Source organism: Urocampus carinirostris, chromosome 2 (assembly GCF_059441175.1).
Source record: "Urocampus carinirostris isolate Australia breed hairy pipefish chromosome 2, RoL_Ucar_1.0, whole genome shotgun sequence".
NCBI classification, from domain to species: Eukaryota; Metazoa; Chordata; class Actinopteri; order Syngnathiformes; family Syngnathidae; genus Urocampus; species Urocampus carinirostris.
The window spans coordinates 4,578,841-4,865,200 of NC_142350.1; the positions used below are offsets into that span (position 1 = coordinate 4,578,841).

Below are 286,360 nucleotides of genomic sequence, written 5' to 3' on the forward strand. Positions count from 1 at the left end.
TGAATATATATATATATATATATATATATATATATATATATATATATATATATATATATATGTATATATATATATATATATAATGTTTTAAGCAGATATTATTATATTTAATATATTATAAATTAAATTAAATATACAATTGAAAATGTAATTGTATGAATTCATATTTTAATGTATTTTAAATGTTTGATGGTGTCTTAGTTTATCTATTCATCTATAACTTTATTTAATAAATGAACATTTTCATTGTAATAATTTTTAAATTGTTCAGATGATTAGGTTTTTATATTTCATTCAAATTGTATTTAATAAATCAAACAAGAAAAATGAAAATTAAATACTTTTTATGGATATAAACAAACACAGATAAACAGATTAAATATTTAATATATAAATAAGAAAAGATTGTAGACGCCTTTAACCGTCAATGGCTCTGAATGAGTTCATTTCAGACGTGTCACGAATAGGAGATGGAATTTAAACGCATTTATATATTTTTCCTGACAATATGGGACAATTGGAAACATTTCGGGTGGAGGGGGTTCCCCTTCCCCCCTGAACGATTGAATCCTTCATGTCACGTGAATGCACGCGGAAACACCTCAAACTTTGCGGTTGATTTAATACAGATGTTGTTATTTTGTTCTTTGCACGTCGTCCTCGATGCTTTTGCTTTTCACTTTTCATTTCCAAGCTCTTTGAGCGGCTTCCCCTCGTCCTTTGTCTGGCGAAGCCGAAGCGAGTGGGAGTCGCGGGGATGACTCATGTGTTGCACACCTCATTCGGAGCTGGACGACCAAATATGGGCTGCCAGGAAGTCGCCGAGAGCCGTCTCCTTTGTCCTTTGTGCTTCTGCGCAGGATCCGTTTAGGAGCGTATTCTGCGACGTGAGTGCAGAAAGAAATACAGTACGTAGAAAGGACAAGGATGAATTATTGCATGAGAAAGAAATTAAAATAAAAGCTTAACATGTTAACTTTTCATTTTTAGTTAGGATACATATTTTGTATTTAAAAATATTTTGACTCCTTTTTCTAATAAGGGAAGAAAGGCTCAACATTTCTAATTTAAATATGTGTTTTCATTTGAGTTATTTTAATTATTTTTCAAGTAAAAAAGGGAAATATATGCTTAAAATTAAAAGTTTTCAGCCTGAACGCAGATTTGAGAAGGAAATTAAATGTTTTTGAGATGAAGTGTTTGAGGAGTATGTTAGGAGTGACAAGATTGGAGAGATTGAGAAATGAAATTGTGAGAGACAGAACTGGAGTAGTAGCAAGCGTGTAGATAAGAGCGTACTCGGTTTGTTTGGACACATGGAGCGAATGTTGAAGAGGATCTACAAAGCAGAAGTAAATGGAAAGAGACCAAGAGGAAGGCCGCGATTGACGTGGATGGTGTTATGGGTGCACTGGAGGAAAGAGATCGAAATGTAGTGGAAGTTAGAGCTCTTGTCGGTGATAGGAATGAGTGGAGAGGTGTTGTAATAGGGTAGTGGGATGTTTGGACGCGTTCTAAGGGATGGGCAGGGCACCTGTATGATGCAGCAGGGGTAAACCAGTGAAGCTGTCGGGCCCTGCTGTTGAACAGAGGAGTGTGTTGTGTCACCCTGACCCGAGTGACATGGCCACTTTCTGTCACGGACCAGGAATGGAGACGGGACCCAATTGCGTTAGTCTTACTCAGTTTTTATTAAGAAAGAGAGTGCTTGCATCCACGATCCGATGATCGTCGGTCACGGGTAGCAGATAGCAGGAACGCGGAAGTGGCACTTCCGTGTCGAGCGAGGGTAGTCGCTGGCAGCGAGAAAAACAGGTCGATGGCCAGGGCGGAGGAGCAAAAACAGAAACAGGTCCAGAAAAGAGGTCGGCAACAGGTATCAGGCAGGAAACAGGGCTGGATCGTGTCAGAGAGTACAAAAGCTTGCCCAGCTGAGAGCATGGGTTCGCAGACGATCCGACAAGTGTTGTCAGGAAAGCAGGGGTTTTAAAAAGAGGAAGCTTCCAATCAGTGTCCGCGGCTGTTGGTGCCAACAGAGCAGACTCAGGTGCCCCACATCAGTAATCATGACATTTCATCTGGAGGGACGAAAGCATGACCAACTTGGGTGCCGAGGTGCTTAACTTGTTTGGGTGTTTTGGCATTTGGGTTGGCCATGGTCCAAAAATGTTTGTGTGTTTTTTGCTACTTTTTCCTTTTTTTTTAATTTTCTATGTTATTGTATGTGTTTGTCTTGTGGTCGGTCACACCTCTCGAGGGATATGACCAGGGTAAATATATAGATAGATTTTATGTACGTAGCACTATATACATCCATTTTTCATTTTAAGACACTTTAAGTTGTTTTTCTAAATATGTATATATATATATATATATATATATATATATATATATATATATATATATATATATATATATATATATATATATATATATACGGGGGTGCTGGAGGGGACACCCTGAACTGGTTGCCACCCAGTCGCAGGGAACACAAAGACAGACAACTGACTCGCTCATTCACACCTAGGGACAATTCAGAACAGCCAATTAATCCGACATACATGTTTTTGGAATGTGGGAGGAACCCGGAGTGCTCGGAGTAAACCCACGCAAGCACGGGGAGGTTCAATCTCTTGACCTCAAAACTGTGCCGGACTCGTACTAACCACTGCTCTCATATACGTATTCTTATTTTAAGTTAAAAAAAAGGAAATTTTGTTTGAAATTTTAAGATTTCATTTTAAAGATTTTTTTCCTGAAAAAAAGAGTTAAGAATTACAATTATTATTATTTATTATATGAAGTAGAATAGAAAACAACATTTTAAGACTCAATAAAAAATGGAAATAAATAAAAATCATAATTAAAAAATAGACATTACAAATTAAACTGCATATAAAAATATGAATTTATAAAATTAGATATTTTATGGTGACTTTTATTTGTAAAATAAAATTCCAAAAAATAAAACAAAAAATGAGAAAAAAAATGCAATCAAGATTTTTAAATACATTTAGTCATATGAAAATTCATACTTTTTTATTATTTCTTTTATTTGTTAAATACGATTTAAAATAAAGGTAAAAACATAAAATATCCAATTATTCATGTGTATAATTAAAGGATCATTCATTCATGGATAGGAAAATCCTCATATTCCAATATCACTTGTTCAGTGCCATTGTCGGCTATAAACATTCAATATTGTTGGTTTCTTTGCTATTTTGCTGTCCCAGGTTTATCATCACACATTTATAGACCTCAAGAATTTAGGAAGGGGAAAAAAATAATCTTTATGTAATAGTACCTAAATATGAAGTGTTCTAGAACCAGGGGGCGCTGTTCAATACACAATAGAGCCATGGTAAAAAAGCTTCGAATTCCCTGCTCGTTTATGGATCGGCGAAATAATCGTGCAGACTCCCCTGGGTGTCCAGAACGGGCGGGCTAAGAGTCGATTGCGGTCTGACGAGACACGAAAGGCATCGATTGTATTATGAGAGGCGCTCGCAAAAGATTTGTCCGTGTCAGAAGCAGAATATCGTTTATCATTACTTCCCGTTTTTCAGAGGCTTCTCTTAGTACATCGTTTAAAATGACTTTCAGGTTTCTGACTTAAGAATCTAGAACCTGTTTTTCTTTTTTTTTTTGGAAGGCAAAACGAGCTGAAATTGTCTCTCATAGAAAAAGGATTTTTTTTGCTGTAAAAGCTAGAAAGAATCGAGGGGGGGAAAGGAAACAAAAAAGAAAGATAAAAAGGAAAAAGAAAAAGGAAGGAAGGAAGGAAGGCAGAAAGGATGGAAGGAAGGAAGGAAGGAAGGAAGGAAGGAAGGAAGGAAGGAAAGATGGAAGGAAGGAAGGAAGGAAAGATGGAAGGAAGGAAGGAAGGAAGGAAGGAAGGAAGGAAGGAAGGAAGGAAGGAAGGAAGGAAGAAAGGAAGGAAGGAAGGAAGGAAGGAAGGAAAGAAGGAAGGAAGGAAGGAAGGAAGGAAGGAAGGAAGGAAGGAAGGAAGGAAGGAAGGAAGAAAGAAAGGAAGGAAGAAAGGAAGGAAGGAAAGAAGCTGCTAATGCTCGTGTCCTTGCATAGCTGCCTGATTTTATTCAATACAAATTTGTAATATTTAAATCAAACTCTGTCCAGGAAGTGAATACATTTTCTAAAATTTCCAATTATTACTCTTAGTAATGCTAGCGGCTAATACTGGTGTCCTTGGATTAATCACAATCTTTTATTAAATTTCAAGTTATTTCTTTGGTAAATGCTAGCATTTTAGACACAGCCGCTAGCCGCTTATGTTATTTTCTTTAAATTAATGTCTGATGTCAAACAATGCAAATTTAAATTCAAATATGTACAATTTAAATCATCTCATCTCATCTCATCTCATTAGCTGCACCGCTTGTCCTCAATCTTCCTAAAATTTCAAATTATTTCTTAATACAATTTCTCAATGCTAGTGTTTTAGCATTCATCTCAAACATTAAATCACACCAATTTTGATTTTTTTTTTTTTATTTATAGAACTACTGTATGTCCAGTAAATAGATGCATTTCATAAAATGCATCCATTTCTTTTATTATAGAGCATCTAAAGAATGGCAACAAGTGATCCTTAAAACATCAAGTTTAGAGATTTCAGCTATCCGTTCCCACTGTTATAAACATAGTGAAGAAATGGAAGCCCAGAAGCACGGTTCTAGTACAACCCAGGGTGGCAAAAAAATAATCTAATAAATATAAAAATCATGACTTAGGAACTCTTTGACTCTTTTGCTTATATCAGCATGACCCAAGAAAAAAATAAAATAAATAAAAACGATGACTTGTAAGGGCGACTCGTCACTTTACGGCCCCCCCACGCTAAATCTCAGACCCCGAATATCGGCAGTGTCGGCAAAACTTTTCTGCTTGCATTTATTTTTCAGGTGACTTGCGTTGGCGTTAGCGCTTAAGTGCACGTCTGAAGGCTCGTAAATGTTTAAGGGATTCATTTTATGTTTCATACGTTTTACAACTCCCGCTTCAAAAAAGCATACCGTTATAATCTGAAGGGGGAAAAAAAAAAAAAAACGTATTTGAAAAGTAACTAAATTAAATATTTGATTTTCATAAAACCAATCATAATGATATAAAGTGACCTTCAATTGTGACGAGTGTGATTTTGGTTTCACAGAAGAAAAAAATGACCCAAAAATGGTCAGATTAACACATCCATTAAATTTTAACATACCGGTATTACTCAGTATTTGGTACTTATTTTTCATCTCATACTTGATAAATACTTATTTAAAAAGCATTCAAACCCTAACCCTTAACACTAATACCTATACTATACCCCAAACAATAACCCCAAATCACAACTCAAATCTTAACACTCCCCCTTAACACTTAACACTAACACTAACCCCTTAACCTTATTCCCGACACTTAACCCTAAAACTCAACCCTTATTCCTTAACCTTAACCCTAATTCTCAACCCATAACCCTATCCCTTCATAATATCCCTGACCCTTAACCCTAACACTCAACCCTAAATCCTAAAGTCAAGTCAAGTCAAGTCATTTTTATTTGTATAGCCCTTAATCACAAATAGTCTCTAAGGGCTTCACAAGTTATTACATATAAGAAGTTTAGGTTATTCGTATGCTATAGAGTAGAAGTAGTAGTTTTAAGCTTAGATTTAAACATTTCCACTGAGGTTGCAGATCGGATCTCAGGGGGAAGAGCATTCCACAACACCGGTGCCCGGATGGAAAACACTCTCGAACCAGCGGAACACTTCTTGGCTTTTGGGATCACCAGGAGACCGGCGCTCTCGGAACGAAGGCTTCGGGCCGGGACATAGGGGGAAATCAGATCTGAAAGATATGAGGGGGAAAGTCCATGTATGATTTTGTATAGTAATAGGAGAACCTTAAAATCGCATCTTAGGCTAACAGGGAGCCAATGCAGGTTAGCCAAAATTGGGGTGATGTGATCAGACTTTTTGTCCTTGTTAAAAGCCTCGCTGCAGCATTTTGTACCAGCTGAAGACTCTTGAGTCTGGTCATCGGAAGACCGGAAAGTAGTGCATTACAGTAGTCGAGATGGGAGGTAACAAACGCGTGAATTATGATTTCCGCATCCGACTGAGAAAGTATGGGATGAATTTAAGCAATGTTACGGAGATGGAAGAAAGCGGTTCTAGTCATTTTCTTCACATGTGTTTGAAAGGACAGATCGGGGTCGAAAATGACACCTAAATTTTTAAGTGAGTCGCTCTGTGTGATGTGGCAATTGTCTATGTTCACAGCGGTTTTAGAGAATAAGTCAGGGACTTAGATGGACCAATAACTAACATTTCAGTCTTTTCAGAGTTAAGACGCAGGAAATTGAGTGTCATCCACTCTTTTATCTCAGTGAGGAAGGCCTCCAAATTTCCACAGTTTAGTGTGGCAGATTCCTCCATCGGGAGATAGAGTTGAATGGAAACTGATATTATACTTGCGAATAATATCACCTAGTGGAAGCATATAAATGCTGAAGAGAAGGGGGCCAAGCACTGAACCCTGCGGAACACCACATGTAACACTAAATGGCTCAGATGTCAATTCGCCATATTTAACGCAGTGTGTCCTATCTGAGAGGTAGGATCTGAACCATAAGAGGACGTTTCCTGAGAGACCAATCCATTTTTCCAACCGTTCTAGCAAGATATTAGGGTCCATTGTGTCAAATGCAGCACTAAGGTCCAGCAGCAGCAAAAGTGATGATGCGCCAGAATCCATTGCCCGTAGGAGATCATTGGTTACCTTAATCAGAGCTGTCTCAGTAGAGTGGTTAGTCCTGATTGCATTGATTCAAAGAGATTGTTCTCGGACATGAAATCATTCAGCTGCTGTGCCACTACTTTTTCAAGTATTTTAGAAAGGAAAGGTAGGTTTGACACAGGTCTATAATTACATAAGATTTCTGGATCAAGGTTGGATCGTTTCAGTGTAGGTTTAATAACAGCGGACTTAAAAGCCGCTGGAACTACACCTGAGGAGAGTGATATCTTTAAAATATTTAGAACTGAAGGTGCAAGAACGCCAAAGAGACCTTTAACAAGTGAACCTGGAAGCGGGTCGAACTGGCAAGTCGTTGGTTTGGCCGTATTCACCATCTGTTTAAGATTATCGAGTGACAGTTCACTAAAACGGGACAAAATCCCTGGACAGCCACCATGTCGTGCATCTATAGATTTGAGTGCTTTAGTATGTGTTGAATTAATACTGTCTTCAGCAATTTCTTCCTGTATGCTTTGGATCTTCTTGGTAAAGAAGACCATTATGTCGTGGGCAGAATGAGTGGAGCTATCTGGGATAGTCTGTTGCCTTGTGAGCGATGCTACAGTGTCGAAAAGGACCTTAGGATTGTTCTTTTGTGACGCGATCACCTTCGAGAGGTAGGCTGATTTTGCAGAGGCCAGGGCCGCTTTATACTTCAACAAACTATCACACCAGATTTGATGGAAAACTTCAAGCTTGGTAGCGCGCTATTTTCTTTCAGATTTCCTGCATTCTCGTTTAAGGGATCTAGTTTCATCATTAAACCAAGGTGTGCGTCTTTTAGGTCGTGATTTATGCCGGATGGGTGCTACTGAATCCAGGGCACTAGCCAGGGTAGCATTGAATTAATTTAGGAGTGGTTCGATAGAGCACTAAACACTAATCCTTAATCTTAACCATAAATTCTAAACTTTAACCCTAAACCCTAATCATTAATCCTAACCCTTAAACCTAAATCCTAAACCTTAACCTCATCATTAACCCGTAACCCTAACCATTCATTCTGACCCTTGACCCTAACACTTAACCCTAAATCTTAAACCCTAACTCTTAACCCTAAATCTTAAACCTTATCCCTAAAATCTTACCCTTAATCATAACCATTTGCCCTAAATCCAAAACTTATCCCTAAACCCTAATCCAAAATCCTAAACTTTAACCCTTAACCTTAAATCTAAAACCTAAACCTTAACCCTAAACCCTAATTCTTAACCCTAACCCTTAACTCTAAATCCTAACCCTTAACCCCTTAACCCACACACGTAACCCTTAAACAAAACCCTTGACCCCTTAGCCCAACCCTTAAATCTAACCCTCAACACTATCACTTGACCCTTAACTCCAACACTTAACCCTAAATCTTAACCCCCTTAGCCCAACCCTTAACTCTAACCCCAAACCGCAATAAAGCAATAACTAGTTTTTTATTTTTTTCAAATAAAATAAGGTAAAAACCCTAAAATAAGAAAAATTATCCAATCGAACAGTTTTTCGGAATTTTTTTTATATATTGAATTAAAAAAATACCTAAAATAAGCTGCTAGAGAGTATAACTTTGCTAATTTCAAGCATATATTCTTTATTTTTATTATTTAAACTAGGAAAACAAATTAAAGTAGATTAACCCTCAAGTTGTACTCATTTTAAGGAACATCTTTGAACTTGTTTATACAGCTTACCGTATTTTCCGCACTATAAGGCGCACCGGGTTATAGGACGCACCCCGAAAAAATAGTTTTTGGTCCTATTTTTGACATAGATAAGACGCACCGGATTGTAAGGCGCTACAATGAGAACGTGGACAAAACAGTCAGATAGTTCAGTCAAACTTATTACCCCCTTAACATTCCCAAAGCTTGCAAAGACGCAAATACGTGTCAAGAACACGTGCGGATGCGGTGTCCGTACGATGTCACTCAAATGCATCGTTCCATTATTCGGTTAAAGTCTTGGGATTCAAGAAATGCCAACCATTCTTTCGTATATATTTTCTTTTTCGCTCGCAACTTTATTGTGCATATGACGATAAACACTTGGAATTGAGTTTAATTCAAAAATAGACACTCAATTCCATCCGTTATCTGCACCGCTTATCACAGAAACATCGAGTTCGGTCTGAAACAAGATACAGAGACAATATAAAACCTGAAGTAACTCACCGAAGTCGTTGTGTTCATAATAATGTGCAGCCAATGTCCTCTTATATCCGTGAGGGTAGTAAATCCAGGAGAATAAAATATTTTCAAATACAGAATAGAAAAAAAATGCTTCCTCTATGCCGTCAGCCACGTGCCATAAACATTCATCTTTTTCGGCCAATTGCAGGCTTTGTGTCGCCGTTTAAGCCAATGGCAGCCTGTAAATGATAAAAAGGATCCGCCTCTTGACCTCCGAATAACTCTAACCAATAGTGATCGACTCAACTGATGATTGACACATCTTTTTCGGCCAATTGCAGGCTTTGTGTCGCCGTTCAAACCAATGGCAGCCTGTAAATGATAAAAAGGATCCGCCCCTTGACCTCCGAATAACTTTAGCCAATAGCGATCGATTCAAATGATGATTGACACATTGGTTAGCCAATGAAACGCCGGTAAATAAATCCCAGCATACACCGCGTACTACTTGGTGTTCGGGGGAAAATCTAGTCGGCGGCTGCAAGTTAGTTGGAAAACTTAATGTTGATCCATAAATAAGGCGCACTGTGTTATAAGGCGCATGGTCAGCTTTTGAAAAAAATAAAGGCTTTTAGGTGCGCCTTATAGTGCGGAAAATACGGTACATGGAAACTTGAACACAAACAACATTTCATTAAACATTTGAAGGTGAATTATATGCCATTTAGGGGATTTTTGTTCTGGGTTTTAACAACACAGTGGCAGGTCATTTTGACCCGAGGACAACGGGAGGGTTAAAATAAGAAAAACGATCCTTAAAATGAGCACAATTTTCTGTCAGTGGGGTAATATTATTTCTGTGATTGCATCATCCATCAGTTCATTTGCCGCGGAATTTTACGAACCCCGGACAGCCGAAAGATGCGCCGTTGCAGGCCTGACCAAAGTCGAGAAGACATCATTGGTTCCCTGGAGAGTGGTTTTACGATTTGTGCCAGCAATTGGCCCCACGGAGACCCCCTTCTGTCAAAGAAGAGGGTGGCTGCCATATTTTGTGCTATTCATGACATCATAGAGTATGTAACAAGCTCCTTTTTTCTTCCGCGGGAAACTACGAAACAATGACTAATGTTTGGACTTCCTGAAGTGTTTTTTTTTTTCTCTATTTTTTGAGAGCTAGTCAGCGGGCAAGCAAGCAAGCAGGATCACCCACGTTGTGTTCGTAGAAGCACCCGGTCCCGCCCACAACTTTTAAAGGGATAGGGTAGGGGTGGTGGGGGCATAGTTTGGAGAGGAAGCTGAAGATTGTTTATTTTTTAAGGGTTACTGTTCTATCTTCTTTATTCATTATCCATCATCCGTTATCGGTCAGTTCATAATAAGATACAATGCCTAGGAGCCAAAAGGCCGAGCTAAGGTCCTAGCCTTAAAGCCTTGCTGCGATCATTGCGAATGCACCGTCAGTTCATAATAATTTCGTTATGAATCGGCCACATGCTGAAACAGTTGGAATTTCAACAACCACAGCCGATCAACCCAGGAAATCAACCCGGATCTCAGCAGAACCGCTTCCCACCGGTGATACAGATGACATACGAAAAGGCTTTATCTAATTATCACACTATTTTTACTGATGGTGCCAGAAACAAATGTTAGAGAATGGAAAAAAACAGAAAACCTTCCTGAAATATATACAATACGGTATTGTACAAGATATACAAATATGATAGGATAAGTTTAAACCATGTGTAGTAATGCACGCGAATGAATACTGCATATATTTCCAATTTCATCCACCAGTATTTTGATGTATATAAGGCGCCCTGGGTTTTAAAGTGAACTTTCAAATTTCTGGCCAAATTGATGTTTATAGGTGTGTTTTATAATCTGTAAAGTACGAAACTCAGTGCCCGTATACAAGACAGGTGTTTTAGAACTAATTTTGACCCTACTCCTAATCATTACAACCTGATAATAACATGATAAGTTTCTATTCATTTCTAAATGCAAGCCAAGCATTTCAGTGCAGCTTGGAAAGTACCAGCCCTGCAGGGTTTTTCTTATTTTATTATGTTTTCTCATTTTACGTGCGTACGCCAGGGACGCACCTCGCGATCTTTTTTCTCTCTCACCACTTCCGGTACCTTCGGGCGGTGCGTTGATTCGTGCGTAGATGGTTGCCACTAATCTCTCACATCCATGCACAAGCCTCTCTCCTTTTCGCATCTCCTCCCCTTTTGTATTTTCTCTCCCACACTCTCTCCTGCCCTCCCCTCCCGCCGCATCATTGACTGCTTCCACGCACTGAGAGAAGAGAGGGGGGGGCGGGGTTGGATATAAACCAGCTCGGAAGGCCCCACACTTCACTTTTGCGAGCCACAAGCGAGAGGACTCCGAAGCCGAGAGTAGAAGTACCAACCACTGGAGCTCAGACCTGCAGCCAGATTTGCAAAAATCTTCTCTTTCATTGACTGCTGCCTGGAGCTCCTCGGGAAACCAGATTCGCTGCATTGACAGTTTTTTCTGGGTCGAGAAAAAAGTTGGTAGTAAACTCTTTGGAGTTTGTAAGAGTCGCCTTTTTTCCTCCGAGATTTTTTTCTTCTTCGCTTGTGGCCATCAAGGACACTCAGGAGCTGTTGTTGGCGCGTTTTTCTTTTTCGAGGTCATTTGGAAGGAGAAGAAGAAAAGTTTGGCCGACTCTGCACCAGGGTTACAAGTCATCGAGTTGAACAACGGGGTAAGAAAAGTATGCATGTGTTAAATGTCATTGCAGCCATTGTATATGTGCATGTGTAGTATTGTGTTCAAGTAGAGTCAAAAATCAGTCTATACACCTAATGACATGTTGTCTGCGCATGTGATGGAACTTGCTGTGTGCATATGATAAGTGTCGTTGATTCTGTCAATGTCATCTGCATTTGTATATGTGTAATGTGTACTACAAGGTTCCATTGGGGCCAAAATGCTGCTCTTGTGGAGTTTGACAATGTCATGCACCATTGGTTTGTGCTGCGTGTCATTGCTATGTTTATACATCAAATGTTGTTACTCATGTCAGGTTCAATTAGAGCCAGAATTCAGTCTATACATGAAATGTCGTCTGTGCATGTAATTCAAGTTGCAGTGTGCATATGACGAGGATCATTGATCGTGTCGATGTCAGCTGCCATTGCATACGTGTACGTGAAACTTGCAGTGCCAAAAGTATTTCTATGTATAACACTTCATTCTAGTTGTGGTAAGTCTGCCATTGCATAGTTTGATGATATTGTGCAGAAAATGTTGCAGTTGTTGCTGTGTGCATGTATCAAGTGTCATTGTCCGTGTCAATGTCAGCTGCCTTTGTCCATGTGCATTATTCGGTTCTATTACTGCCAGAATTCTGCAAATGTGCAATTTGACAATGTCATGCAGCGTCCATTAGTGTTGCAGTCATTGCCGTGTGCATTTGGCAAGTGTTGCTGCCCCTGTACATGTCAGCTGCAGTTGTATATGTGCAGATGAGCTATAGGGTTCCATAGTGCCAAGAGTCTGTCTATGTATAAAATGAGGCTGCGTTAATGCCAAAATACTCCCCATGGGTTTTTAAACAATGTGACATAGTGTCCCTTAGTGTTGCATTCATTGGTGTGTACAAATGATAAGTGTTGTTGCTTTTGTCAATGTCTGCTGCCGATGTATATGTACACCTGTAACGTGTATAATTGCGTGAACTACGCTTGGTTTGCTTGAAACTTGGCCTTCGCTGTCCAAGGTGCTGAATTGGCCCTCATTGCGCAACGCATGCTCGGAATTTGTGAGTAAATACTGTGCACTCATGAAAAACTTTTTTGCCGCGGTATTTGTTGAAATTTTTGGTGCCTGCAATCAGTTTTTACAGTCTGTTAAAGAGAAACTTTTGTTTAAATGAAGAGATTTTGCTGGAGGGTTCAAAATACAAGTACATTTAGGCTGGCCTCACTCTAAAATATATTTTTTTCATTAATGATTTACTCATTTCTTTAATCATGACCTGTTTTTATGAATAGTTGAATTTAATTAATTTTATTATTTTCGACCATATTTTCTAACTGACACTAAGGATTTCCTTGTTTGTTTGTTTTCTTCCTTTTTTTTTCTTTTCAGGCATGTTGCTACAAACATGACAAAGTAAACAAGTCACCCCAAAAGGGAATCGAATGACGAGTTAGCATTATCATCCTTGTGAAATCAAAACAATAATTTGTTAGTCAATTTAGGAATGATCACTTCTTCTGAATCACGATATAAATTTTACAGTTTCTGTGGTTCCTTTGTTGTCGTTTTTTTTTTCTTTCTTTAACCCTTGTTCTTCTTACTCTCTAGCAACAAAACAGTAATTAAAACCAAGGACAAAAATCTATGTAATAGAAATGGACTTGATACAACCAAACATGATAGCCACGAGGGATAAACAAATTCCGATGCAAGACCATGCCCACCCCTTCGTCTTTTTCTTTTCTTTCTTCCCCTCATCCTTCTCCTCCCTACTCTCTAGAAACAATGCAGTCCCTAAAACATAGGGCAACATTTCACATGTAAGTTCAAATTAATAAATGCTTTCTGGTCATACGCCTTAGGAGTTGATTAAGTAGAATCGTATACATTGTTGTTTTTCTAGCGCCTATGATTTAAATCCACCAACAGCCTCAGTCGTTTTGACTCAAAATATCTTGTTTCCATGACAACGGTCGTATTTCTTCCCCTGCTTGTTTTCTCCAAATGTTGCCGCCGGCAACAAGTGATTTGGGAAAAAGAAGGGAGGGGGCTTTAGAAAGGTCAGGTAGTCAGCTGGTGGGCAGCGTATGCAGTCGACTGTCAGACAGACCTCCTTTTTTTCTGCTGCATCCGATGGACATTTGTAGAAGGAGCTTCCGGTTGGTAGGGGATGGGGGGAGTGAGAGCGAGTAAGAGAGAGAGAGGGAGAGCCCTCTCTTACAAAAGCAGATGTCTTTGCTATGCTGCTCACAGACTGGCAACGAGAAACAGAGGACAAATGTTACCTGAAAAGTGCAGGTGTAAGTCCGGGAGAATTTTTTTTGCATCAGTATCCCGTTGTAAAGGTCACAAAAATTCACAAAACCATAACAATAAGGAAGTCAAAAAGCCTTGGAAGTAAGAGTTGTTGCTAGGCAACCTGACAGGGCATGTCTTGACGGTTCAGCTCAAGTGGTTTTGAAAATTACATCCTGTTGCATCCTTTTGCAAAAATAAAAAGTTGGTCGATGCATTCCATTATTTGCACCTCAGGTGTGCTTTGATATGAAACTCACTGATCTGTTATCAGCTTGTAATCATTTTTTTTGTTTACCATGTAACAAAAGTTTAAAAAAAAAAGTGTAAGTAGCGGCCGGCGTGAGTGCTAATGCTTCCACGGACGTCAGACTGACGCAAATGCTTCGCAGTCGGTCTGCGCGTGTGGGAGGAGAGACTACTGTGAAGGGACTGTAATTGCTGTTTACGTGCAATTATTTTCTGCAGAGAGTCACTCGTTTGCTTTGTGCTCGTTTGCTCCGTGCTCGTTTGCTCCGTGCTCGTTTGCAAAAACTAAGCTCCACTTCAGCCGCCATCAGCTTCAACTTATGCGCTCTGTTTTGCAGTTCCTGTTTCAAACACCAAGACCCAGTAATGGGATCAAGATCACGGTCCAGAAGCCAGGAGATGGCGCAGTCCACTTGGTCCAGCGCCGCTCTAGTTCTTCTCTCTTTGGGCCTGTGCTCCTGCACGCCCTCCGGCCCGGCCTCCGACACCTGTGCCACCTTGGAGCAGAGCCGCTTCTTTGGCGTTTTTTCATCAGGCACCAACCTCCCATCGGCACCGTGTTCCTGGACCTTGCAAAACCCCGACCCCCGCCGCTACACCGTCTACATGAAGATCACCAAACCAAGCGAGTCCTGCACCCCCCGGCGCATCAGGACCTTCCAATTCGACTCCTTCATCGAGACGTCCCGCACCTACCTGGGCATGGAGAGCTACGACGAAGTGGTTCGGTTGTGCGATGCTGCCACCGCTGTCACCTACATCGAGTCAAGCAAGCAGTTCCTACAGATCCGCAAGGCCGCCTCCGCCGACACCACCGAGGTCAGCGAGTTCAAATCTGAGTTCTTGGTGGTGGGGAAGAGAAACCCCAGCATGCCCGCCTGCCAGATGCTGTGCCAGTGGCTTGAGCAGTGCTTGTCGGGGAGCACCCATGACTACCCCTGCGGCATCATGAACACCCCCTGCCAGTGCTGGGAGACCCCCAAAAGGAAGCCAGGCAGTTGCTACCGCGGCGGCGTCTACGTGGAGAAGTGCCAACAGCCTGCCAGGGACAACGCGCCAACAGCCGAGATCAACAGTAAGTGGGGTGCGTAGTGAACGTGGTCCTTTGTTGTGCCGATGTGCCAACCTGCTGTCTGACCCTCCAATTTGTGGCAATAACCAAGGGACATGCACTCTGCTAATACAAAGTAATGAGAAACAAATTGAAGGTGTTGGAGAAGTAACCTTACCAAAATAATTGGACCACAATTGAGTCCCATTGCAAGGCTGGCGTGCCCGATCAACTACCGGGCCTATTATGATGCCAAAAGACCTCGCTGTCAAAAATCGAAGCGCGCTTGCTGTCGCTATAGCAACGCTGCTGTCGGCACCTGCAGTGCTTCGATAAGGAGAAACTTTAGCAGACAAAAATTTGTCCTTAAACGCCACCTCTGCACTTTTTGGCTCGAGAACTTCCGCAGTGCTACGCTCACACATAGACAGTATATTGAAAGGAACTTTATCCAATTTTTTGTTTAGTTACCTGCAAACTGCCAAATGAACATTCCCCAATCTAATGGCATCAATTTTGTTCTTGCAGAAGGCTGGGCCGGTTGGAGCCGCTGGTCAGTTTGCAGTCAGGAATGCGGTAGCGGTGTCCAGTTGCGCAACCGAGCTTGCCAACCAGACAACACTGTTTGCGAGGGGACGGTGGAAGAAGGACGAGCATGCAACCCCCAGGCCTGCATCGGTAAGTTGTAACTAGTGATTTCTAAGACCTCTCGCGATCCCGTCTGGCTGCAAAAAACAAAACCGATATCCTGGTTGGTTGCAGGTAAAGAGAGCACAAAGAGCCAAGGTCTGCGGGCCATTGTTGGCATGAGGAGAGAGAATGCTGACGGGGATTCTGGCCTGGTGGGTGTTGGAACCCAAATCGGTAAGTCAAATTTTAACCTGGTGTCGATTTTTGGTTCTCTTTCCCAAATCTGACCTTCATGCATAATTTTTACAGCAATGAAAACTGATGAATGGTCCTCATGGAGCGCCTGTTCAGTGACCTGCGGGGAAGGCTGGCAAAGCCGTACCCGCGTTTGCGCCACCTCCTCCTTCAGCACCCAATGCACTGGACCGCTGCGGGAAAACCGACCCTGCAACAACACAGCCGTGTGCCCAGGTAGCGTCCTGCTGAGCTAAAATGCGGAAATAGAATCAAATGTTGCATCACACTTATTTTTTGGCTTGGCAGTGGACGGCGCCTGGGATGAGTGGACCCCGTGGAGCTTGTGTTCGTCCACGTGCGGCCGCGGTTACCGTGACCGAACGCGCACCTGCCGGGCGCCCCAGAACGGAGGGGAGCCTTGCAAGGGCCCGTCCAGACAGAACAAGCTATGCAACATTGCCGTATGCCCCGGTGAGTCCTGGCATAAATTGCCCTTTTTACTGAGTCTGAATTGGTCTTTCCCTGTTAATTTTGGGGTCTGTATTTGTTTTTGTATTAATTACAGTTGAAGGAATACATGAAATTTGTAATCAAATTCTCTTGAGTACTCTCAGACTGCATCTAATTAGAATGAGCTGAGGTAGCAGCGGCTCATGCTCAATACTTGTTTGGCTCTCTCTAGTGGACGGACACTGGAACGACTGGTCGGTGTGGAGCCCATGTTCCGCCTCCTGCTCCAACGGTACCATGCAGAGAACTCGGGAATGCAACGGCCCCTCTTATGGCGGCTCTGAGTGCCACGGCACCTGGAAGGAGACCCTCAACTGCTTCCTGAAAGAATGCCCTGGTAAACACCGGAATGAGTCAGATCCAAAAAGTATACGTGCCTAGTTCTTATTCATTCATTTGTTTTCAGTGGACGGGCGCTGGCAGGCGTGGACCTCGTGGGGCAGCTGCAGCAAGACTTGCGGCGGCGGCATCCAGCAGAGGCAGAGACTTTGTCTAGGGCCTTACTTTGGTGGCGAGCCATGCCCTGGCGAAAGAGCCGAAAACAAGCGATGCAATGAGAAGCGATGCCCCGGTCGGTCACTGAATGGCAACGTGCTCAACTCCCAGAGACCTTCTAGAGCTAATTTGGTGTTCTCTAAACCTTTAGAGCCTCACGAGATTTGCACTGAGCAGAGAGACGGCGATGTTGTGTGGAAGAAAACTCCTGCCGGAGACTTAGCTGCCATCTCTTGTCCTGCTGATGCTACAGGTAAGTCTCCAAAAAGGGAGGACTTGGAGGAAAAACAACAGTCAACCTGCTATTACATTTACAAGAAACAGCTGTAAAGAATGTTGTGTTAAATGACTTCACTGGGGAACTTCTGTACCTAGAGTTTTCGACATTCACATTGACGAGATTAGTGTTAATGCTCCAAGAATCATTGTATAGCAACTTATTGTACAACGACACTCCGTCTTTGTCACAGGTCTGATCCTCCGTCGCTGCAGTCTCAACGCCGTCGGACTCGCGACCTGGGAGGTCCCCACCTACATCAAGTGCGTCTCCAGCAACTACCAGAACATTCAGAACCTGGTGAGTCAATGAAAAAACTCTGAGGTATCTCCCAGAACGGCCGGTATCACGTTTGTCTCGTTCTACAACACAGTCGCGCGATTTCCTGGCCAAAGCTCAGCAGTCACAAAGTGTAGATGGTATCGCAGAGGTGATTTCGCGCCTTCGCTTCTCCAGCGATGAAGGGGCCGCCTACAGCGGGGACCTGATGGCCATCATGGAGATCCTCAAAAACGCTAGTGATTTGTACAAGGCCACAAGGATGAGGCTCAGCAATGCTGACGTGGAGGTAAAGAATACCCACCCACTCAATGATGTCGACGCCTCAACACTTTCTTGTTTTTAATCATCGAACGCCCTCATTTTTGTTCTTGCAGAACTTTGTCCAGACGATCAGCAACATTCTGAAAGAGGAACATCACCACAAATGGGAGGAGGCCCAACTGGTACGTGACATTCAGTTTTTTTCAATATTAGGTTTATTTTTAGGACTGTCTCTGTAATTGTGAGCTCTGGTAGTCCTTGTCAGGACATTTTGGAGGTCCTAATCGGGTACGAGCCCTTTTTGGGGACAAAAACCTTTTACGGTTTTAGTGTTCAGAGTTGAGGTACATTTCATTTGCGGTGGGGGTTGGGAAGAGGCATTCTGGTTTGAAAAAGCGTTATATCAATGGAATGTCTCAACAAGGACCGAAAAACCATTTTGGGTTAATTTTCAGGACTTTTACTATCATTCTTTTTGATTAAAAATTAATTATAGAGTTCAGAATTGAGTTAGTTTTTGGTTAGAATTAGCCAATCGGATTGGGAAACTACCAGCAATTGGAATGTCTCAACTCAAATTGTATGTATCATTTTTACTTTATTTTCTTTAGGCTAAAACCTGGTTTTAGAGTTCAGAGTTGACTTTGGTTGGGATTAGGCAATTGGATTAGGAAACCATTATGCCATTGGAATGTCTCAACATGCACTGAATTAATAAAATATGTGTGTGCTTATGGGCAGCACGGCGGGGCAGTGGTTAGCGCGTGTGCGGCACAGTTCTAAGGTCTTGGGAACCTGCTGTGTGGGTTCAAATCCAGCTATCGGACTCTCTGTGCGGAGTTTGTATGTTCTCCCCGTGCTTGCGTGGGTTTCCTCCGGGCACTCCGGTTTCCTCCCACATTCCAAAGACATTTCAGGTGGATTGGGTGGTCCAAATGGTCCCTAAGTGTGAATGAGCGAGCGAGTTGTCTGTCCCTGTGTGCCCTGCGATTGGCTGGCAACCAGTTCAGGGTGTCAGGGTGGGATGGGCTCCAGCACCCCCGCGACCCTACTGAGGATAAGCAGTGCAGCTAATGAGATGAGATAATGAGATGAGGTGTGTGTTTATTTTTTAGATTATTTTAGGTCAACTTTTTAGATTTTATGGTTGAGTTAGACTTTGATTGGGATTAGGCAATCAGATTAGGATAAACATTAGGACTGAAACAAACAAATTGTGTGTGCTTGTATTACTCTGACCATTGTGGGTCAGTTTTCTGGATGTTATTAATATTCTTTTGGGCTAAAGCTTTAGGTTTCTGTTGAATGTTGGTTGGGGTCGGCATTTGATTTAGGATAAGAAATGCATTATGTTCCTTAGAACGCCCAACTTGCACCCAAAAAAACAAAATAGTCTGAGTGTACTTTTTTTGTTGTATCTTGGGTCCATTTTCAGGGTTTTTATACTACAATTGTAGGGACCAATCATCCTTGTTAGGACATGTATTAGTACATCACACATCATTCCGCTGATTTTAGATTATTTACAGAACAAATATCAGTCGGACGGGAACGCCGAAGGAACGCAAACACTCGCCATTGAGTCAGGGAAAACACGCGGCGCCCACTCGCCGATCTGTGAGTGCCGGCGCCCTCCCACAATGCCGTGCTGGTCGAGAGGGGAACGCAGACGGCACGCGTTTCTTAAAAGCGCCCACACGCCGCAGCTTTGTGCGTCAGAAACACGCACATTGGGGTAACACCTCCCCTCCGCGGACAGGAAGTTGTGCAGAAAGTGAAGAATGAATCCACAGCCGACCCATTTATGGCGCAAAGGAAGTTAGCCTGTTGCCTAGCAGCGAGCAGGGCTTTCATCGCGGTCGGCCAACTTCTGCAGAGAAGACATAATAGACGCTTAGTCATGACTGAAAGGTTTCTTTTCAGGCAGCGTTATCGCTATTTGTGCCCTTGCGCTCCGCCAACCCATCAAAAAAATCACAAGGACGGCTTTTCCGGCACACAAACACGATCGTGCACGTGTGAGTTCGGGAGCGGGTGCTTTAGCACCCTGCCTGATGAAAACAGGACGGCGTGGTATGCCGGGAGCTTAAAGAGAGTCATTAACAGACCCTAGAAATCTTGGGCTGCTCTCTGCCCAGTCTGGAAAAAAATGACGGCTCTTATTTTTGCATAATTTTGCTGCTTGATGTCAATGCAATCCTTTCATTGCACTGATTTCAGAGGTACATTCACCACATGTTAGAATACAAGCATTACCTTAAGAAGGGTCATCATCAACACCAAGAATTCATAGGCTGCTCACTGCCCAGTCTGGGGGACATTGCCAACTCTTATTTTGGCACAATGTTGCTGCTAATGTCGTTGCACTATTTTCATTGCACTATTTTCCTAGGTTCATACAATTTAGGCGAGTCTACCGGCACTACCTTGCAGAGAGTCTTCAGCACATCCCAGAAAATCATTGGCTTCTCTCTGCCCATTTAAGAGAATATTTCCAGCTGTCACAAGTTCTAAACAATATACACTACGTTGTAATAAATGACAATTATTACCATCCTGATTCAAATTCTACTTCGAACAAGTTCATGTACGTGCAAATCCAGGGAGCAAGTGCGCAGGCAACCCTGCCTTATGAAGACTCGACATACATAGACAGTATATCATGAGTAATGTATTTTCTGTTCTTGCCTCCAGATGGGTGCCAATCTGAAGGAGTTCCTCAGTCTGGTGGAGGACTCGGTGGACATGATCGGTATGCAAATGAGCAGCTTCCAGGACATTTATGAAGTCACAGAGAATTTGGGTGAGTTCTGTCGTCAGAATCCGGAAGTTCTTGTGCCTCTTCCCTTGTGGTCTTGCATTAAATTTGTATTATTACAATTATTATTATTTTGCCAGTTCTTAGCATCCACAAGCGCCCAGCGACATCCAGCTCCAACTTCACTTTCCCCACCAAAGGTTGGCGAGGGATGTTGGACTGGGTCAGAACCTCAGAGGAGAAAATCTCCATCTCCAGAGACGCTCTTGCTATTCCACAAAGCGGTAAGAACATTTTTATTGATTTATATATATTCATATATTTTCTTACCAGTGGTTTGCTTGTTTCTAAGCAACACTTTTCTCGATTTCAGAAGGCAACGAGGCATTTGTGACTGGCATTGTCCTCTACAGAAATCTGACTTTATTCCTCTCCCTTCAAAGGTAAATAAAGCCTTTTTGAATGAAGCTTTTTTTCTCATGTAGCTCGCATTATGGCCACAAGAGAGCGTCCGCTACTTTCTTAGTTACTGACCACAACGAAGAGCCACCAGTTTGATATGATTTTTTTTTTAAAACGAGTATAATGCTATTACTATGTTATTACTATGTTGTCGTCAGGTTGTAATGTTTGGAGTAGGGATGAAATAGCCCATAAAACGTCTGCCTTACATGTAAAAAAAATAGGCTAATTTTAAAAATAATTTAGACAGACTTGATCATAGATTTAAAGACACTAATCATGATAATGATTTCCCAGGCCAAATGTCCTAGAAAATCACACTAACTCATCGTTGGTGAGCTGTTTTCAGAACCGGTCCACAGGCTACTTAGTTATTTTTAAGGGCGCTATCTGGTGATCTCTTGTTTAGCCCATTCGAGATTTTGGGGGGTGTTTTTGTAAATCCCTGTGGCCATAGCAACGTGAAATCTGCTTTAAGAAAAAATAAGCATTCACAAATACTCGGTCATGTCCTTTTGTACTGGGAAAATTTTAGGTTTTTTCAAATGTATTTAGCAATTTTACAAAATTTTGGTCTCGATAGCGCCCCATACAAATGTTTCTAAAATGTATCTAAGTTTACAAGATTAGACAAGGCACTCCAGGATAAATAAATACTAAAAGACTTGAAAGGAAAAAAAAAAAAAAAAAAATATATATATATATATATATATATATATATATATATATATATATATAAAATTAGTGTTGACTGGACAGAGAGTAGCTCATGATTTTCTGGGCTGTGTTGATGACTCGCTGTAAGATTCTCCTCTCTGCTGTAGCAAACAGATTTTTTAAAAATAGTGCAATAAAAAAGGAGCGCAATGTTATTGTCAATTGGCAATGCCCTCTAGAAATGGGTAGAGAGCAGCCCATGATTTTTTGGGATTCAACGTTAAAGACATTTCCACTTGGAGAATCTCTGACGTTCCCCGTCTTTCCACAGCAACTCAACTCTCCTCAACTCCAAAGTGGTGACGGTGATGGTCAAACCGAGCCCCGGACTTGTATCGTCTCCCGTCGAGATCGAGTTCCCGCACCTCCACAACGTGAGTCTGACTTCACAACAGGGGACACACTAGCGCTCCCCTTGGGATTCTTTGCTTACCGAGCTTGACATTTTCTTGACATTTGCGTAACATTTTGCCTTTTGGTGGTTTTTGTTTGACGCCTGACAAAATTGTGTGGCTTTTCACACTTTGACGGGAATAAGCACGTCCAGAAATATCTCGCTGACTCGTTTCCATTCGCCCTCTTTTTTAGGACACAGTGAACGAGACTTGCCTTTCTTGGGACCAAAGCGAAACGTAAGTGTCTTGTTATCTACGTTTTGTTTTTGTGCATGTCACCAGTCATGCATTTGTCACCGTGAGAACATTTGGGGGTGACGTGTCTTGTCCTTTTTTATGCTACGCAGGATAAACAAGTGTCACTAAATGTCACTCCACTAATCAAGCTTGTCTTCTGAGTAGTCACTGAACAGAAACAAATTTCAGATTTAATTTTTACTTTTTTATGCAAAAGTTCAATCCATCAAAAATATTATTTTCAAGAACAAAAAAAAAAAATTTCCAATTTTAATTGAATGAGATTTTTTTTTCCAGATATAGCTATTTATTCTTGAGAGAAAGGGTCCTACCGTCATGAAAATATATTTAAAAGATGCTCCCCAGGAAAAAAAGAAAGAGAAAGGAAGAAAATGAACGAGGGAAGGGGAAACGACATTAAAAAAGGAAAAGAAAGAAAAGAAAAGGTGAAAGGGGGGAAAGTTAGAAAAAGAGTTAAAATAAATTAAAAAGAATAAAAAATAATGGGGAAAAGGGAACAAAAAGAACGTAACAAGATTTACCTGATAATCTGATGTCCATAAGACATTTTTGGGAACTAAATTTGGACCTCTTCGGACAACATCAAATGAGCGATTTTCTCACTTAATTTGATCCAGGATTCGATGAGCTAAAAAACCCTATTGTAGACGTCTTAACTTTGGACTTGATATTGTCTGATTCTGATTGGAGGATCTCAGCCAAAATTTGACATCCATGGAAGTTGAAAAGACGTCTCTTTTGGACCACTTAAGATGGTAAAAACAACTATTTTGACTCAATTTGGCCCCTGTTCGATCGGCTAAACCTAATTTCAATCGCCAATATCTGGAAAAAAATAGCTGGTCTAGTAGTGATCCAAGAGCCAAGAAGAAATCCGTAAATTCAAAACTGTTCTTTGTCTGGGCCCCTGTGCCTTGGAATGCTGTCCCCTCTGAGAATCGATCTGCAACCTCAGTGGAACTGTTTAAATCTAGGCTTAAAACAAATTAATATTCTAAAGCTTATGAATGACCCATATTTTATGTTGATGGTGGCTACTGTTTGTTTGCCCATTCTCAAGGTTTCTCAATTTACTCATGCTGTAGTTTTGAGTTTTCCCATGACCTCATGTAGGTTTCAGATCCGGTGATGCTGTTTTAATAGTCTGTCAGTACAGCCTAAAATCCGACGTCCAAAACATGTCAAATAAACGTTTTTGTTGAAATTAAACAGAGTTGACAAAAAATTACTGATCACTTTAGCTTTTGTTTTTGTGCAAGGACACTAACACCAGCGCCTTTCAAGATATTTGAAAGATTACGATTTGGGGGGTGAATTAGGGCCACTTATGAAAATGTCAAATGAATAGATTTTGGACTCTATTTGCTGCCCCGTTCAATGGGCCAATTCCAATTTTAGACATCTTATTTCCAGACTAAATTTTGTCTGAAATGGACAAGGGAAGTAAATAAAAAATACAATGTCCAGAAGACATCTGTAGATGTTGAAAAAAAAACGTCTTTTTGGAGGCTAAATTTAGACCACTTAGGACTACTTAAAAACAAGGATTTTTTTTTTACCCAATTTGTTCCCCATTGGATGAGCTAGGCCCAGTTTAAACCATGTTTTTTCAACTTAACCATGTGTAAGATGCAGCAGGGTGGATTCAGGCTAAAATTTGACGTACAAAAGACATCCAAAAGATGTCCGGATTTCGACTAGTCTTGTTTTAAGGGGAAATGACACATTTTTGTCGAAATCCAACCGTGATCTCAAAGAGAGACATCAGTGGCACTTGTTTTTCTGTGAGATTGCATTGAGAAGGAGCTTTGTCAGCTGCCTCACTCGCTCTTTCGCTCGCTCGCTGACGCCGGTGTCCTTCTCTCCTCCTTTTTTTCCTGGCAGATCGTCCTTTCTCGGCTCGTGGTCTGCTCGCAGCTGCAGAGCGGTCGCCGTCAATTCGTTGCGGACCCGATGCGTTTGTGACAACCTCTCCACCTTCGCCATTTTAGCACGCGTCAACCTCGACTCGGTGAGTCTCTTTCTATTTTTTTCTTTTGGCGCCATTTGCACAGCGCTTCTTTGTCTCTATGTGTTGCAAATGGTGCTAGGAAAATGGAGAGGAGACGTCCCAATTGTGTTTTGCCGGCAATTGCATTTCGTGTTCGGTGTGTTTTGTTTGATTTAGATGATGTAAGAAAGAATTTGCATTCAATTTTCATCTTTTCGGTCCTCCATACACTCCATATTTGCATGGAATGGTCGTGATTATTTTTAACTAAAATCTCTGTTATGCCAAAAAAGAAAGAAAACCCAACATTCTATAAGATCCCGCTAGCCCCCAATCACTGTAACACCCCAGAAGCTCCTCTTGCCAGTTGCCACGGCAACCGCTTCTGCAGCGCCAACTCAGCCTGGAGGGATTTTTTATAACTGAGAAGCTGACAACCCCCCCGCTCTCCTCACCATCTTCTGCTTCTGCAAACACATAATTGTTTTTTAATGCCCTTTAAGAGAAGTTGACTGCAATGCCTGTCGTTAATGTCGTTCGTTTTACTCTCGGTGACCTGGAGCAGTAAAAACAATTGGTCTCGCCCATCAGCAATCCATCAGTCTTTGTCTCCAAAGTCTCAATCATAAGCCCAACCCTCTTCCAGACAATGCTAAAGATGTCAACCAATCGAAGAGAGAACCATTTTCGACATCCAGCATCAGATGAATTGAAATGGAGGGAATCGTCATTAATTTGGTCTCCTTTCGGAAGCTCTTTATATAAGACGTAGGTCTTAAGCCAGTGGTCAAAATGTCTGTCCTGTCCATAAGCCCGTAGGGCAAAACCAGAGATGAGACATGCTTCATATTTAGGTCAGATGCAATGCAACCCAGATAACAGGCGGACGGAATTGACCTCGTTGAGAGTCCTTAGTAATGTTGTGTGTAGCGACAGCCGGCAATATCGTATAGTCTGGGCAGAGCAGCCCATGATTTTCTGGGCAGTGTCCCTGTGACTTTAACCTAGTCAGTCCTCATTTTAAGGGACATTTAGCGTCTACCAGAGGCAGCAGACCAAAATGTTGGTGGCCTGGGTGAGGGGTGTCTGCAATAATGTTGGCGGCAATATCCTCCAGAATGGGCAGGGAAGCAGCCCATGATTTTCTGGGCTGTGTTGATGACATTCTTGTGACTATCATGGGGTTAGTCCTTGTTTTAAGGGACCGAATGTCTTCCCGAGGGCAGCAGGTGAAAGAGTTGGTTCGCTAGGTGAGGTGATCCCAAAATCATGTTGTCGGCAACGTACTCAAGATTGGACAGGGAGCGGTATATGATTTAATGGGCTGTGATTCTTTGTAAGGTTTTCCTGTCCACACCATGGTATTTTTGGCCCATGGCAAAGCACCATGAGAGATTTCATCAGAAAAAACAAACTACCTTGTGAAGCAAATGCCTGTCAGTCAACCAGAGACAGATGAACATAACGGTTCGTCTTCTTCTTTCAGATGATGGACAAGTCCCTGGTCCCGTCTGTGACACTCATCGTGGGCTGCGGCGTTTCATCCCTGACGCTTCTCCTGCTCATCATTATTTACGTTTCAGTATGGAAGTAAGTGCCTCATCAACAAATTCCCCTAAGCATTTTTGTTCAGCAGGGAAACTGATGTTGATTTTTACCACCGTTAGGTACATCCGCTCCGAGCGCTCAGTCATCCTTATCAACTTTTGCCTGTCTATCATCTGCTCCAATGCCCTGATACTGGTGGGACAAACCCAAGCCCGTCATAAGGTGGTGTGCACCCTAGTGGCTGCCCTGCTGCACTTCTTTTTCCTGTCGTCTTTCTGCTGGGTGCTGACGGAAGCGTGGCAGTCATACATGGCCGTCACCGGCCGTCTGCGAAACCGCATCATCCGCAAGCGATTCTTATGCTTGGGTTGGGGTAGGTGCACCTTCTTCGCCTCGTCTTTTGACTCTTCGGGTACCACCTTTCCCTTCTGACCAATCTAACCTCATTTTTTTTCTTAGGTCTACCAGCCCTGGTGGTAGCAGTGTCTGTAGGTTTCACCAAAGCTAATGGATACGGCACCGTCAACTAGTGAGTCTCATTCCCCAGTCTTTTGCAGTTTTTCTTGGTTTTCTCAAATTAACCAATCATTATTCTTCAGCTGTTGGCTCTCTCTGGAAGGTGGACTACTTTACTCCTTTGTCGGCCCAGCTGCCGCCGTGGTTTTGGTACGTATCCGACCCAGTTTGCGAAACCAAAATCCTTGCCCGGATCGGTGACCCGAACGAGACTGACCTGACCCTTTTCCCTCTCTAACAGGTCAACATGGTTATCGGTATTCTGGTTTTTAACAAGCTGGTATCCAAGGACGGCATCACCGACGTGAAGCTGAAAGAAAGAGCTGGGTGGGTTCTATTGATCTAGTGATGATTCTGTGCCTATCGCCCTTGTCAGTCCAATTAGGGTGGCATTGATTATGTGTTAAGGCCACCAATCCAACTTGTTAAGGCCATCAAGACTCATCTATAAGGCTGCACCGCCTTCTCAGTCAAATGAATTACGTTTTCTGGTGTCGATACTTACAACATGTATGTGTGTTTTCTTTACAGTGCATCGTTGTGGAGCTCCTGCGTGGTTCTGCCGCTCTTAGCCCTCACTTGGATGTCTGCCGTCCTGGCAATCACAGACCGCCGCTCGGCTCTCTTTCAAATCCTGTTTGCTGTTTTTGACTCCTTGGAAGGTTTCATTATTGTCATGGTCCACTGCATCCTCCGTCGAGAGGTGAGTTGTGTCGATGGGTTTGTGGTTAGGGAATCAAGTTCCAGTATGGCCAAAGAAAATGAGATTTAAAAAAGTGATTTATTAGAAGCTGATTTACAGAACCATGCCAATGTTATTAATATTTTCTTTCAACATCTGATTCTTTTTCAGGTTCAGGAAGCTGTCAAGTGTAGAGTTGTGGACCGCAAGGATGACAGCAATGCAGATTCCGGTAGCTCGCATCACAACGGCCACAACCAGCTCACGGTAAGCTTGCTTACTTTGTTCATGAGAAGCTTTGAAAGTGGATGTTCACTAATGGAATTTGTTTTCCTGTTCCTGCAGTCTGATACTGAGAAAGACGGCGATTCCTGCATCCAAGGTAAGTGTCAATGTCTGTTTAATTTCATTTTCATTTGATTCCCTTGAGTTCGTTAGATGACAATTTTTCTTTTCATCAAAAGGAATGAGTGGCTCGTCAGAAGAGAAAATGCCGCCACCTCAGATGTCTCTCCCCATGGGCCCCAATTTCCATACCTTACCATCCAGCAAGAGCCACATGCATGCAGTCCCTGAATATTCCAGCCACACCCTCACCCTAAAACGAGAGAAGAGCCGCCTGGCCGGGGGGGTGGACCCCTCCTGCGGTAAACCCGTCTATGTTTGCGAAGGGGAGCTTTTCCAGCAACTGGATGCCGACCTGGCTCGGGTCCAGGCGGAAGGCGGAGTCTCCGAAGGAGGCGGTTACGTCCTGATGCCCAACACCACTTCCACCCTGAGGAGCAAACCCAAAGACGAAACCAGCAAGTACAATATGGAGCAGCTTCCCCAGGCCCGACTGATGCACCTGGCTGGAGCCTTCGCGGAACCGCAGGCTGCCTTCGCCATCCCCTGCGACCAAGTCAGCGTCTCCTACTCAGAACGCGATTCACCCATTCAGAACATCCACAACATGTCCAGCGAGTCTCATATAACTCACAGCAGCCTGGAGAACACCTTTGAGTCCATCAACTCTTTGATGTCCAAGAGCGAGACCATCTCTACTTTATCCATGAGCTCCTTGGAGGTGAGACAATGTCTCCATGGAAACCGATTGTCCACGTGCTACAAGAACTGAGCTGATCATATTTCCTGTTTTATTTTACAGAGGCAAAAGTCCCGATATGCCGAGCTGGATTTTGAGGTACATATCATTCACATTTTTTGCAAAACGCCATCTTAATATCCACGATCTAAGCTGAATTTTTCCTTTACAGAAAATCATGCACACAAAGAAGCGCCACCAGAACATGTTCCAGGACCTGAACAGGAAGATGCATCATGATAAGGACAGAGAGTCGCCCGCCTCTGATAGCAAGGTAACGTTTAACCTCATATTCAATGTTTTTGACTCATCAAACCACAAGCAATAGAAGGTCAATCTAGTACAGTAGACCCCCGGGATATGACATCCCGTAAATAGAAATTACCATATAGCAGGGGATAGAAACCTATGACAATTAGCTCTGAACCCTCGTTACGCTAGATGAAAAAACTAGAAGAACAAAATCGTATAGAAAAGTACTACTTATACGTAATATTCCAATGAATTTGGTTTAGTTTTGGTGCCACGTGACTTGAGCTGGTCGAGTAGAGTTGCGGGTCGATGCCGAGTGGGAGGAGATGACCGATTTTAATTAAAACTGATTTTAAAACTTCAACTTGTGAGGATTGGCATGCTCTTTGAAGATTACCTTGCGGCTCCAAGCGCCCAATTTTTGATAGTACTTCTGATCGTCTATTAGTTAGCCAAGCAACACAGCAAGGTTATCGATTTGTGTGCTTTCTTCGCATTTTTTGATTGTCGCAAGCTTTGATACCATGGTTATTATGTTTGCCTCCTCCTTTTAGCCTCACTGCAAGCCATGAGATGCATTGCAAATTAAGTACAAAGTTTTATAGTATCGTATTTCCGACTTCAATTTTACAAAGCACACACGATCCTGAACTGAATGACGATAGAGAAAGGTATTGTGGGAGGGAATTCAACTAATAGTATATCAGCATTTTCACGATGCCATGTCCAATCAATAGCAGACAAGATTTTCATGATTTCGACCAACAGCAGACAGTCTTAGAAACGTAAATTGTTATGGGCACAATTAACAAAAAGTTTGAATTTGTTACATTTTTGGACCGGCAAAATAATGTGTTAATAATTCAATAGTGGGTAAAAGGCTGTAAGAAGGGAGAAAAAAAAATCATATTTCGCATCGTAAAGGGAATACGTTGTAAGGTGGGGACATCATATTGCGAAATAATTGTGCTGCAATTGATAAAGCTCTATAGTGGAACACATAACATTCCATTCCACACCTTAAATGTAAGCGTCGTAAGGCAGGCACACTGTATCCCGGAGGGCCTACTGTAGTAGTAAAACTGGGCCAGTCAGAGGCAAGAAAGAACTGAGGCAAAAAGACTAACAAACATTTGTCTCAAGCTCTGGTTCGTTCACTTGGATTAAGAATGCCTTTTCTCCCCTGCTTCCCACAGTCTGTGAGGTGGAGCGTTTCATCTGCAGGAAGTGACAAAACGAACCAAAGCGTGAGTGTTTTTAATACGACCTCACCTTGAGGAGCGAGAGCTCCGTCCAAAATATTCAGTCTTGGCCTCTGACTTGGTTCATTTTATTTGAACATCAGATATCTTTGATGACCAGAATCGAGACTTGACTAAGCGTCCGTGGTTTTTGCTTTTGCCAGGAGAAGCAGCAGGCCCCCTTGGAGAGGCCTTGGGAAGGTCTTCGAGGCCTAAGTCAACAGTCTCCGCCGGCGTGGGTGCGAAAAGACCTGGAACCTTTGGCCCCCTCGCCCTTAGAGTGGGAGAAGAGCTCCACCCCCATCCCGCTGGTGGCTCAGGACATTATCGACCTGCAGACTGAAGTCTGAGGACCAGGCCGCCCTCTTTGGTTCTACTGCCCAAGTCGGGCAGGGAGTGAGGAAACGGATCAGGGAATTGACGTCTTCAAGTGGCCAGTTTGCCGGTAGACCTGGAAAGTCAAGGGACTGCTGGAGAAACCGGTCGTCTATGTAGACCAGTGGCTTTTTTTGATCCTCCCTGCTTTTCGGGAGGAACTGGCTGCAGATTTTCTTCCAACATCGCTAAAGAAAGCAAAACTGATTGATTGAGAGTCAGGCAGGAATAGGAACCGATCCGAACAACAAAAGAGCATTTTCCAAAACGCAGACTCTTAAAACTAAGCGTTCATTGCTAGAACTTTGACCATCTTTTTGGACCAGGCGGGCTCCCATAGCCAAGCCTTCAACACATCTCAAACCGTCAGAGCGAAGCCGATGGTGCAATACGAAGGGCGCTTGATGCTCAAGCAGGACCCCATTTTTTCTTACGACTCCGATCTTTTATACCATTGTGCTCGTATTTCCAGGCTTTATGAGAGAATCAAATCTGTATTAGCAATTTAAGGAATTTCTCGACTCGAGATTTGTTAGCTTAAGACTCCATATTTGGAGGTGTCCGTGACAGGTAGATCGACGTACTGGTAGAAAAAAAAGAAAACAATGTACAGAAAGAAATGAATATCTTCGGGATGATGGTTGTTACTCTCCACTGTGTCGCGACGAGTAATCTGACCTGGTGTGTTTCCATGTTTTTTGATAAACTAGCCGTCAGTGGTCGTTACCTGCCAATAACGAATTCTTTGTCCGTCCGAGTCGTACCTCAGAAGAATGAAACTATAATCTCTTTGTCACAATTTATTTTTCTATGTATTTCCCCTTTTCCCACAGTTGTAAAATTTTCACAGCACAAAATGAATGTGATTAGTTTCTAATGAAATAAAATATAGATGACAATAATGAACTGTTTTATGTTTGCTTTTCCTTATTTTTTTACAACAGTCCCGATCGGCGATTGGTTACAACCTTGCAACTTAGTATGCCTCGCTATTTGTGGGCATTCTTTGTATTTCTTGATAATACCAAGCTTTTATCCCAGGTTATCATGTTTTTGCTTCTCCCTATAGCATCATTGCAAGTGTTAGGACCCATAGCAAATAAATATAGTACAGACAAATTCCATAAACAGGTTCCGAAAAACATTTCATTTCACATCATAAACCGAAAATGTCTTAAGGGGGGGTCACCGCATCCAAAAGGTCTATTGTAGAAGCACAACTGTGCCAGTCATAGGCAAAAAACAGTCTGCAAACATTAGTTTCTAATAAAAGACAATATAAATGACACAAATGAGCTTTTTTTTTGACATTTGTTGAAAGTGAGGCACAGAGAATAAAATGATGTATTTGTCATCTATTTTTAATCAGCCTCCAGCAAAGTCACTTAGTCCAAATATAGTCCTCCTTTGATGGTACCAAAAAAATAAATAAATAAGGAGCTCTTAATTTGAAAGAGCAACCGTCCTTAAGTTCTAGTTTTACGCCAAGCAAAGGGGAAAATAATGATTTTAAAGCCAGAGGACATTATTTCTGTTTTTGGGGTAAGGGTAAATCTAATTTTTAGGGCCTAAAAATTATTGAATACTTACAAAACTTGGTGCACCCATTGTTCTTGATAATTTCTAATTATTTGAAATATATTTAACAGTATTTCATATTTGATTCACTAAATCCCCCTAAATCGTTTTTTAGAAAACCTGCCCCAGTGTGCATTAAAAATCGAACCTAGTTCAATGTACATATATAAAATAATTTCCCCTTTTCATATATAAAATAAAATAAAATAAAGGGAAATAAAATAAAACCAAACAAAATATTAGAAAATAAAAGAAAACTACAAACAGGTAAGTTAAATAATATCTATCAATCCATCCATTATCTGCACCGCTTATCCTCAGTAGGGTCGCGGGGGTGCTGGAGGCCATCCCAGCCATCCTCGGGCTGTGGGGAGGGGACACCCTGAACTGGGTGCCAGCCAGTCGCAGGGCACACAGAGACAGGCAACTCACTTGCTCATTCACACCTAGGGAAAATTCGGACCGGCCAATTAACCTAAGATGCATGTTTTTGGAATGTGGGAGGAAACCCCCGCAAGCACGGGGAGAACATGCAAACTCCACACAGGAGGTTTGATCTCATGACCTCAGAACTGTGCCGTACACGCGCTAACCACTACGCCGCCGTGCTGCCCTAAATTATAACCATAAATAAACAAATAAAAGGAGCAAAAAATGAAATCCTACTAAATTGAAATCAATTAAGATTATAATCATAACTGAAAATTTAATAACAATAAATAAAATAAAAGTAAATCAAATTGAAGATAAATATATACAATTATGATTACAATGAATATGGGTGGGTGAGTGGATCCCTTAACTACTAGGGTCATAGGGGCATCATTTCCTGTGGTGCGTCTTGGGCAAGCACAGCCTGGTGGCGCACACCCCTCTCCAGGCCAACAAATGTTTCCACCCAGTCTCGAACGGGGGGCCTTTCACGTTTTAGGCGAATGTGCTGCACTACGGAAACACTGAATATAAAAAACCAAAAATAATTAAATCAAATAAAATTAAATTAAAATTTAAAAAAGTATATTGTATTTATTATAAATAAACAAATAAAATAGAGGAAGAAAATAAAATGATATCAAATTGAAAAAGGAATGAATAAATAATAATTATATAAAAAGAATAAGAAAACAAGAACAGAACAAAATAATATTAAATTAATAAAAAAATTAAAAATACAATTACGAGTATAAAAAATAAATGTAACAAAAAAAGAAAACAGAAAGTAAAAAATTCAAATTGAATCAAATAATAATAATAAAAGGTTATTTGAGCAAAAATTCTAAAGTATATATAGACGCCCAGTATGTTCAAAATGCCTCTTGGAGTCCTTTGCTAAAATGAACAGAAAAGTAGATGCTATTTTATTTATTTATGACTTTTACAATGTGTTTCATTAGATATCCTTCGAAGTTATTCTCTAAAGACAAAATACTTATGACAAAGGTCAAATAATTATTGCATATTAAAATATTACACATTGCCCTTTTATATGTGCAAAACAAAAAATCAGTGCATGAAATAAGAATAACATTTTTCATTTTTGTAAGAAAAGCACGCCAGATGTTTCTTGCTAAAGTGACCTTGCACACAAAGACTCTGCATGAACCCCGGCAGCGGCAGGGATGGTTACCATGGCAACAGTCGGCCAACTCCGGGGCTATTATGAAAGGAGAATGGCAGCAGTGCTATAGAAGCATTTAAATAAAATCGTGTTTGAAAAGTGGAGCTTTTTTTGCAGACAGAAAGCAGTCGTTGTCTGCTTTTTATGTTTTTTGTGACAAATACAGTGTTGTGTAAGTCATGGAATTTGAAAAAATGTTCACATAAAATGGCTGTGTCCTTTTTAAGACAGAGGGATGCATAATGAATAATTATTCGTACATTTATGTTGTTTTTGCAAGCCAATATTTGTGAAAAGAGCACATAACCTTACTTTGTTCTTTGCATGCGCTGTTGCTAGGCAACCATTTCCTTTGGCAACACTTGAAGTGAAAAGGTGCAGGTATATGCGAATGACTCGAGCAAAATGTCGAAGCGATAAAAGCAGCAATTTTTTTTTTTTTCCTTTGCCGCTCTTGAAAAAACATGATGAGAGACAAGAAGGGTTTGAATTGTGCTCGATATCACTTGATAATTAGAATTTGCTGTGTGTCACGGTCGCCATGGCAACCAGTCTGCCGCGCCCCCGAACTCAAGCTGAAGCAGATCAGCTGATTGCTGGTCTGCTACTTAAGGCTGGGTTGTGGGTTTGGCGGGCGCTGGCTCATTATATACACATTCCCCGGTCTGCTATGCCTTGTCCTGTTTTAGTTTTTAAAACATTTTCCGTCTGTTATGCCCTGTCCTGTTGAGTTCGTGCCGGAGGAACTCTGTACCGTTCTGTTCTGATTGTAAGACTGTTTTTGTTTGTCTTGTCCCTGACTTTTTGACAACTTTTATTTTGTTAAATAAAACTTATGGATCGTCACGCAATTGAGTTCTCCCTTCCTGCCTCCTGCCTCCGTTCTGGTCCGGTCACCCCTTCCACTCCGCTCCGTGACACTGTGAGCTCTCATGAGAATAAATTCTGCAAGTTGTTTTAACCGGGGAAAAAAACATCGGCTGTTAGCTAAATGCAGTACAGTAGAAAATAAAATAAAGCCATATTCTTGCAAAGCTAGAACTAGGGAGTCCTTGCCGATAGTAATATTTTATTTCATTTTATATTCTATATTGATTTTTAAATTTTCTTTAATTTTTTTAATTTTTTGATCTTTTGTTTACTTTTTGATTTGATTTCATCTTCTATTTATTATTAATTTATAGTTGATTTACACCGACAACAACGGCAACCAGATGTCAAAGGTGCTTTATCTGAATCAGGTTAGGAGGCAACTTCTGTTTTATGTGAAGAGCAAACCCCCGCAGAGGGATGGGCTACGCCAGGGTATACTTTCCCAAGACACACCACAAGAAGTGGAGCCCGACAACCCAGACGCTCAAGGGTAGTGATGGCTAAATGAGGAACCATAAAGCAGATGAATTATTTCCTCAATTACGCGATCATGGGGACAGAATAATCTATAACACTAAAACTAAAATTATATATACAGTGGGACCTCGCTACTTTGCGGTTCCACGTTCGCGGGTTCAGAGCTTCGCGGGTCTACAAAATAATAATAATAAAAAAATAAATAAAAAAAAATTTAAAGCATTTTTGAAGGGGCGTCGCTAGTCTGTGGTTCCACGTTCGCGGGTTCAGAGCTTCACAGGTCTAAAAAATAATAATAATTAAATAAAATAATTTAAAAAAAAACAATTTTAAAGCATTTTTGAAGGGGCGTCGCTACTTTGCGGATTTTCACTTTTCAAGGGTGGTTTTGGTCCCCATTACCGGCGATAACCGAGGGATTACTATATCTCATCTCATCTCATTAGCCGTACCGCTTATCCTCATTAGGGTCGCGGGGGGGCTGGAGCCCATCCCAGCCATCTTCGGGCAGTGGGCAGGGGACACCCTGAACTGGTTGCCAGCCAATCGCAGGGCACACGGGGACAGACAACTCATTCGCTCATTCACACCTAGGGACAATTTGGACCGGCCAATTCACCTGAAATGCATGTTTTTGGAATGTGGGAGGAAACCGGAGTGCCCGGAGGAAACCCACGCAGGCACGGGGAGAACATACAAACTCCGCACAGAAAGTCTGGAGCTGGATTTGAACCCACGACAGGTTCCCACAACATGAACTGTGCCGCACAAGCGCTAACCACTGCGCCGCCGTGCTGCCCCTGGATTACTATATATATATATATATATATATATATATATATATATATATATATATATATATATATATATATATATATATATATATATATATATATATATATATATATATATATATATATATATATATATATATATATATATATATATATATATATATATATATATATATATATATATATATATATATATATATATATATATATATATATATATATATATATATATATATATATATATATATCTCATCTCATCTCATTAGCTGCACCACTTATCTTCAGTAGGGTCGCGGGGTGCTAGAACCCACACAGGGACAGACAACTCACTCGCTCGTTCACACCTAGGGACAAGTTCGACCAGCCAATCAACCTGAAAATGCATGTCTCTGGAATGTGGGAGGAGACCAGAGTGCCCGGACGAAACCCACGCAAGCACGGGGAGAACATACAAACTCCGCACAGGATGTCCGGTAGCTGGATTTGAACCCACACAGGAGGTTCCCAAGACCTTAGGACTGTGCCGCACACGCGCTAACCACTGCGCCGCCGTGCAAGAATTTCTCGAAATTTTTGGTCGGACTCCGATTTGTTCGAACTGAGAGGCGTTCGAAAACCGAGGTTCCACTGTATATATATATATATATATATATATATATATATATATATATATATATATATATATATATATATATATATATATTTGTATGTAAGAGAACGGATTAAATCTTTATTTTCTTCATGCCGAAGTTTTGAGTATTTTCTTATAATAATAGTCTGTGGTCTGTGCAGCCCCTTTGAAACTTCTGGTAATAAAGGGCTACACTAATAAAAATGACTTGACTTGACATGACTAGTTGGTATTCATTTCTTTCATTTTGTATTTGTTTTTGGAATTGGTTTTATTTATTTTAAAGATGTGATTCTGTTTTATATTCTTTTTCATACAGTACTTTACTCCTGTTTTTAACATTGCATTTTTGATGTATTTTATGTTTTATTTAGATAGATAGATAGATAGATAGATAGATAGATAGATAGATAGATAGATAGATAGATAGATAGATAGATAGATAGATAGATAGATAGATAGATAGATAGATAGATAGATAGATAGATAGATAGATAGATAGATAGATAGATAGATAGATAGATAGATAGATAGATAGATAGATACTTTATTCATCCCCAGAGGGAAATTCACATTTCCAGCAGCATCCCTGAGCTGAGAACAATACAATAATAAAGCAAAAAGATGTATTCGTTATGGTTATAATTTTTGTATATATATTCATTTCAATTTGAAGACGGACTAGTAGAAAGAAAGTAAGAAAGAAAGAAAGAAAGAAAGAAAGAAAGAAAGAAAGAAAGAAAGAAAGAAAGAAAGAAAGAAAGAAAGAAAGAAAGAAAGAAAGAAAGAAAGAAAGAAAGAAAGAAAGAAAGAAAGAAAGAAAGAAAGAAAGAAAGAAAGAAAGAAAGAAAGAAAGAAAGAAAGAAAGAAAGAAAGAAAGAAAGAGAAAAGGAGAAATAAATAAAAGAGAAATAATAAAATAGTGGACATATTTCAAAATGCAGCTCATTTTTCCCTTGCACTTCTCTCAGCATCGTCGCACTGGCCGGGATCTGCTGGCGGGCCTAATCCGGCATGAAAAGTTTGAGACCCCTTTTCTACATAGTCTGTCTTGCTGTGTGTCAATTGGTGCCGCTGTTGCGTTTGTGAGGTTTATTGTCGCTTGATAAGGGGAATGCAATCACTACTAAGGAGAGCTATTGCCTGAAGATATTAGTAATAAGATGTCAATTCTATACATTATATTCAACCCGAGGCGACTCCGTTCTGCAGTTCTCCATCCATCCTGTAGGTAGCAGCAACAAGCCAACTTCCGCCCAGATGTGTTCGCAAGTTTACGCAGTTTTGCAAGCGATTTTTTTGACTTGTTGACTTTTAAGAACATCTTACAAAAAATGTCTCGACTCTTGTCGCGACTCAACGCGAGGGCTTGCATTTCCAACCACATCCGAAAGTTCTCCGATCAGGTAAAGAGCGTCGTGCTGCTGACGTCATGACAGTTTGCCATGTTAGCATTAGCCTGTTTGTTATTTGTTTTTATTTTATTTTTCGTGGAAGGCAATCTCTGGACTTTGCACCGAAGTCCAACTGGAGTAATAATTATGTCGATCTTGAAATGCATCTTACTCAAAAGTCTTTACTTTGTTTCTGGCAAACTACCGATCGATAGTACACAATGTTTTAACAAGTTTTATGTCAACATCGTTGAGTGAACTCTGTAAATATGAACGACTATGCATGCCAAAAAAACCTTGGATTTGGGCCCCGCTTGCTATAGTACAAATGCACAAAACGAGGGTGTGGCAGGTTTCCCCCTCTAAAGCCTAAATATTCCCAAAATTTTTACGTTCTTGCAAAAAAAGTTGTTGAGAAAATGTATTAAAAATCGGTTTTATCTTTGCTACAAATTTGATTCGATATACGAGATGCTGCATCAATTCTAGATGCAGTGCGGGTAAAAGTAAAGTAGAGCCCCGTTATACATGAATCGGTTCTGTGGTGGGGATCGCAAAGTCAAATGGCCGAATAGACGTGATGGAACCTATGCTAATTAGCTTTGAACTCCCGGTATGCCAGTTGAAAGCAACATAGTAGTCGAAAGTAAATACTACTTATGTGTAATGTACATGCATATGATTTAATTAATTAGTATCAATGTAATGGAAAAATGGCATTTTATTTACATTCGGTGTGACATGACTTGAGCTGGTACAGCGGAGTAGCAGGTAGATGCAGAAGGGAAGGAGACAGTGGATTAAAATAACTGGACTTAAAGTTAATATGCTTATATCTAACATGCATGTATAGGATTAAATAACTTTATGAATAATTATTATGAAAAAATGATATTTTCTTTACCTTTTGTGTGACGTGACTTGAGCTGGTAGTGCGCAGTAGCAGGTGGATGCAGAGGGGGGAGGAGACAGTGGATTAAAATGAAAAGTGATTTCGAAGAGGCAAACATTTTGAGTATCAGGCCGCATCAGGTTAAAATTCTTTGCATAGAGTGTAAGGATAAAATAAAACGGCTGATTGAGTCTTAAATCTGATGCCTTTGCAATACATGAAAAAAAGATATCGTGGGCCATTTTTTGTCATTTACACTTACATACACAAGTTATATGTTATTGTATATTTGTTTGTGAAAAGATTATTTTATCTTATCAGTTTTGAAACCCTTTGAAACCTATGAATAAATGTATTTATTTGTAAATAAACTTTAATGAAAAGCAACATAATATAATATCTCCCCTTTTACGCAATAGATTATATCATTTGCATGGAAATAGTCAAAATCTTATCAGGCTAGCTCAGAAGCACATTTTCATTTTAATAAAACTGATAAATGATCAAAAGAAAATAGTAAATCCTGAAAAATCTAGCCAGCTATTTAGATGTTGGGCATTAGCGCAATGAAAAATATAGTTTGTATGGGAGCACAGGTAAGCACACTGAGGGAAAAAAGCGCCAAAATAAAACATTTTTGTACTTTTTAACATATATGTTGTTGGGGCCTCTTCCTGTAAATGCCGGCTCATTTTTAAAGAGCGAGACGACACTTCATACCAGAAATATTAATTATTTTAATCCAAAAAAAAGCAAGTCTGTAGCCCATTTCTATCAAAATATGTGATTTAATTAATAGATACAAATCAAATGCTCCTTCCCACCACAAGAGGACAGTAAAGGTGTAAAAAAGCCGACGTCCAGTCTTGTTTCATGTTAAAGACAATAATGTGCGGTATTTTTGCTCAGATTCAGCCTAGTAGTTAGATCTGATGTTCTTGCCTGTTCACCGCTAAAATTCTTATTTTTTTATTTCTTTTTTATTAAGTTCAAAGTTGCATGATAACTGAGTCGAGCATATTTTTATTTCTAGCTCCCAGTTGACTTTGTATACGTTTGTGGTGAATTAGTTCAGATCTACAACTGCATTTACGCAACCATTAAAATAAGCAAATCGCTAACACATTCAATGCAAAACATGAAAAGCAATTTTTTTCCATTGTCTGTGAATAAATGTGTTGTCCTAAGAAAATATCACATTTTACCTATGATTACTATTTGTAGAAAAGCCTAAATATGTAGGCTGAATGCCAGAGCATAGTACTGAAAAATAAAAATAAAAAGCTAAATATTTGGCGTTGACATTTTTATACCTGAGAACATAAAGTCTGGATCAGGTTCCCAAAGCCAAACTGAGTTTGACATGCCTGCTTTACACCGACAACCAACTGTGACCAGATGATGAAGGTACAGTGGGGGAGAAAACCCCAATCCCAAAAAACGGCCTGTCGAGGGATGTGTGCCACAAGGCTGTACTTGCCCAAGAGACAGCACAGGAAATGGTGCCCTGACGACCCAGGTGAATACAGCATCCGTGAAATGTGAACTTCTAGCATTATATTTTTACTATTTTTGTTTGGCAGGTTGGATTAAAACATTGGATGAGAGAAAGTGATAAAATGAGGGAGAGAGTGAGAGAAATAAGGGAATACATAAGGAGAGAGAGAAAGGAATACATCAATAAATTAAAACAAATATTAAGAGAGAAACAAACATAGAAAAGGGAAAAAGATAGATAGAAACAAAGAAAGAGGAAGAGACAAAAAGAGTGAAAATGAGAGAGAAAACGAGAAAGAAAAAAATCCACCGACAGTCGTTTTGAGAGTGATGCCTGGGTTTGGGCGACATCAAGTGGATATATTTAGAACTGTGTTGGGTTTTCGGCTCTTTTTTTCTCTCGCGCTTCTCAGTGTCGTCTAGCGGGCCCGCAATTGTGAAGACAATAACACTGCAGAGTAGAGGATAGGACAAAAGCAATATTTATTTATTGTACATTCCGGAAACTATCTGTTATTAATTGAGTTTTTATCTTTCAGTTGGGGGAATTGGGAAAAGGAGCAGGCAAAGGGGGAGGCGGAGGAGGACCGGTGAGGCAAGCAGGAGGTGCTTTCGGCAGACGAGAAGCGGCAGAAGAAGAGCGCTACTTTAGGTTTAGTTTCCTTTAGTCTCGTCTCGGTCTCGTTTTCACCCTTTAACGCCGTCCCGTTTTAGGCAAAAAGAGAAGGAGCAAATGGAAGCGCTGCGCAAGCACCACAGCGAGGAGATCGAGCACCACAAAAAGGAAATCGAGCGCCTGCAGAAGGAGATCGACCGGCACAAGGGCAAAATCCGAAGGCTCAAACACGACGACTGAGACCGTTGATTGGAGAAAAAAAAAATACTAATAAAAAACTGCATCGGAGAACTTCCCTTCATTTTTCTCAAAGCCCCTGTGTGTATAATATGGCTACTTGATGGCACTGTTGTCTAATGCGAACGAAACCCATTGCCACAGCAAGCAACGAGACGGCAGACAAACATGGAACAGGGATTCCACTATTTTAACGAAGTACAAATTTCCTAAACTACGACTTTTTTTTATAAAACTGTAAATTAGTATGATAGTACTGTAAATGTATTTTTGCCTAGTGTTCAAGTCATTTTTTTGTTTTTTTTTTTCACTGAATAAATGTACCACTAAGAGGCACTAAATATTCAAACTGTCCCTCTAAAGCCCCAGTGTGCAATATTTGGCCGCTATATAGCACTATATCTAATGCGAACGGAAGCCAATGCCACAGAGGATATTTTTGAATTTATCCTATTTCTGTAATGATACAACACATTTATTCGTATTTAATTTCAGAATCAATCCCTCATTTCTGTTTTTATTTACGCTGTATTTCTTATTTTATGTTTAATTTCGACCTATGATGGTAGCGAAGGAATGCAGGACTACGAACCAAAACAGGATTAACCAGACGAAAATATTCATCATAGAGTTCTCGTTCGTCCAATTCTCGCGATATGTCTCCGTCGGCGTTGTTCTCGTTGTTCTTCAACGAGATTAGCCGTCTGAAAGGAAGTCTCGTGGGTTTGACTCAAAACATTTTTAATTCGTATTAATATCAATCGTTACTAGACTCTGAAATTGTTTTACATTTTGAAACGTCATAGTGTGAATTTACACAATCGTGCCGGTAAGTTTTGCTAATATTTTTCACGTTTGCTAGCTGGCGAGGGTTCGCTGCGCGGCCTTTCTAATAACACTAGCTAGCGCGCTAGCCAACCTGCTAGAATGGCATCCGTTTTTTTATTTTTGAAGTTAAAACAGCTCGGTAGTATCAACGTTTCATTTCCTACTATTAATATCTTATTTGGATACATTAAGGTAACTCTTTTTGCGCATTGGTAGATAACCAGTGGATTGTGAGGGGGGCGGGACGTCGGAAAATGAAACCCTAATAAGATAGAAATTACTTGTCGTGATTGTTTACAAATCTCTTCATATTGTTTGTAAGTTTTCTTTTTCCATATTATATTGTAACTAGTTAAACTGACTACGTGTTTTATGTTTATATTTTAGTTGTGTTTTGCAGAGTTGGAATTGACATTGATTAGAACGTAGTGAAGATTGTTTACAACAAATTTAGACTCCGCGCATGATAAATGTTAAATAGGACTTAAAATACAAAAATAATATTAGCAATTCGTGGAAATAGGTAAATGGTAGAGCTTGTAAACAGGCCTTAGTCGTCAGTGCAGCAGAACTATAGTGCAAAGACGTTAGCATTCCATTCTTTTCAATATTAAATGGTAAATGGACTGCATTTATTAGCGCTTTTCAAGTCACTTAAGAGCTTAGAATGTATTTTACACTTTCCCATTAACAAATGAGAATAATAAATTAAATCATAGATTTAAGTTATTAATTAATTTTCTGCATAATGATAAACTATTGCTAATATACCGATTGAAGGGAACCCAAAAAAAAAAGTATTTGGCGCGGTATCAAATTTCTGGCCCGTTTGGCATTTTAAACAAACCAATGATTCTATTTTTTGAATTTTGCATCAGGAGAATGGCATCTGCGGTGAACGGTAGTTCTTTCCAACTGAAGGAGGAAGAAGAACCTATGGATGTCACAGGGGCACTCACGGAGAGCTATCAGATTCTCCTGAATGCTGGACTTTCTCAGACCGTTGCAGAAACTCTGGATCACATTTTCCAGACAGGTAAACGTCTCTCTCGATTAGTACGGTGGTGGTTGAGCTTTAAAAGTTATGTTTGGGTGTCGAAGTGTGAATTATTTCCCCCATAAAAAAACAACCATCTGTTCTGGCCTAAATGAAAAGTCCACTTTTTTCAACTAAAGTGGAACCTCTCTTCTCGACCATAATCCGTTCCAGAACCCTGTTCGATCACCGAAATCATTTTTCCCATTAAAAATAATGTAAATCGTTTTAATCCGTTCCAACACCCTGAATGTTTACCTTGAATGTTTAACATAAACATGAAGCTAACCCAGGCTAATCGTACGTCCACGTTATCGTAATCTTCCGTACGAAAGATTACGCTAACATGAACGTGTAAAAATAAAAAAAATCAGGTCGTTTACAAGTCATTTAGCACCCGGGTCTCCACAACAAGTGGTGAGCGGTTCATTGGAAAGGGGGTTCCGATCCAACACCCTGAAAGTTGGGCTCCGTTCCAACACCCTGAATGTTTACCTTGAATGTTCAACGTAAACATGAAGCTAACCCAGGCTAATCGTACGTTTACGTTATCTTAATCTTCCGTACGAAAGATTAAAGCTAACATGAACGTGTAAAAGTAAAAAAAGGATTAAGAAAATAATTATGAATAGGATTTCTTACCTTTGTGGTGGTCAGGAGAAGGCGCAGGTGGACAGTGGGGTATTCCCTAGCAAGATCAGACACTCGCACACCTTCATATTTTGCTATTATTTCTTTCTTAAATGTGATAGTTGTACGCACTACTTTTCTTTTTTCAACTGTAGCAATTTTGCTGCTTGCACCGACTTTCTTCGGAGGCATAATTAAGGGCTGAAACACTTCGTACACCTATATTAAAAGCGAAAGCAAAATGAAGCACGTCCACCCGCGATAACAGTTGGTCACGAAAAGAGCGATCTACACCCGTACGCCGCTCAGCATCGCACCCTAGCGTACGCACTCACGCATTTCCGGCGTTTGAACTCCGATTTTTTGACCGAACAGCGAAGCAAGAATTTCTCTAAATTTTTGGTCGGACTCCGATTTGTTCGAACTGAGAGGCGTTCGAAAACCAAGGTTCCACTGTAAATGGCAACCCAACTAGCAATTTATTCCCTTGCACGGAAATGTATATAGTACTGCTATAGATTTATTAAGAATAATAGTACCTTAATCCAAAAAATGTCTTGTGCAATATACATCCTTTTGTAGTAGAGGTGTACAGGTGTATAATGTCAATGGTTAAGTCTCTCTTGCCGTTTTTTCCCCTTTGTGGAGGATCTGATCTTCACAACACGCACTTACTTTTGGTAAAGTCATTATTTTTCTTGGGTAATATTTTCTGAAGTAACAATACTTTTACTTAAGTAACTCAGTTCGGCACCAGAAAGCGCACTTCGGTGCCTAAATTCTATTAATCAGATACATTCATCATTAAGAACATGCTTACCAAACTATCAGTTTAACTCCAGATCAGTAAATCCAAAGAAATTTTAATTCATGGTGTTTCAGTAAGTTATGCCGCTTGCTCTTTCCACCTCCACGTGACTTCCAGATGTCATTTCCGCTTCTCGCCAATCTCTTACAAGCTATACGAATTTTCTGCTTTTGGCCAAATATTTCACTATTTGCATCTTGTAATCTGCAGAATATGATTTTCTTCTCTGTGCAATTACGTTCAGTTTCCTTTCGCTGCACTTCACCGAAACGCGCTTTCCGGCGCCGAAGTGTTAATTTCAGAGCTGCACTTGGAAGTGTACCTGTACATCTGATTTTGGGGACTCGGCCCCGAATAAACCTGAAGCTGCGTACCTCAGCCGAAACGCACACTTCGGCGCCTTAGTACGCGTACTATAGCTTTGCTTCTGGTTATTTTGGTTTGCTTTACAGTTTGAGTTTACTGTTTACGCAACATCGTTAGATTTTTTTATGGTAATTTATATGTGTTTGTTCAAAAAATAATTTTAAAGTAAAATAATAACTTTGGGTTTACTTTGGGTTTGTTCCCTCAAATCAAGTTAATCGGTCGGGTTCGGGCTTATATACTCGCGGGTCAGGTTGGGCTGGATTTGTTAGACCCCTTACGTCTACTTTGGAGTGACGTCTGATGGCATTTGTTTCCTCCTTCAAAATGTATGCATTGGCTGGCATTTCTTTCAAAACTCTCACAATTAAACACTTTCTAATAAACCAACTCTTCAGGCAAATTCATATTCATTTGCAGCCTTTTTAGTCTGAGTTTGCCGTCTTTCCATGTCTAGTCGCACGTTGGTCCTGGAATCTTTCACTGCTGCTCTCTGTCGTAATCCAGAATAATTAAAAAAAAACTTCTTGTTCCCTTTCAGTTTATTAACAGCTGTCAGTTCTCACTCTGGCTTTGTGTTTTCGTCTTTTTAATTCTTCCAGTCATGGACAACATACGAATGGACCAAAGCTTCTATTGTTACTCTTACCAATTCGCTGCTTAGACTTTTAAATCCAGCCACGACTGGCTTTCGAAGTAACTTCCTTTTCATCACTTTCAACATTTCCCTGTCTGCTCATATCCTATTTTCTTATTCAGATTGTTATACATAGCGAGAGCAGTTGCAAAGAGTTAAGACTGGCTGCCCAATTGGGGCTGTACAAAGCTGAAATTTGTTCCCAGGCGAAGGCAACGTTTGTTCGAGGGTCGAGGCACCATCATTTATCTCTATTTTGAAAGCAAACATTTGAATCGAAACCTCATCAAATGAACTTTACCTCTTAACCAAAGGCTTGGTGGCGTACTCTGAATTGGACGAAAGGGCCATCGATGCCCTGCGGGAGTTCAGCGAGGAGGGAGCGCTTGCTGTGCTGCAGCAGTTCAAAGAGAGCGATCTCTCTCATGTACAGGTAATGATTTCGATCAACAGCCCAGGTTGACATCTTGATGGCAGACTCGCAAACCTTACTGACTTGCCCGACACACTTTGAATCTCTTTGTGTTCTATTTGAATGTTTTTATTAACATTGTCTTATTTGTCTTCTAGAATAAGAGTGCTTTTCTTTGTGGAGTGATGAAAACTTACCGACAGAGAGAAAAACAAGGTAGCAAAGTACAAGAATCCGTTAAAGGTCCTGATGAGACAAAAATAAAGGTTTGACATTGCCCCCCCACCCCTATTAGTCTTTTTTTTCATTAATTTGGTTAACATTTTGTTTGTTTCCACTTTAGGCCCTTTTGGAACGGACAGGATATACTTTAGACGTTACTACAGGACAAAGGAAATATGGAGGTCCGCCACCTGAGAATGTTTTCAAAGGTCTACAACCAGGAATCGGGACAGAGGTAAAGATGTCAAAACATTTGCTGAAATTGTTGTGTTTAAAGTCTTTTTTTTTTTCTTTCTTTTTTTTTTTTTAGGTGTTTGTAGGTAAGATCCCCAGAGACTTGTATGAAGATGAGCTAGTTCCACTTTTTGAGTCTGCCGGAGCCATCTGGGACCTCAGGTTAATGATGGACCCACTTTCCGGTCAAAATCGGGGATACGCCTTCATCACCTTCTGCAACAAGGACGATGCGCAAAAGGCGGTCAAGCTTGTGAGTATTGAGCTTGTGATGTGATAGGTAAAGAATCCCAAGGTAAAAATTTAGACTTGTTTTCATGTTTTAGTGTGATAATTTTGAAATCCGCACCGGAAAGTATTTGGGAGTTTGCATATCTGTTGCCAACAACCGATTGTTTGTGGGCTCAATTCCGAAGAACAAGACTCGAGAAAATATATTGGAAGACTTCGGGAAATTTACTGGTCAGTTTCTCAAGTCACAGGAAAAGTATTTTGTTATTTTTAATGTTGCCTTGACGTTAGAGCCATTTTGAGTATTTCAGAGGGTCTCCAAGAAGTCATTTTGTACCACCAACCGGACGATAAGAAGAAGAACCGAGGCTTTTGTTTTCTGGAATACGAGGACCATAAGTCTGCCGCCCAGGCCCGCCGCCGTCTCATGGGCGGCAAGGTTAAGGTGTGGGGGAACCCGGTCACTGTGGAGTGGGCTGATCCTGTCGCGGAGCCTGACCCGGAAGTCATGGCCAAGGTTGGTGATAAAGTAATCTTGAAGCCGACCCAGATTCCAAAAGCAAATTTCAGTCAAGTTTGGTGTCAAGTATGAATTCAGATTGCACTTTTCAAGATGATATCCTGTCCTCGGTCGGCGCCTCTACAGTGAAGTCTGAGCATTTGTTTGTGCTTCAGGTGAAAGTGCTCTTTGTGAGGAAGTTGGGCTCGGCGGTGACTGAAGAGTTGCTTGAAAACACCTTCTCTCAGTTTGGAAAACTGGAGCGAGTGAAAAAATTAAAAGACTACGCTTTTGTCCATTTCGAAGACAGAGATGCCGCTGTCAAGGTTAGACGAGCTTTGACTCTTTTCATTTGGTTCTGAGCTAATCTGAGCGCTGCCAATTCTCCTCAGGCCATGGACGAGATGAACGGTAAAGAGCTAGGTGGGGATGAAATTGAGATAGTCTTAGCCAAACCTCCGGATAAAAAGAGGAAAGAGCGCCAAGCTGCTCGGCAGACCACCAGAACCACGGGGTAAGTCAGAGGGGCGATGCTGAGAACAACCTTCCCAAGGTCTTTGCAAACGCCGAGCTGTTTGTTTTCGTAGATACGAAGACTACTATTACTACCAGGCACCACGCATGCCGCCACCCGGGCGCGGCAGGGGCCGCGGCGGCCGTGGAGGTTATTCGTATCAATCAGATTACTACAGCTACGATGACTATTATGACTACTACAGTGGCTACGAGTATCACGACTACCGCGGTGGCTACGAAGACCCTTACTATGGCTACGACGAGGGGTACAGTAGCAGGGGGCGGGGCCCCCGTCCCGGAAGGGGTGCCGCCCCTGCATCCAGGGCCCGCGGGGCGCCTCCGTCCCGAGGCCGGGGGGGCTATTCGCAGAGGGGGCCGCCCCTCGGAGCGGCCAGGGGCAGTCGAGGGGGCCGCGGCACCCCTTTCCAGTCGCAGAGGGGCCGCGGGCCCCGTGGCCCCCGCACCAATAGAGGGGGCAACGTGGGAGCCAAGAGGAAGGCAGACGTATTCAACCAACCTGACTCCAAACGCCGGCAGACCAACAACCAGCAGAACTGGGGGTCCCAGCCGATCGCCCAGCAACCCCTGCAGCAAGGAGCCGACTATTCCGGTAACTATGGTTACAGTAATGACACCATGGAGTTTTCACAGGATTCGTACGGGCAGCAGTGGAAGTAAAAAAGCCATTGGCCACATTTGTTGATTATAAATCTCTGTTTTTAAAGGAGCCCCCACAATTGGCTAGAAATGATTTAAGTTGTGCTGAATAATTCCACTCAAACAGAAAGATGACCGCAATTGGTGTTTATCTGTTATTTGTCCTCAAAAGAAAAAATGACATTCGAACAGAGAGAGACATTGCCTTGCAAGACATTGATTTGTGTCTGTCCTTTCCCCGTTTGTGTTTCGCTGATCTGTGCTATTCGTGGCCAAATTACAGCAGGCGCAAAAGCGGTGCTACACAGTCGAAGCGACGTTTTCAACCGTGCGATTTTTGAAAACAAAACGGCTGCTGTGCCGGCTCCTGCGCACACGCCTGACGTATTTGCAAGCTCATCCTGGCTTAGGGTGTCCTCGCTTGTACAAACGCATTTCCCCTTAGTTTCATTATCTTTGTTTTTGTTTGCAAAGTGGGAGAAAAGAATCCACAAAGGAAAATTGACATTTTGTAAGTGTGTGCTTGGCAGTTGTGACTTGATTTCAATGTTTGATTTCAAATTGCCCGATAGGAATTTGGTTTGGCTCACCTTAAGAGCCCCTAGCCGTTTTGTTCTCTGGTGTTACTTGTATTTATAAACTTCTACGTTTGTTCCGTTTCAATAAAAACTCAGATGAAGAAAAATCAGTCAATTTGTCAAATTTTCAAATTCAATTTTTTCCATTCAGCCACCGGCGTAATTCTCTCATTGGGATGAAGACTTTCGAAATTCCTTTTGGCATAGGAGTGTTGATTTTCCTCTCCTGATATGAATCCCATGAATTTCCTTTTTTGGAATAAAACTAATTCAATAAAAAAATCTTTGTACAATATTCCTCAGTGTATACCTGTCCACATAATGGCCCTGGTGAGCTTTGGATATTTTTCCAAACAGGCCTCTACTGCTTTGAAGCTCCTCCCCCCGACCCTGAGGATCCGAGCTTTTCAGGAACTATTAATGTGGTACGGTGACATTAGTCTTTTGTCTTTTCTTGACGTGACTGTCCTCTTATTCAGGTGGACGAGCGTTGAGGGAGACGCCGCTCCAGTGAAGAATTCACCAGGGTGAGCCGGCACCAGTTCCCCCACCTGTAGCTTATCTGCTCTTTCACTTTGGGTGGGAGGAATAAGAACGCGATGTGAAGCTCAAAAATTCTGGAGACGTGATTGTCGTCTTATAAGTGCTTCTCTAATCCAGTGTTTTTCAACTAGCGTGCCGCATGAATTTCTAATACATATTAGTAACAAGTTCTCAATGCTCTCCAATTATTTTTGGACAACCACTCAGATTCCCCAGTCATCAGCAAACTACCATTTTTATGTATTTAGCAAGTGGTAGCAGAGCCTTAAATTTATAAGAATTAGAATTGTCTTTATTGTTATTCATAACAACATAGATAGAATTGTTTGCATGGCACTCTATTTAAAACAAAATACTAAATAAGTTAAAATAATAAAATAAAAATAATTTGGGAAATATTTACAAGGTCGTGCTTATAGACTGCCCTTCTAGGTTCATTAGAAAAACAGTGCAAGAATATTAGAGACATGTTTCCAAAACAAGAGGAGAGAAATAAAATCTCATAATTCAATGAAGTAATGGGCAAATAAAAATGCCAGTTTTTTATTTGGTTCTTAGACTACTTATAAGCTTATATACTGAGCTTTTTAAACATTGTGTAGGATTGGGGGAACCGTGCATTTTTTTAAAATGTCCCACTTGCTGATATTTCTCTTTTCTTACTACAAAAAAAACGAAAAGTAAATTCAGCACAACAGAGAAAAGCTTCAATTAATCAAAATAATAAAATTAGTTCCTAAAAATAAATATCAAAGACACTTAATTGGAACAAATTATTAACATAGGTTGTGTCACAGCCTGATTTGACAATTTAAACGCAATCAAATGAGACGAACTGAGAATGACACGTTTCTGAAACGTTGAGGAACACTGCTCTATTTAATGAGGTGAGGTGCAATTCCCAATTGTGGCCGTTGGGGTGTCTGGTTCGCTCAGCGTCACATTTTTTTATTTGCTTTGCTTTCGTATTTACCTATTTAATTTATTTTTGATGGATGTGATTTGCACGTGCTTTTAAAAATTGCATTTTGCCCAGTTTCTACATCAGGAATTGCGATGGCACGTGGCCAAAAAGGACTCCAATGAAACCATTGCTTGTGGTATTACTTTCTCGCCACAAGATGGCACGAGCGAGCGGCACAGGTAAGCGCAGTGGATTCATTATGAGGTTATCCTGTGGTGTTTTTTGAAATGAAATGAAACGAAATGATCTGCATTTATATAGCGCTTTTCAAGTCAATGACTTCCCAAAGCGCTTTACCACATTTCCCAATAGCGGCCTTGCAGCCATGTAAGACGCTAACCTGCTTATTAGGGGTTCAGTGTCTTACCCAAGGACACTTCGACATGTAACACGGACGAGCCGGGATTCGAACTGGGATCCGTTGATCCAAAGACGAGCGCTCTACCTCCTGAGCTACTGCTTTTTAAATATATTTTGTATTTCCGTTGTGGTCTGAAGCGTTTTCACGAAGATTTTTCGGGGTTTTTTTTTTTTTTTGCAAAAGGACCACGAAGGCGTTTTGGTTAGAATGAGCACAGAATGCAATTTCGGAAAGCCTAAAAGGGATTGTGCAAATGAAACGAAGACGTGAGGCGGTTTTTTTTTCTAAATGTTATCACTTTGTGGGCAGAAGGCAGTGTGAGGTCCAGATGTCAAGTAGTGCTTGTATATGTAATTTCCGATTGCAGCCACAAGAGGACGCCAAATGCTTTTGTCGGTGTTGATAAAATTTCATCAGCGATCTCTAATTTCACATTGTTTTATCATCAAAAAAATAGATACCATAACATTTAAACTATAGAGCACACCTGATTAGCCATCCAAGGCAGGGGAACACCCTGAACTGTTTGCCAGCTAGTCGCAGGGGACACCGAGACGGACAATTCACTCGTTTATTCACACCCAAGGAACAATTTGAACTGACCAATTAACCTGACATGCATGTTTTTGGAATGTGGGAGGAAACCCACACAGGCAAGGGGAGAACATGCAAACTCCACACGGGGAGGCTGTGATAGCTGACCCAAACCCTTGAGCCTCTGCACCGTGGGGCTGCGCGCTAACCACCCAATCGCCGTGCCACCCTTCCATAGAATCCATCTGTTAAAAGATTTACTCAAACACACGATTATCTGCGTTAAACTTTTCTGCTTTGTTGGCCGTTGCTTTTTTTTAATCGGTTCGTTTCGACACATTATTTCAGTTTCCCCTTTAAAAAAATAGCTGCAGGGTTCAAATCTTGGCAAAAAAGTTGTAGCTTTATACTTTGAACTTTCCAGTATAACTTTATTTTTTGTCGGTGGGGGGGCGGGGTCTTTTGGGTAAGTTTCACATGTTGAATCCCAACAATCAGGTAAAATGCCACAAAATATTTAGTAAATCAAGTATGTTACACAATGTACAGTCAAGAAATTAGATTTTCTCATGCCAAAGTCACCCGTTGTCCTGGTTGGAATGTTAGCTTAGCGCTTTTGCCACTTGAAAAAGCTTCATACCTGCAAAACACAAACCCATTTATGTGTGTGTGTGTCATTTGATGTGTCATGCGCAACTTACAGCGTTGCATAATTTCTCCAGTCGTCTTTGCTGAGTGACGGACTCGTGCTGGCCAGAGCTGCGAGAAGATGGCACCGACATAGCAGCAAACCCGGCTGGCTGGACCTGGACTGGGGAGTTACCCGCTCGCCCTGATCACATATTTAGAGGATACAAGTGAACGCAACATGACGGCGTGACGAACAGCTAGCATACGTTAGCCCGGTGGTGGTTGCGTATGATGCAGTCCAGAGTCCGGAGCTGTTCGGCACCGAGCACCTGAAAGCCGCTGTCGAGGGAAGGCATGGCGAGAGGGGGCCGAGCCAAAGTAGACTCAAAGGTAGGGATGTTCAAGTCATGCTAAAAAGAAAAAACACACAACCCTAATTTTTGATGAAAAAATGGTTTCTCAGCTCAAACATAGCATTGTGGGTCATAGTGTGTCAAGAATTATTGCAACAAATACAAAACCAGATTGCGCCAGTGAGAGTGCTGACTTAACTACTGGGGTAGTAGAAAGGAAAAGGCATTGAATTTTATCTCATTGTGCTATTTTTATGCACAGTATCATATTGCTGAATATGTGGGGCCATGCCTAAAATCATTAGACACCGAAGCCGACTTTGGTACCTTCTATACATTGTATTTTTGTGCTCATAATTTTCATTGTCAATAAATTGTTTTAACCATGGTAGTGTGTAAAAAGTGATTATAAGATGAAAGTTAGGACCTATCCCCATATAGTAGATAACTCGTCATCTAGTGCAAGAGCGCTTATTGCATAGATTGCTATATATTTTTAATGAAGTAGTTTAACCATTAAAAGTTTACATTAGTATAAAACTTACATACATACATATATATATATATATATATCATAAAAAAGTGAAGCTCATTTACAAACTACATAAAATTACTATTAGATATGTTGGCCTTTTTAATCCTTTATATTCACCAAGCCGCTATATCTTGCTATCGCATCATCAGGAAAATACATTGCCAATGCTGAAACTTATCACAAATTCAGTATTTTAAGGAAGAAAGGAATGTGTTTGACTAGAAATATTGTGGTGATTTAGTTAAAATGTTTTGAAATGCCTGACCTCTGTCAAAGCTTTAACAATTTCCTTATATTAATGAAATGTACAAAGAATTGTCAATACATTTGAAAATGATGAGATGCTTTGCTATCTTTGATCATTTTCACTCAGTCATCTTGTAAAAAGTGAGCACCTATGGTCTACTCCAGTGGTAAAGAATCGGCCGTCTCGCTGCCGTGATTCTGGTTCAAATCCTGCTGCAGCAAATATGGTTGGCAATATCTTTCAACCGATCAATCATTGCTCAATTTTGGTAAAGTATTACCATAAAACCTCGTGTAAAATGCATAACCAGACTTCTTTTTGGGTACAAAAAAGTGCGTTATGCAGATATGGTAGTAAATTTTCTTGTGTTAGTAAGCAATTCCCTACTTACTTTCTCTTCAGCAGAATCAGACTCCAAAGAGCTTCCAAAATACAGCCTCCAAGCCTGGCAGGTGCCATCTCGATGATTGCAGTCTGCCAATTGGGGCTGGGCACTACCATCTTTACCAACGCAGTCCTCAACCAACTCATCGGAACTACTACTGCTGTTGTTGGGGAAGCTCATTGAGGACAAACTCATGTCGCACGGCACCTCCTGCAGGTGAGATGACGTCGTATCCTTTGATTTGGTTACGCCGTCGTGCAGTGCCTCCAAATGGGCGTTGTAGAGTAGCGCTTTCAAGTCGGCTCCTGTAAAGCCGTCAGTCTGTGCCGCCAGCTCTTCCAAGTCCACATCGGATGCTAAGGGTACACTGTTGCTCAAGATTTTCAGGATAGATGAGCGGTCCTCCTGTAGGACGAGGATTTTAATGGCTGTGACGGCTATGAATGTCATTTCCTATGACGTAGGCAAACCTTTCCAGGCGGAGGGCAGTACAGAGACTTATCCAACCGACCCGGACGAAGCAGTGCCCAGTCGATGAGGTCGGGACGACTCGTGGCAGCTAGCACGTAAACGCCTGAAAGCAAACAGGTTAGAAATCAATCCCAAGTCACATTTCCATGATCCTGCCCACCTTGTAACCCCTCAGCGCCATCTAGCTCAGTGAGCAGCTGGTTGACCACGCGGTCAGTTACACCCGTGCTGTCATGCCCCCGCCTGGGTGCCAGCGAGTCAAATTCGTCAAAGAAGACCACGCAGGGTTTCGCCACTTGAGCCCTGGCCATAAAGTGTATGGAATATTACAATCTAGACACATTGAAGATACCACCCATTATTTTTTCACCTCTGGAAGACGTCACGCACTGCCTGCTCACTGGCACCGATGTATTTACTCAGAAGCTCTGGACCCTGAAAAATAACAATTGGATTTGAAGCCACATCCCCCAAAATAGTCTTGTCATATTTTTCCTGCAAAAGACACATGGATTTAAGACTAGGGTAAGAACTACCGTGTGTATTCGTATATCAGTATAGATGAGAAGCGTTGCCGATTACAATCACAATACATTGTTTGCAACTGGAATTGAACTTGGGTCCCAATAGGTAAGACTCTTTACCACTAGATAAGCAGTAGTACATATGACATATGAAAAGGCATTACACCTAATCTTGTTATCACACGATTTGTACTCAGTTCCAAAAACACTAGTTTGCATAATACATTCTATAGGTTAAAACAATCCCTCCTCGCTTCACCTGTGCCTCAATAATGTTGTGGTTTAATATGTTTACGTACAAAAAAGCTTGTATAGTATTTTGTTGAATGTTTTTCAAAATGTTTTTGATGCAGAGTTGAAGTGAAGAGATTGTTTAACCTATCGGAATGTTTCTGCCACTGAGTTATAATGAAATCATTTGCAGAGCTTTTTCATGTGTCATCTGTACAATAAATAATCACTAAAATAAGGTAATATAGCCTAAATCTTTTGTTATTGTTACACACACCTATTAATACTGAAAGCATGAGCATCCTATACACCAATTTCTGCGGTATATAAGTCAGCCGGGTTACAATATGCACTTTCAAACTTTTGGCCAATTTGAGGTTTTTAGATGCACTTTACAGTCCGGAAAATACACTCTCCCCACTGGTGACAGTTACAAGAATGACAATGAAATGACCGAACGTACCCTGAAAGGCGCTTCAAAATACAATGTATTATTATTATAAAGGTTTTCTTACTTTAATAGCGATGAAGTTCATGCCGCTGTCCTTTGCCACCGCCCGAGCTAGCAGCGTCTTCCCAGTGCCCGGTGCCCCATAAAGCAAAATTCCTGAGCGATGGCGGATGGGCAGCTTGGAGAACAGGACTGGATACTGAAAAAAATAAAAATCATTTTGATGCCCGTTCTAGTGCTCGGTGCATGTTTTTGTGTTCTAACCTTGGCTGGGAGCAGGACGGTGTCCATTAACTGCTGCCGCACCTCCATCAGCCCTCCCACAGTTTCCAGCCCACCCCCGCTGGGAATGTGGAGGTTGGTCCCCCACTGAGAAGGCAGGGTGAAGTCTTTAAGAGCCTCCGTGAAGTCCTCTTGGGACAAACATGTGGCTAAAAACGCAATCATTTTACAAACTTTCCATGACAACCCAGGCTAAAATATTGCATTCTTACCAGAACTGTGGCTTAGTTGCCGTCGTGCCACGTTAGCATGGAGGGCTCGTTCTAGCAGCAGAACCAGATCTTGAGGCAAATAACCCTTGGTCTCCTTGACAACAGTCCCCAGATCAAAGTGAGCAGAATTTGCCTGGCACCTGGCTCGGATTGCGTGGGAAAGGATGTCCTCTCTCTCTGCCAGGTCAGGTGGTAGTATGTGAGTGAAGGCCTGGAAGAAGTGCATTCCTTGCGCTTGGGTCAGCAAACTATGTAGTGAGTTTTTGCTCTCGCTTGTCACAATCAAAGTCATCAAGGCGTCTTGGTCCACCATTTCATTCACCAGGTCCACAAGACCTAAAAAAACAACAAAATAAATATCAAAGTATGAAAACTGTGGATATCCTATCAGAAGAATGTACTTTGTGCAACAAGCAAGTGCAACAGCGCCTCTGGGCCATGCTCCTGCTCGGGCGTGGTGGGGGCCTGGGTCACGTGGTCCAAGTCGTCCAGCAGGACCACGGAGGGCTGCTTCCATTGCGCTTGCGTGAAAATGTCCTTCAGCTTTTGGCGAATAGTCTCTGCCCTTTTGCCTGAAAATAAAAACATCTATTAAAATGAAAAATATGAGAAAAGAGGAAGCTGTATAATTTTCAGGGCACCTTGCAACCTTTTACACTCCAACACTTCCACATATGCGTCCAGGTCATCTGCTGCTTTCCGGCAAAGTGCACGAGATAGGGCACTTTTTCCGCTGCCCTGCAGATGGACAGATTACAAAAAGGGTGCATCACAGGCTCTGCATCGGAGGGTCACCAAGTCCTGTAATTCAGGCGTCTTCTACTTATTTTTTCACCGTTTCCTTCTCTAGTTGCTCATGTTAGCCACCAGGCTGCAGACTATGGCTCACCACTTTAATTGCTCTGTGTAAATCTTTCTCTTGTTATCTTCTACTAGCCTTACTGGCCTTTATTAGAAGAGTATTCAGCAAGCCGCTCAAGTTAGCCACTTCCTCCAGCTGGTGGGGATTCAAATTTGGGATTAGGCTTCTAAATGTTTTAGGCTTCTGTAGCTTGTCTTTTCTGAAAGCACACACTTACAGCTACTAAAACCTTTTGTAGTTAATTACTACGCAATAAAAAAGTAAAACTATTAATAAAATAATTTAAAAATGTAAATATTTCTTCCCTAGGAACAAATCATTTTTGGTCAGTCAACGAAATAATTGTGTGCAATTAAAATGACAATTTCAAGTTGAGTAAAACCTTTTTTCCAAATATGTTTTTCTTTTCAATTGGGGAAATCATAATTTTTTAAATTAAAAAATCTGCCAAGTGCAATTAAAATGTTTTTCTTTTGTTTTTTAGCAAATGTGAGATTCTATATTTCACAACTAAATATGTGACTTTTTTTTTTTTTTTTGAGTCTTGGTAAACATGGAGGCGAACACAGTGGACTCACTTTAGTGCCAGTAATGAGCAATGCTCCGCCTTTGAGTCCTCGGCCAATAATTCCCAGCAGCCCTCTGGACAATGGCGTCGCTAGGAGAGCAAATGAGATGAACTCAAAACTTCTTTTGCTGAGCTCATCCACACCACTGACGAGAAACACACAAAAAGTGTTAAAATAGAAAGAGTGCCAAACAAAGTAAAGTTAGCTCACCCCAAAGAATCCAGAGATGGAAGATCCTGTTCTGGCTCGTCTGCTTCAGGAGGTGGTGCTGATGTAGGGTCTAGGATGACCTATCAAAGGACATAAGATGAAAACGAAAATAAGAATACAATAGACTGCTGGGATACACGTCTCCGCATTACGACATTAGGATGTCTTTTCGGCCCATTTTTACGAATTTTTTTTAACATCAACAATAAAATTGTTTTGCGTGCTTAAAAACTTATAGCAACCAAAACTTGGTTACAGCTCCATGATGCCTGTACCCTATCGGTGATCATCATACAAGATGCTGATTTTTTTGGTTTGAACAAATTCATTGACACCAACAACAGAAAACAATCATGACAATCTCAACAGCAATTAAGCACATTCACAATATTATATTTCAATATGACATTTTTAACAGCAAACACAATGTGAGGTTTGAACAACCCTTCTCGAAAATCTTAATAGCAATCAAGCATATTCACAATTTCATTATGTAACATCTTTGTTAGTGTCAATAGATCCGTCCAGGCCATAGTCGATTGTCCCTGGTCTGAACAAATCCACCGACACCAACAGCAGCAAAACAAACACGACAATCTCAACAGCCATCAAGCATATTCACAATTTTGTTATATATGACGTGACGATATGACGTTTTAACATTTTTTCCTGACATTTTCAACATCAATTAAACAATTTCAGAGTTATTTTCTTTTAACAGTAGTTAACCAATGTGTAAAGGGCAATACTTTTGTGCAAGGGCATAGCTCTGCCATCCCACCCTCCCAAGCAGCATCCTTCCAGTCCTCTGTGTGGGTCCTCTCCCTTCTGGGTTCCACAACCCAGGCCGTTGCTGCCGGGACCCCCACAGTGTAGCGCCGGTCCCCCCCTCTGGGTGGGTGCAGACGATTCTTCTTTATGGCTGCGTCCTAGGCCCGCCGCTCGCAGATTGTATGGTATCTGCAGCCATTTGGAGCACAGCCACGGGGGGGGATCTGCCTGCACCTCCATACCAGCAGGTTTCTGGAGGTCCAGATGGCGTCCTTGATGGCGGCGAGAGTGAGCCAGTCCCTGGCAAAGTCGTTCCGAGACCTACTCGATCGACTCACCCCGTAAAGCACGTACTGTGCATCAGGGACCTCCCCTGCTGGCAAGTCCGGGAATTTTCCTAGTTGGTCGGCCATTGTCCACAAGTCCTCGGCAGCGCTGCACTCACAAAAAAGGTGCCTCACCGACTCCTGGGCGCCACAGCCAGGTCGAGGGCATGTCGAAGTCGCTGACATTCCTCGGTGGTCCAATACGGCTCTGACTGGGAGAACCTCATGAGCCACCATCCATGACAAGTCTCGTAGTCTGTTTGGGAGGGCAGGATGATTCACGTTGCTCCAAACCGTTGTAGGTTCGCCAAACGCAAGCCCCCGCACAGGGCTTACTGTTGCTCGCTCTTGCACAATAGCAATAAGGGCCCTGTGGTTTTGTAAAGTGTGACATTCTTGTGTTTCCAAATCAAACTTCTTTAAAAAATCCCGAATAAAGAGATGTGTTGGTGGCAAGTTAAATGAAACTGGAATCAAACAATTGTTTGGTACAAGCTTTAGCTTCCGCAAATATGAGCCCATCCAAAACCGGGTCATGCTGATTTGCTGTGCGCCGGGGCATCATGGAAATGCTGATGTGTTATTGTTTTAACTACCTCCCACAGTGCCTCTTCATTCACTTCAGAATCTCGTTCGCCTCATAAAGACTTTGAGAGTGGGCTTTATTAATTAGCAACAGATGTCGATAGTTGCAGTGATGATGAAGAAGTGATTCTCAATTGCTCTGTCGTCCCCTCAAAGACCATCACCCAACCACCCCCCCAAGAATAATTTGACTATAAAACTTAAGTACACCACTGTCTGCTGCATAACACGGTTTCCTGATTAACACATAAGAAAATTAAAAAGTAAATACAGACACACTAAAACATTTTTGACTTACCATGTCAAACCATACACTGAAAAATGAATTTACATAAAATGATTAAAACATAACATTATGAACTCAAGAACACCCCATTAAAAAACTGCAAAACAAAAATATATGAAATGAAATGATCTGCATTTATATAGCGCTTTTCAAGTCAAGACTTTCCAAAGCGCTTTACAGTGTGCTTCACATTTCCCAATAGCGACCGTGCAGCCATGTAAGGCGCTAGCCTGCATATTGGGGGCATTAGGGGTTCAGTGTCTTACCCAAGGACACTTCGACATGTAACACGGGGGAGCTGGGATTCGAACTGTGATCTCTTGATCCCAAGACGAGCACTCTACTTCCTGAGCCAGTGAGTTTGTTTTTTTTAAATCAAAAACGAAATGACTGAATGAGCACGTTTTGCAATACACAGCTTTACAATGCTCCCTAGTGTAGGGAAATTGCCATTACACCTGATTTATATATGGTTGGTTAGTTGGTTCCCTTAAGCACGGAGGTTGTAATGGCACCACTATTTCTTTAGGTGTGTCTTAGGCAAGTACAACTAGGTGGCCAACATTTGTTTCCACCCGGCTTCGAACCAGGGACATTTCGCATGTAAGGCAAATGTGCTAACCACTGCACCACAGAAACATGTTTAAAACAAAAGGTCCCGATGTCAAACGGGCCCACTATTCGAGAACCACCTTGCTAAAAGAAGAAGCAAAAACGTGCTAACTCTGGAAACAAGGCTTGCACTGATCAAGAAATACAAAGAAGGCACATGCATTCTTAGCTAATAACCATAGGTCTCTAACCTACTACAGTAAGACCTCGGTTATCGCGGTTATTGGGGACCAAAACCACCTGCGATAAGTGAAAATCCGCGAAGTAGCAGCGCCCCTTCAAAAAAAAAATATATATTTTTTTCTTTTTTTTTTTAAATTCTTTTTTAGACCCGGTTAATGGGGACCAAAACCATCCGCAAAAACTGAAAATCTGCGAAGTAGCGACGCCCCTTCAAAAAAACCGCGAACATCGAACTGCAAAGTAGCGAGGTCCCACTGTATACAGCAATTTCACTTTCCGCTCTGTCTTGTTCCGGGGGTTCTACTGTATGTTACAAAACCAATCAGGCTAACCTTGATGTGTTTTTTCTCCAAGACAGATGGCGAGAGAAGAAACAGCTGATCTGGTGCCTCCTTCTCAACTTCTGGTTTTAGTACCGTCACAGAAAACTCCAACTTTTCTGGAAAGCAAAGATTAAAAAAAAGTATCATAATAACTAAAATGAGGATTGAGTTGGAGTTTTGTTTTGAATAAGTCACCGTCAGTGGCGTGCAAGAGGACAGTGCCAGATCGTGGCGTCAAACAGGACAAAGGTTGGTGGGTTTGAGTGTGCAGCCAGCCGAAGAAGGCCGTCCGAATCGCCTCGTCCTCCACCTCCTCTGTCTCTCCCTGAGGAGGAAGACACAAATGGAAAAAAAAAAATCGAAAAATAAATCCACAGTTTTCACATTAAATTGTTTTTTTTCTCTTCACAAAAAGAATAACATGAATGACGTCGCTACTCACCAGTGGATTTAGCGGCTGCAGTTGAATGGCAGACGCTACTTTAATGCTCGATTTCACAGGTTTTACTCTCACCGTCGAATGTGGGCGGATATTGAGCCTGGCAGCCAAAGCTGGAGGAATCTGGAGAATAAATAGGAAAACGAATATAAAGAACAGAGAGGAATGAGTAACTGAGATTTGGGGAATATCTCACATTTTTGGGTTATATCACCATCAAATGTGAAGAAATACCTGAACCCTGTCAAACTAAAGGCATGGAAAGATTTACAGAATTCAATATTCTAATGAGGATAGCACGCAAACAAATTATAGAAGGGGGGATGGATAAGTAACTGAAATGTCGAAGGACACAGATGAAAAAACAGTGCTTTAAAGCGAGACGACATTTACAGGTTTCCATATTCTAATAATGACATAGGGGAGAATGATGTGGCAAACAGACCCTGCAGCCACAGGAAGCGTGTGGTTTAAATTAATGCTGTCAAATGAGTAGACGGGGCATTACACAAATTACACTGTTATATAAATATTAAAATGTAACAATTTGGATACTTATTCCTCCCCCTTCTGTCATTCATGCTATGCATGCAATCTTTATTAAAATATGGAAACTGAAAAACCACTGATTTTAGTTCAGTAGACACTTCTTATCGGTGTGATTTTGACCAAGATCACATTTGATAGCGATTTTATGCAAAAATGTGAGAAATTCCCAAAAGTTGACATACTTTTTCATAACAATCAAAACCTATTTGTCCTCACCCAAACTCTGCCAGCGTGGACGTCTCCATTCGTGCATCGGCTGTGCATCTCGACGTCGTGGCACACCAAACGCAAGACGCTGCTTTCCTGACTTTCCATCTCCCCTTTTTCATCTCCGGCTTCATTCTTCTTCTCCAGCTCGGCTCTCTCTTTAGGTGAAGGCACTTTGGAAAGAACTCCATACGTCACCTCCAGTGGCCCTACGTTCACATCGGCCGCGTGACTTAACGGGAAAACGTGAAGCACGCCGGGTGCAGTGTAGCTAGTGGCGGTGAGACATTCAGGCGGTGTTCTGATTACTCTGTAGAGGGCGTCGACGAGTAGGACAGGGACTTCAGGTACTGACAGAAGCTCTTTACAAAGGGCACGTGTGCCAAATAGACGTTTAAGGTCCATCATGTCACCCCACGAAGGGGTGAGGGTTTGCGAAGGAGGTGAAGGTGTCAGCTGGTGCTTTGAATGAAAGCGAGGAGGCACATCAAAGCAGCTAGCACGCTTTTTTGGGATCACCACGAGTTCCGTGGAGGGTTCCAGGCGACCGTAAGGCACAGAGGGCAAAAAAGAGGCTGTGGGATTAAAAAAAGTCAGTTCCAATTCTCTCTCTCCCTTTTCCTCAAAACGTTTCACCTATTTGGATGTAGATGAAAGTGTGACTGTCCACCCACACAGGGAAAATGGCACCGGGGAAAACTACTCTGATTTGATCCAACAGCTTCTCCTCAAGTGTGCCACTATGGAGCTCCTGCAAGGATGAATACATGATAAAAAAGGATTTGCTATTGCTATGAAATAATGTAGCAAAAATGTACCAAAATCTCCCAGTCGTTAGCAGAGAGCGGCTCCACAAAAACTCGGTGCACTGATAACACCTGCTGACAAGCCCTCAAAAACACCTGAGGAACACACAAGGTACAATAATATCCAATTCATTGGATGTCAACAAGTGAAAACCTCCAACCTCCTCTTCATCTTGTAGGCCCAATTTTTCGGCCAGTTGTCTGCATAGCTCCACATTGTTGATGTCCAGGCCGGTTGAACTGTGGCGGAGTCTCCAGCTAAGGTACGCTGGGTGCCCATCACGGCTGCAGCATAACTCCAAAGCCTGGTTCTTTTGAGCAAAATAATAACTGTTCCTTGTAATAAAAAATCATCTTTTTATACAACAAAGCTGTTGATGGGCCTGCATGATAAGAATATGAAGTGAAGAAGAAGAAAGAAAAACTGGAATTTTTGGACAATCTTACTTCTAAATATTGTACCACTTTGTTTGAGGCTTTTCATTTGAGCCCAGCAGACACAACATCGATCAACGATTAACAAAAAGGAAAACAAATATGTGAACACAATCACAGTGCAATACAGTGGATGTTTCCCTTAACTACTAGGGTCGCCGGGGCTCCATTTACTGTGGTGTGTCTTGAGCAAATACAGCCTGGTGGCACCCATTTCTACAGTACTAATACATAATAATGAGGTTAAAGAGAATAGGCTAAATTCAGGAGCTTTTAAGTGCCACTAACACTACAAGTCCTATAACATCAAATACTTAAACTCTTGACATTTTTATTTTATTTTGCATGGTTAGCAAAACTACATTTGTTGGCCTGGAGAGGGATGAGCGCCACCAGGCTGCACTTGCCCAAGACATACCACAGGAAATGGTGCCCCTACGACCCGTGTGGTGAAGGGATCCATACACACAGATAGTATTTAATATTATTAGTGTAAATTATGGGGCGCTATGGCAGCTGGGTGGTTAGCGCATGTGCAGCCCCACGGTGCAGTGGTTCAGGGTTCAAGTCCAGCTACCAGTCTCCCCGTGTGGACTTTGCATGTTCTCCCCGTGCCTGCGTGGGTTTCCTCCAGGTACTAGTTTCCATCCACATTCCAAAAACATGTATGTCAGGTCAATTGGCTGTTCATAATTGACCCTAGGTGTGAATGAGCGAGTGAGTTGTCTCTGTGTGCCCTGTCACTGGCTGGCAACCAGTTCAGGGTGTCCCTGCCCAAAGATGGCTGGGATGTGCTCCAGCACCCCCGCGGCCCTACTGAAGATAAGTAGTGCAGATAATAGATATAAATTAAGGACATTTTTTTGATAATCTAAACAATTCTAAAGATAACTTCTACATTGCACTAATTATGATGCACTTGCGACTTTTGTAGATATTGCCTTTCAATCCCAATATTCGTTTTGTTTATTTTTTGTGATATGTTAATCATGGGGTTTCACGTCTAATCTCGTAAACGATGCACATCGCACTATTAAAAATGACGATGTAATAAAGTCAAGTTTAACTAATATGAAAGCAAAACTGTCATCTTGCTAGAAACATTTACTTTCATTTGCACACATTGCTCGACTCAGCGAGTTTTCGAAAAACGTGAACAAATATTTAAGCCTAGTGTAAATGTTTGACCAAAGTCGAAGAGTAGTTAGCCACAGCTGCTAACTAGCTAGCTTACCTCGTTCAGTGACAGGTGAGAAATTAATTTCGCCGGCAAATGAAGGAAGCAGTTTTTGGCGTTGCTGCACACAACCGTCACAGGTTGAATGCCGCCGAACATTTTGTCGCCCACATTTATTTTGAACGTAGAAAATAAAAGTGACAAGATAGTAGTAAATCGAAGTAAAGGCGAAAAGGAAACCTCATCGATGCGCTCTGAAAGCGATTAGTTTGAGGTAGGGAGCGCAGTTGTGTTCTTTCAAAATAAAAAGTAGAGGCACTAGACTCGTGTAGCATTCTTTTGAATTGTGCAAAATCTATTATCAAAATGTTTCTATGTGAATTCTTGTCGAATGATAATACCTTTATTTTTTCAAAACGAATACAAATAGTTTTTTTTTTTAAATGCATTCCTTTTGAAGTTTGGCAAAGTTCTTCTGTAAACTAAATCGAACGCTTGGACGATTTCATTTTGGGGGGGTTCAATTGAATCATTTCGTAAAAGAAAAAAGTACAACATAAAATGCGATTAACGCATCTACATTGCCAAAGATGTTAAACGTTAAATATTTAAAACCCCGTTTGACAAAATAGAAAGTGCAGTTGTGTTGCCTTTCAAAGTAAAACAAACCTTGGTAAACTTGCATCGTATACGCTCTTCAGTTGTACTCGTTTCATAAAGAGCTCCCTTTCAAGAAATTTCATCAAATAATGGCAGCTTTTTGTAAGACATTAAAAACAGAATCGCCTAAAGCGCCAATGGTGATTTTTTTTTAAACTAAGTTTTTATTTTGAAGTTTTAACAAATTGGTTTCGTAAACTGTCGGTTTTATTAAAAAGTCAAGTCATGTTTATTTGCATAGCCCTTAATAACAAAGAGTCTCAAAGGGCTGCACAGATCAAAAACTATTGCAAACCACAGACTATTATGGGGTTTTGGGGTTTTTAAGGGTTATTTGTTCTATCTTCTTTATTCATTATCCATTATCAGTCAGTTCATAGTACGCTACAAAGCCTAGGAGCCGGGACTCTTACTCTCAGCCAAAAGGCCAAGCTAAGGTCCTAGCCTTAAAGCCTTGCTGCGATCATTGCGAATGCACCGGCCAGAAATTTCTGGCCGTGAAGCAGATGCCGTTGGGCAACCACGGCCAGAAATTTCTGGCCGTGAAGCAGATGCGGCGTCATATTCCAAACATTAGACTGTTATGGTGACACCATCCCCTCATCTAAAACCTACATGAGGGCAAATAGATACACATATTATCAACATATAATATAGGTTATTCATATGCTATAGAGTAGAAGTGTGTTTTAAGCTTAGATTTAAACATTTCCACTGAAGTTGCAGAGCGAATCTCAGGGGGAAGAGCATTCCACAACACTGGGGCCCTGATGGAGAACGCTCTAAAACCTGCGGATCTCTTCTCGGCCCTTGGGATCACTAGTAGACCAGCGTTTTCAGAGCGAAGGCTCCGGACCGGAACATAGGGGGAAATTAAATCCGAGAGATATGGAAAAAAAACAAAAAAACAAATACCGATTCATTTCAGAATATTTCCTAATACAATTACAACAAGCATTACTATGTTGCAACATAAGCAAAAAAAAAAAAAAAGTAAAAATTTAAAAACCCGAAACCATGTTTATTTTAATTGAGTCAAAAGCACACATATTTGTAAATAATGTCATTGAAATTCATCTTCGGTCCAGTTTTTTATTGAACACGCGCTGCTCGAACATCTCAATCCTCTGTGGAAAAAAAACAAAATGAATGAAGTATTCAGTGTGCAATATACCGTATTTTTCAGACTAAAGGGCGCCCCTGAAAACCCCAAATTGGTCCGAAATTTTAAAGTGTCTTTTTGCGCCTTATATACCGCAAAATACTATTCAACACTTGAAAACACAACATTAAAATTTAAGCAATTTTAAGGACAAAACACGATTTTATCTCAACATCTCACTATTTTTATCCATGGTGCCAAACAAATGTTAGCGAATGGAGAAAACTCAGATTTCGGCCTGAAAAATATGAATAAACGCAAACTCACATTTATCATCAGATACACCAAAGAGTTGTTTCCCCTGTTGTGCTTTTTTGCATGTATTCTAGGATGACTTCCTGTTTTCTCCATTCTTTAACATTTGTTTCTGGCACTGTGAGTTAAGTAAAATTTTTTTGTCTAGCCCTTAGTTACAAAAAGTCTCAAAGGGCTGTACAGACCACTATTACAACATCCTAAATTAACAAAGAAGAGAAAAAATAAAGTAAAGAATAGAAGAAAAATGAAGAAAAAATATGATGATGGAGAAGAAAGAAGAAAAAGGAAGATGGAGAAAGTAAATCAATAAAAAGGAAGAATAAAGCAGAGGAAGACAAAAGTAGAAAGACCAAAAAAGTCAGGCAGGAGTAAAAAACAAGAAAAAACAAGACGGAAAGTGGAAAAAGGAGGACAAGTAACGGGAAAAATAAGAAGAAATTGGAAATAAAGGTGGAATACAAAATATGAAATGATCTGCATTTATAGAGCACTTTTCAAGTCAATGACTTCCCAAAGCGCTTTACAATGTGCTCCACATTTCCCAATAGCGGCCTTGCAACCATGTAAGGCGCTAACCTGCTTATTGGGGGTATTAGGGGTTCAGTGTCTTACCCAAGGACACTTCGACATGTAACACGGACAAGCCGGGATTCGAACTGGGATCCCAAGACGAGCGCTCTACCTCCTAAGCTACTGCCGTCCCACAAATAAAAAAATGAAAGAAATTGAAAAAAGGAAGAAAGGAAGAGAATGAAGAAAATAGAGGAATTCCTGAGAAGGACAAAGAAAGGAATGAAAAGGAAAGAAGAAAAAGGAGAAAGTAGAATAAAGAAAGAAATAGTAGTCACAAGAAAGAAAGTGGAAAAATTGAGACAAAGAAAGAAAATAGAACAAGCAATGGAAAAAAGAAAAAAGGGAGAAGAAAAATACAAGCAGAAGAATAAATTGGAAAAAAAGAAAAAAGAAGAGAGGGACAAAGAATAATAATTTAGGGGAAGGAAGAAAGGAATGAAAAGAAAGGAAGAAGAAAAGGGAGAAATTAAGATAAAAAAGGAAAGGGAAAAAGAAAATAAAGGAGGGAGGAAAAGAAATGAGTAACAACTGGGGTAATGAGATAAACCCAAATCTGTATCACTAGTGGTCAGGCTCTGACCCTCTCACCGCCGCAACCCAGGTTCTTTTCCTATTGCATACCATGTTTTGCGATTTCGGTCACTGACGGTTTGCACTAGTAAAAACCATAATCATAGGCAACTGGTATACACAAATTCATAGGGTAGCTCTTACTATAGTTTTAATTCCATGCCTTATGGTCTGGTCCGCCTTATAAATAAAAATTAATGGCAAAAGGGAATTTTGTGGGGTGCGCCTTATAATCCAGTGCGTCTTATAGTGCAAAAAAATACAATCATTAGCGTCCAGTTACCGTGGCGTTAGGCAAACACGTCCCGAACGCTTCTAGCACAATGTTGAGTTCCTTCACCGATTTCATGTAGTCTTCGAAAGACAATCTGTCGTCGTTGTCGTGGTCCTGAAAATGTAAAATATAAATGTATCATGGAAAAGAAGCTAGGTGGCACTAATGATGTCTCACCATCCTTTTGAGCGTGATCTCCACCAGGTCTTTGATGCTGTCGAAGGGGTCCTCCTCACCGTGGATTCGAAGGCAGTTCCTCACCATCAGGAGAATCTCCTCCCGGGTGATGTACTCGTCTCCGCTCAGGTCGTACACTTGAAAACAGTCTGCGGGGGGGAAGAGAGTATACCCCGAAACATTTAGTTTCACGCTTTGGACCCCCAAAATTTGCTGCTGACATTTGATTTTCTCATCCAAAGTGCCGCGGAGGAAGACGCAAAGGCCCTCCACCCACTCCTTGGAGTTGACGAAGCTGTCGTTGTCCTTGTCGAAAGTCCTGAAAACTGGAAAAAGGGTTAGAATGTCCCAACTGGGCTGAGAAAGACAAAAGAAATGGTACAGTAGACCCCCGGGATACAACATGTATCTATTTTGAGGTAGCAGACCGCAAAAGATATATTGCTGTATAGCGGGGGGATACAAACCCAGGCTAATAGTACATGGGTCAGTCCTGTTATTCGGTGTCATTTGAATCCCAGTGACATAAAATTGTATATTTTGTGTAAAAATGGGCTGATACTAGAAGGTTTTCTTGTACTGTATGCTCAACTGCCCTCTACCATAGGACACAGTATGCAGGATGGATTAATTTCTAATAAATGACTCTGATTGTAATACAAGTACACTAAAATGCTATGTCCCCCAGTTCTACTTATGTGAGAAAAATTGACAGTTTTTTCATCATTTCTGTGTTGCCACAATGATAATATTCCTCACTTGTATCAATTTCAGTTATTAATGCATTTTTCATGTTTAGACACTCTAAAATGGTCCGTCCCAGGTGAACTGTCCCTCCCGTTACGCTGATAAGTTTGGTAGAAAACATCTACTGGCTATCATTTTAATCACATGACAATAGTTTTTCAAGGGAAAACCTACAAGGAGAACAGTAAGTAACACTCTTTAATCAACCTATTTTCAACGCTTTATTGGGGTTTACTAATGAGGAAAGGCAAAACACGTCCACCCAGTTATGAGTAGTTATAGTGGAAACTAATATACTTTTGTAATTAGCTTCTTTTTAATCACATTAGTAGTAATGGCTGACGTAAGCTACTATGTACTGTAAGTAGGGACACATTTAGCCTATGTCATGTGTGAAGTAATAAATAAAAAATAGTAACAGAATTATATCGTTAGCTGGACCAATACTTTTCTCCTATAATGTGAAAGTCCCTTTTTCTGCCGTAATGTTGAAAACATTGAGAATTTACATATTTTGAGTGACTTTTACCACACTGAAAAGGGACCGAACTGTAAGAATGACCCATATGGTGGTACTTATGAGGAATATATGTGCACTGGATTAAATAGGTTTGTATATAATTGTGGAAACATGACAGTTTATTTACTTTCGGTGTTGCATGACTTGAGCTGGTACTGTAGAGTAGCAGGTGGATGCAGTGGAAACATCGAAACATATACAGTATCTCCGTTTACCTCTTTCCATGACGGTGTTGTTTGTGAGGCCGAACTCATTTGTCAGCACACTTCGGAACTTCCTTTCGTCCAAGCTGCTCTTTCCGGTGTTTGTCGTTTGTCCCAGGATGGAGTAAAACTCCACGATGAGGCACTCGATCTCGGTTTGAGTAACTGTCGGGAAAGTAAATGGAGAATCGTAAATATGAGAAAAACAACTATAACACATTGAAAACTTTACGGACTTGTGTTGGTGATTTTTATGCCTCTTGCTGGCATTAGTGTTTCATATTTGACATGTTTCAGACCAAAATGACCAAACAGGACTGTTGTAATTTTGTAATTGAATGTCCAAATATGTTTTTGACTGTATATTGGACAAAATTGGAAAGTGTCCGTGCAAAACATAGATTGTACGGGTGCCAGTAGATGTCATTCGTGTTTTTTTAACCTAAAACAATTCAATGCCACATTTTGCTGTATATTCATGCTATTTCAAGTCATTTGAAGTTATTTGGCTGACCTGCATTCGCTCCCGTGTCAGTTTAAGAAGTGATTTTTATGGTTCTGTTGGTACAGTAGTCTACAGAATTGTGCATTGACTTGTCCCCTCATCATATCTTTCAGATTTATTATCCTCTTATGATCCTCTGTTCTACTAGTGATCCCAAGAGCCAAGAAGAGATCTGCAGGTTTAAACAGTCTTCATTCGAGCCCCAGTGCTGTGGAACGCTCTTCCCCCTGAAATTTGATCAGCAACCTCAGTGGAACTGTTTAAATCCGAGTTTAAAACACACTTACATGTAATGATTGATCTATAGATCATGTCAATTATATTTGTGTATTGTTTGTTGATGCCATTGCAACATCCATTGCAGCCTGGTCATCCTTGAAGGGGATCACCTCATCTGCGGCCCCTTTTCGAAGTTTCTTAATTTCCCCATGCTGAGGTTTTGAATTTTCCCTTGCCCTCATGTAGGTTTTAGATCAGGGAATGGTGTAAGTATAGTCTGTAGTACAGCCCTTTAATATTTTTGTTATTAAGGGCTATACAAATAAACATGACCTGACCTATAAACCTGACTGATTTACATAAAGCTGCCTTTTCCACCACTAAATGGCATTCGTGTGTCATGTTTGATTTTTTTTTCTTAGCAAAATTAGAACACGATTCACAATTGTAATTTTTTGTTATTGAATATTTAGACGATTTTTAACACAAGCTGAAATACGTGTAAAAGGTAGCTCCGTAGGTCTCAATGTCATTAAATGCTTCTTAACTTAAAACTAACGAAATGCCACATATTGCTGCATATTCACGCACATATGTTCATTTATTTAAAGTTAAAGAGATCATATAAAACAATGAAAGTTATTTGAAACCTTACTGACTTGTGTTATTTTTTGGCCACTAGACAGTACTTGTGTTTCACGTTTGACTCACCAAATTGAGGGGAAATTGGTATTTAGGAGACAAGGAAACTCACAGCGGTCTATTTGTTTGGACAAGGTCTTGGCAAGGTTTTGGATCAGCCTCTTGGACATGTTTGTCCCGACTTTTGTCCTCAAAGTGGACGGCCCGGGGCCGGAAGTTGACGCAGGGTCACCTTAGCAAGCACCTGGCAGACAAGCTGAACAATTTAACGTAAATTCAAAAAATGAATTAAAAAAGGTTCTCCACTTTACCTGACCAGGTAACGACATCATTTAAATGCAGATCCCGTGGAGATTCAACAGGTCTGCAGGGCAAGAGGGAAGCCTCGTTGCCAGGGTAACAAAGGGGGAAGGCGGGGATATGCGAGAATAGGAGAGAACTCCATGTAGCGGAGCATGAAAAATAACAAATTTCGTTTTTTAATGCGTCTTCTGCTATCAGTTTTAGCAGGGTTTTGAAGGAGAGCGCCATTGTCCTCTGCATTAGGGCTTTGGTGACGTCATCAGACACGTCAAACAAGTTGCGACTTTCGTTTTTGGAATATTTATAATTGTATTCATGCATGAATTCAAGAAAACACGTTTTAAATGTAAAACAAAAAGAACTAAATCGAAACAAAATGTTAGGCGAAATATTCTGGAATGAAGCCGCCACCTGAGTGAGTGTACATTACAAGTCCTGGATTTTGGCAGCGCATGCGCACTATGAGTCGCAAAAGAAGCAAAATGCAGATATAGTGACCTGGTACTTTATGTCTGAATTCATTAATTGTTTTAGTCAAAAGTTTTTTTACAAATGGTTAAAAAAATCTCTAGAGAGTCATTTTTAATGAGGCTGTACCCAGCGTACACACCAAATAGCTTTGATTCAGATCGCGCATGCGTACTACGAGGAGTGACAGGTAGTAAAAAGGAGTTTCAAATTCTTAGTCTTCATCTAAAAATATTTCACAAAAAATAAAGTGTAAATGTAAAATAGCTAAAGGGATTTTTTAATGAAGCGGCCACCTTGGTACGCACCGGAAGTCTTCGATTTAATTTGCGCATGCGAACTTTGAGTCGCAGATACCGTAATGGGGCAAAATACAGTCGAGAAAATATGATAGACTCTAATACCTTATTAAAACTAAAGTCTTTATAAAGTCTTAACCCCCCAAAAAATCTGTTACATTCAAAGGGAAACATTAAGAAAAAATAAATAAACAACATGGTACTGTACAATATTTGAAAACTGCTAGATTCCGGTTTAAAATACAGAGGGCACAGTTGTCATGACACCTTTGGCCACTAGATGGGACTATAAAACAGCTGTAAACAATCATTTTCTTTTTGTTAGACAAACCTTAGGTGAAAACAAACAATTTAAAGCTTGTTGTCCGGTGATAGAATTCTTAACAATTTACACTCAAATAAAAACTAGAGAAGAGAAAAATACATCAACCACTAACGACTCCTGCACGCAAATTACAACATTTGTCTTGGATTTAAATCGTCTACCTCTTAAAAAAATACGAGTAGTAAATTGTATTAAGCTTGCAAAGGAGCAAAAATGAGCTAAAAGTTTCTGAGCACCGACAAACCTTTGAGAAGCGAGCAAGAAAAACAGGATTCCCATTGAATTACATAGCAAGATCACACAGTGACTGCTGTAATATGGAAACGAGAACATACAAGCAAAATTAGCAAAATTCTACATCTCATTTACAAGGTCTAAAAAATGATCAGTTAGCGTTAATGGGACGAGCGTGGCGTCAGGTTGGTCCTGAGAGGCAACGAGGCTTCGATCCAGTGGTTCTGGTTTTTGATCATGGCGGTCCACACAGAGACTTCTTCTTCTGTGGAGTCCATCCACTGGACAGCTTCGCCGTAACTCTGACCTGCAGATTACACTATTATTACCGGAAGTTACAAACTACAAGCTGCTATTTTATTTCCACAATCAAACCATCTTTTTGAAACAGAGCATCGAGAGAGCATGCGGTGGGTGATGACGCCATGTGATTTCTGCCAAGTGCTCTGAATGTTAAAGTATAGAAATTATTTGTAGGGCGGAGAAACGGTGACAGTACGAATCCCTTCGATAGTCAAATGCCTCGTTATCTAAATAGTGATGCGCATGGATGAACAAGTTACACATTGTGCTGCCAATAAGACACTCATTTGCGGACCCTTCAATCCATTAGCGCAGCAGTCAAGTATTCCTTTTAACATTTTGACTGTTTTAAATATTTTTTATTGAAGTCATTTAAAAAAACAAAAAAAAAAAACACTAGCACTTTTTTTAATCTTTTTTTTTTTTTTTTTTTTTTACAAAAATTCTAATTATTATTATCTTTTTAACTTGACTTCTATTTTTTGTTAGATTTTTTTTTCTTTAATTTGTTTTTTAAAACACCAATTATCAAGCAGCTTGTTTTGCGCAGCAAAGTCCATGACTCTCATTGATGCGCTCGAATAAATTCTTCTCATCTTTTGGAGGTTTTGGGTTGGCATTTAGACTATTTGAAACTGTACTTTTCTTACTTTCACCCCTTTCATCCTAGAATAAAAGAAATCCGCAAGCACACGTGTGAAAGCACTCTCCACCCCATCTCCCCCTGCCTCCTTTCCTCCATCCAAACGCACTCCGTGATTAAAAGCAACATAAAAGCAGATAAACGAGGTGACAAAAATATCTATAAAGCCTCTTTGAACTCAATTGGCAATTGTTAACACATTCTTAATAGAGAAAATATTCAATTTTAAACGTTTTAAGAACACCACTACGCACCTTACCTTTAAAAAAATGGTCCAGCAACACCACTTTGTATTGATTTATGCTCATTTTTATCAATGTATTGTAATGAATACATTTGAGAAGCCAGTACAATCTAAACAGCCTGTACACTTGCTATGCCATGGGTGTTATCTTAAGCTCTCCCAGCCGTTGCTCACATGACAAAGTGATAGAGGAGACAAAATACCCGATTAGTCACCACCTGCCAAACTACAGCAACGAATATTCAATCAGCTGAAACTACTGGTTAAGAACATTCCAAGCATCTATGTATTTTTTTTTTACTCCAGCGTATAACTTAATGCCAATTTAATTAATATTGACTGCTGCGCTAGTTGATTAGGATTAACAGATGCAGACTAGAAGTCAACAGATCATCAGCACTGATATTCAGGAATTCGATGGATATAGTTATTGACATAATTTTCTATTCGAAAGGCTGATTAATTATAGTTAAAACTGGGTTAGGCTCAGATGCAGCCAAGCTTCCCCTTCTGTCCCTGACGCTACCCACTTTGCGCCTTATGATTTAATAAACAACCTGGGAAAGATCCAATAAAGCAGGAAGAATATCGTTAGAGAGGAGTAAACAGTGGCAGCTCTGCTAATTCCTGAGTCCTGGCATGCCTGGGACCGCGAGAATATTGCGATTTTAATAAGATTGAGTCTTGGTAGAAAAATGTGTGTGTGATTGTGTGTGTGTGTGAAGAAATAGCATAAAAAGGGTAGGTTACTTGTTTAAGGGAAGCAAGTTCAGGGGGGAACTGATTCATTAGCTCTTGTCATAACATTAGCTTCTCAATCAAGCGTGTGTTTGTGATTAAAAGAGAGAGCATACAAAGCCCGCTAAAGTGGAAGGCTGAGTGATTATTTTATCATTTATTTACCGTAAAAATGTTCAGGAAGCTATTTAAGTTTTTATGTACCTTTATACTCGTTGCTGCTAGTCCTAATTTATTTCTTGCACTGTTGGTTTAGGTGTAAGATTAGAATTTTAAAACGACTGACTTAACTAATTTGTTTAATGTAAAGGTTTCAGAGAGATATTGAGGTGTTATTGGAATTTATAACAATATTGTTTGTTTCTTTTGACATTATTAAAAAGATTTTGCGCCAATTTTTAAGGGTTCACTGCAATTTATATCGGTTATCGGCCTCCTCTTCATACTTTTATTGGTATCTGCCCTGAAAAACCCAAATCGGTCAATCCTTAGGTTGGACAAAGTCCCCAAACGAGTGTCCTAATCGTGGCACATAGTGTTACTTTACTGTAGTAGACATTTCCTCGCTGATTTTTTCAAAATCTAAGAAATAGACGTGAATGAGGTAATTTTCAAGTCTAAGGCTTCAAATCCAGTGCCACTTGACCAATCCAAATTGGAGTTTCTTCCCTAAATTCGCACAGGCGTCTTTTATTTGGGTGCGCTCTGTAATCCGGAATTGGGGGCATTTCCTTTTAGCGGCCCCTTGTGGATGGGAGGGTCTCACCTGTCCCGCAGCTGAGGCGGACGCCGCCGATGATGTGCTGCTTGAGACCTTCTCGCTGCCAAACGCTGAGCTCGGCGCAAGCTTCTTCCAGGTCACTGCTGTGGAAGCCGTCATAAACCATGGTGTGGTTGTAGGACGGACCAAGAGAGCGCTTCACCACTTGAGTCTTTTGACAACTTTTGCAGCCGGCATCCGGTAGGATATAACTTCAGAAGGAAATTGGATGTTATTTTGTCACATTTTCACTGCTAAAAAAAATCATCCACTAGAGCACAAAATACAGTATTGTTCATTTTTAGCTGTGTATTTGTAGTTTTTTCTAAAAAACAAAGAAAAAAAAGAAGGGAAAACATACCTCAAGCCACAGTCTTTATTATATAGCGACCCCTAGCGATGTTAAATACTTTAGTCACTTCAATAAAATACTATTGATGCCTTCCAAAGCTGAGCCCTGATGGTCACCGAGTCCAGTCATTCAGGCATCTGGCCCTTTTCCCACAGTTTTCTTCTCTAGCCACTTATGCTAGCAGCTTGACTACAGCTCGTCCCTATTGTTAGCTGCTCTTACTCTGTCCTTCAGTGTCATTCATCTTCCACAGATGCTCATACAAGCAAACCTTGCAGAGTCTTGAGATTCAGGCATCTTTCATTTTTTCCACTGTTTCCTTCTTTAGCCACGTGACTACAGGCAATATCTTGCCTTTATTAGTATTATTAGGTGCTCCTGCTTTTTCCTTCAGTGTCATTTGCTACTGCAGCTGCTCATGCAAGTGAACATCGTGGACATGCTTTTCACTGTTTCCTTCTCTAGCCATTCATGTTAACCACTCGGCTGCAAACTATGGCTCGCTACTCGCAGCTATTGTTAGTTCCTTGGTGTAAACAAAACTTGCAAAGTTAGTCACCAGCACCAGCTCTGACCAACTCCAGTTGTTCTCAGCCGCTCCTGGTGTATTTAATAATATCAAACAAAAATGTATTTGTATAGTACTTTTTAGACACTGAAATGCAATTCAAAATGTCATATAGAAATATTACGTATACAATACTAAAGCTACCACCGCCAGTCTCCACGCAACATAAAAGAACGTAAAATATACAGACGCACACACAAAATGGGTAAAAAAAATAAAATAGAATAAAATAAAAATGATGTTTCATCACATCCACAAGACTCCAATAGTTGGACAAGAATGTTTACCTTTATGTGAAATAATAAAAAAATAAAAGAATATTGTTTTATTTGAACAAACTACCTATATTTTATTTACAGCTATTATTCATAGGTACAATGACTTCTAGAGGTGAATGATTACCCACTGTCAATTTAAAAATAAGCAAAATTGTTTTATAAAGACGATTATTTGACTCATTTTAAGAAAATATTTTCTACCGCGGATAAAAAAAAAAAAGGTTTCGTTGCGGCGTTCACTGTCCACGGATGCCTTGCCCACCTGGGGTCATAATGGCACCACTTCCTATGGTGTGTCTTGGGCAAGCACAGCCTGGCGACACCCATGCCTCTCCAGGCCATTTTGAGTGGTTTCATCCCACACATAAAACACTGATTTATCGACGAGAAGTAGCCAGAGGCGGGTGGGCAAAATGCTACACAATTCATGTCTTCATTCTACTCAAAAGTATTGAGCGACGTGTTCCCCGCTCCCCCTGTATTAGACATAGCCCACAGAGTTGGCCCCCTCAGACGCGACGGAAAACCCAGAGCGATGATCGTCAGTTTGATCATCTTCAGGATCAAGTCAAGGCCCTAGCTGGGAACCCCAGAGAGCTGGTATGGCGCGGAGCCAAGGTCCAACTACACAAACTGCAGCCAATATACTTCCAAGAGACGCGCCTCCTTTAGAGAGGTGAAATCCCTACTGCACCACAGGGAGATTACATTTCACCTCGTCCACCCTGCGTTGCTTCGGGTGGCGCATGGGGATCAAACTCATCTTCAAGTCAGCAGAACCCTGGCCTAAGCTGAGAATGCTTAGTTATTATACAAAAGGATTAATATGAGCCTGTGGTTTATGGGAAGGTAATAATAATAATTATAATAATAATAATAATTTCCTTTGTATTGTCATTCTTTGTAAGAACGAAATGTCGATACACCTGACCCGTTGTAGCGAGCCGATGCAGCCGCAGCCAACAGAGGGCGCCGCCATTTTACCAATGTTATAAGTCTTAGGAATGACTCGGCCGAGGCGCGAACCAGCGACCTCCCAGTCTCAAAGCGGGCGCCTTACCATCTAGGCTACTGAGCTGGTGGGCCTGAACCATATACTGTTATGTTATTTTACAGAGTGTTTGTGGATTTTTCATTTATCTTTAATGACTAACTTTTCATTTGTACTGGGAGTCCCCGCCTAAGCGATAGGGTTTGAGACAGGTTCTATAGGAAGCAGTGTTTAAGATTCAGCCAACTATGTTTTTTTTCAGGTTGCTAGCATTTTTTTTTTTAATTTAACTTAGGTCTTAAAGGGGGAATGGGGTGGAATAGAGCACTACTTAGTGTTCAGTACATACAGGGAAGCTGCTGCCATATGCCTCGAATCCTAAATATGACTTCGGTGTTCTCCACACTCAACATGAAGATATTAACAGAGAATTCAAAGGTTCCTACGAAAGGCTGTACTCTTCTCAGAGTACTGCAAACATTTTTAGATTCTTCATGTAGTTTACCAGAGATTGTCAGATAGGGAGAGACTGGATGTAGAAATTACTTGCGAAGACATCATGGATTCTATTAAAACACTTAAAAATGGAAAAAGCCCTGGCCCTGCTGGTCTGAGTAATGAGTTATATAAACGATTAAGTAAAACTTTGGCTCCCTACCTGCTCAAGATGTATAACAAAGCAATGGAAGATAGCACCCTCCCACCCACCTTGAATGCGGCCATTATCACCTTGATTCTGAAGAAGGATAGAGACTTGGAAATGGTGGGGTCATATAGTCAAATTTCCCTATTAAATACGGATCAGAAGATTCTAGCTAAAACCTTAGCAAGGAGGCTTAGTGTTTGTATGGGCAAATCGGTGCACCTAGACCAGCCTGGTTTTATCCCAAAATGTCATACACTCTCCCAGAGGCCTTGGGGAAGACATTGTAGTGATAATCCTTGATGCAGAAAAGGCGTTCGACCAGGTAGAATTTTCGTACTTATTTTCAGTGTTGGGAAATTTGAGATTGGAGACAGGTTCATCGCTTGAATTAGGCTATTGTACAGCAATCCTTCTGTCAGAATACTGACCAATGGGACACTGTCCTCGCAGTTCATGCTTGGTAGGGGTTGCAAACAGGAATGTGTATTGAGCCCTTTGCTGTAGCTCTTGCTGTGGAGCCCCTCGCACAATTAGAAAAGACCCTGCCATACATGGCTATAACACTGAACATACTTGCAATATAATTTCTTTGTACGCAGATGACATTCTTCTGTATGTAACCCGACCCAAAACTACAATCCCACAGATTTTGGAAATCGTTGATTGTTTTGGAACCTTTTCAGGTAATAGAATTGGACTAAGAGTGAGATCATGCCAATAAGTCTTACTGATGAAAGTTTGGTGAGCGATTCCCCTTTTAGATAACTAAAATAAAATTTACATATTCAGGGATAGTAATAACCAAAAAATATGAAGTTTTGTTTGACGCAAACTTTAGTCCCTTAATTGAGAAACTTAAAAAAACGGATAGAATTTTGGAAATCATTGCCAATCTCGTTAGTAGGTAGAATTTATGCAATTACGATGATCTTCCTTCCTCAATTCTTATATCTCCTGCAGAACATACCAATAATCATCCGTAAATATGCTTCTACAAACATTAGATGCTACTATTCTATCATTCATTTGGAATTACAAATCACATAGGATTAAAAAGGATCATAGGGCGGCAGGCCTTGGCTCAGGCTCGGCATGGTTGGATGACACTTCAATGTCGCCCTGCTGGCTGAGGATGTAGAGGGAGGACTGGCAGTCCTATTTATTTGGAGCAGTTATACTCTCTCCTGTGGAGATTGGTAAAAATACCTTTGGGCAAAATCCAGTTATATACACTACACAAAGTTATGGAAGAAAATGGGAAGGCACCTTAACCTTAGGAGGCTTTCTTTTCTTTTAACTATTGCAATGAATCCGTCATTTGCCCCCTCTAATATGGATGGCTTTTTTTTAACGGTTGGAAGGAAATTGGTATAAGTAATATTGGGGACCTTTATATAGAGGGCTCTTTTGAATCCTTTGAGCAACTTCGGGAAAAATATAACCTACCATGGATTCACCGATTCAAGTACTTTCAAATTAGAAACTATGTGAGGAAACGCCTGACTGGATACGAAAATTCAACCCCTGATAAGCTGGACGGGTGTTTGAAGCTGTCTTTCCCACCCAAACATGTCTAAGATAAAAGATAAATGGAGAGTGAATTGGGGAAGTCCATTCCTAATAATATATGGGGAGCTAGCCTGGAGCATATCCATAGCTGCTTCTTAAATGCTAGACACCACCTAATTCAATTTAAGGTTGTCCACAGAATTCATTACTCCAAAGTAAGACTACATAATATCCATCCATCCATTATCTGCACCGCTTATCCTCAGTAGGGTCGCGGAGGTGCTGGAGCCCATCCCAGCCATCTTTGGGCAGTGGGCAGGGGACACCCTGAACTGATTGCCCGCCAATCGCAGGGCACACAGGGACAGACAATTCCGCCACTCATTCACACTTGGGGACAATTCGGACCGGCCAATTAACCTGACATGCATGTTTTTGGAATGTGGGAGGAAACCGGAGTCCCCGGAGGAAAGCCACGCAAGCACGTGGAGAACATTCAAACTCCGCACAGGAAGGTTGGTAGCTGGATTTGAACCCATTACCTCAGAACTGTGCCACACACGCGCTAACCACTGCGCCAAATCATACATAGTATCTTTCCTGAAATTTCTCCCATATACGAGAAATGTGAGTCTTCAGAGGCCAAACTGTTGCACAGCTTTGCACTTTGTAATCAACAGCTTCTTTCCTATGGACTCATTACAGCCAAAAAACTCATATTAATGTGTTGGAAAGGAAAAGTGTTGCCCACAAAGGAGAAGATGGATGACGGAACTGACAGACACGCTACACTTAAAGAAAATTCTATACACCATAAAGGACAAACCTGAAAAATGTGAAAGGATATGGGTACCACTAATATCGTTCGTGGAACAGGAGCAGGGGTCCTGACCTCTTTAAACTGACATTGATAGCGCTCAGGGAAATGGGGGAGGAGGGGTTGGATTGGGTGAAGGGTGCTTCGGGGTTCATGTTTGGATTTTTGTTTGTTTTCTTTCTCCTTGTAGAAATGACATGTTGTAACATATCTTGTTTATAATTTGTTTTATAAAACCAATAAAAATATTTGAAACAAGATGGTACTGATCCTCTCACTTGGTCTCCTCAAGCCCTCATAAATCACTCTTGGTTCGCAACCAAGGAAAAGGATGGGAAACGAAAAAAATTCTCAGAAATTGCAAAATACTGTATCTATTGTGATTCAAACAATACAAAAACAAAAAGAAAAGTTGGTTTTGTAAACGAACCTCTTGACAAAGGAGTCGACAGCACCCCCTTTTTTGGACAGTAGACCTTGAGCCCCCTGAAGCCAAATGTGGAGCTCTCCCGTCAGCGGAAGACCACCTGAAAATGAAAAGGAAAAAAAAAAAGTCCACTTTAGTAAGGCAGAAATTAATAAAACAATAATGAAACGGATAGTCTTGCCTTCGAAGCCTTCCGGGACAAACTTGATGGAGAAGAGCAGGGTGCCGCGGCTGCTGACGCAGTCCGGCCTCAAGCAGAACTGCACCATGAAAATAACAAAGGAAATTAGTCCAAGTTCAAAGTCGATAGAACAGAGGTGGGAAAACTGCGGCCCGGCAAGATTTTTAATCCGGCTCTCCTAACGAAACTGGTCAAAATATTATAACAATAGTAAATTAAATACTACTGTACTTTAAAAAAATTGTGCCAACTTTGTCCCCATTGTTCCTTTGTGTGTCTACAACAAAAATAATATTACAGAAATACAACAAAATACCACAAATTAAAAAACTGAAAATCAAATATAGTGCCTACTTTTGTGCTGAAAAACATGGACTCCATATGATTTTGCTTTCATTCTTAAAGTAAAAAAAATACTACAGAATCACTAGAAAATACTACTACAGTAATAATATAAAAATACTACTATGGAAATATTAGCCTTGAAATACTACTAAAATATGTTCTCGATTGTTCTCAGCTCAGGGATGCTGCTGGAAATGTGAATTTCCCTTCGGGGATGAACAAAGTATCTATCTATCTATCTATCTAAAATACAACTAGAGCAATATTATATAAAATACGAATTACTGCAATGTAAATACTACAAAAAAATACCCCTACAGTAATACTACAATACAAAAACACTATTACAACTACAGATATCCAACAAGAAACTACTATCAAAATACTACAAAATAAACTACAACAGTAAAACAAAAATACTACTATGGAAGCACTACAACATTCTACTTCAAAAATACTATTAAAATAAAACCACAGTAATAATACAACATACTACATAAATACTACAGATAAACAACAAAAATAATATGGAAGCACTACAAAAAAAAAAAATACTAAAAAAGTTAAACTACAAAAATAAAACAAAAATCTGACTGCAAAAATATTCCAAAACTATTACTACAGTAGTACTAAAAGTGTTAAAACAACAGGGAACTAACACAGTTTATCTTTTTGCTTCCATAGTGATTGTGTCAAAACCAATTTCATGAGACTAGTCTATTTAAAAAAATATATAACATGTAGATTTTTGTATGTACGTATATTCATTCATAAAAGAAAAAAATGCGTGCGTCTCCATGATGGGCCCCTTGGCTACATTTTTAAACCCAATGACTCTAAATAATTGCCTACCTAGGAGATCGAATGCTGCAAGGAGCCACTTCATTAAGGAACTCTGCACAAGGAGTTTCCAATGCTTGAAAAGGAGCATCAATTCCAAAATACACAGTGGTACCTCTAAGTTTCGGTATCCAAAGTTTGCGTCTTGATAAATGTATCCTCGTTACAACATCAGTTCTCTAGTATCCAAAGTCAGCTACAACTAAAGTATCATGCACAATGCACATACCAGCGTCCTGCGAAGTTTTTCAGGTAGGTGAGACCCTTAAACCTCCTGCGTTAAATTGCTAAAGGGTTCAGTGAGTTAATTCATTGTTTGCAGCCACTAAGGCGCAGTTCATTTCTGCCAATGTGCATCATTTACAGTGGTATTTAATTTGCAGCCATGGGTCCTGCAAAAAGAGCAGAGAAAGAGAGAGATAGGGCTCCCCTAATAATTGAAAAGAAACAAACGTGAAAGTGGGGAGTAGAGTTGCCGATTTGGCACTCTGACCAAGACAATAATCCAGGTGAGCAGCTATCGACTGGAGAATTTAAGGATGTGTTTGCTTGCTGGGGAAAAAAACTGCAGGGTTTTATAACAAAAAGACAACTTGATGAAGCCAGAAGCGGACCAGCAATAGAAATGTTTAATGAAAATTTTTTAAAACATTCTGCGTTCCAGATGGACACAACAATCGCTGGATCGCCATTGAATGCGTCCAGCGGCACGGTGAGTGGAAAGTGTGCCAAGTGGAGAACATTTACACTGACTTTATACCATTTTCATTTGGTCATTAAACTGGTCTTGGTTAATACAGCTTTGTACTGCAGAGTAACGTCATCTTTTGCATTTCTTTAGCCTTATTTCTTGTTTTATCTATTCTATGTTGTATATTTATGAACAGTGACCGAACATTAGTGTACCTCCAGTTAATCTTAATGGGGGTTTGGTTGCATTTGATGACCTTGGAACGGATTAATCCAGTTTCCAATCATTTCAATGGGAAAACATGTTTTGATTTGCAACCTTCTAATTATACAACGTCACAGCTGGAACCAATTAATTTTGTAAATTGAGGTGCCACTGTATTCTGCTAGTCTAGTTTGACATTCTTCTGATTAAAAAATAAAATAAAGAATATGTAAGAATTTTAAATGGAAAAAACACCCAAAATACATAATGTATTATAAAAAAAAAAAAAAAAAATACTAAGAAAACAAATTGAAAAACTAAAAAGAACCCGCGTGTTTTTTTAAAAAAATGTTAAAAATCAAAATGCTAAAATAAATAATTTATTTTTTAAAAATGCAAATGTAAAAAAAACAAAAGCAATGGCACTTTATTAGAGAAAACTTAGAATAAAGGAAGGTAGATATAACAAATAAAGTTTGAAAAAATAAAGTCTACAAAACAAAACAAAAAGTACTGGCATTACTTAAAAAAATATTAAGATACTCAAATGTATTGATTTGACTTACATTTTATTTATTTAATATATGTGCCTCTATGTTTTCCTTTTTTTTTCAAAATTATTCAAATAAGAGACATCAAAATTCAATCAAAAATAATAAATACAAAATCCCTAGTTTCCCTCTCAATAATAAAAAGCTAAACGTAATGAAAATAAATTAAAAAATCAATCAATTAAATAATAAAAAGCACTGACATGTCTAATGAAAAAGGCCAGTATGTTTTTGTGTGGCAGTTATCACCCTTGGCTGCAGTTCCTGCCAAAGCGGTTGTGTGCAGGCCCAGTCCCAAAGGCCAAGTTCGACCTCCACCTCGCCCAGGAAAACGTTGCGGGCCAGCGGCTCTGCGTGCCACACAGACAGGTTCAGGGTGCGACTCTTTAGCTCGTTCTTGCGGATCTTGTACTGGGATGGAAAAAAAGAAATCAGTCTGGGATCGGCGAGGGTTGGACTACCGTCGATTGTGGGCTACAAGACTCTACTTTTTTTTTTACATTTTAAACACTACAGCTTACGATACGTTGTCAAGCCAAGTCACATTTGTTCGTATAGCCCCTTAATCAAGAAATTTCTCAAAAGGACTGCACATGTTACAATTACAAAACAAACTAATTCATATTGTGTTGACTGGGATTGAACCCATAAACTTTTAAGTGTAATTCAAGCATCTAATCATTTGAGCTACCAATGTCATTGTGTGTTTGTTTTTTTCTTCCTGAGGCGGTTGCTTACAAGGTTTTCGGCAGTGATTCGGATGCACGCAGGGCCAGATTGTAACATTAAAACAATGTGATTTCTGCCAAGTTTTATGAATGTCAAAGTGAAGAAATTCGTTAGAACGGGCACACTGTAGGAGTAACTATGAATCCCTTCCGTCGCCAAATGCCCAGTCCTAATTAGTGTTGAACTGATTAATGAGACTCCCACTGTGCCTATGAAGTAAGATTGCGATCTTTGTAGAATCGGTGGGGAAGTTTCTAGTACAGAAAAGTAACACACAGTCCCACGATTAAGACAGTCGTTTTAGGACTCTATCCTCAGCCGTCCATCACAGCTAGCATCCCAGTCAATATGAATTAAATTGCCATGAAAATACACGCAGGACTGTAACAAAATATTCTCAAGGAAAAACTCAATGAACGGTAGTGACTAAAAATAAGACTCCTGTATAATCACAACAGCCTGTACAACACTTGCTATACCATGCAACTGATCTTAACCTCTCTTGCCTTGCGCACATGACAAAGTGATAGAAGACCAAGTACGCATTGCTACAACTACATAAAAAAATCATTATACAGTACATGCTTACACTAGTACTGTACTGTACTGTACTGAGGAGGGGTACACGATAATTATAGGGCAGACTGTTATCGGACTGATAACAACCCATTGTGACGTCACAGTCTTCAGCCTGAGGGAAACTGTATACCCAATGATTAGTTAGTTACCTGCTGTCACACTAAAATAATAAATCAGCCAATAATACTTGTTAGAAAGATTCCAAGGGATTTTGGTCACACAACAACATACATGTTAATGCCAGTTAATACCTTGGGGCGGCAGTGGCTCAGGAGGTAGAGTGCTCGTCTTGGATCGCAGCTCCTCCGTGTTACATGTCAAAGTGTCCTTGGGTAAGATACTGAAACCCTAATGCCCCCAATAAGCAGGTTAGCGCCTTTCATGGCTGCACGGCCACTATTGGGAAATGTGAAGCACACTGTAAAGTGCTTTGGGAACTCTTGACTTGAAAAGCGCTATATAAATGCAGATAATTTCATTTCATTAATATTGACTGCTGCATTGGTTAATTGAGATTGACATGTGTGGTCAGTGTTTTAATTGCAGCACAATGTGTTAATTTTGAGTACTAGACATTTCCCCACTGTTTTTATTCAAATGTAAGAAAATGACTCGAATTAGCTCATTTAATGCCCGTTTAAGGCTGTGTCTTAAAATCCAGTGCGGCTTGTGCAAAAACAAAGTTACGTTTCTTGCATGTGGCTTTCAATCAGGTGCGCGCTGTAGTTGGGAATTTACGGTAGACTGTGGACGTCCTCACTTTAAGTGTCTGCTCGTAGACGGGATTCTGTGTACGCTTTTTGACGGCTGTCTTCTTCTTGCTGCGATTGGACACGTCGGGTAGCAGGTAACACTTGACGTACCTGCCGAGAAAGAGTGTCCTTTCAGCCCGACTCGGGAAAAACGATTCAGACAGAATCGGGGGCAGACTGACGGGTCGGAGCGGTTCTCGTCGGCCGCCGCCGAGATGTCCTCGCATCGGTGCACTTTGACCAGTAGCTCCCCCTTGTGGCCGTCGTAGGCCAGCGAGAACTGCAGCCGGCCGCGGACCTCCACTACTCCGAAAACTCCCGAGCCAAACAAACTCATCATGCCGCCGCTTAGCTGTGAAAAAGGGGAGGGGACACGGTTAATAGATCTGGCGTCATTTCTGTGTTAGCACTTACCATATAGCTGGAATGAAAATTGTTTTTTTCCAATGGAATAGGTTCCGATTCGGTCAGGATGTCGCACATGGACACTGACTCCCTTTTGTAATGAGGACTATCTTCCTAGAAAAATGAAAATAAACAAAACAAGCCACAAGGGGGGGTAAAAATATCGCATTTTTTGAGTTGAGACAGGATTTGCTTCAATTTGCTCTATCAAATCTAAAAACACAATTCAAGCTTGTTATCTTGCTAACAAAAAAAAACCCAAATATTTTTGCAGACTAAAAATTGGCAGTAAAATCATTTGAAATAAAAAATCCCACTGAAGAACAGATGACATCATCCTATACTGTCCCCATGTGGCCTATTTGTTAAGCAAATTCTTTGTTGAAGCAAGATATGAGTTTTTAGCATCTACTCTATTTAAAGCACTGCTTATCAATTATTTTCCGTCATGCCCCCCTAGGAAGAAGAAACAACACATTACACAATACAATGACATCTAGTGGTCAAATATTACACAATGTCCATTCAAGATTTTTTTTTTTTGCGTTAAAGTCATGCACAGAATAAATCAATCATTTCACCTCTTCCCTGACTTTTGATGACGATCTTTCCCGAATGGGGGCGGAGCCAAAATTGGATGGACTACTAAAAAAAAAAAAAGAAAAAAAAAAGAGAAGAGAAAAATTTGGCAAAACTCAGGTCAAACAATATACAGTATATATTCAATTCAAGTAATGTTTGTTTGTACAGCCCTTAATCACAATGAGTCTCAAAGGGCTGCACAGATCAAAGACTATTGCAAACTACAGACTATTATGACACCATCCCCTCATCTAAAACCTACATTAGGGCAAATAATACACATATTATCAACATAAAATATACGTTATTCATATGCTATAGAGTAGAAGTGTGTTCTAAGCTTGGATTTAAACATTTGCACTGAGGTTGCAGATCGAATCTCAGGGGAAAGAGCATTCCACATTCGTTTATAATGCGCGTTTTTTATCACCTAAAAAAAAGAAAATGTTTGACTGCTCGTTATACACAAGGTTTTACTTCAAAACATTGGTAGTGACGGGATTCTAATTCGTGCCACAGCAGTGAGAGTGATGATCTCTAACCACTGGACACCCAGTGAAATAGACAAGATACAAAAAAGGCTTAGGGTTTTATCTCATTATCACTGACCTTAAGATACGCTACCAGAGATTAATGTTAATCTTATTGTGCATTTCATGTTACAATGACAATAAATTTGTTATTTACAATGCTTAGAAAAGAATAGAATTTATTGTCATTGTAACACTTGTAACCTAAAGTTGGCTTCTTTATGTCATCTATACCACCGGTAGTCCAGTGGTTAAAATTCAGTGCTTCACCAACGCAACCTTCAATTGCCGTTGCATTAAACTGCAAAGTTTGAGCTGACAAAAAGTGAAATAATTTGTCAAAAATTGGGTATGCCCATTACATTTGACTAAATACGGTACTTTGAAATACAGTACAGTGGTTCCTCTACTTACAAATGTCTCCACATACAAAGGATTCAGGTTACAAAGTACCTGAACAGGAAAATATTGCCTCTAGTTACAAAGGATGTTTCAGGATACAAAGTCAAAAATACAGTACAGTACGCTGCCATTCTTTGTGTCCCCTTGCCGCTTCGTAAACGGTCTACTTACGAAGAGCCATCATTTACAATGGACGCCACGAAAGACATGCAGAAAAGTGGATAACGTAATAGATAAACGAAAGGTAGGAAAACACACACCACCGTGCAGGAGGAGTTCAGAAACGACAAGGAGGAGGATGCAGCTATCATTCCATCAGCCCAAATTAAAAATATTTTAGTAAAATTCAATCAACTCTGGGAATTCGTGGAAAGGAATCACCAAGAAAAAGTGTGAATAGGTCGGGGTAGCACTCATTATGATGACATCTGTCTCACGCATTTTAGACGGATTGTCAAAAGCAGGCGAGAGCATATGTCATTGGATCTGTTTTTCAAGAAACAACAAGCAAAAAACACTGCTGAGGACCAGTAAACAAAGAAGCCAGTTAAAAGGTGAATATTTAATTTTTTTTTCTTTATTCTCTATTTTTTTTTTCTTGAAAAAGTTGTCGGCCAACCAGGCGGAGGCGTTTTGTAAGTTGTACGCCCGACGTAAAAGATGCACGCCCTGGGCAGACGTTATTTCAGACACTGATTATGTATATATAAAAAATAAATAAATCAAATGGTAAGGATGAAGAAACTAAAGAACTGCCGTGTTTGAAAAAAAATGTTAAAAATCAAAATGCTACAATAAAAAAAATATTATTTTTAAAAAATGCAAATGTAAAAAAACAAAAGCAATGGGGCTTTATGAGAGAACAAATATACTCCCGGAACAAAATGAATTCCTAAGTCGAGGCACCACTGTACAATTAAAATAAAATGTTACAGACTCTGGACACTCTTCCGCAGTCTCCTTCAATCTCTCGTCGCCCCCCTCTGGGGTGGGGTCACCTGAGTGCTCACCGTTGAACAACCCGGGTACTGACGTATCGGTTACTATGAAGACCACAAAAAAAAACCCCATCACTTGTGGAAACGTGAAAGAAGAAGTTTGACCTTGCAAGACTAACCAATGACCCTGGGCGGGCGCCGTCGAATTGTAGCGCGCACCAGGTCGGAGCCGGACATGCGGCCGCGGTGCCTCCTGCTGGTCGCCTCCCGGAACCACGCACCCGATTGCGAATGCAGCTCCGCCGGATCGGCTCGCCGTTGTGCTAGCATCCTGTTTACACAGCAAACAATATTGTTTGAGGAAAGAAGTGGGATATACTGGGAATTTTTGTCTCCATTCGATCGGAGTAAATACAGGGTTGTATCGATACAGATAATTATCCTTTTTTTTTGCTGTGAAATGTCATGATCATTGAATAATTCAAGCCCAAACCCTTGTGAGTTAGTTTATGATAACTCACAGCACCAATATTTGAGGCACTAAAAAGTTGTTTTTTTTAATTAAAAGGGACAATGTGTGCTAAAAAGGCTCAAGCAAACTAACTACCGGGACTCAACGGTAAACACACCATTTTACTTAAGCCTACAGGAAGTTTTTGGGTACCCATGGCAGCAGGATGGCAGACAATTATGGAATCTCCCTTTAATTAAGGCTCATCTTATGCTAAATAAATGCTAATTTCTTAACCTCTCTGTATTGTAAATAAGTACATGTTTATATGATATTTAATGTTTTTTTTTCTTAATATATTAATTAATCTAGTCTTTCACTGAATTAAGTTTTTTATAACGACGAGGAGACGCTCAATAAAACAAACGGTCCCTTTAAATAACGACAATGCAGACTTTAAAGTTGGTGACCACGACTTGAACTTTTGCTACTCTCTGCTGACATCTCCTGCCTTAAAGTCATGATCGCAGCCTCATTCAGCTCATTCGTCAAGTACTAATGAACTCTTCTTTTCAGGGGTTTCAGTTGGGGTTTTTTGACTGTATGTAAAACAGACCTCTTTTACCATTTTCAGGCTATACTTTAAAAAAAAAAAAAAAAAAAAAAAAAACCCGGGAGCTTGAAAACACTATCCACCCCTCCCCCTTTCCTGCTTAAAATGTGTTGAGAGTCTCGGAGCAGCAGTGCTAAAGGAAAAATAAAAGCAGATGGGCGCTGTATGAAGAAAATTATAAAGGCTCTCTGAACTCAGTTGTGCATTGTTAACACATACTTAAAGATAAAACATTGTGCTGTCAACTTTTTAAAGACACCTCAAACGACGCACCCGGTAACGGTATGAAAAATATATAACTTTATGTTTTAGAACCAAAGTCGGGAGTCAAACCAAGAAAAAGCAGCAATGGCACAAAACTAGAAATATTGTATATTCAATGTCAACATACATCCCATTGCACAATATTTTAAAAATAATGCCAGTAGAGCATATAAAGAGTGAACACAATTGTATCGAATTTAAAAGTTCAAACATATGTGTAATCCTTAGACCCCCAAACAACATTATTAAAGAAATAGTTTTGGGAAGACAATATAAATCCCAAGACAATAGGATTGATCTGATCCAAGTACTCCCTCAGTATCACTATTTGGATCGATCGGAGGCCTGCAGGCTGGTTGTTCCTGCAGGAGCGCTTAAGAGGAGACGCTCGAATGTCGAACAGGCCACACCCATGGTTTACAAACACCCTTGTCTTGTTTTTGGATTCCCTCCAAATACATTTAACACTTCAGGTAATGACGAGGGAGTGCCTTTGGATTCGGAATTCAAACCCCAAGCAATGAAAAGATCATCTTGGGCAATTTAGGACAAAGGCATCAGAACAGTCTTTCTCAACTGGTAAGTCGGGACCAAAAAGTGGGTCGCAGACCCGTTATCAGTGGGTTGTAGGCCCTTTACTTGGCAAAATAATGCAAACAAAAGAGAGAAAATGCCATATTTTCCAGAATACATGGCACACCTAAACACCCCATGTTGGCCAGAAACTTAAAAGTGCGCCTTATAACCCACTGCACCTTATATATCGCAGAACACAGACGCCCCAATCATGCCCTCATTCTAAAGAGGCACCAGCGAGAGCATCCTGACCAGCTGCATCACTGTGTGGTATGGTGCCTTCACTGTGTCCTGCAGCGCATCGTGAGAACAGCAGAAAAGGCCATTGGTGTCACCCTCGCGCCTCTCCCAGAAATCTACAACTCTCACCTCAACTGCAAAGCCACCAGGATTTCAGGCGACAATCTCGCAGCCTCTTCAACCAGCTGCTGTCAGGGAAAAGACTGCAGAGTCTCAGAAACAAAACCGGCAGGCTCAAAGACAGCTTCCTCATTCAGGCTGTCAGGTCTGTGAACTAAAACATTTTGGTAATGGCTATATTTTAACAACTTCATAGTTACAAATTATGCTAGTGGCCTCATGTTAATGAGTTATGCTAATGGTTACATGCTTAAAAAATGATGCTAACGGCTAAATGCTATTTTCTTCGTGCTAAAATTTTTTGGTAATGGCTATATTCTAACAACTTCATATTTACAAACTATGCTAATGAAGCTGATAAGATTTTTAAAAGCATTCAGTATTTATTGGCTGCTTTACTACACAAGGTTTTACAGTATACTACCGCATTCGTGCAATGATTTGAAAATGTCTTAGTCTATATCACAAGGCCTCTAGTGATTGGACCCAGATACAAGAGTGGGGTTTAGTTGACCTCTGACCTTATGCGCCCTTCATCCTGCCGCCTCAAGGTCAAATCTCGATGCAGCACTTGCAGGATGGTGTCCTGCTCCTCTTCGGTCAGGTGGCTCAGGTCCAGGGACCCCACACCATAGTCAGCCTCTGTATCCATTCTTGCACCCCTGGCCCACCCAAAAAAAGAACCATTATAAATTGGATCTTTAATACGAATCAAATGACTCCTTTTTGTTCTTTTGGGGTACCCTTAGCAAGAAGAAAGCGGACAATTATGTCATCTCTCTTGTGTGGAGGCTATTGTTATGAAAAATAAGTGCACGTTTATATCGTAGTTCATGTATTTCTAGCTTTTTTTTTTAAACAATACTGGGTTTTTTTCAATGAATGCTTTTTTTTTACAACAAGGATGAGCTTGATAAAAGAAACTGTCCTTTGAAACCTTTTCATTGAGGCAGGGGCCTCAAAATATCATCCTATGGGCTGTAATTGCCCCCCCAGGCCCAAGTTTGAAACAGTTGATGACTCAAAATATCTGATTAAAGGTGGTGTCGACATTTCAAAATGTTCTACTTGCTGACACCATTTACTGGCTGAAAGTATCATTGCAACCTCTGTCATGCCTTTTTTAGAGGCATTTAAATAAATGGTTATTTTTTCATCTTTTTGGGGGTTTGGGTTGGCAATTGGACTGTATTTGAAACAGTGCGTTTCTTACGTTCACCATTTTCATCCTAGAATAAGAGAAAACCATGAGCACTCTCCTCTCCCCATTTCCGCTCCCTCCTTTCCTCGAGCGTAATGTGCTCTGGGGCGGGAACACAGATGACAAAAGATAAAAGCAGACAAGGGCAGTGGCAACAAATATATAAAGGCTCATTGAACTCAGTTGGGTGGGGTGCGGAGTTACAGGTGTCCTTAAAAGTTTAAAACTACATATTTTTTTCCATTAAGAATGTGTCAAAGAGCCCTTATGATTTTTTTCATTGCCCCCATGTGCTTCTATCAGGCCTGTTCTGGGCGGTACCAACCTCCAAAAAGATGGAAAAATAATACAATTTTTGAGCAAGTCTAAGAAATTCCATGTATTCCATGTAAACGCATTGCATTCAAATCAAGTGGTACTCTGCCACCATTTCCTGGCCTAAAGTCATGATTGCAGCCTGAAATTCTCAACGGTTGCCCCACACTTTTGATAAACAAATACTCCTTTCAACTTTTTGAGGAAACCTCTAATTACTCGCCTCACCTTTAAAATTGCTTGAGTTTTTTTTTTTATCTTCTTGAACAGTTCATTTAATGTGGAAACACTTTAAAACACACGGGGCGGCAAAAGCTCAGGAGGTAGAGCGATCGTCTTAGGATTAAGGGATCCCAGTTCGAATCCCGGCTTGTCCGTGTTACATGTCGAAGTGTCCTTGGGTAAGACATTGAACCCCCAATAAGCAGGTTAGCGCCTTACATGGCTGCACAGATCACGGCCACTACTGGGAAATGTGAAGCACAATGTAAAGCGCTTTGGGAAGTCATTGACTTGAAAAGCGCTATATAAATGCAGATCATTTCATTTTATTCAAATTGCCAAATTATACATTTGTTTGCTCACAATCTGTCATTATGACCATAGCACATGAGGAACCAATTGTTGCTAGGCAGAATATAACCTGAATCATGCTGATTGGTCAACTTTATTGGCAAGGCGTACGGAACTCCCAAAGTATCAAAGATGCTAAAAATCCGTTCAACTAATATTTCAAAGCTAAAATGTGATTGACGTGATGATGTGCATCTCTATATTACATAAAGATTATAAAATTCTTACATCTTTTCCATTTCCTCCTTTGGGCTTCTCGCCAACATTTCTGACTAATTATAATTTTTTTAACTCTTCCTAGTTCCTCGTCCGCTCCCAATGTTAACGATAGAAACCAGAAATGTCAAACTTAAAAGTCCCCTGACTGCTAAAGTATTTAATAAAACCTGCGGCCAATGTAGCAATGTTATTTTATAGTGTATATAAATTAATGAAGCGCAGATGATGCCGCAGTTTTTAACTTATTTTTCAATTTTGTTTCTGCGCGTGAGCAAACATGTCTCCCCGGGGCAACGAAGGATGAAATTGGCGCATGCGTATTACGGGCGCAGTCAACCAGCCGGAACTAAACCAACATAAACTCTAAACCAAACAAATAAACAATGGCAAACGAAACATCTTTATATATATATATCTTTTTTTTAAATAAAACGCTTTTTAATCACAAGAAACATCACCTTTGGGATTATTTTTCGCCTACGTGACCAGCTCACGCGTGAGACTGAAAACACCTGTCGGCTTTTTTTTTTGTTTGTTTTCAAAAGAGCTGCAAACAAGTCAAAAAAGTAATGCAAAAACACACAATATGGAGGTAATTTACCTTTTTTATCTGCTAGTGTTGCAAAGCTCCATGCGTGGAAAGTTTGCTGCAAATTTGTGTGAGTCGTGAAATGTTTTTGAGTCAAGCGTTTTGTGGCTTTACCGAAGCCGCGCCCACTGTTGAGAAAGAGTGCGCATGCGCTGGATTACTCAAATTGCTGACAATTTGGTAATTTGGCAACATATTTCAAATACTTATATATAAACATCAACTTACAACAACAACAAAAAAATATATATTACAACTAAAATAGAAATACAGATCCCCCCCCTCCCATGGAAATAATAGTTAAACGATGTTCCTACAGTGCACACTTTAGCGACTTTGCTTGGTGATGGCAAAAAATAAAGACAAAATTTCATATTTTGTAAGAAGAAAAAAAGTGAGGGAGACGAATACATGAAACCAAGAAAAAAGTTCAGAAAAGGACCAAATGAAATGGGCAAAATGTAAGAAAAGTTGAAAATAAAAATCAAATACATAAAGAAAAAGCAGGAAAAAAGGGAAGAAACAAAGGAAAAGGATCAAAGAAACAAGGAATGGTAAATGGTCTGCATTTATATAGCGCTTTTCAAGTCAATGAAGACCTCCCAAAGCGCTTTACAATGTGCTTCACACTTACCCAATCACACACACACGCTCACTCAACAATAGCGGCCTTGCAGCCATGCAAGGCGCTGACCTGCTTATTGGGGGCATTATGGATTCAGTGTCTTGCCCAAGGACTCTTCGACATAAACAATCGAACCTGCGATCTCTTGATCCCAAGACGAGCGCTACGAGCGCTCTACCTCCTGAGCTAAAGGAAACAAAACAATGGAAACTGAATGAAGACACCAAAAATGGAGAAGAGAAAGGGGGAATGGAAAAAAATAGAGAAATGTATGTTTTGGAATGTGCAAAAAAGAACAAGAAAAATGAAAACTGAAAAAAACAAAAAGCAAAATCTAAAAAGAAAGAAGGGAGAATAAACAGAACTTTTTGGAGGGGGTCTTTTACTTACGAGTATCTAAAAATGCGTGTTTATAAGATAGTTGATGTATTTTTGCGTATTATTCAAATCAATTTTGTTTTATAGCCCTGTTCAAGCTGCTCTACAGCAACGCAGAGAGCTGTGTCCGTATCAACGGCATTGACTCCGACTGGTTTGCTATCTCCAGCGGCGTTCGCCAAGGCTGCGTGGCTGCTCCCGACCTTTTTAATTGCATCATCGACCATCTGATGTTCAGGGTTAGTGAGCGCATCCCCGGAGTGTCTTTCGGCAACTACCACCTGACTGACCTGGAGTATGCTGACGACACCATCATTCTCAGCACTTCCTACAGCCAGCTGAGAGACGCTCTGGGCATTTACAGCGAAGAGGCAGCGCGGCTTGGCCTGCAAGTGAGTTGGACGAAAACCAAGTTCATGTATGTCGGTGATGGACCAGATCCACCTCCCATCCAAATTGGTAGCGACATCGTAGAGCCTGTCAAGAGCTTTGTATATCTGGGGTCCATGGTGACAGACAATGGGGACCTAAAACCAGAGATTCTCCGCAGAAGAGCCCTGGCAGCATCTGCTCTGCAGTCTCTCTGGAAACCACTCTGGCGGCACCAGACCATCGCACGCAAGACGAAGCTCCGCATTTACAACCTCGCCGTACTCCCTATCCTGCTTTATGGCTCAGAAACATGGCCCCTGAACGACACCCTGGCCACAAGTATCGATGGTTTTGATAGCAGAGCTCTCAGAACCATCGAGAACATCAGGTGGCCCCAGCGAGTCTCCAATAAAGAGCTCAGAGCCCGCACGTGCCAGCCCCAAGCATCTTCCTTGGTCGCACAACGCCGCACCCGCTGGTTTGGCCATGTCCTTCGTCTACCACCAGACCATCCGACACGAGCCATTCTCCAGTTTGACCCAAAGGCCGCAGGCTGGAGACGACCACGAGGGAAACCCCGCACTCGATGGCTCGACGTCGTTGCGGGCGACCTCCAACAACACGGAGTTGCCGTAGAGGATGCAGAACAGCTGGCACAAGACCGCCAGCATTGGAAAAACCTGGTTCATCTGGTCGGCTCAACGCACAGGGACGGGACCCCCCGACCTTCGCTGGAGCAATAAGCAATGAATAAAGGTTTCTGGGATGTGCTTTATAATACTTTGCGTTTCAGTAATGTTCCTGCAGTACATAATTTAGCCACTTGACAGCAGTGTGGTGCAGTACATACTTAATCACTATAACATTCCATACAGTATTTTTTATACCGCGACGAATGTGTTATTTTGTGTTTGCTCCTACTGTGTTTATTTGTGATTTTTTTTTTAAATCAAATTGAATTATGTAAAAAGAAGCTATTAATATTTCTGGAACCAAGTGGTGATTTGTAAGCATGAGTTAATAAGTCACTGTCTTTTCCGAGAGCACCTTAACATAACGCTCCTGTTTAGAACACAAGGACTGCTCAGAATAAGAATCATTGTCCTTTTCCCCTTCTTTTGTCCTCTGAATTGAACCTCAGCCACCGTCTCTTCGGTTATGTATAGGTCCATTCAACAACTTTTGGGGTAAGTCCAGAATGCCTCTGAGGATTGTGGGAAAGTTCCTGCTTGAGGGCCTCATTTGAGAGGACTATGTAGTGCATTTTACTTGATATCGCAGTTCACGGATCCCTTAATTACTAGGCTTACTAGGGGACCACTTTCTGTGGGGCGTCTTGGGTGAGTACAGCCTGGCGGTGCCTATCCATCTGCAGGCTGTTTTTTGGAGTAGGGTTATGCTACCCTACATGAAACAAATATTACTGGTTTCCATGGTTACCAGTAGCAGGAGAAGCCCCTTAATCCGACTCAGACACAGCTTCTTCATCATCTGGTCGCTGTTATTTTTTTGGTGTACAACGTCATCCTGACAAAGAGACAGAGAAGAGACGGATCGGTTCTTGTTGGAACGTAACCTCAGCAATACCCCAGGGTTTTTTCACCATTTTTCAATTGCCCCCACCTGCCACTCGTTCCCTAATTAGTCCTCCTCCTATTTAAGCACGTCATTCTCGTTCACTCCTGGTCAGTCCGTCTGCGAACCTCAGCGCATGCAAGGCAAGCACAATTGACTCTGGCTCCCGTTTTGATCGCAACCTGTTTCCTGTATTGATCCCCGATCCAAGCTCCGTTCTCCTGTCCCAGCCACTCGTATACAGATTCTGGTTACTGTATCGATCCCAGAGACAAGCTCTGTTCTCCTGTCCCGGCTACCCGTATCCTGCCTGATTCTGTTTCCTGTATCGATCCCCGATCCCTGGCTTCCCGTTGGTCCTGGCTACTCGACTTGTTCCGATCTCCGACCACGTTCCCTGTCTCCCGTCCCAGCTGCCCGACTTGTTCCGATCTCCGACAACGCTCCGTCTCTTGTCCCGGCTGCTAGACTTGTTCCGATCTCGGACCACACTTCGTTCGCAAGGGCTTCCCGCTCCTCCTGCCCAGCGAGCACCAGATTGCTGTCTTTTTCCTCTCGCCCTGACTTCCCCAATCCCTTAAAGCATTGTGTGAAACGGTCCACACTTGGGTCCACTGTTTGCACCGGTCGCGACAGGTTCCCTCTCTACTATTGACAATTAGTCAAAACTGTGGTCTTCAATTAGCCCAGCACTTCTCAATTGTGTTCTGTCAAAAAACAAGTTCCCGAAGTCAAACGTTCTCCCGCCCCCTTGATGGAGTCTCACGCTCCCCAAGTTGGGCCCGCCCCGCTATTTTAGAACCACTGCATTAGCCCAGGTGTATAAGCCAAAAGTAACTTCCTGATTTGTTTTTAAATAAATCATCTTTTGGTAATATTCATACTCCTTTCAAAGTTACTGCTCTAAAGTTGCTTTTACTCAAATTTAAAGCTTTAGGGCTCAGGAGGAAGAGCGCTCGTCTTGGGATCAACAGGTCGCAGGTTCGAGTCCCGGCTCCTCCGTGTTATATGCCCCCAATAAGCAAATCGGGGCCTTGCATGGCTGCATGGCCCCTATTGGTGTGTGAGTGAGTGTGTGAATGGGTAAGTGCGAAGCACAATAACCAAGCGCCTCAATGGACAATATTCTACTCTTAAACACCCAACGTAGAAACGATTCATAGTTAGTGGATCCCTTAAAAATATATTTCCAGCGGGTCTGCGACACGATGCCTGAGACAGTCTAATATTTGTTTTTAATCTGAAAAAAAGAACAAAAACGTTTTTTTTTCTTCTGCCTCGCTGTATTACACCCTATCTATCCTATTTTAAGACCAAATGAGTGATTCAGGCAGAGCCATTCCTCAGCCCTACAGTCCCCGTAGTTTAGCAGAGAGAGAAAGGAGAGAGAACATGTGTGGCACAAGAGGCAGGAGTGGACTTTGCTTTAAACATGGTTCATCCTGCATGCATCGTTTTGGGGTGCACAAAGACAACGACAGAGAGAAAGAAAGAACTCAGCGAACTCTGTCATTCAGAAGCCATCTGTCAACAGTTTGAGAACAAATCAAAGAGCACCTTTTGGTGCGAGTGGTTGAACTGTTCCAAAAACTTGCCCAAATAGCCAGGGAATACTATGTTTCCTTTGTCACAAAGTACAAGTGTGATGTGGGTTTTTTAACTCAATTTGATGTGAGGACAAAAAAATAAAATAATCTGGAAGCTAATCATGATATGAGCTTGGCCCTTTCCAGTGTTGAACCACGTTTTGTTTTAATGTGCAAAAGTAAAAAGGATGAGCGAATGAGCCGCTAAAATTGAGTATGTATTGGTTCCAGAATGGTAGTTGTATACATTATTGGTGAAAGTCTCAGGACCAGAACAGGAAGCAGAACCCACTTGGGTAATGTTACTCACAGTTTATTGGGGAGAAGAGAAAGGAGCGCACACTCGATCTGGAGATCGTTGGTCGCGGGGAGTAGATTACTCGGAACGCAGAAGTGGTCAAAATCAAACAAATCGTGGCGAAAGCAAAACAGGAGCAAAAACACAGGAAAAAAATGAGATTCTCAGGGCTTGACGTGTCAAAACAGAGTTTCGCAGACGCTCCGACAAAAGGCGACTCACAGGACAGCGTTTAAGTAGTGACAGGGAGCAATCTGTCGACTAGTTTCAGTTGGTGTCCATGGGCGGGGCCAATTGGGCGCCCTGGCAACTATGACAGAAGCTGGTGCCACACGGCGGGGGGCCAATTGGGTGCCATGGCAACCGTGACAGAAAGTTGAGGTTGGATATTCAGGAGCTTTTTGAATGACTCACTCGGAGTCCAGGCCCAGGTTGATTTTGGAAACTACTGTGCGAGGGTGTTAGGGGCTCCATTGCTGTGATGTGTCTAGGGCAAGTACAGCCCGGTGGCGCCCATCCCTCTCCAGGCCGTTTTTTAGAGGAAGGGGTTTGCTCCCCCACATGAAACAGTAACAGTCCCAATGGACATAATATATATTTGTTTTACATAGTATTATTTCCTGGTTGATTCGTCACTCGTCCTGGTGCGTTCAATGCTTTTATATAGGTCATTCATAAGCTATAAAATATAAGTGTGTTTTAAGCCTAGATTTAAACATTTAAACGAATCTCAGAGGGCAGAGCATTCCACAGCACCAGACCCTAGATGGAGAACACTCTTCAACTTGGAGATTTCTTTTCAAGGTTTAATTTACTCATGCAGGTTTTTGACTTTCTCCTTGCCCTCATGTAGGTTTTAGATCAGTGGATGGCGTAATACTAGTCTGTAGTGTGTGCAGCCCTTTGAGACTTTTTGTGATGAAGGACTTTATCAATTAACATGTCTTGACTCGACTTGAGATAAATAATGTATAAAAAAACACCAAGAAGCAGATGGAATTTACCACAAGTAGATTTGAATTCAGTGACAACACACACACACATGAACAAACTGATTAAATCTTCATTATTAGCACAAAGGTGACTTTTGGATGTGCAAGAAAAAATAAACTGCAAATCCAAGCACAGTGAGACACAAAAATAGAACTAGAGTTCTAAAGGCAAAAAATGAAAAGAGCAAATTTATTACTTGCTCGCAGTCCTTCCTCTGGGGCTTTTGAGGTTATCAATGGTGGCCGATTGTCAAAAAATTCAATGAAATAAACTCTGTGTCGTCTTGTCGTCACCAGGCCATGAGTCACTCTTGCTTTCGTCCTCGGTCACCTCACTGAGGTTGCTCTCTGCACGCACAAGCACGTATAGTATGACGTCATCATCACCCATCATCTAGATTTGTGACCACCCTGAAAGTATTTTCTAATACTCTGTGGTTGGGATAGCAGAATTTCTTTCGTGGAATTAGTCCCACTAAAACAAATTAACGTAAAGATATAGGACAATATTGCAGGAAGTGCTTTTTCTGCAAAATGCACTAACCCTGTTCTGCCACTAAACGCCGCTGTTTCACATCCTGCATTTTTTCACTTTGTCAATAATATCTAAACACTAAATTGCACTGTCTTGTCGCATAGGAACATAAACTGTTGCCACAGAGCACAACGTAGCAGCAAGTTGACAGAAAATGAAGGCAGCGACCTCGGGTAGGCATTCCACTACGTAAAAGAAATAAAAAATTCTCAACGTATGATTTTTTTTTTTACAAAAAATTAACATGGGTAGGATAGTTTAGGTACTTTTTGCAGACCATTCAAATTTTTGTTTTCTTTTACTGAATGAAATGTTTTTGTCCCATTAGGAGGCATTAAAGATTACACACTCTTCCTTTAAAGAGACACTGCACTATTTTTGGGAAAAAAAGGAGATTTATGAACAATAATGTAAACATGTATTTTTTTAAATACTTAGATTAGCATCGAAGACAGTAAAAAATGTAAATGTATGTAAGATAATTTAGGCTCATTTCAAGTATTTTTTCTCTTTCATTTTATGATTATTTTTCCATCATCCATTCATTATCCGCTTATTCTCAGTAGGTTAGCGGGGGTGCTTGAGCCCCTCCCAGCTATCTTCGGGCAGTGGGCAGGGGACACCCTGAACTGGTTGCCAGCCAGTCGCAGGGCAAACAGGGACAGACAATTTCGCAGCTCATTCACACTTAGGGACAATTTGGACCAGCCAATTAACCTGACATGCATGTTTTTTGGAATGTGGGAGGAAACCGGAGTGCCCGGAGGAAACCCACGCCAGCACGGGGAGAACATGCAAACTCCACACAGGAAGGTTCGATTCAGCGCTGCTGTGCTGCCCTGAATATTTTTTTCTCTTAATTCTATTTTCTTTTTTTTCTATTTTCTTTTTAATGTCTCCTCTTCTTTTCCTTTCTCTGATAATTTTTTATGCCCTCCTCTTTTCCTTTGTCCTTTTCTTTTCTGTCACCTTTTCTATTTCCTTTTCCCTTTTTTTAGTTTTATTTGCATGTTGTATTTTTCTTGCTTTTTTCTTTTTTCCTTTTCTGTCCTTTCTTCTTTTATATCCCCTAGTTTTATTAATATTTTCTCTCTTTTCTGTCTTTGTTTTATCTTTTTCCCCTTTTTTCTTTTCCTTTTTTACCCTTGTTTTGCGGAAGGCTTGATAAAAAAGTGAGGGAAAGTAATGTGTTTTGGTCACTTGAAGTTTTCATAGTTTGTATTCTTCCTTTTGCTTTCTAGCACTTGTTTATGATCGCACAGCACCATACAGAAACATCCAGTGGTCAAATATTGCACACTCTACCTTTTAAGATTTTTGTTTTGTTTAATTTCTCTCCCTATCATTTGTGTTTATTCAAATATACTGCATTGCGTTTCTATTGATTCATATCAAAAATAAATGAGTCAAAGGACTTATTGTAGACAAAATAATTCCAGATATAAAAACGGAATGTTTACAATGACAAGAGATTATTCCGTTCTTTGTTATTTTTTATTTAATATTATTTTTATACTATTAGCCTTGACTTATTATTTTAAATTGTGATATATCTTATATCTATTTTACTGTACCATCTGGATTGCACTTTTTATTTTTTGTTGTGAATTTAACACGAGAATAAATTATATTCTTTTCTATTATTTTCTATTTTCTGCCGCCAGAGGCCCCTGTTTCACATTTTATTGTTTGTATTTTTTTATTCGTCATCAATAATTTGTATTTGTTTTTATTTGGATTCTTTTAAATACAATTATTCTTGCATAAATTAATCTTAAAGTTAAACGAGGTACTGTAGAGAAAATAATTGGAAATATAACAACTATTAAAAAAATATATTACACGCAATGAAGGGCAGCACGGCGGGGCAGTGGTAGCGCGTGTGCGGCACAGTTCTAAGGTCTTGGGAACCTCCTGTGAGGGTTCAAATCCAGCTACCGGACTTCCTGTGCGGAGTTTGTATGTCCTCCACGTGCTTGCGTGGGTTTCCTCCGGGCACTCCGGTTTCCTCCCACATTCCAAAGACATGCATGTCAGGTGGATTGGCCGGTCCAAATTGTCCCTAGGTGTGAATGAGCGAGCTATTTGTCTGTCCCTGTGTGCCCCGCGATTGGCTGGCAACCGTTCAGGGTGTCCCCTGCCCACTGCCCGATGATTGCTGGGATGGGCTCCAGCACCCTCACGACCCTACTGAGGATAAGCTGTGCAGCTAATTAGATGAGAGATGAGATTACGCGCAATGTATTTAGTGTAACAAATAATATAAAAAATAATTGTGTTAAAAGGTATCCCACTCCAAGTAATAATTTAATTCCTCTCAAATTAATGTAAATAATTTATTAATTGTTCACCAGAAAAGCGTTTGGATTTGTTTAACCAAGAGGAACATAATTTGAAATGATACTATCATGAAATATTAATTGTTATTAAACATTTTAAAACGTAATGAAATACTATATATTGTTAAAAATTTATTTCTTGTCATTAATTGCTTTAACATCATTTCATTTTTTGTGAAATAAATTTGTGTTTGTAAAAAAAGGGTAATAGTGCATTCACGCAATTATTCTTATGTATTTATCTCCAAATAGTGACTTGAATAACAGTAAATGGTGATGTGTTTGCTTCAATAAATAATATGATGTTTCAGTAAGATATGTAATGTAAATCATTCAAAAAAAATACATTTATTTCTCTCAATGTATCATAAGTTTTATCGTCAATGACATTTTAAGTAAAGTAGCTTCTATTTTGTATAGGAAATAGAAGAATACGGCATTTACTCGGTTATTTATATGTATTTATTTCAAAGTAATTATTTTAATAATTTAAGTTTTAGAATTAGAAACTTTTTTTAGAATAGGGAAATACAGTAATGCATTGATGTTACTATTTGCATCTGTTTATCTCAGAATAATTCTTTAAAAAAATTATAAATATGACTATTATTTGCATATACTTATCTCCATTTTTTTAAATAACATTAAATATTACAGGTCGTTTTATGTATTTATTTTTCCTTTAAAAAGAGGGAGTTGAGCATGGTACAACGATTTGCATCAATGGACCTTTGGAATAATTCTTTAAAAAAATAGATATTACTAGTAATTGTATATAATTAGCTCAAAAGAGTTCGGATATGATTAAATATTATAGTTATTTTTACCCACCAAAAAAATGTTCGTGAAAATAAGGAGAATAGTGCATTTCTTCAACTATTTGCATCTCATCTCATTAACTACACCGCTTATCCTCAGTAGGGTCGCGGGGGTGCTGGAGCCCATCCCAGCAATTATCGGGCAGTGGCCAGGGGACACCCTGAACTGGTCGCCAGCCAATCGCAGGGCACACAGGGACAGACAACTTGCTCATTCACACCTAGGGACAATTTGGACCGGCCAATCCACCTGAAATGCATGTCTTTGGAATGTGGGAGGAAACCGCAGTGCCAGGAGGAAACCCACGCAAGCACAGGGAGAACATACCAACTCCGCACAGGAAGTCCGGTAGCTGGATTTGAACCCACACAGGAGGTTCCCAAGACCTTAGAACTGTGCCGCACACCCGCTAACCACTGTGCCGCCGTGCTGCCCTATTTGCATTTATTTATCTCAAAATAAATCATTAAATAATAGTAATTAGTCCATTTCATTTGTGCAATGCATAGAAAAAGACATGGCAATTAGGTTTTTTCCCCTGTTTTTGTTCAATAATGTAACGTGGGGAGTCGGGATTTTTTTGCCAGAAATGGCACCTATCTATACAAAATAAATTATTTCAAAAACTAGTAAATAGTCAACATAGTTAGTGATATACCTAGAAAGAAGACCTGGTTGTTTTTTGATAAGTAAATATTGTTTTTTGTTGCAGAATCTCACATGGGGTCGTAGTTGCTCTGTTCCTTGGACTTAAGGAAGCGCATAGCGAGCACGCCGACGGCCTGCAGAACCAGGACCAGAACAACGCCGCCCATGAAACTGGACAGGTTGAAGCGGGCCGGGGACAGTTGAGGACGGACTGCACCATTTGCGCCTGCGCGAAAAAAACACAAAGCCGGGTTCAAAAAGGGGAAAAAAAGGGGAGGGGGGGCACCTTTACCTGAGTCACTGCCTCCTTCCGCTGTCGTCTCCACCACTGAAAGAAAATTGAAAACATGTTGCATTTAGGCACTTTTATTAACACTAATGACCCCCCACCCTCCTGTTTTAATTTTTACTTTTTACTTAATATTTTTTTATTAAAATTCAGTAAATTCAGATTCAGATTCAGATTTACTTTATTGTCATTCGTGTACACGTGTATACAGAACGAAATGTCGATACATCTGACCCGCACAGGTTCTTTGAACGTCAGCCGGGATAGATAAGATTAACCATGTCTTCGTCAGAATTTTAGCGCAGCAGTTCGTCATCTCGCGGTTCGATGCCACTTCCAGTTGTTAAATGGTCCAGTTTATGGTCCAGAGAGCGAACGTTGGAGAGCAAAATGGATGTTAGAGGGGTTAGCCTTTAGCCTAGCTGTTAGCCCGGCCCGCTTCCTCGTCACGCCGCTGTCTTGCCACTCTGCTTCGCTGCTTTGTAGGCCGCTGGGTCTTGTTGACATAGCAGTCCGTGGCTAATAAACACTCCCGAGTGGTCGTAGCACCGAGCGCTTGATGTCGAGTGGTCGTAGCACCGAGCGCTTGATGTCCTCGTTCGGCGGTCACGCCGCTGTCTTGCCACTCTGCTTCGCTGCTTTGTAGGCCGCTGGGTCTTGTTGACATAGCAGTCCGTGGCTAATAAACACCGAGCGCTTGATGTCTGGATGATCGCATATCCAGCAAAAAAAACTGCGATCGTATCTTAATCTGCAGTTCGAGCCGACTTTGTGCGCCATCAAAACTGAGTCGAAGACTGGATCTTATGGCCGACGTGTAAAAAAAACGTTGCAAGCCGATGCAGCCGCAGCCGAACAGGGCGCCGCCATGATGTATTCCTCAGTGTTTGTTCGCTACTATCTCGCATTCTACCTTCAATCAGCAGAAGACGCTAAAAGGCTTTGAGAATCATTGGGTCTTCACAGAGGCTACCAAAGATATCACTAAAGCAGAGGTGTCAAACTCATTTTAGCTCGGGGGCCACGTGCTACAAAAAAAACGTTCTTGCCGTAGCCAGGCTACTATATTTGAGAGAACGACAAGAGAGAAAAATAAAGAGGGGGAGAGAGAGAAAGAAAAAGAAAGAATACATAAAAGAAAGTTGGAAAAAAAAGGAGGGAGGGGAAAAAAAGAAACAAGTAAAAAGAAACAGAAAACAAAGAGAGAAAGAATGATAGAGAGCGAGAGAGAGCGACAAAGCAAAAGAGAGAAAGAAAAAGTAAAAGAAAGAAAAAAAAGACAGCTAATTGGGAAGATTAAGAGATAGAGAGAAAGATAAAGAGGAAAGAGTAAAGAGGAAAGAAAGATAAAGGACAAGAAAGAGAGAGAGGGAGAGAGACAGAGAGAGCGAGAGAAAAAGAAAGAGTTAGACGGACATATTTAAAACTGTAGTTCGTTTTTCTCTTGCGCTTCTCTCAGCATTGTCTTGCATTGAAATCATTGGTGGGCCCGATCCAGCCAGCTGGAGAGAGGGAGAGAGAAAAGTCAAGAGATAAAAGGATAAACAGCGAGAGAGCTCCAGTAGCTTTGCAAGTGGTTCCTGGCTTGGGTGGCACCAAGTGGACATTTTCAAAACTGCAGCTCATTTTTCTCTTGCACTTCTGCACTTCTCTTTGACACCTTTGGTCTAAAAGGACAGTGTGTACATATAAATGCCTCTTGGTGTAAAAAATAGAATTTATTCAAAAAAAAAAACAAAGAGCGATTTAAAACAGAAGTAAAACTATATGAATTATGACGTCCACGTTTCAAAACACTCATAAGGTGGATACATTTGCCATTATTTGACTAAATATTAGCCTCACTTAGATGGAGCTGATGTCGTTGTCGGCCATCTTTTAAAAAAAAATATATTTTTCTTTTCTTTTTTATTTTTCATTGTCTTTTATCTTGTTTTATTTTTTCATCTTTTTTGTTTTCTTTTTTCCTCCCTTTGTCTATTTTATTTCTTTTTTTATCTTTTTTGCAAAAGGCTCTGCATTTTTTTTTTAAATGTTGGTGTTTGGTCACTTCAAGTGTCTGTAGTTTGTCTTCGTTTTCGGTTGCACGGCACAATAAAGCAACACTGTGCCATTAACGTAAGTGCCCACGCAAATAATTTACTACTCATTGATTTATTTCCACATAATGTTTTTGATATTTTTCATTTTTAGATCCTATTTTGTGCAGAATTTTTTCTAAACAATGAATTTATTTTTTTCAAGCAAAGTTTTCCCCTATTTGGGCCCTGCCTCAACCAGACCCTAGGTTCGCCAGCCCTTAAGTCAATTGTATTTGAGACCCCTGTGTTAAGTGCTGTTATTAGCAACTTTTACTTTCTTCCAAATTATTATTGTATCCATCTATCTTCTTCTGCCAAAGTTTGGCTTCCTTCTCCTCCCAAAAGCTTGGAGAGTAGCCCAAAGATATATACTGTTTACCAAAAATTCATGACTGATCGTGAATCGTGTGCCAACGGCTACATGCTAACGAATCATCCTAACGAGTCATGCTAGCGCATGCATACTAACAAGTCATCCACTCGTTAGCATCCTCCATTTGCCCATGGTTAAATTTCATGTGGGACAGTGACCCGCTTGGGTCACCCCTGGAAACTTCTTTGGGTACCATGGTGACCCTTTCAAAATGTTATTACACAGTGTAACAACAATGTTATTACTATGCTATTACTATAGATTTGATTTGTTTTACAGTCCCTGAAGGCATCTCCTTTTTGCTAACTACATGCTTACAGTTACATGCTAACAACTTTATGTTAACGATTACATTTTAACCTTTGCCAGATCTGGCCCCAACTCCCACAGAGGGAATTGTCTAGTTATTAAATACATTAATAAGTGATCCTTACTGCTTGTGTCTGTATTGCTATAATAGTAAGTCCCTTGACTGCACTCTCTGGTGGTGGCAGCGACTTGTAAACTATTGCTTTGATCTCTGCTAACTTTTCATTACGTCAAAAAAGTCATCCTGGGCGCTAGTAACTCATCCAATACATCAGCAACTTTGTGATCAGTAGTGATGTTCATAAGCTGTTCTTGTTGCTGGCTTCTTTATCGCTATACGAGCAACCGGAGGTAAGATCTTGGGCCAGGGGGTCGGGAACCTTTTTGTAGTTAGATTTTTTTTAGAAAGCCGTCCTATTTATTTTAAGACAAAATTCAGCAAAATTGCTAAACATGCTCTCCAGACAAAAGCTAATTCTTCAGCGCTTTTTATTTCACTGTGTGACGTGAGACTATTTGATCAAATGTATGAAATAAGAATAATGCATGAGCCTGTCACCTATATCAACAAAAAAACACTTTAAACTTGTCTCCTTCCAAAAGTTACTTAAGATTGTAGAGGCTCATTATGACTTTCACTTTATTGTAAATAATGGTTTCAAAAAGAGGTGCAAGCAAAGTTCATTTGTAAATATGTCACAAAAAACTGCAAACGGAAAGTTAATGGATGTATTTTCTTTCAGTGCAGTGGGAGCATGTGTGAGAGAGGAGTGTGCTGTGTGTGCACAGCTCCGCCCACCCCTACCACTTACCCAATCAAATTGCTTTTAGTGTTTTGATAGAGCTTTTAGTTGTTTAAAGTTTGCTCTGTGGATTTTTGGCATGCCTCAACAGTAAACATAGATTGTTTAATGAGCTTCCATAGAAAGGATTATTTAGCGGTGTACAGCCAAAACAAGGTCTCTTGGTTAGGCCAGATACACCTTTCCTCCACCTGAGTCCTCACAAATAAAAAGTGAAAATTCGGGTTTGCTCTAGGTTCAGTCCTACGAATCGATTTACTTGGTCTGGCTGAGGCTGGTTCAGGCTTTAATACCCAGGGGCGGGGGGCAGGCTGGATTTTTTTTTGGTTCAATCTCACCTCTACTAGCAACTCTCCTGACTGCGCCTTCCGGTGGCGGCAACTCACCAGTACAGAGCTCTGACACTCTGGTCCAGCTGCAGTTCCTAGAACTGTCGGCCACGTTGCCTTCGTCCGTCACGCACGACCCCGTGTCGTTACCTGAGCGTCACAAAAACGACTTTAGCGCATAAATAATTCAGGCGCAAAAAAAGCTCACGTTACTGCAGCTCGAATTTCTGTTCTTTATTTATTTATTTATTTATTTAAAAGGGATAGAACAAGAGACAAAAACATAGAGAAAGAGAGAAAAAAACAGAGAAAGAGAGAAAAACTGACAAAAAGGGGGGAAGAGAGAAGGAATAGAGAATATAGGGAGGGATTGCAAAATAAAAAGAGGGAAAGATAGAAAAAATAGAGAGTAAAAAATATAGAAAGAGAGAAAAGAGAGAAGGATAATAAGAGCTAGATAGAGAGAAAGTAGAGAGAGAGAAGGAAAGAGAAATAAAATGAGAGAGGAAGTAAGAAATAAAGTGAGAATAAGAAAAAGAAGTGAGAATAGACAATGAGAGAGAAAAACGAGAGAAAAAAACAGATAAAGCAAGAAAGAGAGAGAATAAAGGAGGGAGAGAAGGAATGGAGACAGAGAGAGAGAGAGAGAAAGAGATTGAGAGATAGAGAGATGAGGACAGGACAGAGAGGAAGATAAAAAGAAAGAGATAGAGAAACAGAGAGAGATCGAAAGAGTGGGAGAGAGGGAGAGAGGTAAAAGAGAAAGAAAGAGAAATTCAAAAGAGAAAGAGAGTTAAAAATAGAATGAAAAAGAGAGGAGAAAAGGACAGAAGAAGAAAAAACAGACAATGAAAAGAAAAAAGGGACAAAGAAAGAGAGAAAAAGAGAGAAAAAACAGATAGAGCAAAAGAGAGACAACGATAAAAGAAATAGAGACATAGACAGAGAGACAAATAGAAAGAGAAAGAGAGACACAGAGCGGGACAAAGAGAGATAAATGGTAAGAGGGACGAGAAACATAAAATAAAAAGAGGCCGAGAAAGAGAAAAGAAATACATAAAATGTAGAGCGTGAGAGAGCAAAAGATGTAAGAGATAGAGAGAGAAAAGAGAAATCAAAAGAGAGAGTGAAGAAAACGGGAAAGAGAAAGAGAAAAACCATGGCTATATTTTCGTTTTTTGTTTTGTTTCTTGTTTTCTTTCCCTTGGTTTGTTTGTCTTTACCGTCAGGACACAACCTCCAAACACAGCCGGTCAGGTTGAGCATGGAGTCGCCCACGCAGAGGTCACATGACTCGGCTTGAGCACAATCTTAAAAAGAAGCAGACGAGCCGTCAAGTCAATCAAATGACTTTTGATCGACAGGGAAATCTGTCAAGTCGGGAAAAGAAGAACTCGCCGGCTTGGGAGTGAGCCTGGGCCGCCGTCAGCAGCAGGAACAGCCCGCAGGAAAGCATCTTCACGGGGAGATTGTGCATTCCGGATCGGAACCAGAAAAAAAAAAGAATAAATCCGGAAAAGGAATCCAGGAATATTCTCCGGGAGGTTGAGAGCTGAAGAGCAACTCGACAATGGCAGCAAGAGGAAACAATAGTGTGTGTGTCTGTGTGTGTGTGTGTGTGTGTAATGTGATCTAAACTTTTGTTTCTGGGCAACCACAACAGGACCCACCTCACGTCACCTGGACTACACCTGCACGTTGAAGGACGGAAAAATCTAGAGAGGTCAATCCAGTCATGAAAAAATAGAAAGAAGGAAATGAAGTGTAAAGGATAGAGATACAATTGCTACTATATCCACAATCCACAATTAAAATGGAGGAAAGCAAGCTGGAGGCTGAAAAAGATGCAAGAAAAGGAGATCTAGGTCCTAATGAGACTGGTTGAGAGGTAAATGAGCTCTAGAGAATTCTAGAGAGAAATTTTACAATACATGAGCAGAGAATGGAAGGAGATGTGAGCTATAAAGGTACAAGAAAAATAGATCCAGAACCAATTTAAGTCCTATTCAGCATGGGTAGAGATATAAAGTAGCTCTATAGAAATTTAGAAGACATTTTTTAGATCTATGAACACAGGATAGAAAGAGCTATGTAAAGATGCTCGAAAAAAAGAGGGATCAAGGACCAATCCAGGTCCTAAAGATCTCAAGAAGTGAGGTACAGTAGCTCTAGAGAATTCTAGATAGACATTTTTTTACAATTGACGAGTACAGAATAGAACGAGCTATGTAAAGATGCTAGGAAGAAGGGAGCAGGTCATAAATCCTAAGGATCTCAAGTAGGGGGGTAAAGTATCTCTAGGGAATTATAGACAGAAATTTTACAATAGATAAGAAGAAAATCAAAGGAGCTGTGAGCTATATGGATGCAACAGAAAGGGGTCTATATACAATTTAAGTCCTATTGAGCTTGAGTAAAAAAGATAAAGTAGCTCTAGAGAAATCTAGAATACATTTTTTTACAATTGATGAACACAGAATAGAACGCGCTATGTAAAGATGCTTGCAAAAAGAGGGCTCTAGAACCAATTAAGGTCCTAATGATATCTGGTAGGGAGATAGAGTAGCACTAGAAAATTCTAGAAAGACATTCTTATGAATGAGCACGGAATAGAAAAACAAGTGCTAAAAGTACAACAAAGGAAGACAGGTTTAAAGGGACCAAAACGCACCTCGTTACATTACTGCAAAGAAGAGCGCTCGAAGTTAAAATAGAAATTAGAAAATAAAATAAAAAAAACACAAAAAGAAAAAAAGGGAAATTTGGGAAAAACAAATACTGTAACACAAATACTAAAACTCGAGAAAAAAGGAAAAATAAATAAGGAAAATAAATTACAAAGAAAAAAAGACAGTAAAATTGCATTTTTTGTGTGTGAATTCCTTTCCTCCATTTTCCTTTTTTGCTTTCTTTCCCCCCACTTTTTCTTTTAATTCCCATTTTCCTGTTTTGCCTAATTTTCTTATTTCTTCTTCCCTATTTTTCTTTTCTTCTGAAAAATATTTTTCCCTTCTTTTGGTCTTTCTTTGAGAAAGTCTTAAAATTGGTAGAAAAAGACTGCTTTTTGCTCACTTCCTGTCTCTATAGTTTGTAATTTTCCTTGGACTCTTTCTTGGTTGCACTAGACATTAGAGCGACATCTAGTTGAAAAGTATAAAACACTATACCTTTAAGAAAAGCGGAATTTTTTATCAGCGCTGTGTTTGTGGAAAACCTAATCCGGCCCAACATCAACCGGATTCTAGCTTCAGCGGCCCCCAACTCAATTGAGTTTGAGACCCCGGCTACAGAGGATGATAGAAAGGCACTTTTACAATAGATATGCACAGAGAAGAAGTGAGCTCTGGACTAAAAAGATGCGAGAAAAACAGATCTAGTGCCGATTTAGGTTTTAAAAATCTCAAATGGAGAAATATAGAAGCTTTGCAAAATTCTAGAATGAAATTTTTGCAATGGATGAGCACAGAATAAAATGAGCTATGGGCAATAAAGTGAAAGAAAATAAATCTATTCCGAACCAAGTCTGAAAGAGCTCACATATAGGAAGGAATATAGCAGTTCTAGAAAACATCAAGAGCACGTAATAGATGGAGCTATCGGCTATAACGATGCAAGAAAAAAGATCTAAAATTTATTTAGAAGGAGATGTACAGTAGTGGTAGAGAAAGCTTGAAATACATTTACAATAGATGACCACAGAATAGAATAAGCTGTGGGCTAGAAATATGTGATAAAAGACCTCTAGAAACAACTAAGTCCTACATAACCAAAGTAGGAGATGAAGTAGCCCTAAAGAAATCTAGGAGTAAGTTTTTTCAATAAATGACTTTAGAATGGAAGGAGTCGTGGGCTCTAAATATATGACAAAAAGGGATCTAGAACCAAGTACTGTACTGTCTTAAAGTACCAGGAGTAGAAAGACAAAATAGCTCTAGAGAAGTCCAGAAAGGGAACTAGAGGAGCACATAAGAGAAGGGGGTATAGGCTATAATGATAGACCAAAGGGGTTCTAGAACCGTTTTATGTTTTAAAGTGCCAAAGTACAAAAACCAAGGTAGCTCTAAAGAAATCCAGAAAAGCGAAATAGATTAGCACAGAATAGAAGGAGTTGTGGGCTTTGAAGATGGACGGAAAAGGGATCTAGAACTCATCTATGTCTTAAAGCACCTGAGTAGAAAAACAAGGTAGCTCTAAAGAGATTTCTGGAAAGTGAAATAGATGAGCTCCTCAAAGATGGCGCTAGCATAAGTCCACAGTTAAGCTAAATTGAGTAAGCTCAATAGCTCCTAGCCTAACGCAGATTTCTTGGATCTACAAAACACATGTCTTGAACTGATAGAAACTGATATATCTTGATTATATCTAGATATTTTTGCTAGTTAAAGTATTTTTTTACTAAACAAGAAAAACAAGAAAACACCAACCTATAAACATAGAAAACATGAAAATAGTATTAAGAATTAGCACATTTTTGTAGTGTAGTTTAGGAACCAAAATATATTCTGTTTATGTTGGCCTGGAGAGGGAAGGGTGCCACTAGGCTGTGCTTGCCCAAGACACACCACAGGAGATGATGCTCCTACGACTCTAGTAGTTAGGGGATAAACTATATTTAGTTTATTCAGTAAATTATTTTACGATATTTAATGGACTGCAAAAAAAATCGAAATAAAAAATCTCTAAAATAGTAAGATGGTAAATAGACTGCTTTTATGTAGTGCTTTTCAAGTCACTGAAGATCTCCTGAAGCACTTTACAATGTATTTAACATTTTACCTATTCACATGCACACTCACACACTAGTAACTGGCAAACCCATTGGACAATTATTTTGCTAATTTGAAGTTATTTTTTTTCTAATTATTTTTGACAGGGCAAAAAATAAAGCTTCAATAAAAAAAAACAAATATCGCCCAATTGCCATTTTTTTCCCCTTATTTATTTATTTTAACATTTAGATGAATGAGAGACAAACTAGCTGTAGCGCTAAAATAGATGCAAAGAAAAAGAACTCTCTAGAATAATGAACTTGGGGGAAAAAAATGTAGCTACAGCTGTTGGGGGCATTTAGATCGCTAATAAATGAATTATTATAAAACGATAGAGCGGATGTGATTTCGTGACGTCACCTCAAATCAGGAAGTGTCCATATTTGGTCGTATTTCCCTCCAACTCACTCGTGATGCCGAGCCCACGCTCTCCGTAAAACCGGGGAAGCCTCCCGGGAGGTTTTTTTCGCTTCTGGTGACCTTAAGAAAGGAAAATAAAATCTTTTTAACAAAAAAATGCATATTTATACAATATTTGTTCATTTAGGTTGGTGACATGTCTTACCAATTAAATACAGCAGAGGTCGCCATTTTTGTATGAAGTATTGCATAACGTCAAAGGCGCTTGTTTTCTGTGTTGAAAAACGTGTTGAAATTATCATCATCAAGTGAAAAATATTTAGAAGAATATAATTCTTACTCTTGGAAACATTTTTTAGGTAAATACTTCAAATCGTGACTTAAACAAGCATCCGGTCTTCCTAATGGAGTGGCTGCGGGTGTCGGCATGAGTCATTCTGTGTTCAGCACCGTAGACAGCACCCTATACACCTCCGGCGCCCCCCTCCGCCCACCTCACCCCAAAGAAACGGGGGGCGTTATCCATTAAAACTAGTGAGCATAGATTTAGAAAAAATATAAATGAAAAGGAGCTCAACAATAGCGTGGAACTGCAGTGGGCGTGGCCAAATCCCCGATGCCGCATTTTTGTGAATGAAACGTCTCCGCCAACAGGTGCCGCCCCTCTCTCTCATCCTCGCCTCCTGATTGGCTGGCGTGACGTCACTCCCCTCCTCATGTGCACGGCGCGCCGAGACATCAGCATCCATTCTTGGTTTCGAGCGACCACGAGAAGTAGGAGGAGGATTTTATTTTTTCTATTTTTGATTCTCCGGTGAATCAAAGCGGAACCACGGAGTGGGTCTGCCCGCCCGGCACGACGAGCGGCTAGAACGTGAGAAGAGTCTCGCTGCTTTCTTAGAATCTTATTTTATAAACAGCAATTCAGGACATCGAGCCATCTTTTTTTAAAGGTAAATTATTATTGTCGCTCATTTATATGCAAATATGTTAAAATAAAAATGGGATACTATTTTTGTTTGCAGCTATTTTTATTTCAGTTTATATATCTTAACAACTGCGAGCACATCATGAATGGTGCACAGAATATACAACAAGGGGTGCAATACCCCCTCTGCCACTTTTAAATCCAAACACAAACATCTCCCAACATTTATGATTTAATAACAATAATATTAATAATAATGACAGAAATGATTATCTCAATGCATTTGAGAGTATAAGCGTGACCCAATTGGAAGAGGAGAGGGATTCTGGTATGTGAGCCGTATCCGTGGGACGAACAGTGTGCCTGGACATCTCCGTTAAAAGGGGAGGAGGGATGTTCTAGAATGAGGTGGGGGAAGGGGGGGGGTTGATGGAGAACACTCCTCGGCTGGCTTTTCATCACGCGTTTAGGGAGAGCGTCTTGGAATAGGCCCTGAAATAATGCGTCAATGTGTTATTTTCATGCAAGGTAAAATAAAGTGTTTCGTTGTGAGGAATTAAACAGCACATTAAAAGGGAAAGAATAAACATAACAAGTTTTCATAATATAACAAAAAAAAACGTGTCATAAATATGTCATGAATCCCAAGATCAACACTTCCGTACCTGGTGTAGGAAATTTACTCCATATAGTAAAAAAAATAAAGTGTTTTGGTGTGGAAGAAAATCTGATCAGAGAAGGGAATAGCCTACCGAATTTGCAATATATAAAAAATCATCATAATCATCATAAATATGTCATAAATCTTAATAAGGGTCAATGAATTACATTACTGGACTTGGCGTAGAAAATGTACTCGATAAAGTAAAAAAAAATGCTTGGTGTGGAGAAAAATTGAGATAAATGAGCCAAAAATATCTTAAGTGTGTAAAATATTTAGAAAAAGGAAAAAAAAACTCATTAATGTGTCATGAATCTCAATTGGTGTCAAAGATCTAAATTACATAACCTGGCATAGAAAACTTATGGTATTTTTTTTTAATATAAGGTGCACCAGATTTTGAGCAACAGCCCCCAAAATAATATTTTGTCTGATATATTTCTTATACAAGCCAGTATACAGTAAGAGACAGCATTCGAAAATCGTAAATTATTGTGTGCAACAGTATCCTAACCACTAGACCACCAGTGATATAGATGACATATTAAAAGGAATTTGATTTGATTTCATTATCACACAATTTGTTTTCACTGTACAAGAGAAAAATGTTAGAGAATGGATAGAACAGAAGGTCGTCCGGAAAGACATGAATAAACGCAAAAAAAGCCAGATGAGGGAATCAACTCTTTAGTGTATCTAACGATAAGTTGTTTTTTCCTGGACATGAAAAGAAAAAAAAAGGTTAATAAATTGCCGCATGCATTCAACAATGTTCGTCGCTTACAATGGTTAGTTTTTAATCAAATATTAGGTGTGCGCGTTGTACACAAATTCACTACATTACTAGACCCGCTATATAAAACTTACTAGTTGTTGTATTCCCTCAGGTTTTAGCGGCGGTCTCGCAGTCATGAGACTGAACGCGTCTGACCCGTTGTGGGAGGAGTCATCAGGTGCCGACGCCCTCCTGGTTCCAGACCCTACCCCCCGGGAACCCCCGGCCCTGACGGCGTGGGGCGTGGCCCTATGCGTGTCAGGGACACTAATCGCGGCGGAGAATGCGGTAGTGGTCGCCACCATCTTGGCCACGCCTTCCCTGCGCGCTCCCGTCTTCCTGCTACTCGCTAGTCTGGGATTGGCCGACCTCCTAGCAGGCGTAGCCCTGGTGGTTCACTTCCTGTTCCGATTCTACCTGGCGCCGACCTATTTGTCCGAGCTGGCCACTTCGGGGCTTTTGGTGACGTCGTTGAGCGCCTCGTTGTGCAGCCTGATGGGCGTGGCCTTGGATCGCTACCTGTCGCTAAGCCACGCCCTCACCTACGGTTCGGGACAATCTCGTCGGCGGGCCGCCTTCGTACTGCTGTTGGTGTGGGCGGGGGCTTGCGCCATGGGGGCAGGTCCGGCCATGGGGTGGAACTGCATCGGACAGCCGGCTTCCTGCTCGGTGGCCCCGCCCCTCACACGAACGTACTTATCGCTGCTGTGCGGCGGCTTCCTGGTGGTAGTGTGCGTCACCCTGCAGCTGTACGCCGGCATCTGCCGAGTGGCTCGGCGCCACGCCCACGCCATCGCCACCCAGAGACACTTCCTTCCCTCCAGCCAATCGTTTCCCGGCAAGCACGGCGGTGGTCGGGGATTCTCGCGCCTGGTGCTGGTTTTAGGGGTTTTTGTGGGTTGTTGGATGCCTTTTTCGTTGTGGGGGTTGCTGGGCGACGCCTCCAGCTCGCCTCTCTACACATACGCCACCCTGGTGCCAGCCACCTTCAGCTCCTTGCTCAACCCGTTACTCTACAGTTTAAGGAACAAAGACATACGCAAGGTTCTGCTGCACGCCTGCTGCCCCCGCAGGCAGGCGGTGCAACTGCACTGCCCCGTCGATGTCTAGGACTTTCGTGAAGAACTGTGGGACTGAATTGTGGACGTGAGGACACGAAACCCGATATCTTGCAGGGGAAAACTATCATGTGGATAATAACAAGTTTCCTAATTCTGAAGGATCTGGATCTTTGGGGGGGAGATGAGAAAAAAAAAAGCTCTAAATGGGAAAAAAGTAATTCTGGCACTCCTACACATGATGGTTATTATTATAGATCTAAATTCAAACAAAAACGTAAAAAAACCCAACCCAAAATTTCCTGGTGCCATCCACCTGCATTGCCTTCAAGATGGTCCTCACAATTTGTGTGTACCCAATCTTTTCTTTTTGGGGGTGATAAAAAAATGGAGGCCAACACCATTGTTGCCTATCGGTCACATTTACCTCTGCTGAAATAAGAAAGAACGCACCTATTTTTGCATTGTTTTTCTTGCGGTTCCGTTTTTCAGGGTTTGTTTACTCCGAGCCAATATTATCAATAAAAAATGTCAAATGTAGCTACATCTTGAGAAACCACAAGAGAAAAGTTATAGAAAGGGTCATAAAATTTAATACATCTCAATAAGTGTCACCCTTCTACAATCCTAGATCTGGGAGTACGGATTCTAGATGAAGAAGTTGAAATCCAGAATTTCTAAAATGTCATACATTTTTGTGTGGAGGCAAAGATCTACATTGCTGGATCTTGGATTAAAACACCGAATGTGTAAAATGTCATAAATTACAATAGGGGTCAAACATCTACAATAATGGATCTCTTATGTGCTAATGGATCAGAGATTAAGAATTCTAGATTTTGTGGGGAAAATCCTGAATTAGTAAAATGACATAAATATGTCATATATTTCTATAGGGTCACACTCCTACTATGCTTTTATACATTCATCGGGAAAGTCCAGAACTAGGCTAAAATCCGAGTTTGGGAATGAAAACCAAGTGATCCAAACCGAAATTTCCTTTGTCCTAAACTTTGAAGATATAGATAAATCAACTCCAGGGGAGTAAAAAGAGTCAAGAAAAAGCCGTTGTCCCAGGATTTATCTTTCTTTGCTGGTTTTCACATTGCAATTTACATCTATGCAGGGGTAGGACACCGCCCTGATTAAGATTTGTTTGGCCTGGGTCTACAATCATCCGATGGAATTCATCTGACTTATTTTAAGATTCTGCACTGACTGCTGGGAGCGTGAAATCTTTTGCACTCCCCCACTCAAAACAGCACTTTTCTTTTCGGGAACGTGAGGTCCTTCCCCCTTATCAGAACGTTCTGAATCTTGGAGGTACTCCCACTACTACCAGACTTTTTTTTTTGTGCCTCCTGCCAACAATCAGACCACGTGTAGCGGCACGGGACCAAATTGTAAATCAAAGTGGATTTAAATGACATTTGTGTGGTTATGCAGAGGGAGGAGGGGGTTTAATTGCTTGATAACAACAATAATAATCTGACGTACTTGAAACGTGTGCTAAAAACACAATGCTCAGATTCAATTTTGCACTTTTCAGCCATGGAGCCCGTATGTTGCACAAGCTTTTTGTCAAAACGGATGAATATTTTATACAGGTGATGAATAATAAATAAAGATGATTTTTTTTCTTATGTCAGCGTTCTTCCCTCGAGGACGGCGGATGCTTTTAGCGCTCGAGCTGTCGAGACCTCAATTCAGCGGTTGCGTAACATTGGATTTTTTTCTCGTGGAGCGGGGAATGTCGGACAGACCCAAATGCAGGACACAAGGTGACGTAAAATGGGGAGGCAAACAACTCCCAATAAGGGGCGTTTATTTCAATAAACAAAAAAAATCACAAATGATAAGGGAGAGTGTGGAACCAGAACTGCTGAGGAGCGAAGCTTGAGGTGGCGAAAATCTTGAAAGGGAGATTTGGGAGTACCTTTAAAGAGAAGGTTAAAGTGGCAGGTCTTGGAGTGGATGATGAGGTGGGAACTGAAGAAGAAAGTATTGGGAGGAGAAGCTGGTCATCTAGGCAAGTGAATGTCTTCAGGAATCAAAATGAAAGTGAGGTGGGAGCCCGGAGTATTTAAGGTAGAGGTGGCTAATTGTCTGTTTGGAATCACCTTGGGGGAGGAATAGTGAGGGGAACCAAAAAATAATAAAAATAAAAAGAATAACGATGAATAAAGCTTGTTTTACCACTAGAAGGTGGTAAATAATACACACTGTTTTCATAAGATTTGTGCTTTCTTTTGAAAATAAGTAATGGAAGCTTTAACCTGTAAATCACAAAAAGTCACGTTGAAAAAAATAAACCAAAGAAATAAACTTCAGAATAAAAAATATCTAATGTAACAACTATTAAGTCCTGAAAATAAACTAAATTGGCTTCTAAAATCACTACTTTGTCATCATTCTTATTAGTTGACTATACCGGGTGGAAAGATATGTTGGCCTTCAGAGGGATGGGTGCAACCAGGCTGTACTTGCCCAAGACACACCACAGGAAATGGTGACCCTACGACTCGTGTGGTTAAGGGATCCAACCAACCAACAAACTAACCATATCTAAAATAAGGAATTAAATAAAAGTGTAGTCAAGTATATTCAATCACAATATTTTCCAAAATAATGCGTCAAAACATTTGAAAAAATGTCCAAAATAATGAAAGTAGACAGCACCAAAACTATAACTTGAATGTCTTGTTTAAAAATGTTTTGTTGTTTAGAAAAAGCACATTATCTTTTGAATTTCTTTTATCAATATATTAACATTTTAACATGGCAAATATTTTACTAATATTATCATTTCAACGTTAAAAATATTTTGTATACTAAAATTGTGACATTAAAATGCATTATATTGCATCATAATTTTGCATGAAAAAAAAAATCACGGCATTATTATAATCACTTTAAAAAATATAAGTCAATGCATTAAAACAGATATAAATACTTTGTTATGCAACATTATGTCACAGACCAGAACGGTCACAGGACTCAATTGCATGGGTTTCTCAGATTTTATTGAGAGTGAGATTTTAGGCTTACTTGATTGCTTGATCCGAGGACTGGCGGAGAGCGGGAACGAGCAAGGCGGGAGTGACACTTCCGTGTCGGAAGAAGACAGGCGGGAATGGCAAGTCGTTTGATTAGGGCTGGAGATCACAGGCGATGTCGAGTTCGTAATAGTGGTCATAGGCAGGCAGCAGGCAAACAGGTTCAGAAACAGGTCGAAAAACGGTAATCAGGCAGGAAACAGGTTTTAACAGGGATGGAGTCAGACGGGAACGCTCACTGAGTGAAACACAACAGCTCGCAACGATCTGAGAAAGTTTGAACTGAAGTCGAGGGCTTAAGAAGGGTGTGGCCACCAATCAGCTTGTCCGGGTTAAAAGTAGTTTACTTTACAGTTGGCGTCAATCAAGCTGCCACAGGTGTTCCAAATAGGGCAATTATCACACATTAATATTCATAAGAACTATCTTTTCCCACAAAAAATCCGTTTTAAACATCAATAAACGCAAAAAACATTTGAATCAATTCTGCAAAATTTATTTCGATTTCTCTCTTCTACCGCGATAAAATAGATTTGTCTTTGGGACAATAACAACACAAAGAACATCACTTTGGAAAAGCGAGCCGCAGGCCAATAAACTTTGACACGAATTATATGAAAAGGACAAAAAAGGCACTTGAGGTTCATATCAATTTGTTATTAATTCCCCGCCGAGTCAAGTATTTGCGTTTCGCTTACAACTTCCTCTTTGGGCCACACTTACAGTTAAATAATGCCATGTATTATTAAGAAAAAAGGAGAAGAAAGCTTCGAAATTGTTCCCGTGCCGCCGAGCACACACAAACAAAAACAAGATGGCGATTGAAGGATGTGAAAAAAATCATTGCAATGAGATAAATAGCGAGGAATGCGATCGGGACAAGGTGGGACTCTCGGTGCCGCGCTAATCTGAAGAAGGCTTTTAGGGGGCGCGGTTATTCGGACCATTCGTCGTCGTCGAATTCGGACGAGTCGTCCTCGCTGTCGCTGCACTCCACGGCGATGCGGCGGGACAAGATGGCGGCCACGTCGTTGCCGAAATGGTTCTGCTTCTCTTGTTCCCGCTGGGCTTCCACTTTGCGAAGGTTGAAGCCTTAAACAAAAAAAAAAAAAGAAAAAACACACAGAAAAAAATGAAATTAATAAATATCGAACTTCCCCCAAAAAACAAGTGGAATTTCTAGAAGGAGAAACATATGATAGCTGGAAACAAAAGAGCTCTTTTATCAGTGAAAAGCTAAGTTGCGTATGCATTTTGTTTTTAAATTACAAACTATAAAAGTTCAATTTGTTTTAAATAAGTAATACAAATATCCCCCCAAAAGTTGTTATTTTATTTGTAAATAGAATATAAATTAATAATGTACTAATAAATACTTAAAGAAAAATACAAAATGTAACGTGCTTCAAAGATGTATTATTCTAGGAATAAATATGAAAAATAAAATACAATAACTTGAAAAAAACCCCAACGATTATTCTTCAAATTTCATATCTGTTTTAAATAATATATAAATGATTATATCAAACAGAAAAAGAACTCTCCACTGTTGACCCAAGCAAAACCTTACCTTGTCTAATGGCCTGCAAAAGGTCGCTGCGGGCGCCACCCTCGGGGGCGGGCTGCTGTTTTGGCGTGCCGCTAGATGGCGCCGGCGCAGCGGCAGGAGGAGGCGGAGCGGGGACGCCGAAGGACGGTGGGGGTGGCCCAGGAGGTGGAGGTGGCGGGGGAGCTCCTCCCCCGCCAAAAGCGGGCACGGGTGGAGGCGGGGGCGGGCCCATGCCCGACATGGCAGGCGGCGGGGGTGGAGCAAGGGGCGAGGTGAAGTTGCCCAAGGGGGAGAGAGGGGGTGGGGGCGGAGGACCGTCAAATCCTGCAGGGGGCGGGGGCGCCCCAAAAGCGGAGGGTGGGGGAGGCGGCGGGGGAGCCGGGGGTGGGGAGATGTGGGGGCGGCTGTTAGATTGGTGGGAGGCCACCGGGGGAGCCGGGGGCGGGTGGTTAGGGCTCAGGACGCTAATGCGCTTGTGGTTGGCGCCGTCTGGGTACCTGCAGATGATTTCAAAACGAGTGTTGGTGACACGCAGTGAACTTCAACATCATTGGCCGATTGCGACGCCACTTACGACATGTCGGGGGGCGGTGGAGGCAGGAAGTCATCCGGGCCGGGTGGTGGAAGTGAGTCGTACGCGTAGGAACCCGTGCTCAGGTCCAGACCCTCGTCGCCGGACCCCAGGCTACCGTTCAGACCCTCCATAGAACTCCTGCAATAAAACACAAGAACAGTCTTTGACTTGTATGATATTTTTCATGACATTTTGACTGATACCTAAAAAAATATTTGGATTTCAAAAATGTACTCTTTTATAGATTTCCTTTTGTGACAAATTGCCCTTATCTCTAATTTACGTATGTTTTTCTCTAATATACACAAAACAAACAAGCAAACAAAAACAAAAAAAAAGTTACCAACTATAAGGTTTTTTTCTTGGGAACAAAAACTACAAATAAATAATGACTATTTTTTCCTTCCCTGAAGAGATACAATTTTATCATTCATTCCATCAAAGTCGCCATATTAAATTATGTTAAGAAAGATTTGATAATGAAAGAAAATGTGATAAAGTCACTTGTGTCTAATTTTCCTGCTTGACCTCTAAAAGTAAACGAGGCTGGTGCCTTTAATCCTCCGTCTTGTGATGTGGGCGCTCACGTGGCCGGGAAGGGAAAAGGCAAAAAAAACTCATTCGTGATTCCAAGAGCCAAGAAGTGTTCCGCTGGTTCGAGAGCGTTCTCCATCCGGGCACCGGTGCTGTGGAATGCTCTTCCCCCTGAGATAAGATCTGCAACCTCAGTGGAAATGTTTAAATCTAAGCTTAAAACACACTTCTACTCTATAGCATATGAATAACCTATACCTTTCGTGGACAATATCTGTATTATTTGTGATTGCAACATCCTTTGCTGTCTGGTAATCCTGAAAGGGGGATGCCACATGTGCGGTCCCTTCTCAAGGTTTCTTCATTTTCCTCATGTTCAGGTTTTTGAGTTTTTCCTTGCTCTCATGTTGGTTCAAAATCAGGGGACGGTGTAATAATAGTCTGAAAAAATTGTCTGTGTTATAACCTGTGAAGCCCTTTGAGACTCTTTGTGATTAAGGGCTATACAAATAAAAATGACTTGACTTGTTTGTGTTAAGATGTCCCATTGAGACAAGCGGCAGGCAAACTCACATCATCTCGTTCTTGGGCACCACAAATTCTTCGCCCATCTTGCGACGTTCCCATTCCTCCTTCCTGGTTTTGATCTTACGTGGGTTAAGGGTGCGCTGGTTCAGGTGGTCTTTCTTCTCCTTCTGCTCCAAACAGTAAGAGATTGGACTTCAAACAATATTGAGGTTTGCCTAATTACACACGAGAGCTTTTTTCTGTGGGCGAAAGGTTCTGAAAAAATGTAAATGTAATGTATCATATTGTTCAATTCAGACTTTGGTAATCATAAGTATTTCTCGATACAATATGAAAAAAAAATTCCCTCGTGCCATTTGCAACTCACTCTGTGCTTTCGTTTCTCCTTCATGATGTCCTTGGTGTCCTGCAGCATCTTCTCCTTCCACAAGTCAAAGAAGTAGGAAGGATCGGTGTAAAATTTAAGGGCCTCTCGGCCGTCATCGCTATGGGACGATGGGAAATAGAACCAAGTTACAAATCATATTGGTAATGTGCAGAAATAATGAAATAAAAACGTGTTTTGGATTTGTATAAAAGAGAATGTTCCATCCGTCCATTATCTGCACCGCTTATCCTCAGTAGGGTCGCGGGGGTGCTGGAGCCCATCCCAGCCATCCTCGGGCAGTGGGCAGGGGACAACATGAACTGGTTGCCAGCCAGTCGCAGAGCACACAGAGACAGACGAATCGCGCGCTCATTCTCACCGAGGGACAGTTTGGACCAGCCAATTAACCTGACATGCATGTTTTTGGAATGTGGGAGGAAAACGGAGTGCCCGGGGGAAACCCACGCAAGCACGAGGAGAACATGCAAACTCCACACAGGAAGGTTTGATCTAATGACCTCAGAACTGTGCCGCACACGTGCTAACCACTGCGCCGCCGTGCAGCACAAAGAAATGTTCCACTTTTTATAAAAAGTATTTTTTGTTTTTTCCTGTAGCCAGTGACGTGCAGTCAGGGGGGACAGGTGAAGCTGTACCTCACCTGTCATCGTGGAAATATAAAATATGAAAATTTTAAATGGTTCTATCAAATAAGTGTTAAAGCTTTTTCACATTTACCTTTGCAATTTGGGGATTTTCTTTATCAAAGTATTTGAAAGTTCACGTTATAAATGTTATCAATACATTTAGTATGTAATACATTACAGAAGTGAGCCTTGGAATTCTCGTGCTTCATGCCAAAGGGCGATAGTGAGACCAAGGACCCAGATTTGGCGCACACCTCAGCCCCAAACAATAGAATTAGTCAGAGTATAAGCAAGGGAACAGCAAGCCAAAGCATAGAGTTGTTTTTTTACTCTTCGCATTGCCTTTTTTTCATAACGAAGGATTACCTATCTATAAATATTGTATTTAAAATAAACAGCACATAGATTTATTAATAAAGGTAAGACAATAAAAAAAAATTCTATGTTACATTTGATATATTGCTCGTTTGCTCTGTCAAATTAATTGATGAATAAAATGTTTGGTCATAGCACATCATTGCCTGTAACCAAATTCTGATGTCATAAAAATCACGGCTTATTTACGAAGACTACATTCCACAACACAAGGGAAAAAATTTCACAAATTATAAGTAATCGTGCCTGGTTACATGAAAGCTTTTTGTGGCTGATCTGGCCCACCTTCACAACCTGACGCACCCCGCTTTTAAAATGCTTTCCTGCCAGTGTTTAGGATGAATTATGCATTTGTGGAATCACGTGCGCTTCCGGTTACATCCATAAAATGAGGTGCGGCCTACCGGTACTGGCTGAGGAGGTTGAGGGGCGGAGGCGGGTCGCAGATGATGTAAGTATCCTGCACGGGCGCCGGCAGCGAGGGCCGAGTGAACATCTGCTGGTCTTGCGTCAGGCTGCTGCGGAAGGCCTTGCGAGTGGTGATGGCTTGCAAAGACACTGGGAGACATCCGTTAACATTAACAACAACTTTCAGGTTTCTGAAGTCTTCACAATGTTCAGGGTTTGTACACCTTTTTCATGGCCAAATTTAATCACTTTCAACACCAATTTTTCAAGAACCATAGGAGGAAAAATTTACAGTGACGTTCAAAAAAACTTTTATTTTTTTTTATTGTTGACTCTGATGACTAAAATAAAGTTGCCATCTTGCTACAAGGACATACTTTCTGCTATTTTGAGCTGTTCTCATCCATGATCTACGATATTTTTGTGTGAATGGGCTACTATGAACTGACATAAATTCTGTCATTCTGCTTCAACAATGCACACGCAGCTTGGCTATGTAACACTTGTTTGCAAACATAGAAAGGGCTCTTTAAGATTTGGGTAATAATTGAGTTCAATACGGAAAACCAAATATGAGAGAAAGTACAGTATATATAAAAAGCCAAAAAATGAGCCAAATTTAGACTCATTTTATTGTTATTGATGGCTCTGAAGTGGAGTGCATTCAATCTTTCAATCTTAAAGAATGCCCTTTGTTTTATTTATTGTGTCTAAAATTGGTTAAAATAGATTTGTAAAGTTTATTTTTGCACTGTATCATTTATTTATAAAACTGAAAAGTTATTCATTTCAATTTGTATTGTATTGTTTTGCATTTTCCGGGATTTTGTGATGTTGTTCGACTTTAAACCTTTTTGGTTTGTAGAAAGTTAATATTGTTTTGTATTTGAAATTTTGTTTGTAGATCTGTAAAGATTTTAATCTGTTTTGCAATTACTAATTACTAAATATTTTGCTGCATGGTTTATTATTATTGATACTATATCTGAGGACCCAAAAGAGCCGCTTCTCGAAAATAATTCCCAAGTCTAGTTCGATAAACATGTCCTCCAGGATGCGACAATAGGGGGCAGTGACGCTTCACAGGGCAACTCAATAATGAGGACTGAAGTCGTTTTATTTTTCTTCATTTAAAAGGGTGGTTGTTCGAGTAAGACTGAAATTAAACATGGCAATGGCAACAATTAAAAACATTTTAAAGCACTTCACCCATAATTAAATCATTTTCCTGACCTTAAAAACAAAATTAAAATTCTAGCATTTTCAATGATTTTAAGAACTTGTACGAACCCTAGATGTTGCTTTAACTTAACTACCTTCTTCTTCTTTTGGGTCCAGTTGTGTGACCTTCAACTGCAGGCTGTCCACCCGTTCCCCGAGCGCATCCATCCGGATGGTGAAGAGTTCGGCCTCCTTGACTAGCCCGTTGAAAACATCGTCAGCTATTTTGCCTGCCCAAGATAACAAACTCATTCAGATCCCTGTCGTTTATATTGTATCTAAATTGAGGCGGACTCACTCAGGCAACCCAGATGGCGGATGACATTGGCCAGGCTGTTGTTGGAGACGCATTCCAGCTCGCTGTGGATGCTGGTCGGGATAGGCTGGCGGCAAACGAAGCGCGGTTCGATGTTCCTGGTGACCAGAGGCATGGCTGTGGAGGGGATGTGGCCGTCAAAAGGAGGCAAAACCCTGAAATAGTCAATAGAAAAATGTTAATACAAAAAAATCTTACAGCCTCCAAAAGGAAGCAGGCTAGTTGGAATGACTGCCTGAATGAAACGGCTTAAAAGGATAGTGTGTAGTATTAAGTGTGTCCTAGTGGTACCCAAAAAAAATAATAATAATAATTTGGTAAAAAAAACAAAACCATAAAATCATGGGTCGAGAAATATGTATATTTTTTACACAGTGGAATCCAACTTTAGGTCGCCACGCTGTGCTCTGTGGCACTGGCCCTTGCTCGCACCAGACAACACAGTGCCAGCTAGTGGTCAAATATTACACACTGGGGCTTCAAGACATCCCTATTCCAAATGAGGAAAAAAGGTGAATTTTCTCATACCTTCACGTCACCAAGATGTATACGCCATAATGAACAGCAAAACTCAAATCAAAACAAATCGAAAGTTGAAAAAAAAGGGAACTAGAGGTAATGTTCTAAATTTTGTATTGTCATTACTTATAATCGAACATTCTATTGGTTAACTATTTGATATTAAAAAGTAGACACATATATATTGAAGCATGTTGTAATTTACTCATTATTTGGTTTCAGAAATTAGTATTATTTTCTTTGGATCTATTTGGATTTTTTTGTGAATGGGATTGTCTTTTTTGTCATCTGTATTTCATCAGTTATTTAAAAATTTACTGTCACTGTTGTTGATTTATGATTGTTTTTGTGTGTGTCACTCTGAGAAAGCACAGATGAAAATTTGCTTGTAGCAAAATCCAGTTGGTGCAATGTCTGTTAAAAAAATGTCGAATTTAAAGAACTGTAATTCAGCAGTATTTTAAGAAAAAAACTGTTTCAAACAACAATAAAAACCCATATTATAGCACTCTAAACATGTAATTTACCCTTTTCTAGGTCGTTTCCTCATTGCCGTGTGAGCTGAGTCACATTTATAAATCTAGACCGCTAGACTTTGTAATGCAGAAGCAAAACTGGAGCTTTTTCCTTCTCATTGTCAGTTTCAAGGGTGCAGCCTTTGTTGTTTGACACTAAGTTGGAGTACAAAAATATAAACTTTGATAAAATAGGGCTGCAGCTGTACAATTCAATGACACATTACAGTTACGTGTAATCTGTTATTTAGGTGCCAGGAACTCTATAAACTGTATGGATTTAACATTTTCAATAGCAGTGCCTTGACCACCCTATATAAGCGCACAGGAATGTAAAAAAATGTGTTGCCTTTGTAAGCACCCACGCATGGAAAAATGCATCTTCACATTTGATTTATTTACTATTATTTTTGAACAATGATTATTTTCTGATGCACTTACAACTGAGGCCAGTCCAAACCACTACCTTGTAATTGTTACCAATTTGTCCTCCTATTCCCTCACAAGTCTGTTATTACATGTTTATCCTCGAATGCCAAGTCTGATGTCGTTGTAAACAATGTTGACTTCATTTTTATCAATGACAAAAACCATTTAAATTCAGTAACTGGAAACAAGCAAACAATCACTGATTACTAACATGTTATTGTTTTTTCTAAAGGCGAGGTTTCATGATATGTCACTTGCTTTATGCAGCAATCACCATAAATAAGGACATATGATTTTAGGTGCAATTTCCTCTGCATGATTATAAGCGGCAAAGACCTCAAAGTGGGCATTGGAGTCATCATTTGACACAAATTCGTTCAAGTTTGTAACTTGAAATCAGCTCGCACGAGCGTCACATGAAAATATTTTAAAACACGTCATATATCGCGATATTTGTCAAACGTGATTTTAATACGTTTTTTTTTCATCAAATGGGGCCAAGAAGTCACGCCGCGCCCGTTTTTGACACATTTGACAAATTATGAATTTAAATATTATATAAGGGTTTTAAATAACACCAACAATCTATTTTCTATGTTTTAGTTAACATAAGGGTGCTTATCAACGTGAAGCTAGCTAATAATTAGCCGAAAAAACCGAATCGGCTTTTTCTCGGCCTAGCCAAGAACAGGAAGTAACTTTAACACTAAGTCATGTTTTTTTTAACAAAAAAAAAAAGCCAAAAACGTTGTTCATTTACACGATAAAACACTGGAGAGTTTTGATTTTCAGCCTACCGTCACAGCGAAGCACCTTTTCAACAGTCCCTTTCGCTAAACTTGAAAAGTTTTCTGCTAGAAAATGTCAAGCAGAATCGGTACAGTAAACTGAAAAGAAAGCAGCAAGAGGGTAGAATCCCGACCTGTTTGGCTGATGATTGGCTGAGCGCTCAAGCTTCCGAGACATGATTGGACGAAATGGCTGTCATTTAGACATGAAAGGTGGTTAACGCCCATGGCTTACACTGGCGTAAAGTCCTCTGCAGTTTTGTGGTGAGCGTCATTTGCGTAATAGAGGAAGCGCCTGTACGTCATTTGCGTAAGGGAAAGCGGGAAGGGCACCGCATTCCGATATGCGCGAGTTGGGACGCGCCCCAGGAATGACGGGATTGCCTCCCAAGGGAATGTAATGTTCCCTTTGAGGTGTGCAAAAATAGAACATGTTTATCTAAAGCTTTTTATATTACCTTTGAAATTCTTAGCAACAGGAAAGCAGATCTCATCTATGCAGACAACAAAATAAGATTTTAGAAAATGATTTATTTACAGAAAAGGTATAGAATAGTGCACAGAAACAGAACAACAAAGTTTACGATGATCCTCAGATTTCAAAGACATTAAAGACACTCTAAAACAGGCACGACTACACATCCCTAGTACATAATAATAATAATAATTTCCTTTGTATTGTCATTCTTCATGTTGAAACAACAAGCTCTAGATCACAGGTATCAAACAGGCGGCCCGCGGGCCAGATCAGGCCCGCTAAGGAATTGAGTCCAGCCCGCGAGACAACACTCAGAGAAGCGCAAGAGTAAAACAAGCAGCAGGTTGAAATGTCAACTTGATGTTGCCAAAGCCAGGTGCCTCGAACAAAGGCACTGTACTTGTATTTCTTTCTTTCTTTCTCTTTTTCTCTCTCTCTCTTCCTCCCTTTTTTTCACTCTTTCTCTCTCTCTTTCACTTTCTCTGTCTCCTTTTTTCTCTTTCTTTGTTCCTCTTGGTCTTTTTCTGTCTTTTTACCTTCTCTTGCTCTCTTCCTTTTTTCCTTGTCTTTCTTTCCTTCTTCTTTCTCTACTTCTCTCTTTTACTCTATTTCTCTTTTTTGCCTTCTCTTTCTATTTCTCTTTTTATCTCTTGTATTTCATGCTTTCTCTCTCTCTCCCTCTTGCGCCTTTTTCTCTCTTTCTTTGTCCTACCGTCTATACTTCTCTCTCCCTCTCTTTCTCTTATTTCTTTCTCTTATCTACCCTTCCGGCCCCCGAGACAATGTTAGTTCCAACGTGTGGCCCCCAAGTTAAAATGAGTTTGACACCCCTGCTCTAGATGATCAAAACATGAAATGAAGATGCAGGATTTGTTTGAACACAAACAAGCTCCACCTGAACAAAGCATGAAAGAGAATGGTGGATGCAGGAAAGCCTACTACATCTAACAGAACAAAACATGGAAGGCAGAAGACAGAGGAAACATTCCCACAAAGGGCGGAATGGCAATGAGAGTGCCATGATGACGAGACCATAAAATATTATATTAACTCATGCTAACTAAACAAAACAAGAAAGCCGACTCGATGACAAGACCGCGACATATCCTGTTAATTAATCCTTAACTAAACAAAAAATAAAAGGAAAACTATGCCGGATGTTGCAGCACTTACTCCAACTGAGCAAAAACATAAATAGAAAACAAGCCACAATATGTAGGATTGCTAATTCTAACAGAATAAAACATACTTACTTCCGGCGCCGTCGCGAATGGCAGCCACTCCAGCAGCTCCAGTGTTATTTTCACTACTTTTGTGATTTATTGTTTTTGTTTTTTTGCTTACTTTTTCAGTGGCTGCCTTGCAACACTTGTAGCACTTTGGATTACTTTCTATCCTATGGATATGGGTTTTAACGCGCAAAAATGCGTATATTCAAGAAATCAACTCCTCGTTTTTTTGTGAATTTCCCTTCGGGGATGAATAAAGTATCTATCTACAGTGCATACGGAAAGTATTCACAGCGCTTCACTTTTTCCACATTTTGTTATGTTACAACCTCATTCCAAATTGTATTAATCTAATCTATTATCTCAAAATTCTACACAAACTACTCCATTATGACAATGTGAAAACGTTTTTTTTTTTTTTACTTTTTTTGAATTTATTAAAAATAGAAAACTAAGAAATCACATTTACATAAGTATTCACAGCCTTTGCAATGAAGCTCAAAATTGAGCTCAGGTGCATCTTTTTTCCACTGATCATCCTTGAGATCTTTCTACAGCTTAATTGGAGTCCACCTGCAGTAAATTCAGTTGATTGGACATTATTTGGATAACACACACCTGTCTATATAAGGTCCCACAGTTGAGTGTGCATGTCAGAGCACAAACACCAAGCATGAGGTCAAAAGAACTGTCAGTAGACCTGCGAGACAGGATTGTCTTGAGGGACAAATCTGGGGAAGGATACAGAAACATTTCTGCTGCTTTGAAGGTCCCAATGAGCACAGTGGCCTCCATTATTTGTAAATGGAAGACATTTGGAACCACCAGGACTCTTCCTAGAGCTGGCCGGCCTTCTAAACTGAGCGATCGGGGAAGAAGGGCCTTAGTCAGGGAGGTGACCAAGAACCCGATGGTCACTCTGTCAGAGCTCCAGCGTTCCTCTGTGGAGAGAGGAGAGCCTTCCAGAAGGACAACCATCTCTGCAGCAATCCACCAATCAGGCCTGTATGGTAGAGTGGCCAGACGAAAGCCACTCCTTAGTAAAAGGAACATGGAAACCCGTCTGGAATTTGCCAAAGAGCACCTGACTGACTCTCAGACCATGAGAAACAAAATTCTCTGGTCTGATGAGACAAAGATTGAACTCTGTGGTGTGAATGCCAGGCGCCATGTTTGGAGGAAACCAGGCACCGCTCATCACCAGGCCAATACCATCCGTACAGTGAAGCATGGTGGTGGCAGCATCATGCTGTGGGGATGTTTTTCAGCAGCAGGAACTGGCAGACTAGTCAGGAGAGAAGGAAAAATGAATGCAGCAATATATAGAGATATCCTGGATAAAAACCTGCTCCAGAGCGCTCTTGACCTCAGGCTGGGGCGAAGGTTCATTTTTCAGCAGGACAACGACCCAAAGCACACAGCCAAGATCTCAAAAGATTGGCTTCAGAACCACTCCGGGAATGTCCTGGAGTGGCCCAGCCAGAGTCCAGACTTGAATCCGATCGAACATCTCTGGAGAGATCTGAAAATGGCTGTGCACAAACGTCTCCCATCCAACTTGATTGAGCTTAAGACTTATTGCAAAGAAGAATGGGCAAAACTGCCTAAAGATAGGTGTGCTAAACTTGTGGGATCATATTCAAAAAGAATTGAGGCTGTATTTGCTGCCAAAGGTGGATCAACAAAGTATTAAGCAAAGGCTGTGAATACTTATGTAAATGTGATTTCTTAGTTTTTCTATTTTTATTAAATTCAAAAAAAGGAAAAAAAAAACTTTTTCACATTGTCATAATGGAGTATTTTGTGTAGAATTTGGAGATAAGCGATTAAATTAATACAATTTGGAATAAGGCTGTAACATAACAAAATGTGGAAAAAGTGAAGCGCTGTGAATACTTTCCGGATGCACTGTATCTATCTATCTATCTAAAATATTGACAACTCAAAATGCGTCACAACCAGTGTTCCCTCTAAGCTGCGCGCGTGCGCAATTGCGCACTGCTCGCACATTCTCAGCGCACAAGAAAATCTAGCCAGCACACAAAAATGAAGGCATAAAATTACTAATTAAGAAGCGACTTAAGTCAAAGTTACAGTGCATGAAGGTAAAAATACACGGGTTCCCAGGACGTTGTGTTTGAAATGCGGTATTTTTAAGTCGAGTCGAAGTAGAACGAAGTTGAGTAAAGTCAGTAGGAATTGTCGAGTACCGGCTTCTTCGGCTCGGCTCTTACGGGTCCTAAACGGCTCTTCAGGTTGTTTTTGCTCATTTAATCCCAACATGACCAAATATTATGTAAAATTATGCACAAAATGACTTAAAGGAAGGGGGAATAGAACAAAAAAGAAAATACCAAAATGAAAAAGTAGTGAAAAGCTGAGAAAAAAAGAAACAAAAGGAAGAGAAAAAAAGAAGGAAAAATTTTAGAAAAAAGCCAGAAAAAAAAGAAAAGAAAGAAATATAGGAAAAAAGTAAATAGAAAACAAAAAGAAAAAAGTAACAGCTCGGAAAAAATAAACACAATGAGATTTTTTTAAATGAATTTTTTAAAAAGTAGAACAAAAACCACAGAAAAAAGAAGAAAAAGTTTGTGTTGCGTTCAAATAATTTCCAATTATATTAAGTGAATCTTGTTGCCAACATTGTACTTTCCCTAAAAATGTGATTAAGTACAGATCTGTATCTTACAACCAACTAAATAAGCCCCCAAAAATGTTAATATTATGCGACAAAATATATCAGGAAATAAAAAGAAATGAATATCTTGTGAAAGATTTGTTGTAAAAACAAACGACGTTTGTAGGCCGTACAACCTTTGCTATAGTACAAGAGTCAATTCATTCAAAAGAGAAAAATAATTTTGCATTGCCGCAAACTCAGCAAAATTTAACTTGATGTGAAGTTTTGGACATGTTGGATAATAATTTAGTTGCCACACTTGGGATTGCAGTTGCTCACTGTTGTTTTAAGCGTTGCTCACCGACTTTGTGTGAACGCTCAGACCCGTGGAAAATTACAGGGAACATTGGTCACAAAACATATTCTAAATCAGAAAAACATGATAGACAACATAGGATATACTGAAACATTAACTTTAACTGAACAAAACATAGAAAACAACTAATGCAGAGTATGTTGGAAAACTATGTCGCTCTAACTGAACAAAACATAAGAGAAAACGCAGGATATGTTGTAACACTAACTAGCTCTAACAAACAAAACGTAGAAGTAAGACAACACATATTAGAACACTAACTACCTCCAACTAGACAAAATAAGAAAGTAGACGACGCAGGATTTGTTGGAACACAAACAAACCGAACAAAACATAGACAACAAAGAATATGCTAGAATACTGAGTAAAAGTAGAATAAGTTGGAACACTAACCAGCTTTAATTGAACAAAACATGAAAATGTCCGACGCAGAATATGTTGGATCATCAATTAGTACTGAACAAAACATAAAACAAAATAATGCAGCATATGTTGGAACATGAACACTTACTAAACAATATGTAAAAGACAAAGTTGGACAACTAACTAACTATACAAAACATAAAAGGATATGTTGAAACACTAAGTAGCTATAACTTGACAAAACCATAAATGAAAAACAATGCAAGATATTATAGAACGGGCAGCACGGCGGCGCAGTGGTTAGCGTGTGTGCGGCACAATTCTGTGGTCATGAGATCGCACCTCCTGTGCGGAGTTTTCATGTTCTCCCCGTGCTTGCATGGGTTTCCTCCCACATTCCAAAAACATGCATCTCAGGTTAATTGGCCAGCCCAAATTGTCCCTAGGTGTGAATGAGCGAGCGATTCGTCTGTCTCTGTGTGCTCTGCGACTGGCTGCCAACCAGTTCAGGGTGTCCCCTGCCCACTGCCTGAAGATAGCTGGATGGGCTCCAGCACCCCCGTGACCCTACTGAGGATAAGCGGTGCAAATAATGGATGGATGGATGGATGGATGGATCTCTCAACTGGACAAAACAATGAAGTGAGACAACACAGGATATGTTAAAACACAATCAAGATCAAAATCAACCAAACATGAACATAAAGCGGGATATGTTACAATACCAACTTAACAAAGTAGAAGACAATGCAAAATATGTTGAAACACTAAGTAGCTCTAACCGAACATAACATTAAAGTAGACGACACAGAATGTGTTGGGACACTAACTGAACAAAACATAGAAGACAACGCAGAATGTGTTGGAATAATAACAAGATCTAACTGAACAAAACATGAAAGTGGGACGTAAACACCAAGCAATGCAAACACAAAAGGCTGAATTTATTTCCGTGGACTGTCAGTATTTTTGATCTCACTTTAAGACTCACAAGAACAAACTTGAATCCGTTTAATATGTCCCACTTGGCCCTTTCTACCAAGACAATAAATTTCAAAATAAAAGTCTGCAGCCAGACAAAAGAAATGAAAAAAAGACCATATAAAGACAAAAACGAGCCGATGTCTGCTTGACACATAATTTAACAAGTCAAACAGAACACAATGTTCTCAGCTGTCGTGTTTGTGTGTCTGCACTGAGATTATATTTAATAAATGTAGCTAAATACTTTGGAAGTGTAATATAATGACATAATCTAAAAAAAATCTCATGAATAAATGACATTACTGGCTCAATGTTGATAATGCATCACACAACTTTGTCCACTAGATGGCAAAATACACACATAGGACGATTCATGATAGGTACACTTGAAGGCTGCAAAGTAATATGTTTACATTGACTGATTAAAAATATTTGCTCATTAGAATTGAACAAATATTGCATTTAGTATGTTTTGATATTAATTAATTTCTAAAGGTGTATTTGTGATAAGAGGATGGATAACTAAAATACTCATGTAATGAAAATGAATTTGTTAACAGTGAATTATGAAATTAAAAATATCTCTAAAAATATTTTCCTAAATAAATTATTTTTAATCAATCATTTTGGACTAATGGATGGCCAAAATACTGTTCGGATAACTGAATTGAGTTGATATAGAAAAACATCATTTTATACAAGCACATTTTTTTTAACTATAGTTTCCTTTTTTGAATTATTTTGGACTAATTGAGGGCATAATTGTTTAGCTAATCGAACTCATATAATATTGAAAATGTGTTATTAAAAATAGATTAACATAATTATTTATTCTTTACTTTCAATCATCTTGGTCTGACTAAATTCACAATTCATGGTTTATTTATTAACAGAACTTTAATAAATCTTAAATCTATTTTATTTTATCTTAAAATTGATTGAAAATATTTGTGTTGTGTCACCCTGACCCGAGTGACATGGCACAGCAGGAAAGAGGTCTAAATCAAGTGGAAGTTCGAGCTCTTGTTGGTGATAGGAATGAGTGGAGAGGTGTTGTAAAAGGATAGTGGGATGTTTAGACATGTTCTAAGGGATGGGCAGGGCACCTATATGATGCGGCAGGGGTAAACTAGTGAAAGCTGTCGGACCCTGCAGTTGAACATAAGAGTGTGTTGTGTCACCCTGACCTGAGTGACATGGTCGCTTTCTTGTGCCCTGTTTCATCTGGAGGGACGAAAGCATGACCAACTTAGGTGCCGAGGTGCCTAACCTTATGGGTGTTTGGGCATTTGGGGTGGCCATGGTCCAAAAATGTTTGTGCAAGTCTTTTGCTATTTTTACCCTTTTTTATTTTCTTTGTATTTGTAGGTGTTTGTCTTGCTGTTGGTCACCCATCTTGAGGGATATATATATATATATATATATATATATATATTCTGACCCCCGAACTAGGAAATACAAAAAAAAAAAAAAATCTAAAACTATTGTCATTATTTTTGCATGACTTCATCGGCCAATGTTAACAAAACTAAGCGTGTAGGAGCTGCAGGCTCCGTCCACTTGCTGCCTGAGCACTCTGCGCCCCTTCCCGCCGCTACCGTGCACCAATCGCAGCCCGGCGTCCCCCAGCCCCCGCAGAACGCTGAACCAATAACGTAGCACCTGCTCGTCGGTTCCCCCACCTCAAACCCCGCCCACTGCAGGTGCACCCGGACCACCAGGTGACGCGACCGGCTCGGCGTCCCTGACTCGATCTAATTCTGGAACACTCGCCATTCTGCGCTCGCCAGGTCCGCATAGAGGAAGTGGACCTAGGACAGAAAATATTTTACTCAATTGCAGTGTTAAAAAAGCAAAGAAAGGAGAAACGAAAGAGAGAGCTAGAACAAAAGAAAGACAGAAAAACAAAGAAAAAGAGTAAGGGAGAAAGATATAGAAAGAAAAAGATACAGCAGAAATACTACTATGGAAAAAAATCTAAAATACTACAGAAATAATATAAAAATACTACTTTGGGTATACTTCAAAAATACTTCTAATGAAAAACTACAAAAATACTACTACTGTATTACTATATTACAACAACACATGACAGAAATTCTATGACAAAAATGCTAAAAAAATAAAACAATTTTTTTACAACAGAAATACTGCAAAAATACAACTACAGTACTACTGTCTGACCAAATTCTACTATGGAAATACTACAAAAATAATACGGAAATACAACAAAAGTACTACTGCAGAAATACTACAAAATCTGATTGCAAAAATACAACAAAAACACAACTACAGCAATACTACAAAAGTAATAATCAAATGGAAATATTACAAAAATACTACAGCAGAAATATTATGAATATGCAGATAAAAAAACTACAAACTATTAAAAAAATGCTACAACAAAAATACTGCAAAAACACAACTATAGTAAAACAACAAAAATCTACTTCGAAAATACTACAAAAATAATTCAGAAATACTACAAAACTACTGAAAAAAATAAAACAAAAGTAATACCACTACGAAAATACCACTAAATTACTACAAAAATACTAGTTCACAAATACTAAATAAAATACAAAATCTGCTTGCAGAAATACTACAAAAATACCAAAGCAATACAACTACAGCAAAACTACAAAACTAAATACCAAATGGAAATACTACAAAAACACTAATGCAGAAATATTACGAAAACTACTGTAAAATACTACAAAAAAATCAACAACAAAAAAAAAACACTATAATACTACAAAAATACGACTGCAGAAATACTGTAAAGTGAAGTACCTATTTGTGAGTGTTTCAGCACCGATTTGATTTACAAACAAATCAAAAAATGTATGTAACATGTCGACGTCTGCATGTCAATTTATTCCGAAATGAGAAAAAATGGATAGGTCCCCAGGATGGGCCCCTAGCCCAAATCTTTGGACCCTATGCGGCCTGCCACTTCAAATAGTTGCCAACCCCTGTTATAAGTGTTACAAGTGCCCCCTAGTGGCTAGAGAGTGCAGCTGAGCCTGAGGAAACAGTTGCCATGGCAGCCAGAGCTCTGTTGCTATAGGAACATAAGAAAGAGTATGATGTTTTTGTTGACATTACATTTTTGTTGTTTGTGAGAGAGTTTTTGTGTACCGTAGCGTGTCCCAGTTCGTCCATGATTTGATCCAGCGGCCGCGAGAGGCCGTCCTGTCCCGGTTTCCTGCGTCGCGTTCGCCAGTCCAGCCAGATCCTGTGGCGGTTGGCGTTGCCGTGGCGATCGGGGTACGCGCCGCTGGGAAGGAAGCGGTGGACGTTGCAACCCAAAGACGACGATGTCCTCAGAAAAGACGCGTCTTCTTCATCCATGCTAGGTGGAAAAGAGGGGAATTTACACTTGTGCTCTCACATAAAACTTGCTCTCAGTGAATACCAAATGGCTCTTATTTAATATACCGTAAATTCCGGACTATAGAGCGCACCTGATTATAAGCCGCACCCACCCCATTTTGGGAGGAAAACCGATTTTGTACATACACAAGCCGCACTTGTATGTTAGCCGCATGCGCCCACATTAAAAAAGCGCAATTCAAACACGAAATTAACCCATACCCGATAAAGTCCAAAAAACACAGCCGGCAAAATGAAAGGAAAATGATACCGGTATTTAAGATTTAATGCAGACCTCCAGAGTCCAGGTGCCCGTTGAAAGTAATCCAAGGAAAAAAGTGTATATTTCCAAAGGTAAGGGTGGGAAAAATATATATCCACTATTGTCGGCCGCGTCCACAAACACGTCTCACCTTTACTCCACTTCCCGTCAGCCCGCGTTTGCCCCGCCCCTTCTTTCTCATTTGCTCGTACAAAACATATCAGAATAAGTTTCTAAAATAAATACATTACAAAAATATACAGTTGCAAATACATATTATACATGGTTACACATATTTACAAAGAAAGACGGTACACGGAGAGAGTTTTCAAAGCTTTAATAATAATATTATAACTTTCATCCCATCCCGGGCCTGTGAAGGGTAGCAAAACGCTACTAGCAACACGTTAGCAACTCAGTTAACAGCTCTGTTAAAGAAACATACCGTAATTGTAAAAAGCACGGTAAATCGTCCTCGTCTTCCTCCTTATAACTGATGTCATCAAAGTCGTCTTCCTACAGTATGGGAAAGAGAATTTATCATATGGTTGTCGTCCCACGCTCCCTTATTCAAAAAACACCCTAGCATCACGCTCGCAAAGTTAAGCCTACGTGCGGTGGTTCTGTTTCCTTCTATATCGGACTGCTCGACTGCATTTAGCTTGAAAGTTGCGTCATGTGCCTTTCTTTTTACAATTAGCATGATGAGGATATGTCTACGCTAATTTAATTTGTGCACAAGCTAAGAAGTTGCAGTCTAAATCTTACCTTTTGTACTCGAGCGCCGCTAGCGGGCGTTAGAAAAATTACATAAATTGGCCGCATCACTGAATAAGCCGCAGGGTTGAAAGTTTGGGGAAAAAGTAGCGGCTTATAGTCCGGAATTTACGGTACATTGTCCCGCACATAAAAATAGTAGTCACATACACATCCCTCTTACACACTTAATAATATATGAACAATTACACTCACAAAATATATGCTTTCACACAAACACTTTAAAGACACACGCAAACAAAATTTCTCTCACATATACTGTTACATGAATTCAAGTGAAAGTCAAAGTCTCACAAACTTGCCCTAGCTCATACACTAATTTCCCTTTACGTGCATTGGATCTCTTTTATAATTCATTCTTTCCCTCTCTTTCTCATATTTCTTTCTGTATACCTCGTTTCTCTCACACATTTCTTTCCATTTCTGTCGTATTTCTCCCTAATATTTCTCTTTGCCTCTACCTCATGTATATCTATTTTACATTTCTGTCTCTTTCATTCTTCTCACTATCTCTTTTTTCCTTTCTCATGTTACTCACCCCTTCTCGTATTTTTCAGTCATGTTTTCTCTATTGCGCTCTCATGTTTCTTTCTGATACATTTGTCTCTTTATATTTCTTACCATATTTCTTAATTTTCTCTTATTATTTTCACTTTCTTATATTCATCTCATTTTGAGTTCTCTCCGTTCCTCTTTTTTGCATTTCTCTCTCATATTTTTTCCTGCTCGTCCTGATATTTTTGTCCTTGTATTTCTCTCACAGGATTGTCTTTCGTATTACTTTCTCTTTCTTGTTTCTATCTCTCTCTCTCTTGTGTTTCTCACCGTCTCCCTCTCTCTTTCACTCTCTGATTTCTCCCGCTGAATTTTCACTTCCTTCTCTTTCTCATTTATCTATTTTCATACTGTATACCTTTCGTATACACCTCTCTTAATTCTCCCTCTTCTTGCTATGGATCAATTATCTCTTTCATATTTGTTTCCCTCATACAATTCTCTTATGTTTCTTTCTTTCTCATTTTTTCCCTCAAGTTGATTTCGCTCATGTCTCCAAAACTCTTCACAGCCAAATATCTCCTCTTTTTCTCCCTCTCATCTGTCACAATTCTCTTTTGTCTCTCATGTCTGGCTCTCATTTCTCTTATCTCTGATGTATCTCCTCTCTTTCTCATTTCTTTTCTTTCACATTTTTCCCCCTTTTTCTTCTGTTTCTCATTTCTCTCTCTCTCTCATTTGTCCCATATTTCTTTTGGGTCTTGTTTCTGTTGCTCACTTATAGTTTAATTTTCTCCTCTCTGCTTTCCCCTCGTTTCTCTCCTCTCGTTATGTCTCGCATTTCTCTCCTCTCTCGTAATTTTCTCTTCTCTCTTGCCTCTCCCTCTCCTCTTATTTCTCTACTCACTCACTCACCCATCCACTAACCCAAGAAACCCACTCACTCACTCACTCACTCACTCACCCCAAGCTAAGCAACCCACTCACTCATTTCACTCACCTCACCAAACTACCCAAGTCACCCACCCAACACACCCCACCCAGCTCACTCACCTCACCTCACTCACTCACTCACTCACTCACTCACTCACTCACTCACCCACCCACCCACCTCACCCACCTCACCCACCTCACTCACCTCACCTCACCTCACCTCACCAGAAAGAATACGCAACACACGGCGTGCCCGCAGAAGGCAGTAGCCACTCCTCAGCACACAGCAGCCAAACGGGCAAGTCCGCACCGGGCCGAGTCGCCTCCACTTGACGCGGCTTGAAAACCCTGGAGCAGTTTTACTGAAGATGACCAAAACCGTTTACGCTGTAATTGTGTTGTGTGATTTATGACGGACACATATTTTGGACACCAAGAATTTGCTTGAAGGGAAATAAAATACAAACACAAGATGGTTGTCAGCCTACTACCTGTGGACTGATGACGTACAGGACGAGACGGGTCAGTTCTGCGGAGAAAGAGGCTTCCTTTTGCGCCCAAGGATGAAGCTGCAAAGCCCTGTGTCCCATCTACCACACACCAAAAATAGTCATCGTAAAATATACAAGTTGATTAAAAACAAAACAAAATCAACCTGTGCTCTACTGCTGATGCAAAAAAAAAAAGGAAAAAAGTAAAAGTTGGCTACCGCAGCTATAGGGGAACACACCCAAGGCGTTGTGCAAATCATGCATCCATATATACAAAGCCCCCCCACCGTTTCCCCTCCAGCTTAGACAGAATCCTGTGGTCACCATAGCAACAGAGATAAGTAGCAGGGTGGAGGGTTGTGAATCACTGGAATGAGTCAGAGTTTAGCCTTGAGCAGGAAAAAAAGTAAAGAATCGAGGTGAGAGGGGTCAGGGGAGTTTGGTGAGAAGTTTGGGGGATGGGGGGCTTATTGATTGAGGTTACGAAGGCCGAATGGTGAGAGAGACACGACGACGGATGTCACATAAATCTGAGCTCACCTGTTGTATTACTGTGTGCAGAAAGCGAAATACATTAACTTCATGCTGTATCGCGGTTTCGCTACTTCGCAGATATTCATTGTTCATTGTGTTCTCCATTTTGATTGGCTAAACAGTCGTACCGCTGCTTTTCTGCTTGAGTCTTCATGTGCATCAATAAAGTTGCGGCCTAAGTTCTACACAGTTTTACGAAGCTACATTGCATCCGCGCAAATCGTTTTTCGATTTTGCTGCGGAGGAAATGTAATAGATTTAGTAGCAAATGTTTTGATTAAGAGAGACATCCAATCATATTCCGTTAAAGAGCCCGTCCGTGAGTTCTATTTAGTTCAGATAACAGCAGAGTATGTAATCTCCCTGGTTGATAAATGGTAGTCAGCAAATAAAGCTGTGGCGCCTCGAGTGGACATATTTAAAACTGCAGGTCAGTGATTGACACGACGCAGCTACCATTTCCTTTGTGCTTCTCTCAGCAATGTCTCAAGGGCCGGATTAAATCCATATGGTTTTCTACTTTGCAGCTTTTGACTTTAATGGGTCTTTTTTGGAATTTCCACGACATGAAAAACGAAGGATTACTGTATTTCTTTTTTTTTTAACAACATACCTGGCTCCAGGTGATCTCGTTCTCATCTTGGTACGGTTCCGCTCCCTCTTCCTCCAAGATGGCTGGACTTATAGCTCCTCCAGATCGCTCCCTTTTCTCTGGTTCAATGCTCATGAGGGACCAAGCCACAGGGGCCAGGGCCCCTTCCTGGCCAAGCATCCTCAGGGCCAAGGTTACGAGCCACAAAGAGAGCAGCAGCGAGAGGAAAAATGCAGCTTTCAGGTAGCGCCGCCGCTTTAGCATCCTTCTTGATTGTGCTTCACTTTGCAGGGCGGTGAGTGGGGACCCTTTGGCTGGAACCTCCCCCTTACCCCAAAGGGGAGAAAGTGATGACAGGGCACATTCCTGATTTTCATTACTTTCTTACCTGAGGCGAAATACATGACGAAACATTCCTGTGAACCACTCTGACCTATTACTGTATTCTCCGACCTCTAAGGCGCACCAGATTATAAGGCGTACCCCCAAAAAATAGTCTTTTGTCATTTTCTTGTTATTACTAATGCACACCAGACCATAAGACGCATTAAAATGAGACTTCAGTATGAGCTACTGTGTGAATCCATCTATAACCGTTTGGCTCATCATATACTTAAGGTTTATATTGACGCAAAGATTGATCAGTCGATAATTGCAAAACATATGTAACAGGAATTGAACTTGACACTTTAATAGACCACTAGGCATTAGAGAAAACGCGAGGAAATTACGGCCCAGGGGCTAGCCCGCCCAGAAAAATGGTCAAAACATAATGACAATATATGGAATAGTAAATAAAGTACTTCTAATGAAAAAATGTCTTTTGGTTGCAACTTTGTCACCATTATCCCTTTTGGGAGTCTAAAACAAAAACATTACTAAAGGGATACTACAAAAATACTAAAAAATAATACGAAACTAAATATCAAATTTAGTGCTTAAAACAGGGATCTAATGCATTATTTTGCTTTCATTCTGAAAAGAAATACTTAAAAATAAAAAATAAAAATAATCACTAAAGTAATACTGAAATACCAAAATACCAATAAAGAAATATCACATCAAAAATACTAAAATAATATTACAAAAATAATAAAATACTACAATGGAAATAATACAAAAATGACGGAGAAATACAACAAAAATACTACTATGGAAATATTGAAAAAATACCACGACATAAAATTATGATACGAAATACTACCACAGAAATATTACGACAGAAATACAAAGTTATACAACTCCTGAAATATTACGACAGAAATACTACAAAAATAGAACTACAGCTGTACTAAGAAAATTCTACTATGAAATTACCACAGAAATACTACAAATATAAATACAACTGCAGAAATATTAGTAATATACTGGACTGTCTCAGAAAATTAGAATATTGTGATAAAGTTCTTTATTTTCTGTAATGCAATTAAAAAAACAAAAATGTCATACATTCTGGATTCATTACACATCAACTGAACTATTTCAAGCCTTTTATTATTTAAATATTGCTGATTTTGGCTTACAGCTGAAAAAAACTCAAAAATCCTATCTCAAAATATTAGAATACTTCCTCAGACCAAGTAAAAAAATAATTTTATAACAGCAAAACTAAATCAAACATTTGAAAATGTCCATTGATGCACTCAGTACTTGGTTGGGAATCCTTTTGCACGGATTACTGCATCAATCCGGCGTGGCATGGAGGCAATCAGCCTGTGGCATTGCTGAGGTGTTATTGATGCCCAGGATGCTTCGATAGCGGCCTTCAGCTCATTTGCATTTGTAGGTCTGGTGTCTTTCATCTTCTTCTTAACTATACCCCACAAATTCTCGATGGGGTTCAGGTCAGGGGAATTAGCAGGCCAATCAAGGACAGTGATGCCATGGTCAGTGCACCAGTTACTGGTGGTTTTGGCACTGTGGGCAGGTGCCAGATCATGCTGGAAAATGAAATCCTCATCTCCATAGAGCTTTTCAGCAGATGGAAGCATGTAGTGCTCTAAAATCTCTTGGTACACAGTTGCATTTACTCTGGACTTGATGAAACACAGTGGACCAACACCAGCAGCTGACATGGCTCCCCAAACCATTGCTGACTGTGGGAACTTCACACTGGATTTCAAGCAACTTGGATTTTGCTCTTCTCCAGCCTTTCTCCAGACTCTGGCGCCTTGACTTCCAAATGAAATGCAAAACTTGCTTTCGTCTGAAAAGAGGACTTTGGACCACTCTGCAACTGTCCAGTGCTTCTTCTCCATAGCCCAAGTCAGACGCTTCTTCCGTTGTCTTGAGTTCAGAAGTGGCTTGACCATGGGAATACGGCTATTGTAGCCCATTTCCCGGACACGTCTGTGAACTGTGGCTTTTGATACCTGGACTCCAGCTTCAGCCCACTGTCTTTGAAGCTCCCTCAAATTCTGGAAGCGGCTCTTCTTCACAATTTTGTTAAGGCTGCGGTCATCTCTCTTGGTTGTGCAGCGTTTCCGGCCACATTTTTCCCTTCCAACAGACTTTTTGTGGATATGCTTTGAAACTGCACTGCTCTTTGAGAAATTTCTTTTTGTGTCTTACCCTCCTGATGGAGGGTATCAATGATGGTCCTCTGGACAGCAGTCAGATCAGCAGTGATTTAGTTTACTGAACCAAGCTGAGTGTTTTTAAGGCTCAGGAAACCCTCGCAAGGTGTTTCGAGTTAATTAGATGATTCAGGTGATTAGTTGAATAGCCTACTTGTATACTTTTTCATGATATTCTAATATTTTGAGATAGGATTTTTGAGTTTTCTTAAGCTGTAAGCCAAATTCAGCAATATTAAAATAATAAAAGGCTTGAAATAGTTCAGTTGATGTGTAATGAATCCAGAATGTATGACATTTTTGTTTTTTTAATTGCATTACAGAAAATAAAGAACTTTATCACAATATTCTAATTTTCTGAGACAGTCCAGTACTATAAAACAAAAATTACAGTATCACTCCAAAAATACTACAAAAATCTGACTGCCGAAATATTACCAAAATAGTTTTAAAAAAAATACAATTACAGTAATACCACAAAAGTAAATGTTAAATGTAGTGCTTTAAACAGGGTTTTGGTATATTATTTTTGCTCTAAATATGAGTGTTTCAAAACTAATTTGATGAAACTAATTTATTTAAAAACACATATAAAAAGAAATAGAACATGTAGATGTCTGACTGAATATTAAAATTGGATGGGTCTCTAGGAAAGGGCCCTTGGCCTAAATGTTTGGCCCAATGTGGCTTCTGACTACAAATAGTTGCTCGCCCCCGAATGAGAGCAAGGGTCTCCGACGTGGTGCCCGCGGGCACCAGGGTACCCCTACGTTCAGGTAAGATACCGCGAACCTGTTCTAAAATAGCTCACCAGTGCTGGGTCATTGTGTTTTTTTGGTAAAATGATTTCTCTGTTGTTGACTGAGTCTCTTTAACCCTACTTCCATCCAATAATTAACCTGACGATAAACCAAACATATCTTGCAAGTTTTTTTTTCTTTTTTTGCTGCTGCTAAACAAAACTGTGGAAATGAATATTATTGCACGAAAATGTGAAAAAAATAACTTATTGGGGGTGTTTCTTGCTGCAAAATGTTGTTGCGCTTTTTTGATAGCACAATTGTTACGATGCACTATTCTTTCTCATTCCCAAATATAACACTATTATTACAAATCAGTTCCCAACCACTACGTTGTAAAAAAAATTTTTCAATGTCAGACGATTAAATTCAATATGTTGTTTAGAAACCCATATCAAACTGGGTACCCTTTGTGTTAGTAACAAAAAGTAGCTTTCAGATAAATGTTGGAGACCTCTGATTTCGAGATAATGTTATTATCACACTATTTTTACTCACAGTGCCAGAAACTATGATTAGCATAGCGCACTTTGTTCTGCATTCTGATTAGTTTGACAGTCTCTCTGCCTTTTCACCTGTGGGTCAATAATGTTGGGGTTTAATATGTATATGTAGGTAAATAAAACTTGGAGAGTATTTTGTTGTAAGGCTTTCCGTTTTCTCCATTCTCGAACATTCTTTAGTAAGGAAGTGGAGACCGTTTAACCATCCAGAATGGCACAGTGATGAAAATAGCGTGATAGTTAGATAAGCTCTAATGCCTTATCGTATGTTACCTGTACTGCTGGGGATCTAATGGCAGTGGGTGTCGGTGCTCTACTTGTTTTTAATTCCCGTAGCATACAATGATTTGCAACTTTGGAAAGAAACAGTAGTATACCTTGTATGGTACGCTACCTATATTTACTGTATGCATTACCAAGCTTATCCACCGTATTCTGGAGTATAGAAGGCTAACACCGGGTTATAAGGTACACAATTAAGTTTCTGACCAGATTGGGTTTGAGGTGTGCCTTATAGCCAAACATAAGGTACTTTTGCTGTTATATTCATTTTCTAAATATAGTCAGCAATGCTTTGTTGATAAGAGTGAATTCCAGAATTTTGTTTGTTTCAAAAGCCAGGCGGATGCATTTGAAAAATTGTGTGCTGCTCTAGCATTTTTTTAGTTATACTTAATGGTAAAAAGTGTGTGATCACCATCACCTAGCAACTGCAGAAAATGTTCTCTAACACTTTGTTCAACAGTTAAAGCACCATTTTTTCTCTCTCTAAAAATACTGATCTTCTCATTATTTTTTAATTTTACTAACATTTGCCCCTAACATTGGTGGATACAACAAATTGGCGTACTACAATGGCCGAAGCTAATTTTCATTCTGAAGGAACCTAATAACGGAAGTCATTTAAATCAGTGTTTCTCAACCAGTGTGGAATGATAAACGAATCAAGTAATTACTTAAAATGAATAAATATTGCAAAAATTATCTGCCCGCTGGGTATCACGGGTAAATCATTTGGGTTTTGAAGATGATTGAATGTACGCTGATAAGTAAGTAAGTAAATAAATAAATAAATAAATACTGGTCTTTTTGAATAATATGTTTCTTACATTTTTAGAAAAGGGTAACTATGTAATCATTGTAATTAATTAATTAAACAATTAATACAATCTAATTCATATACAATTAAAACAATTTTGCTTATCAGAAACAAATGCAAGAATATTAAATTATTATGAATAAATTAAACATATAGCTTTATTTAAAATAATTTTGCGAGATTTTAATGCTATTTTTCTTATTTGATTAGAAGAAGGTAAAAATGTAAGAAGTTTAAATTATTACTGTTGAATTAATTAATTTTTAATTATTATCAAATATTTTAAAAAAAATATTATTTAGTGGATAGTTTTTACTTTCGTTATTAAGCATATTTTGACCAATTTAAAATAAAAACGAATAAAAAAACGTTTTTTCAATTGCAATTTTTTAATCTAAAAGACTTTATGTGCATTTAAGCTGGGTTTTTTTCCCTTTCCTAGACATTTTTCCGGTCTCTACTTTTATAATCAAAATTCCATCTCGGGCTACATTGCCTGTTTTGAACATTTAAACATTAAAAAAATAATAATACAAACAAAACATACAATCAACCCGCCGTCTGTCGAGTCACTGGAGCAAAGAATCCTCAACAACTCCGATTTCCTCCCCACATTCTCTGGAGCGCTTTCTCTCTCCCCAATTTACGTCCTGGTACGGACTCTCGATCCCAGACACGACGCACAACAGCAAGAACAGAATGTGTATTTAAATATTTTCGCACCTCGGGTACGTACATACATACATACATACATACATAAATATGTAACGGACAGATATACAACTTTTTTTTTCTTCAAGGAGGAGTTAACCTGACTGCCCATCTTGCACATCTGGTTAGCGTCTCTTCTTGCACTATCGGCACTATGGTAAATAACACAATACAGCTTTATTTATATCTGTACACTGAAGGACACTGAGGGAAACTGTGGGAGTCAGATCCATCGACATTTCGTTCTGTATACACGTGTACTAGAATGACAATAAAGTAGATCTGAATCTGAATCTGAATCTGAATTTTCGCCACCAAAATAAACACCAAACGACAACATTGAGACCAGAAAAGGAGAGTAAAAGAAAAGCCCACTTGTGAGAGAATGTAAGCGAGTATCTACAGATGCTTGTTTTTGGAGAACATCAGGGGGAATCTGTGCACACAAAAAAGAAGTTGGGGGCGGGGGGTGTTGTGTGCAAGAAGCGTGGACAGCAGCGAGAGAAAACAAATGGGAATGTTCAAGGAGTGGGGACAAAGACAGAGTGTGTGTGTTGATTGTCATTGCCGGAGAATTAAAGCTGAAGCGTCCCCCCAAAAAAGCTGGCAGCTCCACATTCTCAACTTTCCACAAAAGAAGCGTACAAAAAGCCAGGGAATAAAAGGAATGCTTCAAAAAGACGAGATTGAGCGCACCTGAAAGTGGACAGAGAGAAAAAACAGAAAAAGAGAGAGATTATGGACTTTTGAGGTAGGGATGCAGGATAATTATTAGGCCGATGGTTATTGATAACGTCACAGATAGAAAACTAGTTGACACTTCTTTTAAGAACGATTGAAAGCATCTATGCAATTTATTAGAATACATATTGCTTTTCTAAAGAGGTGGTAGCACAACTTGGTCTCTACTACGTCATAATGTGGGAGAGGCACCAGAGAGCTTGGCCAAGAAAAGATATTAAGCATTTATATTCCTCCTTAGAATATATATTGTGCTTTGCTATACAATTAGGAGCACAACTTGGTCATGTATCCTCTACTGCATCATAATGTGCACGGGCCACTGGAGGGCCTGGCCAAGTTAAGTTAAGTTAAGCGTTTATGTTCCTCATTAAAATACATTTTGCCTTTCTAAACAAGTGGGAGCACAACTTTGTCTCCTCTCCACTTCTTTATGATGCACGAGAGGCACCAGAGAGCTTGGGCAAGATAAGATTTTGAGCATTAGAATATTGGATTTTCTATAGAAGTAAAAGCACAACTTTGCCATGTGTCCTCCTGCGGTAGGGCATCTGCTGTTCCTCATCGAAATGTGTGCGAGGCACTGGAGGGCTCTCCCATTAAAGGTAACACTGACAAAGAAAGTATTGATTGGTCGGTTGATGAAGTCTAGTCTTTCCGACACTGCATGTTTATTGAATCTGTACAATGTTATTGTATTGGTAAACAAAATAACGAAACGTATAAAAATAACCAGATTTTGCGTGTTTTTATTTGTTTTCTGAACAAAGCGTGAACTTAAAAAAAAGGTAAGAAAAAAAACAGTTATTGTCCATCCCCAGTTTGAGGTAACGGAAATGGAAACGTGTCAAAAACGTGTCAATAGTCTGTCATCTAACCCCTTGCCGAAAAAAAAAGAGCACAACGGGCACAATCTCACCGCACTACGATTACGAGCAATCACTAAATAAATACATCTTCAAAAAATCAGACAAACGATTATGTTGATGACGCCAAATTAGTCGCAACAACATCTTCACGACTCAATTAGAGAAAGGAAGAGCCTACTCACCCGCCGCTACAGGCTGGTCACGCTGAAACCGTCACCATGGCCCTGGTCCAGAAGCTGGCACAGCACACCACCGCTCCCGTGCTGCGACGGGTAGCGCTGCCCCATTGCTTGGCAGGTGAGTTGCGCGAGCGAATAAGCGCCCGAGTTGTCCTCCAGAGCGCTTTTACCGTACGAGGGTGCCATCAGCTCTTGCTTGTGGGCGCCACAGTCCTCGTATAGGGCGCCTACCGAGGGGTGGGTGGAATTGTTTGCGTGCATGTGGGTGAGGGCGTTGCCGGCATAGGGTTTGGAGAGGTGATGCTGTGGGTCTTGAGACGTTAAGTGCGTGTTAGGGCTGGCGAGCAGGTGAGTGTTGGTATGTGGACTGCTGTGGGTGCTTGGGCTGGGGGTGCTGCTGTGCGAAGTTTGCCCGTACCAATAGGGCGAGCCACAGTAACTGGGGGAGTCGTACTGTGAGAAGGGCACTTCTTTGGGAAGGGGCCGGTATGAAGGGCTCATGGCAGAGCTGCAGGGTGCCAGGGCCCGTGGGAGGGGGGAGCACGATGGGGAGAAGTTCCTGGAGTGGGCCAGGTGGTAGGACGGGGGTTTAGCAGGGTAAGAGGGGGACGAGACTCCGGGTGACAGGGAAGAGGAGGATTCCCCGGGGTACAAGGCTGGGTACCGTTCCTCTGAAGATGGCGTGGAGGGGTGGGCGGAGTAAGGGGAGGGGTATTCGCAGGGGTCGTGGAGGTAGCTGGAAGAGGGGGCCGTATTGGAGTTGGCCAAGGGGGAGAGACTGCTACTGTCCCCACTGTAATAGTCCACACAGTCCTGGAATAATCCAGAAGTCTCCAGACTAGAAGATGTGGCGGCAGCTTTCCCTCTGCTTTTGGATCTGGAAAGACGTCCCCTACCTCCTCTAGACCCTCGGCCTCGTCCCCCCCGCTTTGAAGTGACCGTCGGAGACAGACTGGACGGGGAATCCGATAGTAAAACAGCACCACCCTCTCTCTCCAACTGCTCGGTCCGTTTTCTGCGTCCCCGCCCCGGCTTGCTAGTCCCGCCCCCTTGGAAGAGGACATTTTGACTCCAATTGTAAGACGGCGCAGAGGAGCTCTCGTGCCAGTCGATCATCAGTTTCTCCAGGCTTGACAGACTTCCTTCCGCGGAGACGGTCTCACTCTGCTTGAAGACTCCCCCCATGGAGGGGGGGGCACTTCCAGCAGCTCCTGAGCCTGGATGTGAAGAGTCAGAGGAGGACTCTGACAGATTCTCTGGGAAAGGAGCCCTTTTAGCTTGTGGGGTGTAGTTGGAAATATCTAAGATATCTTTTGATTCGTTGGCGCCGTATTCGTTGTAAAAGTGTGGCCCGATGTCGCCCGACCATCCGCCGTAATTTTGTCTACAAAATGAATCACAAATAAATAAACAGGACATTTTCTAGTTCACTTTTTTTAGACACGTACCTGAAGCTCCACTGGTTACTGCTGTATTGTTTGTAACACTCTGGAGCGGAGGAGCTAAAAGGACTGCCTTTGGCTACTGTCATGTACCCCCCACCCGGTGAAGTGGGCCCTACGGTAGGGCATCCAACGTAACTCTTCCTGCCCTCCGTCTGGTAACCACAGTAACCCACCTGACTACGGAAGTTCACCCCCGTTTTCACACCCCCGCTATAAGAAAAACTGCAGTCCGATGATCTCTGGGGGCCAGCGCAAGACGGTGAAGCGTAGGCGGGGGAGTAGTGGCCATAACCGACAGAGTGGGCGGAGCTGGGGGACTGCGAGAGAGACGGGAGATTGGATTTTGGATAGGTGGGGGATGTTTGACTCTGGCTGGCATAGTTGAAAGGCTCCCCAGCAGAAGAGCAATGAGCCTGAGTGTCCCCTAAAGATCCCGCCACCCATTTGGACCCCGCCGGGAGCCAATGGCGCCCGGGGGCTTCACAACTGACTTTGCGTGAGTTTGTTGTAGAGATGTCCAAAAGTTCCGATGAGTCGTCGGAATCCAGCAAGGATCGGAAATACCCTGCAAACAGACTTTGGGAATCCTCCCCCACCTGCCGGGCACCTCTGCCCCCACTGCCTCTTCTACTAATCTCGGAGGAAGATATCCCTCCCCTTAGGTGGTACTGTTTGTTGGTGTCCGCTTCCCCCCAGTCCCCAGAACCGTTAGGCCATTCCTGTCCAATGCAAACACCTTCCCCTTTCAATGCGCCATTTTTCCTTACGCGCCTCTTTCTGACTTTTTCCACCCTTGGCTCCGTCCCGACCAGGCCCCCACCTCTCCCGACGCCCCCTACCCCCTTCCCTCTTTTTCTGGGCAATCCCTGCTCAGCGCTCGGTTTTCGTTTCTTGCCGATAGATTCAAAGAACTCGCAGAAGGTGCTCTTTTGATGCTCACTGCTCCCTGGGACTCCTCCTCTTCCGTTGCCCCCTCCCCGGCTACCTCGAGGCCGCCTGGACCCCGTCAGCCTGTGAAGCAGGGTGGAAATCCCCTGGTTGTCCGGGGGGTGGTTGAAGTCCTGCTCGCCAGGTGTCCAGCTGCCAGGGGGCGAGCATTGGCCAGTGACGGGCGGCTGGCGGTTCAAAAACGCCAAGTTGGACAAAACGTCCCCGTATTCAGTCTTCAGGTTGTTTGTTTCATCATCAAAGGACGGGTAGGGGCACGGGATTTTTGGCTTCCTCTTCTTGCGGGGTTTCTTGACCTGGTCTCCATCTCCAATGGGCACAGGCCCCTCCCCCGGGACCATGAGTAACGGCTGTTTGGGCGGCCGGCCCCGCCGGCGTTTGACAATAAGCGGCAGCTCACCCGGTGGGAACATGACCATGACGCTTTTGCCATTATTCTTCATGCGCAGGAAGGCCGTCTGCTCTTTTATGACTTCTGGGCCCTCCCCCGTCCCGCCTGGCCCCCTCTCTGCCTGAGTGAACGTCTCCAAGTTAGAGATCTTGTAGCTTTTTTGCCGCCGTCCCACATTGACAGGAATACGGGCCACCTTTACCACGATCTTCCTCACCTGGGAAGAAAAAATGCATCAAAAACAAGTCGGAAAATGTCCAAGCATTTGATGAAATGTAAAAGAACTCACTCCGACAAAACGTCCACACCGCCGGCCTTTGGGAGTGAAAATTTGCAACTCTTTTTTCACAATCGGTACCGGTGGGAGGAGAGCAGCGGCGGCTTGCAAAGCGGCTTGTGCAGCCAGACGCCGCTTCATTACGCTTTTGGGACCGGGTTTCTGGATCAATTTGGGAGCTAGTCTGGACCGAGATTTAGGTCCAGGTCTGTAGCCAAGTCTAGGTGCAGGTTTTGGGGTCGCTTTAGGGACAGTTTGCAGAAGATGAACCTCAGCAGGAAAGCGAGTAGGGGGTACAACAATCTCCATGGATGGAAGTTCTTTCGGAAGTGTATCTTCTGTTGGCTCTTCGTTCGGCGTCCAGATTTCCACAGAACTTTCCAGAACCTCCACATTTGCTTTCTGATCGCTGTCCTCAGGGATTCGCCGGATGCGGGACGATTTGCGGACATGACAAGGAAAACGGGAACGTCCGGAACTGCGTAGCGCGTATTTTCTCTCCGCCTCCACCATGAGAGGAGAAGAATTTGTGGTGAGATCCATTCCGGCCGGATTGGTCAAATGATTGCCAAGTGCTAAAGACTGATGCGACGTAGTGCTAAGAGTTCTGGACTGCTGGACCTGTACAGAGCCACAGGAGTCCAAACTGAGCGTGTCCAGGTGCGTTTGCATGTTTCTGGACGTCTCCAGTCCGGTTGCCGATCGCCTCGGTGGGTAAGTGCGGTGCCCGCCCCGGCGCTGCAGGTGGACGCCGTTGGCCAGCTTGGGGTCGGCACTCATCGGCAGAGGCTCATCACGAGTTGAGAGCTCGGTGGACCAGAGCTGGGACCCTTCGCCCAATAGACAACCAATCTCCGCAATGTCCAGACGTCTCATCCAGTGGACATGCTGGGGGCAACTCAATTTTGACGTCCTCCACAGCTGGTCCAGAAGACTCAAAGACCTGAGGATGCAAACATAAGGTAGTTGTCAGGAGCTGTCATACCATTTCCCCTGTAGGGAGCGTCAAGCTAGAGGGTGTAGCTTGAGGACGCCCAACTGCGACTCATTATTCCAGCTCTTTGTATTGTTTATACCTAACAAGAGAAGTTGTTTGATCATTCTGATGTCAAGTTTCGGTTTCTTGCCTTGGTTTAGAAATTTTGAGAGTTGTTTTTAAGACACTGGTTTGTTTTTTACCTCCTCTTACCCCGGGTATAAGGTCCACCCGCAAATCGTGACAGTAATAAGTGACCTTCAATTATTTTGCTAATTATAACAGCTAAATTAATCATTCAACAACTTAAGTGACACTTTTTGTAAATGTATTAACTCATTAACTGCCATGGACGGCTATGAATGTCAAAGATCACTTTTAGCTAGGCTGCCATTGCTTTTCATAAATATCAATGATTTGTTTTAGTTAAAGCGGCATAGCAGCTGAGTGGTTAGCAGATACAGGCAGTTGCTTGGGGCCTCCTGCTAAGTAGCGACAGAGTCAAAATTTGCATTGCAGTTGATCTAAAAGTTGAGTGAAAATTTGAAAATTGCGTTTCGAGACCTTCTTTATGAAGAGAAACTATCCTTCCGGGAATGAAAAAAGAAAGAAGACAAAGAAGAAGTGTAGAGAAGAAAGCAAGATGGTGGTAAGCCAGTAGCAATATAATAATGAACCGAGATCCATAGTATTTTTCCCCTTCCGTTGATAATGAATGATGTAGTGCAAATGGGGCTAGTCTAGTTTCACTAACGCAAGAAAAAACATGACCATATTTGATTCATGTTTTTTTCAACATCAAAGGCTATTGCAATGTTATTAAGTAGTCTTTAATACAATAGTAATTTTAATTAAAAAAGCCCATTAAGGGTAATACAAGATTACACAGAATGTTGTGGCTTTATGATTGCCATTTACAACCAATAACATAGTCGGACCAGAAAATGTAATAATTGATTTTAAACATGGGACTTTATTAGTTGTTTGGAAAGGTGAAAGCTGTCATCAGCCAATCCGTGACGGTGAGGCCACTAGTTTGTATTTATTATTTTACAGCTGCAACTGTATATCATAAATCGGCAACATGTACAGATGTTGTAGCGTGAAATCATTTGTGTAAACTTTGTAAGTGGTTTAGTATACAAAAAACATTGAACTGTCTTTTTCACAAGTTTTTACAAAATGTGGGAATATTAAACCCATGTAATGGATGAAACTAATATAGCCTATTTACAATTCATAGCCTATTTTCCTTCTATATACGTTTATTTTACAATCATTGCTGAAGTTTCTTAGATTAGTGCCTAAAGAAACTGAAAGCAATGATGTTCCATCTTTGTCAGCTGATGACAGTTATCCAGCATCTACCTCCACATCACAGTCTCGAGACCTTCCTCCTGTGATGACTATGTCCAAAGACCGACTTTCTGGTCTTGCACTCATCTCTATCGAGTTCAAGGTGCGAAGGTCTATTAGTCTTGAGGACATAGTCACTGCGTTTGCTCAAAAGCCAAGGCCCGGAGACGGATAATGTGATTGGGGGTGGTGCTTATGTTGGAGGTTATTGGTAAAAGGGGCCGTTTAGAGGCTTATGGTGAGGTTCAGGGGCAGTTTGTTTAAAAACAAAAGGTTGAGAACAGTTGCCTTACAAAAATGCTTAAGTTGAAATAATAATAGATTGTAATGTAATGTAATGTTTGATATTGCACACTCTGTTAAAATAAACAGAAACTTCACAATGTTCATATTTGTGTATGTAGTATTTATAACTTGTGAAATAAAACTAAATTATACTTACTTAATTATACTATGCTACAATTTGTTGGTTCATTAATAAAATTACAAAGGCCCAGAGTTTGTCCTTGTTTGTCCTTGTGAAAATTCTGTCGTGTGCCAGGCGGCGGTGGGAGGCCACCAATTAATTTCTGCTTGGGCCCCAATAGGCCCTAGAATCGCCACTGGGTGCACGGCACAGTTCGGAGGTCAAGGGTTCAAATCCAGCTACCAACCTTCCTGTGCGGAATTTACATGTTCTCCCCGTGCCTGCGTGGGTTTCCTACGGGTACTCCAGTTTCCCCTCACATTCCAAAAACATGCATGTCAGGTTAATTAGTCGGTTCAAACTGTCCTTAGGTGTGAATGATCGTGTGGATGGTTGTTTGTCTCTGTGTGCCCTGTGACTGGCTGGCAACCAGTTCAGGGTATCTCCTGCCCACTGCCCGAAAATAGCTGGGATGGACTCCAGCACCCCTGCGACCCTACTGACGATAAGCAATGCAGATAATGGATGGATGGATTTTCAGACATTTTAGCTTGTTTCTTGGAAAAAAGAAGAAAACAAATACATAAAATAAGCAGCACTATGAATGGCAACTGTTTTGCTCGTTATAAGAAATATGTTCTACCATTATTAGAAAGCTAAATTAAATGAGCAATATAATCTTCTAGATAAAATAAATTAGCTTGTTGCAGATATTTTTTAATTTGAAATAAGCAGCAATTTCTGCCAAAGGTGTTACATTTACTAGATTTCTGGCATTCCATCAAAAATGAATTGGAAAATAGGTGTAAAAGTTTAACAGTCCTTACAAAAAATTAAAAGTCCTCCTACACGCTGCAGGTGAGTAAATAAACATTCTATAAAACAGTTTTTTTCACAGTGCGCTTCACCGCGATCTATTTATTTTATGACGCTTGCCGCCCACGCGGCGGCACGACAATTAGCCGGGCGCTTACCATTCACGTCCCGCTCGCCGACTGATTCGGATTCCGAGGCTCACCTCGCTCTGTCTGCCTGGCTGGTGGAGTCCTGCAGGGGATCATTGGGTCATCAATACTGCAGTGGGCAGCCTCTCTTTCCAACCGCATCATCTCGGCTTCTCGCCTTGCCCATGCTAGCTGAAAAGCAGAAAAAGTGAAGAGGGAATCTGTTGAAAAAGAAAATAAAATAAAAGTTGAATTCATATTAAAGCTGCACTGGTGTGCTCGTACATTCAGAAAGTGAGACTATTAAACATGAGGATGATAGTTTTAGAACCAAAAACGGCCAAATATCATGTCACAGTTATTGTTAAATAGAAAAAAAAAGAGCTTGATGCGATAACATTCAAACAGCCGGGACTACTTGTTAGAAAGATTCTAATCATTTATGTTCATCGTTTTCTACGGAAGTTGTCGTACAACTTGGTCGGGTTTCCTCTCCACCAAAACGTAATGTGTGTGAGGCACCTGAGAGCTTGGTCAAGATAAGATTCTAGGCATTTTATTTCCTTGTTAGTACAGAATATAACTTGCTTTTATTTAGAAGTAATAATCTTGGTTGTGCTCCCACTTTACCTCTTCATTAGTTGCGTGAGGCACTTGAGAGTTAGGCCAAGATAAGATTTATAAGATTTGAAGCATTTATATTCCTCATTAGAATATGTTCTATAGAAGAGGTAGCAGAGCTTGGTTGTGTCAGCTCTCTATCTCTCCGTAATCTCCATGAGGCCCCTGAGAGATATAGCAATTAGTAACTTGATGCCACGCTACAATATTCAATCATCCAACACATCTTGTTCAAAATATTGAAAGCAATTAGGTTCCTTATTAGATAACACAAATTTTCTACAGAAGTAGAAGCACAATTTGACTGTGTCTCCTCTCCACCTTTTTGTAAAGTGCATAAGACACTGGAGAGCTCGGTCTACGAGAAATACTGAAAGCCTTTGTCTTCCTTATTAGAATATATTTTCATTTTCTATAGGAGAATAGCACAATTGATTTTTTTTCTATCTAACTTTGTCATAACGTACAAAATGCATCAGAGTAACACAATAATTAGTAACTTGATGTTGCGCTATAATATTCAATCACTAGATTTGAAGAATTTATGTTCCTCATTAGAATATAATTTGATTTTCTGTAGATGTACAAGCACAACTTGGTCATGTCTCCTTTCAACCTCTTTGTAATTTGCGAGAGGCAACTGAGATATCGGCGACAATCAGTCACCAAGCTCAGGATGTGTTTTTCTGAGCATTTATGTAGAAGTAGCACCACAACTTGGTCGTGTCTCCTCTCTATCAGTTTATATTTGAATTTTGTAGCATACATTTAAAAACTGATTTTGTAATGTGTCCAAAAATAATAAAAATCATACAATACATTTCCCACCCACAATTTCCCACACTGAAAATTTGAGAAAGGTTTAACAAACCAGCAGCTAAACAGATGAGGATTGCTTTTTTAACTCTAGCATTTTTTTAGAAGTATATGTACATTATGAAGGGATTTTGTTTTCATTATTCAGGGTTTGTAGTTGTACCCCTTATTCATGGCCAAATTCAAGGACTTGCTAAGGACTTTCAAAGCCAATTTTCTTACTTCTCCAGTACCATTACAAGAGGAAATCCATTGTGGATTCTGTTTTTTGCAGAGCTACAAATATATCTGTGATTTAGAAATGTGATTTTTAAACCTGTGTGTGCATTAATCAAGACATATGGTTTTTAGATGTTGAGTAAATCGCGAATATAATTGTATATCTGAACAATACTTGTGTAATTTTTTTTATACAAATCTCTCCCCATATAGGTGTTGGGTAAAATTTATTTATTTAGGAGTCTGGGCTTACCTGTGGAGGCTGCTGCCCCTGCGACCAGACCCCGGGTAAGAGGATGAAAGTGGATGGATGGATGGTAAAATTACAGTAATATGTTCTATCTATCTATCTACCTTGGTCATATCCCTCAAGAGGGGTGACTGAAAGCAAGACAAACGCGTACAATCACAAAGAAAATAAAAAGGGAAAAAAAATAGCAAAAATACACACAAACATTTTTGGACCATGGCGAACCCAAAAGCCCAAACACCCATACAAGTTAGGCACCTCAGCACCCAAGTTGGTCATGCTTTCGTACCTCCAGATGAAACAGGACACAAGAAAGCGGCCATGTCACTCAGGTCAGGGTGACACAACACACTCTTATGTTCAACAGCAGGGCCCGACAGCTTTCACTAGTTTAGCCCTGCCGCATCATATAGGTGCCCTGCCCATCCCTTAGAACATGTCTAAACATCCCACTATCCTTTTACAACACCTCTCCACTCACTCCTATCACCAACAAGAGCTCGAGCTTCCACTAGATTTAGACCTCTTTCCTGCAGTGCAATCATAACACCATCCATCCACGTCAATCGCGGCCCTTCCTCTTGGTCTCCTTCCATTTACTTCTGCACAGTAAGACAGCAAGACAGTAATATGTAGTTGCAGGAAATGGTTCCCATACAACTGGAAAACACTACTTTAAGTATTTGCATTGTCAATAGTAAATATCCATAATTGATACGAAATCTTTGCACTAATTCACATTTCATCAGTGTTCTCATTTGCCCGTGTCCCTGCGTCCTAGACGCATTTTTTTTGCTGGGGACGCATCGTGTCAAATCAACGTGCCTCCCCGGGACGCAACTTTTTTGAAACGAAATTGTCATTACCATTTTTTAACAAAGATTTACCGCACTCCAAACTTTTCGTGGTGCAGATCCGCCATTGTTGTTTTGGTCTCGCGGTTTGAGTTTTCGTCTACACGCCGATTTCCAGTTCGAGTTGTGTAGTGAAAGTCCGTTTCTTTTTAGAGAACCGGCTTTTTCGGCTCAACTCATTAAAGAGAGCCAGCTCTCAAACGGCTCACTTGCTTTGATGCATTATATTACGAATGATTATGTTGTATATAGAAGTTAAGAAAAAAAGGAAGTATAAAAGGAGAAAATGAAAAAAGAGAGGTTTGTGGTGATCCCCTTTAATCAGTATATTACCAACAATAATTTAATGCAGAAAATGAATCAATAATTTGAATAAGAAAATGTATTATTCTACTTAATTATATTTGCATGTATTTTTTCCTTCTACAGTGAACGTCCAAGCGACTTCATTTTTGAACTTTTTTATAATAAACCTCATTCATGTCGAGCAACTCAGTGTCTCACAACAAAATGTTCATTAACAATATATATGATATAAGAAAACACATGTACAATATAACATGTTAAACTACTTAAATGAACATGTTTGAAAAAAAGAAGAAGATTTTTTTGTATTTTGTAAGGGAAAATATGACAGTTTGTAAGGGCATGGAGCACACTAAATTTTGGGGACCCATAGATCTCTGTTGGGACCCATAGATTTTTGAGCATGCGAGTCCCCGGGACCCATCACTTTTCAGAGGTAAAATGAACACTGTTTCATATTGCCCTGTTTAGGTGTAACATGCACCTGTTTGTCCTCTTAGATGCGACTCGTACCGTAAAAACTAATGCCTGCTGCAGTTAATCACGACAGAAGAAGGAATGCGGCAAAGCAAAGGCACCAGCAATTTCTAGCTTTTACAAGCACCTCACCCAAAATTCAAGCACCATTGAATCCTTGAAAACACGACATTAAAATTCTCAAGCATTTTCAAGGATTTTAAGCTCTTGTACAAATCCTGATTATTAATTTTCGAATTTTAGAATTAAATAAGTAAATACATTTTTGAACCTAGGCGCAATGATGTCATCATCATTTCATCTATTTTGAGGTTAGGATAAAATATATCACATTTTTAGTAGGGCAGCATGGTGGATGGGTGGTTAGCAAGCAGCCCCACAGTGTGGAGGTCCAAGGGTCCATTCCAGGTACTGCATCCTATGGATTGATAGACTTTGTGGTAGAGGCCCATCAGTTATATTTTGCTGGTCAACATAAAGGTTTACGGACAATTACACATGTTTTCATTCTTTATTTGTATTTTATTATCATAAATTTGAAATTTTTTAATTATTTACTGCCAAAACAGACTGAAAAAGGAATGTCAAAATGTCACATGTGTCAAACTCATGGCCTGCAGGCCAAATGTGGCCCACCATGTCATTTCATGTAGCCCGCGAGACAATGATTCGAGAAGCACCAAAAAAACAAGGACCTGCAGTTTTAAATAATTCTATTGGATTTCACCAAAGCCATGCAGCACTGGCAAGTCACCCACTGTTGCTGTATTTGCTTACTATCATTAATCAATCAGAGAACATTAAGGACACTGATCTCAGTGTTACTTTACTTTTATAAAAGTCACGGATACGCTGTTTAAGGAAACACAAAAAATACTAAATTAATGAATAGCACCTAGGCATCTTTGCAGAAGGTCTAATACGTTTTAGGTCCTTTCTAAGATAGATATGAAATCGAAAACCCAAGTTCTCATATTCAGGTAAATATGAAAAAAATTACAAGCAGAAAAACCTTTAAACTATTTAATTAATCATTTAAATTATTGTTTGTATGCTATTTCACTCATCTTCCAGTCTGCATAAGCGTCCCCAGGTTAAATAAGCTGTAATGGAAATAGATTGAATTGTTGTTTTAATTTTTTTGTTTGTTTTTTTTCATTGTTTACAAATGTACAGTCGGCAATCACTACGAGAGAAAATCTTAAATCTAAATCTTAAAAAAGTATTGGGGGGAAAAACTCAATAATTGTTTTATAGTCAAATCCCCAATGTCAGCATCCCAAAAGACCCCGAGCCCTCCAGTTAAGACACATTTTTAATGCCATTAATTTACTAGTCTGGCCCACATGAGAAAGATTTTCTACCATTGGGCCCCTGAGCAAAACGAGCTAGACATCCCTGCAATAGAATAGGCCACTTAGTTGATGTCGTTGCGTGAGTAGAATAAAAGCCACCAGGGGGCAGCAAAGAAGTATGAGGATGCAGGTGCAAAGCGGATGAAGACATCAGGTTGACAGCAGAAATGATGAAGGGGGTTTGGGAGGGGGGTGCCTTTTTTAAAAATGTGTTTACACATTTAAACACACACACACAATGACGTCAACAACACAACAAAACACAACCCAACATATCTTCGTCTCTTTGGCCAACATATGGCAGTGATTAGTGAGGAAAGCAGCAGGGGGGGGGGTGTTAAGGGGCAGGAATTGGAGGAGTGTTTTGCATGTGTGAGAAAAAAAAGTAAAAGGAAGATGCAACAGAAATAGAGGAAAATACTCCGATTAATCACTCAGGCAGTGCAAAGGTTTAAAAAGCCATCATTTGAATGTCTTTGAATTCTAAGGTATGAATTTTACCGCAACTTGAGAATGTTATTGTGAATGTAAGCAAAAGTGATGACAACTTTTATTCCCCCAACCGTAGATTTAAACCTAAGAGGTAGACATATTTTCCTCTTTAAAGATTTTAAAAAAATTGTATTATTATTGCTCTAAAAATTTGCTAATTTTACGAGATATTCTTTACTCTTTCAGTGTTCATTTTACCTCCAAAAAGTGATGGGTCCCAGGGACTCGCATACTCAAAAATCTATGGGTCCCAACAGAGATCTATGGGTCCCCAAAATTTAGTGTTATTGCGGTTGAAATTGTAAAGCAGCGACAAAGTTATAATATAAATCTATATATTCATTCATTTTTTATCATCACAGTTTATTGGTAATACAAATCAGTTATCGCTTCAAGATTTTTCAGGTCACAAAAATATTGTAGATTATACAAAATATTATTGCTGAAATAATTATATTAATCCATATTTTCATTCAGTTCTAATCATCAAAGTTAATTGGTAATACAAAGCATTTATGACTTCAGATTTTTCAGTTCACAATATTGTACACTATACAAAATAATATTGCTGAAATATTTATATATTCATGCAGTTTTAATCATCACAGTTAATTGGTAATACAAAGCATTATCACTCCAAATTTTTCAGTTCATATATCCTTCGTGGTTTGTTGTCCCGCCATAGTTGTAATGCCTTCTCAAAGTCCAATCCATTATCATCCTCCTCATAGCGTAACCAGGAATATAATTTAGTCCATTTTGGCAGAAAAGTCCTTTTCTTGCTAGTATTCTTTAGTTTATTTTCTTTTCGTCGAATCGTTTGCTTCAAAACACGTGTTTTCCTTGCCTTCGCGGTCTTCTGAAGAATTTCTCCGCCGTTTTTTCGTGCCGGAATTATTGCCGTTGTTACCACTTTCTGTGTTATGTTTCGACTTATTACCGACACTGAAGAAATTACCAATTTTTTGTTGATTTGCACCTAATACCAACTGTTTTTTCGGAGGCACACTTTTCTCTTTCACTCGAAGACCGCCACAACAATGACGTCATCTCGAAGCAACGAGATCTCGTTTGCCGAGATCGGTGCGAGACCAAAACAACAATGGCGGATCTGCCTGACGAAAAGTTTGGAGTGCGCTAAATCTTTGTTAAAAAAAAAAAAAGTAATCGGGTAATAATGACAATTTGGTGTCAAAACGTTGCGTCCTGGGGACACACGTTGATTTGACCCAATGCGTCCCCAGCAAAAATGATGCGTCTAGGACGCAGGGACACGGGCAAACGAGAACACTGCTCTTTCATAGATTGATATTTATCTTATATTTTAACTATTTACATTATTACTTAAGATCTTTGTTTGTTTTATGCAAGATTTTCGTTTTATTTTCTTATTATTTTACTATTCTAAATTATTGCTCTAGAACTGTGCTCATTTTGTGCGAGATTGTTTTTCCATTTTACTATTTTTTATCTATATATTTTACTTTTCAAAATATTGCTCTATAACTGTTTGTTTGAAAAAAAACTACTAATTTAATATTGATTAATTTTATTGTTATTTTTATTTAACAACTCAAAATATTGCTTTATAACTGCTTGTTTTATGTAAAACTTTTTTCTATTTTATTATTTATTTTAATTTTAATATTCGAATTGTTGATCTAACTTTGCTTTTATTTCTATTTTATTGTTATTTTTAATTTAGTATTTTAAATTATTGCTCTAGAGCTGTGCTCGTTTCATGAGAGATTTTTTTTATATTTTTTTTTTTCCTGTTTGTTATGTTTTTATTGTTTTTACTCTAAGAATAAAGAAAAATAACACTCAAATACAGTTTCTATATAATTATTAATTTAATCACTTTTATATCAGAGATTTTGTCAATCTAGATTTTAGGACAGAAAAAGATACGTATAAAAAAATCGAAAATAAGTACATTCATCATGATATTTGAGAAAATTGTGTTTTTTTCCTTTCCCCTTATTAGCAATATATTTTATTGATTTTATCATCCAAGGGGGAAAAAAAGAAGAAAAATGACATTGAAAATACAAAAAAATGAAATGGTAAATGTTAGAGGATTGTGTTCATTTAAACGTGTTATCCCTGATCTTAGTCATTCTTTAAATGATAAAAATTGAGAATAAAAAGTATTTGGGCCGATCTCAGGGATTCTTTTAATGCAGTTTTTACTACTGAAATAAGTTAAAAGTATGATACAACTTAAAGTAAGGCAAAAGTGACTGACTCATTTCTTATCCATACTTTTTTCTTATACAATAAGGTCTTTACATAGGACTCCAGGGCAACAGGTATAACTTTTAGCCAATTAACTGTCAGAAGTGCTGCGTGGGCGTGGTTTGTCCCGTCAACTGTCATTCAAGTCTCCGTGGACTCATCTGACCTACATCTCGGCCTCCTCCCGCTTCACCCGTTGACCCCCACCCCCAACATTCTCTATCGCCCCCGCCCCTTCCTCCAAAGTATCCTCACCCTTCTCAAGCACGCCCCCCCCCCCGCCCCCCAAGCCGTTTCCATGCTGCTGCTTGTCTCTTAGCAACAACTGCACACCCTTCGGAAGTCTTTTCACAAACACGCACACGCCCAAGAAAGACGTACGCACGCACACGCACGAGTTTCTCCTTGAGCTCCGCTGGCAGGCGTGTGCGTCTGCGACGGATGAGAGACAGTGCGCATGCGCAGGGAGTGCAGCACAATGAAAGAGGGGGAGTGGGGAGGGGGATGGAGGAGTCGGGTATTGGTGTAGGGGGGCACCAGGCCAAACTTAAGCGTGCTTCCACAACCGTGCACGCGCAAGCCACTGACGACGGATGCCAAGTGTTTGTCTGAACAATGAAGCCCCAACAAGCACGTAATGCGCGCGTGTCCTTGTGTCTTTTGACTTGCACGCGGGGAAGTGCGTGGGCGGAGGGAAGCTGTTGCGGCATATTTCTGCGCGCGTGTCGTCAAGTGTCACTAAGCGTGAGCACAAGTTGCTCGTGCGCACGCATGCGTATGTGTGCGTGTGCTTGTTAAATTCATGCGTTTTTGTCTCTCCTGCACGCGCACACCGTTCACAAGGATGATTAGTTAATTAATTAATGCTGTTAATTAGTAAAGAGAGAAAGAAAGTGTAGAGTTAAAGGGGAAGGTGTGGAAGTTCAAACCCTTTCATTTCCCCTTCGACACGATAAAATTCTGAGAACTGATTCATCATCTGATTAATTAACTTGATTAAATCTGATTAGACATAATTCACTGATTAATTTTCTATAGTTTTTTGACCTGAATGCCAACATTAAAAGTCTGCCGAAGTTGACTGAATACGGTTTCAATAGAATTAATAACTGATTAAGTAACTCCTAAGTATTGTTATTAGATACTATTAATAATCTACTGATTATCTTATTAAAGTTGTTTAATAGCTGAACAGTCAGAGTCTACTGATATTGCCAGGATAAGATTCCGATAACAGCTTAATCACATGGTTAATTAACTTTTAATTATTTGAATTACTGAATCTGATTAAATCTAATCTACTAATCAATTTCTTTCTTCTTGTATTGTTTACCTCAATGCAAACATTACACGGCTGCTAATATTGACAAGATCCCAATAACAGATTCATCAAATGATTAATTAGCTATAGATTTTGTTAGATACAGTAACATAATCGATTGATAAATTCATTATTGATGTTTTTTAACTCGAATGCAAAAAATGAAACTGCTGAAATTGACACGATAACATTTCGATAGAGCTTAATGATGAAATGAAATGATCTGCATTTATATAGCGCTTTTCAAGTCAATGACTTCCCAAAGCGCTTTACAATGTGCTCCACATTTCCCAATAGCGGCCTTGTATTGCAGCCATGTAAGACGCTAGCCTGCTTATTGGGGTATTAGGGGTTCAGTGTCTTACCCAAGGACACTTCGACATGTAACACGGACAAGCCGGGATTCGAACTGGGATCCCTGGACGAGCGCTCTACCTCCTGAGCTACTGCCGCCCCTCACAAGAATAATTAACTCTTAATTAGTTTTAATCAGATCTAATGTTTTTAATCTGATTAATTTATTTCTTGTTGTTATTATATCTGAATGCAAACGTCTGCTGAAATGTTGACGACTTGTACAGTTAAAACAGAAAAATAATTAATGAGTGCTGTCAACTTCAGGAGAAATAAAGAGTGGAATGTCAGGAATGAAGGTGTGGATGTAGTCGGCTGTCACCATCCTGCATTTTTTTATATCAAACTGATGAATCAGCAGTTTAAGTGACTTAACCTTGATTACTGATCCATAATTACAGGAGACTAACAGGGGTTGGCAACCCAAAATTTTGAGAGCCATACAGGCCCAGAAAAACAAACCAACAGAAAAAAATTACTGTATGTTCGAAGCCCCAAAACACTTTATATAAGCCTTATAAGAAAGGCAACATATATATATATATATATATATATATATATATATATATATATATATAATTTACACATATATAGTTTGTGTCATGATTCTCCTATGAAAACCACATTATTTTCCATTATCAAATATTTTCGAAAAAGCACCATGGAGCCACTAGAGAGCGCCAAAGAGCTGCAAGAGGCTCCAGAGCTGCCAGTTGCTGACTCCCGGAATAAGTGAATACGTATTTTTCTTGAATTTTCTTACAATTACAGTAACAATTAACTTTTTTGGGTAGAACTTGTGAACTGAAAACAATTGGCTAAAATGCAAACAAACAAACGTGCCGTATTTTCTAGACTTTTTTATCTACCGTCTTTTCTAGATCTTTCTATTCACCATCTGTCAGGACCAGAACGGAAACAGGACCCACTTGCGTATGTTTCTCTTAGTTTTACTGGGAAGAAGGGAAAGCATTGTACACACGATCCGGTGATTGCTGGTCGCAGGGAGCAGGTTGCTCAGAACGCGGGGGTGGTATTTCCGTGGCGAGCGATGGCGGTGTTGGGAGCAGAAAAACAGGTCGATATCAGAAAATGGGTCGAAGCCGGGAAACAGACAGGGGCCAAAACAGGAGAGAGTCAGGGTCAGAAAGCTTGCCTATCGTAAGCTGAGGTTCGCAGATGGACTGACAACCGGTGACAGAAATACGGGGGTTTAAATAGTGGTAGGGAGCCAATCAGTGTCCGAGGCGGTTGGCGCCAAAGGCGCGGGCACAGGTGCCTCGAATCAGTAATCATGACACCATCTTTATTTTCTAAACTTTCTCATCTCGAGTTTTTTTTTCTATCCGTCTTCTTTCTTTTCCTAACATTTCTATTCACCGTCTTCCTAGTAAGGACTTATCATGCCATTTTTCTTTTCTTGTCTTTTCTGTCTACAGTTTTTCTTTTCCAAACATTTCTATCTTCCTATCGGGACTTATCTATCTGCCATTTTTCTTTTCTAGTGTTTCCTATCTACAGGTTTGCTTTTCCAGACTTTCCGATCAAGCTTCTTCTTATTTTGGACCTATATGTCTGCAGTTTTTCCTATTTAGACTTTTCTATCTACCGTTTTTCTTTCCTGGGCTTTTTTTCTTTTTATCCGACACATTTTTTTCCTAAACCTTTCTATCTACCGTTTTTTTCAAGACATTTGTATCCACCACATCTTTCCATCCACCGTTTTCTTTTCTAGACCTTTTTTTTTAATCTGCCTGCTCCCTTTTCTCTACGTTTTTTATCTGCTGTCTTTGTTTTCTATACTTTTATATTTGCCATTACTCTTTTCTAGACCTTTGTATCTGGCATCTTTCTTTCCTACACTTTTCCATTCAACCGTTTTTGTTTTGGACACTTCCATCTGCCGTTGATCTTTTCTGGGCCTTCTTTATTTGATGCCTTTCTTTCGTATAAACCTTTTTTTCTACTTACTTTCTTTTTTAACCTTGTACCTGCCTGTCTTTCTTCTTTAGACCTTTTCTATTTGTGGTTTTTCTTTTCTACTCCTTGTTTTTTAATCTGCCTGCTCTCTTTCCTAAAAGTTCCTTATCTGCAGTCTTTCGTTTGTAGAATTTTTCTATCTGCTTTTTCTAACATTTGAAATAGTGAGGATTTAATTCTAAATACCAGTGCTTTTTAATTCTTACATTTATTTCACATATTGATAACTATGACGTGATGATTTTGCTAGTGTCTTTCTGATGGATATTGGTCCAAAAATGAATTTAGTTCTCTAGCCGTCAAATAAACCGATACAAAATCTGAAAAATCTTCACACCTGCAAGACCATCCCCCCCAATCTAGCTACAGGAAGTTCCTAATGATGCTGGGGAACGTGCACAAAAGAGGAGACAGGTGGCAAGAGAACGTAAACACAAACTAGATACTCAGCCAAGGACGCAAACGCGTGGGGTTGGGGAGGGGGTGTTTCCGAAGTACCCTCTACCCCCACCACCATTTGTGAAAAACTTACAACGTTGTTAATTTGAGGCATGGAGGACTGTATCACTCCTTCCTCACTCTTCCTCCCCCCTTTTCATAGTCCTCAACTCAGGATGACAGTTTCCTGAAGGCAGCTTCCTGATTGTCACTCCCATGTATGGGCGGGGGGTTTGGTTGGGGGGTTTAATAATGTGTTGTATCACATGACGTCCACCTGCTGAGAAGGACTGAGCATGGTACAAAAAATAAAAAAACAGAAACCCTAAATAAGGAGTGATAACCTATCACAACTATACTAAACATAAATAAATAAAAAAGCTTGAAAAGAGTAAAATAAAATCACATTTTAACTGTGCACATAAAGATCTGTTATTACTTTATTAAATATCATTTTATTTTATTTTTTATTTGTGTATTATTTTATCCCACTCCTGAATTATATTCTACCTTTATTCAGAATATAATACAAATAAATAAATAAAAAATAAGGAGGGAACACCTTATCCCCCCGCCCCAAAAAATGAATAAAAAAATATTTCTTTTAAAACAAAAATCAATACAGATTAAAAATTAAGAATGAAAAATAGATATTAAATCTGAAGAAAAACTGCTTGAAAAATGGTCAAGGAAAATCCCCCCATAAAATTCCTGTTTGACAATGCTCATGAATAGGTTTGAATCACTTTTATTCTAACTGTTTTATTTATTTGTATTTATTCAATTTCACACTTTGTTTTATTATTTCATTCCGCTTGTATTCAGAATAAACCAAACTCAATTAGGACTGATAAAATAATAAATAAATAATTTTAACATAAAAAATATACTTTATATAAAAGAAAAAATGCCTGAAAAATAATTAAGAAAAAGATAATAAATGATAACGAAATAGGTATGCTGAGGAAGATATTATATTTATTCTTGTATCCAATATTTTATTTATATTTCATTTGTTTATATTATATGTATCTGCACAAATAAATAAGAAGTGATAAACTATAAGAAAATGAAAAAAGGACCTATCTCATAAATAACTAAATATACAAAAAATATACAAAATTAAAAAATGCTTGAAAGGAATAGAAGAAAATCATATTTTTAACTGTGCACATAAAGATCTGTTATCATTTTATGCATAAATATTCGAGGTAAATGTCCAGACGAAAATGGCAGTAACCACACAAAAATTAATTTACTGTAACTCTCAAGTCAAATCCCAATGTTAATCAAAGTCTCAAAGGGCTGCACAGACAACCATTACAACATTCCCTCGTCTGAAACCTCAAAAAACGGCAAGCAAAAAACTTTTTTTTAATACAGACTGTTAAGCAGAGGGGAGAAAAGCTACTGGACTAGTGTTACGTTTAATGAGTGGTAAAACTAATAAACACCTGAGTCCATAATAATACTAACAATAGCTGGATATCTATTGAACAAGTATGAATTAATACAATTTATGATTTTTTCCCCCCTCAAAAAATGTTTTTTGCGGGCCTTCATACGACCACGCGGGCCCCTCGGTGCCTCTGCGACCCGACTTCCTGACTCTTCCCTCTCATCCTGTTGCCGTGGGAGACGCTGCCGCAGCGCCCGTTGCCAGGGCGATGGCGGCCGGCTGCTAACAATGGCCGCCCTGTGAGCGCCGCCGCATCACGCCGAGCCACTTCCGTCTACCTTACCCACACACATCCCATTTTCCCTTTCTCCCTGACAACGCTTCCTCTTTTATCTCCCCCTTCCTCTTGACAAGCTCCCACTTTCTCTCTCCATCTCTGCCTTGCTTGCCCTCTCCAAAGTCTCTTGTGCACGCGCTATACGCAAACATCTCTCATGCACGCGCTTGTAATGTGGGGGGTGGGGGAGGTAGTGGTAAAAAAGGGAGGGGGACAGATAGAAGAAGAAAAAAGCCAATCAACACATCCCTGGTTACTGTGAAGATGTCTTCAGATGGACCCAACGAATGCACGAGCACAAGGGCTGCAACTAGCCACGATTTAGTCGACTATTCGCCGAATATTGAAATAATTAGTCAAATAATTTTTTTAATTTTTTTTAACCCCTTAAATTTAGCATGAAATTGATTTAATTATTTGGAAAATGACAACATAAGAAAAATGGGTACAAATACACGTTAATTTAAAAGAAATAATATGGTAACAGAGAGTTATTTTCTACACCTCTAAATTTCAGAGTATTTGTTTAATCTTTTTCAAATTAATTTGATTCAAAACTGTCTGATTTTTTTAACATTTGTAGTTGTAGTTTTATTTGAAACATAATTTCTGTTACCTTGTTACGGGTGTGAATTTATATATTTATTTAAGATGAATTTGTTTGACTTCATTTTTTGTACATTTGTTGTTGCAGTTAATCTAAGACAAAAAAATATGTATTTTACCTATTTTCGTGTATCTCTGTGCAGTTATAGATTTTTTTGGAGTATTTGTTTGAGTTTGAATTGAGTAGATTTGTACATTTATAGTTGCAGTTAATTTAAATTACAAATAATAAAGCAGATTGTGTTTGTTGTATTTGGTTACTTTTAGATGGCCTAGATGACTTTCAGTATCCCTTTTTGTACTATGACACTTTGAATATTCAGTGTAAATTAACCCCAGGCTGCTCTGTTGAATTTTGTACCATTTCAGATTATGAAACAAAGGGCTGCCCTTTGAAGTTGTATGTATTGAGTTCTGTGTGGGCAGTAGGGGAAGTTGCTTACTTTGCTAGATATTAATTTGGAAGTTATTTTTCTACAAATTTGCTAATCTGTTGCCTGCTTCTGTGGCTATATTCACTAAACATCTAACATCTAGTCTTTTAGGTGTATTCATAATGACAGAGTAGAAGATGGAATGAGTAAGTGTATGTATGCAAACCATCAAGTAATAGGGGATCCCCAAATCTAATTTTGCGTATGCCCCCTATGAAGGCCACATTAGCATCACTAGAAAAGTTGATTTAAAAAAATGTGTTTTTATAAAGTAAATTTAGTGGTCTACTGAAAAGTCTATGATAAAAGTACTAAACAATTCTCATCAGTTTGTAATCAAACAGATTTAACAACTAAAGTATGTTGTTTTTAAAGTTTCAACAACAGACGTTTGTTCTTCAGACTGCATGCATTTAATTTCGAATACATTTTCCAAGCAGAGTGTGGCATAACGTACTAACGGACTAAGTTCACTTTTAAAACCAAATATACATGTATAAAATGTACAATGCATGTCATCAAAACCGTATTGTCTTGAAGGCTAAAGTGTTCCCAAACTTTAAAAGTGTTGGTACGCGAACCTGATGTTGACGCCATCATTTCTGTAAGTTACCGCTCCAGACAGAGATGCTACTGCTCATGAGTGACTCCCAAAAAATATTCCATTCATGGAGCGATGACTCCCTTTGTTGGAGAAATGTCTGTGGTGGCAATAGTCCACAATAGAATTCATTGTCACCTACTTTTATTATGGATTTTTTGTCCACAACATCGATTAGTTGATGCAGCCCTAATGCACGTGCATGTGTGCGCACGAAGGAGAGTTGAGAAGAATGCCTAACAAGCTTAACACCCCACCCCCACCAAGCTTCTTTGCTGTGACTGTTTTCAAACGCACCAGCAAAGACTTTTTCTTCTCTTTTTTTTGCGCACAATATTCAAAACACAGACACACGCGCAGACATGCTCGCAGATGCGCATGCGCGTCAGGCAAGGCCCCATCTCTCCCTCCTCTTTAATAATTGAGCCGATTCTGTCCAGCTTGTTAGGGGAGGTACACAGCCAGGATTCACACTCACTCGCTACCCCCTCTATCTATCCCTCTCTCTCCTTTTCTTTGACCTCTGCATCCCTTCCTCTTCTTCTGCCCCCCCCCCCCACTTGCCTCCCCCCGCAAAGGTGAGAGGTTGACGTTGCCCTCCCCTTCCGTCAAACTGGCTGCAACCAGCCCTTGGAAAAAGAACGCTAGAATGAAATTGAGCATGATAAAAGTCACTGTTGGTATCACTAAAATATTATTAAAGGAACAATGTGTCGTATTTAGCCACCCCTAAACCGTTGTTAATAAAACACTTACATTACAATAGAACAATATTGATTTAAATAATAAGCAAAAAACATATAAATATACAAAATCTTTCCCCGAATAATGTTAGCCGACCGGGTTCGGACGCTCGGATTTTGATTCAGTATGAGTCGATGTTGAAGTTCAATCGGGGTGGAGAAAGTGGTGAGTAATGTTGATATACTGCAACAATGCAACCAGTCAAGTTATTGTTAGTTGGTAGGTATCATCTCACGAGGCCGAATACTGAAGCAAAAATGAACATTATAGTGCATCAATGTACATACATTGGTGTTAAGCAATAACAGCCTAAGATGGATGACATGACACTAACTTTAAAGACCAGATAATTAGTTACTAGATGCCACACGATAAGATTCAATCAATCAGTTGACACGATTTTTTAGAAAGATTCTAAGCATTTATGTTCCTCAATATATACATATATACATATATACATATATATATACATATATACATATATATATATATATATATTTATTTATTTATTTTTTCCCCTCAAAAAGTAGAAGTACAACTTTGTCGTGTCTCCTCTCTACTTCATTGAAATGTCCACAAGGCACCAGAGAGCTTGGCTTGTTAGCAAGGTTCAAAGCATTTATGTTCTTTAATAAAATGTAATTGGATTTAGGATACAATTAGAAGCACAGTTGGTCGTGTTTCCTCTCTACCTCTTTGTAATGTACAAGAGACACCAGAGAGCTTAGATTGTTGGACATATTCCAAGCATTTCTGTTCCTCATCAAAATATATTTAGATTTTCTATAGAAGAAATTGCACAACTTGGTCGTTTCACCAGTCTCAGCCTCTTTATAATGTGCAGGAAGCACCGGAGAGCTCTGCCAAAATCAGTCGTTTGTGATTGTACGGGCTTCTGAACTTAAATGAATACATAACATTTTGTAAGGTCTGCTAGAACGTTTTTTCTGCATAAGTTTGTGGTAGAATGCAGCTTTTATTAGGATTGATAGCTCATCGTTTTGGATATTCAGCTATGAGAGACCTCCACTTCTGTCATTTGCCTGATATAGTTTTACCGCTAGGCCTCAGCGTTTTTATATTTTTTCTGAGTTATTATAGCTAAACCTAAGAATACACATCTTGATATGAATAAGTGATGTTATCTTTCTTTGCCAAGGTTTGTGTTGGAGTACTTATTTGGATAAAATAGAATAGGATAATCTTAATTGTCATTTATGTCAATGTAGTAAAACATTGTATGCAATAAGATTAAACATGACATTCCAGGATAAACATGTAGTCAAGACTTTAAATAAAAGACCGTCAGAATAAATAGACAAAAATATTTACAACATAGTGCTTAGAGGGAAGAACCTGTCTCTGAGCCCGTTAGTCCTTAGTTTAAGGGACCTGTAGCGCCTATAGGAGGGAAAAAGGTCAAAAGGGTGGTGGGCGGGTTGAGATGAGTCACTTATAATGTTGACTGCTCTGCTGCTGTTTCGCAAGCTGGCAATGACCTTCCAACTGGGCAGAGAAGCCAATGATCTTTTGGGTTGTGCTGATGGCTTTCCTGTCCGCTGCCATGCTCCCAGCATACCACACCGTGACGCCATATGTATGTTTGAAACAGCCCTGCTTTAAGCGCTGTGCAAAATCCCCAGAATTAAGTGCAACTTTTCTAAAACTTTTGCAAAAAAGGAATAAGCACAAAAAGGTGGAAAATATCGCCGAGCGCACATACAAGCGTGTGGCGCGGCGCTAAACAAAAGCCGGTGTTAGCCACGCTGACCCTGCCAATGAGGACAGGAGCGCTACAAGGCCGTTGCCATGACAACTGCTCTCATTCGCACAGGTAGCCGACGATGCCACTTACAAGGACGTTCGAGACTGACAAGACGGCAGTTTCCTTTTTATTCCCACCATCCGAATTATTCATCGAATGAGTGCGAGACGGACGCGGAAAAAAACAGACAGACGGACTGAGCGTTTGTCTGCATACTAACGGAAGCCGCAGCGCAGCCACGCACATCTCCGTGGGGGTCTTAAATAACAAACTGTCGCCCCCTCCAGACACTGACATCGACTTCTCTCATTATCACTTCACACCCCTGAAAAAAAAAAAAAAAACACCACCAACTATCCACCTTTTTTGCTGCTTCTTTTGCAGTAACAGCCGCACTGTTTCGCCTGCAAAATGCTACTGTTGTGTTCTTACAGCTGGGGGAGGGAATGAAGGGGGGGGGGGGGGGGGAGTCCTGATGATGAGGATGAAAGCTTGCATGCCCAAAAACTACCCAAAGTGATTGAAAGTGTGGCGCGTGTACCCACATGGCCAGGTAATGTCACGATTGCATTTTTTAAGTCAAGTCATTTTTATTTGTATAGCCCTTAATCACAAGGAGTGTCAAAGGGCTGTTTAAATTCTAATTTCTCAACCTTATTTAAAAGTAAATTCAAATTTATACGAGTATATGTACTTTTGCTGATATAAATTCACGTTTTTTAATGAATTATTGTTTTACCACTAGGATGTGCATAATGTTACTTTCCTTTTAGTTATCATTAAAATTAATAAGGTCTCCAAAATAATATTTCACTCCATTATATGCTTACAATTGAACACAATTTGACTTCATTTTTTTTTGCTCTAAGCAATATGCAAAATACCCAGAATTCACAGAACACATTGGCCAGATAATGTCATTATTGCACTATTTTCAATTGTTCCGGAGCACTTTACAACTTGGCCAGTCTACAAGCACTACTTTGTAAATATTGCCACATGTTTTTATTTATCTCAGGGATCTTAAATTCGCATACAGTTAAATGACAGTTTAAGACTCCCACCTTAATGTAAAAAATTAAATAGTGTGTACTAGTTAGTGCTTCCGAGAGGTAGAAAAAAAACATATGTTAAAAACAACAATATTCATTAAAAAAAGCAAAGATAAAGAAACTATGATATATATATACATGCATTTTTTTTAAATACTAGTAGGCTGGGAAATTTGCATTTATATTACAGAACATGAACCATCTTGCTGCTACCGATAACAAAAAAACAACTTTGCAATAGGCAGAGCAAAAAATGAGAGGAAAAATGGTGCTCATTCATAACAGAAGACAATTATACTCTAATTGTCATACTTTGCATGTTTTTTTTTTGTTGCAAATTTTGTTTGCTTTGTTTTTACTAAAGAATTACCGTATTTTCCGCACTATAGGGCGCACCCCCCAAAAATAGTTTTTGGTCCTATATCTTCCATAGATAAGGCGCACCGGATTATAAGGCGCTACAATGGGAACGTCGACAAAACAGTCAGATAGTTCAGTCAAACTTATTACCCCCTTAACATTCCGAAAGCTTGCAAAGAAGCAAATACGTGTCGTAGACACGTGCGGATGCGGTGCCCGTACGATGTCACTCAAATGCATCGTTCCAAATATCATTCGGAAGGTTAAAGTCTTGGGATTCAAGAAATGCCAACCATTCCTTAGTTTCCATTTTCTTTTTAGCTCGCAACTTTACTGTGCATATGACAATAAAGACTTGGAATTGAGTTAAATTTAAAAATAGACACTCCATTCCATCCATTATCTGCACCGCTTATCACAGAAACATCGAGTTCAGTCTGAAACAAGATACTGGGAAAATATATAGCCGGAGTAGCTCACCGAAGTCGTTTAATAATAATGTGCAACCATGGTCCTCTTATATCAGTGAGTGTAGTAAATCCAGGAGAGTAAAATATTCACAAATACAGTACAGAATAGTAAAATACTGTTTCCTCTATGCCGTAGTTCGACCTAACATGCTATTCACATTCATCTTTTTCGGCCAATTGCAGGCTTTGTTTAGCCCCTTTAGCCTGTGCCAGCCAGTAAATGATAAAAAGGATCCGCCCCCTTTACCTCCGAATAACTTTAGCCAATAGTGATCGATTCAAATGATGATTGACACATTGGTTAGCCAATTAAACGCCGGTATATAAATCCCAGCATACACCGCGGACTACTTCGCGTTCGGGGGAAAATGTAGTCGGCGGCTGCGACTTAATATTGATCCATATATAAGGCGCACTGTATTATAAGGCGCATGGTCAGCTTTTGGAAAAAAATAAGACTTTTAGGTGCGCCTTATAGTGCGGAAAATGCGGTAATGGTGGAATTGATTATTGACACAATAGAAGGAATGGAATAACGGGTATATTGAATGAAAAATGATATGGAGACAGTACAGCAACATCTAGGGGTCAAATAACACACACTGTCCCTTTAATAAAAGTGCACCCTAAGCAGATTTTGAATTCATTGATAAATGATTGATTGGCTCATTTTCACAATAATTCATGTTTTTTTAATATATCATTTTGTGCAGCAGATTTTACAAGAGATATTTAAGCACAGTGGAATGTTTTAACAGAGCTTTTCTTGTGGAAAACCCGATTCGGCCCAGCCTCATCCAGACCGTAGCTCCCAAGTAAAATAAGTTTGAGACCCCTTATTTTTCAGTTTGAAGTCTTTATTTTACTTGTTTATCCTAAAGTGCCATGTCTGATCCTAAAGTGCCATGTCTGATCTAATTGCAAACAATGTTCACCATGTTGTAACCAATGACAATAATATAATTATAAATCTAGAGAGTAAAAGGTGCATTTAAAATCATCAAACGTGCTAATGCATGCTAATTTTGAGCTAATAATTAATGCACGATATTATAAAGTATATGTAAATTGGTTATGCAAGTAAATTGCAGTTACTTACAGGGCTGATGGCGGTGCTAAAACGCTCCTTGCTGTTTCTTTTCATCAAAGAGGAGGGGGAAATCAAAGAAATAAAAAGTCCTAGTGGGTTTTGTTGATTCTGGTTCGATGACAGGGAGGTGAGAAGACAGCGGGGAGGGCGCACGCCTCGGCAGCTGCAGCCGCTCTGGCTTGCGGCTCGTAGCGTTGCTGCTGTCAGACAACATCCGGGATACAGAGATGCGCGTTTCACCTGTGGAATTGTGGGAAATGAGGTTTTCTAAGAGAAAGGGCGAATTGCTAAATTAGACATAATTTTATCGAAAATATTGCACAGTTGTTTGTGATTTAGAAAAGTTTGAGTAGTTCATACAAGAATTATATAGACATTTTGTCCTGATAATAGTTAAATAGGGCATTTGTGAGTTTGCAAAAACGCTAGGTAGCTAGCTACCTCTGTAGATTGCTAACGAGCGATTGTGGGATTTAAAATGTTCTCATCATGAAGGTGATTAAAAAATATTTTAAAGAAAATATAGCTCACCTTTACCACGATTGAGTAATTTTTATTAGTTGGTCCTTGAATATTGTAATTGTGTGCCATGAATAGTAAAGAATGGCAATTCGTGTGTTTACAAAAAAAGCGAACTAGCAAACTAGATCTATGATTGCAAATAGAGGATTATGGGAGTTGAGATTTTCAAAACACGAAGGTGCAAAACGCTGAATAATACATATTTTAAACAACCTATAGCATATTTTCACTATACTTCAGTAAGTTGTACAAGTCTATACTGTTACACTACGATATTCTTTCCCTAATAATCGTAAAATTGCATTTTTGTGAATTTAGAAAAAAGAAAAACTAGCGTGTTCCGCAGAATACTAATGAGGGATTATGGGGATTGTGTGTTTTTTTTTTTTTTTTAATAAAACACAGAACCCTGAATAAAACATAATTTTAAATAAAATATATCACATTTTCACAACTATTGAAGTTTTGTTAGTTGGGTCTCAAATACTACCTGCATTGCAAGAGCTATGCCCTTGCACAATAGTATTTCCCTTTACACATTGGTTAACTGCTGTTAAAAGTGTCGATAAAAATTGTTCAAACCTCATATTGTCAGAATATGATATAATGAAATTGTGAATATATTTAATTGCTGTTAAAAGTGTCGATAAAAACTCATATTGTTGGGACATGATATAATGAAATTGTGTTTAAAATGTCGGAAAAAAAATGTTAAAGCGTCATGTTGTCAGATATAACGAAATTGTGAATATGCTTAATTGCTGTTATAATTGTCGAAAAAAACCTGTTCAAACCTCACATTGTTTATTTGCTGTTAATAGTGTCAATAATCACAAACAAAGGGATTTTAATTAAAATGAGTTTACTAAAAAGCAAAGAAGAAAGTTTATCCAAAGAGTGCTAATGTGGCATTTTGGGAGTTGTGGATTTCTAAATGTGAAGGCATGCGCTGCTGAATAAAACACAATTTTAAAGTTATGGTGAGTATTATCTAGTGCCTCCTAATTGTACAAAAGCTTGAATTCAACAAAAAAAAAAAAAAATATTTGAATACTAGGCAAAATTACATGAACCTTCACACCAATGGTCACTTTTATTTAAAAAAAAAAAAACAAAAACATAGATCGAAAACTGTATTTATTTTACATAGTGGAATCTAAACCAAAGATCGCCGCCATGTTGTCTTGTCTTGCTGTCTGCTGTGGCACTGTATTTTGTTCACATAAGACAACAGTGCCATCTCGTGGTCAAGTATTACACACCCTGGCTTTAAAAAAATTAAGCATTTAAAGTATAATCCTGTGTTTTTATTGGATTGTCCATGAATTATATTGTCATTTCGTTCCAATAATAGTAAATGGGCATTTTTTTCCACAAAAGGCAGTAAACTGGCTATAGTTTTATAAAGCGGTAAGTCAAGTCATGTCTATTCGAATATCCCTTAATCACAAAGAGTCTCAAAGGGCTGCACAGATCAAAGACTATTGCAAACTATTATTACAGACTATTAACCTACATAAAGGCAAATGATACACATATTATCAACATAAAGTCGAGGTTATTCATATGCTATAGAGTACAAGTGTGTTTTAAGCCTAGATTTAAACATTTCCACTGAAGTTGCATATCGAATCTCAGGAGGAAGAGCATTCCACAGCACTGGGGCCCGGATGGAGAACGCTCTCGAACCTGCGGATCTCTTGTTGGCTCTTGGGATCACTAGTAGACCATCGTTTTCAGAGCGAAGGCTCAGGACCAGAACATAGGGGGAAATTAAATCTGAAGGATATGAGGGAGCAAATCCATGTATGATTTTGTATAATACCAACAGAACCTTAAAATCACAGGGAGCCAATGCAGGTTAGCTAAAATCGTGATAATGTGATGAAACTTTCTTGTCTTAGTTAAAAGCCTCGCTGCAGCATTTTGTACCAGCTGAAGGCTCTTGATTTTGGAATTCAGGAGATTGGAGAGTAGTGCATTACAGTAATCGAGACGGGAAGTAACAAACGCGTGAATTATAATTTCCGCATCTGACTGAGACAGCATAGGACGAATTTTAGCAATGTTGCGAAGATGGAAGAAAGCTGTTCTAGTAATATTCTTCACGTGTGTTTGAAAGGACAGATCAGAGTCAAATATGACACCTAAATTTTTAACCGAGTCACTCTGGGTGATCTTACATTTGTCAATGTTCAGAGCAGTTTTTGAGAACAAGTCACGGCATTTAGATGGACCAATAACTAACATTTTGGTCTTTTTCGAGTTAAGGTGCAAGAAGTTGAGTGACATCCACTCTATTATGTCAGTGAGGCAGGCCTCCAAATTTCCACAATTTAGTGTGGCAAATTCCTCCATCGGAAGATATAGTTGAGTGTCATCTGTGTAGCAATGGAACCAATTATACTTGCGAATAATATCACCTAATGGAGGCATGTAAATGCTGAAAAGGGGGCCAAGTACTGAACCCTGCGGAACACCACAGGTAACACTAAAGGGCCCAGATGTAATTTCACCATATTTAACACAGTGCGTCTTATCTGAGAGGTAGGATCTGAACCATAAGAGGACGATTCCTGAGAGACCAATCCATTTTTCCAACAGTTCTAGTAAGATATTATGATCCACAGTGTCAAAAGCAGTACTAAGGTCCAGTAGCAGCAAGAGTGGTGAAGCGCCGGAGTCCATTGCCAGTAGAAGATCATTGGTTACTTTAATCAGGGCTTTCTCAGTAGAGTGGTTAGCCCTGAATCCTGATTGCATTGATTCAAAAAGATTGTTATCGGATATAAAATCATTATCTGCAGTGCCACAACTTTAGAAAGAAACGGTAGGTTTGACACAGGTCTATAATTACATAAGCTTTCTGGGTCAAGGTTGGGCCGTTTCAGTGTAGGTTTAATAAAAGCGGACTTAAAAGCCGTTGGAACTACACCTGATGAGAATGATATGTTTAGAATTTTTAGAACGGAAGGTCCAAAGATCCCAAAAAGACCTTTAATCAGCGAACCTGGAAGCGGGTCAAACAGGCAAGTCGTCGGTTTGGCCGTATTCACCACCTGTTTAAGATTATCGAGTGACAGATCACTAAATCGGGAAAAATTCCCTGGGCAGCCACCATGTCGCGCATCTATAAATTTCAGCCCTTTAATATGTGATTTATTAACAGTGTCTTTAGAAATGTCTTCCCGTATGCGTTGAGAAGTAAGGCTCTGTACTTGGCCCCCCTTCTTTTTAGTATTTATATTATCCCGCTTGGTGACATTATCCGCAAGTATAATATTAGTTTCCATTGCTATGCAGATGACACTCAACTGTATGTGCCACTGGAAAAAAATGGACATTTAAGTTTTAGAAATCTGGAGGCTTGCCTTATTGAGATTCAAAGATGGATGTCAAATAATTTTTTACGCCTTAACCCAGAAAAAACTGAAATGTTGATTATTGGTCCAGCTCACTGTCGTCAGTTGTTTTCAAACACTACCCTGAACCTAGACAAATGTAATATCACCCATAGTGACTTGGTCAAAAATCTAGGTGTTATATTTGATCCTAATCTGTCGTTTCAGTTACACGTGAAAAATATTACTAGAATAGCTTTCTACCACCTCCGTAATATTGCGAAGATTCGTTCGATGCTGTCCCAATCAGACGCAGAGATTTTAATTCATGCGTTTATTACTTCTCGGCTTGATTACTTTAATGTATTGCTTTCTGGTCTCCCGATGTCTAGCATTAAAAGTTTGCAGCTGGTTCAGAATGCGGCAGCTAGACTTTTGACTAAGACCAAAAAGTTTGAGCATATTACTCCTGTATTGGCCAACTTGCAATGGCTCCCAGTCCACTTAAGATGTGACTTTAAGGTTCTCTTATTAACATATAAATGTTTGCATGGGCTTGCACCCTCTTATCTCTCCAATTTGATTTCCCCCTATGTTCCTGCACGGAGTCTGCGCTCGGAAAATGCCGGTCTACTTGTGACGAGAGCCAAGGAGTCTGCGGGCTCGAGAGCGTTCTCCATCCGGGCCCCGGTGTTATGGAACGCCCTGCCTCTGGAGATAAGATCTGCAACCTCAACGGAAGTTTTTAAATCGAGGCTTAAGACACACTTCTATTCCAAAGCATATGATTGATGCCCACCTCATATTCTGTTTTGTCCTGTCTTTTTCCGACGCCTGCCTGGCTGATACGAAGGAGAAGGATGATTTGGGATGGGTCAGCGGACCGGCGTCTGACCTGCAGCATGTCAACCCCTGCATTTACCAGCTGGCAGAGACGGGAGGCAGCGTCGTGGCCGTCATAGACTTTCTGGACTGGTTTGCAGGCTGGGGGCGTCGATGTCCTGCACTTTCCGGACATTTTCAACATCTTACCTAATGTTTACTATTATGTGTACAGTAATGCTAATTGTAATTCACCCTGGTCAATCCTGGAAGGGGGATTACCACATGTGAGGTCCTTTCTCAAGGTTTCTCTTTTCTCCTCACACTGAGGTTTTTGAGTTTTTCCTTGCCCGCATGCTGGTTTAAGATCAGGTAATTGTGTAATTTTGTAACTATAATCCTGTGCAGTCCTTTGAGACATTTTTGTGATTAAGGGCTATATAAATAAATTTGACTTGACTTGACTTGTTGAATCTTCTCATTAAGAAGACCATAAAGTCATGGGCTGAATGGGTAAAACTATCTGGGATAATCTGTTGCCTCGTTAGCAATGCTACAGTGTTCGAAAAGGATTTTGGAGTTATTCTTTTGTGCCGCAATCCCCTTCAAAAAATAGGCTGATTTTGAGGAGGCAAGGGCTGCTTTATACTTTATACTATATATAAGTTGACACACCAGGTTTGATGGAAAACCTCAAGCTTGGTAGCGCGCCATTTTCTTTCAGATTTCCTGCATTCTTGTTTAAGCAATCTGGTTTCATCAGTAAACCAAGGCGTGTGTCTTTTAAGTCGTGATTTAAGCCGTATGGGCGCTACGGAATCCAGGACACTAGCCAGGGTAGCATTAAACTCATTCATGAGTGAGTCAATAGAGCCTTTATATAAAGGAAACGACTCAACTACCCCTGAAAGATCAGAGATCTTAGAAACTATGCCATTGCTTATATTGTGTCCGCTAAATCCTAGTTTTTTAATACTACATTTTGCCAGCACCTCAAATGTAACTAAACATTGATCAGAAATAAGGGTTGTACACAGTAACAACGTCACGTTTGAGGTTGAAACTCCTCGAGTGAAAACCAAGTCTAGCGTGTTTCCATCTTTATGAGTCGGCAAATCAACCAGTTGATTAAAACCAAATGTATCAATTAGAGACCGAAACGCAACAGTAAGTGAACTGAGTGGGGAGTTCATGTGAATGTTAAAGTCCCCCATAATTATTATTTTGTCTGCATAGGTTACTAGGTCAGAAAACAGTTCAGAGAATTCATCTAAGAACACTGAGTATGATCCTTGTGCGCGGTAAATAGTTACTACATAAATTGACAATAGAGAGGATCGCATAACAAGAGACTCTAACGCCTTATAATTATTAGAGGTATGGGGAGTAAGTTTGAGTATTTTTTCCGAAATTAGCGCAACACCGCCACCCTTCTTCAAAGAGCGTGCTCACGTAGTCTTGAGACATGTTTTTTTCTAAACGTGAAGGTTCACATCTGAGTAAAATTTAATTATTAAGAAAATATAGTACATTTTCACTACTATTAAGTATATTTTGTTAGTTGGTCTTTAAATAATACTGTAATTTTGTCCCAATAATCATAAAAATGGCATTTTTGTGGGTTAATGCTACTTAGCTATGTGATTAAAAAAGATAGAAATTATCATTTCTATCTCAAGATAACTAATAATTAATTGAATAATCACAAACACAAATTTACCGGTTGTAAATGTTTTAAAAATAGGATTTTTTTACTTTCCTTGTCTTCCAACAAATTGCAATGTAGAATTTTCACCTGTTTGGGCTTCCAAAGTTTTAGAATCGGAATAATCCAATGGAACTGATCACCTGACTGGAAGTTTAGTATTTTTTTTTTTTAACGCAATAAAAATAAACTTCCACGATTTCGACGATGAAATCTGAAAGAAATGTCTTAAATTGATATCATATTTATAATGACAACTATGCAAGCTTAGTTACTGTTAATAAAATCGAAAAGGTGTATTAATAAAAATACAAAAACATGCAAAAACAACAAAATAATAGTAAGACTCGTTTTAATGACCGTAAGAAGCCACCACACTTCGAAACGGCATCGAGAGAAAACAAAACACACAAATCATGACATTTAACGACAAATGAATGATGAGTGTCTTCAAATATAACAGAACTTTATTACTATGAGCAATACAGAATACAAGTTCAGATGCTTGATGCTTTTAATTCCAGCTTCCCTCCCAATCAATGAATAATAAATGCTGACCATAGAAAAGTCTTTGTGACGTGTCAAATTAAAAGAGCATAAGTGTTATTCCTCTCCTTTGCTCTTTATCGACTATTAAAAGGTCAAAAATTAGCCTGGACATAAAAACAACACAATGTTCTGGAGTGACTAATACAAAACAGAGTGATTTGTTCAAGTCACCGTGCGAAAGAAACGTTATACGCCGTCTGAGAAAGAAGTCGCATTCCCTCCCTACCGTCTACATCTTGGTCCTTGTTGTCATGGTTACAGAGTCAAGCAACATCACTGCGGGGCCCATCTAGCCCCACCGGAAGGTTTTCCTTATTTCATTTTCTGTTTGGTGGTCACAGGTTTTCCCCTGGTTGGTATTGTGGCTCGGTGGCGGTGAAGTAATCCTCCAGGAAGGACTGCAGGTACTCGAAAGTGTGGCGCTCGTCGGCCTCGCGCCGCCAGCACTGCAGCATGAGCTCGTGGAGGGAGGCCGGGCAGCCCGGGGCGCAAGCCATCCGGTAGCCTCGCTCTACCTGCTCCAGAACTTCCCGGTTGTTCATGCCTACAGGGGGAGAAGACGATGCATGCAAGCTGGGAATACATTTCAGCTTCTTAAGGGATCTGACCCAAGAGCAATTTAAAAAAAAATGAACATTAAGTTTGCTTCTTGTCCACTACATAGTCACACATTTTGTCATTTCTAAATATTAAACAACTTTTTTGAGTTTCCAATCCAAAAATGGCTGCGCTTGGGTCAAATATGGAATGACTAACTATGTATAAAAAGTTGGCTCCATTATAAGGGTTTTTTGTACAAAAATGTCCAATTATTGCAGCTGTTTTGTTATAAAAACAGACACATAAGATAAATCAAATCTAGTGAGGAAAATCAGCAGGATAGAACATTTAAGACAAGGGCAAAAAAACTCCGAATGGGAAAATTTTTTGGGGTAAAAGCGCATGGAAAAAAAGGCAAATCTATAAAACAAGCAAAAAAAGTCTAGAAAAGAAAGGTGTCAGATTAAAAAAAAGTTTAGAAAACAACGGTGGCAGATGTATAAGTCTACAAAAGAAAGCCAGCAGATGGAAAAGTCTATAAAAGGCGCGGGGTATATAGTCCAAAAAAGAAAGATGTCAAATTCCATAAAAGAAAAACGTCTGATCGAAAAGTACAAACAAGAAAACCAGTGGATGGAAAAGTGGATGGCTGACAATAATATCAGACCCCTCTAGGTTAGGCTCCTGTAGTGCCACACAAATACAAATGTTTCGACGTACGAGTATTTAAAAATGCCTGTTTATACAATAGTTCATGTATTTTTGTTCCATTTTTAAATTGCTATCGTTTTTTACCACTTGGACGCGCTATATACGACATTCTGTCCCTTTGATATTGATTTTACCTGGATAGGGCACGCGTCCTTTAGTGATGAGCTCGGTGAGCAAGATGCCAAAGCTCCACACGTCCGACTTGATAGTGAAACGTCCGAAGAGCGCCGCTTCCGGCGCTGTCCACTTGATGGGGAACTTGGCCCCTGTAACCACAGAAGTTGCATTATGACGGCACTCGGGCCCTTTGCCGGGGACTCGAACCTGCACACTTACCTTGCCGAGCTGTGTACTCATTGTCCTCAATGAGGCGGGCAAGTCCGAAATCTGCAATCTTGCAGACCAGGTTGTCGCCCACCAGGATGTTGGCGGCTCGGAGGTCTCGGTGGATGTAGTTCATTCGCTCGATGTAGGCCATGCCCGCCGCAATCTGTGAGGTTATAACACTGTAATTGGATTACAATTTCTTAGGGGCGGAGTCCCTCACCTGTGCCGCCATGTCCACCAGCTGGGGCAGCTTCAGGTTTTGTCCCTCACCATCTTTTAAGAAGTCCAGCAAACTTCCTGGGAGGAAAAAAATGACGAGTCGCATTGGGAGAACATGCAAACTCCACACAGGAAGGTTTGATCTCATGAACTCAGAACTGTGCCGCACACGCGCTAACCACTGCGCCGCCGTGCTGCCCGGAGAACTGATATATATATATATATATATATATATATATATATATACCGGTATATATATATATATATATATATAGATATATAGATATATAGATAGATATATAGATAGATAGATAGATAGATAGATAGATAGATAGATAGATAGATAGATGGATAAAAAAAGGAAAGCAATTTTCAGAAAACAATGGAAAAAAATATAAATAAATCACAAAATAATATCTGAATAACTAGAAAAAATAATTTAGAAATAGGTGAAAGTAAATCAGAAAAATGAAAAAAGTCAATAAAAATAAATAATATTTTGAAAAATTAAATATAAAAATATTCAAAAGAAAGGATAAATATGAAAAATAGAACGAAATATTATGAAAAACTACCCAAAAATATTTTAAAAAGAGAAAAATACATTTTCTAAAACAGGGAAAACAATTCAGTACAATGTTCTCAATAAATGGGAATATTTCTTCAAAAAAAGGAGGGAAGGAAAAAACGGAATAAAAATAATATTGAAAATCTAGAACGTAAAAATAAAAAATATATATATTTTGAAAAGAAAAGGAAATTTTGTATATATAGGAGCATTTATTTTACATTTAACTCTGTTTTACAAATATATGATTTAAAAAAGAATATTAATGTAAAGAATAATATAACAAAATAGTAAAGATGAAACATTTTTATAGGTAGCTCCAAGTGACCAAACAATGGAGGACTTTTTTTGATTACCGTATTTTCATGACTGTAAGGCGCACCTAAAAGCCTTTTTTTTTTTTTTCAAAGCTGACCATGCGCCTTATAATACTTAGTTATTTACTGTGCATATAACAAACTTATAATACGCCTTACATATGGATCTTTATTGAGTCGCAAGGTCTCGCAACTAAGGCAAGCAGCCGCCGACTAGGTTTTCCCCCGTAGGAGAAGTAGTCCGCGGTGTATGCTGGGATATACATATACCGGCGTTTCATTTCCTAACCAATGTGTCAATCATCACTTTAGCGTTTTAGGCCTTTTTTTAGCATTTACAGGCTCGCATAGGGGCAGCACGGCGGCGCAGTGGTTAGCGCGTGTGCGGCACAGTTCTAAGGTCTTGGGAACCTCCTGTGTGGGTTCAAATCCAGCTACCGGATTTACTGTGCGGAGTTTGTATGTTCTCCCCGTGCTTGCGTGGGTTTCCTCCGGGCACTCCGGTTTCCTCCCACATTCCAAAGACATGCATTTCAGGTGGATTGGCCGGTCCAAATTGTCTCTAGGTGTGAATGAGCGAGCGAGTTGTCTGTCCCTGTGTGCCCTGCGATTGGCTGGTAACCAGTTCAGGGTGTCCCCTGGCCACTGCACGATAATTGCTGGGATGGGCTCCAGCACCCCCGCGACCCTACTGACGATAAGCGGTGCGGCTGATGAGATGAGGCTCGCATAGGCTAAAGCAGGGCAAAACAAAGCCTGCAATTGGCTGAAAAAGATGAACGTGAATCACACGTTAGGTTGCTCTACAGGCCCGCTAAGGGATTGAATCAGGCCCGCGAGACAACAGAAGCACAAGAGAAAAATAAGCTGCAGGTTAAAATATGTCAACTTGATGTTGCCAAAGCCAGGTGCCTCTCACAAAGACACTGTACTCTCTCTCTCTCACTCTCACTCTCACTCTCACTCTCCTTTTCTCCCACTCTGTCTGTCTCTTTCACTATCTGTGTCTCTCTTTAAGTCTTCCTTTGTTGATCTTTGTCTCTTTCTCTCTGTGTCTTTTAACCTCTTTCGCTCTAACTTCCTTTTTTCCTTTTCTCTTTCTCTCATCATACTCTGCGCTTTCTTTTCTCTTTTATCTCCTGTCTTTCTATTTCGCTTTGGATTTCTTTCATCCTTTCCATTTCCTTTCCTGCTCTCTCACGACTTTTTATCTTTTGTTTCTCATGAAATGAAATGAAATGAAAATGAAATAATCTGCATTTATAGAGCGCATTTCAAGTCAATGACTTCCCAAAGCGCTTTACAATGTGCTCCACATTTCCCAATAGCGGCCTTGTATTGCAGCCATGTAAGACGCTAACCTGCTTATTGGGGGTATTAGGTGTTCAGTGTCTTACCCAAGGACACTTCGACATGTAACACGGACGAGCCGGGATTCGAACTGGGATCCCTTGATCCCAAGACGAGCGCTCTACCTCCTGAGCTACTGCTCTCACTCTCTCTTTTTCTTTCTTTGTCCCGCCCTCTCTCCTTTTCCCTCCCTCTTTCTCTTATTTCTTTATCTCTTTTTCTTTCTCTTTAATTTACTAGTCCGGCCCCCGACAGAATGTTTGTTCTATCGTGTGGCCCCCGAGTTCAAATGAGTTTGACACCCCTCTCTACGGCATGGAAAAAACGGTTTTAATAGTCTGTATTTTTAAACAGACAGCTAGCAACAAGCAACATCCGTCGATGCAGATGCTTCTTGGCGGATTTTTTCTTTTATTTGTCGACATTATTGCGTGTTTTGGAGAGTGTAAATATTTTACACGGTTGGATTTACTACACTCACGGATGTAAAAGGACCATGGTTGCGTAATATCATTGAACGTGATGGCTGCAAGACGACTTTGGTGAGCTAACCCGGCTTTATATTTTCCCAGTATCTTGTTTCAGACTGATCTTGATGTTTCTGTGATGAGTTTGGTTTTCAATTTAATTCAATTAAATTCAAAGTGTTTGTTATATGCACAGTAAAGAACCACGTTTCCTTGCACAATTAAATTCTTACTTTGCTGTCCACACAGTAGCCAGTCAAAAAGAAAACAGAAACTAAGAAATGGTTAGCATTTCTTGAATCCCAAGAGTTAAACCTTCCTAATGATATGTGGAATGACACATTTGAGTGATTGGTGACATTGTACAGTCCGTATGTGTCTGAGACACGTATTTGCTTCTTTGCGAGCCGTCAGAATGTTAAGGGGTTAATAAGTTTGACTGAACCATCTGACTGTTTTGTTGAAGTTCCCACTGTAGCGCCTTATAGTCCGGTGCGCCGTATCTATGTAAAATATATGACAAAAAACTATTTTTGGAGGTGCGCCTTATAACCCAGTGCGCCTTATAGTCGTGAAAATACGGTATATTGGTGCCTTTTAGTTGTTTATATAGGACTATGACATTGTTTTCTGAGTTCAGTTTACTTGCACTGAAAGGACAAGCTCTCCAGTTTTGTTATAATTGTATAAAGACAATGAAAGCCATTCATTAATTTACCTTGGCTCATGAACTCAGTGATGATGTAAATTGGCTCCTCGGAGACAACAGCGTAAAGTTGCACCAGTTTGTCGTGACGGAGGCGCTTCATGATCTGAGCTTCCTCCAGGAAAGCTTCAGGCGACATTGTGCCCGGCTTCAGCGTCTTCACCGCCACCTTGGTGGTGCCGTTCCACATGCCTGAATAGCAAAGACCCCCACACACATGTCAATAGAGGGACGGGAAATGGCGGGATTCATGCGCGAACGACGTGAGAGCGTACATGCACATGCAAAGGGGCTGCACAGAAAGCAATACCTGAGACACGTAGGTCGCGCTTGGCTGGGTTTAAGGACAAACCATACACACAAAGTAAATGCAGCGGAAAGCATTTTTTTAGACCAACCCAGTGCTTCCCTAATATTTTTTGTCATGGCATTTAGGAAGAAGACCTTCCGTGCCCCCAAATGAATGTGCCACCGCCCCCCAGTGTAGTGGAGGTGCAGTCACACTTTATTTTAGGACAGTTAAAAATAAAAATAAAACGTAGAGGTCAAACCCGCCCCCCTTGACACAGCTCGAGACTCGTGCTTTGGAGTAACCTAATCATTAAAAATATGTTTGTATCATACAAAAGAGAATTGAATCAACCTAAAATATATTTCTTAATATGTATTTTATGGGTTCTTCTTTCCCCTTGCTTTAAGAATCATTCTTCTAATTCAACTGTTTTTTTCTGCTTTTCTGAAGAATTTTTTCCCTTTTTTCCCTTTTTCTGGAATACATTTTATCCTGATTTCTTTGTTTTCTGTTTTTTTTCTTTTTCTTGTTTTTCTGAATAATTTTCCTCTGTTCAATGGATTTCTTTTTCTTCTTAAAAATGTTTAACTTTTGGGGTTTTTTCTTGATTTTGAGATTTTTTATTCCGAGTTTTTCTGAATAATTCTTCTGTTGTATACTTTTTTTGGAATATATATTTTTATATATGTATATATTATATTTTCCTTCTAGTTTTTGGGAATATTTTTCTTTTTTTTCTCTCTCTCTCTCATATATATATATATATATATATATATATCAAAACAAAAAAGTAGTCGTCGTACGTTTCACTAGTATGTTATTTTATTTATTTTTTAAATTGACCTTTTTTGCAAAGTCTAAAGTTATAACAATGTAAGTTATTATTTTATGTCTCCTGTGCCACCTCACAAAGCTCTTTCTATGCGGGATGTATGTACCATGGCTATTAGGGGGCAGCATAGGGCATACAGTAAAGTTATCCATCCATCCATCCATTACAGTATCTGCATTATCCTCAGTAGGGTCGCAGCGTACTAAAGTTATGTGATGTTTAAATTTGATTGGGTCCGAACTGCAGTTCAGGGGCTATATGTAGCCCAGGGACCTTTTTTCAGTGGCTCTCAGCATGCCACTAAAAGTAAGTTATTTATGCAATATTGAACTTTTTATTCTAATATTTAAGATGCAGATTCAATTTTAAAAGTAACTTTTTATGGAAAATGTTTGTGGACCAGTGCTAGCAAAAATATTTGGAAAAAAAAAAAGCAATCAGTGTTTGCAGAGGATAGAGAATATAAGCACGCAAGTAATTTACTTTCATTTTTGTTCCGCTGCCTAAAGATTTTGAACTGATGCTATATTGAAGCCAGTTTTTTGTTGCCAAACAATACAAAAAGCAGCTAAGCTTTTCTTCTCTTTTTTTGTCCTCACCCATCCACACGTCCCCAAAGCAGCCGTGTCCCAGCTTGGTGTTTAGGGCCAGCATGGACCGGGGCACCTCCCAGGCGTCCCGGCCCAGGCCCAAGGTGAGAGGCGTGCAGTTGGGACACGCCTTGGTCAGGTAGTAACACAATCCGTCGTGAGTTTCTTGCCGGTGGAAAAGTAAAAAAGAGAAATAATGCATGCAGCATGCGACAGGGGGGGAGGGGTGCACGGCTGCGCACGCCTGGATTTCTTTATGTTGACAAAAGTATTCGAACAAAAGATAACCGTGTCCTCATAATTTTGTGGCCGCATTTTTTTTGTGTTTTCATCCAGGTTTGCCTCAACCCCTCTTCCCTCCTTTTAAGATAACCCCCCTCCCCCCTCCTGCTTTCATGCATCCTACCCATCCAAACTTCTCCAAACTGTCCGTTGCCCAACTTTTTAATCAGCTGCAGGGATTCTCGAGGAATTTCCCACATGTCCTTGGTCTTCACCGATAAATCGGCCAGCTTGGGCATGCCGCGCTTGCAGCTGCCCATCAGGCGGCAGCACAGACCCGCTGCCCGCTCTGAGCCGGGCGGGGAGACAGGAAGTTGACAAAAAATAACATTTAAAAAAAAACAGAACACACATGGAGGGACACTTTCAAAAAATTGATTCAAAGTGACAGTGTGTAACAATTCAACACTAGCTAAAGTACAGTATGTGCATTGGTAGAGGATGCACTACGGAAGCTCGAAGGATACCACTTGGCTTTATTTACGCAAACCAGCTAACAATAACAATGGCAAAGAGCCATAGCCTGGAGCGAAGTTGCCAACATCAGTGGCTCGAGAAAGAAACAGTAAAAATGGGAGGACGGAACTCAGCTGTGGAATGCGAGTGACACTAAGGGAGACAGCTAACAATAACAGTGGCAAATATGCAAAGAGTGTTTAGAGTATTTAACATGAGTGGCAAGAGAGGGAAACAGTGGGGGTAAAGTCAGAGACTGAATAACAAAGCAGGCTTTATTTACTTGGAACAATTACCAACAGTGGCTATCATTAGAGCAGGAGGTGAAAGTTGTGCTGATCTCTGCTAGCGAAAACAAAAGAATGAGTGAGCTGGATACACCCGGAGTAGCTTAAAAGAATCAATAGCTGGAGTTAGTCAGAGGTGGCTTAAGCTGCTTATTTTAGTGGCTAGCAGGACTAACTACCAAAGAGGCCAGTAAAAGACTGACATTAAAGGACAACACATGAGCAGCTAACAGTAACAATAGAGGGTAGATGCAAATAATAGCCTGCAGTGGCTAACATGAGTAGTTGGAGACGGAAACAGCAGGAAAAAGTCAAAGTTATAAGCCAAGCAACTAAAGTGAGTGGCTAGAGAAGGGAACAGTGGGTAAAAAGTTGAAAATGTCTGAAATCAAGAGTCTGTTGCATGACCAGCTGTGGAAGGCAAGTGGCACTGAAGGAGAAGCTAACAATAACAAGAGCGGGTAGAGGTGAATCCTAGCCTGCAGCCAAGAGGCTAACATGAGAGCTAGAGAAGGAAACAGTGGAAAAAAGTTCAAGATTCCTAAAACACGGGACTCAGACCTCAGTCGTGTGTGTTACATTGCTGTTAAGTGCTAAACGCACCACCAGGACGAGCTACATTTGCAAAAAAGATACTTATCATTCGAGTTTCCATAGTAGCAAAATGGCTGCCAAACATTATAGCTTCTTCAAATTGTGTCGTAATGTGACACATTTCTAAAATTCCTAGAATTATGTTTCTGTGATAGCACATGTGTTTTTGCTTATGATTTAAATCAATTGTGTTTTATTTAAATGAGCAGAGTGTTTTTACACCAATAGGGGTTGCTATATAAGAAATGTCCATCCATCCATTATCTGCACCGCTTATCCTCAGTGGGGTCGTGGGGGTGCTGAAGCCCATCCCAGCTATCTTCGGGCAGTGGGCAGGGGACACCCTGAACTGGTTGCCAGCCAGTCGCAGGGCACACAGAGACAGACAACCATTCACTCGCTCATTCACACCTAGGGACAATTTGGACTGGCCAATAACCCTGACATGCATGTTTTTGGCATGTGGGAGGAAACCGGAGTGCTTGGAGGCAACCCACGCAAAGAGAACGTGCAAACCCCGCACAGGTAGCTGGATTTGATTTCATGACCTCAGAACTGAGCCGCGGAAGCGGTAACCACTGCGCCACCGTGCCGTCCATATAAGAAATGTAATTCTAAGATTTGTGTGTGGTGCGTGTACCTGTGTAGTGCGCCACGAGTTGTTGCACGGTATCGAACTGCGACCTTGTTGTGATGTAGTAGCCGCCATTATCGAGTTTGCGGATCTTGTAGTGCTTGACGTGCTCGCCTTTGTTGTCGTCCCAGTCGCGGATTGACAAAGAGTATGCTCCTTCAAAGTAAAAACCAACAAAATAAAAAAATGCATTTTTAGTATACTGTTCTTTATAACGTTACTGTCTTTTCCAGACTATAAGGCTAAACTAAGAACCCCAAACTGGCCAGAAATTTGAAAGTGCGCCATATAATCTGTTGCGCCTTATATAATGGAAAACATGGTGGATAATGCATAGTTCCAAATAAATGATACTGCATACAGTAACTGTTCTGCCTTTGAGAAGAATATCAAGTTGTGTTAGAGAGCCCTCTTTTGTTCAACATGTGAAATGTTTTTTTTTTTTGCTAATATTCATTTTCGTGGTGAAACCAGCTATCATAAATTTATTTAATGAATTATTTTAATTCGAATGTACAGACGCTCCCTTCTTACCAACTTTCAACTTACGCAAAACGGTAGATACGAAGATTTTTTTTCGGGGTGTCGAAAAATATCCAGACATATCTGTAAGTTAGATGTTGTATTGTGTGCACCTTTTTCCGAGTAGAGGACAGTACTGTAGTGCTTCTCTCTGCCGCGTGGCGCGGTAAGAGGTCACCCAGCATCCACACCGAAGAAGAAATCCGGCTTCTACTTCCTGGTTTGTGTGTAATCATAACAACGTGTCCTGTATTGCTAGCGCACTAAGACATTTGACATTTTTATTGTTTAATATCTCGTGCATCCATTCAATATAGTTGGTGTAAAGTGTAAAGAGGTGAGCCGTTTCTTTTGAAATTAAAATGGAATAAGAAAGCTTGATGCGGTTGAGAAAATGGTCGGAACGCTCTTTTTCAGCCACTTTTTACCACGGAGGAGGACCTCTTGAAGCGCAAGTCCCAAAATAAGTAAAACCTCACTTTGTTTTATCTTTATAGAGCATATTATTTTATGACATGTTTATTTTTTAGTACAAGACAATACAGGTTACGTATACAAGCCTTAAAAATAGTTATATAAACCATAAACATACAAAATACAGCACTGAAGCAACTTATGAACGTCCGGAACTCGTTCGTAGGTTGGGCAGCGTCTGTATTAAATTCCTATGCAACCCTAACCTTTATTTTAGTTGTAATTCCATGCACTTTACAGTCCAGTGCACTTCATACATCAAAAATATATAAGAAAGCCTATTTTAACCCATTTTGTAACAATGACAATAAAGGTATATTCTATTCTATTCTATTCTATTTTGGGGGGCGTTGACCTTGTAATCTGGTGAGCCTATTACAGTAATGCAAAAAATACGGTACATATTAAATCTCAGTAAAGTATCCCTCCCAAAAGGCATCAAAACTTGACCTTTGTCGACCCACGCCCCTGAATTTATTTTGTATAAACTATTATAACTTTAATACCGTTGTCTCATTTGGTTGATAACTATTTTTTTCATTTTCGTGCTAAAATAGCACATTAAAACAGTGCATCGTAACAATAAAGCAAATGAAAAGTAGTGTTATAACGTTTAGCTCCTCAGTGGCTTTGCTTTGCCATTGCATTTTTGCTTGCATTAGTTTGGTCTAGATCAGGGGATGGTGTCATAAGAGACGGCTCAGCTAAAAAGTCTCTGTAGTGCGAAGTGGAAGGAGAAGAGGACGACGAGGTGAGCGGAGAAGATGAGGTAAAATTTTGGACTATTTGATAAAGTTTCAGGAGCGAGCAGAGAGAGTGGGAAAGGTGAGATGGCACAACATTCATTTGGACAGGTAATTTAAAATTAGTTTTACCTGGTTATATCAGTATCAGAAATTATTTTCCCCCCATTTTATTAACACTCCACTTATTGAAACATAAATATTTTGTTTGTTTGTTGTACATGATTCAATTGTTTGTTTGTTTGTACATGATTCAGATTGAATCGTTTCTTGTACATGATTCAATTGTTTGTTTGTACATGATTCAAATTGAATCGTTTCTCCGGCGCCGTCACGAATGGCAGCCACTCCAGCAGCTCCCGTGTTATTTTCGATTGTTCTCAGTTATTTTCGATTGTTCTCAGCTTAGGGATGCTGCTGGAAAAGTGAATTTCCCTTCGGGGATGAATAAAGTATCTATCTATCTATCTATCTATCTATCTAAAAGTTGTGTTTACAACTTGAAATTTTGCTCTCTGCCGCTACCTCCTGGTTTAAGGTCATGATCGCAGCTTCAGTCAGCTCATTCCTCAAGTACTATTAAACTCTTTTTTTTCATTTTTTCGGGGGGATGGGTCTGTATTTGGACAATATTTGAAATTGTCCTTTTCTTACTCTTACCATTTTCAGGCTACACTAACAAAAACACCTGGGAACAAACATGAAACCAATTTTCTAATGCCCCCGCCCCTGTCTCCTGCTTCCCAATATGTTGCGAGTCCCCCCAAGTACGTGAAATTCTTAAATGCGCTCTGAATAACTCATTCTTTCATGCTATAATAAAAGAAAACTGCTAGCACGCGCGTGAAATCACTCCCATTCTCGCCCATCCCCTCCGCCTCCTTTCCTTATGCCTAATGCGCCCGGTGGCCAGAACACTGGTGCTAAAAGTAAGATAAAAGCAAATATGTATGTATGTATGTCTATGTATATATATATATATATATATATATATATATATATATATATATATATATATATATATAGATATTTGTAAAGGCTCTTTGAACTGAGTCAGGCATTGTCAACACATACTTAATGGAGAAAATTGTAATTTGAAATATTTTAAGGACACCTTAAACTACGCCCCTAACCTCTAAAACGAAATTTATAGAGGAAATATTGTACAAAACTCAATTCCAATGAAGTTGGGAAAGTGTGTTAATTGCAAATAAAAATTGATCCAAGTAAATTGCAAATTCTTTTCAACCCATATTTAAATGAATGCACAGCAAAGACAACATATTTATTGTCTTCACTCATAAACTTTATTGTTTTGGGAGAAAATCATCAACTCTGTAATTTGATGACAGCAACACGTGCCAAAATAGTTGGGACAGGTGTCAATAACTACTCAGAAAGTGGATGAATGGAAATCAACCAACTATTTGCAGGTGAACAGATGAATTAGCAACAGGTGAGAGTTGTTACTGGGTATAAAAAAGGGAGACCCGAACAAGCTAAGTCATTCACATGCAAGGATGGGGCGAGGTTCACCTCTTTGTGAACAACTGCGTGAGCAAATTGTTGAACAGTTTAAAAACAACATTCCTCAAAGTACAATTGCAAGGAATTTAGGGATATCATCATCTACAGTCCATAATATTGTGAAAAGGTTCAGGGAATCTGGAGAAATCACTGTGCGTAAACGGCATGGCCGTAAACCATTATTGAATGCCCGTGACCTCCGAGCCCTCAAGCGGTACTGCATTAAGAACCGACATCAATGTGTAAAGGACATCACCACATGGGCTCAGGAACACTTTGGAAAACCACTGTCAGTCAATACAGTTCGACGCTATATCCGTAAGTGTGGGTTAAAACTTTATGTTGCAAAGCGTAAGCCATTCATCAACAACATCCAGAAACGCCGCAGGGTTCTCTGGGCCCGAGCCCATCTAAAATGGACTGATACAAAGTGGAAAAGTGTTCTGTGGTCTGATGAGTCAGTTTTCCAAATTGTGTTTGGAAATTGTGGACGTCGTGTCCTCCGGTCCAAAGAAGAACAGAACCACCCAGACTGTTATGCACGCAAAGTGCAAAAGCCAGCATCTGTGATGGTATGGGGGTGCATGAGTGGCCAAGGAATGGGTAACCTGCACATCTGTGAAGGCACCATTAATGCAGAAAAGTACATTCAGGTTTTGGAACAAAGTATGTTGCCATCCAAACAGAATCTTTACCATGGGCGCCCTTGCTTCTTCCAGCAGGATAATGCCAAGCCACACACTGCACGTCTCACGACAGCGTGGCTTCGTAGTAAGAGGGTGCGGGTGCTTGACTGGCCTGCCTGCAGTCCTGACCTGTCTCCCATTGAAAATGTGTGGCGCATTATAAAGCGCAGAATAAGACAAAGGAGACCCCGGACTGTTGAACAGCTGAAGCTGTACATAAAGCAAGAATGGGAAAGGATTCCACTATCAACAATTCAACAACTAGTCTCCTCACTTCCTAAACGTTTATTGAGTGTTATTAAAAGGAAAGGTGATGTAACACAATGGTGAAGAAGCCCCTTTCCCAACTACTTTGGCACTTGTTGCAATTATAAAATTCTAAGTTTATCATTATTTGCTTATGGAAATAAAGTTTATGAGTTTGAACATGTATAATCTTGTCTTTGTGGTGTATTCATTTAAATATGGGTTAGAAAAGGTTTGCAAGTCATTCTATTCTAATTTTACTGACATTTTAAACTTTTTCCCAACTTCAATGGAATTGACTTTTGTACTTTTAATGACACTTCAGACGACACAACCCACCTTTAACTTCAGAAAACCGGAATAAAAGTGATTTAACCTTTAGTGGTCTCGCTCTCTCTGATGAGAAAAGTCCCCCTCTGGTTTCCGGGTCCCAGCAGTTGTCTCTCGGCATCCTTCCTCCCCATCTTTCCGAAGTACCACCTGTCGCCACGGCAACAGTCCGTCAACACGCTGGGTCTGGTACCGTTTGCGCTGGTACTCACTCTTCAGCTTGGATGGAGTCGACGGGGGCAACGTAATTGGACGGGATGTAGCCCGCGTTACCCGTGTCCAATGATCGAGCTTCCCACCAGTCGCCCTCTCTGCAAAATAAAAGAATAAAAATGAAAAAGTGAAAGTGCTTAGCAAAAGTATTGGCCCAAACAAGGAAAACTCTAATCAGAGAAGCAACTAAGAGGCCCAAGATCACATTGGATGACCTGCAGGCACACAGCTGAGGTTGGATATTCTGTGCTTAAGACAACTATTAATCAATCAATATTTGCCCTTTATGAAAGAGTGGCAAGAAGAAAGCCCTTTCGAAAAAAATACTATAAAAAGGTCCGTTTGGCGTTTGTAAAAATCCACATGAGAGACACAAATAAGATGTGTAACATGGTGCTCCTTTTAGATGAGACCAAAATTGAACTTTCTGGGCTGAATACGAAACTTTTGGCGTCCAGTAACACTGGACATCACCCTGAAAATGCCACAACTTTGTCAAACATGGTGGTGGCAGCATCATAAACTGGTATCACTTTTCTTCAGCACTGCCTAGGGAGATTAATGGAATTGATGGGAAGATGGATGAAACCAAATATAGATTCTGGCAGAAAATATGTTGGAGTCTGCTAGAGGCCACCTTCCAACAGGACAATGACCCTAAACATAAAGCAAAATCTACAACGGAATGGTTTAAAAGTAACAAAATAAAGTCGTTAGAGAGGCCAAACCAAAGTTCAGGCCTCATCCTATTTAGCATTTGTGCAAAGATCTGAAAACTGCTGTGCAAAAAAGATCACCATCAAACCTTAAGGAACTTGAGCTGTCCTTTAAGGAAGAACCTATTGATACATACCCAAAAAGATTTGTTGCTGTGATCAGAGCAAAATGAAGTTGTACAAAGTATTAACTCATATTTTTGCAGTGTCTACTATTCAATTTAATGTTTGTTAGCACATTATAAAATGCTGAATAAATTTGGTTTCTTTTCAGGATTGAGTCCCACATGTTCTTTCTATTTAATAAAGTTTGAAGCTTAAAATATGGCAATATGTCAAAAAGGTTTTGGGGGCCAATACTTTTGCAAGACACTGTAGAATAAAGGGGGGCCAACATCAAATAGAACCTGAATATTGACATCATCACAGTCATTATCTATATTTTTTTCCTTTTAATGAAATTCTAAATGATCCAAGGGCTTTTTAGTTAAACAACCTTAATATGGGGTTGCTTTTAATAGAAGAAACCCCATTTTGAGGAGTTCATTTGACCCAACTAATTCGTAAACATTCCATAGAAGTGAAATAAAATCGTATTTGATTTTTTTTTCTCGCGCTTACGTGTTGTTGATGATCTGAAACTTCTCTCCCTTGTGGAAGGTGAGGTCGTCCTCCGTGCGGGCGTCATAGTCGTACAGCGCAATGAAGAGCGTCACGCCACTGCCTGCAACGCCCCCATGTGGACAGAACAAGAACCTCACATTTACAGAATAATCACTGGCACTTTAAACAACACAACTTCCATCAAATATACAGTATATAGCTATCAATCTATCTAGAGAGAGAGACTTACATATATTTAAAAACTGTATAAAGTCTAAATACGATTAAGTCATGTTTATTTGTATAGCCATTTATCACAAGGAGTCTCAAAGGGCTTCACAGACCACTATTATTACACCATCCCCTGATCTAAAACCTACATGAGGGCAAGGAAAACCAACAACCTCAGCATGAGGAAAATAAAGAAACCTTGAGAAGGGACCGCACATCGTCTAAAATATTCCAAGAAATACCGACGTCCAAGCTAAATCAGAAAAGGCTAAATTAGGATGTACAGGGATGTAGTACCAGTGTCTGCCATCAAAATGCTGCTCATTGGTAAAGTAAATGCTTTAAAATTGTTTCATATATTTACCTTCATTTGGTGAAAGTCTTTATTATCGATACTTTTGAATAATTATCATTGTTTAGGTACACATTTTATGAATGAATATTGGAATGCATAGAAACATAAAAATTAAATACAATTAGGGCTGCATTAACAATTTTAACACTTGATGAATCGGTCGAATTCTAAAAATCACATTTTTAATTTCTTTCTCTTTATTCAAATCTTGATGATTTGGACAGATAGAGCAATAGTACACTAAACAACAGAATATTGTATCATTTTAAGCAATAAAAACAAAAATCCAAACGGGTGACGAATAGACGAAGCAACAAAAATACATACAAATATATGCTATACACACATGGAAGATACTTTTTTTTTTAAAGTGCAACACAATTACTCTTATTGTACGTGGAATGCTTTTGTAGAGTTCTTTGAGTTTCAGTTCGGTGCCTGAAAAGTGCTATGTATAGGATTTAGATCTTAATTTATGTTATTTATCTACAAAACAATATTGAATCTAATAATTTGATGTTTGTACAGTTTTCACCATTAATAACATATGGTAATAATAATAATAATGGGTGATTTAAATCATTAACATCCATCTAGCAACACAAATAAAACAATAGTTGATGCACATCAATAAGAAACGCTTACAATCATTCTCTTTTTTGTTAGTTTTTAAACATCCATCCATCATCTGCACCGCTTATCTTCAGTAGGGTCGCGGGGGTGCTTGAGCCCATCTCAGCTATCTCCGGGCTGGGGGCAGGGGACACACTGAACTGGGTGCCAGCCAGTCGCAGGGCAAACAGGGACAGACAACTCGCTCGCTCATTCACACCTAGGGACAATTTGGACCGGCCAATTCACCTGACATGCATGTTTTTGGAATGTGGGAGGAAACCGGAGTGCCCGGAGGAAACCCACGCAAGCACGGGGAGAACATGCAAACTCCACACAGGAGGTTCGATCTCATGACCTCAAAACTATCCCACACACGCGCTAACCACTGTGCCGCCGTGCTTTTTAGCCTATTTCTTACTCTCACTTACTTTCTCTCTCATTCTTTCATATATTTCTTTCTTTTTATGATATTATTTCTCTCCGTCTTTTTGTCTCTCTCTCTTTGTCTTTCTCTTTTTGTCTCTCTCGGCCTCTGTGAGAATGATTTTTTTTAACCATGAGGCCCCCGAGCACAAATGAGTTTGACACCCCTAATCCAAGTCATAAATGGGTCTATTTCTGACCCCATTTTCCGAACACAAAGTGATTCATTTGCATAAAACTCTTACCTGTGACGCCAGCGGTCCACTGCTGCGCATTGGAGTTAGGAAAGATGGCGCTACTAGAGAAACCTTTGTTAAAGTCCGGTATAGCTTGCGTAGGGTCCGGGCAATAGCGTCCCTGCGGCTGAGGAGGAGGCGGGGCTCCATCGCCGTTGCTAGGAGACAGTACGTTGGCGTCGGCGGGTGAGGCGGTGAGGGCTGCTGCCTCCAGTTTTGCCGACTTCCTGCGCTTGCAACAAGCACAACCCATGGTGGTTTGAAATCTCGTCAGATCATCTGTGGATCCGCATCGCCGCTGCTGCTCAAATACCAACAAAGAAGAAGTTGACGAAAGAGAGATGATAAGTGGTTAGCCACATCCGCTTTTAGCACTAGTAACTTGACTGTGTCCTCACATAGAGGAGTTAGCACGCTAAGAGTTACATCAGAGTCCTTGCGTCATGCCAACGGCCGCTAACAGTTATCGCCTCCATAGAAAAAAAAAAGACCCAGTAATTAGATACTTAAAAGGTTAATAACATTTCAAACTTTTAGGTTCCTCGTTAGGTGTACAACTTGGTCGTGTCTCCTCTCTACCTCTTCATAATGTGCGTGAGGAACCAGTGAGTTTGGTTTGTTAGAAAGATCCTAATCATTTCTGTTCTTTTGAATATTTTTTAATTTTCTATAGTAGTAGCACAACTTAAATGTGTATCCGCTTTACCTCTATGTAATATGTGCAAGGCACTGGAATGATAGGTCAAGATCCAAAGGATTCATGCTCCTCGTTAGAATATATTTGTGTTTGCAATACAAATACCATCACAATTAGGTTGGGTCTCCTCTAACTCTTCGTACTGTGCACAAGGCACTGGAGAGCTGGGTCAAGATAAGATTTGGAGCATTTGTGTTCCCTTTAGAATATATTTCCATTTTCTATACAAGTAGTAGCACAATTTGGTCTTCTCTCTACCTCCTCTTAATGTGCACAAGGAGCTGGAGAGCTTGGCCGAAAAGCAATTCTAAGAAACTTTGTTGCTGATTACAAATATATTTTATTTTTCTATACAAGAAGTAGCTCAACTTGTATGACTCTCCTCTTGACTTCTTCCTAATGTTCATGAGGAAATGGAGAGAGAGGCCAAGATCCAAAGCATTTATGTTCCTCATTACAATATGTTTCTATTATTTAATACAAGTAGAATCACAATTTGCTTATGTGGCCTCTCTACCTCTTCATAGAGGGCACGAGCTACTGTACAGCTATCCCATGATAAGATTTGGGGCGTCTATGTTCCTCATTAATAGATATTTGGATTTTATTTACAAATAGTAGCACGACTTTGTTGTGGCTCCTGTGTATCCCATCATATTGTGTGCGATGCACTGGAGAGCTCGGCCATTATCAATAAAAATTGGATTTTGCTTGTTTTATTTATTCTTCCAAAACAAATTCTGTTATAGTTATCCAAGGTCAAGATTTTATCAGTAGGAAAAAAATAGTTATCATGAATTCCTAAATAAAATAACTTTCAGGAGTCATTTTAATATTTAAAAACAAAAAGGAGCTTGGGTGAAGTTAACTCAAGTAATGGATCGGTCCATGTTTGACAAACAAAACACATTTGATTTTTTTTTTCAACCAAAGATTTTTCCTGCTTTTATAGACTAAACGGATGTATTTTAATACAATGATATTTTAAATTAGTAATAATTGATTTATTATAAAACGTACATCAAGGCAAGAATAATTTAATTTAGTAATTAAATTTGTATGTTTTAGTTATGTCATAAAATTTAAGATGATTAAAAATTGCATAGAAATGTGTTAGTAATGAAACAAATTAAAATTTTAAATACTTATTATTTTGCATAACTGTCAATCAGATATAGTTCATGTCATGTTTCATAATTATTATTTTTTTTACATTTTTCAGAATAAATAATTAAAGTGAAAATTAAGAGCTTTTAATTCTAGCTTTAAACGATTTTATTGATGTTACTTATTTTTTCATGTATTGGTATCATAAATATGATTTGTTATTCTTTATTTTTCCTGATCAATTTTTTAAATGTTTTACTTATTTATGTTGCCTTTATTTTTGTTTTGGGGTCGTTTCTTCTTTATTTGGTTTGTTTATTATCATTTTTTGGGGGGGTAAAAACAATCCTTTTAAATGGACAGTATGTAATATTTAGTGCCTCCCTGTGGTACAAAAACAACTTTCATTTATCAATGAAAAAAAAAAACAGTTTTAAATACTAAGCAAAAATACATAAAATTAACATTGGTTTAATAGTTTATCAAAAATCATAGGTCAGGGAACTTGGATAACTTTTAGTTCATGGCATCCCTGTATAGGAGTCGCCGCCATGTTTCTCCGCGGTCCTGCTGCTCAGGGTACCCAAAGCGACCAAAACTCGCTATGTGTTTGGCGAAGCTCCCGATTCGTCTGCAACATGGAGATACTACCACGTAGAAATATTTTAGGTCATTGCTCAAAGCTTTGAGTCACCGCAACGGTATGAGTATTGTGTGTTTGTGCTTTGAAGGAAAGAATATGCTAATAGACAAAATCGTTTGACAGAACAGGCAATCGTACATGGTTTTGTTTTTCTCCCTATTACAAAAAAAAAAACCATAGATAATAAAAACTTGTGATACTCAATATTCATAAAGAAGCAACCTCCCCAAACATACAAGCCTCTGAAATACCAAAACACAAAAAACGAACAAACAAAAAACAACAACAATAAAGAGATAATAATAGTCAATACAGTGGAGATTTAGGAATCACCAGACCTTGACATCAAGGTCTATTATACTATGATTTCAGGTGGGAGCATTCCAAAATAGTGGAGCAAAGGTGCCCCAGTGAGTATAGAATTTACAGTCACATCTTCTGAGATGAAATTTGATTTTTTTTTTCTAAGTTTAAAAGGCAGGTGGTTCAAAAAAGTAGTATCCTCCTATGGGCTATCAACAGTGCAAAGCTTAAAACGTTATCCTGAATTACAGTTGTCTAGAGATCCGATATTGATGAAAAATATGTGGCAAACCCAGTCAACCCGAAATGTTTACATGAACAAATACTACCGGTGCTTTGTGCTCACAGGATCAGGTGAACGGGTGCCTGAAATCATGGAGTTGTCGCCATCCTTCCCAAGCCATTGCCACACAATAATAATTGCTGGTGCAGAGTCACATAACCACGCCATTCCAAACAGTGGTGCGTTCATAAAAGTCAATCCTTTTTGCCAAAAAAACTTGGTAAAACGGTGGAGTGACTACATTTGTCTTGTTACGGTTCTTCCTACAAACTTTCTTTGTTGTCTCAAATATATTGGAGGGAGGGTGAAATGTGGGTTTCATCTATAGCGTTTTTTAGCACATGGTTACAAATGAACTATTCTTCATTGCATTATTAGTATTATCATAACTTAGGACAGTTTTCTAAGGATTATGTCGTAATTATTCTTTTTTTGGCCTACCATGGTCTTTTTTTTCCTCTTCTTTCTTCAAAGTCTCTATCTTACATGTTTTAGCCTGGAGTGCCATATCTCATTTTGTTTCACAACGTTGATATTAATGACACAAAGACAATTATTTTTCTACTGTACTATACAACTGCCACTGTGAGTAGACACATAGCCTTTATCATTTATACATTGTGTCTTTAATGTTCATCATTTTACTTATTTTGTTTTAATTGCACTAAAAGGAGAAGCCCTCCAATTTTGCTCTACTTGTATAAAGACGATAAAGGGCATTTATTCATTCATATTGTTTGTTGTTAGAATAGAATATAATTTACTTTTATTGTCATTCTTTGTAACTAGAACGAAATGTCGATACACCTGACCCGTACAGTTAAACTGTAACGAGTCGATGCCGCCGCAGCCAAACCGGGCGCCGCCATTTTAGACCCAACTTCTGTGTTGGGAGTCATTAGGTGACCAAACCCCCCAATTCCAACCCTTAATGCCGAGTGCCAAGCAGGGAGGCAATGAGTACCAATGTTGTAAGTCTTGGGTATGACTCGGCTGAGGCTTGAACCAGCGACCTCCCAGTCTCCGAGTTTATGGTCAAGTAAATGAGTGTAGGGCATTGAATGACGCGCCTGCATGTTGATCCACAAATAACATTTATTATGAATACATAAAAATATGAATACAATAGATATTCACGCGTTGCTTCAAGTCAATCCCAGGTAAACTGGAAACTGGACAAGTGTTTATTTCTCCAACACAGCAGCTTGGTAAAACGCCAGATTCCATAATCAGATGCTTTTGTGTTCAATCGAAGTCAAATCCACGGTGAGTCTGGCAGAAGGTTGTACGAAGATTGTGCGGACAAACATAAGCCTACAACGAGGGAGAATAGTAAATATTTAAAAGTCACAAATAAACACAATAAAATTAATCACAAATGAAGTTTTTGCACTTTCAACCAAAATGTAAGTTTGCGTACAAATTTGACAATTGTTCAATCCATCCATCCAGTATGGTTGCGGGGGTGCTGGAGCCCATGCCAGCTATCTTCGGGCAATGGGCAGGGGACACCCTGAACTGGTTGCCAGCTAATCGCAGGGCACACAGGGACAGACAATTCGCACGCTCATTCACACCTACGGACAACTTGGCTCGGCCAATTAACCTGACATGCATGTTTTTGGGATGTGGGAGGAAACCGTAGTGCCCGGAGGAAACCCACACAAGCACGGGGAGAACATGCAAACTCCACACAGGAGGTTTGATCTCATGACCTCAGAACTGTGTCGCACACGCGCTAACCACTGCGCCGCCGTGCTGCCCACAATTGTTCAATATCATGTCAAATTGTTTTCCAAATCTGCATTCGAGTAAAATCTTTGGAATGTATTAATAGCCAAAAACACTACTTTCTGGAGTGGTCGCTAACAACAATAGCCTTTTTCTTAAAAAAATAAAAATAAAAAAAATCGAACTGGTTTCAACGTATATCACTCACTTTCACTAGGGATAAATAAGTACTGAATGAATGTGCAACAAATAGAAAATACTTACTTGAATATTTGAGGGAGTACTGGAAGTTGCGTGTTGGAGGACATCCCGAAAAGGCTAACAAGGGTGGCCTGCTAATTGAAAGGAAAAGGCTCCTGTTTGGGAAACGGACTGGCCGTAGTTAGTTCTTCTTCCTTCTACTTTGTAGGACTTGTTTTCGGACTATACGATAAAGTGACACCTCATGGTCAAATATCACATAATGTGCCTTTAATATTTTGGTCGTTTCAGATCCCTTTTTTCATATGTATCTCGTGTTTCGCAATGCTTTTAAATTTATTGGATTCATTTATTATAGGCAAAAGGAAGCTTCTAACACGAGCTTTAAACCATTTAAGCGATCCTTCATGTTATTTTTTTGTATTATAAATGCAAAATCATGATTCTTTTCTAGACATTTTTTTATTTGTGATTGGTTCCTGATAGATCATTTATTTTATATAATTCATTATGAATATCTTGTAGTTGAAATGATTACCAATAATAATAAATATTGTGTTGTTGAAAAATGAATGAATGTAGACATTAAAGTTGCTAGTTTGCAACAAGGATGCAAAAAACAAAGGCAACTGGGACAATTATCAAGAGCAGTATCAGGGCAGCGACAGGAAGTTAGCCATGTTACTGCTTCCTGTCCACTCCAGTGCTGACGCCAAGCCCCCTCCACTCCCGTTTGTTTAAGGAAACTCACATTACATATGAGCGTAAAAAAGCAACTGACTAAAACACTTTTTTTTTTTAAACTCATCTCTTGCGGTAGTTTTCCAGGGAATTACGTGAAACCTGGTGGGTATGTCAAGAAAAATAAAATAAAAAATCCAAGGAAATAAGGGAAAACGCAACAACAAAAAGCAAAATAAGAATAAAGAAGAAAAATGAAAAAATATGGGATTCTGGGGGTCCCTTTTGTCAGTGGGTATATATATAATATTTATTATATATATATATATCTATATACACTTGGGTTATTAGTAGTCATATTCTGGTCGTTTCCTTGTAAATTTTTGTTAGTTTTTGGGTCAATTTTGATTATTTGTCCGAGTTATTGTACTTTATGTATGTTTTTTGGTAGTTTTGTTTATCCAATCTTTCCTGGTCAGTTTTTCGTAAAAGATTTTTTTTTTTTTTTTTTCAATTTCTGTTATTTTTTTGTTCATTTCTCGTCATATCTTGGTCCTTTGCTGGTCAACTTTGTATGTGTTCTAGTCGTTTATTGAAATATTTTGGTTGCTTCCTGGTCACTTTTGTTTTTTGGGTCATATCTTAGGTTTTTTTTGGTCGTTTTCTGGTCAATTATGTTTTTTTTTTTTGGACCATTTCTCTCTGATTTTTGGTTGTTTCTTGTAATATTTGGGTCGTTTTCTGATCAATTTAAACAACAATTTTAAAGTCAACGACACAGAATCCCTGAAAGCATCACAAGAGGAAATAAAGCGTCTTGATTTGTGGAGAGTCAACTCCTGTCGTTCACTTCCAAGTGAGAAAAAGAAATGAACCGTCATGAGTGCCGTTTCTATCGAATGACACAACACTACTGTGCATCAAAAAACGACTGACTGATCAAAACTTTTCTTGTCAAATTCGTCTCCTATGGCCATTTTCCTTGAAACTTGGGCTTGTCATGTGTTATGAAGACACCCACAAAAAAAGGGAAAACTAAAAAAGGAAAAAAATGAGGGGAAAAGCAACAAAAAAAGGTGGGATTTTGGAGAAGCCTTTAATCGCTGGTAATTACAATTTCCTGGTAAATTAAAGTTTCTCTTTTTTGTAAATTTTGATCGCTTGTCGTATTTTGGTCATTTTGTTGACAATTTAGTTTTTAGGGAAGTTTATTTCTTTTCCGTTGGTCTTTTTTGTCGATTTTTTGGGTGTGTTTTATTTCTTTTTTTTTCGTTCTTTGGCCATTTCCTGGTCGATTTTAGTTCAAATTTGAATAATTGTCCTTCATGATTAGACCCACACAAAAAAAAGTATTACCATGTCTGCAAATACAAGTTAGCAATTTGGATTTTTGGTTGCCTGTCTTCATCATTTATTTTGATACAAAAGTCCCTAATTTCTGCAAAAGGATTTTGTCGGTTTTACAAGTTGACCCACAAAAAGTCCAAACAAGTGCAATGTTTTGGTTAGTAAGCATCTTTCTGATGACAAGATCCCCCCAAAACATGAGAATCTACCTTCTAAACCAGTTTGGCTTAAACCACAAATTTGACTCCCTCATTAGTAGACCCACAAAAAGTCGTATGAGAAAATATATAGGAAGTCAGCCATATTCAGTCAACAATGCACCTTTCTGAAAATTCTGCCCCCTCAAGAAATCAACATCAGGTAGACCCACGGAAAAGTATAAAAGAGTGATATAGAAGGAAGCTATTTTGCTAGCATACAAACGTCTTCACCTCTTTCTGTTAAGGAAAAATAAATCATGTACGTAAACCCCCCCAACTTGAGCGACACACCCTTTTCCTGCACAGATAAGCTGACGGCGCTGGCTGGGAGGCAGCACAAGAAAAATGTACACTACACTAGTGATAGGAATTACGACATTTTGAAAAACGGCTCTTTCGGCTTGGATTACTTAAAAGAGCTGGCTCTTTTCGTTCCCAACCAGCTATTATTTTTTTGAATTATTATTATTAAATGCACTAACAAAATGGGAAAAAGAAAGAAAACAAAGGAAAAAGAGAAAATGAATAGGAAAAAAGGGAAAAGGCAACAAATAGAAAGAAAACGTTAAGAAACCATGAGTGTATATTATATATTATATATGAATTTTTGGTCATTGACCATTTTTGTCTGTTTCTTGTCGTATTTTGGTCTTTTCCGCCTCAATGTTTGTCAGTCGTTTGTTCCTTTTGGTTGTTTTTTGTCCATTTTTTGGTTGTTTCTGGTGATATTCTGGTAATTTCCTGGGAAATATATTTGTTTTTTGTTCTGTTTTGGTCAGGTCTTATAGTATTTTGGTCGTTTCCTGGTAAATTTGTTCGTTTTTTTAGTTTGTGTTTGGTCGTTTGACAATTTAGAGGTTTTATGGACGGTTATTCTTTGTTTTTGTACAACTTTGGTTAGTTTTTAATACAACTAGTATTACTTTTTTGGACAAATTTCTTTTGTCAGTTCGAACAAAAAAAATTAATGTCAACAACACAGAGTACCTGAAAAAAATTATATTAACCAATTACAAAAGAAAAATGTCTGGAAGGAAACCGGCTCTTTGTTGATGGGGAGCAGACTCGTGTCGTTCATGTCCAAGAGAGAAAAATAATAACCCTCATTGAGCGATTTCGACTGTGAACAACACATTGCAGTTCTTCTTCTACCGCTTTTTCCAACCTTTTTTGTGTGGCTGCACATTCCCAGGAAGGCCTGACAGGATGCCGGGTACGAGTGTGCAGGATGATAGGACAATGGGAAGCCGACACAAGGGGGAGGCACAAATAGGGGGGGAGGAAAAGCCTCGTTTTATACCGCGTCGTCATATCCTAGCATTCCAGTGGCAGGTCGCCATGGTAACCACGAGACCCTAACTCTAATGCAGGTGTGATGTCCACATGGAAGATTTACTAAGGGTCGAACCCCACCCACAATCCTTCTTCCTTCCTCCCCAAGTGGAAAAATTCCAAGATAGGGACGAGCCGGGATAGAAACGCAGTTTCCTCGATTTGCCGATTATCAGTATCGATTTCATACAGCGCGAGCGTGGACATTTTGACGAACTTCCCATATTTTAACAGCATTACGCAGTGACTTGGGGATGTCTCACGCTCGCACTATTGCGCACACACTGTAGAACATCTGGGAACTTGGGGGGGAGCTTGTTTGAGAACTTCGTATCTGATTAAGGGCTGACTTATTGCCGAGAAAACAATAATAAACTAAATCAGAGGTCACCACAAACTATTTAAAGATTGAGAGCTACTTTCTGTTGCTAAATAGCACAGAATTATCATCTTATGTTATTACTATGTTGTAACTATGTTATTACCAGCTTAGAATTATGACAAGGGTTAAAATGGGCTCTAAAATAAGGTTCTCCAACGTGTTACCTGCGGGCACAAGGTAGCTCCCTAGGACCACCTGAGTAGCCTGCGGACTAGTTCTAAAAATATATCATGGGTCATTGTGATTTTTTTAAAAAATTTGATTGCTAACTGACTTATTTTAAGTTGTTAAGTTGCCTGAGCCTATTTTAACCTCTAATAATTGCAACCTGGTAGTAATAATAACAGTCCATAATTTACATAAATTTGAATAATAAAATAGTATTTCAGATCATTGTTTCTCAACTCATGTGTTGGGACCCAAGAGTGGGTCACAGACCCGTTTTCAGTGTGTCAAAGGGCTTTGCCTTTGCAATATAATGCTAAGAAGAAACGAAAGGTCGATTACACTCATTAATAGTAGATAATTTTTAGTTAATGTTTGATGTTCCTTTTTGAGTTTTGCCTAAAAAAGCCACAATAGTAATAACATATTATTTTTCCCAAATACACATCAAAATGGTAGTCTTTGCACTAATTAGTAACAAAAAAAAGCTCTCCGCTTTAAAAAGGTTAGAGACCCCTGCTCTTAAACACCTGCTTTGTTTAAGGGCACTGAATAATTTAAATATATAACTTGTAAGCCCATGTTAAATAGAATTTAAGAAATTATTAATCATGTATTTAAAGACATTGACCATGTGAATGAAATTGATTCTCAAATTTCCTAGTAGTAAATCACAATGACCCATGACTGGGGAGCTATTTTCAGAAACCCCTGGACTGTATAAGGCACCCAAACACACAAGGATCCATTCTTTTAATTTTTTCCCTTGCACAATTTGCTAATAGCATGACTATGAGGGACACCCTCTTACATTCTAAATGTATAAAATTCCATTAATTTTTTTAAACTATATTTAATCTTGGTGGGTGTGGTTTAGTGGCTAAAAGCTCCAAAAATCATTTAAAATGTTAAAAAATCTGAGGGGAAAATGGGGCTCTTCCCCTGAATCAGAAAATAAAACACATAGTAAAAAATAACAATTAAAAACCTTTATGGTGCAAAAACTGCCTACTTACAGAATACGGTTTCCTACCCAGCTAGCACCGGACATCCTTTGGATTCTGGTCCGTTTTCAACACGATAGAGCCCAAGAATCTATGTCCAGAAAACAGGTTGTGATTTGCCCCTCCAAAATGGATTAGATTTGATTTTTATTTTGGGTTTTTTTGTATGTCAAAATCTGCCACTCACGCACAAATGTTTTCTTAACTTTTACTTTTCAACCAAATCAAGATGTCTTTTGTAGAGAACCATACTGGGTGTGTATGACCTCGCTTTCTAATCCTTAGTGAACTTAAAATAAAAACAACGCAGCAAATTCTCAAGTGATGTGCAATACATGCAATTCGTTTTATGACAAGCACAATCCAGACACTTCAAAATACAACTCAGATGAAAAAAAAAACATAAAATGCGACTTACCGACTTGTGGAAGTTATTCTTGTGTATGAGGCCGCTTGCTCAGCTGGTGCTGCGCAACTTCTGTGCGCATACACGAGCGCGTGCGTGCAGGGGTGGACCGGAAGAGGGGCACGTCGGAGCAGCCTGCATTAAAAAAAGATAGCGCCTCAAGACCAGTGCACAAATTCCGCTTTTTCGCAACATTTATGTTGAGTGGACAGTAGAGGTGACGTCACAACAACAGAAGCAAAGTAGGCGAATACTTTTTGAAAATGGGTGAAACTACGTCTAACCCTTGGAGTTTGTCTCCCTCTTGCGGTGATTTCAGGCCCTGGGGGTATAAATACAGAATAATAGCAGCCATCTCGTGTTTCTTGGTCAAGTCACTTTATTGAATAGAAAAATACAAGATATTTTTGTAATCTCAGTCCTCAAAGTGCACTTAACGACACAAATAGAGGAGTTTAAAGTAGTCGAAAATTGCAACACTTATACATGGTCACTGGTGACACATTAACGCACACTGGTTTGGTGTCGATATGACGAAATCAGAATGTATGAATGCTGTCGTGTGTGATAATAAAGTGGCAGGGATACATTCGGTGAAGGAAATTATACCTAACTTTGCATGCTGCTTAGACATGCTTATCACTGTAAACACAAGATATGTAAATACAATAAGAGGAAAAACAAAGCTGGCTCCGCGTTGGCAAAAAGGCAATGCCGGCCGTCATCTCATGTAGTGCGTGATGGCTCGTAGGGTGTACAAGAGCGCCGCCTGCAGGCGTGCCTCCATGACGATCAGGTTGGCGTGCACCTGGAAAACAAACACAATAAGAACACTTTTATAACACTCAATATTTACGAAGTTGATGAGTCTTTTGGAATTAGTAGCTGCACAAAATTCAGCGACTAAAACTAATTACAATTATTGTAGACTACCAGTAATTAAACAGGGTCCCTGCAGCTTAAGGCCAGTTAAATTTAAATCTTTTTATGACGGTTTTGAATGCCTTTTGAAATCCAATTAAGGATCAAGCCAAAAAAAAAAAAAAACCATTGGAACATAAACACAAATATTACTTGCACACAATACATGGTGCCTCGTACACAATACCTAGCATAGCTGTTAGCCACGGCCAGAAATGTTCATCAGCCACCTCTTAAATTTAAACTTCCCTTTGGTCAAAAGTAATTGGTTTGTCTGAAGCTGCTATGTATGTTGTAAGTAGACCGAAGATATGAGTCTGCTCTGAAAGGTCGACTGAAACCACATCACTGTTTTGATAGTTCCGTTATTTTGGTCACGCAATGTTGCCACAAAATTAAAACGGGGAATGATTAAAAATAGACAATTGATAAATGTTACTAAATCTTTTAAATTCAAAACACAAATGAATCTTAACAATGTGTTTACATTTTTAAGATGTTCAAAAAATAGATTTTAAATCATTTTAATGATAATTAAGGCCTTATTTTTAGAATGATGAATTCAACGCCTTTTAAGACTTTTCAAGGATCTGCGGGAACCCTGTTAAAGCACAAAGCAATTCAGAAAAAGACAAACTGTTTGACATACCCTAATCATAAACAGGAATGCACGCTGTTTTTTTTCCTACCGATGCACGATCGCATGTTTGTTTTTTTAACACGCTTCATTTAGAGAAAGGCACATAAAATCCTATTTACATTTTGCATAAAGTGCCTATGATAAAAGGGTTGTTCATGATACAAAACAAGTCATTTTTAAACATCCGAGTGCTCAACAATCACTACATCCTTAGCCATTAAACTGATTTTGGCCGAGCTCTCCAGTGCCCAATGCATATTATGAAGAGGTAGAGAAGAAACACGACAAGTTATGCCACCTTTTCTATAGAAAATCAAAATGTATTCTAAGGAGGAACATAAATGCTTAGAAATGTATCTTGGACAAACTCTCCAGTGCCTCACTCACATTAAAAGAGGTTGAGAGAAGACGTGACCAAATTGTACGATTACTTATAGAGAAAATCAAAATTAATTCTAATGACGAACAGAAATAGTAGTGTCAGCTGTTGTTTGGTTATAGCCCAGCACTTCGGTGCCTCGTGCACACTACAGAGACGTAGAGAGGAGACACAACCAAGTTGTGCAACTACTTATATAGAGAACAAAAATATATTCTAATGAGGAACATAAATACTAAGAATCCGTCTAACAACTAGTCTTGGCTGATTGAAGATTATATAGGCATAAAATAATAATAATAATAATAATAATAATAATAATAATAATTTCCTTGTATTGTCATTCTGTGTAACAATGTACACAGAACGAAATGTCGATTGCACCTGACCCGTTGTAGCGGGCCGATGCAGCCGCAGCCAACATGGGTCAATGGTTAGTCAATTAAGAAGGGTGTTGAGCAAATATATTCCGTTAAGCCTTACAACCCAACAAAATATTGAGCTCTATCACACAATGTGTTTCAAATATATAAATTATAAAGTGTCTTCTCAATATAAGGATTCTATGAACCACAATGATCGAGCTTAGCAAATAGCATCCTTCGAGTTTGTTTACCATCTAATCTATGTAACAAGACGTATGGGTTGCAGTTGACCATTCTCTCCCCGTTTGGCTAGAAAATGAATCAGTTTAGTTTGATTCATCCTTCGCTGCATCTTTCACAGGCGGTGATCCCTGCCTTTAAAGTAATAGTGGTATAGCCCAACAGGTAAATACTTCAGCTTGTGCGAAATACACTGATTTTCATTCAAATACAACACCTCAAACTTCAGGAAATCTAACAAAACTCCCTTCTCCCCCTTAAAATGCTTTCTCCTCGTATCTACACAATTCAAGTAAGTTACCTAATGCATGGCCAAATTCAAGCACTTTTAAGGATTCTGAAGCCAATTTTCCAACTTCTCCAGTAAATAAATAGATCCGTTGTAAGTCATGTATTTTGCAGAGCCACAAATATCTCTGATTTACATTTGCGATTTGTATTCTTACTTTTGCATTTATCAACAAGCATGATTTTCAGATCTTGAGTAAATAGCAAACATATTTGAGATGTCAACAATACAGGTTTAAATATTTTTGGGTTAAATCTCTCCCCGTATTAGGTGTGGGGTAAAAATGACGAAGCCAGCGGAAAGCAATGTCTGCATTCTTTTTAAGTAAAAGGTTTGAGAAGCATGGCAACAATTTCAAGCATTAAAATAAGGCATTTACAGTGGAGAGCGTCTCTTAAAACGGATTTAATAAAAAAACTCAAGATTAATCTCTACCTTCTCCGAATGCTTGAATTGCTTCCAAAAGGAATTGTAAATATCGGCGGTGGTCTGCTCAGGGTGGCAGGCCACGGTCTTGACGAAAACCTTCATGGAGCGTTCCAGCAGCACATTAACACTGCCGTAGTCGTAATCATCGTACCTGTGGTGCCACAAACACATCGTTTGGCAAAGCATACCTCAGCGTTAAAACAAAGTAGCTGTACTGACCGTATCCCATAGAGACAGTGGATGTAGTTCCAGAGCGCTTTCCGCAGCGTGTGCGTGTCCACACCCTCGTGCATGGCCATCCGGTGGTATGTCAGGTTGCTCACCACCTCATCACACAAAGTCAACTTTTATTATTTTAGAAGTAGCATGAAAGCAGCCAAACACAATGTTGCGTTCCAATTAGGGCTGCGTTCGCTTTGGTTACCAGCAGTTAGGACAATGCTGATTGCTACCTGGAACTTCTCGTCCAGCAGCTGTCCCATGTCCGGCAGCAGTCTGTTCAACAGAGAGTAGCCGTGGTCCTCCCAAGAGTAGTCCTGAGCTCTCATGGTGGTCGGAGATTGCTCCCCTCTAGGAGCAAAGTCCTCATATCTGAAATCAGGGTCCTCTACCAGGTGAAGGAGCCTCTCTGGCGGAGAGCCTCGCACTAATGCTGCATGGAGACATGCAATATAAGATTCTCTGTTCTGTGTGGATCCTCCAGCATCTTTTGGTTTCTATTAACGAGAGTACCGGTGGGGATGCTCTCGCTGCGTTCCCTCTCAAAACGTGTGACCATCTCCTCCTGCGTGTACTCTTCTTCTTGCTGCTCTTTCAGCTCCACCATCCTCTTCATCAGCACCTCCACTTCCACCACACCATCCGTCTGCTATGCACCCAAGACAATTTTTCAAATTTGACAGTCACGGGAATCTTGAAATGCACATCCGTACCTCTAGCCGACCGTCCTCGCTAGCAGGGCTGCGGGGACTCCGGGTAGGGTGTCCGGGCGACGGCGGGCGAAAGGTGTGGCCGCCAACATGGTCCGGCTCAGGGTGGAGGCTGCAACCCCACACGAAAGAGCAAAGTGCGTGGGCGTGTGTCATCAAGATGACGGCGTGGATGAGCTCGGCCAGCGACCAGCGCAGTTCGGCGCCAGGGTACACCAAATCCTGTGAGAAAAACAATAAATAAACAAGAAAATGTGGAACCCAATTGAAGTCAGCCTGATGCTTGCCTGGATGTGCAGCTGCGTGATAAGCCAAGGTCTGTGTGCCAGCAGCTTGTTGAGGCAATTAAGACTCCTCAGCTTGGCGGGGGCACGGCACAATCCGCTCAACCAGCTCTCATCTCCACCGGCCTCCAGGAAGCTGGAGCTGTGCTGCTGGACCACATAAGAACAGTGGTGGCGGGCGGCGGCCTGAAGGGGAGAATTTACAACACCGGTCACATTCCTTGCCTGTTATTTGACAGCACACTCTGGGCTCCTCCCACCATGATTGTGATGTAGTGTCTCCAGTGGCGAGGCAAGGGTCCGTCCATCTCATGGAGGGCGTGGTGGGTCCTCAGGAAGATGCTGAGGTAGGTGGGATGCAGCGCCATCACCATGGTGACGTGGTCTACTCGGCCCAAAGACAGGAAGGACTCAATGAGAATGTCCTGGTCCAGACCATCTTTCAAGACCTAAAACAGGAGGTTGCCCGAGGAGCATTAGAACATTTTAGCCGCTTGAGACCCGAGCTCTTGTTTGAGACAAAGCGTGAGCCAGGTCACAAACAGTTAGACCCCAGGGATATGTTCACTTTGTGGTGTGGTACGTTGTGTTTTATTCTACCACTCTTTACAGCACTTTCCAAATATACAACGTCAACAAAAAATATTTTGTGTGCCGAAAAACCTAATAAATTCAAACTTTGCCATGTTTGTGCATAGTTATGTCTCAGAAATGCTGCTGTTGGCCAACGACATAAAATGCTGGGCTGCTATCGGTTTGCATCATAAAAATACAGATATGCTATTGGCTTAATTACCTCCCACAATGCCTTTCTCCACTTTATGTTAAGAATCCACTGTGCTTCGTCAGGTGTTTGCGAATCAGCGACAAAATACTGTATTTACTATTACTATTAATACTAATTTTATTAATTTTTGGTCCCAAAGCTTGCAGTGATGCTAAATGTTAAAACAAAAATATAATAACCAAACCCCACGTCAAAGCAGTTTCATGTCATACCCCTGGAGGTCTAGTGCATATTCATCTAACTCGAGGCCTGTGGGCCAAATGTGGCCTGCCACATCATTGTCTGTGGCCTGCAAGACAAGGCTGAGAGGAGCGCAAGAGACTAGTGAGTTAAACATTGACCTGCAGTTTCAAATATTTCCAGTGGATGTCACCAAAGCCACGTGCCACTCGCAAAGCACATACTGTAGCTGTATTTGCTGACTAGCATTAATCAACTACAGAACCTTAAGGAAACCCATCCTGAGGTTATTTTAAAGAAAATAAAAGTCACGGCTGCACTGTTTAAGTTAAATTGTAGTTGAAATGAATTCAACTGTTGCATTGCTTTTATTTATTATTTTCAAGGACAGAGGTGATAAACACTACATATATCTGAGTAAAGGATAAAAATATTGAGGAAAAACAAACACCTCAATATTCATTATATAATCACATTAGATAATTCACATCCCTGAATCATGATTTGAGCCTCTGAAAAGACCCCGAGCCCTCCAGCTAAGGAACACTTTTTATGCCTTATTTTAATAGTCAGCCCCTATGTGAAAGTGTTTTCTATACCATTTGGCCTCTGAGCTCAAATGAGTTTGACGTCTTTGCTCTAGTGGCAAAGTAAATTATTTCTACTGGCCTGTTTGGCAGGAATGAAGGCGCTGGGACCAGAGGCCAGGGCACGAGGAACTTCGACACCTTGCTCCTGGTGGGGAAAACGACATAACGTTAAGGAGGATAAGTGAGAACGACGTGACGAGATCATTGCCAAGATGTGAACACGTCAAAAGGAGTCACGCAACACTTGTTCTCGTTACAACATAAAGTCCATGGGAACTTATTGACTGTTTGTGTAAAATTGCTTTCGTGAAAGATCTCGATTGATTTCCAACGTGGAGCTTGCTTCATCAATTACTTAGTCAAATATTTACATAGATCATTTAAAAAATGAATCACATCAGGGGGGCTAGAGAAAAAAAATCAAATTGTATTCTATTAGTTAAATGACGTTGTGGAAGTAACTTTTCTTATTTCACGGAGTCAACAAAGTGATTGCTCACTAACACGGTTCACGTTTGTGCGGTAGTGAGAAGTGATAATCCAGTCCTTTATTTTAAATAGTCTTCATTTTCAGGGTATTATCTTTCTTTTATATCACTGCTGTGGAGCTGCCTTCTGCACATGAGCACTGCACAATTATATCTTATTATAAATTATTTTGCACTTTTTAATTATATTGTGCATTTGAAATAATCAATGACAAAACATTCTATTTTATTCCGAAAATGTGTATTCTAATTTTTTTCTGCTCTTATTTTAGAGATATGGTGCTGCTAATGTAATTGGATTATGTCGTGTTTACAACTTAATCGAGTTTACAAGCAGCGCCTTATCAATATTGCCTACACATTTTTATATTATTTTTGTAATCATATTTTTTTTCTCTCAAGTCTTTTATGCATGTCTATCCTGTGCCACGTCCTATCTTATAAACAATGTTCAGTACGTTATCATTGATAATAAAGACAAATCTAATTCTAACACAGACTGGGTATGATTTACTTATTTATTTTGAATGAATTTGATAAGTGGAAGACAACTTCAGTTAGCCGCCTCGGACTTTTAAAACAAGGTAGTATTCAATGAAGCATGTAATTACATTTAAATTTTCCCGTTAGCTTTCCAAAAATTATTCCAAAGGCTTAGTTACCGTTCTACAGCAGCTCCGACTGTAATCTGAGAGATGTTTCATAACACACCCCCAGTTAAAATAGGCTAAGAACCTAAATAAAACATTTCAACCATGAAAAACAAAACTCACCGACATATCCTGCAGACAAAATCCTTTTAATACGAGTATTCAAATTTTTAAGATGAAGCAATGTGTTCTGTTTAAAGTAATCCAGGCCTGTGAATGTGCTCTGGGCTTCTTGCATGATATAGGGGGCGTGGCTAAAACAGGAAATCAGCGCACCGTGACCAAAAGGGGGCGTGGCTCGGGCAACTTGTTTTGATCACCTCAGACGGGTCTTGCATCACCTCTTGTCTGATGAAACGAAGGAAATTAAATGTAGCTTTTTGAAACTATTGAATGTGATCAATTTAGGCTAAACGAGATTTTTTAGGGGGCAAAAAAACTAAATGCAAACGTGATTGATGTCATTTTATGGTTATAAGATTAAATGCTAGTCTTATATTGTAAGCCAATACTGAAGTTGATGTTCCAAGTTAACATAGTTAAATAAAACTGCAATAACATTAGCCTAATATTATAGCACTACTTTTCACAGCACTATTATTACAACTTGGGCCAGTCTCTAAGTAGTGTGTTGCAAATACATTTGCCTATTCTGACAATCTTCGATTTTATTTTTCTCTTATGTACATCTTTACCCTGGAGTGCCATGTCTAATTAAATAGCATACAATGTTTCACCATGTTGATATCATTGACAATATACAAAATAATATCGAAAATGCCTTGGACAAGCTGAAAGCAGATCTCTACAACAAATTCGACAGGTCCTCAATACCAAAATCCAAACTACAGACTCACAGACCTGCTAGACTGGATTCATCAGATCAAGATCGACATTTGGCTCTTCTCATAGAAATTAATAGAACACCAAATTTACACACGATCAAAAATAACGGGGAGATAAGGGCGAGAAGATTAAAAGAGTCTGTAACATGAAAAAAAGAAAAAATATCTATCCATTTAATGAAATATACATACCGGTACTGTATTACACTTCACAAAAATCGTATTATTTCTTTTTATGTATGAATATTTCTCTTGCGTGATGATGAGATGCGATTAATGTTACCCAAAATGCCTTGGTATAAAAATCTTATCAAATGATATGATTAATGTGAAAAGTGTTGTCAAGATGATAAGACCAGGATAAGCCATTTATCAACATTGTTGATTTTAAATGCCATTTATGTGATGATCAAGTGAAGAAAAATATAAAAATAAATCAGTTATATTTTAAAAATGCAAATTTTTGTGGCAATGCATGAGTAAGTAAGTATTCAGTAGATCAGGAGGTAGAGCTCCTCCGAGTAAATGTTGAAATGCCATTGGGCAAGACACTGAACCCCTAAATGCTACCGCTAAGCAGGTAGGCAGGCGCCTTGCGGTGTGAGAGTGTGTGAGTGAATGGGTAAGTTTGATGTACATTCCAAAGGGCTTTGCGAGGTCTTCAGTGACTTGAAAAGTGCTAAATAAATGCAGTCCATTCACCATTGACATTAAGACGACAGCAGGTATGGCATAGTAGAATAAAGCGAATAATAGGAAACTTAACTAAACTTTGGGCAGTTTGTGTTACAGTGACAAATATGTTGTCCTTTATAGCGAGGGACCACCAGCAAAATATCCTCAGTTCGATCCAAGCAAGGTGAACCTACCTGGGCTGCCCGCAAAAGCTCAGAAGCCTTGACTCGAACCTCCCGCAATGGACAGGACCGGGATAACCGCAGCAGATGCAAAAGGGTCTCCTTCCCCAGCCGCGTCGAACCGGGCCGGTCCAGACCCAGACACACTAGAACCCCTTGGCTGAGTTCCTCCAGAGCCGCGGCGCGTTCATCCTCGTCCCGGCTACACAGCCGAGCTAGGGTCTTCATGGTAGGGCCGCTTCGGTTGTCGTCAGAACCGGGGTTCGGGGCTCTGTCGCCGTTGGCCAGACTGACTAGCAGGGATTCGGTGTCGCTGGTCATCTTTGGGAGCTGGTTGGTTGGTTGGCAAACCGCAGTTAGGTGGTATATTTGGGTGACGGGCAGGCACCAGAACCTCCGGTTCCGTTAATGATTAATACCGAGGCGCAAGTCCCTTTGCGCATCCCTGGGGCGAACCTGAGAATTTAGCTAGGCTATGCTAACTGATATTTAACTAGGCTAGGCTAACGAAGCTAAAGATGCTCTCAAAAGTTTACAACGAACAAAATAAAGCCATAAAACGAAGCGGTGGTTCAGTTAAATTGTGACAGAACCAAAAATAGTGACAATAGAATAAAAACTAACCAGTGTCGAACTTTTCTACTTAATGGTTCGACAGCGAAAAAGTTACCGGTTCTACTCAGCTGACGCTTTTTAGCTTTCGATTATTGCGTCATTGTGACGTATGCTAAAGTAAAAAAAAGAATCAAGCGTTGCGTTCAAATATTACTTTTTAAACATCATGTAACTATTTTAATGTATTAATACATTGAACAAAGAATGATAACTTGTACTGAATGTTAAAATGAAATAAAAAATAGTTAATTTACTGTATTATTTCAACGTTATCGTTAGGTATATGGAAGAAAAAGAAACGGCGTCAAACGTTGCGTTATAAAAGATTAGTTTTTAAATATTTTATTTCTATATTGATAACGTTGTATGTATATTCTATTTGGGAATTAATAGAAATAATAAATACTAAAATAAAAAATAGTCAATGTACCGAGTTTAATTTTTGCAACGTCATTAGACGTAGACAGAAGTAAATAAATGGAAACATTAGTTTTTAAATATTCTTTGTATGATATATTTATTTACACAATTTATTCAATGATGTCAATGAATGGTGAACATTAAAATAAAAATTTAAAATATAGTAATTTACAATTATAGTTTATATATGACAAGAAATTATCCATATTAAAATTAATGAAATTATAAGATTAATTTAATTTACTGAATCGCGTATTAACTATTTATTCATGCAACTAAATGTAATTAATGCAATTTGAATAAACAAAAATCACACTGAAAGCACTTCAATTTCTACTTATATACTTTAACCTTTGGACGGTATAAACCCTAACAATGAAGGAGCAAAAATAAAACACAAACATCAATCCGGAAGTACCACGAGAGGTGGAGCTCATCTTGAGAAATCAAGCATCATTTGATGTACTTCCCAATAACCTTTATTTAAGAAAATGAACATCATGGTCATACCCTTGTTTTTAAGAGACATTTTTACATTAAATTATTTGAATTTGAATTTATAAAGTCAAGGAATAGGACTTAAAAAAAAGCCACCAAAGAGTGAATGTAGAATCTGTGTTGGGAGGTCAGCCATCAGTGTTTCCCTATGAGGGAAGACTTGTATTGACAAAGGCACAGTCTCCATGGCAACTGGTGCTTTTTTGTGTTTTTAAGGAGGCCGGGGGTGGCGGTGGAGGCAGAAGACCTGCTCTGGAGCTTTTGTGGAGAAGTTCGCTTCTTCAGACAATTTTGTTCTCCAGCAGAGCGATTCTCTTGGACATATTCTCGAGTGAGACACACATTAAGGTTAACACTGGGTGCGTGTACATGCAGGCAAAAATCCAAATAGGATAAGAATATTGGTAGTTTTGTAATGATGTAAACCCGCACAATGATCCGTTTAGCGGGATCTTTCAAAATTCAATGGTTAAGTTAGTCCTTTAATTTTCAGTCTACTCATGCATGTATACACATTCAGGAAGTTTCCCTAATCTGGGAAATTTTCATGCTCCAAGGCACCGTGGGAATTGAAGTAAAGAGTTAAAAGATAAATACAAACTCTGTCTATCTCGGTAAAGAAGCATCCTATGTATTTCTCCGGAACATTTCAGTTTTATTTTATGCCCCACAATGAAAAAACTAGTTTCAGGCATCCATATATATATATATATATATATATATATATATATAATGTATAAAATTGTGAATGTCACAGTTGTCTCATCTCATCTCATTAGCTGCACCGCTTTTCCTCAGTAGGGTCGCGGGGGTGCTGGAGCCCATCCCAGCAATCATCAGGCAGTGGGCAGGGGACACCGTGTACTGGTTGCCAGCCAATCGCAGGGCACACAGGGTCAGACAACTCACTCGCTCATTCACACCTAGGGACAATTTGGACCGGCCAATTCACCTGAAATGCATATTTTTGGAATGTGGGAGGAAACCCACGCAAGCACGGGAAGAACATACAAACTCCGCACAGGAAGTCTGGAGCTGGATTTGAACCCACGCAGGAGGTTCCCATGACTTGAACTGTGCCGCACATGTGCTAACCACTGCGCCTCCGTGTCACAGTTGTATCCATCCATAAATAGTGTCTATGCTTTTTGCAATCCAGATATGAGTGCATCTTGTTAACACTCAAGATGCAACAATAAAGCAATGTACTATGTTGAATTTAGTGAGTGAAATTAATTGAATCAACCTTTAGTTAATGTCAACAGGTAGTAAGCACTCTGCTAGCCCCTTCTTGTAGGGATACTTGACTGGGGATAATGGATCACGGTCCCATGGGTGCTGTTTATTTTAAGCAGAAAAAAACAGTAAAAAAGCTGCCACGCATAGCATAAGTTTTCTTTCCCAATCACCATTTTAAGCAATAGTCAACTAGGGATAATGGATCATGACATAAACAGTGCATTTTATTTTGGGTGGGCCACAGGGGCACACTTGAACAGCCTGAACTGAAAAAATGTGCTCTGCTGGTCCCGGCTCTCAGCAATTGTAGACTGGGGATAATGGATCATGACCAAAACCATGCATTTCATTTTAACAGTCCTGAACAGCCTCTCAACAAAAGAGCCTTCTGTCGGTCCCTGCCCGCAGAAATATCAGATTGGGAATAATAAATCGCAGCTACACAAGTGCAGTTCATTTTAGGCTGAAATTACGGCAAAAGGAGAGCTGACAAAAGTCCACTCTACTGGTCCCTGGTTGTAGCAATATGCAAGCGGGGATAACGGATCGCTTCAGAGAGCCAAATTGAGGAAGAAATTGCACATTGTGATTGTATATTCGTTAGTCTCTAGGTATGTAAAGAACTTTTTTGGATTGTCCCAAAAATGCTATATTCCCTTTCCAATTGATCTATGGTTAAGCCCCACTTTTAAACTTGATGAGCAAATCATAGTGCACATAGCAGACTCCATACACTGCTCTGCTGGCACGTCCATTCAATTGCATTCAAGTTTGTCAGATTTTGTCAATTTCTTGGGTGTTTTTTCTTACATTTTAAACTTTAAAATGGTCAAACGGTCTGAATGGGTACATACAAATTTGATACGAGGTATCCCGAAAAGCTGGGCGATGGCTGGTATTTTTTTACCTGATTTAGGCACGTCTAAATCGAGACAAGTGTCAGCGTCGACCACAACACCAACTTAACGTGGATAAAGTAAATAAGGATGTCTAAGGTGAGTCAACATAGTATTTGAGGCAACATATTGTCATTTTGATGGAGAGAGCTATAGAGTTATTTATAGGTTAACCTCTCTAACGGTAGCCTGACGCTAGCTATTTTAGCTCTTGACTGCGTTAAGCATCATGTGTGTTTACTGGGAGTTCAGTGGCCTGTTATCTGCTTGTTTTTGTACATTGGTAATATTACATGATTGTTAGCTGTTGTCCAACGAGCTCTACTCAACATATGATTTCACCAAAAAATCGGAATTGAACATTAAGCTCTGCAGTATGAACCCTGCCTATACGCTAACTTTTGGAGCTTTGCTTCTTTAACTTACCTGTAAATAACCAAGATAATCAATTTTGGCAATATAATGCTGAATGATTTAACACAAATACTGTTGAACTAAACTAATGAAATTACACTCTTGGTAGCATAAAGATAGTTAAAAGCTGTGTCCTGGGAAAAATGCAGCCTAGACTTCGACTAGCCAATGCTTTTCATCAATTTTCTCAACAATAAAATCATTAATATAACCCTCCAAAGCATAGTTCAGGCCCTTTTGGTGACTTTGAGATGATGTATGAGCTTTCTGGGCCCAAGAGACATCAATTGCCTTCTGCAAAACGTCTTCTACAGTGACACTTGCCATAGCGCTCTTCACAGAATGTTGAATGTTTGTCCGAGTGAGTCAAAGGGGCGGGGCTTAGCCGTAGGTTAATGGTATTACTGCTCACATGTAAACGTAATTACTGATTATGACAATGAAAGATAACTTTATCATCATCTAATTTTTTGGCATTGATTCCTTCTGGACTCATTTGATATCAAAGGATATTTTTCTTGGTGAGCGCCTGTAGGGCTTCTTCGACCTTTTTCTGGAACTTGACCAGGGAGTCGCACTCGCACGGGTCGTCATCTGTTGGGGAGGATAATGGCAATGTTTTGATGGAGTTACTTGAAAGCCACGTGAAGCGACGTTATGTCACCTTGGCAGATATTGATCTGAAGCTTCTTAGCGATCTGCGTCATGGCCTTGAAGTCGGCCGTGTAGAAATAATGCTCGCCGGTGGGTTCCGAGGCGATCTCCTTCAGCTCGTCTTCAACGGCGTTGCCCACGCCTACCGCGTACATCTTGAAGCCTGCCCCGCAAACATAAACCAGGTCAATTGTAAATCTTTGGTCCTTTCTTAAACCAAAGAACAATAGTCTTATTAATATAACCATTATTGGAGACAAGAGTGGAGTTCTATGAGAATTGACATCAATCGAATGCAAACTAAGTGAGGATTAACAGGTACAAGAGTCTACACTTGAAGGGACACTGTGTAATATTTGACCACCAGAGGTCGATGTATTGTGTAGTGCAAATGAAAAGAGTACTACAGATTACAAGGACCAAGAGTACTACAGATTACAAGGACCAAATCACACTATTGTCCTTTTTTTTGCCCAGCCTTTTGTGAAGAAACAAAGTGAGGAAAAAGGAAAAGATAAACGGGAAAAAGATAAAAAAAAGAGAAGTAAAAGAATAAAATAATTCAAAAAGAAAAAAGGAAACAAAGATAAAACAGGGGAAAAAACATGTAAAAGTAAACAAAAAATAATATAAGAGAAAAAAGCATGCAAGAAAGAAAAAGGAAAAAGATGAAAAGAGAAAAAAAACTAAAAAAACAAACAAACAGGCAAGATGGCCAACACGCATAACAGCTCCCTGTAGGTTAGCCTCATGTTACATCAAATAAATAAATGAAAATTGACTTACGATGTTTATGATAGTTCATGTAATTTTGCCTATTATGCAATATTTATTTTACCACTAGGATGCACCTTGTCCCTGTAGTTATTCAGCTTTATATATCTGAACAAATGTCAGTCATGTGCACAGAATTAAACAAAATTGAATAGTTTTGACACATTTAACAGACAAGACTCATAAGATTCTATAGTTCAGAGTTTTGCTTTAGTGGAGAGGAAAGCAAAAGATTATTTGGAATCAATCTTCAGGAGACAGCCCTTCCGTCTCCCCCCTTTTTTGGGGAGTTCTGTCATTCTTGAGGTTGGGGCAGTGGAGCAGCCTTAGTAGATGTACCTGGTTTGAAAGTTCCTGGTTTTGGTTCATCTCTAGAAAACCTAACATACACTCTCAGCTAGGTTATTCCTGTTATTATCAGGTTGGGATTATTAGAAGGTTCAAAAAGTATACCCTGCTTCAAATTGTGACCGTCTGAAGGCATTACCCATCTCCTTGGCCTTCTTGGCAGCGTCTCCAATGTAGTCCTGGCTGCGTCCATCGGTGAAGACTATTCCCACCTTGGAAACGCCGGGCCGGGCCCCGTGGCCCACGCTAAAGCTCTTGTCGGTCAGGTAGCGAAGGGCCTGGCCCGTCATGGTTCCCCTCTCCATGTAGGCCATCTTCCTTACTGCCTCCTTCAAGTCTTTCTTGTTGTTGTGGCGACCCAGAGGGAACTCCTGATGGCATTTGTCAAGTCAAGTCACATTTGTTTGTATAACCCTTAATCACAAAAAGTCTCAAAGGACTGTGTAGGACACAATTATAACATCCCCTGATCTGAGACCTGCAGGCGGGCAAGGAATAACTCAAAAACCTCAGCACAGGGAAAATCAGAAAACTTGAGAAGGGGGGCACACAAGAGGTAATCGCCCTTCCAGGATGACCTGGCTGCACAAAACATAGCCATTTGGTTCTTGTAAACATCTTTATGTTGACTTCTCATCTCATCAGCTACACCGCTTATCCTCAGTAGGGTCGCAGGGGTGCTGGAGCCCATCCCAGCAATCATCGGGCAATGTGCAGGGGACACCCTGAACTGGTTGCCAGCCTATCGCACAGACAGACAACTCGCTCGCTCATTCACACCTAGGGACAATTTGGACCGGCCAATCCACCTGAAATGCATGTCTTCGGAACGTGGGAGGAAACCGGAGTGCCCGAAAGAAACCCACGCAAGCACGGGGAGAACATACAAACTCCACTCAGTAGGTCCGATAGCTGGATTTGAACCCACACAGGAGGTTACCAAGACCTTAGAACTGTGCCGCACACGCGCTAACCACTGCGCCATCGTGCTGCCCCCTTGTTATTTTTGTATTACTCTAAACAAATAAGTGACAGAATGAAGTCTAAATTGTTTCTTCGACGTTTGACTGCTTTAGATTTAATTACGATTAATCTTTTCCTTTTTCCAACCCAAAACATTGTTTTTTCTCAAATCATAGTGACAAAAGTTTAAGCGCTAAAGATGCTTTAACTTTGAATAAGTGAAAGAATAATGTTTGTTTTTCTACTATGCTAAGATAAGATAAAACTATGATAAGATAAAATATATCATTATAGATGAATTAAATTTAATAACAGTAGAAAAGATTTGCGTATGTGATTTGTGTTTATTTTAAAGGTGGGCTTTTTACCTGTCGCACCAGACTGGAGTACTGCACCAGGCCTACATGGGCTTTGCTGTCTGACACATCCAGCTTGTCCACAATCTGGTTGATCCACTTCTTGACCAGTTCGAAGTTCTCTGGACGAACGCTCTTAGAGCCGTCGATCAGGAAGACCACGTCGGTGGCTGAGTTGCTGCACGCTGCAAACGCAGGTTGGGGGTATTTGTTTCTTTTTTTTCTTTTTTTAAATAAAGACGCTAACGATCGAGCAACAAATACTCTTCGACACTTGCTCGCTCTGCACTTACCGCTGCAGGTTCGTCCATCAGCCATCAGGGTAAAGCCGTCTTTGCAGGCGCACTTGTAGGATCCGGGTGCGCTGATGCATACCTGCTGGCAGTCGTGGTCCCCGGTGGCGCACAGGTCCGACACTGTGCACGTGAGGGGTAAGCACAAGCACGGGTGAGCAAGCAGAGGGGGCGGGGGGAGGTTAGGAGAGAAAAATAAATCATGTCAGTCGATTTTAATGAACCGCTGTGAGACCTAAATGAAGCGGATCCTTAAAAACTGGTGAGAAATTTAACATGTAAGTCAGAAGTGTCTAAAAAGTTGCAGAAAATGTGATGTACATGAGGGAACGCTTTTTGTCTGTCTTTTCTTATCTGCATGGTACAAAAATGAAATACAGGTATATATATATATATATATATATATATCTGTCAATCGAAAAAAAACAATAGCTTTCTAGAATGTTAGTTTAAATTTTTTTGTTAAAAATACATAAGTTACTTGTAATTAATTTGCAAATGTGTATATTTAGGCAGTCACATTTAAATCAAAACATTAAAATACTTCAAAAGTTGCAATTGGGTGAAAAAAAAAAGTTAAAATAAAAATAAAGAATCATATTAAGTCTGGTTGCAATATTAAGGGAAACAATGTAAAAATATGTATAGCATTTTAAGCGGTCAAATGTAAATGCTTTAACTCTGAGGTACAGTTATAACTCCAGTCTGAGTAAAAGCTTCAAACCTGCTTTAAATTCAACACTTAAAGCAGTAATACATCTTAAAGTCAAAAAGGCAAAACTCAAAGTTAAAGCTTCACACCTGCTTTAAATTTGACAGTTAACAACGGATTTAAGCTTTGATTCTGAGCTGAAGCATCAAAATTCATTTTATTTCAACAGCATTACATTTTTAAAGCTAAGTTCAAGCTCTAACTCAAAGTTAAAACTTTAACGCAGTGTTGACTTTCAAATGTGAAGCAGCATTAAATCTTTAACTCAAGGGTGGAAGCAGCTTTGAAGTCGATTGAAAGCCCTTAATCTGAGTTAGAACAACAAACCCGCTTTGAATTTGACAGTTAACGCAGCATCATCCCTTTAATTTGGTGCTGAGGTAAAGCCCTAACTCATAGTTAACACAAGTGTTGAAGGGGCATTTAAAACTCCAACTCAAAATTAAAGCTTTAAAGCTGCTGTAAATGTATAGTTAAAGCAGCATTAAATCTGTAACTCAAGGATTTGAGTATCTTTAAGGTTGAGTTAAAAGCCTAACTCAAAGTTAGAGCCTTAACTCAAGTGTTGAAGGAGTTTGAAAGCGGAGTTAAAGCCCTCGTTCAAACCTGCTTTAAATTTTACAGTTGATGCAGCACTGAACTCAATCCTTAGAGCAGCCTTAAAAGCTTCAACTCAAAGTTAAAGCTTTAACTTTAGTACCTTACCCTCCATAAAGCACTTCGGAGAGTGTTTCCTCTTTGTCTCTTTAAAATAAAAGCCTGCCTACCACAGAAAGCCTCCTGGAACTTCTTGGTGAGCTTCTCGATGACGCTGTAGCTCTCCACGTAATCGACATGCTCGTCTAGCGGCTCGCTCGCCATCTGCTTGAGCGTGCTCATGTCTACGCGACCGACGCCGATGGCGAAAATCTCGATTCCAGCGTCGCGGGCACGCTGAGCAACATCCTTTACGTTGTCCTGAGGGCGACCATCCGTCACGATGATTGCCACCTAAGAGAGTAAATGTTCCACAGACAAAAAAATATATATACACGTATATATATATATGTATATATATATATATATATATATATACAGTAAAGAAAATAAGTATTTGAACACCCTGCTATTTTGCTATTTCTCCTACTTAGAAATCATGGAGGGATCTGAAATTGTCATCATCGGTGCATGTCCACTGTGAGAGAGATTAACTAAAAAGAAAAATCCAGAAATCACAATGCATGATTTTTTTTAACGATTTATATGTGTGATATAGCTGCAAATAAGTATTTGAACACCTGAGAAAATTAATGGTAATATTTGGTACAGTCGCATTTGTTTGCTATTATAGAGGTCAAACGTTTCCTGTAGTCTTTCACCAGATTTGCACACACTGCAGGAGTGATCTTGGCCCGCAGATCTCCTCTAGATCAATCAGGTTTCTGGGCTGTCGTTAAGAAACACGGAGTTTGAGCTCCCTCCAAAGATTTGATTGAGGTCAGGTCTGGAGACTGCCAGGGCCATGCTAGAACCTTGATATGCTTCTTACGGAGCCACTCCGTGTATTTCCTGGCTGTGTGCTTCAGGTCGTTGTCGTGTTGGAAGGCCCAGCCACGACCCATCTTCAATGCTCTGACTGAGGGAAGGAGGTTGTCCCCCAATATCTCACAATACACGACTCCAGTCATCCTCTCTTTAATGCAGTGCACTCGTCCTGTCCCATGTGCAGAAAAACACCCTCAAAGCATGATGCTACCACCCCATTCTTCACAGTAGGGATGGTGTTCTTCGGATTGTACTCTTAATTCTTCTTCCTCCAAACACGCTTATTGGAATTATGACCAAAACGTTATGTTTTGGTCTCATCTGACCACAAAACTTTCCCCCGTGACACCTCTGTATCATCCAAATGGTCATACAAATGGTCATATAAAAAAAGATGGGCCTTGACAAGTGCTGGTTTAATCAGGATAACCTTTTGTGCCATGCATGATTTTAAATCATGGCGTCTTAGTGTATTACCTACAGTAACTTTAGAAACATGCTAAATAAATATTGCTAAATTAAAATAAAAGACCAAAAAGGTTACCTAAATATAAACATTACAAAAATGTTTTTAAAAAAAAACTGTAAACACTGCAAAGAAATGCAAATAGACAAAAAGACAAAATGTTTTAACCGTTGCAAAAACCAAATTTAAAAAAAATTTAACCATTAGAAAAATGCCCAAAAATATGATATTCGATATTGTAAACATTGGCCAAATATTCCCTACAAAAATAGCAAAAAGCGTATAAAATGTACAATTATGAAAAAATACATTACGAATATTTTAAAAACATTTTTTTTTTAAAATGAAACATTACAAATATGAGACAAAAACGTGTAAAAATTGCAAAAAAACAAAACAAAAGCACGTATGGCATTGGCTTGCCCGTTTAGAATGTTTTTGATCATATTTTTGTGTCCAACCTTGCTGATGTCAGGCGATTTAGCGCGGGCGCCCTCGTTGTCGCTGAAGGCCACGTTGAGGGCGAACTGGATAGCCAGGCCAGTCATGGTGCCCGTGGACAGCGGCTCCACCTTGGTCACCGCCTTGATCAGGCCCGCTTTGGTGCGGTGAGTCTTCAGGGACACCTAAAAAAAAAAAAAAAAAACGCAAACTTTTTTTTTTTTTTTTTTTTTAAGACCAATGTTCCTCAACTGGTATGTCGGGGCCAAAAATGGGTCACGGGCCTTTGCCCTGGCAAAATAAACCCTAAAAAGATTTAAAAAAAAAAAAAAAAACAGGATCAATTGCAGGGTAGATGGAGAGAATCCCCTGCTCGAGCTCTCCTTCCTGTTCAGCCGATTGGCGCCAACCTTTTTGTGTTTGACCACATCTCATTTTATTGTGATTTTGTCTGTTTTATTTCCTTTTTTTTCTGCCCATTATAATGGGTCCCAAGAAAGTTGGTTATAAGGGGAAGGAAAAAAGAAAAATAGTGACAACCACGATTGAGTAGAAGACGGAATTAATAGTGTCTGGCATTTAAGCATTGTTGTGGCAAATCCTCAAAAGCATTTGCACTTGCATATATAGAAATAGATTTGCATACATGTCTACATTAACTTACAATACATTACTTGCTTGTGGGAAAAGGTCGGGGTGACCTCGGTTGAAGATACCGTTACCAGACGATTAGAGTTTACCTTGAAGATACCGTTGCCAGACGGCGTGCAAGGAACGGTCACGTACTCATACGGCGTACACGGGACTGGTCACGTACTCATACGTGATACGGGACCGCCTTTTGGGGTGTATTCAATCAAGCGTAAACGTCACTACTGCTTTAAAACCATTGTCTTGTAAACAGCTCGCTGAGAGAAACTTCGTTGCAATAAACGTCTCTCCCTCCACGCTGGCTTCTGTTTATCTGTTCCCTTATCTACTTATCTATCGAACCGACAAATTCTCCAATGTTGAATTCTACAACAAATCAATGGCGCCCAACGTGATGATCTGGCAAATAGACAAACGGAAAAGGGAAAGGACTTCTCAATGGAATGGTCTCGAGCGGGCGACTGAGGTAAGGAAAGTTTTTTTTCTCTTCCTTATTTCAGTTTGCTCGTCCGGGATTCGTGGGAAGTACGGGAGCCACTGTTGGAGCTAAATTATGAGAAAACGTGCACGTGGATTTCCGTCTTAAAGTCTGGCCCCCAAGTTAGGACGGATGAGATATGTAAACTGAGTTGAGATTTTTTGTCCGAACGGGAATTATGAGCTCAGATAATCCTGTTTTTATGGGACTGGCTGCGTGTAAAACATAACAAGGCTAATTTTATCTGGATAAAAGATGGGCAGCGGCGTCAGGTTTTTTATATTTATGATTGTCTTGAGATCTGTGTAAAGCTGTGATAAGACGTCGTCATTGGCTAGTGACAGTTCAAAATAGACGATTTATATATTGTTAATACGGGAAATATTTATTTGTTTCCCTAGTGGATTTATGATTTGGGAGTCCGACATGTGACCTTGCATTTAACAAGAAGTGTGGTGCATGAAAGATCGCCATTTTCTAAAATCTGATTTTGTTAGACCGACGCTAAAAAATGAGCAGTAATCGATGTTTTATTATTAAAATACTTTCGCATAGAACAGGCGATACAAAGAATGTGTGGGAATTGATGACATGTTTTAAGTGTGGGAGATGTCTCATTCGGGAATGTTGGTGTGTGCCAGCTAGCGAGAATTGTGCGTGTGTCTTTCTGTCTGTGGATGTGTGTTCTCCCCCGCCCGGCTAGCTCAGTCGGTAGAGCATGAGATTCTTAATCTCAGGGTCGTGGGCTTCGAACTGTTTAAGGGCTAGGACGACGCTGTGCGGAGGAGAACTTTTGTTGTTTTTGTCTTTTTTGTTTTTTCTTTTGTTTGGCGTTGGGTGTGGAGTTATGGATGCATGGATGAATGATGGAGTGACTGCTTCTTGGTTTTTGTGGGTTATTAGCGCAAACCGTTGGTTCTTTTTGTCTTTTTTGTTTTTTGTTTTTTGTTTTTTACCCCCCTCCTTACCCCCACCACTCTGTCTATCTCCGTGTGAGTTGAGCTCAACCGTGTGTATTGTTTTCCCTTTACTTTATGTAACGTTATGTTAAGTGGTGTCATAAAAATAAAAAAATGGAGGGATTACTTAATTCGTCAAGTCAAGTGCTCCGTTTGCGTGCGGCCTTTTGATTTGTGAGATCTTGTTCCGATAAACGTAATAAGTATAGTTTGGGTAAATTGAGGACAATTTGGCAAGCTTTTTCAAAATACAATGAAGAGCAGATTACTCGATCTTGAGGAAGACCATGACAAATTTAAGAATTTAATTGCTTAGGTGATCTCTTCATGGTCATTTAACCTAGACTAAACATCCGAGTTTGTAAACATAACCGATTTAACAGGATTCAGAAGTCAGACGGACTGTTGAAAAGGGCTGAAGATGGCAAAAAACAAACAAAGACGTTCACTCATCCGTTGTCTGCGCCGCTTGTCTACAGCAGGGTCGTGGGGACACTGGAGCACATCCAGGCTGTCCTCAAACAGTGAGCAGGTGGCAATCTGAACTGATTGCAGCCAGTTTCGAGGAGAAAGAGGTAGACAACTGGGCGCCAAGGTCAGTGTGGCACTGATAATGCTCATGCGCACATTCCTGCAGCGGATTGCGAGTGGAACGTCACGATGGACTGAGCCAGACGGCCAAGGCCGTCGACGAGGCGGTGATAACGAACAACACGAGTCTGCATTGAATCACGCTAGAATCTTGTTGATTGACGTAGTGTTTACAAATCTGAGGAATATTGATACGTTTGGATTGTGAATTATTTTATTTTTAACACAGAAATACTGCTAAAATTGTATTTTGAATCTGCTTTCCAGGAAAACGGTGATGTGTCTCCAGATGCAGGAGCATCAGGAGGATTATTAAGGAGAATAGGTAACAGGGGAATACCTTTGACTTTATATCAGATACAGGCCACGGTAGACGGAGAGAATAATAGTAATAGGAATAATAGGAGCAGTGCCATCAAAAGATCTAGGTGCGGGAACAGTAATTAGGTTTTTGATTAGAGAAGTTATTCCGCGATTTGGCATACCGTCAGAAATAAGCTCGGATAACATTTGTTCAAAAGGTCGTGAAGGGCATCTTACAAAAACTACACATTAAACAACGGTTCGGTGAGGTTTATCAACAAAGTCAAGGGATGGTGGAAAAGAGTAAATGGAATATTAAAATCAACGATGAACAAGATCTTTGTGAGTACTAGGCTCAACTGAGGGGATGCGCTACAGTTAGCGCTGATGAGTTATCGCATGCAAACTCATTGGATCACGCATTTAACACCGCATGAAATGCTAACAGGCAGACCAGCGCCGCATCTGGGAGGTCCCTATAAGGGGCCGCCACTTGAGCAACTACAAACTGAACTGAGAGACTGTATGAGACAATTGACGGCTGTCATCTACTGGCTGGTTAAGAGACAAGAGCCCAAGGTCAAACAACCATTTGAAAAGACGTCCCAGGGGATCTCGTGTACATCAAAGTCGACGAAAGAGGAACCATCCGAGGCGTGAGGGACCGTACACCGTCGTGAGGGCAACGCTGGCCGCAGTCCAGGTCGAGGGCAGCTCAAAATGGTACCATCTGAACCGCGGTACCACGGCTCACGCTGCCACCGTCAACGAGACCAAGCAAGATCAACAGGGCAGTAACGTTAAAATTAGGAAAACAAAATGTGGATGACAAAGCTGTGTGTGATAATAAATTGTCTGATATGATTGTTACAAGGAGCAGAGCTCGAGAGATCGCAGCGGCGAATGGAAATTGTGGTTCCGAAAGTGCAACCGGAGATCCAAAAAGCGACGTTGCAGACCATGACGCATCCTAGAGACAGCGGCCCGGTTAAGTGTGACACTACTGTATAACATGCCAAAACGGTTGGTGATTTGGAAAGTACAAGTACATTTTACCTCATGAAGGGCTCACTGGCCCTGAGGTAGATAAGCTCTAAAGTACCAAAATTAAAAATATTACAGGAAAAAAGGAAAAATGTGAGAGATGACAAAATGTGTAAAATATAATTTTTAGAATATGGTTTCATGAGAAACATGCACTCGAAATTTTTTAAAGGGACAGTGTGTATAAATTGACCGCAAGAAGTCTTTGCACTGTGGAGTGCAACCAAAATAAAAGTGCTTAACAGGATAATTAAGGGGGGTCACAGTACCCACATAAGCACTATTTTTCACTGCCTCTAGGTGATGCTCATGTTATGTTATGGAAAACTCCAGTAACTCCAGTTTACAATCGCGTAGTCACACCAGCAATCCCTGTTTTGGATATAAATTGCTAAATACTTTATAAGAAAGCTAATTAAACGATTTAGGTTCACTATCAAGACATTTCTAATAAAAACTCGCAGGAAAAAACCTTAACCGACAACGAAGGTTTTATCCAGAAGCTGTAGCAAAGAAACTCAAAAGTTTTGATTGGGTAAGTGTTAAGGACTATAAACAGGACATGCGCATTTTGCTCCATTGCACAGCGCCCGTGCTAAAAGTAAATACGTAAATATCTTCAGTTGTAGGGATTTTTAACATTTTCATTTTGGGACAAAATGACAGACAAAATGACCCTTAGCACTCATAAGTGACGGCAGGAGTCAGTCGAATTTTAAGTCACTCACCACTCAAAACGTTACACGGTAAAAATTAAAATCGCTGAAGGAAAGTACCGTAGAAATACTACGACAGTAATACGGTAATAGAGAAATGCCCCTAGAGGTATACTAAACAGTATCACAAAACTAACGATTCAATATAGTACTTTAAAACAAAGACATAGTACACTACATCAATTAAAAATAAGTAACTACAGAACTAAATACTAAATAATAAGTTAAGTGCAAGAAAAGCATTTATGAGAGGGCTCTCTTCAATAAATTGAGGAAAGAGCCGTTTTGTCCAATGAAAAAGACGGACTTAACCAATTACCAACAACAATGATGTAATCTCGGAGCGACGAGATCTCGTTAGCTAAGATCGGCGTGCAGAAAAATAAAATCTCATACAGCAAAACCAAGAATCTTTGTTAATATAACTGCATGGGAAGTGAATGGAAATTAATTAAACTAAGATCATGTCTACTAGTACTTAAATTTAGAGAAAAATTTAGAAATTGAATGACCTGGCTAATTTATTAAAACAGGGGTGTCAAACTCATTTTAACTCAGGGGCCACACTAAAGAACAAACAGGGAGGAAGAGAGAGAAAGAATGTACAGCGTTTGTGAGAGCCACATCAAGTTGACATATTTCAACCTGCAGCTTGTTTTTCTCTTGCGCTTCACTAAGTGTTGTCGCGGGCCGGATTCAACCCCCCTGGTGCTGATAACGCCAAGGTCGCGGATTCAATCCGTTAGCGGGCCGCCTGTTTGACATCTTTGCACTAAAACATCTCAGTACGTGAGCACGATAAAACTTAACGAGACTCTAAGTGCCCCTGAATTCCACAAAAAAGTTAACCTAGTATATTGTTTTGCTTTAATTCTGAAAGAAAAGAAAAAGGAACACTAAGACAAACATACAACATAAGTTATTTAAATAAGGATAATTTGCTGAAAATTGGGTATGAAAAACTTGCGACAAAAGTATGAAAAACAACACATTATGTAGTGTTAGGGAGTTCCTCAGGGTATTGGAAGGCACTACATATATGCGCATCATTTATGATAAGAAGGAATATAACTTTACGGACATAGTTACAAAACGGGTGCACACATTGTAACTGACAATTACATTTGGCATGACACTCCATCTTCAAGTTAGGTAAAGGAACGGAAAAGATAAGGTTATAGTTATAATTAATACAATATGTGCACAAGAATGTGCATTTAAAATGTTACATACAGTTGAGGTCTGTGTAAATATGCATTTGGTGAAAAATAGTCATTGTAGTGCAAAAAAGTTGACAGCATTGTGCAAAACATACAACAGTATTTTTATAGATAAGCTATAAAAATAAAAGTAAATTATTAAAAGGATCAATATCTAATTGAAGGCAAATAAACATAGACATAACAAGTTGTTTTGCTTTAGAATCAGAAGATACGTACCACGCAATACTGAAATTTTATTATAGAAGAAGATGCTGAACAAAGGGGTGAACGATTTAATCAGATAGATAGATAGATAGATAGATAGATACTTTATTCATCCCCTGAGGGAAATTCACATTTCCAGCAGCATCCCTGAGCTGAGAACAATAAAATAATAAAGCCAAAAGAATACAATATACAAATACCCAGTGTGACGTGCAAATGCCCACTTTAGCATGTTATATAGAGTTACTAAATAGTGCTACACAGAACACATAATGCAGTAAGATTCGGTAATGTCCAATGAAGGTGGTGTTGTTTAATGTACGTATTTTTGCGAGTTGGAAATCATATCCATAGGATAGAAAGTAATCCAAGTGTTGCAAGGCACTGATAAAGTAAGCAAAATAAATAAACAAATAAATAAATCACAAAGGTAGCGAAAATAACACGGAAGCTGCTGGAGCGGCTGCCATTCGTGACGGCGCCGGAAGTAACATAATCAGATACATTTTTCCACAATTGGGTCAGAATTAAACCTCTAGGGTTAATTTAAATCCTACTACAGAAATTTTATGAAATTACTAGAAAACGGAATATAGAGCTTGAAAACCAGGACATAGTATATGGTACGGATATAATTCTAAAAAGACCAACTACAGAAATTCTGCAAGAATACTGCCACAAAACTACAACAGCATTAATACTAGCGCTGCTAAAGAAATCCTGCAAAAATATAGCCTGAAGTGTACTACAACCAACTTCGAAAATCTTATTTAATCTTATTTAGTAAATATTATAAGATACTACTGCAGGAATGGTTGAGTTAAGTGCAGAGCGGACCAGAATTCAATCGCGTAACAACCAGTTACTTTATTTAGCAAAATTGTCCAACACCCAGGGACAAAACAAAACAAAAACAGGCTTACAGGCAAACAGGAACTCAAACTAGGAATACTCATAAAACAGTCCTTTACTCAGAACGGGCAAGCCCTTAAGAAGGACACATGCAAATTAGACGGTCGCCACAGCGACCATGCTGGACATGACAGAAATACTAAATACTTGCACAACTACAATAACACAGTTGTACCTCTACTTATACGTTTAATTGGTTCTAGCAGTAAATATGGAATGATGAAACTATTGTAAATCGAAACACATTATCAATTTGAAACAATTGGATTGAAACGGGATTAGTCCGTTCCGAAAGCAAACGAACCTTGTTGAGTCAACTGCAATTGCCCTGAAGGTATACTGATGTTCAGTAGAGGTTCGTACGTAAACAAAATCTAAAATTCTATGTTTTAAAACTAACAATATAAATGTGTTAGAATAGCCAAGCCCAAGTCCAGACATAAATAGTGTTTGTGGAAAGATCTGAAAAATGGTGTACCCAAACGATCACCGTCGTACCTTTGGGAACTGGGGAGCGGTTTTGTAAGGAACAATGGAAAAATAACAAGGAACAAACGCTAATATTTCAGTTTGATGTGCAACCATTACACAAAATAAATAAACAGGAATTAAATATAATGAAATACAACATCATAATTGTAAATGAGAAAAATTGGATGTGTCCCCGGGCCGTGACGACAAAAGTTTGCCCACCATTGACTTAAAACTATTGTTTTTGGGACGAGAGACTGGTGGTTAATTGCGCTTTTAATGACTGATTTTTTTTTAGGTTCTTTTAAAAAGCAGAATGTTGGAAAAATTTTAAGCTGATTGTAGGCGATGATGAAATAGGTTGGTAAATTCTCTATAGAGCGTGACGTCTCGTTTGGTTTCATGTTATAGTCGTCATAGTTCCATTCCACTCCTTGTAGTTGTTAGTATCGATACGACGACACACACACACACACACACACACACTGCTGTCGTCTTAATAAAACTGAATCGACTCTGCACCGCACAACACAGTGGCCACGATCACACTCTCAGTCCACTCTTGGCGCCCATTCTCAGTCATCCCTCTCCTCAAAGCGCCCTAAACCTTGCTTCCTTGATTGAGTAGAAGGACGTGTATAAATAGTGCAATTCGCGATAGAAAACAAGTTTGAATTACTGAAATTCCGAATATCATGGGATGAGTCAGGCGAAAGAGAAACGTGCAACCAGTCGGAGTGCCGACGGACTACCAGAAACCAAATATGTTAACGACAGTACAGACTAAAGTTAATAATATACTAAATAATAATACTAAATAATACTAATAGGCTAAATCTTAATGTGAAGATATAGGCGATAAGGGTACTGACACACCAAAGTCCAGAGAAACCTACACCCACGGCGACAGCACTAAAGAGTGAGGTTACAACGCCGACAGCCAAAAATGAGTGCACGGCCAGTACGTAAAATTCGGGAAATTGTGTAGAAGAGGAAAACCGTAACCCTAACTCGGTAGTTGTGTAGGCGCATGACCTCAATGTGCACTGACTTAATTTGACTAATTAACTTAAATTTTTGTGGGCCATTTGTCTTGTCACATGTTTTATGTTTGTTCAATGTTGTAAACGTTTGTATTCTGTCCTGTATTCTCTTTTTTCTTGTCTTATATGTTTGTTTGTACTAGCGTTTAAGCGGCCCACGTAACTGAAAAGGGAAAATAGGAAAATACGAAGGAAAATTGCCGCGGACAAGAGCGCGTGCGTTTTTTAACAAAGAAGAAAAAGGAAGCGAATTTAAGTGCACAATGCAACGACAGAAACGTTTTGTTTTCAACAGTAAGACCGTTTAAAAATATTGTTTTTTGGTGGAACCGAGAGCACATCGCGTCAGGAATCGAAAATGTTCGTTTTTTGGGAAATCAGTGTTTGACGCTAAGGGTGTTCAACATAACGCCTACGGGCCTAAGGGGTTCCAATAAATATTTTTCACGGTCCAAATTTTTTCTGTTTTTTCAATTGGAAAACGATAAATTCAGAAGTGGTAAGTTTGGAAAAGTTATGTTTGAGTTATTTCAGATTCATAGAGGTAATGCCAGAACCACACCATAGAAAGATGGAATAGTGACGGAAAGTGAATAAAAATGTTTCGTTTTCAGTTAAAAATTGGAAAATAAAGGAATGTGAGGACGAGGAAAGATCCAATTGAGTGAATTAAATGGAGTAATTTGAAAATGAAAAGCATTGTTGTACGAGAATAGTGAAAAAGCGTGAGTAAATACTTTTATTTTCATTGAATATGGAGGAAATATTCATTGAATGGAATACAAATGAGTAAGATGAATCGTTGTAGATCAATGCACGTCGTTTTCAAGTGAAGTAGGTGAAGCTAGGATAGTAGATTTAATTGGTTTGGAAAAAATAAATAAATGAATTGAAAGATTAAGTGAGATGGTTATATGTCAATTTCCCATTGAACTAGTGGGCTAAAAAGCATGTGTTAGAGGGCGTAGGAGAAGGGAAAGTTATGTAGAAAATGGTTTGTTGGCAGAGCAAGTAAGGAAGTTACAAATACAGAAAGATAAGAGTTAGCAAAGGAAGAAGTAAAAAGGCGGAAAGAAAGTAGGCGTTGAGGAAAAGAGAAGAGAGGGATATACAAGTGGTAAAGGAAGAAATGAAAAGGGGAAAAAGCAATTAAATGAAATATCTTTGTTGACAATTGGCCTGAGTAAAGAAAACATATGTTCCGGGTGGACGGGTATAGCTAAATAACATCGGACAACCGAGAGTAATTCCAGAATAATTTAAAGCTAGGAATGAAATTAAGTCTGGATTAGGATCGGTGTTTATCTGGATAACTCAGAATAAGAACGCAAAATGGATTAACTACATTTATTACAACCAACAACGTTTATTAATTACATTAACGAGGCCTTTAGTGCAGTAGGAGAGCAATTACATGAGACATCTAGGATGGCCTGGCAGAATCATCAGGCCTTCGATTTTCTTTTAGCCAGTAAAGGTGTGTCATATGATAAAGGAGGAAGGCTGTACGTATATACCTTTAAATACATCCGAAGCAGGAAGCTTCACAAAAGCACTGTCAAAGATTCGTGAGTTGAGCAATGAAGTGACAGTAAATACTGAGAAGAACAGTATCTCTTTTGATTGGTTCTCGTATACATTTGGGTACTGGGGTAGTATGTTAGCGAAGGGGGGAAATTTTCGTACTAACTATCGTGATAATTATGTATTTGTTGTGTTTCTGTGCCATACCTATTCTTAAAAGAGGAATTCTTAAGACTTTTGGAGAACAAATGACAGTAGTAGCTAATACTAGGGTGGCAAGAAGCTCAATGAGCACAGTTAGTGGTTAAATATCCAAGCCTATTCCTGAGGGAGAACAGATGACTCAACTAAATTCAAAACCTTGAATACACACTATATAGCACTAGGAATAACAGCAACAAATATATTGGTTTCTGATTGTGATTCTTTTGTTGGTATGTCACACTGCCAGGGAGCAAGCTGCTGTCTGGGATGGTCAGGATGCATCGTCGCTTCTGGGTTTTTTGGCTGCATGGAAACTGAGCGTGATGCCTGCTGGGATGAACACTCACTCCAACATCTGACTTCACGACACCCGTTGACGAATACGACAATGCATGGTCTTCAAATTGTTCACGGGGGTCAGGCCAAAGGCCAATGTGGATATCACTATCCAGTCATGCACTCATCTTGGAATGTATCGACGACTGTTACCGAAATTTGTTATCACTCACTTATCAGTTCATTTATTCATTTACCTTTATCACGTACCGATCAACCGTCGACGGTCCACGTGTATAATCCAGTGTGTACGGATAAAGATAAATGAAGGGGGGGTTAGTGCATGAGTCAGATGTTTGGAGTGTTAGGGGTTTTTTTTTTTTTTTATTTAATGAAACATGAACAATGAAAGTTAGAGTAATCACAGCAGGCTGACCGCCAGAATTTTATTTTATTTTCGATTCGCGTAAACTCTGTCCTGTATTGATATCTATGATTGGTAATAATTTGCCACTACTCTGTATTCCTTTTCAATTTTAATTTCCATTCAAAGGAAAAAAAAAAAAAAAGGGGGGATTATGTTGTGGCAAATCCTCAAAAGCATTTGCACTTGCATATATAGAAATAGATTTGCATACATGTCTACATTAACTTACAATACATTACTTGCTTGTGGGAAAAGGTCGGGGTGACCTCGGTTGAAGATACCGTTACCAGACGATTAGAGTTTACCTTGAAGATACCGTTGCCAGACGGCGTGCAAGGAACGGTCACGTACTCATACGGCGTACACGGGACTGGTCACGTACTCATACGTGATACGGGACCGCCTTTTGGGGTGTATTCAATCAAGCGTAAACGTCACTACTGCTTTAAAACCATTGTCTTGTAAACAGCTCGCTGAGAGAAACTTCGTTGCAATAAACGTCTCTCCCTCCACGCTGGCTTCTGTTTATCTGTTCCCTTATCTACTTATCTATCGAACCGACAAATTCTCCAATGTTGAATTCTACAACAGAAGGTACAGTAAATGTTTTTAAAATGTTATACTTAGGGCTGCAACTAACGATTGTTTTCAAAATCAATGAATTAGTCGATTATTTTTTTGAGTAATTGATGAATTAATTTTTTCTTTTTTCAAATATTGAGGTTTTGTACATTTAAGAAATAGTGCACAAAACAACAGAATATACTATAATGTGGAACAATTTTAAAAATCCAAGTGTTTGTCAAATAACCAAAAATACATAAAAATGCATGCTATACACCTGCAAATATGTAAGATACTCTCACCTTATCCAAAGGCCATATTACATTTGGACTTATCATACAAAACAGAAACGAGAAACACTTTTCCTTTTATATGTAACAAAAAAAATATTATCCACAAAAAAGAAAACAAAGCAGCACGACCACCCATTGCTACGTGTCCTGATCTGTGCATTAAAAAGACAAAACATGAGAGTTTCAGCCTCTAGCATCTAAGCTGCCAATTGTCTGCCCTAATTATGAGTTGTGAAAACATGTCTGTTTTGTGTTCTGATTAAAAGTTATCTCTATGTGATTGTATCTCTATTTATTTAGTTTTAAAAAGGGGATAAGAAAAAAATGTACGATCCTTTTTCATAAAAACGGTCTCAAGGCGCCCTCTGCCGGACTAAAGTAATACTATGAGTCTCAGCGTCACAACGGAATTGTGTGCACTCCTTAAGTATATCACATGACACAACGAATTGATTTTCTAATTAGTTTTCAACGCTTTTCATAATCGATTTTACTAAACTTTATCAGTATACTGATCTTTATCAGCTACACAGTTAAGTAATTATCATTGTTTAGGTACACAATTTCTCTATATTTTGGGTGTGAACTTCTCTATTAATTGGCTGTTTTGAAACAGTTTTAGGGGGTTGCTTATATGTAATGTAGGCTTATATGCATTGTAGGCTTATGTGCGAGTAAATACGGTACGTAAAGCCGTTATGGTCTTGCTGGTCATTTGGGTTTTTTTGGGGAGGGGGGGAAGGTGAATATATTCTAGAACCTTGATATGCTTTTTCTATTTCTCCTACTATTTTAAGATTTTTGTCCAACGGAAAGACCTCGCCACATACTTCATTCTTGACGCGACTGGCGTAGTTGACAACACCGACTCGTGTGGCGTTGGGGCCCACGTCGAGGCCCTCGATGACTTTGGCCAGAAAGACTTTGACCTGCTCGAACTCAGCGGGTCGAACGCTGCGGCTGCTGTCCACAATGAACACCAGGTCGGTGGGGCGCGTCTTGCACAGACCCGCCGCTGAAAGTAGGGGACGACAAAGACAAGTGTTTTTTTGTTTTTTTTTTACCGCAAATATGATGCAATACATATTGTATAATGTAATATTAAAAAAGCATGAAGTTTTTCCCCCGGGATTTAGGGTCTAGTATCAGTACTGCCCATCATTGCAGAGGTACGGCTCATCTCTGAAGAGCGGGACGACGCTACACAGCGGAAAAACAACGGCGACCAGATGAAGAAGGTGCTGTATCGGAGTCAGATCAGGAGGTTTCTCCTGTTACAGGTAACCATGAAAACGAGTGCTATCTGTTTCATGTAGTGAAGTAAACCCCTACCTAAAATAAGGCTCTTACGATCCTGGCGGTAAAAGGATATGTGAGCCATAAAATATGTCATTTATTGTAATTTTTTTTGCTACGAATAAAAATATCAACAACAGTTTTTATCGGAACAAAAATTGAAGATAAAAGCCACTGATGGTTCATTAAGGTACACACATAATGTATTTTTTTTAAAAAAGAACATATGAAAACTGTTGATTTACTATTTCTAATTAGTAAAAAATGAATGAAGAAAGAAAACAACTTAAAAATGATAAAATATTAATACAAAAACTTCAAAACCAAAAAACAAGTCTAAATTCAAATAATAATAAAAATGATAATAATACTAAAGTAAATATGTAAATTGTCCAAAATATTTGTAAACACAGAATTAATTATGGATGTTAATGCATTGCATAATTTAATAAAAAACTATTTATAAAGCTTTTGATTTCAAATACAACTCTAAGATATAAATAAAAAAAACAACATTAAATATAAACTATAAGTTGTATGATTTAAAAAAATCTTTTTACGAAATTTATAATGTTTATGCGAAATTTAAAAAAATAATTCAAAATTTAAAAATAAGTATAATTCATAATAAATCATAATTCAAAATGTATTTAAAAAATGGTTTCAAACGAAATCCCAAAACAAAAAAATTACCTAAAAAGTTTAAAAATGTATATATTAACGTTACAATTTTATACATATTATATACAAAATTATAATAAAATGATTCTAAGATATAAATAAGAATGATTTTTTAATTAAAAACAATAATAATAATAATAATATTAATAAGAATATAATATACGAATATTTATTTAAAAAAATACTATATTGTAAAAAATAAAAAAGGAAAAGAATGATCAAAATGATACAAAAACTCCAAAATAAATAAAAGAAAAACAAAAAAATAATAACTAAATTATATACCGGTATATATATATATATATATATATATATATATAATTTTAATAAATTGTATAATTTAATCATCAAAAATACTATAAATAAATAAATACAAATTGGGATGATTTTCAATACCAAACAGTTCAAGCACAAATTGAAAATTTGAGAAGAATATGATAAAAAAAATAACACAAAAAAGAATTTTAATAAACAAGAAATTCAAAATTCACACAGGAATACATGACAAAACAAAAACATTAAAAGTCTGGACGACCAACGGAATCCTCAGTTGAACCGATCTCCCTTCTCACCCTTCACCCCCTCCCTCCCATCATCCCTCCAACCTTGGATATCGCACCACAGCAAAAAATGTCAAGCCCATTAAGCTTACCCATTGCGGCGGCCGTACGTAGATCCATGGTGGCCATGGCAGCGCCCTTCAGGCTCAGGACCAGCACCAGAAACGGCGTCAACATCATGACGGCAAGCGGTGGCGAGTTCGAGTCTTGACGGAGCAAACCCGAGGAGTATCTGGCCGAAGTGAGCCTGAAAAACTGGGAGCTGCACATTATCAATGCCAGTGCTTCATGGCGAACACACCCTCTTTTAGTGACAGAGGGAAATACCTGGGAGGACCCAAAATGGTGGTCAAGGAAATACAAACAAACCAAGGATGGACAGGTAGGGGCAAACGTGTGCGCTGGTACAGTATGTGTGTGTTTTTGGGGGGTACGGGAGCAGCCGGGGCTGGGATCAACACCCACATGAATCCCGCTTTTCTCCGCACGTTGCCAGAACGTGGCCAAGGAAGTGGCAGGGGACGGACGCACATACAGAGCGAGCACTGTGTTTGAAGGTTGACAGCGCCGTCTTGATTTAAGAGTAGAATTTGGTCGGCGAGGATTTGTATCGCAAGTCGTTTTGGAGACGGCCAGCTTCAAAGAGAGGTTTTGGTTACATGGCGGCCCCCAGGGTTCTTTACTTTGCCCACTTTTTTTCTTTATTGGTTTCCAGCCGTTTCAAAATATTTTTGACTTCTTTTCCATAACAAACAACATTTTATATTGAAATTTAACAAACTGTCACTGTTGAAAACATATCTAGATGAATATATCATTAGTATTATTTATTCAAATGTTTGCAAAAACTTTTGCCATTATTGCATTTTGGCAATGTTTACTTTTTGTGATCTTTTTTGCTATGTTAAATTGTTACATTTTTTTGTATTGTTTATGTGTGAGATTTTGCAATGTTTTCACCTATTGTTTTTTTTTTAGGGGTTTGGGAATGTTGGATAATATTTATTTTTAATTTTTTCAAGATTAATATTTTTCCACATTTTTCCAATGTTTATTGTATACATGTATACTGTACATGTATATTTTTTCTTCATTCCCTCCCTTTTTTTACAATATTATGCTTGTTATTATTCTGGGGTGGAATTTAGCAAACTTACATTTTTTTGTAATTTTGTTTTTGCATTTTTTGCAATGTCTACACGTATAAAAATTTTGGAGTGTTTGGAGTTTTACAGTTGTCGTTTTTTTCGTGTTTTTTAATTAATGAAAATAGTTAGAATGAAAATGACCAAAAATTTAGATACTTTTTTTTTCTCCACAACAGCAACAAAATTTAACAAATTCTTATTTTGCCAGGAAAAAAAACACACACTCCTGCACCATTCCTTATGAAAGAAAAATAAATGATGTGAAAGTCTTTGGCACTGAGAGATTAAAAACAATAATTAAAAGACAAAAACAGTTTTGCATTGTGACTATTTCCTTTAAATAAAAATTTTGAAGGCATTTAACCTAACATTAATCTCCTAACGTTATTTGTTTTTATTTTTTTATGTCTCAATACAGCACGGCGCAGTGGTTAGCGCGTGTGCGGCACAGTTCTAAGGTTGTGGGAACCTCCTGCGTGGGTTCAAATCCAGCTCCCGGCCTTACTGTGCGGAGTTTGTATGTTCTACCCGTGCTTGCGTGGGTTTCCTCCGGGCACTCCGGTTTCCTCCCACATTCCAAAGACATGCATTTCAGGTGAATTGGCCGGTTCAAATTGTCCCTAGGTGTGACTGAGCGAGTGAGTTGACTGTCCCCATGTGCCCCGCGGTGGCCGGCAACCAGTTCAGGGTGTCCCCTGCCCACTGCCCGATGATTGCTGGGATGGGCTCCACAACCCCCGCGACCCTACTGAGGATAAGCGGTGCAGCTGATGAGATGAGATGAGGATTAAAAAAGAAGGGGTTTAGTGTCAGATTCAAACAAATACATCAGAAACAGATAAGTAATCATTGGGAGCCATGCTTTAATCATGAAAATGTTAACAGTATAAAATTCGACGCATAAGGCTAATTATTTATTTTTGAGTGCATCAATTAAAAATCCCACCACATTTGCAGAAAATACCATTTACTATCTTATTTTTATATCTCTTATACTGATTACAATCATTGAAGCGACCAAAATGATCTGATTTAGCTATCTTTTTCTTATTATTAATAAACATGTTAAAATTGAATAAAATAATGCAAATGTGACTTAAATAAGATTTGGGGTAGGAAGTGTTCCTTTTTTTCTATCATAATATTTACTAACTGTAAAGTGTTGGGGAAAATAACGTGAAAAAAAGGAAGTTACATAGGAAAGAACGTGCGGGACATTTGGTGCCCCGCATGAGTTTAATTTGATGCCACTAAAAGTGTTTGCCCGTTTGGCAAAAACACACTGAGAGAAAAAAAACAGCTCACAATTTTGGGTGCTCACAACAAAACGTAAGCACCGCGTCCCCGAACTGTCGCCATTTCGCCTCCCACATGGTGTGAACACATTTAGGGGGGTGTGGGATCACTTTCATCAATGCATTCATATATACAGTATACACACAAACATCAATGGAGGCCAGATGCACATGAAACAGAGAGCCCCTTTTTTTTAGCACCCGGCCCGGCATTCCTCTAGTACCCCCCTGCCCTACACACTATCCGCACACAAGCCGCAATTGAGGATGCAAATCAGGGAGGGGGCGGGAGTAAGTGGTCCGACATATTTCCTACTCGAGTGAACATGCCGCAAAAATCAACATGGGTGCATATACATATTTGTGTTATGTTATGGTCATACAATATCACCTCAAATTTGGCACCCAAAGACAGAGCTAGCGAGCTTGATACACACCGAGCAGCTGAAAAAAGCCTATAGCTGGAGTTGTTAAGAGCTGGTGTAAGCGGCTAACTTAAGCGGCTGGCTGGAGAAGCTAGTTAAAAGCTTTATTTACACAGAGCAGCTAATAATAGTGGCTACCGTTGAGCCCCAGCCTGCCACCAAGTAGTTAACGTGAGTGGATAGAGGATGAAACAGTGGAAGAAATGTCAAGCACGCCTGAATCACAGGATTCAGCTGTTGAAGGCGAGTGACACAGAACGACGAACCTGAAGCAGCCAACAATAGTGGCTAGAGGCAACCCATAGCCCAGAACCAAGTGGCTAGAGGATGGAACAGTGGGGAAGAAAAAAATCACCAGATACCTAAAACACTGGACTCGGCTGTGGAAGGCGATTGATCCTGAAGGACAAGTTTTTGTGTACAAGGATCAGCTATCAAATTTAGCTAACATTGAGCCATTGCGTGCAGCCAAGCAGGTAGCATGAGTGGCTAGAGAAGGAAACAGTGGGAAAAAAATGTCAAGGATGCCGTAATCACGGGATTCAGCTATGGAAGGCAAGTGACACTGAATGACGAAGACAGAGCAGCTAACAATAATAATAGCGGCTGACTAAGAGCCAGAGGCTGCAGCCAAATGGCTTACAGACGTGACTAGTGAAAGAAACAGTGAAAAAGTGGAAGTTGCCTGCATGGTTGGAATTTGCGACTATCACATGTGAGGATAGTGTTTTTTGCTTCGTATTCGAAATAAATTGTGTTTAATTCAAAAGGGGTTACATCTTTTTAGACCACAAAGGGTCACAATATAATACAAAGTATTCCTTTAAAAAAAAGACACAAATACAATCTATTATTGGCTAGTATTCCTGTAAGACTTCCTTTTTTTGGAGGCGCAATTCTACAGAGAACATCAAATATAATAACAGTGCCGTGCCAAAAAGCTGGCAAAGACGAAAAAGTGTGTGAGTGTTTGTGAGATCTGGCCTCAAACACAACATTCGACATAAGTTTGCCTTTCTTCCCAATCTCTGTCAATGTTGACTTTGCAAAATCTGGGCTAGAGTGAAGCATCCCGTGCTTACAAACTCACTCTCATATATATTTGGTCTCTCTACCTGTATTCTATACTCTCTCTGTTCCCAGTACAGGAAGTGAAAAGGGAAAAAAAAACAAAAAGTTAATTGCAGTGCTCGGTGTCCCGTCCCAAGTATTGGACCGAGCACGTGCACATGTGAAAACATCAGTCTATGTCCTCACAGTACACTCTCACGCGTAGAAACTCTCATTTTCTACATAGGACATTGATAATCCCACACTGATACAAAAAACTCACTTGCTAACAGCCATTGCACTCAAACACTCCCATAAATGTTCACACACATGCTGGTGCCGTTCATGCCCTCTCACATAAACAAACTCAAATTTTCATATGCTCCAGGAAACCCACTCACACATACCTAGATCCCAACTCTCTCTCACTGGGGCACACTCACATATGCTCATGTTTACTTTCCTTAATGCCAGCTACTCTCTCACAAATATTACAATGCACACTAGCACCCTCTCACATTTACTTTAATATCAAGCTAGCTCACAAACACATTTACCCTCTCACATTTTTGTACTTCAACGTCTAGCACACTCTCAAACACAAATTGCTAGCCCTCTCATACTCAAGAACTTTCTTGATAAAGGTAGGGTAAGCCCTTTGAAAACTTAAGCCTACAATCATGACTTTAAGCCAAGAGATGGCAGTAAGTCGTGTTTTGCGTTTATTTCTTAGACACACTCAAATAATTGCCTCTTTTTTCATCTTATGGGGGGTTTGTTCCGTCCCGAACAGGCCTGATAAAAGCAAAATAAAAGAAAAGCAGAAAGGGCAGTTGAAAATATAGGGTGAGGGCTCTTTGAACTCATTTGTCCATTATTAACACATCTTTAATCGAGGAAATCTTTAACTTTCCACTTTTCAAGAACACCTCAAACTACTCACCCCACCTTTAATACAAAGCAATGCCAAGCAGTATCTCTAACTCTCTAGCATTCTATTCAATGATGAGCACTCCCTCGGTGTACTTTTTAATGTTAACCACTCACACTTCAGATTCAGATCTACTTTATTGTCATTCTAGTACACGTGTATACAGAACGAAATGTCGATGCATCTGACCCCCACAGTTTCCTTGAATGTACAGATATAAATAAAGTTGTATTGTAATTGGCTACGTATAGTATTTTACCATAGTGCCGATAGTGCAAGAAGAGTAGCTAACCAGATGTGCAAAATGGGCAGTCAGGTTAACAAGTCAGGTACACAGTAACATTAACACTGTAACAATAACGCTGTAATTACCATAGTGCAGAGAGCAATGTGCAATGAGTGGCAAGCTATAAAAAACTGCCAGTAGTGCAAAAAGTCAGATTAGCAGCCGTTTAGATTTAAGTTAACTATATGTTAGATTGACCATTTAACAGTCTAATGGCCAGGGGGACTAGACTATTGCGGAGCCTGGTGGTCCTGCACCGCACACTGCAGAACCTCTTCCCAGAGGCTAGCAGAGTGAACAGTCCATGATGGGGGTGAGAGCACGCAAACATTCTTACATTTACTCTCTTCAATGTTTAGCACTGTCACACACAAGCACTATTTCATATTTACTCTTGAAATTCCTCTGCTTAACACGCAATCATATTCATACACAATAACTATGTCACATTTGGTGGGTTGGTGTATGAATCCCTTAACCACTAAGGACGTAGGGGCACCATTTCTTGTGGTGTGTCTTGGGCAAGTACAACCTGGTGGCACCCATCCCTCTTCAGGCCATCAAATGTTTCCACTCTACCTCAAATTGTACTTTTTTAAAAAACTCGGAATGGTCTTTTATCTAATAAACTGCATTTGATTAAATATGTTCGTGAAGTGCCAGTTTTAATGACAATTTGTTTTATGTTATCCGGCCTTTTTTTATTTACTCATCTTGGAATAACCTTCTAGAGTCTAGACAATTGTCAGTCATGTTGGGCATAGTCCAAAGTGAAAAGAAACAGTGCCCTCTAGCGGGAAGATGATCGAAACAAAGCAAGGACAAGAATGGGAAAGACATATTGGAGTTTTTTTACTATACAATATAACATTTGAAAGCCTTGGGGGAGCACTATCAATACACACACAAAGATAACACGCATTAAATTATTATTCAATCAAACAGCACATAGAAAAGGTTCAAAACTGAATAGGAGAAAAGTCACAATGAAAATGGCTGTGATGCAGCCGGGGGCTGTCATACTCGATCTTGACACAGGAAGGCGCCCCAACACCACCAGGAGACCTCGGGCTGGCCACAGCCGTTGCCGAGGGGGCTTTCACACCAGTCCCGCTTTCAGCCCTGAAGCGGGACGGCTGCAGGGTGGAGAAGGGAGGGAGGACGCAAGCATGTTGGAAGCATGCCGAAGATGAAGATGGCGGAACGGCGGTGGCGCCGAATCCGGCAGCGGCGGGATAATTAGGGGCGAGCTGGCAAACGTTAGCTTGGGCGTACACGTTAGCCCAAGGGTACGACGGGTAGGACGCCATGCCACCTGCACGCAAACACATGGCTTCGGTCCAAACGGCTCACCAGCAAACATTCAATTTGGCATCGTGGTCGGCAACCACCGGGCCACAGACCGATACCGGGTCATCTGGTACCGGTCCGCACAAAGGAAAAAGTTCCGTTATTTTTGGTGTATTATTGTTTTTAACTGCCACAACTACAAATACTCGGAATGTAAGACTGTGTGTTGGAGTTAAAAATCAGTGTAGTCCACACGGGCCTGTCGGACAGTGCAACTGGCACGTTGTAAGCGAGCAAAATTATATATTATATCCCTGTTTTAGCCACATCATTTGATATTTAATTTTGAAGGATTTCTGTTGTAGTATTTTTGCTGTTGACCCACAAATGGAAAATGGGGATAAAGTTATCACTAAAAAACACGTTTTTTTGTTGTTGTTTTTTTTTACGATTGTCATATTTTTACAAGTTTTGTTTGAAGGGCCATATTCAAAAGTCTGACAGGCCGCATGTGACCCACGGGCTGTAGTTTGCCCACTTCTAATTTAACTAAATGTCTGCGCTTATAGTCAATCAGGGTAGAAAATAGTCAATTTCATCCCAAAACAACATAACTAAGGGCTGCAACCAACCATTATTTTATTAACGGATGAATCAGTTCATTATTTTGAATCAGATATTATATTAAAATGTTTTTAATTTACTCCTATTTTTTTAAATATTTAAGTTTTGTACCAAAAATAGAGCATAAAACAATGAAATATCCAAGTGTTTGTCCAATAGTCATGTCAAATTTATTTGTATAGCACTTAAAGTTTGACATAAATCTGGAAAGGTTATCTTCTGTCTTACCTAAGGATGCACAATAACAGGTTTTCCTACCAATACCAGTAACTGATAAAATCCTGCGGGGCTAATCACATGAATATAGAGGTTTTTACAACCGTTTTTTGTGAAATGGGTAGTCTGTGCAGCCCTTTGAGACTTTTTGTGATTAAGGGCATCACAAATAAACATGACATGACTTGACTTAAGCACAACATGTCTAAAAAGACTGGACAGGCCACAATTACTTAATAAATTAAAAAACCAAGAATAAATACTACACACCTGCAAATATGCAAGATACATTTTTGATTGAGTGCAAAAAAAAGAAGCAACATTTGAGAAGCATGAGGGTACTTCTTCAGATCAAGAGGATGGTGAGCATTTTTAACGTTTTTATCCTTTTGCACATGTTTACTTTTTTGTTTTACCTGCACAGATACTGTAGAAGCTCTCCAATTGCCCTCCAATAATTGTATAAAGACAATAAAGGCCATTCATTCATTCAAGCATCAAAATACGAGGCGCCCTCTGCTGGACCAGAGTGCTCCTACAAGTTTGTGGCCGAACTGAGGGTAAGTCTCACAACAAAATGTGGTCAGATCAATTTGACGTTTTGGGTTAAACGTTACAATAGTGACCAGTTTTGCATGTCTGCCTCACAGTTCAGAGGTCTCTGGTTCAATTCCAGTTACCAGCCTCCTTTTGTGGAGTTTGCATGTCCTCCCCGAGCTCCCCCCGGGCACTTCAGTTTCCACCCAAATTCCCAAAACATGGCTGGGATGGGCCCAGCACCCCAGTGACCCTCGTCAGCGCAAGCGTTTACAAAAACGAATTCATGCGATTTAAGTGTCATGTTACAAAGACATCGAAATGTTCCACATGACTACAGTGGATTGACGCTCATTATTTTGATTATTGTTGTTATTAACATTCATGTTATAATTGTTTTTTATTATTTTTGTTGTTATTTAAAAAAAATGTTTAGTGCCAGCCGGGCCGTGAAAATATTATCAGACAGAAAAAGTAGCGGACCACTGACCTAGCTTACAGGGGTACATCTTTGTAAGAACACCTCTAAACAAGAATTTTGATATACAGGTTTTTGGAAGAAAAATCCAGGTCATGAGCATTCACAGAGGCTACTACTAGAGACTGATCGCAGTGGATCAGCATTCCAGTTTGCACATGCGGAATACTCTAGACAAAAATAAAATAAAAATTGTACTCTAAAGAAATGTGTGTACGTTCATTTAAAGTTACAGTAACTTTAATTTTAGGTGTACAGTACAGTTTCTCGATCTCATACCCGTCAACCTCAGCCAATTACTCCCCTTAATAATGGTTGCAATTCCTTTCATTAAGCTATAATAAATCTTACAAACACAATGCGGCACCCATTTACTTACAGCAAGGCAGGCTATGCATACTACCATGACAATATTATCAATCTACCAGTGACCGTGACTATCCGGATTAGGGCCAAAATGGGCAATACAAAATCGGTCTGTTTCTATTTTATCCTGTATAAACATTGTTATACTGTGTACACAATTTGAAATGATCCAAAAACGTTTAAAATACAGGGAAAATGTATAAGTTGACAGCTATGAGATTTCAGTCACCTTTCCTTGCAAACGCTCCTCCTTCAACCACACCAAGCGCACACCTTCATTACAGTGACTGCCTCCAGGGAAAGAGCTCATAATAAATTCACATTTTATTTCGCTAATATCTTATCTTATTACTGTATTTGAATTTGTTTTAGCGATTAGAATTATGTGTTTTAAAAGCTATTTAGGGTTTACTCAGATGCTTCTAGAAGGACAAGAACGGGCTATTTAGTTTAATTATTTTATATCAAGAAGATTTGCTCGTTACACAAGCAATTCCAGTTACGAGCACGATCCTGGAACGAGTTAGGTTTGTATGATGAGGAGCCACTTTATTCGAAAAGTGAAATGGCCCACAACACCGAAATGTTTCCATCATATCTTTTCAGTACAAAAAACTCAGCAAAAATGACTGACTATGGTCAACTCACCAGAGTGGGGGGTCTGCAGCAGGATCTGCCCACCGCCCTGAGACGGAACGTAGGCAGAGTTCCCAAAGGTGAAGTAGGAAGCGGTGTCTGGGTTAGGGGCCAGAAAGGCCATGCGGGGGGGCATCGGGCCGGGGTTCTGCGGTGCGTGTCCCCCCGGGTACGAGTTCTGCAGCTGGTAAGAAGGGGGGGCGGCAGGGATGGCTGGATGTGCAGACGACGTCAACGAGTCCAGCTTGTCGCCCACGTCAAATAGAGAACTGTACACCAAAAAAAAAAAAAATATATATATATATATATATATATTTATATATATATATATATATATATATTGTTTACCTAAGAATATTTATTCAGTTGTTGTTTTTCAGCATGTTTCGTTGATGTTTCATGTGCAAAATAAGACCAATACAGCGCAACCATGTCAGCTTCTATTGTATCAGTAATTTCTCGTTCCTGGAAGAATTCGACTCGACGACGCCTAATGAATCGAAAGTTGTGGATGCCTATTTGTTGGTTATCATGCTGATGGGAGCGTTGCAGTTTCTTAACTGGTTGCTTGTTGGGCCGTTACCCTCAACAGCTTTTCCTCTGGCATTATTCAGTGTTTGGGATCCTTCATTCTTGCAGTGTGTCTTCGTATCCAGATCAACCCGCAGAACAAAGGAGACGTCAATCTTAACAAAAAGGGCCTTTGCTGACTTTCTCTTCGCGCACACTGTCGTGCATGTCGTCATTATGAACTTCATTGGCTAAAGTTCTAGTAATAGATGAGGACAAGTGGAAGGTGAAAAGGAAGATTCCTGGCATCTACAGACAATTGCCTTCATTAATTCCACATTTGCGGTTTCTTACAGATCTTGATTGAATTTTTTTTGTGCTCTAATTATTTGACGTCCCACTTGCACTCAGGCAAAAAAATAAAATGGCCACTTCAATGTCTGCAAAGACCAGCCGGCAGAGATGGGAAGCTGCGTCGTTGCTGTCATGGACTTTTTGGTCAATTTGACATATTACCGGTTTTGTTTTGTTTTTATGTTCACTATATTGTGTGTATTGTTACCCTATGCAGAATCTACTGCAGCCTGGTCATCCTGGAAGAAGGATTACCACTTGTGAGGCCCATGGTCAAGGTTTCTTATTTTACTCATATTAAGCTTTTTCTAGCCAGAATTTTGGTTTCAGATCAGGTGATGGTGTAATTGTGGCCTGTATAGTCCTTTGAGACATTTTGTGAATGAGGGCAAGACAAATAGATGTGACTTGACTTGATTACAGTGTTAATGGTGGTCTGTGCAGTGCTTTTAGACCTTTTGTAATTAGGGGCAATACAAAAAAAAACATGACTTGACATTATTTTTTTTAAATAATTTGGGGGTATTAATGAAAATAATTTACATATTAATAATTATTTTTTGATAGATTATTTTCCAAAATGTATTTTGAGGTTAATTAAATATATTTTTTTCATTCCTGTGTTCAGTTGCTGTATTTTTGAACATCTATATGTAATGTACATTTTAATATCATTACAGAATTGTATATTGTATTTTTTCATATAATTTTGGAAATTAAAATAATTTACATATTCATACTTATTTTTAGATACAATATTGCCTCCAATTTGATCTTGAAAGTAATAAAATAGATTTAACATTTTCTCTTTTTTTCCATTCAGTGCTCAGTTGGCACGTTTTATTTATTTGTAATGTGCAACATAAAAAAAACTTAACTACATTGAAAACACTTTTGAATTCATAATTTTGTATACCAATTATTTTTTTAATTATGTATTATGTATGTATACATCAAATTTGCTACAATTTTTTCAGTTAAAAATAATTCCTATTTCAATCTTAATTTATTTTAAGTATTTATTTGATTGTTTTAATAAACAAAAGAATTGTGAATACATCAATGTGTTTTCAAAAAGAAAATCAAATATTAATTAATTTGTTGACTTAATTATAAAAACACATTTTCGTTGTATGCGTAGTAAGATCAACATTCTCAGAGGCAGTAAAACATTATGAATAAAAATCATTTTTCTTCCAAATTGTCTGGTGATTATGATAAAAATCTGTATGTAAAATCACTCTTACCAACATATTATAATTACATAAAAATGAATTCTTGATTGGATTTCACCAATATTTGATAGTAATTTAGAAAAAGGACATGCAAAAAGAATTGATATTTATAATGAATGTTCTTTTTTTGGACAATTTACGATGAACTAAAAGGAGAACAGAACATTTCATTTAAACAATTACCGTGCATATGTCAGTGTTTGTATCAGGAACTGTTGGCATTTCTCTTCAAATATTTGCAGTTTTTGTATGAAATATTTTCATTCGAGTGCTGAGGTGTACTAATAAAGTGTCGAGTGAATGCACTCCTTCAGGGTGTGTGCTGACCTGCCGTCCGTCGCCAGGGGGTGTCCCAAAGCGGCTCCGTCTTCCACAAAGAGAGGAGGCGGTGGCGGGGCCGATAAAAGGGGGGCGTTGAGGTTGTAGGCGTAGGGGAGGCTGGCTCTCCTCAGGGGGGGAGGGCTGAGCATGGGGCGGGGTTGGAAGTCTGCCGGCTCCCTCACTTCAGGTTGACCTTGGAGATGAAAGGCACCAGAGTCCACTATTAGCATGTTGTGTAAGACAGAAATACCTACTCGTTGGAATGCAAAAGGAAGAAAACCTGGACTGCCGGCCAACAGTTGCTTGAAGGACGGCAGGTTGTGTGTGGAAAAAGCAGACACAGGTGGCAATGGCTCCAACATTGGCATCATTGTGCCGAAGATATTAGACAAAGCTGGCGCCACCTTGCTGGAAAGCAACCAAGGAGGTCATACAATCAAGTGCAGTCCCTGTCAATCTAATCACGCCATTGCTAACCTGGTGGCGACAGTGGCCATTTTGGGCAGCTTTGGGGGACGGGCGGGGCTCCACCTGCTGCGCTGTTCAGCTTTAGAGGAAACTAAGCGCTCTGCTTTGCGCCACTTGGCTCGCCGGTTCTGAAACCACACCTGACACCACAAAACATGAAATAATTCAAAACCGAAAACAAGGACGAGGTGGAAGGAATAGGACAGATATCAGATGAGCGGATGTGACAAAAGCCGAACACCAAAAAGAAAATAGTAGACTATATAATGAAGAAAGGCAAGAAAAACAAAAAATAGGGCTGCAGGATTAACCAAAATTTAATCGATATTGAAATGTCACGTAAAGTGTGTAATAAATCAAGGATTCATTATTTGTTATTTGAGTGAAGGAGAGTTTTGCCAACCAGAAATGTCACAGTTCAGGTTTTTACAGCGCCTGTCAGTCAGAGGCAAGTGTGTGATAGGTGGGCGTGACCCTCTGTGTGTGCGACTGTTATAGGCTGGTGTATGCGGTCAGTCAAACCGCAGGGGTGGACGCCACTAAAAAAATGCGATGGTTAGAAGCTTTAGCTGCTCCTTACATTGAAAAGAAATTCATGAATTTAATCGGACTCTCAAGGGAAGTCAAATGAGCGTAAAGAAATAGCAATCACCAGCAGGTGCTCCGTGGAGTGTTATAGCGTCCGGGAATCGACTGAGGCGGCATCTGGACAGAAAGCAATAGCGAGGCTGCAAGTCTGGCCTACTGCTATGGCTAGGCTAACTACCCTCACAAGCCACCCTTGCTGAGCATGGCTAGTCCCCAATGCAAGATCTGCTACCTATTAAATGGATGACCTCAAGCTATGACTCGACACTAGTGTGTAAATCGCTATCTTACTCTGAAAAAGAGAAGCCCTCCAATTTTGTTGTACTTTTGTATAATAAGAATAAAAACAATTTCTTCAACTGCAATTTTGTATTCTGTTTTTTTGTTGATCTAGAGAAATGAAATGAAATGATCTGCATTTATTTAGCGCTTTTCAAGTCAATGACTTCCCAAAGCGCTTTACATTGTGCTTCACATTTCCCAATAGCGGCCGTGATCTGTGCAGCCATGTAAGGCGTTAACCAGCTTATTGGGGGTTCAGTGTCTTACCCAAGGATACTTCGGCATGTAACACGGACAAGCCGGGATTCGAACTGGGATCCCTTAATCCTAAAACGATCGCTCTACCTCCTGAGCTACTGCTGCCCCTAGAGTTGTTATTTTGTTACAGTTGTATACACTCAGTCGATATTGACATCATCTCGAGGTGTATTCGACCCCTTGTACCTACTAGGTACTTACATCGATTGAGGAATCAATATGTAGAGAATGGTCAGCATGTAGCAATCCTAACAAAGATCCCCAGAAGAGGGCGCTTTTTTTCTTAAAGTTAAAGCATGTTATAATGATTGAATACTCACAAAAATATAACTAGCACAGAAAATGCACTTTTATTTTAAAATCGAAAAGCGCAATGAAATTGCATACTGGTATGAGAAACCACAATTAGATTTCTTTCCACAATTTATCAGCCCTCGATGAGACGATATAAGACTAGACAAGAAAATACTTGATCTTAAGATCAGGACAGGAGAAGGAGAGGCTTGGACTATACTGGAGAAGAGGGACAGCCAGAATGACGCCAAAACGATAAAAATGACAGGGAAGAGAGGTAAAAAAAAACACTAAAACAAACGGACTACACTAGCACGGAGGAGGCAAAGACCAGAACAGCAGACAAAAAAACAACAGACAATTAAAAGATTAGACCAGCAGAGAAAAGACCAGATCATGATATCCCGACAGAAGAAGGACAGGCCTATATTGGAGAAAACGGAAAGGCAGAACAACACAAAAAAAGAAATAGACCAGCTCAGGAAACTAAGTAAAAAAATTAAAAAAAGACTTAAGTGACACCTAATCTTATACTCTGAACAGGAGTAGATAAGGACAGGAGTGCACCAGAGTAGAGGGAGAGCCAGAACGACACCAAAATATAAACAAACAAAACAAGGACAACACCAGGAGGTTAAAAACCAGAAAGCATAAAAAAGTAAGAGGCCATACAAAGACTAGACAAAAGAAGACCAGATCTTATATCCTGGACAGGACTCTCCCAGAGATATAGTACAGCCAAACTGAAACACACAAAGAATACGCCAGACCGGGAAAATAAGCAGGTCCTACGCAAGGCTGTATCAGATAAGAAAGGAGCAAAGACGGTACAAGGATAGAACAAACAAGACTGGCAGATAAAGACAAGGCTGAAAATGTGCGGAATTGTACTAAACAAGCCAGCCATGGACAAGACTATAACAGGACTGGATCAAGTGGAGCTCCTAAGTCATAAGGATACTTTTTGAGGGCAGAAAAACGGAGACAAACTCACCATAATCCTTTGCGGTGTGACGCCGACCGAGGCCGCGATGCCTTTCCTTTTCTCGGCATCGGGATAGTGGTCATCTTGGAACAAGGCCTCCAGGTGCTCCAACTGGTCTAAGAAGCAGACAAAAGAAAACGTAGCGAAAAACTGATGACCTGTGTAATATTGATCTCACCTGTGCTGTAAAGTGTCCTGGTCTTCTTCTTGGGGGGCAGCGGCGCCAGGCAGGCGTCTACAGTGTCTGGCTCCAGTAAGTTTGTGGCCCGTCCCCGACCTCGACTGCTGGTGCGAATTGAGCGTCGGTGCCCATAGACCTGATTGATCTTGATGAGGACACGGGAAAAATATGTAGGACTTAGTGTTTTTTGAAGCTTTGTCATGTGTGACTTAGTTCACCTGCAGCGGTTCCAGGCCATGCCGGGATGACGTCTTTGGTAACAAGGGACTAGGCGGCCTTTTAGGGACGCGTTGGACGGGGCCAGGTTTTGGGGACAGGTCCAACAGGGTTATTGGAGCAGGGGGATCGTAGAGACCCAAACCATCGCAGACAAAGTCGATAGGCTCAGCCAGGTCACGGGTTTTTAGAAGTCTAATGTGAGACGAGCTCTTCTCAGGGATGCCCATTTGAGTTTTGTCCACTCCAACATCGTTGGTCGACTCCCCGGTTGGAGTTTCTTCACTTTTGTTCTGCTCACGACTCTCCCTGTGTTCATTGTTGACATTTTTGCCGTCCTCTCTTTCACCCTGACCGATTTCATCTTTCTTTCTTCCTTCTCCATCCTTTACCTCCTTGTATTCCGTTGTTTTCTTGCTCTCCTTGGCATCTTTTAATTCCAGCTCCTCACAGAAGAGGTTCTGAGACTCTGGAATTCAAAAAGTGCCAAGGAACACAGCATAAATGTGTGGTATCCAGGGTGCACGGCAGAAAAAGGGAGAACCTTACAGTCACCAACACAGCCTAGGAAATTATGGCCTGCTCTCTGACCAGTCTTGAGGACATTGACAATCAACAATGTCGTTGCACCATTTTCATTGCACTATTTTCTACAGCTTAGACCAGTCTAAGGCCCTACCTTGCAAATTTTCCCCATTAATCCTAATATTCTTATTTATCCTATTTTTTTTCATTTAAGTCTATGATTCCATGTTTCTCTTAGTGTGCCCCATCCAACCTTGTTGCAATCAATGTTCACTATGTTGTCATTAATGACAATAAAGACTTCTACTCCATTCCTAATAAGTGGTAAATTAAAGTGAATGAAAACAAAGGTTTTGCCTGTACAAACAACAACTAAAACTCAGATTATTACATAGAGTTCACATTCTTGATTAAATGAATCTATTTTAATTAAATAAAAATGTGCACTAAATATAGAATTTAGGCTAAATCTGGTCGATTTTAGACTTGATTTAGTCCCAAAAGAGACGTCTAAATTGGGCTGACCATATTTAGTCAAAAAATAGTCACTGTTGCTTTTTAAATCAGCTAATGTGGTACAAAAATAATTTACAATTGTTTAATCAAGTATCAATTTAGTCCAAATAGTTGTTGAAAATTGTGGGGGATCAATCAAATAAAAATTAAAAAAATGATGGCCACCACAAAAGTCACATGACCCTCGGAAGCCTCTATAACAAATATATCATTTTAAGGAAAAAAATATGATCAAACGTTTTTTACTTTTTAACGTGTTTTAGCAACAATACCTTAACCCACAACAAACTGGTTGAAATATGTCTGAAAAACGTCAAAAAGAGGGCAAGTTGCAGTCAATACGATGTATTTATTTTGTTGAAAAGTTATTCTACATTAAAATATATTTATAACTATATATAAGACTTGAGAGTAAATAATTAAAAAATACATATAAAACTTTTAAAATATGTTTTTAACCATGTTTATTATTATCATTATCATTATTATTTGGTTGAAATGTGTTAGGTAAAGTCAAATATGACAGACAGTAAACATTTTTTAACAAAAAACAATCATCATCAAACGTTTTTAGATGCTTTTGGCCAAATGTACAACAATAGTACTTCCACCAGGCACAAACTGGCTAGAAAGTCTAAGTCTAAAAACATAAAAAGTACGACACTTTGCTGTCCATAAGGTGAATTTAAATTTGATTGAAAAATGATTTGGTAAAATCAAATATGACATGAAAGTAAATGCATTTTTGAGAAAAAAAAAAAATTAAATGTTTTTTATTTTTTTATTTAAAGGTGGTATAACTTAAAAAAGAAATCTAATTTCTGATGCCATCTTTAGGCTGAAATCATCATTGCAGCCTTTGTCAACCTCCTTTTGAGGCGTGTGCAAGTATGTGAAATTCTTAGATGCGCTCCAACAAACTCTTCCTTTTTCATCTTTTTGGGGGTGTGGGTTGACAGTCCTTTTCTTACTCTCACCATTTTCTTCATTGATTAAAAGAAAAATGAGCACGTGCAAGAAATCCTCTTCTCCCCACACACCCCGCCTCCTTTCATCCAGTGTAATGCACTTCATGGCCAGAACACCGAGAGTAAAACAAAAAACATTCAGTTAAAAAAAAGGTTGAATTAGGGTAAAAAGACATTAACTATCATACCAATGTTGAATTTACTAATTAAAAAAAAAAAATCATAGGTCGAAAAATAAGTCTTTCATTTACACAGTGGACTCGAAATCAAGTCCGCTGATATGTTTGACTGGCTTCAAGCCACCAGGCTGTGCTTAGTGGCACTAGCCCTTGCTCGCACCAGACAACACAGTGCCAGTTAGTGGTCAAATATTACACACTGGGGCTTCAATAGAGGAAAACAATTCTATCTATCTATCTACTTAGGTCATATCCCTCAAGAGGGGTGACCGACAGCAAGACAATCACATCCAAAAAAACATGGAAAATAATAAAAAAAATTAAAAAGTAGCAAAAAAACACACATATTTTTTTTGGGGACCATGGCCAACCCAAATGCCCAAACATCCAAACAAGTTAAGCACCTCGGCACCCAAGTTGGTCATGCTTTCGTCCCCCCAGATGAAACGGGACACAAGAAAGCGGCCATGTCACTCGGGTCAGGGTGACAACACACTCTTCTGTTCAACAGCAGGGCCCGACAACTTTCGCTCGTTTACCCCTACCATACATACCTATCATATAGGTGCCCTGCCCATCCCTTAGAACGCGTCTAAACATCCCACTATCCTTTCACATCACCTCTCCATTCATTCCTATCACCATCAAGAGCTCTAGCTTCCACTACATTTAGAGCTCTTTCCTCCAGTGCACTCATAACACCATCCATCCACGTCAACCGCGGCCTTCCTCTTGGTCTTCTTCCATTTACTTGTGCTCTGTAGATCCTCTTCAACATTCGCTCCTCATCCATCCTCTCCATGTGTCCAAACCAACAGAGTACTCTCTTATCCACACGCTTGCTCAGTTCCACTACTACTCCAGTTCTGTCTCTGACAATTTCATTTCTCAATCTATCTAATCGTGTCACTCCTAACATACTCCTCAAACACTTAATCTCAAAAACATTTAATTTCCTTCTCAAATCTGCGTTCAGGCTCCAAGTTTCTGCACCATACAACACAGTCGGCAGAATCACACTCTCATACAGTCCCCTCCTAACATTCATACTCATAATCTTGTTGCTCATCACTCACCTCAGAGCACCCATAAGCTTGCTTGCTTGATTCACTCTGTGCAATACCTTGAACTCCATTCCAACTGCAGCCACATCACAACCCAAGTACCTAAAGCTTCAAAAAAACAATTCTACTTCAACTTTTTTAAGGCCACCTCAAACGACGCATGCCAACTTTAACCATGTTCAATACTATCATACTCCCACCTGGTACAAACTAGTATAAAAGACGTCTAAAAATTGTCAAAAGACTTAAAGTATTGTATTTATTTGGTTGGAAAAAAAGATATAACTAATAGTAAAACGTTAAAAAAACGTATATTATGCTTTTTATTACAATAATACTTCCACCCAGCACAACCTGGTTGAAAAGACGTCGAAAAGTAGGCAGGTTTGCCGTCCGTGGTTGGAAAAAACTCAGGTGACCCTTGGAAGCCTTTACTATGAATGCAATTGAACAAGTTTACCAGTTCTTTATTGAAAATGGTTCACTATCGTGTCAAAGTTGTTCACATAAAATTAGTTTAAAAATCATTAGCTCAGGCCGCTTAGGAGCAGCCAAGTAGCGTTTAAGAAAACTTGTTTTGTGACCTTCCTTTGGGTTGATTAGACCCTTGGACGAAAGTAATTAAAGTGGTCAAATTAATGTGGCTAATGAGTGTCCCCAGCGTCCACCAGACTCTTAATTATGTGCTAGCTGGTTCAAATTCGTTTCAATAAAAGGTCGGTCGATTTAATTAGCCACTTCTTCTTGTTGGGATATAAGCAAAAAAATGAAACTTTTGATGGGGCAAATTTGTTAAGTAACCAATGAAAATGAATTCCAAGCTAATAATACCAATAAATGAAGCAATAAGTGATAATTAGAGGCGATTTACCAAATTGTTGGCTCCCGTCTTCGTCCATGTCTTTTTCGTAGGCATTCGAGTCCAACTTGGCTGACTGATTTGATTGGCTGCCTAATTGGAAAGGGGTGCGGCTGAGCCTTGTAGCCAATCAGGGAAGAGAATGCGGCGCAGGTGATAATAACGTCTTAATAATTATTTTTTTACGATTAGAACAGTGGGGGGAAAGTGTTTAATTAAGTGTAGGACGGTGTGTGATGTTGTTAATGGATGCGTTGCTAATTACTAAGCAAACATCATAATTAGACGATTAAACGCCGGGCTCATCACGCTGATTTCCTAATGAGGTATTGGGACATGTAGTTCTTAAATATGGCCGGGAGGTGGTGTCATGGAGACGCTCAATTATGCACAGCGTGCTGATACATATTTGTAATTATGTCACGAATATGATAAAATGTGCGCTTGGATTTCACTCCAGTTTGTTAAATGCAGAGTGAAATGAACCCCGATGCCACATGGTGACTGATAATAGACATTTTTTATTCAGGGCCATTGCCAGACATGAGTCTCAGGCGGGGGCATGTCAAATGCACAGGGGGCCACAACTTTTATTACCCCCAACATTTTTCTTCACAGTACTGTTTCCAGTGTTTTACAGGAATGTGTTTCACGATTATCTTTTTTGTATTTTGTAGTTTATGTGTTGTTGCACTAAAATATTTTTAATAGACATTTGAATGTGTCAGGTAGGGATTCTAATTTAAAGTTGCTTGAAATAAAAAAAAGTTTAAATGAGTTACGACAGAATGAAAAATAAATGTTGTTATAATTCACTAGAGTAATGGATTTGTTTTTTAAATCATCAATTTATTTCTCGATGAATATGGCAGTTTTAGTAAAATACTGAACAATGGGACCCCCCCAAAACCTGTATTTTTTTCAGCTTGTTTTTCATCGTTCGTTTTCTTTTTTCCTAGCTTTTGAATTAATTTTTCTTTCTTTTTTGCTTTTTTCCTCTTTTTATAATTTTTCTCTGCTAGCTTCCTTCTCCCTTTTTCTCTGTAGTTCCTTTTCCCCCTTTTATTCGTTTGTTCCTTTTTTCCTTGCTGTTCACTTTTTTTTCTTGCTTTATTTTTTCACCTTTTTTTCAAGCTTTCTCTTTGTTTGCTTTTCCCCTTTTTCTTTTTTCTGCTAGCTTTCCTCTTACTTTTTCTTTTGTCTTCCTTTTATTGTTTTATTCCCTGGCTGTGTACTTACTTTTTTTCTTGATTTATTATTGTTTTCTTTTCTTTTGTCTTTTTTTCTCTCTCATTTATTTTTTTCTTCTTCTGTTTGCCTTTTTTCCAGACTGCTCTTACCACTACATCCAGTTTTCTTTGGGATTTAACTGCTATTTTATTGTCCTTCCAGATGGGTTTAAGTCTGGCGAGTGCGGCTGTACAGGTAGTTTGAGCTATCCTGGGAATGATTTCTGGTTCTGACCCCTCTTCTGATGTGACAGATCCAATATATTTAAACTTGGTGACAGGTTCTAGGTTTGTGGCGATAACTAGGGATTGTTGGTCATTACTATTGTTTTTTTTCTGTGCTGATTTCCATCCAATACTGGCTTGATGCTTTGTTCAGGTGATTGACCAGATCTCCAAGTTCCAGTTCGTCTCCTGCCACCTGTCAATATCATCAATATCATGGACCTTCATGTTGCTCTAGACCAGGGGTGTCAAACTAATTTTAACTCGGGGGCCACACGATAGAACAAAACTTCTGTCGGGGGGCCGGAGTAGTATGTTAAAGAGAAAGAAAAAGAGAGATAAAGAAATTAGAGAAAGAGGAGGGAAAAGGAGAGAGGGCGGGACAAAGAAAGAGAGAGAGGGAGAGAGCGTGAGAAACAAACGAGATAAAAAGAGAAGTCGTAAGAGAGGGGAATAGAAAGGGAGCGGAATAAAGAAATCCAAAGAGAAATAGAAAGACAGAAGGAGAGAAAAGAGAAAAGAAAGCGCGAAGGGTAGGAAGATAGAAAGAGAAAAGTGAGGAAATGAAAAAAGGAAGTTAGAGCAAAATGAGTTAAAAAGACACATAGAAAGAGACAAAGTGCAACAAAGGAAGAGAAAAAGAGAGACACAAAGAGTGAAAGAGACAGAGACAGAGAGTGGGAGATAAGGGGTGGAAAACAGGCTGAGAGAGAGAGAAAGAAATACAGGTACAGTGTCTTTGTTCGAGGCTTCTTTCTTTGGCAACATCAAGTTGACACATTTCAACCTGCAGTTTGGTTTTCTCTTGCGCTGCTCTGAGTGTTGTCTCGGGGCCAGAGTCAATCCCTTAGCGGGCCTGATTTGGACAGTCTGTTTGACACCTGTGCTCTAGACCCTAGTGCACATGGGTCAAATTCCCGGCCCGCGGGCCACGTCCGGCCCGCCGTGAGATCATATCCGGCCCGCAAGACCATTTTACATTATTGTTAATCATGGCATCAGGCACCCTGTTCTCAGAATGTTGTGACGTTTTTACAAAAAAAAGTTTGCATCTGGTTTTGAAACCTATATGTATGAAAAAAAAGGGTCAAAATAAGTTTAACCGATCTTGAGTAATTTCACTCCTTATAAATACCATGGCCCGTTCTCCATCTTGTTCATAATTTGACAAGTATTTCTGTTTAGATACACGCAAAGCCAAACCAAGATTGAGTTACAAAGCAGTACTTTTCAGAAAATATAAGGCACGTTTTCACTACGATTCACCTACGTCAAGGTGCCACACAAAAAAAAACTCGTTTTGGCTGTACAACGCTAAAGAATCCTTTATATAAAAGATCACTATATAATTTGTGTTCAGTGTTCAGATACTTTTTGATGAATCCAAGGAACAAATTGTAAATATGCCAAAACACCGGAAAAGAACTTAGTTATTTGATTTTTTGGTTTGAACAAATTTATTAGATAGATAGATAGATAGATACTTTATTCATCCCCGTAGGGAAATTCACATTTCCAGCAGCATCCCTGAGCTGAGAACAGTACAATAATAAAGCCAAAAGAATACAATATACAAATACCCAGTGTGACGTGCAAATGCCCACTGTAGCGTGTTATATAGAGTAACTAAATAGTGCTTCACCGAATACATATTGCAGTAAGATTCGGTAATATCCAATGTAGGTGGTGTGGTTTAATGTGGGCCTTTACTCTGCCGGGTGGAGTTAAAGAGCCTCATGGCATGAGGAAGAAAAGATCTCTTCAGTCTGTCCGTAGTACAAGACAGTGACAGCAGTCTGTCGCTGAAACTGCTCTTCTGTCTGGAGATAATGCTGTGTAGTGGATGCGATGGATTGTCCATGATTGACACTAATAACAGAAAACAATCATGACAATCTCAACAGCAATTAAGCACATTCACAATATTATATTCCAATATGACGTTTTTAACAGCAAACACAATGTGAGGTTTGAACAACCCTTCTCGAAAATCTTATTAGCAATTAAGCATATTCACAATTTCATTATATAACATCGGGTGAGTGGGAAGGATGGGTGGAGCTTTGCAAAAAGTGCCAGCACTCCCTCCCATCTCTCGTCCTACGCCGTCTGCGCACATCAGGCTCCCTGTTCTCAGAATGTTGTGACGTTTTTACAAAATAAATGCTTGCATCTGGTTTTGAAACCTATATGTATGAAAAAAGAGTCAAAATGAGTTTAACCGATCTTGAGTAATTGCAAGAAAGAGACAAGTTTAAAGTGGTATGTTTGTTGATTTTGGGACACGGGCTCTGGCATTATTCTCTTTTAATAATTTTTACCAGCTCTGTGGCCATGGGGGTAGTGCGGCCGCCCCGAGATTAGGAGGTCGCTGGTTCAAGCCTCGGCCGGGTCATACCTAAGACTTATAACATTGGTACTCATTGCCTCCCTGCTTGGCATTAGGGGTTGGAATTGGGGGTTTGGTCACCTAATGACTCCCAACACAGCAGCAGTTGGATTGAGCGAGGGGGCTGGGAATCCCCTCCTCTGTGTCAATCTCCCAGAAAGAGTCAGGAATGTGTTCTTGACTCTAGCCACTCTCCCACTAGGGGGATATGGCTGGTGTATATATATATAATAATTTTTATCAAATCATCAAAAATAAATGTGCTGAAGACTAAGCTTTAGTCTGGGGCGCGGGTTTAACGATTTAGTAAATTTGTCTCATAATATATGGTGTGGCTCTTTCCCAAAATAAAATTAATATATTTTGCTTTTATGGCTCATTGAGCCCTGACCCCTGCTATATACTATATATATACTATACCCTTTTCGCCGCGCTGAAAACATGCTGTTAAGATTGTCGAGAAAAATTGTTCAAACCTCACATTGTTTATTTGCTGTTAATAGTGTCAATAAAATTGTTCAAATAAAAATAAACAGTGTCCAGCTGCGATCAGAGCAAATGATCAAATCAGAGTCACAAGAGCAAAGAAAACGGAATGATTACAATTGTTATTTCTGAAAAATACATGTTTTATGTATATTTCCACGTTTTGTAGCATTTTCATATTTCTACTTTTGACAGGAGATATATTAAGGAGAGCAAAATCTTTTGGGATATTTAAGTTTTTTCTTAATATATACATAGACATAGGAGCAAAGGAATTTAAATGTTATTTTAATGTTAAGGTGTTTAAGTTAAGTTCTAAGTTGTATAATTTAACAAGCTATTTTTATTTAGAGCAAAATAATAAATACTGTATAAGTGATTTAAGGTTTAAATTTAATATTCTTGTCTGTTTTTAATTCATATTTATGTTCCAAAAACATTAAGTTTAAGTGTGTTCAATAAATGTTTATCCTGGTTGGCCCGCGACCTTAAGTGTGTTTTGAATTTTGGCCCCTTGTGCAATTGAGTTTGACATCCCTGCTCTAGAGCTTCAGCCATGATCCTCTCCAGGGAAGATGTTGAATAAAGTTGGGAGAGAAAATGCAGCCTTGTCTCACACTGACCGTGGTTCGAAAACACGCTCAAATGGTACCAATGTTCAGTACCGAGTGTTGGCATTGGCATCAGTTGTTCAAAAATATTTTTTCTAAACAAAGGGAAATAAACTATAATAGTTACAGTGATTGTAACTAGTCAGCGAAAGATTTCTTTAAAACCATGGAAAATGTAATTTAAGAAAACAAAATGGAACAAAGACTAAAAATAGGTCTTATTAGGTTAACCGAGGGCAGCCGACGGCGCAGTGGTTAGCGCGTGTGCGGCACAGTTCTGAGGTCATGAGATTGAACCTTCCTGTGCGGAGTTTGCATGTTCTCCCAGTGCTTGCGTGGGTTTCCTCCAGGCACTTCGGTTTCCTCCCATATTCCAAAAACTTGCATGTCAGGTTAATTGGCCGATCCAAATTGTCCCTAGGTGTGGATGAGCGAGTGAGTTGTCTGTCTCTGTGTGCCCTGCAACTGTCTGGCAACCAGTTCAGGGTGTCCCCTGCCCACTGCCCGAGGATGGCTGGGATGGGCTCCAGCACCCCCACGACCATAATGTGGATTAACGGTGCAGATAATGGATGGATGGAGGTTGACCAGAAGTCGAAAAATAAAAGGGGCGTGGTCTTCTTAACAGGTAAAGAAAATAACAAAAAATGGAACTCAACAAGAAATAGTCATTATCATTGGGCACTCATTGACAGGAATCACGCAGGAAGTGAAAATGGTGAAATCTATTTGCACAAAATCCTTCAATTGAAATCACTGTGAAAGAAGAACTTAAAAATAAAAAATAAAAAAAACAGGAGGTGAAACCAGACAATATAATTGACACCAACAGGAAGTGACTTTTAGTAAATGAAAACAGGCAGACGTTTTTTCTCTTTTTTATTTAAGCCAATCAGGTCTTTTATTTGTAACAGAGAGGCAGATTAGTGAGAGGGCCACAGTGTCCCGTGGAGGACCCTGGGGGGTCAGGCCGGGGCCCCCCCATTGAGCACTCACGCAGCCAATGAACCCGAGAAACTATGCCTTAAAAAAATGTAAATGTATCAAAAAACAGGAATGAGAACAGCAAACGTAGAAGTCGACACTCGCTCTCACACACACGCTCGCTCTCACACATAGTTTAGAAAAAAGGTGGGAACATCGTCCCTGCCGGGGCAAGAGAGACATTCATATGTGAGCAAGCTTACACGCACATCACAGTCGTGCACGATATTGAAACTCTGAGAGAACCAAGTGACGCGCAGGAAACGCTCTCACGCATACTTGTGTAAAGATGGGGTGAGGTGCTCGTACTCAATATGCTCTTCATTTTTTTTCGCACGTGTGTGAGCACATCTCTCACACTCTGGTTATGCTGTAGTTGCAATAAGCAGACTTGTGTTTAACTCACATATTCCTCCTAAACATTTGCTCTTTCGGTAACACATATATTTCTTTCACATCATTCTTTTGAAAATATTTTACACACATATACAGCACATACATTTTACTGTATAACAATTTTCTCTCTCACATACCTGTTACGCACTCCCTCACATTTTTTTTTAAATAATACGCATTTTCCTCTCTCTCTAGCAAACATTTATCCTTTTCACTCTCCCACAAACAACCCTCACTCAAACCAACCCACCTGGCCTATCACACACACACACACAAACACACACACACATTTCTCTCACAATTCGCCCATAAATCTCTCGCTCTCAGCAACATTTGAAAAGTTCAACAACAAAAAACTATACATATTTTTGCTCACACTTCAGCCCAAATTGTTCTCATACACACGCACATCTTGCTTTCTCTGGCACACTTCTCAAACCTATACAATTCAGTCTCATACATTTTTCTTATCTTGCTCTCGCACAAAACACCTTACTCAACCACTATTGGAGACAATTTAAATACAATGAAACTTTTTTTTGTTCTCACATTCACACACACCTCATTTTCTCACACACTTCCCAAACATATCAAACTCATTCTCAGACATTTTCATTTTGCTTTCCTAGCAGGACACCTCACTCGGCCTCCCTCTCACACTAATTTCTCTCACACTTCTATAACCCTGGAACACATTTTAAAATACCGCAACAACATTAAGCTGAAATGTTCTGACCACACACACATCTTGCTTTCTCTGGCACACTTCTCAAACACATCAAAGTCACTCTCACACATTTTTCTTCCTTTTGCTCTTCCACTCAACCCCACTCAACACATTACACCTATACAAAAAAACGATGTATTCGTCTAACATTCACAAAAATCACTTTCACACATAGGTTAGCATATATTTATCTCACGCACAAGCGCAAGAATAAGCTATTCTCGCACAAACGCCAGTGAACCAAAGGTCACCCGTATGTGGAAGAGCGTGAGAACTGTTAGTAGGAGGTTCACCCCCTCTCACACACACACTCACACTAATATTTTGACTCCCATGCATGTTCTTTTTATCTACAGCACTGAGTATAAGAAGCTACGAGCCCAGTTGCACTGGCGTGGTTACAATCTCTTAGATAGAAGCAAAAAAGAACAACAACTTACCCCTCCCTTACTTATTCCTCCCCCCTCTTTTGTGCAGGTAAATGAGAGTCATGCAATTGCGACAGAAGGGTGGCCAGGTGCACACCGAGCAGCAACTGATGCTGAAAACTGACAGACCAAAAAAATGGAGTGATTCATCATCCATATTGGACTACACGTGTTTATGTATGTGAGGAAAATGTTGAGAGAGGAAGTTAACACAAGTATTGGGACAAGCATAGACAGGAAGTGGGAAATTAACCAAAGTATTGGGACAGCTGTAGAAAGGGAGTAGGGATTTAACAAATTGGGAGTCCTATACACAGGAGGTATCGGGACACCTATAGACAGGAGGTATGAAATTATGAAAATTATTGGGTCACCTAAGGACTAGAAGTAAGGAATTAAACATATCGGGACATTAATAGACAGGAAGTAGGAAACCAATAAAAATATTAGGTCACCTATAGCCAGGAAGTGGGGAATTTACAAAAATATCAGGACACCTATAGACAGGAAGCGGAAAACTTAAAAAGTATTGGGACACCTTTAGACAGAAAGTGGGTCATGAACACAAGTAATGGGACACCTTAAGACAGGAAGTAGGAAATTAATAAAAGTATCGGCAAACCTATTGTCCAAATAGGACCAAAATATTGGGACAGAAAGTTTATTGAGAAAATAATGGGACATATGGACGGCAAAAATAATGGCAAAATAAAAATAATAGATTGAAAAAATAACAGGAAATGGGTACTGATTTTTTTTTTTAAATAAATCAAAAATAAAATATATATTTTTTCAAGCATTAAAGAAATGGGACAGGAAGTTGTTTGTGACCTAACAATGAAAAAATAAAGAAATAAAATTAAAAAATAATGGGACAAGAAGTTGTTCATGGTTGTGCGAGTCCGAGTGTGTGTGAGAGAGACGAGATTGCGTCTCATCTAAAGATATGAGTGACAAATAATCAGAAAAGAAAAATGTTCATGCAGGTGATTAATGATGCCCAAAAATGGACACTGCGGATATTTACATATAAACTTTTGTTTTGTTGGTTTTAAACAGCTAAATACACATCCTCGTTTATTGTCATCAATACAGAATGAATATTATTATTATTATCATAATTCAACTTTCCGGGCCAAAAGATATATTCTGGATTATTACTATCCGTCTTTGTACAGCAAACAAAAGGGCGGGACGTGCCGCGTTCCGATTGGTCGAGAGTGGACAAGTAACCGATCGGATTCTCGTTTGTTTTTGGGTGATTTTTTTTCTTACAAAATAATCATACGTAACGCAACATGAGAATATTAATAACATTTTTTAAAAAGCGTGTTTTTTTTCTTTTTCAGGTTTTTTTTTCCAATATTTTTTCCCTGTTGTCTCCTTTTTCCACTCTTTCGTTGAAAAGAAAGTTCAGAGTCTGCGAAAAACAAAAACAAAAAAAAGGCGCTCTCGGCGGACGAGAGGGGGCGGGGTTACATTTGGCGTGGGCGTGGCCTCAGGCGTAAAACTCCTCCTGCTTGTCCGGCTTCTGGTAGGTGACGGTCGCCTGTTTGGGCTCCTCCAAAGTGTAACTTCCCTCGTCTTTTTTCTTCATGCGGTAAACTAGAAGCATCACCAGGAAGGCGGCGAAGAGGGCACCCACTACACCACCCACGATGACCGCTGGAAAAAAAATAAAGCAAAAAGAGTGGGGGGTTGTTTATGTTAGAATTTGCATCGCCTCAAAATAAGTTGTACAGTGGTACCTAATTATACGAGCACCTCTAAACACAAGAGTTTCGATATACGAATTTGATCAGTAACAAAAATCTTGCAGTTTACGAGAAATCCCAGGCGCCACTATTTGAGACCGCTCACTGCCAGTGGCAGCCTGTTCCAGTTCGCACACACAATTTACTAGAGACAAAAAATAGAAATGAAAAAAGTGAAATGTAAATTGTTTTTGTGTATACGTTCTTTTAAAGTTACAGTTTAACGGGGTATAGAAAATGTAAATGCAACGGTGGTTCTGTGCCCAGTTTCATTGTTATTTGATGCCGTCTTCGTTTGGTCTATGTTGCATCAAATGTTTTTGTTCTTTTTCCAAATGACAGCACTTGATGATGTAAAACTGAACAGAAAGGACAGTCAATTATTTTAGAGTTAAACTTATGTGTGAACTAAGCTATTAACTAGTTTCTCTTTTACTGGCTGTCTCTTTCTCTCTTTCGCTCTCCCATTCTTTCTTTTTCTCATTTCTTTCTTCTTTATCTCTTTTCTTGCTTCGTTTTCTCTCTATCTCTAGCTCTCTATATAGCCATTTAGTTTTGTCTCCCACAGTTTCTCTCTCTCTCTTTCGTTTTTTCTCACTTTCTTTTTCTCACTTTTTCGTTACCACCTCTCTTTCTCTGTTTCTCGTCTTTTTCACATTTCCCTCTCTCTAATTTTTCTATTCCTTTCTTTCATGTTTTCTTTTTCTCACGTTCTCTCTCTTCGTCATGCTGACTCTTTTTATCTATCTTTCTCTCTCTCTTCTGTCATTCTCATCTCTCATCTCCTCAGCTGCACCGCTTATCCTCAGTAGGGTCGCGGGGCTGCTGGAGCCCATCCCAGCAATCATCGGGCAGTGGGCAGGGGACACCCTGAACTGGTTGCCAGCCAATCGCAGGGCACACGGGGACAGACAACTCACTCGCTCAGTCACACCTAGGGACAATTTGGACCGGCCAATTCACCTGAAATGCATGTCTTTGGATTGTGGGAGGAAACCGGAGTGCCCGGAGGAAACCCACGCAAGCACGGGGAGAACATACAAACTCCGCACAGTAAGGTCGGGAGCTGGATTTGAACCCACGCAGGAGGTTCCCACGACCTGAGAACTGTGCCGCACACGCGCTAACCACTGCACCGCCGTGCTGCCTCTTCTGTCATTGTTTTTCCCTATTTTTCTCCATCTCTGCATCCCTCTTTCTCACTTTATTTCTCTTTCCTTTCTGCCTCTTTCTTTCTCTTTTCTCTTTCTTTCTCTCCCTCTATTTCTATTATACTCTATATTGTGCTCTCTCTCTCTATTTCTCCGTCTTTCTCCCTTTTCTCTCTCTTTTTTTTACTCCTTCTCACGTGTTATTTCTGTTTTTATCTCTCTCTTACTTTCTTTCTCTTTAATCGACTAGTCTGGCTGCCGTGAGATTTATTTTCTAGGATGTGGCTCTCAGCTAAAATTAGTTAGGCACCCGTGCTCTAGGAGGACATGATGGCATGTGATAGACTAACATGTGCTCATCAAATGGCTGCAGGAACAACTTTAAGCTAATTTGTTCTCCCAGAAAAAGAAAGAAGAGACTCTTTGTATGGAACATCACCATGTGGCTGATGTGTGTTCCATAAACAGAGCCAGCAACAATCACAGGACAAGGAAAACTGCCTGCTACACTTTCCAAGCACTAAAACAAGGCACATAATCTCTAATCCAGTGCTTCTCAACCTTTTTGGGGCCAAACTACACTTTTTTGTTAAAAAATGAATCCCCAGCACCAAATCCTTTTTTTAAAGCTTAAATGACTATGTGGTCCAAAATAAGGGTATTACATTGTTCATTTGTGGTCAGTCTGGAGGTAACACAGAAATATTTATTTTGGTGAATAATTTTGCTGTCATTTTGGATTTGACAAAATTTCCAACAGTGTTTTTCTATTTTTATTTTATTTTTTGTATGACAGAAATAAAACTTAAACTTAGCTGGAATTATTGATCAGGTTGAGTAGACTAACCATAACTATTTCAAACTCTTACCATAACCGAAGCCTATCTAACCTCTAAACTTTCTAACCCTAACATTTAAATTCTAACCTTTCATCCTGCAATCCACAAATACCAACCTTTATCCCACACACTCTTACATTAACCCACCAACCTACACCACTGCGTAACCCTAACCCTCTAACTTGGGCAGGTCAAACATATGGCCTGTGGGCCAGATCCGGCTCGTTAGATGATTTAATCCATCCCGCCAAGAATTTCTGAGAATGTCAAAAGAAGAAGAGAGTCTCTCTGTCGTTTTTATCACAAGTTATGATCTTTAAATAAATGCAAACCAAAAGGGCAGTGAATAGCATGTTAAGTTGTGTCAGGTGTAAAACTGCAATCAGTCAACTGGTCAAAAACAACAGTTAACAGATTCAATGCCAAACATGACAATTTATTTTCCCCCCACTGTTTGTGGATAAATGTGTCGTGTTTAGAAAAGATTCTTTGTCATCCATGGTTAAAATATGTAGGGTAGGTTACTAATGTAGGCTGGCTGATAAAGCATAATACAGTACTGAAAAACAAAGCTAAAAATTTGGATTGACATCCTTTTACTGATCCGGCCTGACTGAGAACAAAAGGTCTGGATTTGGCCCCAGAGCCACAACTCTGCTCTAGCCCCAATTACTGAAGGATTTTATCCATTTTACTATAAAGGATTGTATACGATTAAATACGAGTTACATTTATCGAGTGCAATGAAGATTTTCACTGAGTGGGCTTCAGGTCACGCTGTTCCAAATTCGGAATGTTTTGTCTGGGGAATTTTGATAACAGGACTCTGACGAAGGACGTCAAGCATTGTTTTGATAAACGCTCGGTGTTGTTTTGAGTTTCTCCAGACATCGAGGCGAGGGGGTGGACCCCACGTGGGGGCTTTCATAGGCACGCCCATGGGAGGAGCCAGCACACCGGCTTGCGGAGAGACGTGGGTTGAGAAAAAAAGAAAGAAGAAAGAAGATCGAGAGAGGAGGCTGGACCGACTCGAGCGACACTAATTCGGCTAATTCGATGGAGTTCACTTAGTTAAATTGTTTAAGAAATTAAATCTGCCCCCGTGTGGAAATGCCGGTCTCTTGTCCATCTTTTCCTTCAAGAAACGAGCGTGCATTGTTAGGAGAATGTAGGTTGTGTTTGGTTAATGGAGTCAGATAACTAATTTGAACAATTTGGTAAACGGTACATTTTAATATTGAATTCCTAGCACTCCTAATCACTGATACTCTAAACCTCGGATTATAAATCTCCAATCCTTACCCTTACCCCTTAACCTAACCCTACTGAAACCCTAACCTTCTAACTCTAACCCCCCCAAACTCCCCAATTCTAACTTTCTAACACTTACCCCCTAACTCTAACCTGACCAAAACTTAACCCTAAGATTTTTTTTTACCATGTTAGAAACTTTTTGGGTTATGGGGCAGGGGTAAATTGGGCAAATTCCTAAGCCAAACTGGTTGAAAAACACTGGGTTTGTCTAGCCTAAAGTCTGCTGCCTCCTGCTCTTTACCAGTGACCAGGAAATCGGCGAAAACCACAGCCAGTAGTCCGCCCATCAGAATGGCTGGAAGAGACAGAGAGGTCAAACTTCTTCGCTAGCTATCTAGCTACAAAAAACTCTTTGGGGAGTTTTTCTAGTGCTATGTGGAACTTGCTTCAGGGGGTTGGCTTTGAAATAGATCAGAACTGATTTTAGTGTTTTTGTTCAACACAGAGACCAGACCCACCTATCAAGACTTCCTTGCGTTCCAGGATGTTCTTCTGTGGCAGCTGCGCAGCAGAGCTGCTCCCGCCTTCTACCGTGTTGCCTACCAGGTCCGGGTCCTCCGGCTGCAGGCCTCGGCCCAGCTCGTTGCGCTGGTCGTCGCGGACCTCAAAGTCGCCGCTGGGCCCTGCAGCGGCTAACTCGTTGTTGCTGTCCTCCGGGCGGGCCTGCAACAAAAAGAAAAACTCGTTTAGTGCCATTGACAGGTATACACGTCAAAGCTGGGCCTTCTTTTAATGCCATAAACAGGTATTACATCAAAGCTATGTCTTCTAGCATTGCCATCAAACTACAAAGACAATAAAAAATAGTTGAGAACCGATTCCTGCCCTAAAGCCTAAGCACACACACTCAGTGCCATTGGCGAGTATCGACGTAAACAAAGATCTATCCGTTCATTGCCGTTAAAAAGTTTCGACATCAAAACTACATCATCTGGCAGTGCAAGGGACGGATAAATACGTCAAAAAATAGTTATGTGGGAGCAGAGGAGAGAATGGGTTGATAGGTGTTCCTGCCTGTAAGTCAAAGCAAGAAAACAAAAAGATTAAAACATTTATTGTTATTTACAGGTATCAAGCAAAACCATCTGTCAGTGCCAAAGACATCAAAAATTTGTTTTGGAGAAAATGGTTTAAAAAAGGTTCCTCCCAGAGAGCATGAGCAGAAAAAAAAATGTTCCCATTCATTGCCATTGACAGAAAAAGACGTAAAAAATGAGACAAAATGATGTAAAGGGTTAAGAAAAAGTTATCAATACCGGAGACTGCCACAGATGTATAAAGATGTAAAAACATAATAAAGACGAGTTGGAGAGTAGGGCCTGATCCTGCCGGAGAGACTTCGCCAAAAAAAAAAAAAAAAAAAAAAAGGATCAACACATTCAGTGCCATTGACAGGTGTCAAAGTCAAAGCTACATCTTTTCTTAGTGTCAAAGACACATAGAGATGTCAAAAAATGTGCTGTGTCGGGGAGTAAGGATTGTTTTAAAAGATGTTCCTCCCAAAAATCCTCAGCAGGGAAAAATAATTAACACATTGAGTGTCATATACATATCAAAGACACAATTGTGTCAGTGCCATTGACAGATAAAGACGTAAAAATTAGTTATGGAACAGGGTAAAGAACTGTTAAGTGATTTTTTTACTGGAGAGTCTGAACACATTCAGTGCTCTTACACGTGTATTGACGTCAAAAATACTTATGTTAGTGCCGTAAACGGGTAACAACATAAGACTTACCATTTTTTTCAGTGCCGTAGACTGATAATAGTGTCAAAGAGGAATGGGTTACAAGTAGTTGCTGCCAGAAAGCCTCAGCAGGAAAAAATGGTGGACACAATCAGTACCATTGACAGGTATTAGCTACACCTTCTGTCTATACCATAGACGGGTATCAAAGTCAAAACTTACATCTTTTCTCAGTGCCTAAGACACAAAGACGTCAAAAATTAATTATGTAAGATGTCAGTTATTCCCACCGGGGAGTCACAACACATTCAGTGCCATTAGATGGGTATCAAGGTATAGTCTACGTCTTCTGGCAGTGCAATGACGGATAAAGATGTAAAACATTAGGAGTAGGGAACAGGTTAAAATTTGATTCCACTGGAGGGTCTCAACACATTCAGTGCCATTGACGAAAACTGTATCTTCCGTGATTGCCATAAACAGATAAAAACGTCCAAAATGAGTTATGTAGGGAAGTTGGGAACGGGTTAAAGGTTTTTCCTGTCTCAGCAGGCAACACAAAGGTGCCACTGTGAGCGCTATGGTGTTTATGAGCACTTTTCTAGCCGCGACAACCGCGCACAGATGGTGCATTTTGGTAATGACAGAGGCGAGTATACACATGAAACTATATCCTGAAATATATATGGGAAGATATATTTGAGGGCTTCCGGGAGCGGCCTGGGCACAAACCATTTCCAAGGAGGGCGGGGCTTATTTGGAGCGCTTGAGGCTTTTTTTATCCCAACATCTGTCGGGATTCCGACGAGTCGGAAACTATTTTAGAGAGGTTACTTTTTTGTATGTTTGACCTTCATTCCAGTTCAAGATGGACAAAAATGGAAGATCCACACCCTAAAAAGTCCAGTTAAATTTTCTCAGATAAAAGTGATAACTTTTGAGTTTTTTTTTAGAGAATTATTTGAGTACCGTAATCTTTTTTTTTTTTACATATAATTATTTTATTATTTTGTTTTATATTTAGTGTTTTTATTTTGGATTTATCTTTGAATGAATGAATGAATGAATGAAAACTTTCATTTCGAACATAAAAATAAAAACAGGACAAAAACAATGAGTCAACAGAATAATGTCACATAACATGTTCGAAAAGGGGTAGTCAGAAGCAGATGCTTATTTTTCCTACCCCTTTATCTTCCCCACTAAATACATTCCACAAATCCTCCTTTCCTCTTATGTCTAATATAACAAAATCTCATGGATATATTTATTACATAGGTCAGATATCAATAATTATAATAGTTACAATAATCACATATTTTATACACTAATCTTCGCAATACCCATCCCTCAACGTCATAATGCGCCTATCTTTATTTGGGGAAGGGATATTTTCAAAAATGGGACGAGAGAGTAAAATAAAAAAGTAATACTAAAAATGTGAAAAATATTCACAAGTGAAATAACAACTTTATGGGGTGGGGTAAATATGTTCACATTGTTTCCAAATTCATCCAAGTTTTTTAATGTTAAAAGCTTGTTTTATTCTCATACCGTATATTTTTTCTTCTTTTAATACGGATCATTTTTCCCGATAATTTTTTAAAGGCATTTTTATTTTTGTAAATTAAATTTTATATTGAAAAAATGATTCTAATACTGTAATTCAATCATTTGTAATTAATTTATTTGTTTATATTTTTTGCATTAGACCTTTTTTCTAATGTACAATATCTTAAAAAATTAAAGATTTTTTTCATGATTTAATAGAATTTGTTTATTAAATCTGTATTAAATATCCATGTCTGAATATGTTACTTGTTCATTATAAAGCTTTCAAGTTAAATTAAGAGATTAGAAATATCAATTGAAACATGTATGAAAAACGAAAATACTTATATTAAATGCCATTTAAATAAAAAATATATATAAATATGGTCTTCTCACCTGTGTGGTTGCCGGCCATTGTGCACGTGTGCTTCTCTCCATGGGGGTCCTAATGGTAGTGGTCACCACGGGAACCCTGGGCCTGTAGGGGGGCCGGGGCTTGAGAGTGGTGGCGAGGGTGCTGGTAGGCGGGGCAATGGTGGTGGGTGGGACAACAGTGGTGGACACGCCCTCTTCCGTGATGACATCCGCCTCCGGATACAGCGACGTAGCTTCCGGTGAAAGGTACACGTCCTCTTCTTCTTCTTCTTCGGTGGGCGTGGGGGTCGTTGCCACGGGAGCTGAGGATTTTGGGGCGGCGGTGGTCTGGCCGGCGGCAGCCCGTATGCGCTCCAGTTCGCGTTCCCTTTCCTGTTGCCGTTCTCGCTCACGTTCTCTCTCCCGTTCTCGTTCCCGTTCTCGCTGGCGCTCCATTTCCCGGACTCGTTCCCGCTCCCGTTCCCGCTCTCGTTCCCTCTCCAGCTGCTTCTCCTTCTCCAACTCCATTTCCCAGAAGGAACCGCTCTCGCCGTCCGTTTCGGTCGTCACCAGGGCGACGGTGCCCAGGGTGATGGCATCAGTCGTCGTGGCGACGACATCGGTCGTGGCGATGGTGACAACGGGATCCAAGTCGGGTCTGGGTTCGACCGCGGGTATGGCGGAGGGGGCGGAGCTTGTGGCCTGAGTTGTGGACTGGGGGATGGGGTCTTCAGTGGTGAAGGTCACAGGCACTGACGTCGGCTTCACTCTGATTTCTGGAACTGAAAAAAAAAACAATGATTGTGTGAGAAAATATAGCAAGGCAAAGACAAACCATGTGGTGGTATAGGATATGTGAATGTACAGTATTTATTTGTGTATAAGACACTTTTTTTTCCTACAGAATAATTCAAAGTTTGAATGTGCATTATACGCAAGGTTTTGCCGCAAAACATTGGTTGTATTGGGATTTGAACCCCGGTTTCAATGGAGAGAAAACAGACATTTAACCACTGAAACACCACTGATATAAATGGCATACTAAAAGGCACTGGCTTTTTCTCATTATCACAACATCTTTGATCACAGTACCTTAGCCGAATGATAATTTAGCTGTAACAATGACAATAAACTTGTCACTTACAACACTTAAAATAAAATAGAAGAATAAATAGATTTTTTTTGTCATTGAAGCATCAACCGTGGTACTATGACTAAAAATAGTGTAATAATGAGATGAAATTTACTGCTATTTCTGTTAAAAAATTAGGGGTGCGTGTTGTACACGAGTGCGCTTTATACACAAATAAAGACGGTAACATTATTACAAAAGGACAGAGCGACATTTCGCTTTCCACAATACAAAAAAAAGAAGGACATTCAGTTTTTTCTGAATGATGATTGAATTATTTAATTCAAAAAAGGCACACATATTTCGAAAGCTAGAACAGAACCTTTTGGAAAAAAATGTATTAAGAGGAAAAAGCAAAATATTCAAACTTCTATGTTGACAAATTGAATTGAATTCAACCTTATGGAAAGAGTGAGACACACATTTAAATCTAACTATAGGGAGAGAAAAAACTCCGACAGTTGCTAATATCGTATTGGTGTTTTCATAAGAAAAGAAAATGTTACCATCAGTTAATTTAATTGAAATAATCCCCAAAAAAAAGTCAATTTGTTGAAAAAGCTTCCAAATTAGGTCATAAACATTATCTCAAGACAAATAGTAATAAATACATGTATTAATTAATTAAAAGAAAAACTTTACTATAAAGTGAAATTAAATTGTAGCTTTAATGTCAGTGTTTCCCTTTTGTTTTCACCAGCCCAATAAAAATGGAAAAACCAAAACACGCATGCTAACCTTATTACCTTTGTTATAATCCTTTCCGACATTTCACGACGCAAAGGGAGCTTTTGGAGTATTAAACAAGTGGCGAAAGGAGATTAATTTTCCTCTTCGTACCCGGCGTTTGAACGGCGCTTGAAGGAGAAGCAAATTGAATGTGGGCTCACAAAGGCGAGCAACGATATTACAAAATGGACTCCCACAATGGAGCCCTAGTAAAAAAAAAAAACGAGACTGATCCGTATCATCGCCAGTGGACGCGAAGCAATTTTCCACCGCCAGGGCTCGAATTACGTTCGTCGTCTGTAGTCGAGTGCGTTTCCATTTGCCTGAACAGTAGGCAACGCAAGAAACTTTCAAGATGATGAAAGTTCTTTGATTTTGAAACTACGCTCGAGTAAGTGAAACACGAAAAAAAGACATGTACATTTTTGTTGTGGTTTTGCTTTCATTTTAAAATGGATATCTTTTCAAAAGCTTTAGAAGCAAGATTGTTTTGTCTTCTAGTATCCCTCCAGTATAGGAAGGTAACATCAGCAATAAGGAATCCGATTTGCTGGATCGTGTTTACATAGCAATCTGGATTTAATCTAGAGTAAAACTAAGAACATTTTTGTTGTTGTGGTTTTGCTTACATTTTCTTAAATGAATAAAGGTTTAGCAGCGAGGTTGTTTCGTTCTCTAGCACCAACACAGGATGGGACGGTAACATCAGTAATAAGGAATCCAATCTGCTGGGCCATGTTTAGACAGTAATCTGGATTGAATCTGGAGTAAGATTTTGCACATTTTTGTTGTTGTTCTGGTTTTGCTTTCACTTTTAAATTAATATAATTTTTAGATGCGCTAGAGGAAGAAACAACCTGGCTTTTGCAGCTAGGTTGTTTAGTCCTATAGCGCTCCATGCAGGATCGTAGGGTAACTTCAGTAAGACTGAATTTAACCAAAATAAATCTATATTGACATTCTTTTTTCATTTTAATCAATTTTTTACAACATTTCATAATTTGGGTTACACATCAACTTCTCAGTTGATTTTTCATTCTTTTTTTTTTTTTTTAAATAAACAGAAAGGTCAAAGCCGACTTTACTAGCCGACTTGACTTCCTCAGAAGGCTGGCGTCCTTCAACATCTGCAAAAAGCTTCTGAAAATATACTATGAGACTGTTGTGGCAAGCGCTCTCTTCTATGTGGTAGCGTGTTGGGGAGGCAGCGTCAAGAAGAAGGATGCCTCTCGTCTCAATAAACTGGTGAGGAAAGCGAGCTCTGTTGTGGGCACAGGGCTGGACAGCCTGACAACAGTAGCTGAGAGACGGGCACTGAAAAAGCTGCGGTCAATCATGGACAATTCATCACATCCACTACACAGCATTATCTCCAGACAGAAGAGCAGCTTCAGCGACAGACTGCTGTCACAGTCTTGTACCACGGACAGACTGAGGAGATATTTTCTTCCTCATGCCATGAGGCTCTTAAACTCCACACGGCAGAGTAAAGGCCCACATTAAACCACACCCCCCACATTGCATATTACCGTATTTTTATAGCAGTGTGTTTTCTGTGTAGCACTATCTAGATACTCTATATAACACGCTACAGTGGGTATTTGTGTATTGTATTCTTTTTGTTTTATTATTGTTTTGTTCTCCAGCGCAGGGATGCTGCTGGAAGTGTGAATTTCCCTGCGGGGATGAATAAAGTATCTATCTATCTATCTACCAACTAACTATGTAAAATTTACACTCTAAGTAAGAAGTCCTGATGGAAAAATATCAAATAATTCAAAATTTCTGGCTTATTTTGAGTATAATTTTATGATCCATTTCAAAAAGAATAATTTTGATATAAATAAGTAATAAAGCTTTTTAGAGAAATATTTATATTCTTATTGTAAGATTGATTTGAGGCTTTCTTGGCAAACAAGGAAAATAACAATAAATAAAATATAAGATAATACATACATATAAAAATAATAAAAAAATAAAGAATACATTTAAAGAATAAAAATAATATATGTTTTTTTAGGAACAATTATATCAAAGACAAAAAATGTTTTTCGTTTCTTTGAGAGGGCTGTTAAAAACTTTGTGGCCAATTATTTTGCTTTTAATTTGGAAAAAAAAGTAATTTAAAAAAAGATAATAACAAATAATATTGAATACAAATATATTGGGATACATATTAAACAAAATAAAAAATATAGAAGTAAATTAAAAAACAACTATAAAAAATTTTGTTTTTTGTCAAATAGAAAAAAAATAAGCAAAATGTAAAAAAACAATTTTGGTCGAGGGTCTGTGTAAAAATGTTAACTTTGTGATCATTCTAAGAATTGAATAATATATAAATAAATGGAAAACTATGATCATAAAAATAACACATCAGAATAAAATTCATATAAAATACGACTAAACTAAACTACAATTAAAAATGTATTCAGTAAAATCAAATTCAACACATTTTTGAGATGATTCATTAGCAGTTTAAAGATATGCTTTCCTTTAGCGTTGTTCTGCATTTGTTTCCATTTGCCAAGTTATTTTGACAGGTCCACTTTCGTCAACTTCAAATGATTTCAAGTGATGGATCCGTGGAAGCCAAAAATAAGAGTGTCAACTCTTCAGTTTTTTTTTTGTTAGGTGTCCCGTGCAAATAGCTCAGATCAGAACATCAGGCCCAATTACAGCAATGCGCTTTGGACTAATAGGCTAATTCCTAGGCAGACAAATGCCAACATACCATGTGCCAGAGAGGTGCACCACAGGCTAATCCTTGTGGATTTTAATCTGGTTACAGCTAACACAAATTTAAAGAGACAGCGTGTAATAATGCATCACTAGAAGTCGTTGCAGTTTAGAATGGAGCTGAAGCCACTCTAGGGAGGCTCAATGGATACCAATTGGCAACATTCGAAAGCCTTCTTCCAGATTTTATTGCATTGAGCAAAAATGAATTTCAGCCAGTGATGCGACATGAAAACTGCTGTTAATTCCACAAAGCAACAAGACTTAGCAAACTGAATACACCCAAAGCTGCTGAGATGAGCTAAAAGATGGAGTTGGTCTGACTGGGTGTAAGTGCCTAACTTTAGCGGCTAGTGAAAGGCCAGTAAAAGATTGCAAGAGCAAACTTTATTTACACAGAGCAGCTAACAATTACCATAGCAGCTTGCAGGGAGTCATAAAATATTGCCAAGTGGTTAGCATAAGTGGCTAGAGAACAAAACAGTGGAAAGGAAAGTGAAAGATGCCATAATCAGAAAACTCAGCCATGGAAGGTTAGTGACACTGAAGGACGAAATCTGAGGAAAGAGAGTGTCACTAAGGTTCAAAGCAAGCATAATTTACACGGAGAAGCTAACAAAAACAATAGTGGCTAGCAGTGAGCAATAGCCTAGGACCAATTGGCTAACATGGGTGGCTAGAGAAGGAAACAGGGGACACAAACACACACGAAATCTTACATCCAGAGCCGGATCCCGAGTAGAGATCCTCGTCATCATAGAATTCATCTGCCGTGGAGCCTTCGTCATCGACTGGCGACCACGTCTGTCCCTGCTTATGACAAAAAAGAAAGAAAAACGGAAAATGATTGTTACATTCTTAAATTAAATCTCAACTTGTGTAATTTCGTACAAAACACACAAAAGAAAAGGCATAACAGATCTCACAAAATTGGGAAAATATTTGCAGGTAAACAAAAACGTTTTGGGTGGATTTTTATTTTTGTTGCACTGCAAAACATTCATCCATCCATCCATTATCTGCACCGCTTATCGTCAGTAGGGTCGCAGGGGTGCTGGAGCCCATCCCAGCCATCTTCGGGCAGTGGGCAGGGGAAACCCTGAATTGGTTGCCAGCAAGTCGCAGGGCACACAGAGACAGAAAACTCACTCGCTCATCCACACCTAGGGAAAATTCGGACCGGCCATTATGAGTGTTATGAGAATGAGAGGAAACTTGGGAATCCCACCGCAAACACAGGAAGAATATGCAAACTCCACACAGAAAGGCTGGTAACTGGATTTGAACCCATAACCTCAGAACTGTACAGCGGACGCCCTAACCACTCATCCCCCCCACTGCAAAACATTGTGGGTAAAATAATGTAGTAAAGTTGTTTTTTAACTGAACTTGTTTTTTTGTTTGTTTGTTTTTTATTATATTTCCAATTATTTATGACATTAAGTAATATTCATATTTTCAATTATTTTTTTCAACTTCAACAGACACAAATCGAAAAAAATATATAATATGAAAAATATTTAAATGAGTAAAATATATTTTTTTTATAAAATTGTAGGTATTATTTCATTTAATTTTAACCATGAACAAATAATATAATTTGAGAAAAAAAGTGTGACTATTGTTAAAACTATTAAGAAATGTTACATTTAAAAAATAACTAAGCTCAGGAGATAGAATGCTCGTCTTGGGATCAATCGGTCGCAGATTTTATTGCCGGCTCCTCCGTGTTATATGTCGAAGTGTCCTTGTGCAAGACACTGAATCCCCCAATAAGCAGCTAGTTGCCTTGATATGGCTGACATTGCTATCGGTAAGTGTGAGTGTGTGTGAATGGGTAAGTGTGAAGCACATTGTAAAGCGCTTTGGGAGATCTCCAGTGACTTTAAAAGCGCTATATGAAGGCAGACCATTTACATTTAACAGGCATTTTATTTGAATTTAACAAAAAATGAAATTTAAAATAAAGAAAATATTAAAACGTGTAAAATAATATAACTTAATCCAAAATGATCAACCAGCATATTTTACTGTATTTTTCAAATTTAGCACAAAAAAAAAAGAAATTCATTAAAATATTTTTAATCTCTTGTTACATCTCATCTCATCTCATTATCTACACCGCTTATCCTCAGTAGGGTGCGGGGTGCTGGAGCCCATCCCAGCAATCATCGGGCAGTGGGCAGGGGACACCCTGAACTGGTTGCCAGCCAATCGCAGGGCACACGGGGACAGAC

General features: G+C 39.8%; 17 protein-coding genes, 1 long non-coding RNA gene and 1 pseudogene across 42 annotated transcripts in view; 7 read left to right on the top strand and 12 right to left on the bottom strand.

The window, feature by feature from the left end:
- The first annotated feature begins 11,308 nt into the window (after positions 1-11,308).
- adgrb1b (adhesion G protein-coupled receptor B1b) lies at positions 11,309-31,134 on the top strand. 3 transcript variants are annotated; one of them, XM_088328456.1, is made up of 31 exons: positions 11,309-11,664; positions 14,546-15,291; positions 15,787-15,936; positions 16,021-16,122; positions 16,198-16,359; positions 16,432-16,596; positions 16,808-16,972; positions 17,042-17,206; positions 17,282-17,383; positions 17,601-17,707; positions 17,781-17,975; positions 18,064-18,132; positions 20,645-20,753; positions 20,849-20,992; positions 21,082-21,151; positions 22,159-22,261; positions 22,476-22,519; positions 24,425-24,551; positions 26,017-26,120; positions 26,198-26,451; positions 26,538-26,607; positions 26,678-26,744; positions 26,836-26,921; positions 27,126-27,297; positions 27,448-27,543; positions 27,622-27,658; positions 27,741-28,342; positions 28,424-28,459; positions 28,533-28,634; positions 29,809-29,859; positions 30,018-31,134. In XM_088328456.1, the coding sequence occupies exons 2-31, from the start codon at positions 14,574-14,576 to the stop codon at positions 30,201-30,203; spliced, it is 4,560 nt and encodes a 1,519-aa protein (XP_088184582.1). In that variant the 5' UTR covers positions 11,309-11,664; positions 14,546-14,573; the 3' UTR covers positions 30,204-31,134. The 3 variants fall into 3 exon arrangements, with proteins under 3 accessions (XP_088184582.1, XP_088184583.1, XP_088184584.1); XM_088328457.1 differs by having other exon boundaries at positions 14,546-15,282; XM_088328458.1 differs by lacking the exon at positions 29,809-29,859.
- Positions 31,135-37,405: 6,271 nt separating this feature from the next.
- Positions 37,406-40,889, top strand: atp5if1a (ATP synthase inhibitory factor subunit 1a). The gene is made up of 3 exons (XM_088328462.1): positions 37,406-37,605; positions 40,522-40,634; positions 40,697-40,889. The coding sequence occupies exons 1-3, from the start codon at positions 37,534-37,536 to the stop codon at positions 40,836-40,838; spliced, it is 327 nt and encodes a 108-aa protein (XP_088184588.1). The 5' UTR covers positions 37,406-37,533; the 3' UTR covers positions 40,839-40,889.
- A 608-nt stretch (positions 40,890-41,497) lies between these two features.
- On the top strand, positions 41,498-60,329 carry hnrnpr (heterogeneous nuclear ribonucleoprotein R). 14 transcript variants are annotated; one of them, XR_015849720.1, is made up of 17 exons: positions 41,498-41,664; positions 42,542-42,699; positions 45,455-45,573; positions 45,711-45,818; positions 45,896-46,009; positions 46,085-46,261; positions 46,335-46,470; positions 46,551-46,756; positions 46,915-47,064; positions 47,131-47,252; positions 47,326-47,864; positions 48,969-50,175; positions 51,614-51,911; positions 53,062-53,403; positions 53,506-53,629; positions 53,688-54,037; positions 59,975-60,329. XR_015849720.1 is itself a non-coding variant. In XM_088328461.1 (11 exons), exons 2-11 carry the CDS (start codon positions 42,546-42,548, stop codon positions 47,930-47,932), a joined length of 1,893 nt encoding a protein of 630 aa, XP_088184587.1. In that variant the 5' UTR covers positions 41,498-41,664; positions 42,542-42,545; the 3' UTR covers positions 47,933-48,599. The 14 variants fall into 14 exon arrangements, 1 of the variants encoding a protein (XP_088184587.1); XR_015849716.1 differs by having other exon boundaries at positions 53,062-53,629; XR_015849715.1 differs by having other exon boundaries at positions 53,506-54,037.
- pex1 (peroxisomal biogenesis factor 1) lies at positions 51,302-63,819 on the bottom strand. The gene is made up of 22 exons (XM_088328460.1): positions 63,610-63,819; positions 62,102-62,251; positions 61,953-62,036; positions 61,771-61,885; positions 61,144-61,709; positions 60,382-60,501; positions 60,135-60,264; positions 59,949-60,055; positions 56,854-56,933; positions 56,653-56,788; positions 55,854-55,950; positions 55,614-55,784; positions 55,213-55,548; positions 54,983-55,149; positions 54,783-54,917; positions 53,883-53,947; positions 53,673-53,815; positions 53,512-53,615; positions 53,048-53,446; positions 51,788-51,931; positions 51,593-51,723; positions 51,302-51,531 (listed from the first exon to the last, which is right to left on the bottom strand). Exons 1-22 carry the CDS (start codon positions 63,709-63,711, stop codon positions 51,459-51,461), a joined length of 3,555 nt encoding a protein of 1,184 aa, XP_088184586.1. The 5' UTR covers positions 63,712-63,819; the 3' UTR covers positions 51,302-51,458.
- A 1,393-nt stretch (positions 63,820-65,212) lies between these two features.
- LOC148370729 (calaxin-like) lies at positions 65,213-70,601 on the bottom strand. The gene is made up of 7 exons (XM_088328465.1): positions 70,374-70,601; positions 70,175-70,306; positions 68,709-68,861; positions 67,448-67,552; positions 67,227-67,375; positions 67,059-67,163; positions 65,213-65,339 (listed from the first exon to the last, which is right to left on the bottom strand). The coding sequence occupies exons 2-7, from the start codon at positions 70,230-70,232 to the stop codon at positions 65,286-65,288; spliced, it is 624 nt and encodes a 207-aa protein (XP_088184591.1). The 5' UTR covers positions 70,233-70,306; positions 70,374-70,601; the 3' UTR covers positions 65,213-65,285.
- A 70-nt stretch (positions 70,602-70,671) lies between these two features.
- LOC148370730 (uncharacterized) lies at positions 70,672-74,683 on the top strand. The gene is made up of 2 exons (XR_015849723.1): positions 70,672-70,780; positions 74,358-74,683. It is a non-coding gene; the product is annotated as an uncharacterized LOC148370730 (long non-coding RNA).
- Positions 71,235-93,013, bottom strand: LOC148370731 (synaptotagmin-like protein 1). Its single transcript, XM_088328464.1, has 13 exons — positions 92,870-93,013; positions 90,482-90,622; positions 87,876-88,027; positions 87,696-87,801; positions 85,826-85,889; positions 85,254-85,358; positions 85,022-85,191; positions 84,848-84,950; positions 83,029-83,190; positions 80,149-80,227; positions 79,971-80,067; positions 74,386-74,591; positions 71,235-71,998 (listed from the first exon to the last, which is right to left on the bottom strand). Exons 2-13 carry the CDS (start codon positions 90,610-90,612, stop codon positions 71,853-71,855), a joined length of 1,521 nt encoding a protein of 506 aa, XP_088184590.1. The 5' UTR covers positions 90,613-90,622; positions 92,870-93,013; the 3' UTR covers positions 71,235-71,852.
- Positions 81,546-94,975, top strand: LOC148370732 (uncharacterized). The gene is made up of 5 exons (XM_088329181.1): positions 81,546-81,585; positions 81,998-82,045; positions 87,205-87,312; positions 89,794-90,105; positions 93,948-94,975. Exons 1-5 carry the CDS (start codon positions 81,546-81,548, stop codon positions 94,973-94,975), a joined length of 1,536 nt encoding a protein of 511 aa, XP_088185307.1.
- Positions 94,976-98,731: 3,756 nt separating this feature from the next.
- Positions 98,732-112,925, bottom strand: cd164l2 (CD164 sialomucin-like 2). Of its 3 annotated transcripts, XM_088328482.1 has the most exons (7): positions 112,678-112,925; positions 112,543-112,609; positions 112,386-112,457; positions 107,266-107,358; positions 103,317-103,352; positions 103,097-103,250; positions 98,732-99,031 (listed from the first exon to the last, which is right to left on the bottom strand). In XM_088328482.1, the coding sequence occupies exons 1-7, from the start codon at positions 112,687-112,689 to the stop codon at positions 99,016-99,018; spliced, it is 450 nt and encodes a 149-aa protein (XP_088184608.1). In that variant the 5' UTR covers positions 112,690-112,925; the 3' UTR covers positions 98,732-99,015. The 3 variants fall into 3 exon arrangements, with proteins under 3 accessions (XP_088184608.1, XP_088184607.1, XP_088184609.1); XM_088328481.1 differs by having other exon boundaries at positions 103,097-103,352; XM_088328483.1 differs by lacking the exons at positions 112,386-112,457; positions 112,543-112,609; positions 112,678-112,925 and adding an exon at positions 108,432-110,178 and having other exon boundaries at positions 103,097-103,352.
- A 138-nt stretch (positions 112,926-113,063) lies between these two features.
- On the top strand, positions 113,064-117,402 carry gpr3 (G protein-coupled receptor 3). The gene is made up of 2 exons (XM_088328479.1): positions 113,064-113,290; positions 114,814-117,402. Exon 2 carries the CDS (start codon positions 114,837-114,839, stop codon positions 115,809-115,811), a length of 975 nt encoding a protein of 324 aa, XP_088184605.1. The 5' UTR covers positions 113,064-113,290; positions 114,814-114,836; the 3' UTR covers positions 115,812-117,402.
- A 1,893-nt stretch (positions 117,403-119,295) lies between these two features.
- wasf2 (WASP family member 2) lies at positions 119,296-127,836 on the bottom strand. Of its 2 annotated transcripts, none has more exons than XM_088328466.1 (9): positions 127,720-127,836; positions 125,317-125,489; positions 125,114-125,248; positions 123,794-123,947; positions 122,368-122,485; positions 122,046-122,167; positions 120,939-121,076; positions 120,386-120,861; positions 119,296-119,907 (listed from the first exon to the last, which is right to left on the bottom strand). In XM_088328466.1, exons 1-9 carry the CDS (start codon positions 127,761-127,763, stop codon positions 119,750-119,752), a joined length of 1,518 nt encoding a protein of 505 aa, XP_088184592.1. In that variant the 5' UTR covers positions 127,764-127,836; the 3' UTR covers positions 119,296-119,749. The 2 variants fall into 2 exon arrangements, with proteins under 2 accessions (XP_088184592.1, XP_088184593.1); XM_088328467.1 differs by lacking the exon at positions 127,720-127,836 and adding an exon at positions 127,595-127,718.
- A 7,233-nt stretch (positions 127,837-135,069) lies between these two features.
- LOC148370736 (putative methyltransferase-like protein 24) lies at positions 135,070-142,495 on the bottom strand. Its single transcript, XM_088329234.1, is given in 8 exon segments — positions 135,070-135,317; positions 135,320-135,446; positions 136,777-136,990; positions 137,718-137,782; positions 138,262-138,268; positions 139,703-139,839; positions 139,969-140,067; positions 141,116-142,495. Coding segments are annotated over 8 exon segments (1,068 nt in total). The 5' UTR covers positions 141,359-142,495; the 3' UTR covers positions 135,070-135,141.
- Positions 142,496-147,091: 4,596 nt separating this feature from the next.
- On the bottom strand, positions 147,092-176,118 carry ahdc1 (AT-hook DNA binding motif containing 1). 3 transcript variants are annotated; one of them, XM_088328469.1, is made up of 6 exons: positions 175,904-176,117; positions 155,390-155,507; positions 151,646-152,576; positions 150,021-151,573; positions 148,576-149,956; positions 147,092-147,479 (listed from the first exon to the last, which is right to left on the bottom strand). In XM_088328469.1, the coding sequence occupies exons 3-5, from the start codon at positions 152,507-152,509 to the stop codon at positions 148,582-148,584; spliced, it is 3,792 nt and encodes a 1,263-aa protein (XP_088184595.1). In that variant the 5' UTR covers positions 152,510-152,576; positions 155,390-155,507; positions 175,904-176,117; the 3' UTR covers positions 147,092-147,479; positions 148,576-148,581. The 3 variants fall into 3 exon arrangements, with proteins under 3 accessions (XP_088184595.1, XP_088184594.1, XP_088184596.1); XM_088328468.1 differs by having other exon boundaries at positions 155,390-155,536; XM_088328470.1 differs by lacking the exon at positions 147,092-147,479 and adding an exon at positions 147,988-148,135 and having other exon boundaries at positions 155,390-155,536; positions 175,904-176,118.
- A 6,615-nt stretch (positions 176,119-182,733) lies between these two features.
- On the bottom strand, positions 182,734-210,591 carry yrk (Yes-related kinase). 3 transcript variants are annotated; one of them, XM_088328474.1, is made up of 13 exons: positions 210,420-210,591; positions 199,935-200,226; positions 198,084-198,186; positions 196,746-196,844; positions 196,580-196,683; positions 192,012-192,161; positions 190,159-190,323; positions 189,762-189,917; positions 188,051-188,230; positions 184,632-184,708; positions 184,421-184,574; positions 184,219-184,350; positions 182,734-183,377 (listed from the first exon to the last, which is right to left on the bottom strand). In XM_088328474.1, the coding sequence occupies exons 2-13, from the start codon at positions 200,176-200,178 to the stop codon at positions 183,169-183,171; spliced, it is 1,773 nt and encodes a 590-aa protein (XP_088184600.1). In that variant the 5' UTR covers positions 200,179-200,226; positions 210,420-210,591; the 3' UTR covers positions 182,734-183,168. The 3 variants fall into 3 exon arrangements, with proteins under 3 accessions (XP_088184600.1, XP_088184599.1, XP_088184598.1); XM_088328473.1 differs by lacking the exon at positions 190,159-190,323; XM_088328472.1 differs by lacking the exon at positions 189,762-189,917 and having other exon boundaries at positions 210,420-210,588.
- A 226-nt stretch (positions 210,592-210,817) lies between these two features.
- Positions 210,818-220,002, bottom strand: sesn2 (sestrin 2). Of its 2 annotated transcripts, none has more exons than XM_088328476.1 (10): positions 219,293-220,002; positions 216,520-216,585; positions 215,144-215,332; positions 214,887-215,069; positions 214,603-214,821; positions 214,403-214,535; positions 214,123-214,322; positions 213,890-213,996; positions 213,677-213,821; positions 210,818-211,215 (listed from the first exon to the last, which is right to left on the bottom strand). In XM_088328476.1, the coding sequence occupies exons 1-10, from the start codon at positions 219,599-219,601 to the stop codon at positions 211,129-211,131; spliced, it is 1,638 nt and encodes a 545-aa protein (XP_088184602.1). In that variant the 5' UTR covers positions 219,602-220,002; the 3' UTR covers positions 210,818-211,128. The 2 variants fall into 2 exon arrangements, with proteins under 2 accessions (XP_088184602.1, XP_088184601.1); XM_088328475.1 differs by having other exon boundaries at positions 214,403-214,538.
- An 821-nt stretch (positions 220,003-220,823) lies between these two features.
- matn1 (matrilin 1) lies at positions 220,824-244,652 on the bottom strand. Its single transcript, XM_088327759.1, has 10 exons — positions 244,406-244,652; positions 242,607-242,791; positions 229,914-230,078; positions 228,230-228,452; positions 226,751-226,873; positions 226,470-226,642; positions 225,278-225,509; positions 224,027-224,179; positions 223,876-223,956; positions 220,824-221,144 (listed from the first exon to the last, which is right to left on the bottom strand). Exons 1-10 carry the CDS (start codon positions 244,581-244,583, stop codon positions 221,095-221,097), a joined length of 1,563 nt encoding a protein of 520 aa, XP_088183885.1. The 5' UTR covers positions 244,584-244,652; the 3' UTR covers positions 220,824-221,094.
- A 5,632-nt stretch (positions 244,653-250,284) lies between these two features.
- Positions 250,285-263,527, bottom strand: nobox (NOBOX oogenesis homeobox). Its single transcript, XM_088327760.1, is given in 9 exon segments — positions 250,285-250,763; positions 253,608-253,864; positions 256,022-256,208; positions 256,296-256,423; positions 256,493-256,623; positions 258,900-259,006; positions 259,069-259,216; positions 259,281-259,756; positions 263,411-263,527. Coding segments are annotated over 9 exon segments (1,818 nt in total). The 5' UTR covers positions 263,439-263,527; the 3' UTR covers positions 250,285-250,407.
- LOC148370742 (dolichyl-diphosphooligosaccharide--protein glycosyltransferase subunit DAD1 pseudogene) lies at positions 254,026-254,360 on the top strand (annotated as a pseudogene).
- Positions 263,528-269,200: 5,673 nt separating the features above from the next.
- Positions 269,201-286,360, bottom strand: part of sdc3 (syndecan 3) — a 68,221-nt gene continuing 51,061 nt past the window's right edge. Inside the window, exons 2-5 of one of the 2 annotated variants that reach the window (XM_088328477.1) lie at positions 284,843-284,936; positions 279,566-280,305; positions 276,390-276,594; positions 269,201-272,538 (exon numbers count right to left, since the gene is read on the bottom strand). In XM_088328477.1, the coding sequence (XP_088184603.1) occupies positions 272,372-272,538; positions 276,390-276,594; positions 279,566-280,305; positions 284,843-284,936 (1,206 nt within the window). In that variant the 3' untranslated portion in view covers positions 269,201-272,371. The remainder of the gene's footprint in view (positions 272,539-276,389; positions 276,595-279,565; positions 280,306-284,842; positions 284,937-286,360) is intronic. The other variant, XM_088328478.1, reaches the window with a different exon arrangement.

Excerpts from the sequence above, each read along its gene's own strand:
- adgrb1b (XM_088328456.1), top strand. The coding sequence starts at position 14,574 with ATGGGATCAAGATCACGGTCCAGAAGCCAGGAGATGGCGCAGTCCACT. Across the intron at positions 15,292-15,786 it reads CGAGATCAACAGTAAGTGGG|AAGGCTGGGCCGGTTGGAGC; the intron begins GTGCGTAGTGAA and ends TTGTTCTTGCAG. Across the intron at positions 16,973-17,041 it reads CTTCCTGAAAGAATGCCCTG|TGGACGGGCGCTGGCAGGCG; the intron begins GTAAACACCGGA and ends ATTTGTTTTCAG.
- atp5if1a (XM_088328462.1), top strand. The coding sequence starts at position 37,534 with ATGTCTCGACTCTTGTCGCGACTCAACGCGAGGGCTTGCATTTCCAAC. Across the intron at positions 37,606-40,521 it reads TCCGAAAGTTCTCCGATCAG|TTGGGGGAATTGGGAAAAGG; the intron begins GTAAAGAGCGTC and ends TTTATCTTTCAG. Across the intron at positions 40,635-40,696 it reads GAAGAAGAGCGCTACTTTAG|GCAAAAAGAGAAGGAGCAAA; the intron begins GTTTAGTTTCCT and ends GTCCCGTTTTAG.
- hnrnpr (XM_088328461.1), top strand. The coding sequence starts at position 42,546 with ATGGCATCTGCGGTGAACGGTAGTTCTTTCCAACTGAAGGAGGAAGAA. Across the intron at positions 46,010-46,084 it reads AACCAGGAATCGGGACAGAG|GTGTTTGTAGGTAAGATCCC; the intron begins GTAAAGATGTCA and ends TTTTTTTTTTAG. Across the intron at positions 47,065-47,130 it reads ACAGAGATGCCGCTGTCAAG|GCCATGGACGAGATGAACGG; the intron begins GTTAGACGAGCT and ends AATTCTCCTCAG.
- pex1 (XM_088328460.1), bottom strand. The coding sequence starts at position 63,711 with ATGTTCGGCGGCATTCAACCTGTGACGGTTGTGTGCAGCAACGCCAAA. Across the intron at positions 60,265-60,381 it reads TGCAGCCGCTAAATCCACTG|GGAGAGACAGAGGAGGTGGA; the intron begins GTGAGTAGCGAC and ends CTTCCTCCTCAG. Across the intron at positions 55,785-55,853 it reads GGAGTGTAAAAGGTTGCAAG|GCAAAAGGGCAGAGACTATT; the intron begins GTGCCCTGAAAA and ends TTTTATTTTCAG.
- LOC148370729 (XM_088328465.1), bottom strand. The coding sequence starts at position 70,232 with ATGTCCAAGAGGCTGATCCAAAACCTTGCCAAGACCTTGTCCAAACAA. Across the intron at positions 68,862-70,174 it reads GTCCAAACAAATAGACCGCT|TTACTCAAACCGAGATCGAG; the intron begins GTGAGTTTCCTT and ends CTTTCCCGACAG. Across the intron at positions 67,164-67,226 it reads AGATCACGCTCAAAAGGATG|GACCACGACAACGACGACAG; the intron begins GTGAGACATCAT and ends TTACATTTTCAG.
- LOC148370732 (XM_088329181.1), top strand. The coding sequence starts at position 81,546 with ATGCACAATGCACATACCAGCGTCCTGCGAAGTTTTTCAG. Across the intron at positions 87,313-89,793 it reads ACAAAGAAGCCAGTTAAAAG|AACACAGACGCCCCAATCAT; the intron begins GTGAATATTTAA and ends TATATATCGCAG. Across the intron at positions 90,106-93,947 it reads TTCCTCATTCAGGCTGTCAG|CCCTGTTCAAGCTGCTCTAC; the intron begins GTCTGTGAACTA and ends TTTGTTTTATAG.
- LOC148370731 (XM_088328464.1), bottom strand. The coding sequence starts at position 90,612 with ATGGATACAGAGGCTGACTATGGTGTGGGGTCCCTGGACCTGAGCCAC. Across the intron at positions 84,951-85,021 it reads GACGAGAACCGCTCCGACCC|GTACGTCAAGTGTTACCTGC; the intron begins GTCAGTCTGCCC and ends CTTTCTCGGCAG. Across the intron at positions 83,191-84,847 it reads TCTACGAGCAGACACTTAAA|TACAAGATCCGCAAGAACGA; the intron begins GTGAGGACGTCC and ends TTTCCATCCCAG.
- cd164l2 (XM_088328481.1), bottom strand. Across the intron at positions 107,359-112,385 it reads GCGTGGGCTCGGCATCACGA|GTAACGACACGGGGTCGTGC; the intron begins GTGAGTTGGAGG and ends TGTGACGCTCAG. Across the intron at positions 103,353-107,265 it reads AGTGTCAGAGCTCTGTACTG|TGGTGGAGACGACAGCGGAA; the intron begins GTGAGTTGCCGC and ends ATTTTCTTTCAG.
- gpr3 (XM_088328479.1), top strand. The coding sequence starts at position 114,837 with ATGAGACTGAACGCGTCTGACCCGTTGTGGGAGGAGTCATCAGGTGCC.
- wasf2 (XM_088328466.1), bottom strand. The coding sequence starts at position 127,763 with ATGTCTCGGAAGCTTGAGCGCTCAGCCAATCATCAGCCAAACAG. Across the intron at positions 122,168-122,367 it reads AGGAGAAACGAAAGCACAGA|AAGGAGAAGAAAGACCACCT; the intron begins GTGAGTTGCAAA and ends TGTTTGGAGCAG. Across the intron at positions 121,077-122,045 it reads GTGCCCAAGAACGAGATGAT|GAGTTCTATGGAGGGTCTGA; the intron begins GTGAGTTTGCCT and ends GTTTTATTGCAG.
- ahdc1 (XM_088328469.1), bottom strand. The coding sequence starts at position 152,509 with ATGAGACGTCTGGACATTGCGGAGATTGGTTGTCTATTGGGCGAAGGG. Across the intron at positions 151,574-151,645 it reads GGTGTGGACGTTTTGTCGGA|GTGAGGAAGATCGTGGTAAA; the intron begins GTGAGTTCTTTT and ends TTTTCTTCCCAG. Across the intron at positions 149,957-150,020 it reads AGTAACCAGTGGAGCTTCAG|ACAAAATTACGGCGGATGGT; the intron begins GTACGTGTCTAA and ends TTCATTTTGTAG.
- yrk (XM_088328474.1), bottom strand. The coding sequence starts at position 200,178 with ATGGGTTGTGCTTGTTGCAAGCGCAGGAAGTCGGCAAAACTGGAGGCA. Across the intron at positions 192,162-196,579 it reads AGAGAGCGAGACCACTAAAG|GAGCATACTCTTTGTCAATC; the intron begins GTTAAATCACTT and ends TTTACTTTGAAG. Across the intron at positions 184,709-188,050 it reads CACTGAGTTCATGAGCCAAG|GAAGTTTGCTGGACTTCTTA; the intron begins GTAAATTAATGA and ends TTTTCCTCCCAG.
- sesn2 (XM_088328475.1), bottom strand. The coding sequence starts at position 219,601 with ATGACCAGCGACACCGAATCCCTGCTAGTCAGTCTGGCCAACGGCGAC. Across the intron at positions 216,586-219,292 it reads AGCTTTTGCGGGCAGCCCAG|GAGCAAGGTGTCGAAGTTCC; the intron begins GTAGGTTCACCT and ends TTTCCCCACCAG. Across the intron at positions 214,323-214,402 it reads CAGCGAGAGCATCCCCACCG|CATTAGTGCGAGGCTCTCCG; the intron begins GTACTCTCGTTA and ends GTCTCCATGCAG.
- matn1 (XM_088327759.1), bottom strand. The coding sequence starts at position 244,583 with ATGTGCAGCTCCCAGTTTTTCAGGCTCACTTCGGCCAGATACTCCTCG. Across the intron at positions 225,510-226,469 it reads ACTCCAGTCTGGTGCGACAG|GAGTTCCCTCTGGGTCGCCA; the intron begins GTAAAAAGCCCA and ends AAATGCCATCAG. Across the intron at positions 221,145-223,875 it reads ACAGGCGCTCACCAAGAAAA|TCGAGAATATGTCCAAGAGA; the intron begins ATATCCTTTGAT and ends TGTGTGTCTCAC.